The 288,358-nt window shown below is 40.7% G+C and overlaps 4 protein-coding genes across 9 annotated transcripts; 2 read left to right on the top strand and 2 right to left on the bottom strand.

Annotated features, from left to right (window-relative positions):
* Nucleotides 1-1,812: 1,812 nt before the first annotated feature.
* On the bottom strand, nt 1,813-71,746 carry LOC134349319 (tetraspanin-17). Of its 3 annotated transcripts, XR_010018645.1 has the most exons (11): nt 71,552-71,746; nt 63,742-63,792; nt 60,417-60,563; nt 56,029-56,199; nt 52,849-52,974; nt 45,634-45,681; nt 43,353-43,469; nt 43,033-43,094; nt 16,240-16,298; nt 13,058-13,123; nt 1,813-2,259 (listed from the first exon to the last, which is right to left on the bottom strand). XR_010018645.1 is itself a non-coding variant. In XM_063053440.1 (9 exons), exons 1-9 carry the CDS (start codon nt 71,630-71,632, stop codon nt 24,725-24,727), a joined length of 828 nt encoding a protein of 275 aa, XP_062909510.1. In that variant the 5' UTR covers nt 71,633-71,746; the 3' UTR covers nt 24,625-24,724. The 3 variants fall into 3 exon arrangements, 2 of the variants coding, with proteins under 2 accessions (XP_062909510.1, XP_062909511.1); XM_063053440.1 differs by lacking the exons at nt 1,813-2,259; nt 13,058-13,123; nt 16,240-16,298 and adding an exon at nt 24,625-24,749; XM_063053441.1 differs by lacking the exons at nt 1,813-2,259; nt 13,058-13,123; nt 16,240-16,298 and adding an exon at nt 40,386-42,494.
* A 7,979-nt stretch (nt 71,747-79,725) lies between these two features.
* LOC134348916 (eukaryotic translation initiation factor 4E-1A-like) lies at nt 79,726-107,972 on the bottom strand. 3 transcript variants are annotated; one of them, XM_063052716.1, is made up of 7 exons: nt 107,935-107,972; nt 94,381-94,475; nt 91,395-91,490; nt 90,041-90,104; nt 83,649-83,762; nt 82,725-82,864; nt 79,726-80,405 (listed from the first exon to the last, which is right to left on the bottom strand). In XM_063052716.1, exons 1-7 carry the CDS (start codon nt 107,950-107,952, stop codon nt 80,291-80,293), a joined length of 642 nt encoding a protein of 213 aa, XP_062908786.1. In that variant the 5' UTR covers nt 107,953-107,972; the 3' UTR covers nt 79,726-80,290. The 3 variants fall into 3 exon arrangements, with proteins under 3 accessions (XP_062908786.1, XP_062908787.1, XP_062908788.1); XM_063052717.1 differs by lacking the exon at nt 107,935-107,972 and adding an exon at nt 107,731-107,905; XM_063052718.1 differs by lacking the exon at nt 107,935-107,972 and adding an exon at nt 107,470-107,491.
* A 14,143-nt stretch (nt 107,973-122,115) lies between these two features.
* Nucleotides 122,116-226,526, top strand: sncb (synuclein, beta). Of its 2 annotated transcripts, none has more exons than XM_063052719.1 (6): nt 122,116-122,474; nt 122,698-122,841; nt 123,398-123,436; nt 129,913-130,064; nt 168,739-168,840; nt 225,988-226,526. In XM_063052719.1, exons 2-6 carry the CDS (start codon nt 122,721-122,723, stop codon nt 226,018-226,020), a joined length of 447 nt encoding a protein of 148 aa, XP_062908789.1. In that variant the 5' UTR covers nt 122,116-122,474; nt 122,698-122,720; the 3' UTR covers nt 226,021-226,526. The 2 variants fall into 2 exon arrangements, with proteins under 2 accessions (XP_062908789.1, XP_062908790.1); XM_063052720.1 differs by having other exon boundaries at nt 122,466-122,604.
* Nucleotides 226,527-237,512: 10,986 nt separating this feature from the next.
* On the top strand, nt 237,513-242,478 carry LOC134348918 (uncharacterized). Its single transcript, XM_063052721.1, has 3 exons — nt 237,513-237,882; nt 237,987-238,049; nt 240,700-242,478. The coding sequence occupies exons 1-3, from the start codon at nt 237,804-237,806 to the stop codon at nt 240,801-240,803; spliced, it is 246 nt and encodes an 81-aa protein (XP_062908791.1). The 5' UTR covers nt 237,513-237,803; the 3' UTR covers nt 240,804-242,478.
* The last annotated feature ends 45,880 nt before the right edge of the window (nt 242,479-288,358 follow it).

A 288,358-nucleotide genomic window follows, 5' to 3' on the forward strand; every position in this document is an offset into this window, starting at 1 on the left:
CGCTGCCATCAGAAAGAATGTACAGAAGCCTCAGGACCCACATCACCAGGTTCAGGAACAATTATTACTCTCAGTCATCAGGGTCTTGAAACTTCATTCACCTCATCACTGAATTCATCCCACAACCTATGGACTTACTTTCAAGGATTCTTCATCTCGTTCTCGATATTTATTGCTTATTAATTTATATTATTATCTTGTTTTCTCTTAGCACAGTTTGTTGCCTTTTGCACATTGTTTTTTTCTTCCATCCTGTTGGGTGCGGTCTTTCATTGATTCTATTGTGTTTCTTGGATTTACTACATATGCCCACAAGAAAATGAATCTCATGGTTGTATATAGTGACATATGTACTTCAATAATAAATTTACTTTAAACTTTGAACTTAAAGGCAATTTTTATGTTTTAGAGTGAATGTAAAAGTTTTGCAATTCTCTGAGTTAATTGGCCTCACAAAGGCAACCTTAACTTATCAAAAGCTTTTATTTGGGAGATGCTCCACCTATAAAACTACAGTTCTCCCTCCCAGCATTTATCCATGCAAGTGGCCAAAGTACTACACCGGCCCGATCATCTCATGCCTCACCTCCATTCCGTGCTCCAAACAGTCCTTCCAGGTGAGGCAACGTATCACCTGCAAATCTGCTGGGGTTGTCTATTGTGACCTTTGCTCCCGACGTGGCCCCCTCTACATTGGTGAGACCCGTTGTAAATTGGGGGAATGCTTCATCGAACTCCTCCGCTCCAGCCACCAAAAGCAAAGCTTCCCGGTGGCCAAACATTTTAATTCTGATTCCCAATCCCATTCCAACATGCCGATGTGTCAGTCAATGGCCTTGTCTTGTGCCACGATGAGGTCACTCTCAGGGTGGAGGAATAACGCCTTATATTATGTCTGGGTAGTCCCTGACCTGATGGCATATCGAGTTCTCCTTCCAGTTAAAAAAAAAATTCCCTCCCACTCTCTTCTTCTCTATTTCCCACTCTAGCCTATCACCTCCCTCCAGGTCCCTTCCTCCTTCCCTTTCTCTGATCAGATTCCTTCCTGCTAGCACTTCACTTTTCCTACCCACTTGGCTTCACCTATCACCTCTTATCTATCCCCTATCCCCTGCCCCATCTTTTTATCCTGGCATCTTCCCCCTCCCTTTCCATTCCAGAAGCTGAGTCTCAGCTCGAAATGGTGATTGGTTGCTTCCATGGATAGTTCCTGACTCGCTGAGTTCCTCCAGTGATTTGTATGTGTTGCTTTGGATTTCCAGCATCTGCAGAATTTCTTGTGTTTATAATCAATTTTCTTTATATCTTATCGTTGTTTCACTTTCAAGAGCAGGGGCATCAGTTTTTGGTCAAGATGCTGCTTACTCCAAGCGGAGATTGTAATTTAAAGTAAATGTAAAGAATAGATCTACTGCAAGCAGTTTGCAGAGCATCGACACACTCGAGCAACATTCTGGAAGACAAACCATCATCATCATGCTCCTAAAAGTCAAAAATTTCATTCCGTGGCACAAACAATACATGTGAAATAAACAACTTGTCCTTTTCCAAACAGTATTGTCTAGAAAGATACTACAATTCTTTCAGCTAATCTCAGTCCAATATACAGAGCACAATTAAATGCTTGGAATTTTCTCACCTCCATTTGAGATCTGAGCTGGTGCTTTTCAACAGCATTGTTTAGCAAGCATTTGTTTAATACATGGTATGTGAGTATCTCGTCTTGGTTTAATAAAACTTGCCCAGAACTATTCAGTTCTGACTGATGCTATTAAAAATGTAACACAAACCATTATTCAGATTTGTAGACTTTTTATATTTTATTTAAGCTCAAGAGCACATCACATGAACATTTTTGAGGCACTTTAACTGAGTCAATCAAATTTTTGCATTAGAGGATTTTTTGAAATGGCATCCCCATTCCTTACTCCTATTGTCAGCGACAGGAATTTCAAGATGACTATTTGTTATCCCAAAATCAGAATCAGGTTTAATATTATCAGCATATGTTGTGAAATTTGTTAACGTTGCAGCAGCACTACAATGCAATACATGATAAATATTGGAGTATAAGAATTACAGCAAGATATATGTATATTAAATAGTTAAATTAAGATAAGTGGTGCAAAAGCAGAAATTTAAAAGAAGTAGTGAGCTGGTGTTCATAGGTTCAATGTCCATTTAGAAATTCGATGGCAGAGGGGAAGAAGCAGTTCCTGAATCGCTGAGTGCATGCCTTCAGGCTTCTGTACCTCCTACCTGATGGTAACAATGAGAAGAGGACATGTATGAATATAATCATTTCAAATGCTTTTGACTTTCATACAATAAAACAATTTCAAGTGTTCAGGCAGGTCCATTTAATGTGGAAGACAAACTGAAAAGAAAGAGAGAATGGAAGATTTACAACTTGAACAATGCAGTGTAATTCCATAGCATGCATTCGTAGAAGTGGAATAAAGCTACTGCTAATTTATCATTTTATTGGTCTCTCTGAAACAAAGGATTTGTCTGTCCTGGTCTATTTTTCTAAAAATACATGATAGATGATATAACATAAATTCTTGATAGGTTATCCATAAAATATTCCTGTGTTCCTTTTTACCACATGATCACTGAAGATTTAAAACACTATTCTCAAATGTTGAACTGAGAGTTCTGACTAATCCTATGGATCTTGAAATTCACTTTTGGAGTAATGCATTCCATTGCCTTTGTCAAATATATTACCTTTTGTTCATTGGACTAATACCACTGCTAATACCACTGGAGTTCATTTAACCTAAATTACTTCACAGAGGAACTTGACCTAATTTCTCAAACCAAAACCCTGCCACTGCATGAAACCTGAAAAGATATACACTCAGTGCTGGGAAAATTGAGCGGGTTAGGAAGCAGCTGCGGAGAGAGAAATAGTGTCAATGTTTCAGATCAGTGAATTTATGACAGTGCCCGAAAGGGGTTCTTTTGCATTTTTAATGCAATTTCCCATCACTGTTACTAAAGTGAATTCCAGTTTTATAAGAAGTAACTTGAAAACCAAATTTAAAGGTCAAATTTGACTCTTTGCTTATGCACTTTAGCTACCACCAATTAAAAAACATGCAAATCCATCCTGCTGATGGATGGGTGGATCTGAAAAGCCTCAGTCTAACTAATTTATTAAATAAAACTTTGGAACATTTTTAAACAGTAAGGTTCAGTGTGAAAGGTTCCACAGAGCATACTTGGATTCAAGCACTGTGAAAATCAGTTAAATGAAACCAAAAGAAATAGAAGCAAGAGCAGGCCTCCTGGGCAGTCAAGCCTTCTCCACAATGCAATACGGTTATGGCTGATCTGATTTAAGTATCAGCTCCACTTTTCTGCATGTCCCCCATAACCTCTCAGTTCCTTATACAACAAAGACTTGTCTGTGTCAATCTTGAATGTTGAACCAATCTCAAAAGCTCTCTCAGCTTTCCAAAGTTTCATAACCCAACAAGAGAAAATATATTGTATTTTCATAAGGGAGAATGAGGCAGTCACAGATGAGAGCTACAGGGAGGTAGTCACACCTAGACTGCTGGAAGCAGGTCGTTGGGTGACAGTCAGAGGGGGGAAAGCAAAGGTGAGCAGACATGTAGTGCAGAGCACCCTTGTAGCCATTCCCCTGAATAATAAGTTTACCATCCTGGATATGTTGGAGGGGACGACCGACCAGGTGTGAGTCACGGTGGCAGAGCCTCTGGCACTGACTCTGACCCTGTGGTGCAGAAGGGTGGGAAGGAGAAGAGGAGAGCTGTTGTCATTGGAGACTCTATAGTCAGGGGAGCAGACAGGAGATTTTGTGGATGTGAGAAGGACACCTGCATGGTTTGCTGTTTCCCGGGTGCCAGGGTCCAGGATGTCTCTGACCGGGTGCACGACATCCTGGTACAAGAGGGAAAGCAGCCAGAAGTCGTGATACATGTTGGTAGCAACGATATAGGCAGGAAGAGTGATGAGGTCCTGAAGTGTGTTTCGGGACCTAGGCAGAAGGCTGAAGAACAGGACATCAAGGATGGCGTTCTCAGGATTGCTGCCAGGGCTACGTGACAGAGATGGTAAGAATTGGAGGAGATGGCAGTTGAACGCGTGGCTGAGGAGTTGGTGCAGGGAGCAGGGTTTTAGATTTTTGGATCATTGGGATCTCTTCTGGGGAAGGTGGGACCTGTACAGATTGGATGGGTTGCACCTGAACTCGAGGGGGAGCAATATCCTTGCAGGTAGGTTTGCTAGCATGGTTCAGGAGGGTTTAAACTAATTTGCAAGGGGGATGGGACCCAGAACGATAGAGCAGTGAAAGAAGTGCATGGAGTAAAGCCAGATCTCACATATAGAGAGGCTTTGAGGAAAGAGAAGCAGAATAAACGGTGTAAAGACAGTAAGGTAGAAGGGCTGAAATGTGTGTACCTCAATGCAAGAAGCATCAGGAACAAAGGTGATGAACTGAGAGCTTGGATACATACATGGAATTATGATGTAGTGGCCATTACAGAGACTTGACTGGCACCAGGGCAGGAATGGATTCTCAATATTCCCGTATTTCAGTGCTTTAAAAGGGATAGAGGCGGGGGGAGGGGAGGAGGGGTGGCATTACTGGTCAGGAATACTATTACAGCTACAGAAAGGGTGAGTAATGTAGCAGGATCCTCTTTTGAGTCAGTATGGGTGGAAGTCAGAAACAGGAAGGGAGCAGTTTGTTAAGTGTGTCCAGGACGGATTCCTGTCACAGTATGCAGACAGGCCGACTAGTGGGAATGCCATACAATTAAGTTGGTCAGTAAAACTATTGAAAATCTTTTCTTTGTACTTTTGTCAGTTAAATAAAGGTTCACGTGAATTAACATATCACAGATTTTTGTTCTTATTGCATTTTGGAAAATATCCCAACTTTTCTGGAAATGAGGTTTATACCTGCCTTCTTGCCATATCCTTTCATGCCCTGGCCGATCAGGGAACGATCAACTTCCACCTTAAATATATGCACAGACTTGCCCTCCACAGCAGTCTGTGGCAGAGCATTTCATGGATTTACTACTCTCTGGTTAAAAAAATTCCTCCTTACCTCTGTTCTAAAGGGTTGCCCCTCAATTTTTGAGGCTGTGCCTTCTAGTTCTGGAAACCCCTACCATAGGTAACATCGTTTCCACGTCCACCCTATCTAGTCCCATCAACATTCGGTAGGTTTCAATGAGATTCCCCCATATTCTTCTAAATTGCAGTGAGTACAGGCCCAAAACTGCCAAACACTCCTCATATGTTAACCCTTTCATTGCTGGAATCATCCTCGTGAACCTCCCTGGACTCTCTCCAATGAGAACACATCCTTTCTGAGATATGGGGCCCAAAATTGTTGACAATACTCCTGACTAGTGTCTTAAAAAGGGTCAGCATTATCTCCTTGTTCGTCTCATGTTCTCTTGGAAAAGGACTACGTATTATCTAAATGATGAGAAAATCCAAACATCAGAGGGGCAGAGTCCTCATGCAAGGCTCCCAGAAGATTAATTCACAGGTTGAGTCTGGGGTATAGGCGGCAAATGCAATGTTGGCATTTATTTCAAGGGGAATGGAATATAAAAACAAGAAAAGAGTAAGGCTTTATAAGACACTAGTCACTAGTTTGGTGAGCTGTAATCCAGTAACTCCTGAAAATTCAGTAAAAGTGAGCTACAAAGATGAATGAATGACAATCAGAATTGCATATGCTGAAAATCTGTAATAGCAGAAAATGCTGGAAAGACTCAGATGAGGCCACATCTGTAGAGAAACAGCAAGTCCAAGGATTCTTTGTTAGAATTGGAAACAAAGAATACAAATCCATCAGTAAGGAGGTAGCAGCAGGGCAGGTAGAATATAGAGACAGCTCAAACCATGAAACTAAATGAGTTAGCGTAGCAGTTAGATTCACATTATGCTTCTGATGAATGAGTGCGACTCCTGACTGATTCTAAGAAACCTGTTATATAATTAAAAAATGAAAAAAAAAGAAGTAAAGGAGCATGAAAGGATCAATTATCCCTTAGAGCCTGCTCCCATTCAGTACCATTATGGATGATCCCATGACCCAATACCATATTGCTGCTCTCTCCCTATTTCTATTGAAGTCAAAGTCTAGTTTATTACTATATACACAAGCACATGTATACACAGATGAAATTAAAAACTTACTTGCAGCAGCATAACTGGCATATGGCATCATAGGAGTAGCATTAAAAAAAAGCATACAGAAAATTCGAGACCACAATTAGGGCACAAGTCCATTTAGTGCAAAGTGATCAAAGTAGTCATGTTGCCAAACTGCAGTGGGTAGGGTTGTGCCATTTGGTTCAAGAACTAAATGGCTGGAAGGAAGTAGCTGTTCTTAAATCAGATGGTATGGGTTTCATACTTCTGTACCTCCTGCCTGATGGTAGCTACTAGAAAATGTGGGGATCTTTGATGAAGGATAAACAAACTCAGTAACCTGCCTTCTACAGTCTTCTGTGGTACAGAATTCCACCAGATCACTATTCTCTAAGCAAAGAAATTTCTTATCCCAGACCTAACTTCTTTACTTTTTATCCTGGAGTATTGCTATGATTTCTGGCTTGAAAAACTCCTAACCCTTCTGCTAGGGTCAAGCATTCATCCTATATCCAGCCTGACAAGCCCTGAAAGAATTCTGTGCATTTCAATGATATCACTTGTTCTTAACTCTAGTGAATGCAAACTTCATCAACCCAAAGTCACCTCATCTGAAAGTCCTGCATTCCCAGGCATCAGTGTGATAAACCTTTCTTCCACATCCTCCATGGAAAGGATAGGCTTTCTCCAGGCAAGACGACCAAAATAACACACAATACTCCAGAGGTGGTCTCACCAAGACTATTCACAATTCCAGCAAGTCATCTTTCCTCCTGCTTTTAAAACCTCCTACAGTAAAGTCCAGCATCAATTTGTCTGATTCATGATATTTTCAATTTGCATGCTTGCTTTCAGTGAGTAATGTGCAAGAAAACCCAATCACTTTGCACATCGGTATTTCCCAATCTAATACTATTTAAATGACAATACACATTTCTTTTATTCCTCTATCAAAGTAACTTCACATTGAATGGCATAAAAACGTGTATCCAATTTTTTAGAAACTCAATGAACTTAACTAAATCTTGAATCCTTTTGCACCTTCCTCATAGCTCAAAAATCCAATCAGTTCCACGTCATCTGTAAACATAGAGCTATTTTATCACCATAAAATTTAAGAGCAGAATAAGGCCATTTGGTCCATTGAGTCTGCTCTGGCATTTCATCATGGCTGATCCAATTTGCCTCTCAGTCCCAATTTTATGCCTTCTCTCTGTATCCCTTCATGCCCTGACTAATCAAGAAGCTAACAACTTCTGTCTTACATACACCCAATGACTTTGCCCCCACAGCCACCTGTGGCAACAAATTCCACATATTCACCACTCTATTGGCAAAAGAAATTATTCCTCATCTCTGTTCTAAAAGCACATCCCTCTACTCTGAGGTTCTGTCCTCTGGTCTTAGACTCTTCCACCATAGGAAACATCCAGTCTATTGAGATCTTTCAACATTTGATAAGTTTCCACGCCTCATTCCTCTGAATTCCAATGAGTAGAGGTGCAGAGCAATCAAAAGCTCCTCATATGATAAGCCTTTCAATCTTGGATCATTTTCTTGAACCTCCTTTGAACCCTCTCCAATATCAGCACATTGTTTCTCAGATAAAGTCCAAAACTGCTCAATACTCAGCAGCGTTTTAAGATCTCAACATTACAGCCTTGCTTTTATTTCTAGTTCTCTAGAAATGAATACCAACATCGCATTTGCCTTCCTCACCACTTACTCAACCCATACCTTAACCCTTAGGGAATCCTGCATGAGGACTCGCAAGTCCTGTTGCACATCAGGTTTTTTTTTATTTTCTCTCTATTTAAAAAAAAGTTTTCCAATCAGTTTTGGCCAGCTCCTCTTTCATGCCTCTGTAACTCACTTTGCTCCACTGCAATATTGATACATCTGACTTTAGCTTCTCCTTCCCAAACTGTAGGGTGAATTCTGTCATATTATGATCATGGGTTCCTTTACTTCAAGCTCTCTAATCAATTCCTGTTCATTGCACAACACCCAATCCAGAATAACTGATCCTCTACTGAGCTCAACCATGAGCTGCTCTAAGAAACCATCTCATAAGCATTCTAGAAAATCCCCCTCTTGAGATCCCAATCTACTTGCATATTGAAGTCCCCCATGACTATTGGTAACATTGCCCTTTTGCATTTTCTATCTCCCGTTGTAATTTGTATACCACATCTTTACGACTGTTTGGAGTTCTATATACAACTCCCATCAGGGTCTTTTCACCTTTACAGTTTCTTAGCTTTATCCACAACAACTCTACACCTTCCAATCCTGTGTCATCTCTTTCCAATGATTTAATTTCACTTTAGCAACAGAGCCACCCACCTCCTGCCTATCCTTTCAATACAATGTGTATCCTTGGACGCTAAGCTCCCAGCTACAATCTTCTTTCAGCCATGATTCAGTGATGCCCACAACGTCATGTACGCCAATCTGTAACTGTGCTACAAGTTCATTTACCTTATTCCATATACTGTGTGCATTCAAATGTAACACCTTCAATTCTACATTCACCATTTTGGATTTTATCTGCCTTTTACATTGCAACTCATCCTGCTGACCACAATTTTGCCCTATCAACAGCCTCTCCTTGCTAGCAGTCTCTCTACACACTGCCTCAACTACCCCATCCTGAGCACATTCACTCCGGTTCCCATCCCTTTGCCATATTAGTTTAAATCCTCCTGAACAGCTCTAGCAAGCCTGCCCACAAGGATATTGGTGCCTCTTGAGTTCAGGTGCAACCCATCCCTTTTGTACAGGTCACACCTTCCCCAGAAGGTCCATAAATAGGTCCATTTCACAACGGTCCATAAATCTGACACTCTGCCCCCGTATCAGTTCCTCAACCACACATTCATTTGTCAAATCATCCTATTCTTGCCCTCACTAGCACGTGACATGGACAGCAAGCCAAAGATTATGGCCTTGGAAGTCCTGTTTTTCAGCTTTTACCCAACTCCCTGTTAACTGAGTCACTGATATTCTTCCACTGGCAGTAGTGCAATGATTTTCTGATTTTCCAAAAAGAAAAAGTAAATAATCTTACTGAAAGGTATTTTGATTCTGATGGACATTGACAGGATAGGTGTTGAAAAGATATCTTAACTTAGTGTGGGTACCTAGAACCAGGGGTCATAATTCTAGAATTAAGGATTACCAATTTAAGATAGAAATGCGAAAGATTATTTTCCTCTCTGGAGCACGTAATGTTCTGCAAGTCCCTCTCCCAGATCTGTAGTGCTGGAGTTGTTGACCATATTCAAAGTGGAAGATAGATTTGAGCTGCAGGACAATCAAGATCATATGAAGAAAAGAGCTGCAAAGTGGAGCTGAGCTCAAAATTGGATCAACCATGATCCTGACGATGGATGAGGCAGGCTTGAAGGGCCTATTGGCTCCACTACTGCTTCTTATGTTCATTCAAACTGACTTGATTCCACATATATGAATACTTGAATGTCCTTCGTATAGGAGATTCACACCCTCTAATTAATGTGCTTTTAAAACTAAATAATTTGCACCGTTTACAGTAATAGAATTTCTAGTGATTAACAAACATGGACAATATTTACTCTAGGTGGCTCTTACTTGTTGCTGTGAAGGGGGAAAAGCTCAATTTCTACCAGAAATTCTCATTAAAATTCTATTCAGTGACAAGATTCTGATGCTGAGAAGTGTTACCATCTGTCATGCTGCTAAACTATGTCTTCAGTAAAGTGTTTTTGTCATTTTTGACTGAGCTTGACATCATTTTCATGCCAACATTTTGATCTTGCATAAGGAACATCAGGATTCTAAATTTAGTATTTCAACAGACAAATAATAAATCACAGAACTAAAAGCATAGTTATCATACACAATAAGAATTATGCATCACGGTAATAAATTGTGCTTTCTTCAGACAGATCTTTCTAAATGTTGTGCTCAGTGAAATACAGGATAACAGCATTATACATTGAAAGGTTTTCCCACTAACCATTGATTAACAGCATCAGGCACTTTTGGATCACGAATAACTCAGCTCAATTGCAATCTAGAACTCACTCTTGTAATGTGCTTGCACAACCTCAACAGCAGGTCCATTTGCAGGAAATGTACAAGTGTATAATGCAAATCAAGTACATGATGGAGGTGATATTCATGGGATACTCAAAACTTTCTAGATCTGCAAATGTTACTTAGTTTAATATAAATTATATTTGAATTATAGTACAAAATGTCACATTTTGATTAGCAAGAATGTTTGATGGTTAAGTGTCAAGATAGTTTCAGATTCATCTGAATCCAAATCAGATATGGTATCACATGAAATTTCTTGTTCTGCAGTTGCTGTACAGTGTAAAGACAAAAATCTGTAAATTACAAAAAGAACATTGTGTAAAAGTGAAAGTAATAACAAGGTAACGTTCATGGGCCATTCAGGAATCTGATGGCAAAATGGAAGAAGCTGTTCCGAAATTACTGAGTATGGATCCTGAGGCTCATGCACCTCCTCCCTGATGGTAGCAACAAGTAAAGAGCATGTGAGTCTGCAAGTCTGTTGGGGGTCATCTGCTGTATCTGATGTGTCCTCCTTTACATCGGTGAGATCTGACATGGATTGGGGGACTGCTTCATTGGAAACCTCCACTCCATCTGCCACAAATTGTGGGATTTTCCCTAGTGGCCACCCATATTAATTCTACTTCCCAATTCCATTCTGTCATGTCAGTGTACGGCCTCCTCTACTGCCATGATGAGGTCACTCTCAGGTTGGAGGAGCAACATTTCATACTCCATCTGAGTAGCCTCCAACCTGATGGCATAAACAAAAATTTCACCCCCCTCTCCCCATCTGGCTCTCCCCTTACCCCTTCTCTTCTCCTTACCTGTCCATCACTTGCCTCTGGTGCCTCTCCTCTGTTCCCTTTCTCCCACAGTCCACCTCCCTCTCTTATTAGATTCCTTCTTCTTCAGCCATTTACCTTTTGCATCTATCCCAGCTTCTCACGTCATTCCCTCTCCCTCACCAATATACCTTCCCTCCCAGCTGGCTTCATCTATCACATGCCATCTTGTACTCCTTCCACACCTCCCATATTCCTATTCTGGCTCCTTCCAACTTCCTTTCTTATCCTGATGAAGGGGTTGGCCCAAAACATCAACTGTTTATTCCTCTCTATAGATACTTCCTGGCCTGCTGTGCTTCCCCGGCATTTTGTTATTTATTGTGCTGCATTTCCAGCATCTGCAGAATTGCTTCTCTTTAAGAAAAGGACATCTCCCAATGATGAGCATCCTTAATAATGGATGCCACCTTCTTGAGGCATTAGCACTTGACGGTGGGGAGGTTTGTTTGTGATGGAACTGGCTAAGTCTATAACCCCTACAGCTTCTTGCAATCCTACATGGAGACTCCACGCCAGGCTGTGATGTAGCCATAATATTCTCCAAGTGCACATCTATAAAAATTTGTAAGAGGTTTTGGTGGCATACAAGGTCTCCTGAAATTCCTGTGCAGTGTTGGAATCACCTCACTGCATTTCATTTACTTGTAAGTTAAATTCCCACAAGTTTAAATATATTGTTAATTACTTCTATGTTGAGGATGAAATCATTTCGTTTCCTGCAAAATAAATTTATTTCCATGAACGCAGAATTAAATTAATCACGTTTGTATTTGTTAACACAAAAAGGAAATGGTTTGACTATTCCAACACACTCTGGGACGATCTTCAAGCTTCTGCACTTCATAAATTTAACCTTTGCCACCAAATTCCCATTCACCTGTGCTCACTGATCTATATTAGTTTGACTTAAGAACTCAAAATTTTGTTTTCACGTTCCTCTAAAACTTGGTCCTTTCTGATCTCTTTAAGCTATTAAAGCTGCACATTTGCAACATTTTCCTAAGATTGCCTTTTTATATATCCCCAATTGTAACTATTCTATCACTTGTTGCTTTCAGCTATCAACGTCCTAGGCTTTCCAAGTGTCATCACCTTTCGACACTTTCCTCCAAAAGGATGCTCCTTACAACATACTTTAATCTCCCTTTATGAAATAATATCAAATTTAACTTGATAATACTTTCATGAAATGTCCTGAGATGTTCTACTACATTAAAGAGCTGCATATATGTAAAATAATTGCATTATATCTAATTGAAAAATGCAGTTCAGTATGTATCAACAAAATATTAAATCTCAGACAATAAAAACAAAAGAACAGAGGTTAGTGTGGTGTCTTCTAAAAATGCTGTTGCTTCATAAAAATATCAACTGCTTGTATAATAGGCATCCTGTGCTTATTAAACTGGAAGATGCATGTTTATTGTAATTTTATGAAAATCCATGTGCAATGTCCTTCAGAATTTATAGGAATTTCCTGTTGATTTCTACCATCTTACTATCTTACAAGGTGCCACATTAATTCAAATTAATAGATGGAAGTTTTTTTTTCCCCTGAATTTCTTGCTGCTCTTTTGTACTTTGCCTACCTGACAAATATTCATGTTTACAAGCAGGCTGTAAAAGGACTATCAAGCCATTCTATTGCCCAAATGTACACTTCTAAAGGCTGCCTGATAACAATTGAAAACAGAAACCTTGATAGATTTTCCTTCCCCATACTGAAAGCTAGAATCATCATACATCTCCTCCCGTATTTCATTACAAGACCGGAATGATAATTATTTCACTCCTGGTGCAGACTTAATTCCACAGATTTATTTGCATGCAGGTTTTGCTTCATACAGTGAAATGATGATCCCTAAGCTTAGGGATACATTGGTTTTTACCTGACATGGCAGATCTTATTTTAAAGGAATGCTATTTTCAGTGAATCAAATGCACAGCTGACAGGACATGTTCTAAAAAGCAATATTGGAGAGGGAGAAGCCTACCTTCAAACTCTTTCAATTGCTGTTTCCATGGCACCTCAAGACAATTCTAAAGATTCAGCAAGCAATCTATAAAATAAAACATGGTAACAGATTCATGCAGCACGCAATTAGACTCTGTCAGTTTTTGAGGAAGTAAAGGAATACTTGCAGTCAAATGCTAAGAATATAAAAGTTGGGCAACTAGCTCACTCCAGAGATTCAATAATTGTAATTTTTCTTATTTTAAGAAAGGGTGTGAGAGGTTATCAGCAGCAGTTGACATTTTTTTTTCTGGTGCAGCTAAGCAAGGTACTTTTCATACCTTTTCTCTTGCCTGCCCTAGTAATGGCACAAACGTTTTTGCAGGAAAGAGCTGCAATATGCCATACTGGTTTCACCAGCAGACAACTTATTAGCCCAAAACATGATTTAGCAAAAATAACTGGAAATGGCTCTTCAAATGTAAATCAGATCAATGGGAGGGATTCAGTGATGAGTAAACATTCAAATAAAATATGTATTAAACAAATACAGAGAGAGAATTCTCAAATCCAGACTCTCTGGAAATTTGATTATACAAAATAAGTTAAGCAAAAAGAATTGAGAGCTCAACACTACAGGATGCTGAGAGATGAAAATACAAAGAAAATTCAGAAGGAAAAGAATATAACAAATATAACAAATATTGGTAGGTTGATGGAAATTCTTAATGTGCTTTACAGACACAAAAGAAAATAGAATAACAAAGGAAATAATAGAGCCAATTAAAGACCAATACAGAATCTTGATAGTGGAGGTTGAAGACATGTGTTTAGTTCTAAATGAATACTAGCATTTGCCTTCGCAGAACAGGGAGATAACACTGTCATCGATTTAAGGAAGAACAAAAGTGAACATCATTAATTTAGTACTGGGGAGGAGGTTATTGTAATAGAGGGAATATGATATAGCCTAACACCTTTAAAAGCGAGTACATTAACTAGCTCAGATAAAATGTATCCCAGGCTCTTTAGAGAAGCAAGGAAGAAAACAGTGGTGACTCTAATCCATTTTGGCTGTAGTCTAAAGTTGTATAGAAGTAAGAAAGGATGACTAATTACAAGCCAGTCACCCTAGTTAGGCAAAATATTCATCAAGGTCTGGATGAATCAACATGAAGAGAGACAGTTTAATCAAGGTCAGTATGGATCTATTGAAGAAAATTTGCTTCCTTTTAACTTGAGCAACATACACAAAGGGCTGGAGGAACTCAGCAGACTCGGCAGCATACAATATATGGAGGAAAATGAACAGTTGGCAGTTCATTTTCTGTGTGTTGCTCAAGATTTTCAGCATTTACAGAATCTCTTGTGTCTCCTTCCAAATTGTTTCAATATTTTGAGGAAGTAACAAAGAATTGATGAGTGTTGAGCATTTGATATAATTCATATGTATTGACAACAATGTAGCCCCGCAGGATTCAGAATTAGCTCATTGTAAAAAAGCAAAGGGCTATGCTTACCAGGAGTTTAGTTTCTGGAATGCCTATTCCAGAACCCTAGATTCTCATCATCAACTTCAACAAGTAGAGGGCTGATAACAAATTTTGCAGATAATACCAAAATTGACAAAGCAATTGATAAAAATAGAGAATGCTGTAGGCTGCTAGAAGAAATTAATAAACTGAATAGGTTGACTTTTTTTTTAAGAATTAGGAAAAACTTCTTCACACAGAGAGTGGTGAATATGTGGAATTCTCTGCCACAGGAAACAGTTGAGGCCAGTTCATTGGCTATATTTAAGAGGGAGTTAGATATTGCCCTTGTGGCTAAAGGGATCGGGGGTATGGAGGGAAGGCTGGTATAGGGTTCTGAGTTGGATGATCAGCCATGATCATACTGAATGGTGGTGCAGGCTCGAAGGGCCAAATGGCCCACTCCTGCACCTATTTTCTATGTTCTATGTTCTAAGTATCAAATTAAATTTCATTCAGAAGCATCTTGTAATATACAGACGTTTTTACGGGAAGGACAAACAAGACAAAGAAATATTAAATGAATAGTAGAATACTACACTATGCTATGTGTGGAAAAACAAAGATATGTTGGAACACATATAGACAAATCTCTGTATATAGCAGAACAAGTAGGTGATTTCATTAAGGTGCAGGGAGATCATTGTAGAACTCTATAAATGACTAGTTATATAGCTTACATCAGAGTACTGTGTCAATCTGCAGTCACACTACTGTACGTGGGTATGATAGGGTGGAAGAAATCCAAGATGATTGATAAAGATATTGTCAGAGTGTAGATTTATGGTTATTAGGAGAGAATGGTTGTTTTCTTTGGAACAAGAGACAGGAAATTTGATTGATGTGTACAGCACTGTGAGAGGCACTTTAAACATTAATGAAAAAGGCACATTTCCCTTAACAGAGTGCTCATTGACCAGAAGACTTAAATATGTTAAACTTTGTAAGAATTAAAGTAAAAGAAATTCACCCAAGGATTACAAGGAGCATGTGGGTGTTGGGTGAATGGGTTGGGGGTAGCAACTGGTAACCATGAGGTTGGACTCACTCTCTGAAAGGGTACTAGAGACAGAAAAGCTAAACTAACTAGACAATGAGAATACACAAGACTATGGACTGAGAGCTAAAATAGGGTCTTACATAAATAGCTACTTTGTGGACTGGCTGAAGGTTTTCTTTCCTTTGCTGTAGTTTTCTATGATTTGCAGTATATCCTTCACTCCCCTATTGATTTATTATTTATAAATTACAAATTTCATGCCATAGTTTCCTCAGAACTCCCCTGCAATAGAAGGTCAAAAATAGCCACCAACAAACATTAATGAAACTTCCACATTTGCCCATTTCCCAATGGACATTTGCAGCAATATGGAGGAGCACTGTGGTAAACTTCAAAAAATGTTATTCTGCCTTTGGATTCAACTATTAATGCAAGCAAAGTTGACAGGTTGCAAGTATTTTAATTAAGACTGGTATTAATTCTCCTTCTTTAAGAAGCAAGTCTGCTGCAAAAACAAAATGCTCCAATCTTATGAATTTCAGTCATTCAGGAAGCTGGTTTAGACAAGGCAAGGTATATCACAGTACTTTATTGGGAGTCAAAATATACATCTGTATCAGCTCTTATTGAAATTGGGCATTGCAATGCTTACAATCTGTCCAATCCCTTCTCCAATAAATATTCTCATACCTTGATTAAATAACTTTGTGTTTTGGCACGTAATCACCAAAGGAACCAGTTATTGCTTTCTGTAAAATAGATAGATGCTTTATTGTTCAACTGATCCAGCCTACTTAGAATACTAGTAGATTGGTTAAAATAAAGCAGAAAATGAAAATGTCACAATAACCTAGCTCTGATTTTCCCAAAAAGAAATTATTGCAAATAAATAAATAAATAAATAAATGTTAAAATCAATGCAGTTAGTTTACAAGAACTCCTTTTGACAATGAAGCATAGAAGGATTTTATATTCTTCAACAGAAGAATTAACAAATAAAATATGACAATATTTTAAGGTAGACAAGCAAAACACAAAGAAAGTGGTGCAGCGTTCAGAAAAGGATTAAGTAGGGAAATTATTCGACGAAGGTATGACTGTCAGTATTGGAGAGATTAAAAATGGAAAATACCTTTAGAAATTTTAAAACAAGAATGAGTACTTTAAAATTGAGTTCATACTTAACATGGAGTAAAGTTAGGACAGTGAGTACAAGGTTGGTAGCTGAATAGAATTTGGTGCAATTTAAATCGAAGATGAAAAACAGCAACTTCTATTAATGTCACACAATTCATGTGACACAAACAACTCAAGATGCACAATTTTAAAAAATGAATTTGAGCTCTATTAGAAAAGACAGCAGATTCCAGTTAATTGTTCCATCAGTTAATGAAGGAAAACAAATCAAGTAAATTGCTGGGATTCCCTTCATTTATTTGGAATATTATGCTGCTTAATTGATACAGGAGATTATTACTGAACAATTTCTAAGTGTTGGTGGTGTGAACTTATGTGGCTGTTAGAAACTACACCATACTTACAGCCTAGAATTTTTAAATAGCATTAGTTGCATGTGTTTGTGTTCAAAAAGCAGTGACTTGTGTCACTGGCAGTTGCTGAAAGATAAGCATAAAGAAAACTTAGAATTGTTTTGCTCATTGCGGTTTCAAGCATTCAGGTTTGGATGTGCAAGAAAGAGCTGGGAGCGAAAATGAAATGATTTCACTACTCCAACAAGTTATGAACTATGAAGAATTTGAAGACATCGACAATTGGCTTGAATGTTACAATGAAAATATAGATTTGGAGTTTGCAATCTTCAAAAGCATTGCATGAAGGCAGCCCATTATGTGCACTAGGAGTCTACACTAATTTGCTCATTTAGTCAATCAAAAGAACATGGCAACATGTTGGTTGTCTGACAAATCCAGTGGTGACAGAGAAACCTGTGTGGAAGGATTGTTACGTGGGCAAGCCATTGTACTGGGACAGTTCCACTATCACAACCTTCGAATCCCAGCCTGGTGTTACGAGCATTCATCGTAAACGAGGGTCTTCCCTGGATGCAGTGGATAACCACAACTACTTCTGGGCCTTACTATGCCCTTCACTCTCCATGAGGCATTGCAGAACCACACTTTTGGCCATTGGATCTTACAGTTGATCTCATCCACCCAGTCCGACGGTTACCCTTACGTGGTTTAGCCCACTCGTTGAAGTGGTGTATCGGGTTGTGGCCGCTGTCGCACGCAAACAGCTGCTTGGAACCACAGGTGAGAGTTGAGTGTCCGGTGGGGACCAAAGGTGAGTGAGCTGCCTTAATTCTTAATGGACATGACACCAGAAGTGCACCCCTCCCTGGACACCCCGAACACAGCAATGTATACTGGATGAATTTTTCTGTTGATAACTATTAGGAAGTAATACTCTTTTATAGTACTGTAGTAGGAGTGATAGTGTTCTAATTTGTTCGGCATTTCATTTCAGTACATCATTCAAGATTCAAAGATTTAAGATTCATTTATTATCAAAGATTACATAAATTATACAACCTTGAGATTTGCTTGCTCACAAGTAGCCACAAAGCAAGTAACCTGAAAGGACCCAATTAAAGAAACACTTAATGAAAATAAAAATAAAAGACCAACACTTGATGTGCAAGAGAAAAAAAAAAGCCTTGCAAATAATTCAAGCGAACAGCAGCATTCTGAACCAAAATTGAGTCCTCAGATCCGAACCCTGGAGCAGGCCTAAAGTTTTGCTCATCAGTACATCATATTAGCAGGCACAGAGCACAGCACCCAGCACAGTCTTCATAGCCTCAGCACCATGGAGATTTGTTACTCAGTTAAACTGTAGTATGCCTTTTTTAAAAAATATATACCCCCTTAACTATTGCCATGAAATTTCAGCTATTTGGGGCAGCTGCTTAAATAAGCCAAAATGTACTGGGCCTGATGTATCCCAATTAAGCAGAATCCACTGTATTAGGAAATGGCTAAAAACTTGGTTACAGAGATCAGTTTAAAACAAAAAAGGCTTGGGGGATCAGATAGGTTTAGGGAGTGAATTCCAGAGCTTAAGTCAGGTGGCTGAAGGACCTTCCAGTAACGTTGAGCAGTTCTGCCTTCTCAACATTCAGTTAAATTTACCTAACATTAGGTGAAGGTCATTTCTTTTTTTTTTTAAGATTATGAGGACACACAGTCCTCTTTTATTGTCATTTAGTAATGCATGCATTAAAAAATGATACAACGTCCTCCAGTGTGATATCACAGAAACACAGGACAGACCAAGACTGAAAAACTGTCAAACCATATAATTATAATATAGTTACAACAGTGCAAACAATACCATAACTTGATAGAAGAACAGACCATGGGCACGGTTAAAAAAAATGTATGTCAATCATAAGGTCTTATGGTAAGCAGAGTTATTGATTACATTAGCAAGTACATCAATACAATTAACCATCATAACTAGCAATACCATCCTTCAGCTTTTGATGCAGTGTTCCCTTAAAAACAATGTTTTAAAAAGTAAATTACTGTATAAGGTAGTCACAATAGAAGGTATAATTTGCATACAATTGAAGATCAAAAAATAATAAAACTATGGAACCAAGAAAACTGATGGATATTGCTGAAATCCAATGAAACTCTTACAATGAATGAAAAATAGACAACATTCAATGTAAAAAATTAGGTGTAGTAATTCAATAATTTGGTTGAGTGGTGCAACATTGATATATAGTATATTTTCAATGTTAAGATATAGTAGTTGTAAGTAGACACTACCATTTAACCAATAAAACAAAAAGCCCTTAAAAAGCATGAAGACATCCGAAATCAACAAGAGACAAGTTCGTTTAATTCTGTTGGGTGTAGCAGAGGGATCAGGTTCAGTGATGAACAAATCTCAGATTCTAATACTTTGGTTTTACCCTCCCAACCACTGAAGACATCTTCAAAAGGCAGTGCCTCAAGAAGGCAACATTAATCATTAAGGACCTTCACCATTCGGGACACACCCTCTTCTTATTACTTCCATTGGGAAGGAAGTACAGGAGCCTGAAGACTCACATTCAACGTTTTAGGAACGGTTTCTGTGTGGTACAGAAACTGCAAGGCATCGGACAACAAGATGCTATAGAGGACAGTAAAATCCACCAAGAGGATCATCAGGGTCTCCATCCCACCCCCTCCCCCCCATATTTGTGTCATTTATCAGAGTGCTGCAGACAAAGGGCCCAAAGGATTGTTGACGAACTATACCACCCATCCCACAATCTTTCTGAGTACTCGTATCTTTCAGTATCATAATCATCAGGAAGGAGGTAGAGAAGAATCAGGACTAGAACTATCAGACAATGTAAGGACTTCTTCCCTCAGGCTATGAGGCTACTGAGTACCCTGCCACCACCAACATCTCATCACCAGGACAGCGAGCTGTTAATTGTACTATTTACCTGTGCTGCGCTTTACGACATGCATTTTGAAATATATTTTATTAACTTATAGCATAATATTGTGTTTTATGTGCAGTGTGTGATACATGTTGTGTGGGTGTACTGTGATCCAGAGGGACATTATTTTGTTTAGTTATATATATATATATATATATATATATATATATGTAGAGTTAGATTACAAACGTGAATATCTTCACCTCTGCAATCAGATTTCCTCTTTTGAACCATTTCTTTTTGGGTAACGTAATAGTAATTTTAACCTTTGCAATGAACTGCTGGCACAAATTAAATTTTATAACATATGTCAGGGATAAAATAAATCTGAATCTCATTCTGAAATCATTGTAAATTTGATTGAATATTTGTATGTAATGAACTAAGGAGTCACTGGCCTGTACAAAATATTCTTTTAAAAAACACATTTGAAAACCTGTCACACCTTCATGATGAATCTAGATTACATTCAATTTGGATAGTGAGAATAAAATCCTCCATTATGCCTCTTTGAAAAAGTTCTTAGGTTTCATTGAAGAAATGACTTCTGTCAGTATTAATTCTGTCTTCAGTGGATGTCATTTTACAGTGGAAACTCTCCCATATTTACAATTAACTTAGCACACAAATACCAAGAAACTAAACAGATACACCAGTTCAAATAAAAGGAAACACAAATTCTTTATCTGAAAGTCCAGTATTCAGATAGCTGTAATATATGCACGTGTTGGCGCGTGGCCAAGTGGTTAAGGCGTTGGTCTAGTGTTCTGAAGGTCGTTAGTTTGAGCCTCAGCTGAGGCAGCATGTTGTGTCCTTGAGCAAGGCACTTAACCACACATTGCTCTGCAGCGACACCGGTGCCAAGCTGTATGGGTCCTAGTGCCCTTCCCTTGGACAACATCAGTGGCGTGGAGAGGGGAGACTTGCAGCATGGGCAACTGCTGGTCTTCCATACGACCTTGCCCAGGAAACCTTCCAAGGTGCAAATCCATGGTCTCACGAGACTAACGGATGCCTATTTATTATTAATATATGCAAACAATAACAGGTGGGTGAGTCAGTTTTGAAAGACAAAAACACTTCATACAATAATAGCAGCTGGCAAAGTATGGTAGTGGTGTTATATTTTACCTTGATGAATGCCAAGAAATTTATAATGTTTGTCTCAGCCTCAGATTTTTACCTAATAAAGCACAGTCCAAAATACTTCCAAAATGGTTCAAAGATCCTACAGCACAATATGAACTTGTATTATAAAATTTCACCATTTTAATAGAAGGATTAAGTGCCAACATGGTAAAGGAAATTACAACTAGAAGACAGATATAGAATAACGTCAATGAATCCTTCACGTAGTAAGACAAATTAAACCTGCAACATTAGTAAAGATCCATTTTGATGGCAACAAATGTGAATAAAACATCACTAACAAATACACAAATAACTTTCTAACTTTAATATAACAAGACTGCCCTATGAGATTGCTGTTTGATTGAAACGAAAACCTAATTTAGAATGATAATTTGGTTGTCTCCAAATGAAACTCAAATATATTTAATTAACCTCCTTAATGTAATTTAGGACTTAAAATCACTTAGACATGTTTGTTAATCTAAAACCTTAAAAACGTTGTGCAATACAGTTAATTCGATTAGTTTCAGACCTTTCACAAGGATTAAAAAAATAAAAAGAAATAAACTCTTAGTTCAATCTGTTCTTTCTTGACACTACAAGATGCAAATTTTGAAATAACTTGGGTTCTGGGGCCATCTGTTGGACATGGCAGAGAGTACACAAGCTTTCTCATGAAACATAACATTAACGAGAAGGATTTTTGAGACATGGGTAAGTGGTTTTTTTCCCCCCATAAAGTAGTCACTAAGAAATTTACCCCAAGAGATGACTGGGTCAGCTGAACTTGTGTTAGCTTTTTGCCAGAACAATCTATTGAGACCCTTGAATTTCCTGTAGCTCAGCATATACTGATTTCAAATTTTATCCTTGAGCTGCAATTATCCTAACCATACATTATAAGTTTCCAAAAATATAATCATTTTATAAACCATTGCCACTCCCTTTTGAAAAATGATCTCAGAAGATGACTACCATCTCAAAGAATAAAATTATTTCTTATTCATAATTATTGCAATAAAGGATGGTACAGAAATTTCCTAACTTGTATGCTGCAATGACAGCAATCATAGCATCTCGCTGCTTGTCCTAATCATGATTTCTTATCTCTAGTTCTAATTTTCTCTGGGAATACATTTTTAAAAACACATTCAAAAATCCTTTCTATTTAAGGCATTTAATAAACATTATGCTCATTTAAGATCATTTGATTTCTACTGGTGAAATTACAGTCGCTGTCTGTGATATTCCTGCTGGTAGGCATAAAAGATTCAACTGCTCTCATCTTCATCTAATACACAAGATTCATCCTGCCCTTGTGCATTAAATTAACTGTGATAGCTCATAGGAAAGAGCTTGTACTGTATTATTTCCACCAAATGAAATTGCATGACAAAAGATGATAATTATTCATTGTTTAAAACACAGAAAGTGATAGCACAGATTTCACCAGCTCCACAGGCTCCACTCCTCCTATTATTACTTTTTCTTTGCTATTTCTTCACTTATAGGATAAAGGAAATAGCAAGAGCCGCTTCAATAATCACTAAGTAGATTAAGAACACATGCACATATTCATATTGTGCTTATCAATGCAGCCCTCCAGAAATGGTGAACTTCAAATTCTGACCTTACATTTTTTAAACATACATTATTTTCCACTATTTTAGGATTTTTCTCAGATGTAACATTCACGTTCCCCCATTTCTTGTGCATTCAAATGTATTCACAATCATAACTGCATCATTCCACTCCCAGAAAAATGTCTTTACTTCCCTGAAGGTCCACATTTAGCAACAAACATCCAATATCTCTATTATTAATGGAGTTCAGTTTTACCCTTTTTAAAAATCAGATACTCTATTCAATGAAATCGGTACAGTAGGCAATGGAAAGAATAATAAGATTATATAATATCTGTATCAGTATTCTTTTAAACATTGTTGATTAAGAAAATATCCAATTGAAAATCTCCAATGAGGTCCAGCCATGGATCAGCAAACTTTGCAGGTACTTGCATCCAATGTATAGTTTCAATTCTTCAGCTGTTTTTTAATAGACCAGTATTTATTTTGATCGCATCTTAATGACAGTATCACTATACAACACTGTGGTTTTAAGCTAGGGCCTTTTATACCCAAGAACAACTATCATGACACTTGAGGTATCCAAAGTCTACACATGGAATCAGCACATACAGGTATTTCTATCTGGTTTCAGCTGTTGAACACATGGCTTAGCTCATATCTTACAATGATGCATTGCACCTCAAGTACAAGAGAGTTACTGGTGGAGGTTACACCTCCACAAAGTGTTAATTGCAAATAAAACTTCTTCCATCTGTTCAATTTTAAATAATGTTCTAGCATTTAATTAATTTGCATCAACTGGAATTGGAATTGTTTATTTCTCCTTTTTAATGCTTAGATCATTCATGCACAATTCTTTTCAGTGGGTTAAGAAAATCTATAGTGGACCAATCACTGGTTCCGATTCACTGTTCAGGCTTTCTGCCTCTAGTCCTTACTCATTCAGACTCAGCTTTTACAAATGAAGAGGGCTAAATAAGGCAGGGCAGGCTCGATACAATCAGCAGAGAAGCAGTGAATAATTGAGACTCCACCAAATAATGTCTTGCCACCTTTGTCAGTTTGCTATATCACAAGCTTCTGTACTGTTTTAAATACCTGATTCTCGGAGACAATTAAAGACTATTTAAATCAGTTAATATATTTTTAGAAAAAGACGAACAATTGTAAAATAAATTTAATTATAAACATTCTATGAAACAAAAATAAAGTGCAATTTAAAGTAATTTAAACACTCTGCCATGAATTCATTGCGCTTAAGTCAGTCAACCCTGGGGTAAAAGCGAGACATCAGATTATCAATGGTCTGACTGAATAGCAGGTCCAGGTGCATTAACCTACAAACCACCAGCTGCCAGTCAGTTCAATTCAGCCCAGTACTCTGTGAAATAATCATGGAATAAAACCGAGTAGTGCAAAATGAGCACCAATGAGAATGCCAGTGATACAAAATTTACAGGATCTGCCATCCAGTTCATGCTTACCTAGAAAAGAGTGCACATGAATGGACCTTAACCCCATCAAATGGCTTAAATTATTTTCAAGTTTTTTTATACGAAATATTGGATTGGATGAAGGGGGAAAGAGAATGATAGGCAAAAAAAAAAGATAAAGCTGTTTTCAATTTGTCATAACAGAATCTGGCAAAGCTCCACTCCCATTATGAGAGGTTTAAATGGAAATAATACAGTAGAAGTGAAAACAAACCCTTTCTTTCCCTTCCAAAACTCTTTAGACATGTAATATTTGTGAATTACAGTGTAGTGGAGGATGGTAGCATTATTCAGATTGTAACAGAGGCCAATGCTACATGCACAGTATGCTCTTACAAGGCACCTTAGGAATTCAAATTCTAGCATTATACACTATAAATTACCTGATAGAAGTGCAACTTTGATGCTTCCTGTGATGAAGTGACTCATTTGGCTATGTTTGTAACAGTGCAAGCAGTATACATCACTCCTCAAAAACTGTGGAATCCAACACAATTTCAAGATTCATTCTCACAATACTTCCTGTGTGGAATAATTAATAGGCCTGAATTAAATCCAACATTTAACTTTACCTTAATAACAGATTATTTCTTTGATACCCAACTACCATAAAAACTTTAAAAACTACCATAACACTTTATCAGAAAAATATTGCAAGACACTTTAGGATAGGTCCCATTATAGCAATATTTCAGAATCTTACACAAAATACATATATTCACCTAAGTGACAATAAACCAATTAAAGTGCATAATCACATAATTACTATTTTGAACCAAGACAAATCTGAATACAAATGATACAAGCAAACTTTACCATAAATATTTAATTGCATTAAACATAAATAGTTAAAATCAGCTTCAACATTGACTAAACCTGACAGTGAATAGCCTTCTTTACCCAATCACTCAAAATTCACAGCATTAAATATCACTTCAAGTTATATACCCAGTACTTCATCAGCATTTTCAAAATAAGAGACAGCCTTCTCAAAAGAAAAAAATACAAAAAGAGCCGGGTTTGTCAAAAGCCTTTGCTTCTCACTGAAATAAGTAATCCTTCAGAAGCTCAGGCTTGAAATACTACAGAGTTTACTTGAAAAGTAATGCACTAACTGACGAATTTCTCATCAGCCAACCATAATATTCTTGCGTTTCTCCTGCTGAATAAATTCAGAAACACTGAAAGGTAGAAGAAAACCATTAAACAAAACACGATCCACAAATTAATCATCAACCTCCTAGAGCACAAACCTTAACTGCAAGAGTTACAGAAAACCCACAAAATACTTTAAATAACTTCAGTTATAATTCACCTATCTTCTATAATTTGAGACAACCCCTGTCTCAAACTCATCCAGCTACCTGCTTTTCTTAAAAATAAAAGGATTTTGCCATTGGAATTAAAAGATGATGGAAAATATCTACATGTCTATTAAGATTCTTTCAATGGTTCAAGCTGACAGGAAGTCAATAGTAACTCTAAATATGCATTACAACAGTGGCGTGCAGAAGAACATCTCCAAATGCACAAAATATTGAACCTTGAAGTGGATGGAGTACAGCAGCAGAAGACAATAAACATACTCTCAGCCGTCACTTTATTAAGTACCTCCTGTGCTTTAACAGTTGGAAAGCAGCCATTGCACTGTGGAGTCAAAAAGATAACAAACTAGCTCACTTCTGACAACGTTTCATAGATATCATTTGTTCATTTCCCTCAATATGTGTTGCCTGACCTGCTGACTTCCAGCACTTTGTATGTTACTTTAAATTTCTAGACCTGCAGTTTCTCATGTCCCCTACTGGACAGACTGGGAAATGAATACCGCCTACAAGGGGACATGAGAAACTGCCGGTCTAGAAATTTAAAGTAACATCCCCTCGTAGGTAGTCTTTGACCACATCGTGACAGGTCTTTCAATTGAAGCTACAAGCATTCTTCAAATCCTTCCCCATCTTTCATGCTTCAGTCCTGACGAAGGGTTCCGGCCCAAAACATCAACTCATCATTTCTAACTGATGCTGCCCAACCTGCTGAGTTCATCCAGCGTACTGGAAGTGTTGCTTTGATCACAGCATCTGCAGATTATTTTGTGTTTACGGTTCGTTACTCTGCTGCGAAGTCTCTTCGAGGTATGCCTACCCTGAAGAAGTTTAAATCCTCTCTTCAACGGGAGATCAGTGAGACCCTCTCTCACTGCTCCCCCTCTGTGATCTCTGCCTCTCTCCGACTCTTCGACCACATCCTGACTGGTCTTTCAACTGAAGCTACAAGCACTCTTCAAATCCTTACTCATCTTTCATTCTTCAGTCCTGATGAAGGGTTCCGGCCCAAAACGTTGACTCATCGTTTCTAACTGATGCTGCCCGACCTGCTGAGTTCATCCAGCGTACTGAAAGTGTTACTTTGATCACAGCATCTGCAGATTATTTTGTGTTTACGATTCATTTCCCAGTCTGTCCAATAGGTGGCGCAACCTCAACCACATACTTGCAATTACCCTTTGTTCACTATTTTCAATGTCAAAGTGTTTGCTTAATCAGGTATATTAACACTACAGCTCTCAAGGATGTCCACAAGGGTTCAAACCATCCTGTCCTGAACTTCTCATTGAGGAATGGAAATTGCTGTACACGATTACTTTTATTGTAGGGTTGCCATTGAAGTTATGCCTGGTGGCAGATTGGAGACCAGGTTCTACTGTCTGAATGTTGACAAACACACATTCACCCTCAAACACTTGCTTCCTCAGATTTCTTCCTTCCAATCATTAAATTACCTCCCTTGCATTTTCACCTGCTATTTGTACTCCTCCTTCTATCCCTGATCAGAGCACTCCTATTGCAAACTTGGTAATTAGCATATTCAACTAGATTAAATTCACCCACATCAATTACAGACTGCATAAAGGCATACACCCATAAAAGATTTCAACCAGCTTTGTTGTAGAACTCGAGCCATAAACGGAGATGCTTTACCTTCAATCACTTGTATTGAAGTAAATTTTTTCTGTGATCATCTTCCATGGTCCTGAAGTTTCTTCCGTTAAAAGGTTTGTATTATTCCCTTTATAGCAGGAGTTCCCAAACTGGGATTCACAGACCCCTCAGTTAATGGCGGGGGTCCATGTCGTTATAAAAAGGTTGGGAACCCCTGCTTTATAGGGTGAATGTCCCAGACTGGGAGGTAGACAAACCATCGAAGTGCAGCAGAAATCAAATGATTTATTGAAGGCTCTGCTTGTGGGAAATTTAATGGCACCCATGGCCCAAGCTATTAAGCACTAATGAGCAAGCCTTACTTACAGAAAGGTCATTCCTTAAAGTGTATTGACACTGGAGAGCTCGCAAAGGAATCTGTTAAGTTGCTGGAGATGGCAGGTTACAAACCATGGGGAAAGTGGAGCACGGGAGTTAGCAAACAGAGAGTGGTGGGAGAGGGCTGATATTCAAAAGGTCATTGAGCTGAACCAAAGGTGAATGGGACATTAAGTTGGCCAAGTGGTCAGAGCAAGGGTAGTTTGATTGGAGTAAGGAGAGTGGCAGTCATTTCTGCGAGACTGTATCAAGTCACCAGATGAGTGCTGGGGGTTGGGGGGGAAGGTGTGGAATTCCAAGTGTTCTGGGAATATACTTACCTATTTCTCCCTGGGACCTTAACATGTTCAATATATTCCTCAAGGAGACATATACACCCTATCCTCATTATATGCGTCTTCAGACAATGCAGATTCACAGTCATGCGAGGAACCTATTTCTAGCAACTTCTCGTTATACGCGTCCAAAACTCACAGTTATGCGAGGAGCACTGCTTTCCCGCCAATACAAGTCACGTGTGCGTGCCTCACAGTCTCACTCCCGCCAGTCTCGCATTGGTTTTGGCAACGTGTGGATGTGTGATCTTGCGCTCTTAAACTTTTGTTGTTTTTACCTACGGAGCAGTGATTTTGTGCTTGAAATATTTAACTATGCCTCCTAAGCGTCCAATGTCAAGTCCTGGACCACCAGCCAAGCAGCAGAGAACCACTTTAACACTTGAAAAAAAGTTGGAAATTATAAACAGGGCAGCGTCAGGTGAAGGTAACACAGCTCTGGGACGCTACCCTGTGCAGTTGCGGGCTATGATAGCTGAGTTAGGCATCACACCAAAGCAGGTGTTTAATGCAGATGAGACTGGGCTTTTCTGGAAGCATATGCAGAAACGCACTTACATAAGTAAGGATGAAAAAAATGCGTCAGGTTTCAAGGCAGCAAAGGATAGATTGACTTTGCTTATGTGTTCCAATGCCGAAGGAGACTTTAAGATGAAGCCTCTCTTAGTTTACCATTCACTAAACCCCCGTGCTCTTAAGGGTTTGAGTAAGAATATGCTTCCTGTCCACTAGGCAGCTAACAAGAAAGCATGGGTCACTGGTCAAATATTTGAAGATTGGTTTGCTAATCATTTTGCCACTCAGGTTGAACACTACTGCCAGGAACAGAATCTTTCCTTTAAAGTTCTTTTGTTGCTTGACAACACGCCAGCTCATTCTAAACATTTGGACAGCATTCATCCTAACATAAGTATTTCCTGCCGCCTAATAGAATATCACTGTTTCCACCACTCGACCAAGGTGTGATATCCACATTCAAGGCATTTTTTTTTACGGCGAACTCTCTCTCAGATGCTGCAAGCAACAGACAACTTTGAAAATCCCGGGAGTTTACCAATGGTGAGGGAATGGCGGCCGGAAGAGGAAATGCCGTCACCGGAACATCAACAACATTGATGAATCATGGAAAGAGTTCATGTCTTCCATTCTGAAGCAACTGGCAGAATTTTTTAAGGCTGCGGAACACTTGGCACAAATGGCGATGGACATGGACTCAAGTTTAGAGCGGAGTCAGCATTTCAGTCGTTCCCTGCAGTCAAGCCTTCTTCCCTACAAGCAAATTTATGCTGAAGAACAAAATGCTGCCAAGCAAACAATCCTCACCACTTTCTTCAAACCGGTGTCATCTCCTGCTGTCGGCAGTACTGAGAGTTCTGTGAGTCTTCCTTCACCCCTTGCTGTCCTTGATGATCCTGACGACACACAACCATCCACCTCATCCATGTAAAGCTGCCCGACATCATTACAACCACTCATCTCCTGGAGCCAACGCACCTGCCACTGTTGGTGAGTACTGTACACCCTAGTATGTTAACTTTCTATGACTTATTATCTTGAATATTACCTTAAATTGATGAAATATAATACAAATGTTGCCTTGTGGTACCGCTTTTGTGTCATATTGGTGTGAAAATATGAATAAATTACAGATAAAACATATTTAGGAAGCCCTCCAGAACGCATCCCTATTTTCTCCATTTAAATAATTATTCAACATTATGCATCGACTTCGAGGAACGTATCCCCCACATATAACGAGGACAGTGTGTACAAGGGAGGTTTATAGCAAGAAATTCCACTGACTGGTTCATACCTACACGGGTGTCCTTTGAGTAATACCAAAGAAAGACTTCACAAGCAGCATCATTTCTTACTTTCACTAATGACAGCACAGACCACCTATGGACATAGAACCTAGATATAGCATCCAGGTGACGGCTACATGACAATGAGTGGCACTCCACATCTAGATGCCTGCACCATATGTACAGAAGCTAAAAGGAAATTTTATGAGCCACACAGCACAGTTAAGCCTTGATTTTCCTCTTGCCTTTTATTGTCACTCTCTCAAGACAACGAAGTTTCATGAAGGAAACTTCAAGTAGTTTTCGGTATTGAATATGATAGCAGTGAGATCATTTCCATGATTTTCTCATATTCAATTAACTAATCTGCCTCTTGCAGAAATCTAGAACTTCTATTGTTTAGCCAGACTAAAGCCTTTGTTTTGTTGCATAGAAGATGCACTTGCACAGCTTGTTTTCTGGCAAAGGTATACCTGGTAAGTGGGAGGCCTTCAAAACTGAAATTTTGAGAGTACTGGATTTGTAAATTCCTGTCAGAATAAAAGGTAAGGCTTGGTTCTTGAGAGATATTGAAGGCCTGGTTAAGAAGGAGGGGGCACATAGCAGGTATGGACAGCAAGGAACAAATGAGGTACAAGAAGTGCAAAAAAAAAGCACAAGGGAAATCAGGAGGGCTAGAAGAAATGAGGTTGCATTGACAAAGTGAAGGAAGATCGCAAGAACTTTTACAGATATATTAAGAGCAAAAGAATAGCAAAGGACAAAATTGGTCCTTTTAAAGATCAGCGTGGCCATTGATGCATACAGCTAAAAGAGATCAGGGAGATCTTAAATGGATTCTTCGTATTTACTTGGAACTGGACACAAAGTCTATAGAACTGAGGCAATATAGCAGTGAGGTCATAGACTGCATATGAACTACAGAGGAGGAGGTGCTTGCTGTCTTGAGGCAATTTAGAGTGGACAAATCTCCAGGGCCTGACAAGGTGTTCCCTCAGATCTTGCCGGAGGCTAGTCCAGAAATTCCAGGAGCCCTAGCAGAGGTATTTAAAATATCCTTAGCAACAGACAAAATGCCAAAGGATAGCTAATGTTGCTCTGTTGTTCAAGAAAGATTCTAAATACAATGGGAAATTATAGGCCAGTGAGCCTGACATCAGTAGTGGATAAGATATTGGAAGGTAGTCTAAGAGACCAGATATACAATTATTTGGATAGACAGGGACTGATTAGGGATAGTCTATTTGGCTTTATGTGTGGAGGGTGATGTCTAACCAGTCTTATAGAGGTTACCAGGAAAGAAAGTGTATGTTGTCTACATGGATTTTAGCAAGGCCTTTGACAAGGTCTCGCATGGGAGTTTTGTCAAGAAATTTCAGTCGCTTGGCATTTAGAATGAGATAGCAAATTAGATCTGATATAGGTTTCGCAGGAGAAGCCAGAGAGTGCTAGTAGATGATTGACTGTCTGACTGTGACTCGTGGTGTGCCGCAGGGATTGGAGCTCAGTCTGTTGTTGTTTATCAACTACAGTAACACCTGGATGATAGTGTGGTAAATTGGATCAGCAAATTTGTAGGTGGCAGCAAGACTGGGGCTATAGTGGACAGTAAGGAATGCTGGAGACTGGATCTGGACCAGCTGGAAAAATGAGTTGAAACATGGTAGATGAAATTTAATACAAATAGGCATGAGTTGTTGCAATTTGGGAGAACAACCAGGGTAGTGATTACAGAGAACGGTGGGACACTGATAAGTGTGGTACACCAGAGGGACCTGGAAATACAGATCCATAATTCCCTGAAAGTGGTGCCACAGGTAGATAGAGTCATAAAGAGAGCTCTTGGCACACTGGCCTTCATTAATCAAATTATTAAGTAGAGAAGTTAGGATGTTATGTTGAAGTTGAATAAGAAATTAGTGAGGCCTAATTTGGAGTATTGCGTGCAGTTCTGGTCACCTACCTAAAGGAAATATGTCAATAAGTTTGAAAGAGTACAGAGAAAATTTATAAGGATGTTGCCAGGAATTGAGGACCTAAGTTATAGGGAAAGGTTGAATTGGTTAGGACTTTATTTCCTTGAGTGGAGGAGAATGAGGTGAAATTTGATAGAATGATAAATTATTAGGGCATGATTATCACAATAACCTGACTTAATTACATCTCTTGGTTTTGCTTTGAAATTTTTGGATTTTAGTAAATAATTTGTCCAAAATAACAGCTATTGAGAAGGTATTCAATATTCATTTTCTGTGTGTCGGTTATTTACAGAACATCTATCAACTTGCCAGGCATTATGGAATACCCACTGCTTAAAACTGGACGTAATATGTCTCCCTCTTCAGGCAAGCATTGGCAAGGGTTTATAAAACATTGTTTGTTAGGTCTGTTCATTTTATACATTGAATAAAGGCATACAAATGATATTCTGTATTTTTTCCCCTCAGATCTATAAAAAAAACACTCGTGATGCCAGTAGAGCCACAGCCCGAAGCGGCAGAGACCCAGGTTCAATCCTGGCCTGGCGTGGTGCCTGCACCTTGAGACCACATTGGATTTCTCCAACATCCCAAAAGTTGTGTGGGTTGCTAGGCTGTTTATAATTCCTCTAGTGTTAGATGACTGGTAAAATCTGCGGGGAGATTAAAAATGGGATCAGTTAAGTATTAGTGAAAGTAGGTGGTTAATGTTCAGCTTGACTTTGGTAGGTAGAAAGCCCTGTTTCCACACTATAACCTCTCGATGGTTAACTTACAGTTTTAGTACGTTGGCCTACACTTGTCCAAAAATAAAAGTAAATGCAGACTTCACGGCTGGAGAAACATAAATAAATGTGCTCCTCAGCATCCTGCAACTTTTAAAAATAGCACAAAAGTAACAATCATAAGCAATGTAGATGGAAGCCTGAATAGATGTTAATTTGGCACAGAGTAAGGTAACAGCTGTGTTGGGAGCAAGCCTGGGTTGAGAAGAGGTTTCATCTGGCAGATGTTGGAGGACAGGCACTGCTAATTTACTTGACTGTTTGGTAGGCCTGGTCAAACCATTGATGTGTCAGTTTTGTTTGAAAACAGTACTGTAAAATCACTTGAATTAAAGATTCAATCCTCAATCCTTATCTGCCAGATTTCCTGAGTGCATATAATCCTAATTAAATTTATCCACCACAGAAAATTTCCAGGGCAGGAAGATACCTTAGACACAAATTACTTATCCGTCCAGCTGTTCTAGCACACGTAAAAACACGATAAACTTCCCTCAGAGGTCACCTCAACAATACAAATGCCTGTCAGGATGTAGTTTATTGACTGCAGCTCAGTGTTTAAAACCACCATTCCTACAACTCTGATCAAAAAAAACTCCAGAACCTGGGTCTCTGTACCCCCCTCTGCAACTGGATCCTCGACTTCCTAACCAGAAGACCACAATCTGTGCAGATTGGAAGTAACATCTCCACCTTGCTGGCAATCAACACTGGGGTACCTCAGGGATGTGTGCTGAGCTGACTGCTCTACTCTCTCTATGCCCATGACTATGTGGCTAGGCACAGCTCAAACAGCATCTATAAATTTTCTGATAATACAACTATTGTTGGCAGAATCTCAGATGGTGATGAGAGGGCATACAGGAGTGGCACATACCAGCTAGTTGAGTGGTGTCGCAGCAATAACCTTGCAATCAAATTTTGTAAGATCAAAGAACTGATTGTGGACTTCAGACGGGGTAAGGCAAGGGAACCAGTCCTCATAGAAGGATCAGGTGGAAAGAGTGAGCAATATCTCTAAGGATCTAACCTGGACTCAACATATTGATGCAGCCAGAAAGAAGGCATGTTTCATTAGGAGTTTGTGGAGATTTGGCATGTCACCTACAACACTTGCAACAGATGAACCGTGAAGAGCATTCTAACTGTTTGCATCGCCGTCTGGTATGGGGGAGGGGGGCACTACTGTACAGGGTCAAAGTAAGCTGCAGAGAGTTGTAAACTTAAGTAGCCAAATCACAGAACACTACAGCTCAGAAATAGGCCCTTCGGTCCTCTTCTTTTTAAAATGACACTATCTACCTCTGACACCACTTTCAAGGAATTATGGATCTGTATTCCCATATCCCTCTGTTTTACCACACTCCTCAGTGCCCTACTGTTCATGATACAATTCTACACTGGTTGGTCCTCCCAAAGTGCAAAATCTCAGATTTATCTGGATTAAACTCCATTTGCTATTTTTCAGCCTATTTTTCCAGCTTGTCCAGATCCCTCTGCAAGCTTTGATATTCTCCCTTCTTCACCGAAGCCAATGTCTAATCCAATTTACCACCTCTGAATACCAAGCAACTGAACCTTCTTGACCAACCTCACAAGCAGAACCTTGTCAAAGGCTTTGCTGAAGTCCATGTAGACAACTTCCACTGTCTTGCCTTCATCACCTTTCCTGTTAACTTCTTTGAAATACACTATAAGATTAGTTAGATACAATTTACCACTCATAAAGCCATAATGAATAATCCTAATCATTCCCTGTCTATCCAAATACTTATATATCCCAGTCCCTTAGAATTCTTCCAAAAACTTTCCCACTTCTAATGTCAGGCTCGCCGGCCTATAATTTCCTGGCTTATTCTTAAAGCCTTTCTAAGTAACAGAACAATATTTGCTATCCTCCAATTGTCTGGCACCTCACCGTGGCTAAAGAAGATTTAAATATCTCTGCAAGAGCCCCTGCCATTTGTGCATCTGCCTCACACAAGGTCCAAGGGAACATCTTGTCAGGCCTTGGGGATTTCTCCTCCCTAACTTGCCTCAGGACAGCAAACACCACTTCCTCCAATTTGTATGGGATTCATGACATTGCTACTGCATTTCCTCACATTTGTGGATTGTGTCTGTCACCCGGGTAAATACAGATGCAAAAACAAAAAAAAGTTAAGTTCTCCCCCATTGTTTTCAGCTCCACGCATAGATTACCATTCTGATATTCCAGAGGACTAATTTTGTCTCTTGCTTTCCTTTTGCTCTTAATATATCTGTAGAAGCCCTTAAGATTCTCATTCTCTTTGTCCACCAGAGCAACCCCATGTCTTTAGTCCTCCTGATTTCCTTCTTGGGTGCTCTCTTGCTTTTCTTATACTCAAGAACCTCATTTGTTCCTGCTTGCCTATACCTCTTACGTACCTCCTCCTTTTTCTTAATCAAGACCTCAATCTCTCTCAAAAGCCAGTGTTTCCTAAACCTGTTATCTTTGTCTTTTATTCTGACAGGAACATACAAACATTACTGTCAAAATTTCACTTTTGAAGGCCTCCCATTTACTAAATATACCTTTGCTAGAAAACAGCGCATCCCAATCCACCCTTGCTAGATACTTTCTGATACCATCAAAGTTGGCTTATCTCCTATTTAGAATCCTAAACCAAGCTCCAACCCTATCCTTTTCCATGATTACATTTAAACTAATGTTTACTAATTTTAAATGCTTAATGTAATCATGATCACTAGATGCGAAGTGTGACTCTACACAAACTTCTGCAACCTGCCCTGTCTCATTCACTAATAGGAGATCTAGTTGTTCTTTTCTCTCTCTCTGTTGGGACTTCTATGTACTGATTAAGAAAGCTTTCGTGATCATACTTGACAAATTCTTTCCCATCCAGTCCTTTTACAGTATGGGAGACCCAGTCTGTAAGTGGAAAGATAAAAGCACCGACTATAACAATCTTGTTTCTTGTTGCAATCTCTCTACACCCCACGGACTGCTGGGTGATCTATAACCTCATTAAAGTGATCATACCTTTCTTATTCCTCAATTCTACCCATAAAGCCTTACTATATGAGCTTTCCAGCCCGACTTGACTGAGCACTGCCATGACATTTTCCCCAACTAGAAATGCCACACTTCCCACTCTATCATGTCTAAAGCAACAGAACTCTGAAGCACTGAGCTGACAGCCCTGCCCCTCCTACAAACAATTCTCACTAATGGCTATAATAGCATAATTCCACATGCTGATCCTTGACCCAAGCTCATCCGCCTTTTCTACAATACCCCTTGCATTGAAATATACGCAGGTCAGAACATTAATCCCACCATGCTCAATCTTTCGATTCCTGACCTGTAAGTTTAACATCATCTTTCTCCACAACTTCTCCACTATATGATCTGGCATTCAGGTCCCCATACCCCTGCAACTCTAGTTTAACCCCCTCCCTGTCCCCCATTTGCAGCACGAGCAAAGCTTCCCACTGGAATATCATTCGTCCTCCAGCTTGGTGCAAGCCATCCCTTCAACACAGGTCCTACCATCACTGGAAGAGAGCACAATAATCCAAAAATCTGAATCCCTCCCTCCTGCACCAAAACTTAGCCTGTATGATCTTCCAATTTCTGGCCTCACTAGCAGAGGGCACAGGTAATCAAGACTGAGATCACAACCCCGGACACCCTGCCTAATAAACTCGTAACTAGCCTTCACCCAATTAAATACTTTATCTTCTCCTATCCTCATCCATGGCTAAAAGTAAAGAATGTGTGGTCACTATCTCCACAATGCTTGTCCACTGAAAGGTCTGTCATCTGACCTAGTACCACATCCAGTATGGCCTCTCCTCTAGTTAGCCTATCCACATAATGTATCAGGGTCCTTTCTTGAACATACTTAACAAATTCTGCCCCATCTAAACTCTAGCACTAATGAGGTGCTAATCAATATTAAAAAAGTTGAAGTCACCCATGACAACAACCTTATTATTTTTGCACCTTGCCAGAATCTGCCTGCTTACTTGCTCCTCAGTGACTCGGTAGATATTGGGTGTGGGAGAGCTACAGAATATTCCCAATAGAGTGATTGCTCCTTTCCTGTTTGACTTCCACGCACACTGACTCAGTCGACAATCCCTCCACAATGTCATCCTTTTCTGCAGCTGTGATTCTGCCTCTGATTAGCAAAGACACTCCCTCCACCGTCCCTATATATTCTTGAAATTCTAAACCCTGGAACAAGCAATCAATCCTATCCCTAGTTACATCTGAGTCTGTGTAATGGCCACAACATCATAATTCTACGTATTGATTCATGCTCTAAGCTCATCGCCCTTATTCTCAATTCTTCTTACATTAAACACATTTCTACCCATCCAGCTGACTCCATTTATACCCTATCCACTGCCCATCCTTCCTCATTCTTTTTGCCCATCCTACCTTCCTGCTAACCTAGTTTAAGTCCACCCTAACATCATAAAGAAACCTTTCGCACAGACATTGGTGTCTTTCGCGTTCATGTATAACCTGCCCCTTTATACAGATTATACCTTCCCTAGAAGAGATCCCAATGATCCACAGATCTGAAACTATGCAACCCCCCTCCCACTAACTCTTCAGCCAGTCATTCATCTGTCATATTCTTTTCCTCACTGGCAGTTCTACAGGCAGCAATCCATAGATTATTGCCCCTCAGGTCATGCTGCTTAGCTCCCTTCCCAACTCCCTATATTGCTTCTTCAGGACCTCATTCCTTCCTTATCCTTTCTCGGTCAGTGAAAGCAATGTGTACCACAACTTCAGCTGCTCACACTCCCCTTAAGAATGCTGTAGACTCAGACATCTCCGTCACTGGCATCTGGGAATTGTGTTCATATTCACAGAATCTCATCAAATCCCCTTTAAATAAATCTGTATCATTACCACTCTCCTCTGTTTTTTCCTTCTGAGCTACAGAGCCTGACTCAGTGTTAGAGACTTAACTGCTGTAGCTTTCCTCTCCTAGGCTGTTTACTCCACCCTCCTCCCCCCACCCCCCACTATCCAAAATTATACACTCGTTATTGAGGGGAATGTGGAAAGGCCACAGAGATAATCTACACTGATGGTCTATTTCCCCTTCCTCTCCTGACACAGTCATCAGTGTCCTGCAACTTAGGATCCTAGTTTATCCAGCTCCAACATGGTCTGTAGGCAACTGCAGCCACAGGTGTAGTCATCAGGGACACCAGAGTTCTCCCCGAATTCCCATATCCTACCAGAGGACCATACTACTGCCCTGACTGCCATTTCACAGCTCTAACTTCGAAATAAGCAAAAAACAAAAAGGCCTTACCTTGGCTTCTGCTCACTGAAACCTTTTGAACTAAAGCCAAAGGCAACAGAAAATAAAGCCCTCCCTCTGCCTTCTCTCTGAAGCCCCCCACCCCCCCCAAAGAGCTGCTCTCAGGCCACTTACTCCACCTCCTCACATGGAAGCCTCATGAGCCAAAGGCTCAGCTCTCCACTCTAGTTACTGGTCCATTGTGGGAACAGCCAATTCATTTGACCCTATCTTTTTACAGGTTGCTGTCAAATAGGTAATTAACCAATCAATTATCATTTAATAATTTACAAAGGTGCCTCCTTTAGTATCCTGCTTAACAGAGATATAATAAATTGATGAAAGTTTTGGTTTCACAAAACCGAAACTTTCACTTTGCCTAATCACCTTGAATGTTTTTAGTGCCCTACTTTAACATCTTTAATTATACTTCCAACATCTCCTATGTTATTAATGTTACGCAAATTGGCTTGTAGTTACCCACTTTGTCTCCCTTTTGACTAGGAGTTTTATTATGGAGTTGATTTCTTTTTTAATTCAACTGAACTTTTCCATTAATCTGTGGAATCTGGAAAATTAAAACAAATGCAATTATTCTGCTAATCACTTTTAAGATCCTAGGATGAAGTTCATCAGATTTGCCTTCCCAAATCTCACTCATAAAGGTTACAATTCATCTGTATAATTTGAAGCTTCAGCTTCAATGGAAAATGTCAACACTGGGTGTTCCTTAATGAAATACCTCATCCAATCATCCTGTTTTGCATCTTTTATATGTTAACACACTGGAAGGCTAATTCTCAAACAAAAATATCCAATTAGGTTTTGACTTCCACCAATATTAGCACAATCAATATTTCACAAATGCCAGACTTCATACCTGTAACCTTTGTTATTTTCATTCATATGTGATTCACTGTTCAGTGTCTGTGACTGGATTTTTAAACAAAATATTAATTCAAATCAGTGTATTTTTTTTTAGTCCATACAAAGGACAGATTTCCCAGTTATTACTCTGGAACCAATTATCAGAAGCAAACTTGAAGTATATTCCCACTACAGAAGAAACAGAAGCATGAGATCTAAATGGGAAGTTATAACAATTTTTCTTAAGGTATACTCTTGGCAAGTTGTAAAGCTTCCAATCCAATATGCCAAAGCTGCCAAAAATAAAATCTGTTAAATACTGTTATCAAAGAATTTTTCCAATATGGACACATACTGTGGGTCTGGAGCTAAAAATGGCACCAGAGGGCAACTTCTCCCAGCTCATCAGCAAAATAGTTAAATTCTTCCTATTCTAATACCTCTATTTTACTTTTCAGGGTGGCTGGGATCCTTTAAGTGTCTTTGATCTACAGCGGCACTCAAACTGCAGTTCTGCACTACGGCATGTTCCTATTATTGGAGCTCGCCTATTGGCCACGTTTCCGTGTGTCCAGGTCTGGCTTGAAGTCAGGCAATTGTGAGGCCTTGCCAGTCCCCGTGGATTCAGCTTCTCACTGGTGTCGCAAACTGAAGCGTAGCAGGAGCTGGAACATCGTAAACAGTGAGAGTAGCTGTTGGAGAGCTCTGCACTCAGTAATAGATCTTTCTCTCAATGGTGAGGGAGAGTTTGCAGCTGATACTCGAGTTAGGGAACTTAAAATAAAAAGCAACATTACAGACTGTCTGTAACATCAAAATAGCAACCATCAAAAGATGTCCAAAATGTTGGAGTGAAGAGTTAGTTTTTGATGTATTGTAGATCATGGTCTCTCTTTGGGAGCTCTGCTGTTGCTTGCACTGTGGGTGGTGGTAATACTGATGCTTTACACTAGAATAAGTGGGTAAGTGGGAGGCTTTGATGCTACTTGTGCATGGGAGGGGGGTAGGGGGCTTTGGGGTTCTTTAAGTCTTTTTTCTGTCATTCATTCTTTGGAGCTTTTCTTCTGTTTCGAGGATGTCTGCAGAGAGTGAGAATTTCAGGTTTTATATGGTATACATTCTCTGATATTACATGGAACTATTTAACTATAATGGTTTAAAAGACTCTAGTATTAAACACCAAGTATAAATTAAAGAAGCCATGTCATAGCAGAGAAAAGATTCAGGAACAGCTTCTTCCCACCTGCCAAACAGTTTTTGAATGGGCATTGAACCCATGAACCCTACCTCACTACTTTTTATAAAATTTCTATTTTGCATTACTTATTTAACTATTACATATATATTTACTGTAAGTCAGCCTTTTCTCTATTATGGATTGCATTGTACTGCCACCGCAAAGTCAACAAATTTCATGACATAAGCCAGTGATATTAAACCTCATTCTGATTGGAGTACCAAAGGTAAAAGCCTGGGACTTTAGTGGTTAGAGTGACAAAGTCAAATCAATATTAAAAATCAAACTTGAATGGTATTCTAAATAGGGAAGGCTAATTACAGTACTGCAGAATCATTAGAGATTGCTAGAGAAGTACTTATTACTTTCTAATACGAAATTACAGAAGGAAATCAACATTAAACTGAAAGTACTTTAATTTATCTTCTCAATACCCATATTTTAAGTTTAACCAAATACCAAGAAAAGACACAAAGATGGTTACCAATAACACAAAGTAAATAACAGAACTTTATTGTAATCTTGATACCTCAATGATCACAAACAATGTGCAATGCATGTTAACAACTCTGATTTTCATAAAGTTTAATACTGTGCAAAAACAATGTAACACAGCTATTTGCAAATCACACATTGGGATCCACTCAAATCTGACAACCTTTGAAATAATTTATCCGGATACTCTACACAAAATAAGAATGGACAACATAAACACTGCTTATAGAATTAATTTTTGTGAGACAAAAAAGCCAAAATCTTGCAATTACTAGAAGTTTTCTGAAAGCCTCAAAAATCGAGACATCACTTTGAGCAAAATGTTTAACTATTGTACATCACATGGAAATACCTAAAGTAACCAGCAATAAAAGAGAACAACTGCATTGGATTCTGTTTACTGACTACACCATTTTAACTCAATTCGACTTAAGTACCAATTAGAATGTAAAATGAAAACAGTTGCAGAAAAGAAATTACACTCCATAAATTTGCCACTTAGAAATCCAGCTATACAATATTCCAAAGGGACTCTGAGGCAGCTCTATCAAACTGCATTAACACCATCAACATTGAGTCAGATTACATTCTACAATGATTGTGAAAAGTGCAAGTATAAAGACTAATCTTGCAAAAGAGTAATAGTAAGGTTTTGCCACAGAAGAGCAAACAGCATGTTTTGGTCTGATTGACTTATAATATTGCTGTGATGCATATAAAACTAAAAATTTTACCATCATAAAAAGCTTTTTAAAACAGTAGTTGTAAAGTAGAAAGAGCTTAAAAGTTACAACTCGGTCCAAAAACTTAAATGAATTGGCACAAGTTATTTCCACTTATGATCCTTAACATTATTGTTCATGAAAAACATCAATTTACACCAATTTTAGAAGATAGCCGTAATAACCTTAAACAAATCTTGGATAACAGGAAACGTATGGTGGAACAGTGCATGTTATTTTACTTCATGTCAGAATAATGATAGCTTATAACAATGTAAAATTATGTATTTACCAGTGTATTTAAAATAATCTATTTACATTTAGACTAAATCAATTAAGTTTAATCTCAACTGGACTGCATGGCAATGAACCAAAAGTACCGGTGCAGAAATTTTCCTTAAATATTTGATGCAATGGGACTGACCATGTGAAAGCAAAACATATGATATACAAATATGATGAGCTGAAGTCCTTATAATTATGCTGAAATAACAGTATTGTCATAGCATTAGTTTAAACTTCCAGCACATAAGACTGAGGAAATTCATACAGAAATGAATATACAAAAAGGTATGCTCAAATTAAACAATTACTTTTGTCAAAAAAAAATCCCAGACTGAGAAAATTTCCTATATTAATATCTAATCTGGTTTGGTTTTAAACATATACCCAAAGGGTAAAGTACATGGAACCAGTTATCTTAAACACTTTGTGACTAATGTGCATGAATTATGGTTTGATGGATAAGACATCTGCTTTCATGCCTAAAGTAATTAACTAATAACAAATTAGTCAATGACATGTGCCCCATTAATACCTCATCAATATTTGCCCACATCACAACCACACCCCCAAGATTTTAACAGATTTTACTTTCCAGCATTTACTCAGGAGAAGTTTAGGAATAGTCATAGCCTAATCAAATTTTGCGTCTACCTACCAAAACTGAAAGCTTGTAGTGGCAGCAACAAGAAATGTTTTTGCAAGTTAAAGGCCAGTTGTTAAAAGTAGCAGCAGACCAGTGTTTGCATATTCACCCCTTTGCAGTCTTGTGAAACTAAATACAACCATGCAGCATTTAATAACGTACTAAATAAAACAGTAAATTTCCTGAGTTTACCAGTTTGCACCACCAATTTAAATGACATTTTAGTGCAATAAATGTGTTAATGTTATTTAAAGAAACAAAGTAACACTTACATATTTACCACCTATAAATTTATTTTACAAGCACTTGACACTGTTGACTTTCTCAATCTTTCTTCAAAATAAGCAAGTTATGTCAGAACTTGAGGAAATTAAAAAAATCTGTAATAATCCACGTTGGAGCACTGCCATGATAAACGACTCATTTTTTTTCTCTATCAAAGAGGCATCATTAAAAGTGTTGCCATTTATGTTCACTGTCTGAAATACATATAAACATGTCAATCTGTATTCATTAATCTAATCCTTTAGATCTGCATATACTAATTACTATCTTTTTAATACTAATATCACAAAGATTCCAAATTTTCTGCAAAGTAGTCAGGGCTAGACTACTTTATAGCCCAAAAATTATTTAGTTATTTTCAAGTGGATCAGCAGTTGTAGTAAATCATTTTTCCTCCCCTTAAAAGACATCTCAGTCACACTATCTTTAACAGTAAGAAACTTTACATTCATGGTACTTTACATCAAAGACATGCAACTTTTCAGAGTAACCATTAACTAAAAATTGTTCAAGTTCCCTTTAAAATCGTGGAGCTTCAAATTTTGTTTACTTACTATCATTGTAAAAAAAATTCAACTGCTTAATCGCAGCCACATAGTTAATATCCACAGGTCTTGGAGCATTAAGAGATTAACAAATACTCTACAGGTGACATTCATCCAATGTGCTTTTTACAAATGTGCTTTCAACAGCTCTATCAATCAAACATAATTAACTTCAGTGAAATTTTACCAATTGGCTTTGACAGCTTTAATGTCAGTGACCAGATTCTGTGCCAGGCAAATTCCAAATATCTGCAAAAGGGAAATAAATTTGTGAACTTTAAACACATTTGTATTACTATTAAAACAGATTTGACCAACATACTATGATACTTTAAAGACATTTGTACACCAAGATAAAAAAAATAAACTTGAAAACATTCACTCTGTTAAAACTATAAGCTGATCCTTTCTTGTAATGCTGGATAACCAGTTATATTCTCTTTTGTGTCCTTCATTTTTCCATACTGATTTTGTTTGGATTTGGTATTCTCTACATAAATTGCTTACCTGCAGTAAAGCAATAGCAATGAAAATTCCAGCAACCACAATCAAATTTTCCTGCAGCCACTTCTCAAACTGGCCAACGCATCCTTTGGTATAAATATAATCTTGTTGATCTATTTCCTAAAACAATCAGGAATTTTATTTAGTGATGTTTATAAAACACACCAAGCTTCATTGCCATTTCAAGACAGTCCACTTCGCAAGTAATCAGAATAGGATTGAAGAGAATTAATGGATACATTTTGCTCAATTTCTAATAGTCAGAAATGGCACTATTTTATATAATTAACATTTAGCTAGATGGCATAGATTAGAATCCATTGTAAGTATCGCATTATATATCAATAAAATCCACCACCACACACAAACATTAACTACTGGCCATAATTTATAATTCGTACCACTGCAACTTCAAGTCTGTGATATTGTGAACAGAAACACGAAAATCTGAACATATTTTGCAATCAAAAGATGTTCATTACAAACTTCACATTTTAGTTTTACATATTCCACAGTTGTTGTAAATGAGTCATTTCAAGTTCATTCTTGAATTCTTCCCAGCGAACTCACACCAGTCTTCTTGCATTAGTCATCAGAGAGAGGCACCAGAGGCACTCCAGAAATTTCAGCATGTCGGGGCAGAAGTGTGTGCAATCATTATTACTAAGGAGGTGTTTGGGAAGCTGACAGGTCTGAAGGTAGATAAATCATCCGGACCAGATGGGCTCCTCCCTAGGGTTCCAAAAGAGGTAGCTGAAGAGATTCTGGAGGTATTAGTAATGATCTTCCAAGAATCACTAGCTTCTGAAATAGTTCCAGAGGACTGGAAAATTACAATTGTCACTCCAAGAAGGGAGGGAAGTGAATTTAACAGGAAATAGGCTAGTTCGGTTGAATTCACTGGTTGGCTAGATGTACATTATTAGAGATAAGGTTTTGGGGTACTTGGAGGCACATGATAAAATAGACCAAAGTCAGTATGGTTTCCTTAAGGGGAAATCTTGCCTGACATATCTGTTAGCATTCTCTGAGGAAGTAACAGGCAGGATAGACAAAGAAGAGTCAGTGGATGCTGTTTACTTGCATTTTCAGAAGGTCTTTGACAAGATAGTGCACATTAGGCTGCTAAACAACGCAAGAGCCCATGGTACAACAGGAAAGAAACTAGCATAGACAGAAGATTGGCTATCTGTCAGGAAGCAAAGAGTGGAAATACAGGGGGCCTTTGCTCATTGGCTGCTGGTGATTCGTGGTATTCCACAGGGGTCAGTGTGACAATGCTTGTCTTCATATTATATGTCAATGATCTGGAAGATGGAATTGATGGCTTTGTGGCTAAGTTTGTGGACGATATGAAGATAGGCGGAGAGGCAAGTAGTATTGAGAAAGCAGGGAGTCTGCAGAAGGACTTGGACAGATTAGGAGAATGAGTAAAGGAATGTCAGATGGAATACAGTGCAGGTAAGTGTATGGTCATGCAGCTTGGTAGAAGAAAAAAAGGCAAACTATTTTCTAAATGGGGAATATATTCAGAAATTAGAGGTACAAAAGGAACTTAGTAGTCCTAATGCAGGATTCCCTAAAGGTTAACTTGATAGTTAAGTCAGCAGTAAGGAAGATAGATACATACAATGTTAATATTCATTTTGAGGGGACTAGAATATAAAGGCTGAGGCTTGAGAGATATTCAGACCACATTTTTGGGCCCCTTATCTAAGAAAGGGTGTGCTGGCATTGGAGAGCATCCAGAGGTAGTTTACGAGAATCATCCTGGAAATGAAAGGGTTAATGTATTAGGAGAATTTAATAGCTCTGGGTCTGTACTCACTGGGGTTCAGAAGTATGAAGGGCGAATCTCTTCAAAACCTATCAAATATTGAAAGGTCTAGATAAGAGTGGACATGGAGAAGATGTTTCCTATAGCGGGGGAATCTAGGACCAGAGGATGCATCCTCAGAATACAAGGACGTTCCTTGAGAACAGAGTTGAAGAGAAATTTCTTTAGCCAGATGGCAACGAACTTGTGGAACATTCCCACAAATGAATGTGAAGGACAAGTCAATGGTCTAAAAACTTACAAATAGAATAAAACCTGAATCTGCTTAGAAGAATAAGTAATTTATATACAATGAGCCAAGACCAAAAATTCTTCCTGTAAAGCTAAAACAATGTAGGCATCAGGTTCTTCAAATATCAAGAAATACTGTTTATTCAACTGCAATAACAGCAACAGCAAATTACACCCTCTCTTCCTTCAACAAGGAAATGAATTATTAACACTTACCATTTTCGACCTTACATCATATCCACACTGTGTGTTAATGACATCCTCCTGCAAAAAAAGGTTACATATCAAAGTAAAACATTCAGCCAGGGTATTCCTAAAGTGACAAGTTTCATACATTCATTCTAAAACTTAGTGATAAATTTACAATGGCAACAAACTTCACCCGTTAGGTGCTGAATGTAGGTTGCCCAATAAAAGAAGGCGTTAATCTCAAATATTTGAAGCAGGAATTGCCTGCAATGGTACATTTCACTTCAGAATTTACTGCAACCAGTTTGACAGATTTGCCAGAATTCCCTGACAATCTTATTTACATTTGATATTTTTAAAAAAGGCACAAGGCAAATGCAATGTTAAGCAATCAGAGCTCTAACAAAAGTATTGACAGACCGATTGCTTTGAACCTGAACTGTTTGAAGTTTGATGGACAGGTGATACCCCAGCAGGGGGATAAAAAGAGCAGGTTCGCTAAGGCACGGGACACCAGGAGATAACGACACCCTGGAAAGAGCGGTGTGCCCCCACAAGTTGGCATGAGTTTGGCGGTCCGGTTCGCGGGAACCGACCATAGGCTCACAGGGTGTAAAGGTACGATCGGTGGGAACCTAGTGTGTGTGTCCGCCCTTGCCTGGGTGCCGGGTTCGCCACGGAAGAACGATCGTATCCGGAACGGAGGGGTCACAGTTGGTGACCACAGCGGAATAGAAGACATCAAAAGGGGTCTGCCCGAAACCAACTGCGAAGACATCAAAGGTCTGACTGAACCAAATTGCATCCCCCCACTCCTCCAACGGCACAACTGCAATTACTGCAAACTGTACTAAGCTGAACTGAACTCTGCGTCACTTGAGACTGATCATTTTACCCCTAGATACTGCAATACAGCTTGGTTGATCACTATTACCCTAGTTCTGTGTACATGTGTGTATTATCATTGCTAACCTGTTGCATTTATATCCTTACGATTAGAGCACTATTATTTGTTTCTTTAATAAAACTTTATTAGTTCCTAGTAATCCAGACTCCAACGAGTGTTCCATTTCTGCAGGTTTGGCAACCCAGTTACAGGGTACTTAACAGTGCATAAAAGGCATTGAGCTCATCTGGGAGTGAAGCACCACAGCCATTTATGATGTTAGTTTTAGCTTTGTAGGATATAATGACCTGCAAACTCTGCCAGAGATGACATGCATCCGATTCCATCTCTAACTTCAATCACAGTTATTTTTCGCTCTTAAAATAGCCTTCCACAGGTCATACCTGGGCTTCTAGCATAGCTCTAGATCACAGGTCTTGAATGCTAAAGACCTAGCCCCCAGCCGACTATAAAACTCCTGGTTCATCCAAGACTTTAGGTTTGTGTATGTCCTGTATGTTCTCACAGGAACACACTCATCCACACAGGTCTTGATGAAGTCAGTAACAACCTGGCATATTCATTCAGATTTGAAGATGAATCCTGGAATTGTCCAGTCCACTGGCTCAAAGCAGTCCTGTAAGTGGTCCTCTGCCTCTTTTGACCATACTTTCTTGGTCCTCAGCACTGGTGCTGCGCTCTTTAGTCTCCGCCTCTATGCTAGGAGTAGAGGTATAGCTAGGTGATTGGATTAAGTGTGGGTATGGGATGTTTGATGGTGGTATAACAGTGGTCAAGTGTGTTGGCTCCTCTGGTTCCACAAGTGATATGTTGGTGGTTAATGTTGAAATACTTCTGCAAGCTGGCCTGATTGAAATCCCCCGCAATGATAGGGAAGGCAGCAGGGAACACTGTTTCGTGATTGCTGATCACGGTGCTCAGTTCCTCCAGTGCCTGTCTGACATTGGCCTGAGGTGGAATGTACACCACTACCAAGATGATGGAGGAAAATCCCCCCGGCAGATAAAATGGATGACCTTTGGCTGCTAGATGTTTCAAGTCAGGCAAGCTGGATTGAGACAACTGCCACATCTGTAAATGCCTCATCGCCAGACCTCACCAACAGGCACCAGGACCTCGCCTCCTGTACGCCCAGAACGTGATCTCCATACCTCACTGCCCACGGGAGGACTGCAGTGAGGAGCAGTCAGTGACCCACCTCTTTTGCACACTGTCAGTTCACAAAGAGGGTGTGGAGGAGGATGGACGGGCTAGCGTCACGTTTCATCCCCAGCAGCTTCGTAACAGAGGACTCTCTGATCAACGGGATGTCCCCGGGGACGCACACGGAGACCAACATCCAGTGCTGCTGGCAGATCATCAACTCGGTGAAAGGGGCTCTTTGGTCGGCCCGAAACTTGATGATCTTCCAGCACATGGAGATGTCCGTGGCAAAATGCTGCCGACTGGCACATTCTCGGCTGCAGGTATACATGCTGAGGGACATGTTGAAATTTGGTGCAGCCACCGCAAGGGCCCGGTGGGGAAGGACCACAGTTTAGGGAACTCATCCCACGGGAGTGGGAGGGGTCGAGTGGTGGGGAGTATGCCCCTCAACAATGGTGTGGTAAGGTGAACCAATGGAGTGCCACGTGGGTGACCAGAAGTAAGGATATCTAGAGACCATTAGGGAAATGTACGTAAAGGATTGAGAGTCATTGAATAGTTTATTGTAAATAATTTTATTTTTGAATAAAGTATATTTTGAAATAAAAAAACTGCCACATCTGTGCACAAAGATGAGTTAATCATAAAGAATACTCCACCTCATCTAGCTTTAAAAGACTGAGCTGTCCTGTCCTTGCACTGAAGTCATCAGACTGCTGTGCTGCATCCAGTACGGGGGTCCCTGACAACCCTGTTGTACTGCAATCTCGCTCTGAGGTCTTCAACTTTATTTTCCAGACTCTGTATATTTGCCAGCAGGATAGTCAGGAGTGGGAGTCTAAGTCCTCTGTGTTTCCATTGTACCTGTGGATCTGCACATCTTCCTGCATTCATTTTCTTAAAGTGGAACGGCAGTCGTGACTCGAGTCTCTCATCTGGAATCTGATGATTTTGAGTATCGATAGAGTTTTTTAAAAAAGTCTTAAACTGATATTGCTTACTGAAATACCCATGGCTGTGACTATAAATTTCAGCTTTGAGTAGTTCTGAACAGGAACAATTGATGATTTCCATCTGACCTGCTCGCAAAGCATTGCCACTATCGCTGCCAACTAACACCAGCTTTGCAAAATATTCTATTTGCTGATTAGCCATACACACTTCACAATGCTATTCCTTTACATGAATAATTTTGTCTAACATGAAACCTTGCTAAGAGCTAAGCAGATTATATTAAATATATTAAAAATTTGCACTACTACCCTAACAAAATACATCACACATCAGCATGAAGAGACTGAAGAAAAATTAAATTTTATCAAACAGAGCACTTCTACCTAAATATTTGACAGTGACCATTTCAGCAAAGTTTCACCAATTTATATTTTATTCCTGACTGGAGCTATTCAAATTGAATCCTTAAAAACACCAAAACAAAATTGGTAGCCTTCTTTCCAGCACTTAAGCTTCACAAAATATTCAAAATTGGCATCAAGAAAGAATGGAGTTACAGAATGCATTGAATCGTTACCACCTCCACATCAAAGCTACGTCAATTATTTCAGGTTTTAGTCCAATAAAACAAAACTGGGAGGCCAAAAAAATTAAAATGGTTAGAGAATATAAAATACGCGAATACAGAATCTTGTCAGCACCAAAACATTTCAGAAAATTACCAAATGTATGCATGTAGGAAGAGAAAATAGAGGGTAACAACATCAAGAGGTGAAATAAGTACGTTAGTCAGAAACATTCTTGTCGCATAAGATGTTAAGTCCACCTTGGATAAAAGTTTAAAAGTAATCAAAGAAAACATTAGTCAAAGCAATGTCTAGCTCCCAAACAATAACCGTCCTGCACGAAAAAGTAAAATTCAACAAACAAAGGCACGTAAAAAGTGTAATGCATTAATAAATTGAGATATTGATCCAATCTGCATGAAGATTAATCAAGCTGGAAAGTTAGATCCATGAGCAAATGCACAGAATGCATTCAGGGTAGATGTCTTTAGCACTACATTATGAAGTCAATGAACAGGTGCCCTTGGTGAAAGGTTTAACAAATGACCTCAATAAATTAGGAAAATTACTGCAGAAAAAGTAACAGAGAAAAATAAAAACTGACAATAAGAATTTCTTATAAGTAACTAGAGAGAGGTCCAAGTGAACATTGGCTTGCTAGAGAATGGAGAAGGGAATGGTAATGGGAACAAAGAAATAACTACACCCTATCCTTATTATATGTGTCGTCAGACTATGCAGATTCACAGTTATGCAAGGAACCTATTTCTACCAACGTCTCGTTGTATGCATCCAAAATTCACAGTTACGCGAGGAGCTCTGCCTTCCTGCCAATACAAGTCACGTGTGCACGCTTCACAGTCTCACTGTTGGGATGAGAAGCACCGCTTTCTCGCCGGTGCACGCGCCTCACAATCTCTCTCCCACCACCCTCGTATTGGTTTTGGCAAGGTGTGGATGCACGATCTTAAACTTTAGTTGGTTTTACCTACGGTGCAATGAGTTTGTACTTGAAATATTTAACTATGCCTCCTAAGCGTCCGATGTCATGTCTTGGGCCGTCAGCCGAGCGGCAGAGAACTGCTCTAACACTTGGGAAAAAAAAGTTGGAAGTTATAAACAGTGCAGCATCAGCTGAAGGTAACACAGCTCTGAGACACTACTGCCGGGAACAGAATCTTGCCTTTAAAGTCCTTTTGTTGCTTGACAATGCGCCAGCCCATCCTTAACATTTGGGCAGCATTTATCCTAACATAACGGTGCATTTCCTGCCACCTAACAAAACATCGCTGATTCAACCACTCGACCAAGGTGTGATCCACATTCAAGGCGTACGTATTTTTTTTTACGGCGAACTATCTCTCAGATGCTGCAAGCAACAGACGATCTTGAAAATCCTGGGAGTTTACCAACGGTGAGGGAATGGTGGAAGTAGGAACACTTGGCACAAATGGCGATGGATGTGGACTCAAGTTTAGAATGGAGTCAGCATTTCAGTTGTTCCTTCCCTGCCGTCAACCTTTCTTCCCTACAAGCAGATTTATGCTGAAAAACAAAATGCTGCCAAGCAAACAACCCTCACCATGTTATGCAAATCGCTGTAATCTTCTGCTGCCGGCAGTTCTAAGAGTTCTGTGAGTCTTCCTTCACCCCTTGTTGTGCTTGATATGATCCTGACGACCACAACCATCCACCTTATCCGTGTAAAGCTGCCACAATAACCACTCATCTCCTGATGCCAACACACCTGCTGCTGTTGGTGAGTACTGTACACCAGAGGATGTTAACTTTCTATGATTTATTACATCAAATATTACCTTAAATTGATTAAATATAATACAAATGTTGTCTTGTAGTACTGCTTTTGTGTCATATTGGTATAAAAATGTGAATAAATTACAGATAAAACATACTTAGGAAGCCCTCTGGAATGCATCCTTATTTGCTCCATTTAAATAATTATTCACATTATGCAATTTCACATTATGCGTCAACTTCGAGGAACGTATCCCTCACATATAACGAGGACAGGATGTAAAGAGTTGAACACACATTTCATTATCAGTCTTTATGACAATAAGTACTTTGAATATCACATTGATAATAAGTAACGCTGGAGAGAAATACAGCATTACCACTACAGAGAACTAATACTAGTATACAAATGGGGTAAAATCCCTGGCCTGGAAAGCTTCCATCCTGGAATCCTAAAAGTTGTTACTAAGGTTTGCCATAATCTTCCAAGAATGTTTTAGTTATGGACAAATGCCAGCCCAATGGAAAACAAACAATGTGACAATTCTGGTTTTTAAAAAAAAAAACATCTTTCAGCTTAGCATCTCCTACTGGAATGATGTCTTAGAATCAATTATTAAATAATAGCCCATATGGAATATTGTAATTAAATCAAGCAGAGTCAATATGCCATTATGATGGGAAAATAGTGTCTGATTGATATTTCTTAGGAAAGTCTTGACCAAAGCCTTAGGTTTATTATTTTTTTGATTTGACAATACCATTCAAGTTGCTTCGCATTGGGTAAAGTCACAAGAAAAAGCGCCATAGTGTTGGAGATAGCATTGTGGCTTACATATACCCAACAGACTGAAAGCAGCAAATAGGAATAAGAGGTGAGAATTTCAAAGTGACAATCTTTGACCAATAGTAAGCTACCAAAACATGGGCTGGGACCATGACTCTTTATAGTACTGATAACTTGAAGGAAGAGAATACATTGTAGTTACATTTACAGAAAACAAAAGTGGATGGAATGTAAAGTTGTGAGAATACAACTTGCTTTAAAGTTTAAGAAAGCAGTAATAAATTGTTAAATAGGGCATATTGTGAGAAAATATAAAGTGGTTCACTTTGGACAGAACAAAAAAAAACTGAAAAGTTGCACACAAAAGGTTTCGGGCATCCTTGAGCTTGAACAACAGAATGCACATGTGTAGTAGGTTCTAGGAAAGACTAATGGAATATTGGCCTTTATTTCAAGAGACTGAAGCATAAAGATAGTGAAGTTTTATTGCAGTTGTATTAATCAATAATGTAACTAGTACTGTGAGCAATTCTGGCACCTGTTTAAGGAAAAAATATTTAATTCAAAGCAGTTTGGAGAATGATTCAGAGCACGACGGGGTTGCCCTATGAGGAAAAGTTAAACAGACTGGGATGTCACTCACTGGATTTAAGAAAGAGACACTCTTATTGAAACACAAGATTATTAGGGGGTGAATAAAATAAATGTTATTAAAGTACTTCTTCAGAAGACAATCTTAGCAAAAAAGAGATAAACATAGAAGGAAGAACTTCTCAGAGGATTTACATTCTTTGGAATTCCTTGACAGAGCTGAAGGAAATTTTGGGTATATTTCAGAGTGGTTTCTAATCAGCAAGGGATCTATTATTGGGAGAAGTTAGGAAAGAACTGAGAACTGTCAGATCAGCCATAACCACAAACGTGGGGAAAGCAGACTCAAGAATAGGCTACTTTTATTCCTACTTCATATGGCCATAATCAACTTTCAAAGTCAGTGTTCTCAAGCTTACATCAAGTAAAAATATTTTGTTTCTAGTTGTGTTCCAATTCAAGGAAGCAAAGTCTACTGAATTAAAGTAAGTTATAATGTACATATAAAACATTTAATTTATAAAGTATATTCATACCGCAGGGTCTTTTATACAGCAAGAAAATGGAACACCACATCGCTCTCGGCTTGGGTTAAAATCTGTACAGTTGAAGTAAATATTTAGGTCCCAGTCGATGGGCCCTCGAGCACCACAGCACAACCACTGTTATAACAAAGAACAACAAAAATATTAGAGCTATGCAAACAACAGACTATAACACCATCACATTTCATTTAATACTAAAATGCAGATGCGAGATAAATAAACCTTCATTAACTTTAACAAACACAACAGCTGACTCAGACAGAAGATATTTTTCTTCATAAAAAGTTGTTCCAAAATACTTAATGCTCCTCACCCTATGGTTAAAGAGAATTGCTTCAAGATGTTTCACATTCTTCTAATAAGAAAGTCAACTAAAATCCAATTATGTTACATCATCATTATACAAAAGGATAATACCACATGCAAGGTATGGACATAAAAGATATTTCAATTAAAGGAAATATTAACAAAGGTAGCCAGCACTCAAACTCAACATACATAAAGGATACATCTCATTTAAAATCCAATGTAGTGCAGGCAGCACTCTTTGAGAAATCTTACTCTTCACTTGCATAATAGCTAACTTATAAAGGACAAGGGATCCAACTTCCACCTCTCTATAATAACGTCACTTGAAGTACAGATAGTTGAATATGGAGCAGGTTGATTGTTGCTGCAAGGTCCCAACTCTATTCACCAACTTTTACCGTAGTTAATGCTGTAATTAATGTAGAAATTCATGATGCAGAATATTGCTTTCAGAGTGCTGATACCAACATGTTCCAGCAGCCCTTTACCAGAGTGCTTTTGTTTACTAAACAAGTAAAAGAATCTGAATTAATAAGTTACACACCACAGATGCTCAAAATACTTCATATTCAGTGTAGTAAATTATACATACAAGCATCTTCAACTCCAAAAAAAAACTCCATCAAGACTTTTTGTCAGGTAATAATGTCAAATCCAGGAACAGATCACATCAGTGAATGTGAAAGCATGACTATCAAAGGGAAAAACTAATTCTACATTCTCTTTCACCACTAAGAACCATCTTGAAGAAATATGAAATACATTCTGCTCTAAATACCATGCTCCTGAACCCAAGTCTGACTGAATACCTAACCCAGATTCCGAATGTTACAGAATAGTTAATATGTGGATCTGCAGATACAGATAAACAAGAACTTTGTGGACTAACGAGTGAACTAGATAACAATCCGTAAGGATTTTCAAACAATCAGAAACCAGATTCGGAGCTTTACTTTTATTTAAAGTTGATTGCCCAATTATATCTAGAATTGTAAGGAAATATTATGTACCAAAGCTCAGCACATCCTTTCACCTTCTTGCAAGCTACTGCACTGCATTGATATTTATAGGAGATATCTAAACATTGCTTGTAAAATAACATTCTTGCCCTTGTAATGCAAATGCTTCTGACACTCCCCAACTTGCTCCTTGTTAAATACATAGAGCTCCATCACATCTATACTGTGATCTGCAGAACCAAATCAATTTCAATTCTACAACAAACGGTTATTTAAAAAAAGGAGTTATTAGATGTTTAACAGAAAAGCATTTTATGAGATTTATCCTAGGATGCAATGAAAGATATGGGAGGAAAATACTGGTGTTCTGACAGATATTTTCAAGTATACAGTGGCCACAGAAGAGGCGCCACTTGACGAGAGGACAAAAAATATGGTACCTTTACTTCAGGGCATTATGCAACTATGAGCTGGTAAGTCTAATAGGCTAATAAGTTTGACAGTCAAGATTAAGTAATTATGGAAAAATATTGAGGGAACGGATCAATCTGCACTGACCGGGCACTTACCATTCTCTGTGCAAGAAAATTTGCCTCTTTTAACTACTTTAAACCTTTCATCTCATCCTAAAGCTATAATATTTCAATACTTCCACCCAAGGAAACAGATTAGATAGGTTAGTCAATCTTCTCAGGACCTTATAAACTTCTATCAGATCCCTCCCCAGCATCTGACAGCACTAAGAAAAAAAAATCCAATTTACTCAACCACTCCATATAGCTATTACTGTGAACTCCTTCCATACCCTCTCCAAAGCTCCACTTCCTTTCTGTAATGGAGCGATCAGAACTGCACAAGAAACTGCAGATGTGCCCTAGTCAACTTTTTTTTAATATAACGTTGCAACGTAACTTCTTGACTTTTATACTCAATTACTTGATCGATGAAGGAAAGCATAGTGTATGCCATTTTTACTACCCACGTTACACTTATTTCATATTTCACTATACTCTGTAATGAAAAATTCCTAAAAGATCCTGTAAAACAAATTAAAATTAAAATAGAAAAATAAAAAGTATTATTTGAGAAGTATAGACTGCCATCTGGCAGAATAAGGATGTAAAATGGTAACTCCACTTAATATTACTGAATTATTTTATTCCATCAAAACATACATTTCGCTATCATTAGCCGTGGAAATGCATCTGGGATCACCCAGTTTTGATAGATTAAAAGTGGACTAATAATTTACTCAAGGAAATAAGAAAAACTTCTTGCTTTTAAAACAGCTGATGTACACAAGTATACATTTTCAGTCACTTTCTTTAAGATTTTTGTGTTAGATAGTCCCTGAATTGTCAAGGATACACTTCCAGATCAGGACTGTGTGGATTAAAGGCAAATTAAAGCTTCTTCTACAATATCCAAGGCACGTTAAGCCAATTCCAATAGAGCACCAGTATCGTTCTTTTGCCAACTTCCACACAATTCACTCAGGCCTCTTACAGTGGTAATGCATATTCACAACTGAATAGCCTTCAAGTGCCTAAGTGAATAGAAATAAATCAACTCTGAACTCATACTACCCATTGTTATGCATGGATAAAGTGATTGGCTGGTTGTCTAAAACACACCTATTTCATCCAAAATTAAAGACTATACACATTACTATGAAATGGGAAAAATTGCAATAGTACAGTACAATCAGTTCCAATAATTACTTTTGAACTGTATTTATTATTCGGGTTTGCAGATGGAATGAGCAATCAAAGCACTTTCAGGATAATGGTTCTTGAATAATCACATTACTGCATTATACTGGAATAAATACCTACTCCATACATTATGTTAGATACAACTTCCAAGGTTTGGTTGAATTTAAGTAGTACATCTTGTTACTTACATATTCTTGTGCAAAATCAATAAGGTTTTGAAGATCTATGTCATCCCTATAAGCTTGAACATTTTTGTTGATAAATAAGTTGAGTTGATCCTTGATCCAGTCCTTGAAGACAAATGCTAGAATCCCAGTTGTCAACTCCATGAAGAAAATTAGACCCAGAAATACTGAAAACTGAAAAATAAAACTCATTACAGATGTAACTTGCACCAAAATATAATAATAGCTCATGCGTGGGATGTTTTCTCAGTTGACGGATTTTCACCATAGAATGTTCAAAATATCAGAACATCTGGATTCAATTTTCCAAATAATTTATTTTTAAGTATTTGATATACTACTCAAATGTAAAAAAAAATAGCATGTCGTAATTACCCCAGACTTCGCACGCTATGCAAAGCAGATGATCTTGAAATAGTATCCCCCAAAGAAGAGACCTTCAAAATCCCACGGAAATTTTAAATCTCAATTATAAATATCATTTTAATAATAGTTTTATGTACAGCAACAGACACAAAATGCTGGAGAAAATCAGATCAGGAAGCATCTATAGAAATGAATAACAGTCGACGTTTCAGGATGAGACCCTTCTTCATGACTGGAAAGGAAGGGGGAAGATGCCAGATTAAGGTGGGGAAGAGAAAGGATTACAAACTGGAAGGTGATAGGAGATGACAGGTGGGTGGGGGAGGGGATGAAGTAGGAAGCTGGGAGATGATAGGTAGAAATGGTAAAGAACTGAAGGAGGTATGTGATAGGACAGGAGAGTCAACCTTTCACCTTCCAGCTTCTGTTTCCATTTCAGATGGCAGGTCTCAGTCCGAAATGTTGACTGTTTATTTGATAATTTCCGTGGACAGTGCCTGACCTGCTGAATTTCTCCAGTATTTTTTGTGTTCCTTTGACATGCAGCATCCATAAAATGTCATGTTTATAGTTCTAGGTATGGCACTTCACAGTAATAATATGCCGTATCATTCCATATTACAATGATATGGCCCTGGATAACCTTTATCAAAAAACAAAGCCATTGCTTCTCGTTATAATCAGCACATATGTAATAATCTTCTGTGTTTTAAAACAAAACTTTCAAAATGGACCATTGGTTCAAGGCCATGGTGAAAACTATAAAATGCATTAGTGCATCCACGTACCATTAGGATGTCTGAAAAAATAAATCACTTTCTTAATTTAAACTATATTTCTACAACTTTTGAAATTTTGCATCTCTTCTAATTCAATTCAGTCCACCTTTGTATTTTGATTCTAACTGGTATGTCTGAGCAATTAGGAAGCAAATTAACTTTAATGCAAAAAATTGAAGATCAACTTTGATATATATGGAACTTATATACATCATAGAAAATATATTAAATGTTATACATGAGTAAAGGCGTAGGAATACATTAAATTTTTTTAAAAATCAGCTTTGCAGAACAATGTTTACAAAATAGTGGGAATTCTTTCAGGTAGTAAGGTATCAAGAAAATCCAAAATTAAGTCAAGTCTAAAAGGGGACATGTCCAAGCCACAGACAGCTGTGTAACTGTTCTAGTTTTCTTATGAAGACCATGGAGGTGAGAGACAGGAGATATCAAATCAGACTCCAGTAAGGATAAAACCAGAGATTACAGCTATCAGGAAAAACTGAACTAGCTGAAGCATTCATAGTCATAGTCAAACTTTATTGATCCCGGGGGAAATTGGTTTTCGTTACAGTTGCACCATAAATAATAAATAGTAATAGAAACATAATAGTTAAATAGTAATATGTAAATTATACCAGTAAATTATGAAATAAGTCCAGGACCAGCCTATTGGCTCAGGGGGTCTGACCCTCCAAGGGAGGAGTTGTAAAGTTTGATGGCCACAGGCAGAAATGACTTCCTATAACGCTCTGTGCTGCATCTCAGTGGAATGAGTCTCTGGCTGAATATACTCCTGTGCCCACCCAGTACATTATGTAGTGGATGGGAAACATTGACCAAGATGGCATGCAACTTAGACAGCATCCTCTTTTCAGACACCACCATGAGAGAGTCCAGTTCCATCCCCACAACATCACTGGCCTTCCCTCTTGAGGAAACAGAAATTATTAAAGTTCTTTAACATTATGAATGAATTGGAGAGTGAAGATGTTGAAAGATCATTTCCAATCACTGGAATACCCAACACCACTGGTATAAATACAGGAGACGCCATTCAAATCCAAATTGTAAGAAATAAACACCTGAATTCAAAGTAGTTAGAATGCAAAATACTTAACTGCAGAAAATAAAAAAAGAGATGATTCAGAAGAAAACTAGAAGAGTGCATGAAAGAAAAAAGAAAAAAAAGACGTGGAGGAAGAATGACAGAAAAGTGCAGATAATTTAAGATTATTTTAGAAGACCTAAAACTACCACATAACAAGTTATTAAATAAAATTAGAGCACCTTAGCTTAAGGCTAATATACTGGCTTAAGGATTGGTTAACAAATGACAAACAGCTGGAATAAATAGGACATTTTCATTTGGAAGATCGTAGATAGCGGGGTTCCAGAGGAACCAGTGTCAATGCTTAAGATGCTCACAATCTAAAGTGATGATTTGATGAAGGGAACTAAGTGCAGTATGTCCAAGATTTCTGATTCCCAAAGTTGTATCTCAATGGGAATTATGAGCAAGTCACAGAGGATCAGGAGAATATAAAGTACTGTGTAAAATTCTTAGGCACTCTAGATTTATTTATTTATTTATTTATTTTTAAATGTAAGGTTACAGATGGTATGGCCTCCACAGAGCCCTGATCTCAACATTATTGAACTGTCTGGGATTCCCTGGAGCGACAGAAACAAGTGAGACAGCCAAAGTCTGCAGAAGAACCATGGCAAGTTCTCCGAGACGCCTGAAACAACCTACCAGCCAATTCTTATATAACTGCATGACAGTGTAGCTAAGATAATGGATGCAGTTTTAAAAGCAAAGGGTGGTCACACCAAATATTGATTTGAGTTAGTTTTTACTGTTTACTGTTCTTCAGAGTAAATTTTTTGATATTTAGAAACTTTTCGTTGTATTATTTTTGAAAGCGTCTTCGCTTTACAGATTTTTTTTTAAACACGTGCCTAAGACTTCCGCACAGTACTGCAGACAACATCAAAAATTCTGAGACCATCCACATGGTAGATATAATAGAAAAGCAGACCATTTTCTAAATGGCAAAACTTGGAAAGATAATGATGCTCTGTAGGATCTCGGTGTTCCCATGAATGAACCACTAAGAAATAATATGTAGGTTCAACAGCAATTAGGAAGACAGACTGCACATTAGTTACTTTGGAAAAGAATTTGAATATGAGTGTAAAGTGTCTTACTTCAATTACATTAGGACCAAAGGATAGAAATAGTTATGATAGATGCAGTGCAAAGCAACATCTCTAGATTTTGGAAGAACGAGAGGCTATCACACAAACAGCATGACATTCTTTCAGAGCTTAAAAACACTGATGCAGGGAAAATGCTTTCCCCTTGATGGGGGATTTAGAACCAAGAGTTGCTTAAAAATAAGGTGTGAAAAGAACTTCTTCAATATGAGGGCACTGAACCTTTGAAATTTCCTATCCAAACTTTCTTTAGCAACATGGCAACTGCTGGGACGGAAGGTGATCATGTCTTTATGACACTACCAGGGTAGTTGAAGAGCTAACTCACCAAAAAAAAAATCAGTGCAGACCTTCTAAACTTCCCAATGTTAGATTTTGATTTCACATTTAAAAAAGGAACATCATATACACAAGGAACCAACAGTCTACAGGAAGTTTGGATTATATACCACTAAGCTTGCCACACTGCTGAGGTAAGTTCAGTAAGGGAATTTGAGCTGCAGTTGGTTATCATTTGTAAAATGTTTTAAACAGCAATTAAAAGTGCATCAGTGACATTTTGTTTGGCAAAATCATTTCCCCTGAAACTAATTAACATTGTTATTTCCTCACAGAGAAAACCAAACATAGTTGTGTTAACAATCCATTGACACATCAGAGTTTAATATTCACAACTATAATGGCCAATTCACATCAATTCATACTTGTCATCAAAACAATTTTGATCCTAATCTGTTTCTTAAAAGTTTTTTCTTTTCACAAATTTTCTATTTTTATCATCAGCTATTCCAAACTATTTATAAATGATGGTCAAATATGGATAAGTGGAAGTTTGAAGTAGCTTAATAAATATTTGGAATTTTTTAAAAATCTGAGTATGTTTATCAACTTAAATTTAAAGAAAAAACATTTTTTAAAAGTTGAAAAGCAATTTAAGCAGTTATTTCAAAAACACTTAATTCTAAAACTTTATAACATGTATAAGTACACCAATCATTCCATAGATGAGTGACAATGTGAACTTACAAATTTCAATAGGAAAGTATTCTCACGCAGTGCACCAATACAACCAGCAAATCCAAGCATGAACATGACTCCACCAACAACAATGAACAACCACACTGGGTCAAATCCTCCCAGGTCTGTGATAGAAGAGATGTTAGAAAGCACACCCTGAAAAAGAGTATTGCATGTGATTATCATTCAAAAGGCGCAGTAAACATCCTAATGTCGCTACTTCCCATGAATTTCAAATTCAACGTGAAAAATAGACTAATTTTCCCAAACACTGAAAAGACCTAACATTAATAATCAATTCTGTCATATAACAGAAAGTAGTCAATGCGTAAAAGATAACAATTGGTGTCACAAAGGCGGCATTTTCTATTGTAAAAATCTTTTACAGACAGATTAGAGAATCAAGGAACAGTCAAGGGGCTTCAGATTTGTTTTTCAATGCAAATCTAAGTGAATACTCATATCTTAGTTAAGGTTTTAAATGGCTTATCAGTCTTCACACTTCTGAACATAGATTAGTTACTAACAGAGAAATGTGTAGATGACATGAGGATAGTAAGGGACAAAATGCATGACAATGTTCTAGCAAGTGATTTTCCTCAGGCCTGGAATGGCTAGCAAGAGACGACACAGTTTTAAGGTGCTTGGAAGTAGGTACAGAGGAGATATCAAGGGCAAGATGTGTTTTTTTTAAAAAAAAACGCAGAGTAGCAAGTGCGTGGAATGGGCTGCCGGCGACGGTGGTGAAGGCGGATACAATAGGGTCTTTTAAGAGACTCCTAGACATGTACATGGAGCTCAGAAAAATAGAGGACTATGGGTGACCCTAGATAATTTCTAAGGTAAGAACATGTTCAGCACTGCTTTGTGGGCCGAAGGGCATGTATCGTGCTGTAGGTTTTCTATGTTTCTAATTTAATTCGATAAGCAGAAAGATGCATCCAGAGTAGGTGGCTGATTCTGACAGAATTCTCACAGGAATGCATAAAGAAATGGAATCCTTGCTCGTGTACCTGATCATTTGCTAAATCAGAGCTGGTTAGACTAAGATTAATGCTTTGAGATCATCTTGTTAGCATGACTTCAATTACAGAAATTGATAACAAGTCTCTAAATCACCCTCCTTTCAGAGCAATGTGGTTAGAATATTAGAACTTAATGTAACTATTACTCCAAAGAGTTAAAGATGAAGCTGTGTGGCAGTACGCAAGTTATAAGGTAGGATGGGTGAAGCTGCCAGTGTAGAAACTATACTGGTACCAAATGAGAATGAAAACTTTCTGAAGCTGAATTACAGATTAAAAATACACCATATAAATGTTACTTAGCTAAAACAAAATCTTATTTCAGTAGATAATTACAACATTTTATTAATAAATGGTGTAATTATGTGCTGAAATAAGATTGAGTTCATAGCAGAAGTTAGTTTGGGTATGTATACAGTGGCACGATAAAGTTTGTGAACCCTTTAGAGTTTTCTCTATTTCTGCATAAATATGACTTAAAATATGATCTTCATGCAAGTCCTAAAACTAAATAAAGAGAACCCAATTAAAGAAATAACACAAAAAAAACATTATACTTGTTCATTTATTTATTGAGAAAATTACATGTATTTGTTGGAAAAGTACGTGAACCTTTGCTTTCAGTAGTTGGTGTGACCCCTTGTACAGCAATAACTTCAACCAAACATTTCCAGTAACTGTTGATTAGTCCTGCACGTCAGCTTGGAGGAATTTTAGACCATTCCTCCATACTAAACTTTCAGTTCATCAATGCTTCTGGGATACTTTCCATGAACAGCTCTCTTCGGGTTATGCCATAGAATCTCAATTGGGTTAAGATCTGAACTCTGATTTGGCCATTCCAAAACACGAATTCTCTTCTTTTTAAACCATTCTATTGTTGATATACGCTTGCTGCATTATCCAACTTCTATCAAGCTTCAGGTGACAGACCACTACCCTGACATTCTCCTGTAAAATGTCTTGATACAAATTTCAATTCATTGTTCTCTCAACAAGTTGCAAGCTGTCCAGGCCCTGAGGCAGCAAAGCAGCCCCAAGCCATGATGATCCTTCCACCATGTTTCACAGCTGTTATGACATCTTGGTTTTGGTGCCCTTTTTCCTCCAAACATAGCAGTATGCATTTCTGCCAAAATGTTCAACTTTTGCCTCCTCTATCCACAGAATATTGTCCCAGAACCACTGTGGAACATCCAGATGGTCTTTGCAAACTTGAGACATATAGCATTTTTGGGGGGGAGAGCAGTGGCTTCCTCCATGGTGTGCTTCTAGTGATTTCTTCAGGTCTTTTGCTGTTACCCTTGGATTCTTTTTCACCTCCTTCAGCATTGCACATTGTGCTCTTGGTGTGATCTTTGCAGGACACCCATTTCTAGGGAGAGTAGCAACAGTACTGAATTTTCTCCTGTCAGGTCTTTAGAAATGCTTTTGTAGCCTTTTCCAGCTTCATGCATCTCTACAATTCTTCTTCCAAGGTCCTCTGAAGGTAGTTTTGATCGAGGCATGGTGCATATAAAGAGATCTTTATTGAGAAGTGCAGGCTCTGTCAGTAACCTAACCTTGTGTGGCTTTTATAAAGGGCAGGGTACCTCTACAACCCACACCTCCAATCTCATCTCATTGATTGGAACAGTTGACTCCAAATAGTTTTTGTAGAATGCATTACCCCAGAGGTTTACATACTTTTTTGAACCTAGGCTGTGATTGTTTAAATGGTGTACTCAGTAATGACAAGTAGTAGTACAATTGTTTGTGTGTTACTAGTTCAGGCAGATTATGCTTGTCTATTATTATGACTTAGATGAAGATATGACCACATTTTTATAAGTAATTAATGCAGAAAACTGGTTAATTGCAAAGGGTTCACAAACTTTCTCTTGCAACTGTAAATATATGGAAATCAAATGTACATTTTTTTGGAAGTATAAATTCCAAAGCAGTTTTGAAAAATAAAAAATTACTATATTCTGAATCAGAAAGAAAATAGAAATCTTCATCAGGTAAGTTGACATCTATAGGTCGAAAAACAGATTAATAAATTTTCAAAGGATCTTACAAAATGAAACATTCGAAAGACAGAAACCAGCAGGTGCTCCAAGGACATTTAATGTGTTACATAAATTCACTACCTTGTTTCTTCTTAAAATATTTAAGTGAACATATTTATTTAATATGAACCAAATTTAAATTGAGTGATTAAATTCTTAAAAACATTCAAACATTCCGTACTATACTACCACTTCCCAAGAATAGATTATGATAAAAATTAAGTTAAACAGCTTCAAACGTATGCATATACAGAATACCTTCTCAGCCCAAGCCCAGAGGCCTATTCCCAGAAATGCAGCTCCCAGCAACTGCAAAAGAAAACAGAATACAATGAAACATTAGGTATGCATATGCAGCTACCATACATCAGACAATCTAAAACTCACCATTCTGTAACATACCTGTAACAATCTCCCACCATTTGAAATAACAGTCTACATACGTTGTAGCAAAATATGTTGCATTTTTAAAAACAGTACTTCTGTTGAGTTTTCAGAATCCACTGAAAATCAGTGCAATGAACAGCTGATTGTGAAGGATTCTAAGACATCATGAAGATCCAATGGGAATGTGCAAATGCAGTTGTTTTCTTTCTGTTCCTAAACATGAACTATTGTTTTATTCTTCCTTGTAATCTACACTTCAAAAAAAATTGATCATCCCAATCATCCTGGACAGTGCATTTTGATCCCAATCACTTGCTCGAACAAAAAAGATTTTCTTCATGGTAATTTTGGTTCTTTTGCTAATCTTCATTCTACATTTTCCACACATTGAAGGATCAACCAAAAGGTAACTGAATGTTAGATCCTTTTCCACACCCCTTGTTCACTCTTACCGACCTAGACCCTTCAATGTGCAGCACTCTGTTTATTAAAGGCCAGCTCCAACACTGGCATCAAAACTGCTGAAAAGCAGTACTTGAGAGCTGCTTATCTTGGAGAAGCAGAAGGACAGTTCTCAGACACTTCCTCTTACCTCCCTGTCCCACTACTGCATATTGATCCCACTCTACAAATGACAGAACTCTCTTTCAACTCCATTCATTTACATAAATATATGGCTATGGTAGCTCTTGTGGAGCTAGCCTAAACCCATTTCTTTGGGAGAGACATACACAAGCCCGAGCCTCAGTCCTATACAGGACACTTTCCTCAATTACTTCTCCCCAATACATTGATGACTGTATTGATGCTACATCCTGCACGTTTGATACACAAAACTTCCATTACACATGCTACCAAGTTCCATCCAGCATCTACATTTGCGTAGTTGATGGAGTCAGATTTACACAGCACAGAAGGCGGCCCTTCAGCCAACATATCTATGCTGGCTAAAGACACCAAAAGCTTTCTTAATGTCACCACTTTCCGTCATGTATCCTGTGAAGATTTAATTCCATTCTCCCAGTTTCTTTGCCTCCAGTATAGCTGCTTTCTTGACATTCGATACCAATGCCTTGGAGATGTCTTCCTTTCTCCATAACCTTGTTTACTCCTCCACATAACCAATATGGTTTTCAACTGTATCCTTATAATTTCCATTCTTCCCCTTTCAACTGCTCTCGCCCCAGCTGGACCAAGGAGAGGGTTCCCCTCATCCTCGCATTCCATGCCCAGAACATTCATATAAGCATTGTCATAATATTTTATCCCTATTACTTAGCAGCACATTATCAATTGTCATTCATTTACAACCTTAAATAGTCCATGGAGTTTTAATGCAAATCTAAAGACTTGTGTGCAATGACAGGAGGATCCCAAACTGAGGTAAAAAAATGGGTATGGAGATTTTGCCTCAGAAAGTTAATTTTAGTTGGATTATTTAAAGCCACTTGTCCTTGCAGAACACCTGTGATCACAAATCAGTTAGTAATCTGCACCAAGCATCATCATAGACTTGCAAGAAAATACAGTGGATCCATTGGGGAAGCTTCATGAGCAAAGCGATTGAACAGAATGCCTCAGAACCAACATTTTCAAAGCACCAAGGCTTTGGCTGTCAGTGAGAAAGGCTTTCCAATTCAACCTTTCCTCCAAGGTTGACGTATTGGCCACACATCTCTCTGCACCTGTAACGGCTGCACTGGAAATAGATCACTGCCAATCTCCTTAGAGAACACATCTTTGCCAGGAAAGTCTGGGAAGAAACACAATAGGTATTTATAAGGAATTATCGTGAAAAGCTGCACGACACAGGACACTTTTGTGCAGAGACAAGGGAATACAAATGCTGGAATCTAGAGCAAATAAAATAAAATTGCTGGAGTAACTCGGCAGTACAGGAACAGGGATTGTCAATGTATCAGACCCGGACCCCACATAAGAAATTTGCTGAATGGGCTGCTTCCAGGAGCATATACTGAAACAAGTGTCAACTATTTTTGGGAAACAATAAAACAATGAAAGGCATCCACTGTATGCCCAAATTTTGCTGATATTCCAGAAAAGGGTATTCTCTATGACCAAGTAGTGCAAATTTTCATGTTCAAAGGTCCAAAATGATGTGGTACTGGGAACGTTCAGGTGGCTGCTCCCATTGCAAAGGCTCTAAATGGAAGGGCCATAGTTTTTGTGTATTTCCTGTAATTTGTGTGTAATCCTGTAATTACACACAAATTAGTTGAAATCTGTGTCACAAAACTCATGAACTATTTGCTTTAGGACTGTTAACGATAACTAATTACATGATCACTAATAATACATTAAAGTATTGAAATAAGATATTATGAACATGTTGAACTGATCACTGTTGGATACATTTGAATTTTTGTCAAATAAAGTATATTTTGAAATAAACGTTGCAACTTATCAGAGGAATATGGAAACCAAATAATACTACTGACACCCAAAGTTATTGTGAAGCCCAAGAGGGACCAGGTCAAAGAATCATGGAGCCCTTCGTTCTCCGAATGAGACAATGGAGATAAAACAAGATATTAATATCAACAGCAACAATCTGCTGGACAAACTCTGTGGATCAAGCAGCATCTGTGGGGGTGGTGGGGGAAGAGTGGAAAAAACTGTCAACATTTTAAGTTAAATCAGTACGGACCCCACCTAAACATTAACAGTTCCTTTACCACCACTGATGTTGTTCAATTCACTTGAGTTCCTTCAGCAGATGGTTTATTGGTCCAGATCCCAGCACTGACAGCATCTTGTGTCTCCATAAACATCAAGAGATTTTACATCCTCAAGGGTTCTTTAGAAAGCGAGAAAATTGGAAGGTGTTACTTTAACTCAATAAACTACATTCAGTTAAGGAAAAGATTTCAGAACAATCCAGATATACTTCTCAGAGACAGTTGAATTTATACTGTTAAAGCTTAAAATTGTGACCTTCACTGAAGCAGGATGCTCAATGTAAAGATAAACAATGTCCATTGTCTGTTTGCTCTTGTCCCAAGTAATTTTAGGGAAAAAACAACTGAAATAAATTTATCAAAATTATTCACCAAATAATTTTCCTCCAAAAAGTAAACAAAATGTTGGCAATTAATCTGCAAAGGACAAGTACCATTCCTGATGTTTCTTATTTCAATCACAAGCTGAGAGATCTATATGTGATACTCCTTTCTTATTATGAGCAGTATTAATCATCAGCACAAATACTAATGATCTAAGTGTGAAAAAAAAATGTTTTTCTGATGTGTTTGTAGTAATGTTTTTAAAGTTAGAAATACTTTTTTTGGAAAGCATTACATCTCCAAGAACTTAACTCTTTGTTATAGCAATTTAAGACGATAATTAAACTACATAAGTCAATAGTTTACATACACTTAGGTTGAAGTCATTAAAATTCATTGTTTAACCACTCCACAGATTTCATATTAGCAAACTATAGTATTAGCAAGACATTGAGGACATCTACTTTGTGCACGACACAAATAATTTTTCCAACAATTGTTTACAGACAGATTATTTCAATTTTAATTGACTATATCACGATTCCAGTGGGTCAGAAGTTTTCAAACAAAATTTAAAAAAATCAGCCAAGACCTCAGAAAAAAAAAATTGTGGACCTCCACAAGTCTGGTTCATCCTTGGGAGCAATTTCTAAACAACTGAAGGTATCACGTTCATCTGTACAAACAATAGTAGGCAAATATAAACACCATGGGACCACGCATCCGTCATACCGCTCAGGAAGGAGACGCATTCTGTCTCCTAGAGACGAACGTTCTTTGGTGCGAAAAGTGCAAATCAATCCCAGAACAACAGCAAAGGATCTTGTGAAGATGCTGAAGGAAACAGGTAGACAAGTAACTATATCCACAGTAAAACGAGTCCTACATCACATAACCTGAAAGGCTGCTCAGCAAGGAAGAAGCCACTGCTCCAAAACTGCCATAAAAAAGCCAGACTACAGTTTGCAAGTGCACATGGGGACATAGATCCTACTTTTTAGAGAAATGGTCTGATGAAACAAAAGTTGAACTGTTTGGCCATAATGACCATTGTTATGTTTGGAGGGAAAAGGGTGAGGCTTACAAGCCGAAAGAACACCATCCCAACCGTGAAGCGTAGGGGTGACAGCATCATGTTGTGGGGGTGCTTTGCTGCAGGAAGGACTGGTGTACTTCACAAAATAGATGGCATCATGAGGAAGGAAAATTATGTGGATATATTGAAGCAACATCTCAAGACATCAGCCAGGAAGTTAAAGCTCGGTCGTAAATGGGTCTTCCAAACATTGTGGCAAAATTGCTTAAGGACAACAAAGTCAAGGTATTGGAATGGCCATCACAAAGCCCTGACTTCAATCCGATAGAAAATTTGTGGGCAGAACTGAAAAAGCGTGTGCGAGCAAGGAGGCTTACAAACCTGACTCAGTTACACCAGTTCTGTCTGAAGGAATGAAACAAAAATCCAGCAACTTATTGTGAGAAGCTTGTGAAAGGCTACCCAAAATGGTTGACCCAAGTCAAACAATTTAAAGGCAATGCTACCAAATACTAACAAAGTATGTAAACTTCTAACCCATTGGGAATGTGAAGAAAGAAATAAAAGCTGAAATAAATTATTCTCTCTACTGTTATTCTGACATTTCACATTCTTAAAATAAAGTAGTGATCTTAACTGACCTAAGACAAGGAATGTTTTCTAGGATTAAATGTCAGGAATTGTGAAAAACTGAGTTTAAATATATTTGGCTAAGGTGTATGTAAACTTGACTTCAACTGTACAAGTTAAAAGTATCCTTATCTGGAATTCTTAAATTAATACATCTGAACAGATTACTCTTTACTACAAACAATATTTTTTTTGCCAAAAGTGGTCCACTTAATATGGTTAAATACATTAGGCCATTTATTAACAGACTACAGATGCAAACATAGGCAAGACAAAATACTGAATTTCTGGAACTAAAAATTTAGGCACCATCTATAGGGTCACATCCCAACCCAGATGGTGCTGGTCAAACCAGAAAGAATTTGAAAACACCAGGAATATGTTTCAGTCTGTACAGGTTGAATTTCCAATGAAAGTATACTCATGTCCCAATACATCAGAAAACAAGTAAAACAGGCTCTGAAATGACCCCGCCTCTAACCCACATGTATTATTTATTCCTGTAGACTTGATCGTGTTGAAAACTATCAAACTCAATCTACCATAACTCAAATCCATCAGTTCTACTATGACTAACCTAATTTGATACCCTTTGTTTCAATTTAAAAATATGTATTTTATATATAAATATTTATTTATACATAAAATTACTTGTGTCTGTAACTTCATCCTATTCTACAATCCACAAGCAGATATGCTCCTCCAGTTTGAAACATCACGAGCTTCGCCTTTACTGAGCATTTCTTGAGATGTTCTCATCTCAAACCCGAGTTGCCATGCTGATCTCATTTTCTTTCCTTCTTTAAAACCTTCCTATTTGACCAACATTCAAGCCATCCACTCCAACACACAATTACACAGCTGTATGTCACAGCACTGCTTTGACCTCTCTCATATTTTATAATGTTAAATATGAAATATTATTACAAGATATAGGAAAGAGAAACCTAAAGGTTGATCCACTCACCACATCACTTGATAGAATAGCCACTGTAATGTTAAAAAAATTAAAAACATCTGCAACAATGTAAATACATGAAACTAGCCTGTAAGATTACGGACATTTACAGACATTCATTTTAGCGCTTGATGCAGCTCTTAACCTGCCAAATGCTATTTTCCAGCTGTTTATTTTTTGGCTTCAAGTTTAAATCTACTTTAAATTTTAAATTTATTGAGCATTTCCATCTGTATTACTCAGCTACAGACACATGCATTCCGAATGGAAAACTCATTGTTAACATCTCCAAATGTGACCTCAGATTCTATAAGGGAAGAATGTGCATCATCCCAAAATAAGCCTGTGGTTTTATACAGTGACCCTTACCTTAGCCTCCTCTTTTCATTGGAATAAGCCTAGCCTATTCAATGTTTCCTTGGAGAAATAATTTCAGCAACATGCCTTGCCATATTCCATGGCAGTTCCCCTCAACCCAAAAAGTAGCTCAAAAAGATAAAGCACAAGACAGGGGCAGGACAGAGCAATGAAGATGAAGCATGGTAGGAGTGAGGAAAAATTGCCCCAGAGAAGCGGCTGCATGTGCCGAAGAAAAAAGTGCAGGGGTTGAAGCGATGTCTGTGCGGGTGCAGCATACAGGGGTGGGGAAGGGATTCAGCCATAGAGATCATGGGGGTGTGAAAGTTTAAGAAGTAGCATAAATAGTGTGTGAAGCCAGCTTGCATGGGGCAGTACAAGAGGTTAATGCAACACTATACGATGCCTGCTGCAAGATCAGTTAGATTCCTGCTGCCATCTGTAAGGAGTTTGTAGGTTCTCCCTGTAACCGCACAAGTTTCCTCTGGTGCTCCGCTTTCTTCCCACATTCCAAGGATTTATAGTTAGGGTCAGTGAGTTGTGGGCATGCGACGTTCGAGTTGGAAGCATAGAACACTTGTGGGGTGCCCAGCACAATACTGAATGATTTAATGCAAATAACACATTTCACTGTGTGCTTTGATGAACATATGACAAATAAGGCTAATCTTTAAACTTTTCATCTTTAATCTTGTGCACTAATTTCTTTGTATTCTGCCAATGTAGGTAAATAACCATACCTTTATATAGTAAGTGATTATATTCTCTAAAATTGTCCATTGGTGCCTTTTAAATCCCATATATGTAATTAACATCAATCATACAAGCAGACTTGGTATTAGTTAAAATTACATCATTACAGGGCAGTGAGCAATGTTCAGAAGTTAATATTGCCCTCTGAATATTTTTGTATAGTCACCCCTACTTGAAAAATAGTGATCATTACTCTAGATTAATTACTCCTTTTTCTATAATGTGCCCAGCACTGTACAGTACACCAGCTGTGGCCTATTATATTACACAATTCCAGCTTAACCCTGTATTTATTCAGCCAATAAAATACGCTGCATGCCTTCTCAACTACCTTTCACACTACCAACATAGTTTTACAAACCTTATTTAATATAAGGCAAGAAATTATGCAGCGTTGGTGCATCAAGAATTTTAATTAATAATTTAAAGGTTTTTAAAAATAAAAATGTTCTCTAATGATATGTGCACAAAGTTACAAAATTAACAATGACACCCTTTCCAACCACCTGCCTCTCCGTATTAAAATCAAACAAAAGCAGCAGCAGGCAGTTCCTGAATAACATACACAAAGGGGGAAACAGTAACTCAAAACTAAAATACAATTGCCATAATGTTGTTTCTTTCTCAATAACCCTGATCAGGTTCTTTTTCAGCTTTTGTTATGCTTCAGCAATGAAGCCAAAGGAGGGAGTTCCCTAGACGCCCACCACCTAACCTTACCCTCTTCCAATTATAAAATACTCCACATTGTTTCTCCGGCTACAAGGAGTTTTGTACAAACGTGTTGCAAGTACAGTGGCTTGTTGAAGAAGTTTTTTTTTGTTCTGGCCGCTGTTGTCAATACTGCGGATCAGCAGAGACTCCGAGAGCACGACTCGGACAAAAGACTTTGCATTAACACCCGACGCTAGCGTCCCCACTCACCCAGAACACGATGTTGAAGCCGAACAGCACATATTTGACGCAGCAACTAACTTCGGGTCCCTTGAAGTGTTTCCCGGACATGGTGAGCGGGAAGACGGGAGGCAGCGGACGGTGGAACAGGGAACGCCGGAGCCGACGGACGCCTTCATTCAGGATCAACACCCAACAAGAGAAGCCAGGCGCCAAGGCCCGCCCACCCACCTCATCAAGATACCGTATGATCAAACATCGGGCTGCGTGCACTCAACAGCCGGTCAACGGGACGAGTCTGACCCAGCTCACAGCTCCATCCCGCTAACGGCCGCCCGGCTATCCATCACCCCTTTCCGTGCACCTTAATCGACACTGCGCAAGCGTCCTTCGGACCCAGCGCATGCGAGTGGGATAAGTTTCTTGTTCCCAATGAACCAGTCCGAGGTCCGCCTGAAGATCACCGTGGCCAATGGTTTATTCCTTTCAGCTGCCACTCTTGTGACGCAAGACAACCCCAACAACCCCAATCGTCATCCCACAACATACAATGTACGAAGAACGCTTGGTTATTACCTCCCACTGAAGTTAAACAAGCTGATATGTAGTTATAAGGTGTTTTGGTATGGTTTACTTTTATGGAATAAGAGATAGCAATGTTTCAGTCAACAAGCACGATTTTCAAGTGTAAAAGAAAGCAGAAAAGGGGAAAAAGCATATCACTGCCATCAGGATGCTAACCCAAGAGTCAAGTTGATTACAGAAAGCTCAGCAAAGGGAGGAAATAGAAGGATACAGGAGAGGATGAGAAAAGATCAACAACAGACATCCCACCTCTCCTGGAAATTCCGAGAGTCAACCGCATATTCTTCTTCGGCAAACCAGGCTTAAGGTGCATTGCCGCCACCTGCTAGACTGAGTGTGGATCGTTGGATAAACAGGAGAAGGGAAAAGAATTGCATTCCTTATATTCTATATAATAAACCTGAGTCTTTTCAGATACTTCATGATACGGATCTGTAATTCTCTTGAATTCCCACTTAAAATGTCTTCTATACCCACATCAGTTTTTTTTTGTTTATCTTAAGCGCTCCTATCATCTTCACTCTTTCTTTTTGATACTGCTTACATTTTATCAACACATGTGCAACTGTTTCTGGTTGATTACAGTATTCACACAACCCAGTTGGATGTTTCTCTATTTTGTGTAATGTGTATTAAGATTAGTGTATCCAATTCTAAAACGACTGATGATCAGTTGTCTTTCTATATCCACTTGACAATCTTTTGTATCTGACTTGCCTCTGTATTTTGTACAGTTGTCTCCCTGTTTCACTCTCATCCCAATGTTTCTACCATGTCTCCTCAATACGTGTTTTAATAATGCTCTTGACTTCCGCTTTGCTATGAGGGATCTGGACGTCTATTACAGACGATTTGAGCGATTGTAATACTATCCACCTTTTCATTACCCTCCACAATGAGCAGGAACCCAAAGAAAGCTTACTTCTACCCCATTTTTGGTCAGTGTATACAACTTGCATAAAATCTCCAATAAAATATCCTGTCTACTTCCTGATTTTCTTGATTTGATCGAGGTTAATGCAGATAAACTGAACAGATTACAGCCTTTTTGATATTATTTTCTTCTATCCAAGATAATACACCCAATATTGCCATTAATTCTGTTGCATACACTAATAAATGGTTTGATATTCTTTTCCTGATACTAGTTTTGCACTGTGGAATGTAGACTGCAGTACCTGTGTGGCCAGATCTAGGGTCGTTTGACCCATTCGTAAATATTTCAAGTTCATTTCTAAAATGCGAGACTATATATTCTTGTATTATCTGTTTGATTCCATAGTTAGACTTCTTTTTTTAAAAGTTGTTGCAGGTTTTTATCTACTGTATGCATTGTAAAGAGCCATGGAGGAACATCAGATATTGGAACTGTATTATTCCTCCACCAATGGGAATAGTTTGCCTTATCTCTTCACTCACACCTCTTTCAGTTCCTCCAGGATCTTTCCTGTTCTTTTTTTTAAACTGCTACAGCTTTCAAGGACTCTTTGCAAGTCATGTTTTCAGTGTTTGTTCCTCTTTATGTATAGTTTGTAAATTTTAGTATACTTTTTCCTGTAAATACCTGGAAGGTGAATCTCATGTAGTATATGGTAATGTAGATACTTTGGTAATAAATTTACTTTGCAGATACACTAGTGAATTTGTGTCAAATTTAAGGAATACCAGGTATTGCTTTTTCAAATCTCTACTGCATCCCTTCCGATAACTTGACCTCTTTTCTAAAACGTGTTGCCCAGATTGAAAAAAAATATGCATCAACTTTGGATTCCTTGCAATGTGAACCACTTTTTATTACAACCTCTTTGCTCCTTGGCTGGATTTGGATTGACCAAGATCCTATATGTCTTTTCAAACTACTTTCTCAACTTGCCCTGATACTTTCAATGAAATTAAAATTCCATTTAAGTTCAAAGATCTCTTTTATAGTACCCTTTTCTGTTTCTTCCTACCTAAAGTAACACAATGTAATCCCCATTTTCGACGTGTCTGCTTGATTTATCAAACTTGGTGGAGGCGTCTGACGGCACTTGAAAAGTTCCATCAACGCTGTCTTCGAAACACCTTAAATATCAGCTGGGAAGATAGAAGAACCAGCGTCAGCGTGCTAAATGAAGCAAAAACAACAAGCATTGAAGTCTACATCATCAAGAACCAACTAAAATGGAGCGGTCATGTTGCTCAAATGAAAGACGAACGTCTGCCGAAACAAATCTTCTACTCCCAGCTTAAAGAAGGCAAACGTAAAAGAGGCAGACAACAGAAGAGATTCAAAGACATCTTAAAAGGCAAAATGAAGAAATGTAACATTGACATCAACAATTGGGAAACCAATGCCAAGGACAGGAAACTCTGGCAAGCCATCGTCCAAGAAGGAACAGCAACTTTCGAAGCCAACAGATGTGCAGAATTAGAAGAGAAGAAAATGGAAAGAGGCAGCAACAACCAAAGCCCTAGCTGCCATCTAGAACTACCTGTCCTGAATGTGGAGGAACTTTCAAAGCCAAGATTGGACTCATAAGCCACTTGAGAGCCCATAAGTAGATCAGCAGAATGAAGACCATCACCGTTGACCTCAAGGGATAGCCACGACAACCACAGGATCAAGAATAGAGGTAATTGGCAAAAGAAAAGAGCAGAAGGAAGAAAAACCTTTGAGTAGAGTGAACTGCATAAACAATTTTGTAAATACAAAGGCGGCAGATTCAATTATATTAAAAGAAAGCTAGATAAGCATTTGAAAAGAAATGAACTGCAAGACCATAGGGAAAGAGCAGAGAAGTAGGGTGAAGTTGCATATTATTACTTCGCTTAGAGAAGGCCCAATTCCCTAGACATGTACAAATAAAATTCTCCAGCTTCCAGCCAGCTACCAGTATTGATTTTAACTAATGTTTTGATCACAAACTCTGCCATCTTCTTCAGGGATTATGCCTGGGCATGTCTAGTCTGGTGGTATTTACACCCCCCCCCAATCAATCCCTCCTGATTGGATGAGGACTAACCAATCAGTTTTCCACTCTCCCACTTTGTTTACAACCAAATTCCATTCTCACTCAGAGCAAGACCTTTGTCTTTAAAATTCTTTTTCTCTATAGTTTTATTTCAATGGCTTTCTTCACCAGGCAGTCCCAAAAACCATTGACATAGCACAGTAGTTCTACCGTTAAAGTCAATCTTATATCCATTGCGAATGCAATGTTCTACTACCGCCAATTTCTCTGGGAAATCCAAACATATACACCTCCTGTGCTCCTTGATACAGGTTTCCTCTGTGCACCCTGTCAGGCCATTATATGCTGCTCTGCAGTCACAGGGAATCAAGTAAATGCCAGCCATCTTGAATCTGTCACTACTGCCCATCTTCCCTATGTTTCCATGGTTTCTAGAAGGATCACCAGAATCCTGAAGAAATATCAGATTAATACCATCAACAAACCATTAAAGAAGCTCAAATCACAGCTCAAGCAGGTCAAAGGTGACTTGGGACTCAGGACAGTGAAGACTGATGCAAATACTTACTTGGTTCATTCTCATTTTCTTGTCTCCCATCACAACTCTATAACATCATTTTCCAGTGGCTCAATATCAATTCTTGAGGGGGATGAGGACCATCACTGGGTTCGGCAAACTAGCAACAGAGGAGCTAAAGGCAGTGTGGACAGGGCCAACGAATTTAACCTGTTCTTTAACAGATTTGACATTGTGACCCCTGCCCTTCCCCCACGAGCCATCTGTTGTCGGCCCCCAACCAACACATATTCACTTTCCCCTCCTACCCCTCCTCACAGTCCCCCACCCTGCTCTCATGACTATACCCCTCCCCCACATGAAACCACCACGGTGGGCTTCACGGTTGAACAGGTGAGAAGACAGCTGAAACGTCTCAACCCAAGCAAGGCTGCAGGACCGGATGGTGTCAGTACCAGGGTGCTCAAAGCCTGTGTCCCTCAGCTATGTGGAGTACTTCGCCATGTATTCAACCTGAGCCTGAGGCTCCGAAGGGTTCCTGTGCTGTAGAAGATGTCCTGCCTTGTCCCTGTGCCGAAGACACTGCACCCCAGCGGCCTCAATGACTACAGACCGGTGGCATTGACCTCCCACATCATGAAGCCCCTGGAGAGACTTGTACTGGAGCTGCTCCGGCCTATGGTCAGGCCACAGTTAGATCCCCTCCAGTTCGTCTACCAGCCCCGACTAGGAGTTGAGGATGCCATCGTCTACCTGCTGAAACGTGTCTACACCCACCTGGACAAGCCAGCGAGCACTGTGAAGGTCATGTTTTTTGACTTCTCCAGTGCGTTCAACACCATCCGCCCTGCTCTGCTGGGGGAGAAGCTGACAGCGATGCAGGTGGATGCTTCCCTGGTATCATGGATTCTTGATTACCTGACTGGCAGACCTCAGTACGTGTGCTTGCAACACCGTGTGGCCGACAGAGTGATCAGCAGCTTTGGGGCTCCACAGGGTACTATCTTGTCTCCCTTTCTCTTCACCATTTACACCTCGGACTTCAACTACTGCACAGAGTCTTGTCATCTTCAGAAGTTTTCGAATGACTCTGCCATAGTTGGATGCATCAGCAAGGGAGATGAGGCTCAGTACAGGGCTACGGTAGGAAATTTTGTCACATGGTGTGAGCAGAATTATCTGCAGCTTAATGTGAAAAATACTAAGGAGCTGGTGGTAGACCTGAGGAGAGCTAAGGTACCGGTGAACCCTTTTTCCAGCCGGGGGTCAGTGTGGACATGGTGGAGGATTACAAATACCTAGGGATACAAATTGACAATAAACTGGACTGGTCAAAGAACACTGAGGCTGTCTACAAGAAGGGTCAGATCCATCTCTATTCCTTGAGGAGACTGAGCTCCTTTAACATCTGCTGGACGATGCTGAGGATGTTCTACGAGTCTGTGGTGGCCAGTGCTATCATGTTTGCTGTTGTGTGCTGGGCAGCAGGCTGAGGGTAGCAGACACCAACAGAATCAACAAACTCATTCGTAAGGCCAGTGATGTTGTAGGGGTGGAACTGGACTCTCTCACAGTGGTGTCTGGAAAGAGGATGCTGTCCAAGTTGCATGCCATCTTGGACAAGGTCTCCCAACCACTACATAATGTACTGGTTGGGCACAGGAGTACATTCAGCCAGAGACTCATTATACCGAGATGCAACACAGAGCGTCATAGGAAGTCATTCCTGCCTGTGGCCATCAAACTTTACAACTCCTCCCTTGGAAGGATGATCGACTCCTTTGCTTCTCTCCACTTGAGATGAGCAAGGTTGAAGTTGACAAAGACAAGAGTGGAGGGCAGATAGAAGTTCAGCACCATCTGCCTGCATTTGTCTCCTCTTCCTCTCACTAGCTGCTGTAGGAGGAAAGTGCAGGAGTGTTGGGATCCACATTGCCAGGATTGAACAACGCTGCTCCCAGCTGTGGACTTGTTTTTGGGGACTTTGAAGTTCATATTCCATGTTTCTGGGTACTTTGTTTTTGAGTGGTTTGATCAATGTGGACTGGGGCATTTCAGTGAAGGCTGCAATCTGCAGGCTGCAGTTGGCTCTAAGAGCGGAGCTGAACTGAACTAGATTGAATGCTCCTGGACTCTTGGTTTGATGTTCATATTCTTTTTGTTGTTCACTCGCTTTCTGCCATTGTGTAGTTAGTTCTTTTCTGGGTGTTTGATGTTTTTCTTTGAACAGGTTCCATAGTGTTTGTTTTGTGACTGCCTGCAGGAGGACAAATCTCAGTTGTGTTCGACAAACATTTTGATAATAAGTGTACTCTGACATAAATCACCTGTATGTTCTCTGAGAAAAATTAACCGAATAAAGAAATACATTACTACATCAAAAATTAGAATTCTCATCAATAACACACTAACTACAGCTCCAAAATAAGGGCTTTAACAGCTCAGAGGCAGATTAAGGCTATTAAATGATTTTCATTAACCAAGCAACATCTGGTATGAAATGCCAGAGTACATAATATACTGGGTAAAAGGGTTGTTACTGGAAGAAGCAAAGAACAGAGATGTAGGCTGTTATAAGAAGATCAAGCTTGTTTAATAATTTTTTTAAAATTTAAGATAAGCAGGTGGAGGAAGTAATTGAAAGTAGGAGAGTTCAGGATTGAGAGCTAAAATTTTCAGTTTATCCTTTCAGGCAAGTGATTGTAATGTGGAATTTACCCACAATAAAGTAGTAATAGCACCTCAAAACCAAAAAAAAAAGCCAAAAAGATAAGCTAAGGCTGGTAAAAGTTAGTAGAGATATGGTGCAAGATCTTATTGGCTGAGACCATATATAGCTTAACTGATGGAATCCCAATTGCACTTTTCGAATCACTTTGGAGATCAGATCAAGGCTAGATATGATCAAATCTACACCAGTTTGTTTCCAGAATTCCAAAGAGATCATGCATCATTACTCTTAGCTTTCAGAGACTAGTCAAATGATATTATAAATTCAACTGCAATGGCACATGTTAATGTTAGAAATCTAGTGTCCACAACATGGTTTTGGTTTTAAGAAATATACAGATCATTTTGACATAGTTGCTTTGAACAAAACTTTAAATCCAATTACCTTTTATTTTCACATTAAAGCACAAAGCAACCCTCCAAACATTAGCAAAGCTTTTGGTTAAATCAAGAACAAGAAAAATACATATACAAAAAAATAATACATTGGAAGCACAGATTATACAGCATAGAAACAGACATGTACATGCCCGTCATCACATATCAATCTAGACTTATCCCACATCAGCAGTTGGTCCATAGTTTTCCATGCCTCAGTGACTCAAGTTCTTAAAATAGAGATAGTACCTGTCATCATCCACTTGGGCAGTGTATTCCAGATTCCAACTACAATCAGAGTGAAGGTTCTTCCTCACATTTCACACAAGCCTCAAGATTTTCTTCTTATATTCCACTTCCCCCAACTCAAAGGAAATCAAATCCAGCAATCTATGCAATTTCTCTTCATAGAAGATAGACTCCATACCATGTGGTTTATGGGTGAACACAAAATACTCTGCAGATGCTGGGGTCAAAGCAACACTCAACACACTGGAGGAACTCAGGTCGGGCAGCATCAGTGGAAATGATCAGTCAACGTTTCGGCCGGAACCCTTCATCAGGACTGAAGAGGGAAGGGGCAGAGACTCTATAAAGAAGGTGGGGGAGGGTGGACAGGAGAAGGCTAGAAGGTTCCAGGTATAAATCAAGTAAGGGGAAAGATAAAGAGTTGGGGAGGGGAGAGGCGAGGCTGGAAAGATGAAGGAAAAGGGGAAAGCACAACCCTCCCTATGGTTCCGCCTCCTTCTACTACCCATTGTGCTTTCCGCTTTTCCTTCTTCACCTTTCCTGCCTATCCCCTCTCTGCTTCCCCTCCCCCACCCCCACATCTTTCCCCTTACTGATTTTTCACCTGGAACCTTCCAGCCTTCTCCTTCCCACCCTCCCCAGACCTTCTTTAGAGGGCCTCTGCCCCTTCCCTCTACAGTCCTGACAAAGGGTTCCAGCCTGAAATGTTGACTGATCATTTCCACAGATGCTGTCTGACCTGCTGAGTTCCTCCAGTGTGTTGTGAGTGCGGCTTATGGGTGAATCTCCCCTGCACCCTCTCAAATGCATTCATATCCTTAAAGCTGGTTTAAAATTAACACAAGGAAGCAAAATCTGAAATAATGCTTTATTTCAAACAAGTTTACATCTTTGAACAGCATGCTAAATTTAGATACTATATTGAAAGTGATTCAAACTCTTATAATTATTCATTCTTAATTATAGCAAATGTACAAAAGTAATTGGCATACCTGTTATATTATAATGTAAAGGATCATTTTCCATTACCCTCAGTATTTGAGGAATAGTAGAAACTGCAAGTAAAATATAATTACACACCCAAGACTATTTGCAGACTTTGTTGCTTTAACATTAACTATATTTGAAAGAAAGAAAATTCAAAATCCCATAATTTAAACAAAAATAATTTGTAGCATTCATGTGTTGTCCAATGTGATAAGTAAAAGCCATACAGTTGAGTATAAACCAATTGCTTTGTCAAATCCAGACAGCAACAGCTATGGTTTTAATACTGTTTAATTTAGTCTATGTCTAAATACTGATTAAGTACTCCCAAAATTTATATGAAACTTTTAGTTTTACTATTAAAGATTTTCACACAATGAATTTGTTTTTAACTCCCACTCCACTCTTGGTAGCTGTATCTGCATGTGCTTGATATCCAATCACAACCTTAACAGGAAGGCCAAGTCTTTCCTTGTAGATTTTTCTGTACAAGAGAAAAAACAAATTTTTTTTAAACAAGTAAATTCTATTATATTATTTCAAACAAATGTAGTATCCCAGGGTTCTGTATTTTATATTCATGGTCCAATTAAAAATGCATCTAAATATTCAGCCAATTAAGTTACAAATTTTGAAAGATGTTGTTCTGCTATTGATAGCCATGCTTTCAACCACCTTGGCACCAAGGTACAGTATGGAATTTCACACCAAACTATTACCATCATATTTGGTCCATGATTTCAGTCCCTTAATTCACATTTCATGTGACCTGGAGTTAAAATTTCACTTCAATGCTCATGCAACATCTCGGGATGGATTGGCATACAAAAATGTTAACTTTTTTAAAATAAAGTGAAAATATTTTGCCTGAATTCCAAACAATTGTCTTTCCTGTATTGCTGTCAAGGCCGATTTTTTCTTTTTTTTTATTCTTATGCAGTAGTTTCAGGCTCTTCTGCATTTGATACATTAGTGCTAAAGTTTGCTTTTTACTGATATTTAAAATATTATATAGGTAATTGCAAAATTTAAATTGCTGATTCAGTATGTTTAATACTTATAACCATACAGCAAAATAGTATAAGTGAGGTAGCTCTGCATTGTTTGTGATACACACTATATTAAAAACATTGAGTTGTAGGAATACAAATTCAGCTCATGCAGGAAAATTAAAGTTACAAGCAAATTTATACTGTCCTAATTAGTGGAAATATTAAGCTTTGTCCTCAAGCTATTAAATTTTTCATGATTTGGAGTGCGAAAGAATCAGCTTTTGTTCACGTGAAGAAACATCTTGAGGAGCACTAATTTTTGTTTTCCTTAAGAAATATAGAATAATAAATCCTCCAAAAATCAAATGGAAGAACAAGGAAAACAAATTGATACGAATAGGGAATATGGCATCTGAAAAAGATGAAGAATCAAAGAAAAAGATGGCAAGAGACACCATACAATTCTGATTGACATGATATTGTATGCCAGTTGAATGAAAGGTTCAAAGCATATAATCAAAGTATGTGCTATATACTACCTTGATATTCATCTCTTAACAGGCAGCCACAAAACAAAGGAACCCAATAGAACTCATTTTAAAAAAGCAACCAAATACCCAATGTGCAGAAAAAAGTGTAAACAATAAAAGCAAACATTCAGAACCGAAGCTCATGAAAGTGAGTTCACAGCCACAAAGCCAGTTACAGCCATTCCAGACCATTAGTTGTAGGCCAAAGCCTTAGCTGAGCACAGAGATGAGTAAACCACACAAACAACAAGCTGAACATAAGCCCATCCCTCTTCTCTGGCCCCAACAACCTGGCTATTTCAATCTGGCATGATGCCAAATCGGTCAAACAGTGGGGCGCTCTTTGCTTTTGGACCTGGCTCTGCCACCTTGAATCACTTCCAAGTCTGCTACAGGAATGACCATGCATCGGCTCACTCCCTGCTCTCTGACCCCAGGCCCTGCCACCTCAATTCAGCAGGTACACGCCACAACCATCCTGCACCTTTGAAACTCAGTTCACACTGCAAAAGCGTAGGGTTGTATAGGCGGTTCAAAACATCAGCTCTGAAAAGGAAGTTACAGGCTATTGAATGCAGTGATAATTTTCAAGAAAGAAAAAAAGTGATTAATAAAGTAGTTTTGTTTGCTGCCAGCAAGTCGTCACTGTGCTTCACCTGCACCAACTTAAACTGGAAATACCTGGTTGAAATTTGTTTGAACAGATTGTTTGGGTCCTCTAAAGCTTCACAATTAAAAACACAGGAAATAGATTAAAAGGGGGCTTTGTAAATTTGGCAACCATTAAAATTATAACAAAATTAATTCCAAATTTAGTTCTCAAATTGGTTTGCACTAAAGTTCATTTAGTCCAATGATTGAAAATCAGAAGAGCTGAAGATGCTGGAAATAAATATGAAATGTGAAAAATCTCAACAGGTGAGGTAGCATCCAAGACCCTTCATCAGAACCTTTAACCCTTTATTTGTGCATCATGAAATACAATTTGACAGTGTTTTCCTAGCAAGAATCAAGATGAAGCTATCCAAAATAAAACCAATTCAAGTGTTTAAAATAGTTACACTACCTTATAGCAAGAGAGTGAAATAAAAGGGCTATTAACTGTATCTTCAAGCAAAACCCATTAATTGAAGAGGAGATAGCATATCAATTATAACATAACAGGGTAAAATTGACATGGAAAAAGAACTAAATAATTCAGATTTGAGCATTAATAAGGCAAAACAGCTGACAAACCTTCCATTGCTCAGGTTTTAAGTGAATAGCCAAACATCAACTTACCCTATATGCAAAACAGCTGCTTCATTTTCAGTGTCACAGGTCCAGATTGCTACTTTATCTCCTTTTGCTCGAACATTAATTACAGCACCACAAACATCGTTGCTATATTCATCAAAAGCTTCTCCAATAAGGCACAACAACTAGCAAAATATTAAATACAAAAGATTTATTGAATTTGTTTGTACTTTGAAAGGGTTGAGTGCATATCTCACTGAATAACAGCATCTCTTTAAAGATTGGAAGAAAATTTTAATTCAATCCAACAATTAAAATGTGAGTTTTTAAAAATCTAATTGGTCTTAGAATATCAAAGCACTTTACAATTAAGCAGACTAGTATGAAACAAGACAACTAATTTGTCCACAGCAATTTCCCAAAAAACAGACGACTATGATCAAATAACTATGATAGAGTAGACAGGCATCAGAAAAAAAAAAAGTGGCTAGGAATAACTTCCCTGCTTTTTGAAATGTTACAATGGATCTCATAGCCACTCAGGAAAGGAGCTACTTTGGTTGCTTTATGACTGTACTGGGAACAGTCCTGAACCTCTTCAATATGGTACTGTACAGGCCAAGGGTCAAGATTTTTTAGATCAAATCCTTGAAGCACAGCTTAAAACTACAACTTTGACTTGGGGACAGACAATTTCTAATAATGAAAGGGTCTTTACCGTCACAAGTGCACCAAGTTGTCATAAAAGTACCTCTACTTTGAGGAACTTTCCACAAATATTTCAAATTCAGATACATCAACTCATAGCACAATGCAAGAGGAAAATTAATAGAAGTTAAACAAGGGATGCTGTCATTTTTTCTTTTAATGAAATGATTATAGGAGATCCTAGACAAAAAAAGTAGTGTTTAAAGGGAAATAGATGTGCACTGCTCAAAAATAAATTAACAAGATACAGGTTTAACTCACTGTTTCAAGCCAGAATTGATCTAGTTCCAGCATCCTTTGCTGTTTTGACAGAGTAATTAACCACCTTCCACCACATTTGTTTTTGCTGTCCTCCCACATGGGTTCAATACCATCCTACAGGGTACAAAAATCAAAAAGTTAAAAAAAATCAGTAAGGTCAGTTCCAAGATTCAGATCTTAAATTCTCTGCAATTTGTAGATTTCCTCTTCTGAATGAAAATTAGGATGCTGATATTAAGCCAAAAATACATTTACCTACTTTCATAATCCTGACTGCACCAGTGGCCAACTATAATCATGCACTTGAAATATTGCATAATGCCGTCACCAAACAAGAAACAGCCCATCCCAATGCAGTTCAAATCGTAGTCAGGGACTTCAACTGGCCTGTTTGAAGAAAACCCTGCCCAATTACCATCAGCATATAACCTGTAGCACTAGAGGTCTCAAAACAGTACAGCACTGTTATATTAAGGTAAGGAATGCCTACCATATCATAACCAGACCACATTTCAGTATATCTGATCACTTGGCTGTCCTCCTCCTACCTGCATACAGGCACAGGAGAAAGAGCAAAGCTCCAGAGATTAGGACAACAAAGCAGTGGTCACGGGAGGCAGAGGAGCAGCTACGGGATTGCTTTGAGTCAGTGGACTGGGTCGTGCACAAGGACTCATCTGTGGATCTGAATGAGTACAGCATGGTTGTCACGGATTTTATGAACACAGTTGTATGCAGTTGTTTCCCCACAAAATCAGAGTCTTCTCTAATCAGAACTCCAGATGCACCATGAGATCCACAATCTGCTGAGGGCATTCAGAAGCATTCAAGTCTAGCAAGCAAGTTACAAGAGGTCCAGGTACAATCTCCAGAAAGTCACCTCACGGGCAAAATGGCAATTCCAGACTATACTTTAATCAACAAAGGATGCTTGACATTTGTGGCAGGGTTTGAATGTTCTCACTTCTTACAAGGTTTTAAAAAAAAAAGAAAAAAAATCAAGTAACATAGACGACAGGAGGGCTTTGCTTCCAAATGTGCTCAATGCCTTCTACACACACATTTTGACCACAAAAACATGGAGGAACCATCAGAAATTCCCAGAGCCCCTGATGATCCTGTGATTTCAGTCTCTGACACCAATGTGCAAGTCTTCAGTAGGATGAACCCATGAAAAGCATCCAACCCAGACGGAGGACCTGGCCAAGTACCAATTAACTGTGCTGATCAACTGGTTGCAGTGTTCACTGAGATCTTTAACCTCCTACTTCAGCAGTCTGAGGTACACACCTGCTTCAAGCAGGCTTCAAAGATACCGGTGCCTCAGAAGAAAGTCATGATCTGCTTCAATGACCATCATCCAGTAGCACTTACATCCACAATGATGAAGTGTTTTGTGAGGTAGGTGATGAAACACATTGACTACTGCCAGAGAAGCCATTTGGATCAGCTCCAATTTGCCTACCAGAGCAACAGGTCCACAGCAGATGCCATCCCATTGGCTCATCAGTCAACACAGAAGCACAGACTGTAAAGGTGCATAGATCAGGATGCTCCTTATCGACTGCAGCTCAGTAGTCAACAACATCATGCTCTCAAAACTAATAAGCTCCAAGACCTTAACCTCAATACCCCCTTGTTCAATTGAATTCTCAATTTCCTCATGGAACTGACTGGGCTCATATACAAGACCATAAAACAGCAGAAAAATGCCATTCAGTCAATCAAGTTTGCTCCCCCATTCCATCATGGCTGATCCAGGATCCCATTCAACCCCACACACCTGCCTGCTATATCTTTTGATGCCCAGACTGATTAGGAAATGACCAACTTCTGCCTTAAATACACACACCAACTTGAGCTCCACCATAGTCTGTGGCAGAGCATTCTACAGATTTACTATACGCTGATTTAAAAAAAAAATCCTCCTTAACTTTGTTCTAAAGGGCTGCCCCTCAATTTTGAGGTTGTGCCCTCTAGTTCTTGATACTCCCACCAGAGGAAACATCCTCTCCACATTGTATATCTAGCCCTTTCAAAATTTGGTAGGTATCAGTGAGATCCTTCCACATTCTTCTAAATTCTGCTGAATTTAGGCCCAACACTGCCAAATACTCATGTTAACCCCTTCATTTCCAGAATAATCCTCATGAACTTCCTCTGGACTCTCTTCAATGAGAACACATCCTTTGAGATATGGTGCTCAAAACAGTTGACAATATTCCAAGTGCAGCCAGGCTAGTGTCTTATGAAGACTCAGCATCATCTCCTTGCTTTGAAATTCTATTCCCCTTTAAATAAATGCTAACATTGCATTTTCCACACACACACAAACTCACAGACACACACCTTGTAAATTCATCTTCCGGGGGTCTTGCATGAAGATGCCCAAGTCCCTCTGCACCTCTGATATTTGAACCTTCTTCCCATTTAGATAACAGTCTGCACTATTGTTCCTTTTACCAAAATGCATCATTTATTTCCCAACACTGTATTCTATCTGCCACTTCTTTGCCCATTCCAATTTGTCCAAGTCCTACTGCAATTACATTGCTTCCTTATCACTACCTACCCCCTACTTATCTTCACATCATCTGCAAACTTTGCCACAAAACCATCAATTCCATTATCCATATCACTGACAATGTGAAAAGCAGCGATCCCAATAGTGACCCCTGAGGAACACCACTAGTTACTGGCAGCCAACCAGAAGAAGCCACTCGCTGCCTCCTGCCTGTCAGCCATTCTGCTATCCATGCCAGTATCTTTTCTGTAATGTCATAGGATTTTTATGTTGTTAAACAGTCTCATGTGTGGCACCTTATCAAACGCCTTCTGAAAATCCAAGTAAATGACATCGAATGCCTCTCCTTTGTCCACCCTGCTTGTTACTTCAAGGATCTCTAACAGATTTGACAGGCAAGATTTCCCTTTACAGACACCATGCTGACTTTGACTTATTTTATCATTAGTTTCCAAGTACCTTGAAACCTCATTTTAATAATAGACTCCAACACTTTCCCAACCTCTGAGGTTTGGCTAACTGGCCTATAATTTCCTTCCTTTTTGCCTTCCTCCCTTCTTAAAGAGTGGAGTGACATTTGCAATGTTCCAATCCTCTATGCTAGAATCAAGTGATTCTTGAAAGATCATGATCAATACATCTGTTATCTCTTCAGCAATATGTCTCAGGACTCTGCAGTGTAGTCCATCTGGCCCAGTTGACTTACCTGCCCTAAGACCTTTCAGCTTGCCTTGCATTTTTTTCCCTTTGTAATAGCAATGGCACTCACTCCTGCCCCTGACACCCACGAACCTCTGGCACACTGCTAGTGTATTCCACAATGAAGACCGATGCAAAGCACCCATTAAGGGTATCTGCCACTTCTTTATCCCCTATTACTACCCGACCAGAATCATTTTCCTGTGGTCCCACATCAACTCGAACCTCCCTTTTACTCTTTATATAGCTGAAAAAAAACTTCTGGTATCCTGCTTTAATGGCTAGACTGCCCTCATATTTCATCTCTTCCCTTCTTATAAGTTTCCTATTTGCCTTTTGTTGGAATTTAAATACTTCCCAGTCATCCAACTTCTCATTCACTTTTGCTACCTTACGTCCTTTCCTTTACTTTTATACAGTCCTTAACTTTGTCAGCCATGGTTGCCTACCCCTGCCATTTGAGAACTTCCTCTGTAGGACATACCTATTCTGCACATTGTGAATTTCAGCCATCTCTTCTGCCATCATCCCTGCCAGTACTCTCCTCCAATCCAGCTGGACAAGCTCCTCTCTCATGCCTCATTCCCTTCTGGGAGTCTTGCATGAAAAGGAATCAGAAGTGCAGAGATAGAGCAATTTCAAATTCCTGTGTGTTGAGATCTGAGGATCTAATCTGGTTCCAATATGTCAATGCAGCTATAGTGTCAAGACAGTGGCTACATCTCATTAGGAGTTTGAAGAGATTTGTTTGTCACCTAAAACACAAACTTCTACAGATGTGCCATGGAGAGCATTCTAACAGGCTACATCACCATCTGGTACGCAGGCGTGGCTACTACAAGCACCCAAAGAAGCTACAGGAATTTGTAAATTAGTCAGCTCCATCTTGGGTACTAGCATCCACAGTATCTGAGACATCTTCAAGGAGCAATGCCTAAGAAAGGAGACAGCCTTTATTAAGGACCCCCATCACCCAAGGCATGCTCTCTTCTCATTGCTACTGTCAAGGGGATACAGTAGCCTGACGGCGCACACTCAGCGATCCAGCAACAGCTTCTTCCCCTCTGCCATCCAATTCCTAAATGGACATTGAACCCATAAACACTCACTTTTTTTAATGTATTATTTCTGTTTTTGCACTATTTTTAAGCTATTTAATATACATACATACTTTCTGTAATTGATTTACTTTTTTTTCTTCCTGTATTATCAGGTATTGCATTGAATTGCTATTGCTAAGTTAACAAATTGCACAATGGATGCCAGTGATGATAAACCAGATTCTGAGTTCCATCAGTACAGGTGCACCACAAGGCCGTGTTGTTAGCTGCCTGCCTCACTTTACACTTATGACTGTGTGGCCAAGGACAAATACTCAAATTTGCTAATGACACCACTATGGTAGGCGTAATCAGAGGTGGTGATCAATCAGTATTTAGGAAGGAGATTGAAAAATCTGGCTGAGTAGTGCCATAACAATCTTTTACTCAATGTCAGCAAGACCAAGGAGCTAATTGACCTCAGGAGGAGAAAACCAGATGTCTGTGAGCCAGTCCTCATTGGAGGAGCAGAGGTGGAGAGGGTCAGCAACTTTAAATTTAAGTGTCCTGGGAACATTGCAAATGAAATTATGAAGAAAGCACAGCAGCACCTCCACTTCCCAAGGAGTTTGAACATAGAATAGTACAGCACAGTCCAGGCCCTTTGGCCCACAATGTTGTGCCGACCCGCAAACCCTGCATCCCATGTAACCCCCCACCTTAAATTCCTCCATATACCTGTCTAGTAGTCTCTTAAACTTCACTAGTGTATTTGCCTCCACCACTGACTCAGGCAGTGCATTCCATGCACCAACCACTGAGTAAAAAACCTTCCTCTAATATTCCCCTTGAACTTCCCACCCCTTACCTTAAAGCCATGTCCTCTTGTATTGAGTAGTGGTACCTTGGGGAAGAAGTGCTAGCTATCCACTACCTATTCCTCTTAATATCTTTTATACCTCTATCATGTCTCCTCTCATCCTCCCTCTCTCCAAAGAGTAAAGCCCTAACTCCCTTAATCTCTGATCATAATGCACTCTCTAAACCAGGCAGCATCCTGGTAAATCTCCTCTATACCCTTTTCAAGTTTGCAAAAATTCAGCATGACATCTAAAATGTTGATAAACTTCTATAAATATGTAGAGAATATTGACTGGCTGCATCACAGCCTGGTGTGGAAACACCAATGCCCTTGAATGGAAAATCCTACAAAAGTAGTGGATACAGCCAAGTCCATCACAAGCACAAGCCTCCCCAACATATTTACACAAAACCGTCACAGGAAAGCAGCATCCATCAGGAACGTCCATCAGCTGGGACAAGCCCTTCTCAATGCTGCCATCAGGAAGGTGCTACATGAACCTCAGAACACCACCAGGTTCAGGAACGGCTATTAGCTCTCAAGTTCCAAAACCAAATGGGGTAAACTTCACTTGCCCCATTACAGAAATGTTCCCACAACTTATTGACCCACTTTCAAGGACTCCTCATTAGAAGTTTGACATTATTGCTCATTATTATTTCTTTTTTGTACTTGCAGTTTGTCGTCTTTTGCACACTGGTTGAAAACACAATTGGTGTTGTCTTTCATTGATTCTATTATTGTTATTGGGTTTATTGAGTATGCCCACAAGAAAATGATTCTCAGGGTTGTATATGGTGACATATATACACACATAGATAACAAATTTACTTTGAACTTTTAATTTTATTTCTTACCCTTACAATGTGTGTACATTTCAAGTTTAATTCTCAGACTAACTAGCTTTTGCATAATAAAATCAAAAAGGTTTCTAATTTCAATAGCGAAATTGACTACTTTAGAGCAGGTATCATTTTGCAAGGGAGGAATAGCAAAAAATTAACTTTGTTCAAGCGAATTTTCAAACAAGCAGTCTTGATCTGTTTAGATCATAGAATATTGGTTGATAGTTATTTACATGTTCAGGCAGAACCCTACTTGACGAAAGCAATTCAAATTACTTTCCACTCACTTTTAGATTTCCCCCATGCTGCACTTTAAACTACATACTTCATGAATGTAACTAAGGTATCTAATAATATACAATTTACACAAGTCCATGTAGTTTCCTTTGGAACCAGGACTAAGGTTATCAACGTTTACAAACCTTAAAGAGTGAGTAGTCACAACCTGATGTCAGCCTACTGGCAACCTGAATATGATTGTATAATCTATTAAAACAGAAATAGAAGAAAAATTAAATTATAGAAAGAAAGGAATCAAATTCAAAACTGAAGCAAACCTTATTTGAACATTTAACTCAGAAGACTAATGCACTGCAAGTAAAAATAAATATAATCAAATGCCAATCAGGTAGAAAAGCACTGTTAGACACAATTTGTCCTTACCAAGTGCCTCAAGTAATCTGAGCGAAAGAAATACTGAGTGTGAAAAATATAATATGGAATGATGATAAAAACTATTTATGTGTCTTTAAAATACAAAGAGTAGAAAAATCATTGTTAAAATGCACTAAAGATCAACACAAGTTAGACAAACCAAAATTTGCTCACTGACTGGAATACTAAAATTTATAAACCACTATCAATATAGTTAGAAATAATCTGCATTGCCACAGATGTAGCAGGTTGGATAGGTCAGTTTAGCAATAAAGCACTACACTTGCATTGCAAAATACACATTATCTATGAAGATCTGATACCAGTTGTGAAAGAACATAACCAGTTCCTTTGTTCTACATATACAAGTCAACTTTCAGTAACTTCCCCCCCGCCCACCTGTATCTTACTGGAAAGGATTGCAAAGCATTTATAATAAAAATGAAGCACTCAAATTAATTAGTATTGTTTGAAACTACTAGCACCAAGCAGGAAAACAAATGGAATAATTTTGATTATGCTCCCAAAAGTATATCAGAACAAGTTATTAATTTCCACTAGTTATGTTCTCCTTGCACTTAAAGCTTAATGCTGCACTGGAAATGGAGCAAGAGATTTAAATGCCCAATCTGATATCCATTGTCAAATGTTATCAGAATTCAAATCAGAAATAACAAATAACTATTTCAAAATCAACCCAAAACATAATCCAACCTATTGTTATTCTTAACGTTCATTGTACATGCACTAATGAATTTTGCAAGCAGCACAAGTGATTGCCTGCAGGGCCACAAATGCAATTAAAGCAATCATGAGGTAAGTATCAACACATCTGTTTCTGTTTCTCTTAATACATTTCCTTCTATAGAATATACCCATCACTGCACCCTCCCAACCCTTTTAGACTACCAGGGAGAAAAGAATCCACTGTTTAGTCTCATTCTATCAAATTAGGTACTGTAATATTAGCCAACAAGATAAGCTGCTTTAATTAATTCAGCATCCAGATACGCTTCATCTCCGTAGCTGGCCTGAGTAGCAGCACAATATCAAAAGTTTAAAATTTTAATTAAACATTTTCCACTTTATAAATATTGTTCTATTTAAAATATTAATACATACGCCCAAAAATCCTCCACAGTGTCAAATTTAGTAACCAGACGAAGATTTGCCTGCCAGGGTTTGCTTTTATCATTTTTGAAAAACCAGAGTGTCCACCTGCATTTGGAATAAGAACACAAAATATGCAGAAAACTAATACAAATAAACCAGTTAATACTACTGAACTCATTTTGAAAAGCAAATTAATATGCAAATACAAGCAAAGTTTACTATGTTGCAACACCATAAAATACCATCTCCTTAAAATGGTGTACTGGTTTATTATTGTTAGATGTACTGAGGTACAATGGAAAAACCTGTCTTGCATACCATCCATACAGACCAATTCATTACAGTGCATTGAGGTCGTACAAGGGAAAACACTGCAGAGTAAAGGGTTACAGTACAGAGAAAGGGCTGCTCAGGTGGATAGCAAGGTGCAAAGTCACAATGAGGTAGATTTTGTGATAGAAACCTCATCTTATTGTTCTAGAGAAGTAGTCAATTGCCTTATAACTTAGTACAATAGCAGACCTTGAGCCTAGTGTTCATGCTTTCAAGGTTTTGTATCTTCTGCCCAAAGGGAGGGAGAGAAGGAAGTGTCCGGGGTGGGTGGGACCTTTGATTGTGCTAGCTGATGCATTCAAGCAGCAAGAAATGCAGGCAGAATCAATGGAGGAGAATATAGGGATATCAAATCCTGTGAACAAAAATGCTACAGTAAATGGACAAATATTGGTTTAATCATAAAATAAGCACAGTCAAGATTAAATAACTGAAAAACTCAATTAGCATATGAAAATTATTTTCTCCATGTAGAGAAAAACTATCCATTGAACCTGTCTAAGCCAATGAGGTGTTTTGTGGCAAAAACAAAAATCAGGATCATAAAAACTTTGTATCCAACAACATCAAACTTCAATGCATGCACTTCATCTGCCAACAGCCTAGAATGGTAAGTGATATTTCTCGGAAAGTTACTAGAGCAGCAAATTTTGTCTGTTGAAGTATGGCTACATCTAAAATATACTTCCAAATTTTGGACCTCCACCCCTTGTTAGCAGGGTAGAATGACCATGAAGACAGTCAAGAAGATATTCATTCAAATGAATTCATTTCTATGCACCAATTAACATGGCATTTGGCTTTCAAAGAAACAGTTATCAATATATTCAAAATAAACAAAAGTACATTTAAAAATACTGTTCTGATTAACATCAATAAAATACAAAAAAATCAAAGTGTACATGTGCTTGATTAAAAGGTGGAAAAACCTGTGTATCTGCCAAGGAGATATTTTATTCTGCAATCAAATGAATGATATTTTACTCAAGTTTATATTCAATCTTGCTTGCAGTTGTGCAACTATACTCAGCAATTGTCCATATTTTAAAGAGTGAAGCAAACAGTTGTAAAATATTATATATTTTTTTAAATAGGGGCAAATATCAAACTTTATTTTCTTCCAATATGTAAAAATAACAAATATCAAACCTCAATTTCTTCCAATATGTAAAAATAACAAATATCAAACCTTAATTTCTTCCAATATGTAAAATTAACAAAGGAACTGCTGTAGGAACTTAGTAAGTTGGACAGCATCTGTGATGGGAAATGGAAATTCAATGTTACAGGTCAAGACCCTTCACCTGGACTGGATTTACCATAACACGTAGGAGTAGAATTAGGCCATCTGGCCCATCGAGTCTGCTCCACCATTCAATCATGCATGATCCTTTTCTCCCTCCTCCTTAGCCCCACTCCCTGGCCTTCTCCCTGTAACCTTTAGAGTCGTGTCCAATCAAGAATCTATCAAGCTCTGCCTTAAATGTACCCAATGACCTAGCCTCCACAGCTATCTGTGGTAATAATTCCACAAATTCACCACTCCCTAGGTAAAGAAATTTCTCTGCATCCGTTTAAATGGGCATCCCTCATCCTTCTAAATTCCAGCAAGTACAAACCCAGAGCAATTAAATGTTCCTTTGATAACCCTTTCATTCTTAGAATCATCCTTTTGAACTTCCTCTAAACCCTCTCCAATGCCAGCACATCTTTTCTCAGATGAGGGGCCCAAAACTGTTCATAATACTCAAGGCGAGAGCTCACCAGTGCCTTATAAAGCCTCAGCATCACATTCTTGCTCTTGTATTCCAGACCTCTTGAAATGATTGCCAACATTGCATTTCTCTTCCTCACCACCGACTCAACCTGCAAGTTCACCTTTAGAGTGTTCTGCACAAGGATTCCCAAGTCTCTTTGCATTTCAGATATTTGGATTTTCTCCCCATTTAGAAAATAGTCTATACATTTCTTCTAACAAAGTGCATGACCATGCATTTTCCAACATTGTATTTGCCACTTTCTTGCCCATTCTCCTGTGTCCAAGTCCTCTGCAGCCTACCTGTTTCCTCAAATCTTCATATCATCTGCAAACTTGGCAACAAAGCCATCTATTCCATGATCTAAATCATTGACATAAAGCATTAAAAGCAGATCCAACACTAGTCACTGGCAGCCAACCAGAAAAGGATCCTTTTATTCCTACTTACTGCCACCTACCAATCAGCCAATGCTCTATCTATGCCAGTAACTATCCTGTAATACTACAGACTCTTAACTTGATAAGCAGGCTCTTGTGGCACCTTGTCAAAGATTTTCTGCAAGTCCAAATATACAAGATCCACTGCATCCCCTTTAACTTTCGAGCTTGTAATCTCCTCAAAGAATTCCAATGGGTTTGTCAGGCAAGATTTTCCCTTAAGAAAACTATGCTGCGTTTGACTCATCTTGTCCTGTGTCACCAAGGACGGTACTCCATAACCTCATCCCTAACAACTGACTCCAACATCTTCCAAACCACTGAGGCTAGGCTAACTGGTCTATAATTATTATTATTTTTTAAACACCAGATTTCAGTATCCATAGTCTATCATAGTCTGTACTTATTTTTCTTCAATTAACAAATTTTACAGCAAAAAAAAAATCACAGCTGTGAAGATAGTACCTGTTCTGTAAAGGATGTTTCGTACAAGGTTGAATAATCAGATTCTCTTTCCTGGGGGATTTTGTTTTCTCAGATTTTCGAACTGTCATGTGAACCTTTAGAGATCAATAATGGTACATTTGTAATACAAACTGCATACAAAAATTTCATAAATGCAAGATATTTTAGTAGAAAATTTGTATTAAAACAAAATGCTGCAATATCTTACTAAACAAGTTGGGAGAACAACTGCAAAGCAGGAATGGTTACCATTCAATCTTTTGGCCCAACATCATTGTAGCAGTTACTTGAAAAACAAATCAAAACCACTGAGACCGAGCAAGGGAATTAACTCTGACGCACTTCCAAATAACTGAATTCTAAGTCAAAAAGAGTACATTCAATCCTTTATTATAAAGCCAAGAAAGACAAATCAAAAGTAGCAATTAAAAGCTAGTGTAGCAATGATGGAATTAGCAATCAACAAAAATTACCCATTCCCTACTCCATCCAACCAATGGCACAAAGTAGTAATGACTACACTCATTACTTCTACCATGCCCAAACCCACAAGACAAGTTACCATAACAAATAAAAATACCCAAAACACAATAGACAGAAAATAGATATGTAGCTCCTACAATTATCTTTGGAAATTAAAAAAAAAATTCTCAACATCATCCTCCACAGAAAACAAAACAACCATTTTTAGAAATCAGTAGGCATGTGAGGGGTGGAGGAGAGAAGGCTCCACACAGGCAAAGGGAAGATACCCACTGCCCTTAAAAGTCTTACTTTTAGGGAGTTTGAAAGTAGAAGGCTAGAATGACAAACCAACCCCAAAAAGAGGGGACAAATTATTAAAAAGGGATCTACAATAAACCACCAAGTAGTTATTCTAGTAACATTATATAATATACAGAACAATTTTCAAAAATGTGATTACTTTTACTATGTATATAACCTAGTACATGATTCAACAAAGATAACAAGCAGGTACTAATGATCAATGATATAATGAGTAGAATGAACTAAACTGATCAACTTAACAGAAATGGGTGTAGAAGGAACAAAAATGAGTGAAGAACAACCAAATTAAAAGGTGAGGGTGTGGCAGATGTGACAGTTTAACTTTCAAACCCTCAATCCTTTCACAATGGCAAAAGTGAGCTTAACAACAAGACCCAATGTGGTCATCCTGCTTAGTAAGCAGAAATTTCATGGCAGACAGGAGTTTCAAGATATGCTGTCCAAACTCTGAAAAGGCACAAAGAAACAGGCAATGTTGTGGACTAGAAATGCTATAGCCAGCTACAGAAACTAAGTACAGCAAATGAGAGATATATATCAAACTGACATCCCTTCCAAATCGGAAGATGTCCGGCACTGCTCAGCAGCTCTAAACTCAGAAACCACTTGACCCCAAGAACACCCCCTGATAGTCTGAAGAAATCTTGTCAGAAGTGGTCTTCATGGAAGAGTTGCTGCCAAAAAGCCATTTTTCAGAAGTGGAAACAAAGTCAAGGGAGTCACCTACACACAAAAATACAAGGACTGGAGTGCTGATTAAACGCAGCAAGTGCACTGGACTGACAAGTCAAAATTTGAAAATGTTGGCTCAAACAGGGGGCAGTTTGTCTGTAGAAAACCTGTCCTGATGAAAGGTCTCGGCCCAAAACATGATTATTTCTTACATAAATGCTGCCTGACCTGCTGAGTTCTCCAGCATTGTGCATGTTGCGTTATCCATAGAAGAGAGGAGAGTGCTGCATGGATAAGTATCTGCAGCCAACTACGAAGCATGGAGGAGGTTCCCTGCAAGTTTAGATCTGCATTTTTGCAAATGCAGTTGATGACCTGGTCAGAATTAACAGAATCCTCAATGCTGAGAGGTACAAGCAGATTTTCATCCATCAGGTAATACCATCAGGGAGGCATCTGATCAGTCCCAACTTCATTCTGCAGCAGGACAGTGATCCCGAGCACATAGCCAAGCTTATAAAGTACCATCTTCAGTGAAAAGATCAAAGTTCTGCAACAGATGGTACAGCCTCCACAGAGCCCTGATCACAATGAGGCTGCCTGGGATTATCTGGAGAGACAGCCAAAGTCTGCAGAAAATCTCTGGCAAGGTCTCCAGGATGCTTGAAACAACCTACCAGTTGATTCTCTTACAAAACTGCACAACTATGCAGCTAAGAGAATTAGTACTGTTTTAAAAGGCAAAAGGTGGTCACACCAAATATTGATTTGATTTAGTTTTTTTAAACTTCACTGCCCTTTATAACATTTTTTGATATTCAGACACTTTTCATTATTATTTTTGAACACATCTTCACTTTACAGATTTTTTTTAAAAAAAAACACGTGCTGAGACATTTGGGAGCTGAACGTCCAAGGATACACGGTGTATCGGAAGGATAGGAAGGTAGGCAAAGGGGGAGGCGTGGCTTTTTTTTGTAAGAAATGATACTAAATCATTAGAAAGAGGTGATATAGGATCGGAAGGTGCAGAATCTTTATGGGTTGAGCTAAGAAATCGCAGGGGTAAAAGGACCCTGATGGCAGTTATTTATAGGCCTCCAAACAGCTGCAGTGATGTGACTACAAATTACAACAGGAAATTGAAAAGGCTTGTCAGAAGGGCAGTGTTATGATAATTGTGGGGGATTTTAACATGCGAGTGGATTGGGAAAATCAGGTCGGCACTGCATCTCAAGAGAGAGAATTTGTAGAATGTCTGCGAGATGGCTTTTTAGAACAGATTGTTGTTGAGCCCACTAGGGGATCGGCTGTACTGGTTTGGGTATTGTGTAATGAACCGGAGGTGATTAGAGAGACTGAGGTGAAGGAACCCTTAGGAGGCAGTGATCATAACATGATTGAGTTCACTGTGAAATTTGAAAAAGAGAAGCCGAAATCTGATGTGTTGGTATTTCAATGGAGTAAAGGAAATTACAGTGGCATGAGAGAGGAACTGGCCAAAGTGACTGGAAAGGGACACTGGCGGGAAAGACGGCAGAGCAGCAGTGGCTGGAGTTTATGCGAGAAGTGAGGAAGGTGCAAGACAGGTATATTCCAAAAAAGAAGAAATTTTCGAATGGAAAAAGAATGCAACCGTGGTTGACAAGTCAAAGCCAAAGTTAAAGCAAAGGAGAGGGCATATAAGTAAGCAAAAATTAGTGGGAAGACAGAGGATTGGGAAGTTTTTAAAAGCTTACAAAAGGAAACTAAGAAAGTCATTAACAGGGAAAAGATGAACTATGAAAGGAAGCTAGCAAATAATATCAGAGGATACTAAAAGCTTTTTCAAGTATATAAACAGTAAAAGACAGGTGAGAGTAGATATAGGACCAATAGAAAATGATGCTGGCGAAATTGTAATGGGAGACAAGGAGATGGCGGAGGAACTGAATGAGTATTTTGCATCAGTCTTCACTGAGGAAGACATCAGCAGTATACCAGACACTCAAGGGTGGCAGGGAAGAGAAGTGTGCGCAGTCACAATTATGACAGAGAAAGTACTCAGGAAGCTGAATAGTCTAAAGGTAGATAAATCTCCCAGACCAGATGGAATGCACCTTCGTGTTCTGAAGAAAGTAGCTGTAGAGATTGGGGAGGCATTAGCGATGATCTTTCAAAAGTCGATAGATTCTGGCATGGTTCCAGAGGACTGGAAGATTGCAAATGTCACTCTGCTATTAAAAAAGGGTGCAAGGAAGCAAAAAGGAAATTATAGACCTGTTAGCTTGACATCAATGGTTGGGAAGTTGTTGGAGTCGATTGTCAAGGATGAAGTTACAGAGTACCTGGAGGCATATGACAAGATAGGCAGAACTCAGTATGGATTCCTTAAAGGAAAATCCTGCCTGACAAACCTATTACAATTTTTTGAGGAAATTACCAGTAGGCTAGACAAGGGAGATGCAGTGGATGTTGTATATTTGGATTTTCAGAAGGCCTTTGACAAGGTGCCACACATGAGGCTACTTAACAAGATAAGAGCCCATGGAATTACGGGAAAGTTACATACGTGGATAGTGTGTTCGCTGATTGGCAGGAAACAGAGTGGGAATAAAGGGATCCTATTCTGGTTAGCTGCCAGTTACCAGTGGTGTTCCACAGGGGTCCGTGTTGGGGTCGCTTCTTTTTCCATTGTACATCAATGATCCGGATTATGGAATAGATAGCTTTGTGGCTAAGTTTGCTGACAATAGGTGGAGGGGCTGGTAGCGCTGAGGAAATGGAGAGCCTGCAGAGAGACTTGAATAGATGGGAAGAATGGGCAAAGAAGTGGCAAATGAAATACAAGGTTGGAAAGTGTATGGTTATGTACTTTGGCAGAAGAAATAAACTGGCAGACTATTATTTAAATGGGGAAAAAAAATTCAAAGTTCTGAGATGCAATGAGACTTGGGAGTCCTTGTGCAGGATACCCTTAAGGTTAACCTCCAGGTTGAGTTGGTGGTGAAGGCGGCAAATGCAATGTTGGCATTCATGTCTAGAGGAATAGAGTATAGGAGCAGGGATGTGATGTTGAGGCTCTGCAAGGTACTGGTGAGACCTCACTTGGAGTACTGTGGGCAGTTTTGGTCTCCTTATTTAAGAAAAGATGTGCTGACGTTGGAGAGGATACAGAGAAGATTCACTAGAATGATTCCGGGAATGAGAGGGTTAACATATGAGGAACGTTTGTCCGCTCTTGGACTGTATTCCTTGGAGTTTAGAAGAATGAGGGGAGACCTCAGAAACATTTCGAATGTTGAAAGGCACGGACAGAGTGAATGTGGCAAAGTTGTTTCCCATGATGGGGGAGTCTAGTACGAGAGGGCATGACTTAAGGATTGAAGGGCGCCCATTCAGAACAGAAATGCGAAGAAATGTTTTTAGTCAGAGGGTGGTGAATCTATGGAATTTGTTGCCACGGGCAGCAGTGGAGGTCAAGTCATTGGGTGTATTTAAGGCAGAGATTGATAGGTATCTGAGTAGCCAGGGCATCAAAGGTTATGGTGAAAAGGTGGGGGAGTGGGACTAAATGGGAGAATGGATCAGCTCATGATAAAATGGCGGAGCAGACTCGATGGGCCCAATGGCCAACTTCTGCTCCTTTGCCTTATGGTCTTATTTGCACAGTATATATCCAAGATCTAAGGAGAGTTGTTCCACACAGCATGCAATAGATCCAGGATAGGCTGATAAAATAACTTTTGAACCACACAATTCTATGACAAGGTGCAAGGCCTGGCCTTTTACTCTTGCCATTTAATGACATTAACATCAAAAAGTCCCTTCATCACCAGAATCCTTGAACAGGTTGGAAACTAGGCATCTCATGGCAAGTCACTCGCCACAACATCCCAACTGCTTCTACCATCCAAAAGTAAAGGACACAGGGTACTTTTTGAGACTAATGACAAAATAAGTCAAAGTCAGCATGGTTTCTGTGAAGGGAGATCTTGCCTGACAAACCTGTTAAGAGTTCATTGAGGAAGTAACAAGCAGGGTGGACAAAGAGGCAGTAGATATCATTTACTTGGATTTTCTGAAGGCATTTCATAAGGTGCCATGCATGAGGCTGCTTAACAAGATAAAATCCTGTGACATTAAAGGAAAGATACTGGTATGCATAGTGGAATGGCTCACAGGCAGGAGGAAGCGAGTGGGAATAAAAAGGGCCTTCTCTGGTTGGCTGGTGTTCCTCAGGGGTTAGTATTGGGACTGCTTCTTTTCACATTGTTTGTCAATGATTTGGATAACTGAATTAATGGCTTTGTGGCAAAGTTTGCGGATGATACGAAGATAAGTGGAAGGGTAGTCGTGCTGAGGAAGCAATGCAATTGCAGCAGGACCTGGACAAATGGGGGTGGGGGGGGTGGGCAAAAAGTGGCAGATGGAATAGTGTTGGGAAATGTATGATAATGTATTTTGGTAAAAGAAACAATAGGTCAGACTTAGCTAAACAGGGAGAAGGTTCAGACATCCGAGGTCTGGAGAGACTTAGGAGCCCTCATGCAAGACTCCCAGAAGGTGAATTTACAGGTTGAGCTTGTAGTAAAGGAGGCAAATGCAATGTTGGCATTTATTTCAAGGGTAATAGAATACAACAGCAAAGAAATAATGTGGAGCCTTTATAAGACTCTAGTCAGGCCACACCTGGAGTATCATCAACAGTTTGGGGCCCCATATATCAGAAAGGTTATGTTATCATTGGACAGTGTCCAGGAAGTTCACAAGAATGATTCCAGGAATGAAGGGGCTAACATATGAGGAGCATTTGGCAGTTTTGGGGCTGTACTCACTAGAATTTAAAAGAATGTGGAAGGATCTCATTGAAACCCACCAAATTTTGAAAGGACTAGATAGGCTGAATATGGAGAGGACTTTTCCTATGGTGGGGAATTGAGGGGCAACCCTTTAGAACAGAGGCAAGGAGGACTTTTTTTAAGCCAGAGTAGTAAATCTGTGGAATGCTCCACCACAGACTGCACTGGAGGCCAAGTCCGTGCATACATTTAAGGTAGAAGTTGATCATTTCCTGATCGGTCAGGACATCGAAGGATATGGTGAGAAGGCAGGAAATGGGGTTGAGTGGGATCCGGGATCAGCCATGATAGACTGGCAGAGCAGACTCGATGGGCTGACCTTGCTAACCCATTTCAACATATCTCACCTACAAAATACATGGTTATTTGTCAAACCTACTCCTGAAGGATTTTGTAAATAAAGTATGCGAGAATCATTGTGTTCAAATGCCACAACCCATTATTTACATTACCAACAAACCAATAGCAGTCACCTTACACTGACATCATTACATCAGACAGTCTCTTAAAGTTAACACAACTTAATGATGCTGTTTGCAAATTATGTAGAACAGTTTCTATTATCAGTAATATGTGTGCCTCTCCCGTTTCTTTCCCACCCAACCCCCAAGCTTGTGGAGGATGATGTAATAGAACATAGAAATCTACAGCACATTACAGGCCCTTCAGACCACAATGTTGTGCTAACCATGTAACCTACTCTAGAAACTGCCTAGAATTTCCCGACTGCATAGTCCTCTATTTTTCTAAGTTCCATGTACCTATCTAAGTCTCTTAAAAGACCCTATTGTATCCACCTCTACCACCACTCTGAAAAACTTGCCTCTGACATCCCCCTTGTATCTACCTCCAAGCACCTTAAAACTAGTGGGTCACATGACACATTGGTCATAATAGAAACTTCTACACAATTCACCTAAACAGGCATTGAGAATCTATCTGGAGCCCTCTACCTTCTAACAATGGGCAATGCTGGCAGCGCATTCACCTGTACGCCCGTGTCATCGCTTTTGATGGATGCCCATATGGACAACAGACGACCCTGACAACTGGAACCCAAAGTGTTCAGACCTCTGATGTCCCAATGCACTGGCACTGTCGAAGCCGCACGGTGGTCGGCACTTCTTGGCATTCGTGCTGAAGCAGGTGTAGTAGAAACATAAACCCGGTGTTCGATGGTTCGGAGCCATGGGTGTGAGTCCGCTGCAGGCTCTGTGGACAGGGCTTATTGAAACAGAAAGGAGGAAGGATGCACCTCTGCCTGGCTGACTGTAGACTATGGGCCATTTTAGCAAGCTCCCTATAGTCTTTTTCAGGGGTATTAGCAAGGATTCGTGAACTTCATCAGGTGTTGTTGCATAAAGACTTCTTGAAAGATAAAACAAGGATAGTTATTGCCCAGGAGAGATAGCATGTGGTCCATTAGTTCTGAAGTTCAAAGTTCAAAATAAATTGATTATCAGAGTACATACCTGTAACCACATACAACCCTGAAGTTACACAAATCAAAGTTGCTGGTGAACGCAGCAGAAGGGTCTCGGCCTGAAACTTCGACTGCACCTCTTCCTACAGATGCTGCCTGGCCTGCTGCGTTCACCAGCAACTTTGATGTGTGTTGGGTGAACGCAGCAGGCCAGGCAGCATCTCTAGGAAGAGGTACAGTCAACGTTTCAGGCCGAGACCCTTCGTCAGGACTAACTGAAGGAAGAGTGAGTAAGAGATTTGAAACTGGGAGGGGGAGGGGGAGGGGGAGATCCAAAATGATAGGAGAAGACAGGAGGGGGAAGGATGGAGCCAAGAGCTGGACAGGTGATTGGCAAAGTCTCCCCCATTTCACACACATCTGCTCTCACTCCATCCTCAGGGTCCAACATATTATTCTCAGTAACTTCCGCCACCTCCAACGGGATCCCACTACTAAGCACATCTTTCCCTCCCCCCGCCCCCACTTTCCACAGGGATCGCTCCCTATGTGACTCCCTTGTCCATTCGTCATCATCCCCATCCCTCCCCACTGATCTCCCTCCTGGCACTTATCCTTGTAAGCGGAACAAGTGCTACACATGCCCTTACACTTCCTCCCTTACCACCATTCAGGGCCCCAGACAGTCCTTCCAGGTGAGGCGACACTTCACCTGTGGGTCAGCTGGGGTGATATACTGCTTCCGGTCCTCCCAATGTGGCCTTCTATATATATTGGCAAGACCGTTTTGCTGAACACCTACGCTCTGTCTGCCAGAGAAAGCAGGATCTCCCAGTGGCCACACATTTTAATTCCACGTCCCATTCCCATTCTGATATATCTATCCACGGCCTCCTCTACTGTAAAGATGAAGGTACACTCAGGTTGGAGGAACACCTTATATTCTGTCTGGGTAGCCTCCAACTTGATGGCATGAACATTGACTTCTCTAACTTCCGCTAATGCCCCACCTTCCCCTTGTAGCCCATCCGTTACTTATCTTTCTCTCACTCTCCTTTTTCTCCCTCTGAATATACCCCTTGCCCATCCTCTGATTCTCTCCCCCCCCCTTTCCTTCTCCCTGGGCCTCCTGTCCCATGATCCTCTCATATCCCCTTTGCCAATCACCTGTCCAGCTCTTGGCTCCATCACTCCCCCTCCTGTCTTCTCCTATCATTTTGGATCTCCCCCTCCAACTTTCAAATCTCTTACTAACTCTTCCTTCAGTTAGTCCTGACGAAGGGTCTCGGCCCAAAACGTCGACTGCACCTCTTCCTAGAGATGCTGCCTGGCCTGCTGCGTTCACCAGCAACTTTGTGTGTTGCTTGAATTTCCAGCATCTGCAGAATTCCTCTTGTTTGCGTTTTTAAACAACTTTGAAGTTATTATTTGGTGGGCATACTTAGCAAATCTACAGAAGAGTAACTAAACATCAGGAACTGTGAACAAACTGCAAATGCAGATATAAATAAATAGCAATAAATAACAAGGATGAAATAACAGTGAGTAAGTGTAGTTATCCCCTTTTATTCAAGAGCCTGATGGTTCAGGGGTGGTAAATGTTCTTGAACCTGGTGGCGAGTCCTGAGGCTCTTGTACCTTCTGTCTGATGGCAGCAGCGAGAAGAGACTATGACCTGGGAGGTAAGGATTTAGATGATGGATGCTACTTTTCTATGGCAATGTTTCATGTAGACGTGCTCACTGGTTGGGAAGGCTTTACCTGTGATGTATTGGGCCAAATCCACTACCTTCTGTAGGATTTTCCACCAAAGGCAGCCAGTCAGCACACTTTCCACCACACATTGATAGAAACTTCCAAGATTTTTGAAGACATGACAAATCTCTGCAGTCCTGAGCAAATAAAGGCACTCTCATGCTTTCTTGGCAATAGTATTTATATGATGGGTCCAAGACAGTTCTCGCTGAAATAGTGACACCTAGGAATTTAAAGTTACTGACCCACTCCACCTCTGATGATTAATAGCTCATGGATTTCTAGTTTCCCTCCCCTGAAGTCTACAATCAGCTCCTTGGTCTGAGTGACAGATTGTTACTATTACACCACTCAGCCAGGTTTTCAGTCTCCCTCCTGTATGCTGATTCATCACCACCTTTGATACGGCCCACAACAGTGGTGTCAATAGCTAACTTGTATATGGTGCTGGAGCTGCACTTAGACACACAGTCAGAGGTGTAAAGCGAGTAGAGCAGGGGGCTGAGTACACATCCCTGGAGTACTCCTGTGCTGATGAGATTGTGGAATGTTTTTGCCAATCCAAACTGACCGAGGACAAGTGAGAAAATCCAAGATCCAATTGCACAACTAGGCATTGAGACCTAGGTCTTGGCATTTACCAATTAGTTGAGGGGATGATGGTGTTAAATGCTGAGCTATAATCATAAAGAGCATCGTGATGTATGCATCTTTGCTGACCATATATTCCAGGGCTGTGTGAAGAGCTAATAAGATAGTATCTCCTGTAGACCTGTTGCTTTGGTAGACAAATTGGGACAGATCCAAGTCGCCATTCAGACAAGCACTGATGTGCTTCAACACCAGCCTCTCAAAACACAACCACGGTGGATGCAAGGGTAACAGTCATTTCGAGAGGTTACCACACTCTGCTTGGGCACCAGCATGACTGAAGCAGTTGGGTACCACACACTGCTGGAGCAAGGAGGTTGAAGATATCTGAATACACCAGACAGTTGTCGGTACAGGACTCCAGCACTCGGCCTGGACCAGATGCTTTCCTTGGATTCACTCCTGAAGGCAGCCCGCATGCTGTCTTCAGACACGGAGACCAAATGATCACTGGAGGACATGGGGGTGTGCAATAGCTCCTCCCTGTTCTGCTGATCAAAGTGAGCATAGAAGGCATTGAGCTCATCTGGAAGCAAAGCTCTGCTGACCCCCTTGTCACAAGTTTTAACTTTAAGACGTTATAGCACTTAAACCCTGCCACAGCTGTTGAGCATCCCTCATTGTTTAGTCTGGAACCGCCACTTCACCTCAGAGATGGCCTTCCAAAGATCATATCTGCACCTCCTGTAGCATTCTTGATCTCCAGACTTAAAGTGCCTCCGATCTGGCTCTTAGCAGGTTCCAGATTTCATCCTTCATCCAGGACTCCTGATTGAGGAAAAGCCTAAATGATTTCATGGAGACTCACTCATTCACAGCTGTTTTTAATAAAGTCTGTAACTACACTGGTGCAGTCATTCAGATCCTCAGACGAGCTCGTGAACACGGCCCAGTCCACTGATTCAAGGCAATCTTGTAACCACTGCTCAGCATCCAGCAACTACCTCTTGGTTGTCTTCATTTCTGGAGCCTTGCTGTTGAAGCACTATGTGCAGGTCATGGAGTACCGCCAGAAGATCCGACTTGCCAAAACGTAGTCTCGTGGGCGAAGGGAATATGTATTCCTTATCATAATTTAGCAGTGATCTGGTGTGCTGGGACTTCTGGTGCAACAAGTTGCGTGTTGGTGATAATTGGGCAGAGTTCTCTTCAAACAGGCCCGGTTAAAGTCACCGACTATAATTTGAAATGCGCCAGGATAGGCCTTTTCTTGTTTACAGACAGCATCGAGCACTTCCAGGAGTGCTTGCTTATAATCAACTGTTGGTTGTATGTAAACTGCAGTCAGGATCTCGAATGCAAGTAGACTGCTCTACATTTAATCGTTAGCTGTTCTAAGTCAGGGGAGCAAGAAGTCAACATAACGCCAATGTCTGTGCACCAAAAAGCATACACCACCACTTCTTTCCCTTGCCAAAATTCAAGGATCGATACATTCTAAAAAATCGTAAACCCTTCTGGTCGGAGAGCTGTTAACAAAGTCTCAATGCAACAAACAATTGAGACCTGCCTCATCTGTCGCTGATAGAGCAGCCTTGCCCCAAGATTGTCAGTCTCATTTTTGAGTGACTGTACATTCCCTCAAAAAGATGGAAGGCAGAGGAGGCCTCATACCCGTGTGCTTCAGCCCAGTTCGAACTCTGTCTCTCCTACTGTGTTCTCGGCCTTGACCTAGGCATTGACTTTTAAAGGCTCTTTAAATGGGTCTTTAAAACCATTGAATACTCTGCATTTAACCGCGGAACGTGAGATCTAAAGATCAGTAATGTAATTTTGTAGTCCGGTGTTACAAGGAAATTTACATGAAGGACGAACGTCACCCAGGTCAGGAAATGAGAGCAGATGTTTGGCACGCTCAGACTCACAGTCCAAGGGTCTATAAAAGGTGAGTTTGCAGAGTCTTCAGGCAGGCATGTCTCCTAGTAGACTTACTACTCCGGCTACAGTGAAACTACTTAGTGATGCTACGACGCAATAAATTTCGGTATCATCCAGTAATTTCTTACAGTGCGAACTGGGCTTCCGCCCGTGTAAACCGCGTGGCAGCATATTGCTGCCAAACCTCCAGCAGTTGCAAAGCGACTTTTTGTCAGTCGACATGTCGTTGCGTAATTCTGAAACCATCCAAGAGCGTCGGGGTCACCAATATAGGATTTTGTGAATAAAACATGCAATAGTTGTTTCATGTGCTAAATAAAAGTCTTAGCCTTCTATTCCCATTTATCAACAAACCATTTTACATTAACTTCATTAAGTCCGCTACGGTCTCTTAAAGTGAACACAAACTCAATAACAATGTTTGTGAATTATGTAAACATTTTCTATCATGAACAATGTGTCACTGTCACCGGTTACTTTACCCAACACTCCATTTCCAAATAGTGAAGGAGTTGCATTCAGGAACACAATCGCCAATTTCCCCTTACAAGCCAAACACCATTCCAACTCGAACTATTAACTTTCCTTTACAAGCAAAAATGCCAATCTGCCATCACTATTGACATAGTTTCTCCAAAAGAAATCACATCACCTTTTCAAGCACAATGGGGGGGGGGGGGAAGAGAGAGAGAGGAGACACCTATTACCTTCAAACAAGAAAATTTAGAGTGAAACATAAGCTACAAAATATTTTTAGTGCAAGTGATAAAATATTCCTCAACTTAATCAAGCTAAATGCACTAAACAGAAACAAACAGCATAACACAATATGGTCATTATAATCTACATCATCCATATAAAGATCAAGTTGAATTAGTTTCACCTACCTAACTTCCCCAGTGTGATTATGTTTCCTATAAACATGCAAATTATTCAAATGCATGCTTCATTTTAAACACCTTTTCTTCAATTCAAGAATTCAAAGGTCGAATTCATAACATGATTTTAACATTAGCCTATTCAGAAGCTTCAAGAAAAATTTGATATTAAGAGTGTTAAATTTCTCTAATGGGCAGTTACCTTGCATATCCATACCTTCACTCCTTCTGCATTGTGATCATAATTAATTGGATTCGGATGATCTTACACCAAAATTAAATGTCTGAACTAGTTTACAACACTAAACATTGTGTAAAGAAGTCTACAGTAAGGAATAATATCACTTAAAGAGAATAAAAGGCAGCTTCTTCACCCTATTACACGTACTCCATGGGTGGGGGGGGGGAACTATTACTGTAATGAAAAAGGCAAAGAAATATAATGGAAAACTGTTGTAGTTACATTCACCGATCAAGAACCATTTATCCAATCGTTCCTTGCACTTATCCTTAGCTATCACATGAGATAGTCCAATAATTTGAGTGAAAGAAGCTATAGTGCCACTTTCTCGGACTGGTTTCCACGAGAAGTCGAAAGCTTATTTTCGGCCACCTCCTACCGACCAACAAACGCTCCCCCAAATGGAGAACACACAAACGCGTTTACCGGCTGTGCGACCGCCATACTGAATCGTGAAACCTCCAAGTTAGCTTATCAAATCCCTTTTAAGGAGTTAATTGATCACTTGTTGACCATTCTGCTCCAACCAGAATGCTTTTTGGGAAGGGCGACGCAAATCTCAAACTCCCCTGATGACGACAAGTCGTCAGAAGCTTTAATTCTTCTTTTTGTGTGTGTGATTTACTTGAAGGAAATCTCGGTCCAAAAGTAAAAAGTGTATCAGAAAATGAGATTGTAAACAGTTAGTTTGAGTATACGCCTAAAGGACTGCCTGTTTAAATCTGTTTTTAATATTATAGTTGCAATAACTTTCTCGATGATAATAAGTATTTTCAAAGTTTCTTTTAGTCATTTAAAATCATTTTTGTCAGATAAAGTCAAGACAAAATACTGGAGTATCAAGAGATTTTTTTTACACAAAGATTTTAAAAAGCCCGGGGCATCAATGCTATTTATGAATTGTTTGTTTTTAAATGCAAATTTTGGTTTAATCGCACCCCCGGATGCTAAGAACATTGATTTAACTTAAATGGTCTGATTAGTGTGTACATTCATGGTGGTGTTCATGCCGACCGCCAATAGGGATAGGAGTATTATTATGTTCCTGCCGATACCCGCGGCAAATAATGGAAAACCGCAGGATTTTTCTCCCTTACACAAGCAGCTGCAAGTGTATATCATTTCTACTAAATCATTCAGTTTATGTCTGGATATCTACAGCAGGTAAATTCCCTTCACCTCCCCCCGTTCGACCCAACCATTCGCAGGCGCGCACGCATGTATACGCTGTGAGTTAAAGGGGTTGTCAATCACTTGGAGGTGATTTAACTTTTACCGTTTGTACAAAACCAGAAATGCCGGAAGAACTCATCCAGTAAAGTATCATCTGTGAAAAGAAAAAAAAACAGTTGATGTTTAGGATCAGTGACTCTTCCTTAGAACTGAGAAATTCGTAATGTGAAATAATGAGGATTGCCAAGTCCCTGGATTTCTTCTACTTTATGTTAGCCTCGCCCTGGCGGTGGAGACCTTACCTGTAAAACTACTAAATGCTATAAATTTCTATAACTCTATCAAAGGCACATAACAGTAGTCCTCATATTGCTCAGAGATTAGATTTGAGGTTGAAACAGGTAGTACGGTACCTATAAAAAGTATTCACCCCCTTGGAAGTTTTCGTGTTTTATTGTTTTACAACATTGAATCACTGTGGATCTAATATGTTTTTTTTTGATACTGATCAACAGAAAAAGACTCTTTCGTGTCAAAGTGAACACCGAACTCTGCAAAGTGATCTATATTAATTACAAATATAAAACACAAGATAATTAATTGCATAAGTATTCACCCCCTTTAAGTCAGTACTTAGTAGATGCACTTTTGGCAGCAATTACAGCCTTCAGTCTGTGTGGATAGGTCTCTATCAGCTTTGCACATCTGCAATTTTTCCCCATTCTCCTTTATAAAACTGCTCAGCTCTGTCAGATTTCATGGGGATTGTGAGTGAACGACCCTTTTCAAGTTCAGCCAAAAATTCTCAGTTGTATTGAGGTCTGGACTGGAACGTGGCCACTTCAGGACATTAACTTTGTTGTTGTTAAGCCATTCCTGTGTAGATTTGGCTTTATGTTTGGGGTTATTGTCTTGCCAGAAAGCAAATCTTCTTTCAAGTTGCAGTTCTCTTGCAGACTGCATCAGGATTTCCTCCAGGATTTCTCTGAATTTTGCTGCATTCATTTTACCCTCTACCTTCACAAGACTTCCAGGGCCTGCTGCAATGAAGCTTCATGGTAGCGATGGTGTGTTTTTTGTTAATATTTAGTCAAAATCTCAATTTTGGTTTCGTTAGACCATAGAACCTTCTTCCAACTGACTTCAGAATCTGCCAGCAACACATACAAAATGCTGGAGGAACTCAGCAGTCCAAGCAGCATCTATGGAAAAAAGTACATTTGACAATTCGGGCCAAAACCCTTCGGCATGCTCAGATTTCCAGCATCTGCAGATTTTCTCTTCTTCAGTATCTTTCACATGCTTCTGGCAAACTCCAGCAGAGATTTCATGTGAGTTTTTTCAACAGTGGCTTTCTGTTTGCCGCTCTCCTATAAAGCTGTGACTGGTGAAGCACCCAAGCAACAGTTGTTGTATGTGCAGTCTCTCCCATCTCAGCCACTGAAGCTTGTAACTTCTCCAGAGTTGTCAAAGGTCCCTTGATCCCCTTCTTGCATGGTTACTCAGTTTTTGAGGATGGCTTGCTCTAAGCAGATATGCAGCTGTGGCATATACTTTCCATTTCTTGATGATTGACTTAATTTTACTCCAAGGGATATTAAGTGACGTGGAAGTTTTCTGGGATCCATCTGCTGACTTGTACTTTGCAGTAACTTTTTTGCGGAGTTGCTTGGAGTGCTCTTTTGTCTTCATGGTATATTTTTTTACCAGAATACTGACTCCTCAGCAGTTAGACCATCCAGATACAGGTGTATTTTTACTACAATCAATTGAAACATCTTAACTGCATGCAGGTCTTCAAAATCAGATCTCTATTTAAATAATTATGACTTCTAAAACCAGTTGGCTGCACCAGTGATGATTTGGTGTGTCATATTAAAGGGTGAATACTTATGCAATCAATTATTTTGTGTTTTATATTTGTGTTTTAAGTCCACTGTGATTAAATGTTGTAAAATAATAAAACATGAAAACTTTCAAGGGGGGTGAATACCTTTTATAGGCACTGTATCTTTCAATAAAAAGGTTCTATAAAAGCACAGAGGTTTCATATATCTGATATTTTGGTGGAAGAAAACTATGGCTAAATGTGTATTTCTGTTGGGATTCCTATGCCTCTTGTTTTTTTTGAACCAAGCAACTTGCTCTGTGTGCTGCCAGCTCATTCTCCTAGACATAGTATTCTGTAAGGAAAATGTTCCCATGTCTGCCAGCAATTGGTTTGTGCAAAAGCAATTCAAAGTACTCCAGCAGCTGCTGGATCATAGCTCATAGACTTTAGCAACTGCTAAGATCTGCAGAAAGTATTTATTAAATTGCATCAACAGTTAATGGAAAACAAATAGAATTGCAGATGGTGGAATCGGAAGCAAAAGCAGAGATGTTGAAAGAATTCACCCTGTCAAACAGCATCACTGGAGGAAGAAACCAGTTAACATTTCATAAACACAAAATACTCTGCAGATGCATTTCAGCTCTGAAACTTCCTCAGAACTGTGAGGGAAATGCAGGAGTTATGGTTTTCAAAGCAAAATTGGAGATCAAGTGAGGTGTAAAACAATAGCATAATTGGAGAGAGGTTAATGTGTATCCAGGGATAAACATGAATGCAGGCGTTTCAAAGAAACAGGGTGAGAAAGGGACAGAAGCACAACAAGGGGAAAGGAGAGCAGTTTACTGAAGTTGGAATATTTAAAGTTCATTTCAAAGGCCTGCAAAGTGCCTTGGGAGAAGATAATTTTATTTTGTTTTAGAGATACAGCACAGTAACAGGCTCTTCCAGCTCAGTGAGCTAGTGCTACACAGTTACATCCATGTGACCAATTAATCTACTAACCCGTGCATTTTTGGAATGTGGGCCGCACCGTGGCAGTGAAGATATCTTTAGACAGACAGGTCAGAATGGAAGTAGGATTCAGGTTTAAGATTGAATATTTATTACTTATTTATTATAATTATTTTTTTTTTTGCTTTTTTGTATTTAAACAATTTGTTGTCTTTTGCACATTGCTGTTTGTCCATTTTTATTTGTGTGCAGTTATTTATTGATTCTATTGCGATTCTTAGCATTTACTGTAAATGCCTGCAAGAAAATGGATCTCATAATAATATATAGTGACATAAGCTGTATGTACATTGATAATAAATTTGAACTTTGAGGGGTATTTCATTGGCTTTTCACTTAGCTCTGGAACAACTAGACAATGAAGATTCATACATCATGATGTTCCTCACTGACTACAGCTCAGGATTCAAAAGTATCATCCCCTCAAAACTCATCACTAAGTTCATAAGACAAGACAAAGGAGCAGAAGTAGGCCATTCGGCCCATCGAGTCTGCTCCGCAGCTCCCCCATGAGCTAAACTATTCACCCATCTAGTTCCAATTTCCGGCTTTTTCCCCATATCCCTTGATACCCTGACTAATTAGATACCTGTCAATCTCCTCCTTAAACACCCTCAATGATCAGGCCTCCACAGCTGTATGTGGCAACAAATTCCACAAATCCACGACCCTCTGGCTAAAAAAATTTCTCCTCATCTCTGTTTTAACTGGGTACCCTCTAATTCTAAGACTATGTCCTCTTGTCCTGGACTCACCCACCAAGGGAAACAACCTTTCCACATCTACTTTGTCCAACCCTTTCAACGTTCAAAATGTTTCTATGAGATCCCCTCTCATTCTTCTATACTCTAACGAATACAGTCCAAGAGCCGACAAACACTCCTCATATGTTAGCCCCTGCATTCCAGGAATCATCCTCGTAAATCTTCTCTGAACTCCCTCCAACATCAGTACATCCTATCTAAGATAGGGGGCCCAAAACTGCACACGGTATTCCAAATGAGGTCTCACTAATGCCCCATAGAGCCTTATCAACACCTCCTTACTCTTATATACTGTTCCTCTTGAAATGAATGCCAACATAACATTCGCTTTCCTTACCGCCAATCCAACTAGGTGGTTAATCTTTAGGGTATCCTGCACGAGGACCCCCAAGTCCCTTTGCACTTCCGATTTTTGAATTTTCTCCCCATCTAAATAATAATCTGCCTGATTATTTCTTCTTCCGAAATGTACAACCGTACATTTGTCAACATTGTATCTTATCTGCCATTTCTTTGCCCACTCTCCCAAACTGACTAAGTCTCTCTGCAACCTTTCCGTTTCTTCAACATTTCCTGCTCCTCCACCTATCTTGGTGTCATCCGCAAACTTAGCCACAATACCATTTAATCCATAATCCAAAGCATCGATATACATCGTAAAAAGAAGCGGCCCCAACACCGACACCTGCGGAACACCACTAGTAACCAGCAACCAATCAGAATAGGATCCCTTTATTCCCACCCTTTGCTTTCTGCCTATCAGCCAATGCGCCACCCATTTCAATATCTTTCCTATAATTCCATGGGCTCTCATCTTATTAAGCAGCCTCATATGCGGCACCTTATCGAAGGCCTTTTGAAAATCCAAATACACAACATCCACAGCCTCACCCTTGTCAATCTTATTGGAGATTACCTCAAAAAATTCCAATAGGTTGGTGAGGCAGGATCTTCCCTTCATGAAACCATGCTGTCTTCGGCCTATCTTGTCATGCACCTGGAGGTATTTCATAACCTCGTCCTTGAGGATTGACTTCAATATCTTTCCAACTACCGATATCAGATTAATAGGTCTGTAATTTTCTTTTTGCTGCCTCCTTCCTTTCTTAAATAGTGGAGTTCTGAGTTCCTGGGCCTCAGTACCTCCCTATGAAATTGGATCCTCAATTTCCTCACTGGTAGACTCCAGTTGGTACGGATTAGCAACAACACCTCCCGCACACTCACTCTCAAATCAGGTGCACCATAGGACTGGGTGCATTACTTTGATTGTCTTCTAAGTGCTCTGCCATAATGTCTTTGAGAATAGCTACAACTGTTTATCCCCAAGAAAGTTGTTAAGCTAACTGGCTTGTAGGTTCAAGATGTTGATATTTTTTGGATGAAGGGATTACTTGTGTTATTTTTCCATTTGATAGAATCCTCTACATCTCCCTAAATTCACTCCTCCTTCCCAATTTCAGATTATACAGCTGTTTTGGGATATCGCTTGTGTCCTCTATAGTGAAGGTTCTTGCTTTAATTCATCTGCCAATTCCTTGTTTTCCATTATTGATTCCCCAGTCTCGAAAACAGTGGAATAAATATACTCTAACTTTCACACACAATTTAATCTTTTGCCATCCTAGCTATCTACATAATTTTTTTTTACGAAAATTTCTTCTTTAAGTTTCATCTTTTTTAAGTACAGATGGTGGATTCCCTACTTTGAAGGGCTTATTCATGTTAGTGAGCTTTCTTGGCTGTGACATCTGCGTGATTGGACCAGGACAGAAGATTGATGATATTCGCTCCTGGGAACTTGAAGCTGTCAACCCTCTCAACCTCCATACAGCTGATGTAGACAGCAGCATGAACACCAACCTTCCTGAAGTCAATGAACAGTGGAGGGTGTCTGGAAGGCTGGAATTACTGCCATGATTAGCCTCTCATAGCTCTTCATGATGGTGGATACCACAGCCACTGGGTGATAGTCACTTAGGAGTATTATTTTGTTCTGTTCACCCTGTAATAGGAAAGATGTGGTTAAACTAAAAAGAGTACAGAAAGAGTTATGAGGATGTTGCCAGGGCTAGAGGACCTGAGTTATATGAAGAGATTGACCAGGCTGTATCTGTGTTCCTTGGAATATAGGGGAATGAAGGCAACCTCATAAAAATGTGTAAAATTATGAGAGGCATAGATAAGATGGATTGTAACAGTCTTTTCCCAGAGCAGGGGAGACCAAGAAAAGGATACCTAGATTGAGGATCAAATGGGACATAAGGGGCACCTTTTTCACACAGAAGGTGTAGAATATATGGAACAAACTACCAGATGAAGTGGCTAAAGCAGGTACAATAGTATAATTCAAGAAACACTTGGATGGGTACATGGAAGGATAGAGGGATATTAGGATGAATGCATGAAATTGGGACTAATTGGGTGGAACCATTGTTGTCATGGACTCACTGGGCTGACGGGCCTGTATCCATGTTGTATTGTGCTATGACTCTGTGTGGGTGAATAGTCTGCCAGGAAATAAGTGTGGCAATGGGACTAATGGAATTGCTTTGAGAAACAGCACAATTGCTTTGAGATACATTTCTGGTGGATTCTGTATGCCTGCAGCTCTCATCGTCCCAGGTTATTGATTTGAGAACCACTGTCAGAATTACCTCAATGAGAACTGTTGTATATTTTTCTGATGGCACACATTGTAGCCAGTGAAGGAAGAAATGAATGCTTAGTGTTGTCAGTCTAGTACAGGGGTCGGCAACCTTTTTGCCTCTGTAGGCTGGATTGCGTATTAATGAGTGGACGGTGGGCCAGAAAAATGGCATAAAAAACTTGAAATATGTGAGTTATCCACTTAAATACATTTAGTTATGTTTTGCCTCAAATTAATGAATAACGCATGCTAGAAAATCATTTGTGCTTAAGGTTGCCTGCCCCTGGTCTAGTACGTCACTTTGTCCCGGACAGTGATGAGCTTCTTGGGTGTTGTGGGAACTGCATCTGGGAAAGTGCCCTTTTGGAAAGGCTATAACATTTCTAGGGACTGCCAGGCACTGATTTGCCCTTGTAGCCACAATACTTGCGTGGCTTGTCTAGTTCAAGATGTTAATGCTGGGTCACTTGGGCAGTAGTAATCTATTGGATAGCATGGGTATGTTGTTAGACTTCCTCCTATTGGAAATTATCAATGCCTTGCATTCGTGTGATGGGAGTCAGCCCATGCATGGATGTTGTTTAGGTCTTTAGCAAGCTGGATCACTTTATTTTCGCGGAACTAGAATGCCTGGAGTTTTGCAGATTCTGCAATTAGAAAATTCAGGCCAAAGGTGTCTACGTGGAACTCATAGGCAGGCTGTCCGCAAGATGAACAGAACATTAAATTAGCCTCAGACGGCCAGATGTCCTTGAGGAGAAGGTTGGACATCAAGCCCATAGGGTGAGTGTACAATTGATGTTAAGTAGAAAACATCATATAAGTCATTTCTTTTGTAATGAAAGTGAACATAATTGCAAAAATTATTACCTGTTGTTGTACTTTTATGGTGTGGACTCAGAGAGGATACAACATGGAAGATGGGTTCTTCAGCCCAACTTATCCATGCCAACCAAGTTGCCTAACTGAACTACTCCCATTTGTTTGCATTTGGCCTCAGTCCCTCCAAATCTTTCACATTGATACTCCCGTCCAAATGTATTGTTTTAAATATGATAATTGTACCACTCTTCACCAGGTGCTCAGAAACTCACTCCATATACATAACATCTTCTCCATTAAAGTCCCTTTTAAATCTTCTCATCTCACCTTAAACCTATACCCTCTAATTTTGGTCTCCCCTTTCCTGGGGGGAAGACTATCAGTATTCGCCTTATCTATACCTCTCATGATTTTATAAACTTCTATAAGGTCATCCTTCATTTTCCAATACTCCAGGATGAAAAGTCCTAGCTTATCCAGCCACTTTTTGTAACTTAATCCCTCCAGTCCCGGTAACATTGTTGTAATTTTTTTTGTACTTTTCCAGTTCAATAATGTCCTTTCAATAAACAGACTTAACAGAACAATATACGGTACTTCAAATTAGCCTTACCAATGTTTTGTACAGCTGTGACATGGTGTTCCAACTCCTGTACTCAGTATCCTGACCAGTGAAGGCAAGCAGACAAATGCCGCCTTCTCCACCCTGTCTACCTCTGTCTGCACTTTTGAGAAACTATGTGTCTGTACGCATGGGTCTCTCTGTTCCACAACACTCCCCAAGGCCTTATAGTTTAGAGTGTAAGTCCTAACTTAGTGTGCATTGTCACAATGCAAGCAACATCTCATGCTTATCTGAATTAAATGCCTACTAACATTGCTTGGCCTACTTGCCCAGTTGATCATAATCTTATTGTAATCTTGGATAACTTTATTCACTGTCTATTATATAACCAACTGATTGGAGTTCATGACCAGCACATTCCTGTGAGAACAAAAGATACGTCTCTTGACATTCAGTGGCATCACCATCACTGAATCCCCCTACTATCAACATCCTGAGGGTTATTATTGACAGGAAACTGAACTGGTTTAGCCATATAAACATCGTGGCTACCAGAGCAGGTCAAAGGCTAGGAATCCTGCTGCATGTAACTCACCTCCTGGCTCCCCAAAGCCCGTCCACCATCCACAAGGCTCAGGTCAGGAGTGTAATGGACTACTCGCCACTCCATCAACACTCGAGAAGCTTGACACCATCCAGTACAAGCCAGCCCATTTGATTGGTACCTTTTTCACAAGCTCCAATCCCTCCACCATCGACAAACATTTGCAACAGTGTGTACTATCTACAAGATGCACTGTAACAACACACCAAAGTTCCTAAGGTAGCACCTTCCAAACCCATAATCACTACCATCAAGAAGGACAAGAACATCAGATACTTGGGAACACTGCTACTTGGAAATCCCCTTCCAAGTCACTAACTATCCTAATTGGAAACATATCACCATTCTTTCATTGTCACTGGGTCAAAATCATGGAATTCCCTCCCTAATGGCACTGTCGGTGTACCTACACCTCCTGGCCTGCAGCAGTTCAAGAAGGTAGCTCATCACCACCTTCTGAAGGGCAACTAGTGATGATCAGTAAATGCTGGCTTAGCTGGCGACACTCACATCCCGTAAGTGAGTAAATAAAAATAAGGATAGCAAGGTTTGTGTACCTCGATGACAATATATATTTGTAAGTTTAGTCAAAACGACAAAGAATGCATATGAAATTTTTAGGAAGCTGAATTCATACAAGGTCCTTGGGAAAAAAAAAGAAGCAGAAAAGAACTTAAGCCAAAAATTAGGAGGGCTAAAAGGGGTAACAGCAAGTAGGATTAAGCAGAATCCCAAGGCATTGTATATCTGTATTAAGAGTAAAAGGGTATCTAAGGAAAGGGTATGTAAAGCCAAGGACAAGGAAGGAAATTTACAGTATATGTGAAGCTAGAGGGAGTGCATGGAATCTTTAATGAGTATTTCAAATTAGTATTTGCGCAGGAGAAGGACATGGTGAAATGAGGAAGGGGGTATGTTCATACGGTAGAGTATTTTGCAGATCTTCAGTGCTTTAAAAAAAAGCATTAAGCTGGATAATTCTGTAGGGCTTAATAGAATCTATTCCAAAATACTGTGGGAAGCAAAGGAAAGGATTGCTGGAGCCTTGACAAAGATCTTTTTATCCTCTTTAGCCACAGGGGAAGTGCCAGAAGACTGGCAAATAGCCAGTGGTGTCATTTTGTTTTAAAAGAGCAACAGAGACAAACCAGGTAATTTTAGGCCTATCAGCTTTACATTGGTAGTAGGGAAATGATTGTGGCAGGTTCTTAAGGACAGGAAAATAATGAACTTATTAGGGATGGTCAGTTTTGCTTGTGTGGGATGTGTCCTGCCTCACAAATTTGTTTGATTTTTTGAGGAAGTCACGAAAAGGAGGGTAAGGCAGTGGGTGTTCTTTTCAGGGAATTTAGTAAACATTTGACAAGGGTCCCTCATGGTATGTCGATCCAGATGATAAAGTCACATGGGATCCACTGTGAGTTGTAAACTGGATCCAGATTTGGCTTGGTCAAAGAAGGAAGAGGGGTGTTTTCTGACTGGAGGTTTAAGACCATTGGTGTTCAATGAGAATCAGTGCTAGGACCTCTGTTATTTGGAACATACAGCATATTCACAGCTTAGATGAAAACAAAGGTGACTTGATTATTAAAATTGTTGGAGTTGTGGATGGCAAAGAAGGTTGTTAAAGAATGCAGCAGAACATAGGTCAGTTGGAAATTTGGACAGAGAAATGGTAAATGAATTTTAAGGACCATCATTAAGGACTCTCACCATCTGGGATATACCCTCTTCTCATGACTATCTTCAGGGAGGAGGTACATGAGCCTGAAGACTCACACTGAATGTTTTAGAAACAGCTTCTTTCCCTCTGCCATCAGATTTCTGAATGGTCCATGAACACGCGATCACTATTCGTCTTCTGCGCTATCTATTTAATTATTATTGTCATTTAAACTCAGTGGCCACCTTATTAGGTACCTCGTATAATTTGTGTCCTTCTGCTGCTGTGGCCTATCCATTTTAAGGTTTGATGTGTTGTATTATCAGAAATGCTCTTCTCTGCACACCCTGTTGTAACATGTGGTTATTTGAGTTACTGTCACCTTCCCATCAGCTTAAACGTTCTAGCCATGCTCCTTTGACCTCTTGAAGCACCTTCAATACTCCAAAAGACTGAAGTTGGGTAAAATACTGAAAGGCTTTTATTCGCTGTACAACACGACCTCCATGGTGAGTGTCTGCCCCCGGACTAAGGGGGAGGGGCAAGGCGGAATCACCTTTATTCAGGAATCTGGGAGGAGCCACAGGGGCAGTCAGCAGAGGGGCGTGTCCAGACAGTTAACCCAGTTACAGCATATATATGGTTTACCACACCTCTCTCAGTAACAAGGTATTTTTGCCCACAAATCTGTCACTTACTGGATTTTGTTTTGTTTCTTGCACCATTCTTTGTTAACTCTTAAAGACTGTTGCATGTGAAAATCCCAGAAGATCAATTGTTTCTGATATACCCAAACCACCTCATCTGGCACCCAAAATCATTCCACAGTCGAAGTTACTTAGATCACAATTCTTCCCCATTCTAATGTTTGATCTAAACAACAACTGAACCTTTTGACTGTGTCTACATGCCTTCATGCATTGAGGTGTTGCCGCATGATTGGCTGACTAGATTGTGTTCGTCCATCGTCAACGTCAATGAGGACCTCGACACCATTATGATGGTGTCGAGACTAGCGCATGATTTGGATGTAAGTGAGGGAGAGTTGTGCAGCGTCAGCCTCACTCTCTCTTCCCAATTCCCATCTGGATCCAGTGGCAAGACAGAGTTGAGGCGACTGGAGATGGGACTGGGCGCAGTGGATGACCAGGACGTCTTCTGTGTCTTGTCCTACTCTACACATTCCACGACGCTTGCAGAGACCGCCTTCTTGATCGTTGGACCTTCCATTGGTCTCGTCCGCTCAATTTGCCGAAGTCTGTCTTCACATGCAGGGATAGACAACTCCCTATCTCACTGAGGGTTTGAGACCCATCGGCTACCCTCACCTGGTTTAGCCGGCTTGTCGAAGCCGTTGCCCGGGGTGTGGCTGCTGTCACATGCAAACAGCTACAGGGAGCCACAGGTGAGAGCTGAGTGCCAGGTGGGGACCAAAGGTGGACTAACCGCCTTGAAAAGGATGCAACATGTTCCCCGACCAGAGTGCTACCCTTTCCTGACACCCCATACACCCGCTGACTAGATATTTGCACTAATAAGCAGGTGTACAGGTGTACCTAACAAAGTAGCCACTGAACGTATAGTAATTTGTTATACCTGTGTGGTGCTGCTGCAACTAAACAACAAATTTCACAACTGGTATCAGTGACAATAAACTCGATGCTGTTTCTGATTCTGATTTAGACAACGGTGATGTGATGCATTTCAGGAGATCAAATGCAAGAGGAAAAGATACTGTATTTGGCAAGAATCTCAGAAGCTTTGATGTGCAGAGGGAAATTGAAATGCGAGTCCATAGTTCCCTGAAAGTGGCAACACAGGTAGATCGTCATAATCACTATGTGCTGTGTTGTATGACATGGACGATCATGGTCTTCTATCTGCTGATCATGATTTTTCTTGGCAAATGTTTCTACAGAGGTAGTTTGCCGTTGCCTTCTTCTGGGCAGTGTCTTTACGAGATGGGTGACCCCAGCTATTACCAATACTCTTCAGAGATTGTCTACCTGGCATCAGTTGTCACATAATCAGAAACTGTGAGATGCACCAGCTGCTCATATGACCATCCTCCACTTGCTCCCATGGCTTCGCATGACCTTGATCGAGAGGCCAAGCAGGTGCAACACTTTGGCCAAGGGTGACCTGCAGGCTAGTGGAGGTAAGGAGCATCTTACATCTCCTTTGGTTGACCCCACCACCCTACATGTAGTCGATGATGATGGCTCATTCTTCATTTGCAATGATCAGGAGGGAATATGTCTATCGCTGTAGGACTTTTCTTCCCACCAGGTTTAAGGTGAGGATCGGTGCACATGGACCGATTCCACTCTTTAGGCCGGGTTGTTCCACGTGGTACAGTGAGCTGCAATGACTATGGTGACCACAAGGCTGTAGGTTGAGTATCGGCGTTTTTCCTCTCCTAGACAGGCTGCCTAGCTAGGCTAACAAGTTCTATCTATCTGGGTTTGGAATCAGAGCTGTCCTTTTCAGAGGCTGACTGCCAACCAAGGCTGATAAGCCCAGCCTGCCTGCCCAGTTGTACCACTGGACACTCGGTTGTGCCATGACATAGCAAACTCAGTAAGATCAGGAACTCCAAGTGAAGGCATTGCTATGGACACAGTAGTTTAGGAGACGCCATATGTGAGTGATCTCTTGCAGGGCAAACCGAACAGTGGTCCTGTGGCGATCACTACACCTGTAAAGGAGAGGCCATGGAAAACATTGCACCTTTCTTAAGTGAGCAGGGTGTCCAGCTCAAGACTTGAGGCCTAGATAGGGTGGTAAAAAGGACATGCCTTTATAGGTGGGAACTTTGAGTATGAAAGTTGGGAAGTCATATTGCAGCTGTACAAGACCTTCCTTAAGCCACATTGGGAGTATTGTATGCAGTTCTCTAGAATGTTGGGGGCTGAGGGGTGAGATGCTAAAAATATATAAACTTACAAGAAACATGGATAAGGTAGATTGCCGGATTCTTTTTCCCAGGGTGCAAATGTCATGTATAGGAGTACATAATTTTAAGGTGAGAGGAGGGAAGTTTAAAGGAAATTTGCCAGGCAGATTTTACCCCTCAGAGTGGTAGGTGCTAGGGAAGGTGAGAGAAGTTCATGTGATAGCAGGGATTAAGGGGCATTTAGGCAGCTAGGCAAGGAAAAGAAGCATGTTGATAACGTGCAGGCAGAAGGGATCAATTTAGATTGGCATCATGGCGGGTCAAAATGCCTGTTCCTGCGCTGTGGTGATTTTCATAAACTATGTAATTTACCAATAAGTTGCAAGCATTTGTTCGGAAAATAAATAAGGCATTAAAGTTCCCTAATCTCCATAGGTCCAATGTAGAGTCTTTCTCCACAAATGCTGCCGGACCTGCTGATTATTTTCTGCATGTTATCTTCTTACTTTCCACGGGCGTTTAATCTTAAAGTATGAGCGTGTTCTTTATGTCACCCAAGCATTGTTGTCATAATGCTTTCTAGAACTAGCTCCGTTAACCAATCGATGTTTCGCAGAATCCTTTACTTGTGTGCGAAATGTCGTTGTCGGGGTGGAGAGAGGAACGTTTTCAAATATGTTTTAAAACAGAAAACTGATGTTTGCTCGGCTTCACCGTTACACCGCAATCCCGTTCGACACCTTGGGAAAAAATTTGAATTCGTGGTAACGGCAAAGACGCGAGATCTTCGGTAAAAATTATGTATCCCCTCTTAGGGGAATTACATTCCTCGAAAGGGGAGGATGTGTGAGTGAGTGTCCGTATGTGGTTACACGGCACTTAGATGAAATCACAGGCGCTTTCCGAAGAGCGATAGATACGGAGAGGACGGGAGCTTTGAGGGAGCAGTCTTCAGACAGCACCACAGGAGCAGTAGGCTGACAGGTCAGTTTATCGGTGGCATCATCGCGGCGGAGCAGGATGATCTCTCTCCTCGTTTAATCTGAAAGCACCCCCCTCTTCATGGTGTTTTGATAAAATCTGTCCCAATCCATTATTATCCAGTTTGACAAAGGTCAGTATGTTTGTAAAAATGTGATTGTCGATGCTTATTACCTTCTACGTTTAGGGGTGATTAACTCAGATTTAGTTGATGTTTATTCTGCAGTGCTCCACTGATCGAGGACCAAAATGGATGTTTTTATGAAAGGATTGTCCAAAGCGAAGGAAGGAGTGGCCGCTGCGGCTGAAAAAACCAAGCAGGGAGTAGCAGAGGCAGCAGAGAAAACTAAAGAGGGGGTTCTTTACGTCGGTATGTACAGACTGGGCACTGTCAATTTTAAACCAGCCCCTGAGTTTAGTAAGGCAATATCTTCACAATGAAACCTTCCTTTCGACAGTACTGTAACTGATAAGTGACATCTATAGTTGGGACATGTATGATATACTAAAGCGTGTTTAATGAATACTCCAAATTCAAATTAATAGGAGCAGTTGCAAAAAAAAACAAAAACGTTTATATTTATTCTCGAGAGAATATTGTATTCTTCCAAAGCTGCTCTCGTTATTTGCTGCAGTCTGATTCAGTCTCAAAGGTCTTATTTATGCTGAGCAGATGGACCAGCCATATGGCACTCTCTATAACCCTGCAAAATATATCCTTTTTCCAAGGATATATTCTGTGTACATCCATGTATATATTTCTATGTATACATCCAACACATTCATTTCAGTGTCACTGCCTATAAAGCTAACAATATCACAGAGGCATGTAGCAATAAATATTAATGAATAAAATAATCTGAGAAAACTGATGATTTCACAAAAACTCATAAAAGTAATGATATTTATATTCAATCTTTTCTCAGGGTCTAAAACCAAAGAAGGTGTTTCAAGTGTCGTTTCAGGTAAATTCAGCAAAATTTTGATGAATTTTATCAATTTTCATAGAAGAGTTAAAATGTATAGTAATCCAGAAGATAAATTTTTGAATCAGCATCGAAAGCATAATGCTTCCTATCCTCTACATCAAGGATTGCAGATTAGCTTTAGTTCTACCTTAGGAAGGTTGTTAATGTCGATAATGTGATTAATCCATCAATGTGACGTGGAGTAATGCCAATAGTTTTTATAGTTCAACAGAGCGTGTGTGAAAATAATCTCTTGCCAGCAGCATGGCTTATTTACAATGTACCTGTAGCTGAATAACTTGTTCTCCTGTACATTGTTAACAATGATTATTGTGTTGCAAACAGTGAAGTTAAATGCATGACTGAATTTCATTGCAATCAGGCAAAGCATTCCACTAAAAGATTGTCTTCCAGATAAATGTGCTGGTGATTTAGTTTTTGCAAAAAAATGAAATTAGTAACAAGTCGAAGCATGATACACTCACGTGTGATTTTTAACATATGATATCTTAATATATTCGTGAAGTATTATCCACTACCTTTTAAAATATGTTAAAGTCTTGACTTTATAAAGTATATGAAGTAATATAGCTAGTTTCAATTGACTTTTGTTGAAATAACACAGCAGTTTATAGACTCATTTGAATTTGACTAATACCAGACTGATGAAAAATCAATTAATAAGTTTAGATTGCATTTACATTGTACATACCATTCTGTGTTCATATTATTGTAGAAATAAGAGATATGAACAATATATTCTCAGTGATTGCTCCACCAGATCAGGATGCATAGGTCAAATTACATGTATAATTATGTGGAAGAGGGAATAGATACATTTGTTGAACACATGCTGAATCAAGGATAAAATTAAAGATACCAGTACAAGATTTGGAATGTTTCCAGTACATTTCATTGTTAATTTATGATTTTGAGATGCCTACACAATGTCTGGAGACCATAGTTAAAAACATCTTTCATATTCACAAGTATCGAGCCCTTTACCTGCCCAGGTTTTTGTTTCTACCACTTTAATGCAGTACTAGATTAGATTAGACTCTGCAACTTTGCTTTTCCAAAGTGCTTAACATAAAGGTATAGCTGCAAACTAAAATGACTATACAAGTTAACAGCATGCTTTTAATGAGGGAAAAGATTCCAAATTGCTAATTTCTTTACTTTATTTCTCAGCTGAACATTTTGAATGGTGCATAAATCTTTGGGAGTTAAATTGGTTGGGACTGGAAAATGAGACCTAGGGTCCAAATAGAATTTTTACTGCCTGCTCATTATTATAGTTTCTGCTATAGTACACAAAGCTAATTACATTTTTGAATGACTTTGTAGTTCATCATGTGTCTTAGTGCTGCGTTTGAAATGCACAAAACAGAGTTGATATAAGCCTGATTTGTACTTTTTAAAGACAAAATAAATTATGGTTGGTATTATTGGTGTTAGTCATTCCAGAGATCTTCACAGTGTATACCAGAATGTGTGTAGCTAGAATGAGCACTCACATTTTCAGATGTAGTAACAAGTTTTTGGTAGGTGAGGAAGAAATGGCGACTGATCCTCTAACCATAGTGGACCTATATTCCTTCAAGGCAGATAGAGCAGCAGTGGTAAAGTTGTAGTATTGGGGTCATGTGGGTAGAGCACATGAACGTGGTGAGACAAAATATGCAACGATCACCCAAGCATGGTCAAGATCATTGAACAAATCTTCAAATGCCATATCTCCCCAAAGGAACCACTAGCCTTGCTCAATGCACATGGCCTTATCATTCACTACCAATAATCTCTATCATCGAGGGGCCTAAATTTCATTTAGTACATTATTTCCTCATGTGCTGCACCACTATTCCAGCATTATTTGCAAATCTCACACCTTCTTAAGGCTGATTTATACTTCTGCGTCAAATCGATGCCGTAGGTACGGCGTAGCCACGAACCCTACACAGAGCCTACGCGGATCCCTACGCCGTAGCCTGACACACACCTCTCCCAAAATGTAACTATGCGTCGTGGCAACGCAGACCACAACAACTGTGATTGGTCCGCCTGCTAGCATTGCATTTCCTCCTATGCTGCAATAGCTTCCCATTGGGCAACCGAAGGGCAGGGAAGGAACTCTGGCTGCAATGCTTTCCATAAAGCTTTACAGATTTCTGAAATTATGGACCCATTTCGCTTTTGCGAAAAAGACGCTTGCTTTAAACTTGTTTACCCTGAGAAAGACTACCATGACCATGAAGCCTTGCATGGGCAGGTGTGTGCGCATGCGCAATGTGCCTGAATTGCAGAGCGACGCAGACACACCAACGCACAAGTATATGTGTTCACAATGCACGTTCACAGGCAATTTTTGTGTGTTGCTTGAAATTCCAGCATGTGCAGATTTCCTCGTGTTTGCATTTTTATATTAACACATTTCCCTCTTTTATTTAAGGGAAGGCACCTTTCAATGAGCAGAATCAAAAATAGACAGAACCTGCTACTTTGATCTACCTGAAGGAGAGAATCCAGATCATAATTAGAGCTGTCAATAAAATGTCCATAGCTAAAACTGACACTGACACATTATACCTAATCTTTCCCGCTGTTCACTTCTTGATGATCTCAAACTCTCCAATGATTAACAAGTGGTGCACCCAGCAACTTCATCTCAGTACTACCCGTTCAGTTAACCAAGAAGTCAAACCAGGGCAATCATTGACTTATACCAAGACAGGAAAATGAGTGCACTCCAACACGAGATCTAAAACTTGTCAGTAGTTCAGATACAAACTCTTCATAGAATTACCATAGAGATTAGCTTAGGAGTAGACAACATCATATAGTGAGTCACTGTACACAAATAGCCTACAGATAGTGTATTTTGTACAATAATAAAGGCTTCAATTCTTCATTAGGCATGGCCATACACAGGTAAAAACAGTGGGCAAACAATCTTCTGAAGCAAGCTAATGAGTTTCCATAATGAAATGCTTGATGCATTGGTAAGCTTGGTCAAAAGTATGTTTGACAAACTTGTAAAGGGCTTTGTATTAAGATTGGAGCCCTTCTTTCTTCTTGTGAAAGTGACAGAAACTCCATTTCAAAGCCAGCACACCCAGTCACTATGTATGGCTGGATGACTGGTATTTCAGCTTCCCAATAAACAGAAGCAGAAGTCATCCATTACAAGACCCCAAGACATAGGAGCAGAATTGGGCCTTTCAGTTCATTGAGTCTGCTCTGCCATTCCATCATGGCAGAGTTATTATCCCTCTCAACCCCACTCTCCTGCCTTTTCTCCATAACCCTTGACACCTGGACTAATCAAGAACCTATCAATGGTCGTTTTAAATATAGTCGATGATTTAGCCTCTACAGCCATCTGCAGCAATGAATTCCATAGACTCACTACCCTCTAGGTAATGAAGTTCCTCCTCATCTCTCTTATAAATGGATATCCCTCTATTCTGAGGCTTGCCCTCTAGTCTTGGACTTCCCCACTATAGGAAACAACATTTCTGGATCCATTCTATTTTGGAATATTTGATATGTTTCAATGAGATTCCCCCCCTCATTCTTCTAAACTCCATCAAATGCTCTTCATAGGTTAACCCTTTCTTTCCTGGAATCATTCTCATGAACCTCTCTGGACCCTCTCCAATGCAAGCACATAAACTGCTCACAGTACTCCAGGTATGGTCTGACTAATGCTTTATAAAACATTACACCTTTGCTCTTATATTCTAAGTCCTCTCCAAATGAATGCTAACATTGCATTTGCCTTCCTTACTGTCAACTCAACCTGCAAGTTATCCTTTAGAGAATCCTGCACAAGAATTCTCAAGTCCCTTTGCATCTGTTATTTTTTTAGTTTTTTCCCCATTTAGAAAATAGTCCATGCCTTTATTCCTTCTACTAAAGTGCATTACCATACACTTTCATATGCTATATTCCATCTACCACTTCTTTGTCCATTCCCCAATTCTGTCTAAGTCCTTCTGCAGACTCCGATTCCTCAACACAACCTGCCCCTCCACCTATCTTCATATTGTCCGCAAACTTGACTACAAAGATACCAATTCCAAAATCCAAATCATTAACATATTATCAGAATTTTGTAGTAGAAACTCAGATATTAACCATGCAAGCTCAGACTGCTCTCATGTCAGGTTTTCTTGAAACCATGCAAGCTCAAACTGGTACTGTCATGGCCCTAGATGCAAGTGTTTAAAAGATTTTGCAGAATTCACAGCTCTTCTGCTGTCTGTTCTTGAGAATTGCTGAGATTTTCCTTGGGAAATTGACAGTGAGTCTGTGGAGCATGAATCTGTTGGTCCCTGCAGGACAGCAGTATTCATGATTTCACTACTGTCTCTCTAATGACTGCTGTTTCTCATCGACCAGCCAGTTTGGATATCACTGTTTGTGATGAGAGGTGCAATATCTCACTGAGCCTACTGGATATTCTCTGTACTGAAAGTCCGCAGTCTTCCCAGCTGCAGTCTGCAGACATGCCGTAGCCATTGGTAGAACACAAGGTCAAGGGAAGATGCACGAGGCACAAACCCGGACAAAGTACACAGTGATTAATTAAAGTTTCTATACAGTAGATTTGTTTCTGGATGGATGTCTAAATATAGTTTGAAAAGTTGACAGCATTAGCTTTTATTCTGTCAGTGTTCTCAAGCAAACACTGCTGTTCAGCAACAAAGAACACAAGATGAAAACTGAATGCATGGTATAATCAGTTGTTCTCTGATTGCTCAGCCAGAATGAACTCCTATATGTTGCCTCTTTTTTTTTCTTCCCGTGTCTTTTTCTTCTCTTCCCATTTTACTTGTAAACCTGTGATTGTCAGGAAAAGTTGAGCTTATTTGATTGCCCAGTATTGTGCAAACTGATTAGGAGACCTACGAAATGCAGATAATGGATGACTCCTGCTCTGTTTTAAGGGAGGCTGAAATATTGTCATCCAACCATGTATTGTTTTTGGGTGTACTAGCTACTCTGTGTATCACAAGGCTTCTTCATGATGGTTCAATGAGCACTAGCATCATCTGAGGATGCCAGCAGTCTGTTTGATTAGGTTGCAGCTGGTTGGTTCTTGTGAAGGCACTTTGTGCTCTTATGCTTTGATTTCAGTCTGGACAGTGAAAGGATATCCATTGTTGTGACTGGCATAGTGACTGAAAGACAAAGGTGCAACAGTAAAATCAATGTAAAATCTGGCAATTGTGATGTTATATTTTTTATTTAGAGATACGGTACAGAACAGGTGCTTCTGGCCCACCAAGCCACACTACCCAGCAACCCTTTGACTTAGCTTAGCCTAACCACTGGACAATTTACAATGACTAATTAACCTACTAACTGGCATGTCTTTGGACTGTGGGAGGAAACCCGAGCTCCTTGAGGAAACCCATGGTCAGAGGATGCCATAATTGAACTTTGAACTCCAATGCTTCAAACTGTAATAGCATCATGCTAACCGTTATTCTACCATGGCTATGTGTTGTATATAGTCACGGATGAGTTGCACTCTCCAGGAGTTGAAGCTTTTATGGTTAAGGATTATATCTGAATCTCTGACTTGGCTCCTACAGGAAGTTCATGGTCTTAGGGAAGTTCATGCTGTGCATTGCTTTTTGACAAAAGAAGAAGTCAATTGTTATGCAGCCCAAGCTAACTGTGACCCCCATGATACTGCAGTGTTTATCAAACAGTGAAATATAGCTGATGTTTCTTGTTCCAGCTTGGAAGCAGCCTCAGAGATTAAAAAAAAGTGATGGTCATTAAGACCTTAACAGCTTCTTCAACACTGCCTGACCCTAAATGTTCCTGTTCTCAAACCACAGCAGAATCATGAGGCTGATGACTATCTTGTTGGAATAACCTTACCGACTCATAATGCTTTTGGAAATGTTGAAGGATGCAACCTGATCAGTTTCAACTGTTAATGATATTGAATTGCTCATGATACTCTTTTGTTAAAATTCTCCAAATAAGAACTTTATTCTAGAATTGTTTCAAACACAAAAATCATTAAGAGGTATGAGGGATATTGGGAAAGTAGTTTCAACCATGATCATTTTGAGTGGTGTAGTGGTGAATGGCCTTTTCTGCTCCTATTTTCTATGTATCTATGTTTTGTTACCCTTTCTTACAGGCTATCACATTAGTTGGGCTTTAGTTCTTTCTGCTTTCTCAAACAAAATCAATATTGCATAACCAGCTAAGGGCAGGCAGTCCATTTAAAAATTCCCAGCATTTATAAATAAAAATTACATTTCTATTCCAAAATGATTTTTTCTTGAAATAAATCATCGAGTAAATGGACATAAACATTTAAAAGATCCTAAAAAGATAAACAGTTTAAGCAGTTCATTTCAAATTGATTAAAACAGTGTCATTTAGGAAATGAAATAAGATATGTTTTTTTAAAAATATGTATTAAAGCAATCTTACTTGCTTTATAGTGGCTGAGAAGACAAAGGAGCAGGCCTCTTTGGTGGGTGGTGCAGTTATCACAGGAGTCTCAGCTGTGGCTCAGAAGACAGTGGATGGAGCTGGAAACATTGCAGCAGCCACAGGTCTAGTGAAAAGGGATGATTTCCCATCGGAAATAAAGGTCAGCCTTCATCAAGCATGTACACCCAACCCTCTGCAGCTGCAATTATACATCAAAACCATTCATTACAGCTTTACATATGCTAAAAATAATAAACACCCAGCTTCGAAAGATTACACTACATATAAAACTGAAAATATGGTATTTGGATGACAATAATATCCATAAGCAGTTTTTAAACATTTTGGAGTTTGAAATAAATTCTTGCCAATGATTTCCATATAATAGAGGTTAACATAAAAATTATTGGGGGTTGAATATATAGCATGCATTTTTAAGCCACTGTACAACCATCTAATGCTCAAAAATGTACTGATGTGTTCACATAGTTGGTCAGCCACTTCGTGTATGCACAGCTAACCATTTGTAGTGGAACACAGAACAGAAAGATCATGACTTTAACAGTCTGCATTAATGATTTGACATTAATCATGCCGTCTTTGAGCTATATGCTCCATCCTATCAACTTCCTTAATCTATTTATAATGCTTTCCCATTCTTCTTTTAAGTATCAGAGTTGCCAATATACCCTTTAGTCTGTATTTACTAACTGCTGCAGCTTAGAAGCCAGTGAAATAGTTGTATCTAATCACAATAAGGGCAAGTTGAGCTCATATGGCTGCAGCCCCATGCTTCCAAAGCACAACTTAAATCTGTTATCTTTACCATCTGTGCTTTGAGCAGAACTAATCATGGCCTAACCTTCAGCAGATTAAAACACTTCCCAGTCGTGCCTCTGCCCTAAATGTTATGGACCTGAGGTCTCATCACATTCAGACCCACCTTTATCTTTGTTTTGAAGTATATCATGTCTCTGACCAGTATCACTTTATCCTCACTGGTTTCTTCCTCCCTGTTATAATTGGGGAAGTTCAGTACTTGAGCCTCTGAAATGCAAAATGGAGAAGAGGTATTTGCTATTTAAGGTAAGTAAGATGTACAAATGTACCTACATCAACTTCAACTATGTGAATCAGGAGAAGTTGTGAGAATAAGGAGAGGTAAGGCAAGGAGAATTGGGTCTGTTGATATCCCATGCAATATCATGTACTATCCTTGTGAATAGCTGCTAATGTCTGCAGGTTATGAATAACAATTTGCTGAATCTGTGGAATTCTCTGCCACAGGAAACAGTTGAGGTCAGTTCATTGGCTATATTTAAGAGGGAGTTAGATATGGCCCTTGTGGCTAAAGGGAGCAGGGGGTATGGAGGGAAGGCTGGGGCGGGGTTCGGAGTTGGATGATCAGCCATGATCATACTGAATGGCGGTGCAGGCTCGAAGGGCCAAATGGCCTACTCCTGCATCTATTTTCTATGTTTCTGAGTATGTGAGGTGAGCTGTAGGATGTGAAATGAAGGATGGTGCTGATGGATACAGACGATTAGCACATCGGTGATGAATGGCACACAGTGTAGCAGTCCATGCTGCTGCCTCTGCCTCACTGCTCCAGTGACCTATCCACTGCTGCTGTCTTGTGTGGAGATCGTACATTCTTCTTTGCACATTCTTGCTGTGACAGCATGGAATTCCTTGGATGTCCTGGTTTCTTTCCATATCCTCTGCTACATGGTTGCTGTAAAATATCTTTAGAAGGCATGATTGTATGTCTGTGCATGCATTGTGTGTGTGTGTGTGTGTGTGTGTGTGTGTGTGTGTGTGTGTGTGTGTGTGATTGGTCATGTGACAGAAAAGGTTGCCGGGAAATAAATGGAGGGAATGGGACCTGATTGCTTTCCTCTGTGCAGTAAGAAAATATGAGAAATATAAAAATGTCAGAGTTTAGAGATTAGAACAGTGGATGAGGTGAGAATAGTGAGGTGTACTAGTGGAAGATGGACTTGCTTCAGATCACTAAATATTTTCTTGAAGCAATTTTCTGAGCAATGAAGATCTCCATTCCTCTTTTGCTTGGTTTTCTGCACATATTCTTGACAGTTCTCTCTTCCCACCGTGGATTCTCTGTGATTCTTTTCCATAATATGCACTGACAGTAAACTTCAGTATCACTTCTGGATCATGTTTAATCATTCCTCAAAATAGCATAGCCATGATTCACCTTGCACCATCTTTTGTAGCTACAATGATCCCCTGTTTGAAGAAAGGAAAGATGCTTTTAAGTGGTTCCTGACCATTAAGATATTGGGCCCTACCGATAATTTATTCAATGTAAACAGTACTGGCTGAAGGCAGGCTATAATAATGTAACATGCTTACTATAAAACAATGAATGGGCATGAATTAATCACATACTATTATCAACTTACTTATTTTAAGGTTGGTCAATTTAGATCCAATTGTCTATTTCTTGCTGAAAACAATATCCAAAAAATAAAAATACCAGCTATATCGTGTATAGATGGCTTTCATTACAAAATATATTTCTCCTCCCTTAAAATAGCATTCATTACAACAATAATTATTTATTAATTACAATAATATTGTTATCTATCAGAATTCAGGACCATAAATTATCAGGGAAAATGTATACTTTATACATGAACAAAATATTCCAATTGCTCAGCTCTGCACTTTGTGTGATATCTGATAAATCTGCCACTTTATTAGTCACCTCCTGTAATAAAGTAGCAAGTGAGTCTATGTTTGTGGTCTTCTGCTGCTGCCCTAGTCCAACCACTTCAAGATTCCATGTGTTGTATGTTCAGAGATGCTCTTCTGCACACCACTGATGTAATACGTGGTTATTTGAGTTACTGTCACCTTCCTGTCAGCTTGAACCAATTTGGCCATTCTCCTCTCACCTCTCTCATTAACAAGGCGATTTCACCCACAGAATTGCTACTCATTGGATTTTTTTTTGTTTGTTTTTTGCACCACTCATAAGCTCTAGACACTATTGCATGTAAAAAATCCAGGAGAATAGCAGTTTCTGAGATACTTAAACAACCTCGTCTGGCATCAGCAATCAATCCATGGTCAAAATCACTTAGATCACATTTCTTTCCCATTCTGACGTTTGGTCTGAACAACAATTGAACTTCCTGACCATGTCTGCATGCTTTTATGCATTGAATTGCTGCCACATGATTGGCTGATCAGATATTTGTATTAACAAGCAGGTGCACAAGTGTACCTAATAAAGTGTATAATAAATGATCAGTGAGAGCACCTGAAACCATACTGGATTAGGCATGGGAAATGCACTTACTTTCACATTCTATCTAATGATGAAATAGAGTATAATTCTCTTTTGCAGTTATAGAATTTGTCATATATCCTGAATAAATAAATAAATATACTGTATAAACCTACTTTTAAAACAGAAAAGGCAGATCCAATGACGTTAACAATAATTCTGACAGAAAAATAACTAAATAAAAAAAACTTTAAAATAGGATTCAGATTTTAATGAAAATGCTGAATCAGGTTATTACATTTTCAGCACTATCCTATGACCACCCTTATCTGAACACTAAATGAAAGTTAAGTAACTAACAACTCTGCTCTTTAAAAATATATATAGTTATTTGTCTACGTGTACATGTAAAAGTACGCTACATTTTCTATATACTATACAACAGTTGGTATCAAAAGTGGACCTTTGTTGTTTACAAGTAGAATAGTGCTTCTAATTATCCTGTTTCTTTGAACTGAAGTCTTGATTTCTTCAATCTGGTCTGGATTCCAGACCAAAATAATCCTTACATGTTGGGTTAGATTCAGACCTGCACATGAAGGAAAGTTGAGGCGGAACAAACGATTCTTGACAGCAGTCAAAATGTGTCTGTGTTAGATGACAATATTATTTTCACAATCTTATGTATGGAGGCCCTTAAAAATTCTTGAATATTGTAAAATGAAATCATGAAGTTGCTTTCTTTGCTTACAGTTCTTAAAACATACATGTATATAAAAAATAACATGTAAATTGAACTGTATCATGATTGTCATACCTTTGAGATCCTGGCCAAAAATATGCTTGGAAATTCAATATCCCTGCCTCAGGAAAGGAGGACTAGACAGAGAATTACATTTGCAAAAATGCGCAGCTCCTGTTTGTTGTCACCAAAGCCTTGGCTGGAGTATGATGCAGTGGGATGATAACCAAACTGTGAGTGCCATTTTAACGAGTGCAGAAGATTATCTAGGCATTAATAGTTGAGAAAATAGCTGCATATTGTAACTTCACTACTAAGATAGCTGCTCTGAACAATTCTAAGTAATAGAAGTTATATATGGCAACCTTTGATGCTCTTAAGTTGAAATTTGAATTAGAATTGGTTTATTAACATCACATGGACCAAGATAAATGCTGTTCACACGGATCAGATCATTACAGAGTTCATGATTTGAGGTAGAACAAGGTAAAATAATAACTTTGTAGAATAAGGTGTAGCAGCATCAGAGAAAGTGCAGTGCAGGTAAACAAAAAGGGGCAAGATCACAACAAGGTAGACTGTGAGATCAAGAATTCAACTTATTGTGTTAGAGAACTGTTTCATAGTATTATAACAGTGGGATAGAAGCTACTTTTGAGCTTGGTGTATGTGGTTTTAGGCTTTTATATCTTCTGCCCAGTGGCAGAAAGGAGAAGAGGGAATGTCCTGGGTGGGTGAGGTCTTTGATTATGTTGGCTACTTCACTGAGACAGTGGGAAGCATAGGCAGAATGCAGGGGAGTCATGGAGGCTGGTTTCTGCGATGTGCTGAGCTGTGTCCACAACTTTTTGTAATTTCTTGCAGTCATGTGCAGAGTAATTGCCATACCAAGCCATTATGCATTCAGATAGGATGCTGTCTATGGTGTATTGATAAAAAATGCAAAGATCACTGGGGAAATGGATACCCACATTTCTTTAGTCTCCTGAGGAAGCAAAGGCATTGGTGATTTTTCTGGCCTTGACATCTATGTGATTGGACTAGGATAGGATATTGGTGATGTTCACTTGTAGCAGTTTAAAGCTCTCAACTCTCTCAACCCACTCAATCTCAACACCATTGATGTAGACAAAAGTATGTGTACCATTCCCATTCCTGAAATCAGTGACAGACTTTTTTGTTTTGCTGACATTGAGGGAAAGGTTGCTTATCATGACTCCATATTACTAAATTTTCTAATGCCGTTCCTTCCTTTGACTCATCATTATTTCAGATACAGCCCAATATAGCAGTAGATGGAGTTAGAGCTGAAACTGGCCATGTGGTAAGGAGGGGCAGGTAGTAGATCAGGGAACTGAGGATGCAACCTTGTAGTCATCACTGTTTATACTATTTGTGCTGGAGGTGTTGTTGCCTAACCTTACAGATTGTGATCTGTTGGTCAGGAAGACAATGATCCAGCTGCAGAGGAAGGCATTGACTCCCAGGGTTTGGAGTTTAGTGTTGAGTTTGTATGGAATTGTAGTATTGAATGCTGAGGTCTGACTTCAGTGTCTTTATTGTTCAGATGCTCCAGAGACTGGTGTAGAGCCAGGGAGATGGCATTTGCCATAGACCTGTTTTGGGGGTTTGTGAAATTGCAGTGCGTGGAAGTTATCCGGAAAGCTGAAGTTAATACATGCCATGTCCAGCAGGAGCATCCTCTTGAAGTACTGCATAAAGGCACTTGCCAGAGACACTGGGCTGCGTTTGTTTAGACATGCTTTCTTGTTTTGGTCACCCTGTTATAGGAAAGATGTGGTTAAACTAGAAAGAGTTATCTTGTTTAGGTTAGGTACCAGGATGATAGTGGCCTTCTTAAAACAGGTGGGAACCAAAGAATGAAACAAAGAGAGTTAAAATATGTCTGCAACCACTCCCACTGGCCGATCTGCACAACATCTAAGACATGGCCAGGCTCACAATCTCCAATGGCTTCTGTTCAAACAAAAGGTATATAGAATGTATTTTGTTTTTGGTTTTATTTGCAAGAATGATTTTATTTACAAGAATGTCAGGAAGTATTCTACAACATTATGAGTCAAGAAACAATATATAAACAGTCATTTACAAATTGTAATTACTATTACTCTCCTCAGTGGCTGGAGCAATAAGAACAACACCACAGTTTTCAGAATGGTTGAGGATAACTGTGACCCCAACATTTGTATAACATCATAGCAGTGCAATACAAATAGTGGCATGATGATAGGTACGATCATTTGATATTTGCTTTCAATTTCACAGTCTCATGCAAAATCTTGTTTGAATCTGAAAAGAAAATCTGACGCAAATACAAGACAGTAAAAAAAAACTAAGGAGATCAAGGGGAGAATTTCCAAAAGAACATCATGCAAAGTATATCAAATCTAACAGCAAACTTTAACATGAATTAAAGAGAAATCCTATAATATCCAACAGCTAAGACTTGCAAAATTTCTGTCAACAGCTATTAAAAATAGCCATATATTAATATTGATCAGTTCAACGTGCACCAGTAATGTTTATTACTGTGTTTTATAAATAGCCAATCATTATGTAGGTGACTCTCATAAAAGCTCTACATGAGATTATGGTCTTCCAGCTTCCAAATAGTGAGTGACACACACAGAAAGCTGGAGGAACTCAGCAAGTCAGGCAAGTATGGAGCAGACTAAACAGACCATATTTCAGGCTGAGACCCTTCAACAGGAGTGAAAAGGAAGCAGGTAGAAGTCAGAATAAGAACATGGGGGAAGCGGAAGGAGTAAAAATTGATAAATGATAATACTTTCAGATACTACTACTTTTTTTGGTTTAGAAAGGGTCCAATTTACATGTCAAAAGGTTATTTGGGTATTATAAATAGGTTGGATATTTAATATAATATGGTAGCCATATAAGAGTCACCTGCTGTATGTAATGAGTTTGAGTACAGAGAGGAAATTAAGAACCTGGTGGCATGGTGCAAAGACAATAACCTATCCCTAAACATCAGCAAGATGAAGGAATTGGTTGTTGACTTCAGAAGGAGTAGCAGACCGCATGACCCAATTTACATTGGTGGTGCGCAAGTGGAACAGGTCAAAAGCTTTAAGTTCCTCGGGGTCAATATCACAAATAACTTGACTTGGTCCAACCAAGCAGAGTTCACTGCCAAGAAGGCCCACCAGCGCCTTTACTTTCTGAGCAAACTAAAGAAATTTGGCCTGTCCCCTAAAACCCTCACTAATTTTTATAGATGCACCGTAGAAAGCATTCTTCTCGGGTGCATCACAACCTGGTATGGAAGTTGTCCTGTCCAAGACTGGAAGAAGCTGCAGAAGATCGTGAGCATGGCGCAGCACATCACACAAACCAATCTTCCTTCCGTGGGCTCACTTTATACCGCACGCTGTCGGAGCAGTACTGCCAGGATAATCAAGGACACGACCCACCCAGCTAGCACACTTTTCATCCCTCTTCCCTCCGGGAGAAGGCTCAGGAGCTTGAAGATTCGTATGGCCAGATTTGGGAACAGCTTCTTTCCAACTGCGATAAGGCTGCTGAACGGATCTTGACCCGGATCTGGGCTGTACCCTCCAAATATCCGGACCTGCCTCTCAGTTTTTTTGCACTACCTTACTTTCCATTTTTCTATTTTCTATTTATGATATATAATTTAAAATTTTAATATTTACTGATTTTTACTATTTTTAATATTTAATATTTGTAATCCAGGGAGTGGGAAGTGCAGAATCAAATATCGCTGTGATGATTGTACGTTCTGGTACCAATTATTTGGCGACAATAAAGTATAAAGTATATAATGTAAAATAGTGCTCAAAATAGCCATGGTGTTGAAAGGTATACAGAACAAAACTCAATTAACCAAGTATAATGCTGACTTCCAAATCATCAGGAAATATATACTCGTCTGAATAACCGGCTTACAAACTCTTATGCTTAATTCCTGAATAATGAAGTACCTAACTTGAATACAAATAGTATTTGCATCGCTTTCAAACTCTTTTTAGCCTTCCAAAACCAACAAGACCTTATTTACGAAATATTTGCTATAGTTGGCAACCATGTGCTTCAAAGTATACCAAAAATAACAATCAGCAGCACACGCAACAGGTAGCAAATTAGACTGCTAGATTTGATTCCAGACAATGTGACAAATAATTTTGGGATGATAATATTCTGTGAATTAACAGAGGCCAACTATAAAGAGGGATACATCTATTCATGTTTCTTGCACCTTAGAAATACGTTAATACCAGAAATGACAACTGGATTGTCACTGATAATAGCAGCACTTAAGTGACTGTCTGTGACTAATTCAAGAAAAAAGCATGTTCCAGTATTTATAACTTCTGACCATAATCTTAATAGATTTTTTTTCCATAAATAACTGATATGTTATGGAGTCATCAAATCGTACAGCATGGAAACAAATCAATCAGGCCAAGTTGTTCACTCCAATAGTAATCACGTCTCCCAGCACTTTCTCCACAGTCTTCATTGCCCAAGCAGTCCAACTGCTCATCTAGACTTTTTTAAAATGCTGTCAGTAGCCCTGCTTCAACTACTCTCCTAGACAGTGCATTCCAAGTACTTAGCACTCCCAAATCCTTTCCTGTTTGCTGCTAATCTTATCTTCCCATGCTGAGTGTACTCAATCTATGCTCCTCATAATTTTATAAACCTCTCTTAACCTCCTCTGCTCCTTGGGGAACTGATCTAGCTTCTGATATAAAATCACTTGAAATATGATGAAAACATTGATCCATTTAAGGATAAAATATCCTGTCTAAAATACGTTTATAGTAAGCCCTGGCAATTAAAACAGTATGCATTATCAGGTGAGTAATTTCAATTCAGATGTTTTATTTAAAATATGCTTAATTAGCATAATGCAGAACAAAATTAATACTCAGGAAGAAAAGTAGCTCTCCAAAGGAACACTGAGAAATTGAAACGTTGCTCTGAAATCTAGGAAGAAACACCTTTGCAGCAAAAGTTCTTAAGATAGTTGAAGTGGGAACTCAAAATTTGCATACAAATTAAAAGAAAATATCTTGAAGCAAACAAGAAACAATCAGCAGATGCATCTTCTCTCAGGTTGAGGCTTTAATTCCAGAACAAAGGAGATGTCGTCCTTATTCAAATAAAGGGGCTTTCCTTCCTCCACCATCAACACTGCCCTCAACTGCATCTATGCATCACACATGTATGCTCTCACCCCATCCTCCAGCCACCCTACCAGGGATAGGATTCCTCTCATCCTCATCTCTCACCTCACCAGCCTCTGCATCCTGCACATAGTTCTCTGCAACTTCCGCCATCTCCAACAGGATCCCACCACCGAGCAATCATTCCCTCCACCATCCCCCCCAACTTCCTGCGTTCCGCAAGGCTCGCTCCCAATGTGACTCCCTTGTCCATTCGTCCCTCCTGGCACTTATCCTACACCTGGCCCTACACCACCTCCCTCACTACCATTCAGGGCCCCAAACAGTCCTTCCAGGTAAGGCGACACTTCACGTGTGAGGCTATTGGGATCATAGACTGTGTCCAGTGCTCCTGTTGTAGTCATCAGTGAGACCCAACATAGATTGGGAGACTGCTTCACTGAGCACCTACACTCTATCTGCCAGTAAAATCAGGATCTCCCAGTGGCCACCCATTTTATTTCCATTTCCCATCCCCATTCCGATATGTCTATCCATGGCCTCCTCTGCAGTCACGATGAGGCCACACTCAGGTTGGAGGAACAACACTTTATAATCTGTCTGGGTAGCCTCCAACCTGATGGCATGAACATCAATTTCTCGAACTTCTGTAATGTCCCCCCCTCACCAACTCCTTCACCAATCCCCATCCCCTTTTCCCCCTCTCACATAATCTCCTTACCTGCCCATGGCCTCCCTCTGGTGCTTCTCTTTCCCTTTCCTTTCTTCCATAGACTTCTGTTCTCTCCTATCGGACTCCCCCTTCTCTAGCCCTGTATCTCTTTCACCAATCAACTTCCCAGTTCTTTGCTTCACCTCTCCCCCTCCCAGTTTCAACTATCACCTTGTGTTTCTCCCTCCCTTCCCCTGCTTTTAGCTGTACTCCTCATCTTTTTTCTCCAGTGCTGATGAAGGGTCTCAGCCCAAAACGTCGACTGTACTCTTCCATAGATGCTGCCTTGGCCTGTTGAGTTCCTCCAGCATTTTGTGCATCTTAAAACATAATATGTTTTGTTGGAACTTGTTCGAGTTTAATTATCATATATGAATACTCATGAATACAGCCAAACAAAACAGCATTCGTCTGGGGCCAAGGTGCAAAACCTAGTACCAACACCACGAGGCACATGTAGCACATAAAGATGGCAGTGAACATACAGTCACAAGATCAAGCACACAGCAGTCTGCAGACAAACACAATCCAGCTTGTCTACCACCAAGCGAACACTGGAGAGCAGCACGGACAGGAGGGGCTGTCCCCCCAGTCCGGTGTCACCTCACCTTGAGCAGCTGCAACAGGCAACAGCGTGGCATGAGGCCTAGTCCCCACTACAACAGTGTGGCATGAGGCCTAGTTTCCACTACAACAGCGTGGCATGAGGCCTAGTCCCCACTACAACAGCGTGGCATGAGGCCTAGTCCCCACTACAACAGTGTGGCATGAGGCCTAGTCCCCACTACAACAGTGTGGCATGAGGCCTAGTCCCCACTACAACAGCGTGGCATGAGGCCTAGTCCCCACTACAACCAGACATCCCACCTCTCCCAGAACTTCCGGGAGTCTTGCGCATATTAATAGTGGCTCCTTGATGCCCGCAAATTATATACAATATCACAGAAATCAATTTTTTGAGAGCGAGCGAGAGAAAAGCAAGAGAGAGTGCGAGAGCGACCACAAGAGAGAGCGCGCGAGAGAGAGTGAAGGCAAGCGAGTGCGCGAGCGAGAAAGCAAGCGAGAGTGCTTGAGAGCACAAGAGCGACCACAAGAGAGAGAGAGAGCGCGAGAGCGCGCCTTGGCAGAGTGTTCAAAAAAAAAATATAAAACGTACGTCACCCCAGACTACACTAAAGTGTACCCCTGCCTAATAGGGGTCAAAATACTGACAGTGTTGCTCGCTGCACTGTTTGCAACAGTGACTTTTCTATTGCCCATGGTGGGTTAAGACTGTAAAAGACATGTTGAGGTGAGTTTAACAGATGTCATTCGTTCATTAGCATAGCTAACGTTATTTAAACTAGCTAGGGCCAGCTGCTAAGGAACTACTCTATTGTAGACATCCCACGTCTCCCAGAAGTCTCCCGCAAATTGATGGTGCTACCTCCCTGAAATGAGTTCTTGCAGGGTGGGATGTCTGCTACAACAGTGTGGCATGAGTCCCCACTACAACTGAGGCCACACAGCCCTCCTGCCATCAGATCTCACCAATAAACCAGTGAACTGGACTTGCAGTATTCTACATTATCTATGGCCAACGGGATCTTATGATTACAAGAAAAATGTCCAAGACAATCACTCACTGTTGGAATGCACAACACCTTCACACACTGAATCCAATGCCTTTCTATAGCAGGCAACAATGTGGTCCACAACAGGTCCAGCTCCTCCAACTCCTCCGCTATCCATAATACCATAAGACAAAGGAGCACAAGTAGGCCATTCAGACATCCCACCCGGCAAAAATTCATTTCAGGGAGGTAGCACCCCCGCCCCCTGCAACCCCATATCTCCCCGCCGATCGACCTCCAAAGGTGTATGTAATACTTTGTTTAGTGATTTTTTTCTAATCTGTAAACCAAGTTGGGTATATGCAGCAAATGTGACATTAAAATATGTACTTATATTATGTCATGTTTATTCTATTACAACTTTAAGCAAGTCTACAGGGAGTTTGGCCTCATCACATAGGACATCAATAGCATAGCTCCTTGGCAGCTAGCCAGCTAGTTTAAATCAGGAGTCCCCAACCTTTTTTGCACCGCGGACCGGTTTAATATGGACAATATTCTTGCAGACCGGCAGGGCGGGGGGGGGGGGTGCGCCGGTGTTAAACGTGACCGGAATACAGGTGATAAGTTAACTATAAGTGACTTGTAAATGGCTAATGCACTCAATTTCGTTTCTAAAGGGGTTTATCTATCAAATTTAATATTAAACACACAGCGCATATTTTCCTCGCACAAATGTAGTGATAAGTCAATTACTGTATAACAGTGGTCCCAAACCTCCTGGCCACGAAGAACGCAGCGGTACAGTGGTAGCCAGAACACACCCAGCACATCTTTAAGAAAAAAGCCAAAATAAACAAGCTAATTAATTAGGTGCCACCTGGCACGTAAATGTTGGCCCAGATCAGAGATGATGCAGTGGGCAATCGCCTCTGATCTGGGCCAACATTTACGTGCCGGGTGGCACCTAATCAATTAGCTTGTTTATTTTGGCTTTTTTCTTAAAGATGTGCTGGGTGCATTCCGGCCACCACTGTGTTGTTCACGGCCCGGAGTTTGGGGACCACTGAATTATAAGTCACTTATAAGTCAATAGCATCATAACATTTTAAGTAATATTTGGATATTAGACACACAGCACATACTTTCCTCATATGAACATATAAAATCATTGCAACACACAAATATCACTGAATCAGTGGGAGCCCCGGGCTTGTTTTCCTGCAACAAGACGGTCCTATCAAGGGGTGATGGGAGACAGCGATACTTGAAGGGGGTTCCTTATGTCCAGTCTATTCCGCAATTTAGTTTTCATTGCATTCCTTGCAGAAAACTCCGCTTCGCAGCAATATGATGTTGGAAATGGAAGCAACGTTTTCAGTGCTTTCGTGGCCATCTCAGGATATTCAGCCTTGACTTTGATCCAGAATGCCGGCAGAGATGTTACGTCAAACCTACTTTTCAGCCCACCGTCATTTGCAAGCTTGAGGAGTTGATCTTTTTCCCGCACTGACTTGGATGATTCACCGGGGACATTTACAAATGGGTCACGGACCCATTCCTTTGCACATCTTGGGTCACTGATGACCTCGCGTGCGTTAAAATTCAACAGTGCGTGACAGGGAATGAGGAAAGGTGCAGCTGACTCATATCGTTTCATATCGCCAAATCATATTGTTTCCTCGCGGCCCAGTTGTTGGGGACCACGCTTAGCACGAAGAGAGACCAATCAGGACGCTCGCTCTCCCTCTCAAAAAAATCTATTTCCGGGATATTGTATATAATTTCCGGGTGTCAGGGAGCCACTATCAATATGCGGGAGACTCCTGGAACTTCTGGGAGAGGTGGGATGTCTGGCCATTCTTCTTGTTGAATCTGCTCCACTTTTCCATCATGGCTGATTTATTGTCCCTTTAAACCCCATTCTCCTGCCTTCTCCCCATAACTTTTGACACCCTTACCTTTGTTTTAAATATAACCAATGACTTGACCTCCACAGCCATCTGTGGCAATGAATTCCACAGATGCACCACCCTCTGGCAAAAGAAATTCCTCCTCATCTCTGTTCTAAATGGACATCCTTCTATATCAGAGGCTGTGATCTCTGGTTGTAGACTCTCCCACAAATGGGAACATTCTCTCCACATCCATTCTGTCGAGGCCTTTCAATATTCAGTAGTTTTCAGTGAGATCCCCCCCCCAATTCTCCTAAACATCCAGTGATTACCCGCCCAGAGCCATGAAACACTCCTCATGTGTTAACCCTTTCATTCTGAGGATTATTCTTTTAAACCTCCTCTGTATCCTCTCCAATGCCAGCACATCTTTTCTTATATAGGGAGCCCAAACTGCTCACAATACTCCAAATGTAGTCTGACCAATACCTTATAAAGCCTCAGCATTACATCCTTGCTTTTATATTCTAGTCCTCTTGAAATGAGTGATAAGCTGTGTACATATATCTATTGATGCTTCTGGACACATCTTCAGTGATGTTCCTGGAATCATTGGGTGTTTCGGGACTTTCAACATCATACACCCTCCTCCAGGTGACCCAGCCGGGGCTGATCAGACCCCAGCTTGTGTCCAGATGGCTAGCTACTTATGACTCCATGGCTCCCCTCTTTTGAGCCACAGCCATCTTGAGGCCCTCTCTGCTGCATTGGTGGTACTGCGGATGGCTCTCCCCTTCCTTTCTCCCTCGACGTCCAAAATGCTGAAGGCTCTAACTAAGGAACGGGCTGCGAATCCCCTACAACCAACCTTCACTGGGAGACACCTCGCTCTCCATCCAGCCTGCTGACAGTTGCTGACCAGTCCTGCGTACTTGGAGAGCTTCCTTTCAAAGACCTCTTCCAAGCTATCTTCCCATGGGACTGTCAGCTCTAGCAGTACCACTTGCTTAGTAGACTCAGACACAAGGACAATGTCTGGTCGCAGGGTGGTGGCTGCGATATGGTTGGGGAACTTCAGCTGCCCTTCGAGGTCCACCAACAGCTGCCAGTCCCTTGCAGAGGTCAGAATGCCTGCAGATGTTCTTTTGGCAGGTATTGGCTGCTCCCCAGCTCTGACAAAGGCAATGGTCTGCTTGGAGGGTCGAGACCGCTTTGCCCACTCAACTCCTGCGCTGACGGCTTCAGCGGTGGTCTTCAGGACATGATCATGCCTCCAACTGTACCGTCCCTCACCAAGTGCCCTTAAGCAGCCACTGAGGATGTGCTCTAGGGCTCCTCGCTTGGAGCACAGTGGGCACGCAGATGACTCTGCCTTGCCCCATGTGTGCAGGTTTGATGGGCTTGGAAGCACATCATACACTGCTTGGATGAGAAATTGGATGCGGTGTGGTTCGGCTTTCCAAGGATCAGCCCAGGTCACTTTCCTCTCAACCGCATTCTCCTATCTTGTCCAAGCTCCCTATTGCTTCATTCCCACTGCCTTGCAGGCTCTTGTCTCCTCCACTACTGCTCTCACCTCCTCCTGAGCTAGACGACGCCTTTCCTTCCCTCTGGTGTCCATTTGGGGAGTTGGAAAGGATCCTAGCCCAGCTCGGCCTCATGTGACCACTCCCACCAGCCTCCTGTGACGCAGCCTCGCCTCTGCTTCCTGAACAGCTTCCTCTGCCCTCCACTTCCTGGCAGTCCTCACTTGGATCCCTGCTCTAACCACCTTGCATCCGGGCCCACTCCACCAGCTTTTTGAGCCCCTGCAGAATCTGATTCTGTGGTGACTGCGAGGTCATCCATGAATACCCTGATAGGTGGTTGCCGTTGAGCGGAATTCATTCTGGGCCCTCTGCACTCTGGTTCAGCAGACTTAGTGAGCATGTTCATGGCTAGGGAGAACAGTGTCACTGAGATAGTGCACCCTGTGATGATGCCGATCTCCACCTTGTGCCAGGTTGATGTAATTGCTCCTGAAGAGACCCTCATCCTGAAGTTGCTGTAATAATCAGCGATAAAGTCTCTGATTCTGCTGGGGACGTGATGTTTGGTCAGTGTGAGCTGCACCAGCTTGTGCGGAATGGAGCCATATGCATTTGCCAGGTCGAGCCACAACACTGACAGGTTGCCCTTGTTCTCTCTGGCCTCCCTGGTGAGCTGTGTCACCACATCGATGTGCTCCAGACAGCCCGGCATCCCTGAAATGCCACCCTTCTGGACTGATGTATCAATATAGGTGTTCTTTACTAGGTAGGAGCATAGCTGGTTAGAAACGGCACTGAAGAAGATCTTCGCCTCGACACACAACAGGGAGATGATGCGGAACTGGTCTATCTGGGTGGCATTTTCCTCCTTCAGGATCCACACCCCTTCAACCACTCTCTACTGTTCTGGGATCTTCCCCCTTCTCCAGAAGATTCTCAGGATCTTCCACAGACGCAGCAGGAGTTTGGGGCAGTTCTTGTACACTTTGTACGAGGTGTTGCTTGGTCCTGGAGCCGAGCTTGCCCTTGCTTTGCGGACGACCTCTCTGACTTCCTTTAGTTGCAGCTCTGACATGTCGAACTGCACATCCAGTTCAGGTGGGTCTATTAGGATGTTGCACTCTCCCAACTCCTGTACTCTTTCAGGATCATTGTATATCCTCTTCAGATGTTGGTCTACGTCTTCCTGCGAACAGGGCAGTTTCCCACTGCGCTTCTCCCTCAGCAACTCCTTGGTGAACTTGAAGGGGTTGGCGATAAAGGCAACACGTTTTCAGGCCCTTTCACAACGTCGCCTCCGATGCCACTCTGCCCGGCGGAGGACCCTGATCTTCTTTTGTAGTATGCACATCAGCTGGGCCAAGCCAATGCGCTCCTCTTCTCCTGCCTCCTTGTATTGGGACTTCAGCGCTTTCATCTCCTGCCTGATGTTATGGATCCTCAATGCTCTTTGGTTCTTCGAGTAAGATGTTTTGGAGCCTTCCTTCTCCTCTTCTCCGAACCATTCAGCTGCGATACTGACAATGATTGTTGTCATGGCTTGTAGCTCCCTATCGACCTTTCCCTTCGCTGTTGCCTCCAGGATTTGGTTGACATCATCAAATTGCTTCCACAGTGAAGTCATGTTAGCTGTAGGCCATTTGATCTGCCTTGTGTTAGTCTTGATATTAGAGGGATTAGTTTGCAACACTTGGAGGTTCCGGGCACTATGGGGTGACTCTGGGCCCAGCCCCTCCTTTGTCTCACCAGGTTGGACACCTGCGCCTTGTGCTGCTCCTGCTCCCGCCAGACACTTCATCCTCGCTTGGTGGATCTCCAAGCCGCGATCATTCTTGCAAATTTTGCCACGAGCATGCTGCTTCCTCATAGTCGTTTGTTCATTGCCTGGGTCTGATGCCGTTGTGTCTGTCCGACTGGGGTGCTCATCCTCCCCCCCCACCCCCTCTCGGGCACCCCTGGGGGTATCATTACATTTGACTTCCTTACTATCAACTCAACTGGCAAGTTAACCTTTCAAACAACTCACTCACTGATAGGGCAGACTTGCAGTATTTGAAGTTTTTAATGTCCGGCAGTGATGTTTAAAAAAGACAATAACATCTTTGGTTTGTGCCATAGTCTGTCTTTTTAGGTAATACGAGTAGATTTCCAGAATGGAGTCTGCAATAGAGGCATTTATTTGTGATCCCAGTTGGACCAGTGTCATATTGATGAGAAAGATAATATCCCTCTAGTCATTGCCTTCCACAACTACAGAGAGCACCGATATGATATTGTTTTGGCCATTTTGGAGCTGAACAGACACAAAGGAGACACTGCAGATGCTGGAAATCTTGATCAACATACACAGAAAATCCTGAAAGAACCCACCACGTCAGGCAGCAGCAATGGAAGGAAATGAACAATCGATGTTTGAGGACTTGATGAAGTGTCTTGGTCCATTATGTCAACTGTTCATTTCCCTCCATGGATACTGCCTGACCTATTGAGTGCCTCCAGGATTTAATGTGTACTGTTTGGAGTTCAACACTCCAACTAACCTCCTCACAAAACTGACATTTCAACAATCAATAGCTGATTTCATGTACTTGTATGTTAGTTGCAGGTTAATTCCTTCTAGTTATTTCAGGGACTGGAATGCTTTACTGAAGGCCACTTAGCCAACATCAAATAGTTTTCACATTCTGAATATTATTATTCATGGCAAATTTGTAAAACAATCAAGCCCCAGTTCATATGTGACATACAGTACTATTGCTTTTGGCGCTGTCATAAATAATGTGTACCGAGCGGAAGCAGAGTGTTCAGAAGTCTCACAGCCCGGGGAAGCAGCTGTTAACAATTCCTTCTCTTATACTGTGGTACCTTTTGCCAGATGGTGGGAGGTCAAGCAGATTGTGAGATGGACGTGAGGGGTGCTGGCCAATGCTGAGGGCTCTGCAAACACAGCCCTTCTACTGTGAGTCCTATATGGGGGGGGGGCGGGGGGTTTGGGAGGAGAGACCCTAATGATTCTCTCAACAGTCCTCACAGTCCGCTGCATGATCTTGCGGTCAGATGCCTTGCATTTTCCATGTCAGGCAGTGATACAGCTGGTCAGCGCACTTTGGATAGTGCTCTGGTAGATTGTGGTTAGAATTGGGACAGGAAGTGTCACTTGCCTCAAACTCATCATGGAAGTGGAAGCTCTGCTGTGCTTTCTTGACTAAAGAGGTGGTGTTGAAGGACCAGCTGAGATCCATGATGTGCACTCCAAGAAACTTGGTACTCCTGACTCTTTCCTCAGAGACATTGAAATGCAGTAGGGAGTAGTCAACCTCCACCTTTCTGAAGTCCAAAATCATCTCTTCAATCTTCACATTGAGACTCAAGTTTTTGTGCTCACACCAGTCCACAAGCCGTACTGTCTCCTCTCTGTATGCTGACTCATCATTGATGCCGATGAGGCCAACTACTGTGAACTTAATGATGTAGTTAGAGCTGGGTCTAGTAACATAATAATACTTGTATTAAAAACAGAAAATGTTGAAAACACTCAGCAGATCAGGCAGCATCTTTTCCAAATACCTTTGCATTCCTAAGTTGTGATGTGTAAATGGTGAATGGTTTTTTTTGGGAAGTTGAGAGGCAAGTCATTATCCCAGCTTCTGATGAGGTCTTGTATTCCAGAGCCTGGACTCATTATATTTCTGTTTAATCCCATTCTGGATATCCAGCACTGGTGAATGCTGGAATGTCAAGGAGAAGTGTTCAGCCGCTGTTGATTGATTGCCTGGTACTTGTGGGCAATATCACTTGCCGTTCATCAGTTATTGCCTGGATATTGTCCAGCTCTTGTTATTTGCAAAATATGGTCTATTTCATCATCTGAAGAGTTGTGACTGAAACTGAACACTGTGCACTCATTGGTGAGTATTCCCACTAACGACAAAATAAAAGATCAGGAGCACCTTGCCCACCATATTGCAAATTTACTTCTGTCCCCAACCAATGCAATCACCTAATAACATCTGTACCATTTCAATTACAGCCATAATTAGTTTTTTTTAATTAAGTGCAATCGTGAACAACAGCCAGATCAGAAATGCTGATCAAGTCAACTAGTTCCCAAAGAGAAGTCTGATAGGCCAATCAGATGGTTCACTGCCGCTCAGCGATAGAACACAAAACAGGTGCAAGGGTCGCTAGCCCCTGTACCCCAGAAACATGTCTGAGCGGTGCGGCGGAGGTATGTGCTATGCATGACCTGATATGAAAGCATCATGTTAACTCATAACAGATCGTGTTCACAGTGGAACAGCTCAGTCAAGGATGGGGTGATCAGCATAGATGGACAAATTATACCTGCACTACCCCATTGAAGTTACTTGACAATAGGTTTGCATATCTCATTAATCACACTACTGATCACGTGCATGTTGATGTAGAAAGCAGATGTATTATGATAACCATCTTCCTCCACAAAATCTGATGGAGTACAGCATTAGAATGTTGAAACAGTGTTTCTGCTGTCTTGAGTTTACCAAAGGGGCACTACTTACCAGAGCCAAAGTTAACATTCCTGGTGCCTGCTGCATTCTGCCCAAAACTTTGTTCATTTATTCCCCTCCATGGATGCTGCCTGACCTGCTGAGTTCCTCCAGCATTTTGGGTCGCCAAGGATGAGTGGTATCAGCTCATGGATTTAGGCTCGGCAGGGTAGTAGATAAGGATCTCAGGAGGTCTGGAGATTCTTGGATCCATTCAACAGGGGTCAAGGATCAGAATTTGTCAGTCCCTCAAAATTGGTTAAAGTTAAGCTGATGAAAAGAGCAGTGGATGGAGAGGTGGATGGTACAGATTAACCTATGCTCAGGATCTGTGTGATCTGGAAGCCTAAATGTGCAGGTAAGTATCTCATCAAAAGGAAACGGGCCAGTCTCGGTTTTCTGGAGCTGCACTGCGACCTATTGAAAATCACTTTGCTTTAGTTTATATACACCTTGTTGTTCTAATGTCCTCAAGACAGACTCACCTCAGAACAGTGTGATCTAATTTCCATGGCAATACCTCATAGGAGAACTTTGCCATCACGTGCTGTTATGATGTGGAAAACATGGTGACAACACAAGTACAATTGCCATTGGAGTTGAATTTGCAGACTGGCATAACCAAACTGAAAATCATTCTAATCACATCGCACTCCAGGAAGAAAAATGATTTTTACATGCATAGTGTTAAAAAATGTGCTATGTATTCCTATTTCTTGGCAATAATTTCTAGTTGCACTGCTGCATTGTGAGGCAAGATATGATTCCTTTGATAAGTAACTGTAAAGAAAACAGATTTGCATTTAATATTTTAAATGCAATTACTCTGGCCTTGGTGCTTTTAGTGCCCAAGAGAATAATTTCCTGAAGTTCGTAGAGAAGGTGCCTCAGAGAATATCTCCACTAAGCACTCAAGCAGCTCAATTAAATAGACTTCATGCTGGAGATCAGTTCTTGTTTTTAAATAGATAAGGACTGCTAAAGGATTTTCCTTTACATACTTAAATACTGTTCTCATAGTGTGGTTAGGCTTCTAGGACTGGATTGAAATCCACCATTCCAAAGAAAACAAGAATGACTTAAACGTGATACAAATGATTAGCACCATCTGCTCCTGCTAATCACTTCAAATTGTTTCTCTTGCACATCAACCTCAGTTCCACAGGAACAAACCTGCACTGACCCTTTGAGTATTGAGATTCCTTTTAAATTTTCCAACACAAGCTTTTTTTTTCCAGTCAGGTAGTTACAATCTTAAGAAACTGAAATAAGAATAATGCAAGGTTTATAAAATATGTTGAATTTTTATGAATATTTATTAATGTGCAGAATGTATCAGAATCTTCAATGTAATTCTTAAACACTTATGTCAGACAGCATCTCTGGTAAAGAAATAAAGTAATGCAAAGACATCTTGAATGAAGGGTCTTTGATCTGAAACAATAATTCAGTTATTTTTCCACAGATCCTTCCTAACGTGATGACTTTTTCTAGCATTTTCATTTCTTTTTGATTTCAGTATAATTGTTAAGGCTTTATAACATAGAACATAGAAAAGTACAGCACAGTACAGGCCCTTCGGCCCACAATGTTGTGCCGACCCTTAAACCCTGCCTCCCATATAACCCCCCACCTTAAATTCCTCCATATACCTGTCTAGTAGTCTTGTAAATTTCACTAGTGTATCTGCCTCCACCACTGACTCAGGCAGTGCATTCCTCGCACCAAACACTCTCTGATAAAAAACCTTCCTCTAATATCCCCCTTGAACTTCCCACCCCTTACCTTAAAGCCATGTCCTCTTGTATTGAGCAGTGGTGCCCTGGGGAAGAGGCGCTGGCTGTCCACTCTATCAATTCCTCTTAATATTTTGTATACCTCTATCATGTCTCCTTTCATCCTCCTTCTCTCCAAAGAGTAAAACCCTGGCTCCCTTTATCACTGATCATAATGCATACTCTAAACCAGGCAGCATCCTGGTAAATCTCCTCTGTACCCTTTCCAATGCTTCCACATCCTTCCTATAGTGAAGTGACCAGAACTGGACACAGTACTCCAAGTGTGGCCTAACCAGAGTTTTATAGAGCTGCATCATTGCCTCATGACTCCTAAACTCTTTCCCTCGACTTATGAAAGCTAACACCCCATAACCTTTCTTAACTACCCTATCTACCTGTGAGTTAACGTTCAGGGATCTGTGGACATGTACCCCGAGATCCTTCTGCTCCTCCACACTACCAAGTATCCTGCCATTTACTTTGTACTCTTCCTTGGAGTTTGTCCTTCCAAAGTGTACCACCTCACACTTCTCTGGGTTGAACTCCATCTGCTACTTCTCAGCCCACTTCTGCATCCTATCAATGCCTCTCTGCAATCTTCGACAATCCTCTAAACTATCCACAACACCACCAACCTTTGTATCATCTGCAAACTTGCCGACCCACCCTTCTACCCCCACATCCAGGTCGTTAATAAAAATCACAGAAAGTAGAGGTCCCAGAACCGATCTTTGTGGGACACCACTAGTCACAACCCTCCAATCCGAATGAATTCTTGCCACCATGACCCTCTGCTTTCTGCAGGCAAGCCAATTCTGAATCCACCTGGCCACACTTCCCTGGATCCCATACCTTCTGACTTTCTGAATAAGCTTACTGTGTGGAACCTTGTCAAATGCCTTACTAAAATCCATGCAGAAAACATCCACTGCACTACCCTCATCTATATGCCTGGTCACCTCCTCAAAGAACACTATCAGGCTTGTTAGACATGATCTGCCCTTCACAAAGCCATGCTGACTGTCCCTGATCAGACCATGATTTTCCAAATGCCCATAGATCCTATCTCTAAGAATCTTTTCCAACAGCTTTCTCACCTCAGACGTAAGGCTCACTGGTCTATAATTACCCGGACTATCCCTACTACCCTTTTTGAACAAGGAGACAACATTTGCCTCCCTCCAATCCTCCGGTATCATTCCCGTGGACAACGAGGACATAAAGATCTTAGCCAGAGGCTCAGCAATCTCTTCCCTTGCCTCCTGGAGCAGCCTGGGGAATATTCTGTCAGGGCCCGGGGACTTATCCGTCCTAATATATTTTAACAACTCCAACACCTCCTCTCCCTTAATATCAACATGCTCCAGAACATCAACCTCACTCATATTGTCCTCACCTTCATCAAGTTCCCTCTCATTGGTGAATACCGAAGAGAAGTATTCACTGAGGTCCTTGCTCACTTCCACAGCCTCCAGGCACATCTTCCCGCCTTTATCTCTAATCGGTCCTACCTTCACTCCTGTCATCCTTTTGTTCTTCACATAATTGAAGAATGTCTTCGGGTTTTCCTTTACCCTACTCGCCAACGCCTTCTCATGCCCCCTTCTTGCTCTCCTCAGCCCCCTCTTAAGCTCCTTTCTTGCTTCCCTATATTCCTCAATAGATCCATCTGATCTTTGCTTCCTAAACCTCATGAATGCTGCCTTCTTCCACCTGACTAGATTTTCCACCTCACTTTCCACCCATGGTTCCTTCACCTTACTATTCTTTATCTTCCTCACCGGGACAAATTTATCCCTAACATCCTGCAAGGGATCCCTAAACATCAACCACATGTCCATAGTACATTTCCTTGCAAAAACATCATCCCAATTTACATCCGCAAGTTCTAGCCTTATAGCCTCATAATTTGCCCTCCCCCAATTAAAAATTTTCCTGTTCTCTCTGATTTTATCCTTTTCCATGATAATGCCAAAGGCCAGGGAGTGGTGGTCACTGTCCCCCAGATGCTCACCCACTGAGAGATCTGTGACCTGATCCGGTTCGTTACCTAATACTAGATCTAGTATGGCATTCCTCCTAGTCAGCCTGTCAACATACTGTGACAGGAATCCACCCTGGCCACACTTAACAAACTCTGCCCCATCTAAACCATCGGAACTAATCAGGTGCCAATCAATATTAGGGAAATTAAAGTCACCCATGATAACAACCCTGCTATTTTTGCACCTTTCCAAAATCTGCCTCCCAATCTGCTCCCGGTATCTCTGCTGCTACTGGGGGCCTATAGAATTCTCCCAATAGAGTAACTGCTCCCTTCCTGTTCCTGACTTCTACCCATACTGACTCAAAAGAGGATCCTGCTACATTACGCACCCTTTCTGTAGCTAATAGTATCGCTGACCAGTAATGCCACCCCTCCTCCACTTTCCCCCCCTCTCTATCCCTTTTAAAGCACTGAAATCCGGGAATACTGAGAATCCATTCCTGCCCGGGTGCCAGCCAAGTCTCTGTAATGGCCACTACATCATAATTCCATATATGTATCCAAGCTCTGAGTTCATCACCTTTGTTCCTGATGCTTCTTGCATTGAGGTACACGCACTGAGCCGATACCTTACTACCTTTACACCCTTTATTCTACTTCTCTTTCCTCAAAGCCTCCTTATATGTTAGATCTGGTTTTACTCCATGCACTTCTTCCACTGCTCTATCGCTCCGGGTCCCAGCCCCCTTGCAAATTAGTTTAAACTCTCCCAAACCATGCTCGCAAACCCACCTGCAAGGATATTGCTCCCCCTCGAGTTCAGGTGCAACATTACATTATAGAAATAGTTCATATCAAATGTAAGCATATTATTGCATACTGGGGTTTTAGTTTAGAGATATCATAAAGCTCTATAACATCTAATCAATGCACCACCTTATAATGCACCAGTGGAACATTACCTGGGATTGAAGTAGCAGCTCCAATGGACAACTTTGAATGTACACAGAATGCATCAGATCTTCAGTTTATATAGTCATAGTCATAGTCATAGTCATACTTTATTGATCCCGGGGGAAAATGGTTTTCGTTACAGTTGCACCATAAATAATAAATAGTAATAGAAATAGTAATAGTAATACTACTATTAGTAAATAGTAAATAGTAATAGTCATGGAAATAATAACTAGTAATAGAATAGTAATAGAAAAATAGTAATAAATAGTTAAATAGTAATATGTAAATTATGCCAGTAAATTATGAAATAAGTCCAGGACCAGCCTATCGGCTCAGGGTGTCTGACCCTCCAAGGGAGGAGTTCTAAAGTTTGATGGCCACAGGCAGGAATGACTTCCTATGACGCTCTGTGCTGCATCTCGGAGGAATGAGTCTCCAGCTGAATGTACTCCTGTGCCCACCCAGTACATTATGTAGTGGATGGGAGACATTGACCAAGATGGCATGCAACTTGGACAGCATCCTCTTTTCAGACACCACCGTGAGAGAGTCCAGTTCCATCCCCACAACATCACTGGCCTTATGAATGAGTTTGTTGATTCTGTTAGTGTCTGCTACCCTCAGCCTGCTGCCCCAGCACACAACAGCAAACATGATAGCACTGGCCACCACAGGCTCGTAGAACATCCTCAGCATTGTCTGGCAGATGTTAAAGGACCTCAGTCTCCTCAGGAAATAGAGACGGCTCTGACCCTTCTTGTAGACAGCCTCAGTGTTCTTTGACCAGTCCAGTTTATTGTCAATTTGTATCCCCAGGTATTTGTAATCCTCCACCATGTCCACACTGGCTGGCTGGAAACAGGGTTCACCGGTACCTTAGCTCTCCTCAGGTCTACCACCAGCTCCTTAGTCTTTTTCAAATTAAGCTGCAGATAATTCTGCTCACACCATGTGACAAAGTTTCCTACCGTAGCCCTGTACTGACCTCATCTCCCTTGCTGATGCATCCAACTATGGCAGAGTCATCTGAAAACTTCTGAAGATGACAAGACTCTGTGCAGTAGTTGAAGTCCGAGGTGTAAATGGTGAAGAGAAAGGGAGACAAGACAGTCCCCTGTGGTGCCCCAGTGCTGCTGATCACTCTGTCGGACACACAGTGTTGCAAGCACACGTACTGTGGTCTGCCAGTCAGGTAATCAAGAATCCATGATACCAGGGAAGCATCCACCTGCATCGCTGTCAGCTTCTCCCCCAGCAGAGCAGGGCGGATGGTGTTGAACGCACTGGAGAAGTCAAAAAACATGACCCTAACAGTGCTCGCTGGCTTGTCCAGGTGGGCGTAGATACGGTTCAGTAGGTAGACGATGGCATCCTCAACTCCTTGTCGAGGCTGGTAGGCAAACTGGAGGGGATCTAAGTGTGGCCTGAGTCTAGGCCGGAGCAGCTCCAGAACAAGTATCCCCAGGGTAACCCTTTATATTGGAAAAGGTCTGATATTTCTGGTAGTGGAAAACCAGAGTGAGTTTTACTGATAAGCTGTATATGAGTGAATGGGGACACTAATTAATAAGAACATAGGTATCAGAACTTTAATTGTTTAATTTAAAGTTTCTGCTTTTATTTTAACAGTATCTGCATTTTTTATTTTTCTAGTTTTGTTTGCTTTTATTCTTTTATTCCTTTTCAATTGCATTGAATATTTTAAACTGATTACATATATTTGAGATTTTAAATATTTTTCATTTATTTAATTATTTTTTTCTTTTTTAAAAAAATTATTTAATTTCTCCTGAATATCAAGAACATTTTTGACAAGTTTTATAGATAGCAAAGCTGGAAGCAGAGGTTTAACATAGTAAAACCCACCCAAGAGACAGAGAAAGGTCAGACAATACCGTGAAAGTGATCAGGTCAAGGTTCCTCTCAGTCAATGTGAGTTCTTCACGAAGTCAGAATCAGAATCAAGTTTATTATCACTAGCATGTGACGTGAAATTTGTTATCTTAGTAGCAGCAGTACAAGACAATACATAATATAGAAAAAAAACAAAGTATTATAATAATAATAAATAACTAAATCAATAATGTATACGTATATTGAATAGATTGAAATTGTAAAAAAACAGAAATACTATATATTAAAAATGTGATGTAGTAGCCACAGGTTCAATATTCAGTTACAATAGGAAGGCAGAGGGGAAGATGCTGTTCCTGAATCACTGAGTGTGTGCCTTCAGGCTTCTGTACCTCCTATCCAATGGCAACAGCGAGAAAAGGGTATGCTCTGGGTGCTGGATGTCCTAGATAATGGACGCTGCCTTTCTGAGACACTGCCCCTTGAAGATATGCTGGGTACTTTGTAGGCTAGTACCCATGATGGAGCTGACTAGATTTACAACCTTCTGCAGTTTTTTTCGGTCCTGTGCAGTAGCCCCCCCCCTCCCCCCATATCAGACAGTGATGCTGCCTGTCAGAATGCTCTCCATGGTACATCTATAGAAGTTTTTGAATTTATTTGTCGACATACCAAACCTCTCCAAACTCCTAATGAAGTATAGCCGCTGTCTTGCCTTCTTTATAACTGCATCGATACGTTGAGACCATGTTAGATCCTCGGAGATCTTGAAACCCAGGAACCTGAAATTGCTCACCCTCTCTACTTCTGATCCCTCTATGAGGATTGGTACGTGTTCCTTCATCTTACCCTTCCGGAAGTCCACGATCAGCTCTTTTGTCTTACTGACGTTGAGTGCCTGTTTGTTGAAGTGACACCACTCCACTAGTTGGTCTATCTCACTCCTGTGCATCCTCACGTCACCACCTGAGATTCTACCAACAGTGGTTGTATTGTCAGCAAAATTGTAGATGGTATTTGAGCTATGCCTAGCCACATAGTCATGTGTATACAGAGAGTAGAGCAGTGGGCTAAGCACAAACTCCTGAGGTGCACCAGTGTTGATCGTCAGCGAGGAGGAGATGTTATCACCAATCCGCACGGATTGTGGTCTTCCAGTTAGGAAGTCGAGGATCCAATTGCAGAGGGAGGTACAGAGGCCCAGGTTCTGCAACTTCTCAATCAGGATTGTGGATATGATGGTATTAAATGCTGAGCATCCTGACAGCATTGATGAACAGCATCCTGACATAGGTGTTTGTGTTGTCCAGGTGGTCTAAAGCCGCGTGAAGAGCCATTGAGATTGCATCTGCTGTTGACCTATTGTGGCGATATCAAATTGCAATGGGTCCACTCCTTGCTGAGGCAGGAGTTCAGTCTAGTCATGACCAACATCTCAAAGCGTTTCATCACTGTAGATTTGAGTGTTACCAGGCGATAGTCATTAAGGCAGCTCACATTATTCTTCTTAGTTACTGGTATAATTGTTGCCTTTTTGAAGCAAGTGGGAACTTCCGCCCATAGCAGTGAGAGGTTGAAAAAGTCCTTGAATACTCCCACCAGATGGTTGGCACAGGCTTTCAAAGCTTTACCAGGTACTCCATCTGGACCTTCCACCTTGCGAGGGTTCACTCTCTTTAAAGACAGTCTAACATTGGCCTCTGAGACAGAGATCACAGGGTCATCAGGTGCAGCAGGGATCTTCACAGCTGTAGTTGTGTTCTCCCTTTCAAAGCAGGCAGAGAAGGTGTTGAGTTCATCAGGTAGTGAAGTATTGCTGCTATTCATGCTATTGGGTTTCGCTTTGTAGGAAATAATGTCTTGCAAACCTTGCCAGGGTTGTCGTGCATCTGATGTCGCCTCCAACTTTGTTCGAAATTATCTCTTCTCCCTTGAAATAGCCCTCCGCAAATCATACCAGAATTTCCTGTACAGGCCTGGGTTGCCAGACCTGAATGCCACAGATCTATCCATCAGCAGATGATGTACCTCCTGGTTCATCCACAGCTTTTGGTTTGGGAATGTACAGTAAGTCTTTGTAGGCACACACTCATCCACACAGGTTTTAGTGAAGTCAGTAACAACTGCAGCATACTCATCCAGGTTCAAAGATGAATCCCTAAATACAGTCCAGTCCACCGAAAGGTACAGCAGAAATTTACAATGATATTTTCAGGTCTGAAGGACCTGAGTTATAAGGGAAGATTGAATAAGTTAGGACTTTACTCCTTGGAACATAAAAGATTGAAAGATTTGATAGAAGTATACAAAATCATGAGGGATATAGATAAGGTAAATGCATGCCAACTTTTTCCACTGAGGTTGGGTAGGACTACAACTAGAGGTCATGGGTTAAGGGTGAAAGGTGAAAAGTTTAAAGGGAACATTAGGCGAAACTTCTTCAATCAGATGGTCATGAGAGTGTGGAACGAGCTGCCAGTGAAGTGGTGCATCCGAGCTCGATTTCAACTTTTAAGTGAAGTTGGGGTAGGTACATGGATGGTAGGGGTAGGGAAGGCTGTGGTCCGGGTACAGATCAATGGGAGTGGGCAGTTTAAATGGTTTAGCATGTACTAGAGAGGCCATAGGGCCTGTTTCTGTGCTGAACTTTTCTACGGTTCCATAATTCTAAATTGGATGCTTTGTTTCCGACATCACAACTGTTGTGTATGTGGCCGGTTTACACAACAATATCATTAATAAAAACGCTGGACACGGGAGCTAAATCAATAGGATTCCTTACTAACTAAAGCCGAACTGAACACACATATATACAGATCCATACGCGCCTAATAGTGCATGCTCAATACGATGTATTAATACAACATAAAATAGTCCTATATTATACAGTAGGTTATATGGTACACTACTCCCCTTTTAATAGTGTATCAGCTGTTTTTTTTTACTGCAGGCACTATGCTAAACAAATATGTGTACCCTTAACAAACAACGCTTACCAATTGTTTACTTAGTAACTTACTAATATCAAATTATAATAAAGTAATGTAATAATAATAATTATAGTAATTATAACTCGTCTCTTGGGGGGTCTTCTCTACCTCTCTGGGTAACGTCTGCCCTGAAACATTTGCTTTGGGGAATTAGTCTCCACAGGTACAAATGGGTCCTCAGCACTGATGACAGACTGATCTGCGGATGAGGCTGATGTGGTCACATCAGGAGTGTTTGTTTTTATGTCCAGGGAGTCAGGGCAAGGTGTTGTGATTTTCACCTGAACATCCAGGATTTGGTCCACATGATGTCTCCATATATTCTCTCCCACTTGTACTCTATACATCAGTGGTCCGTCTATGGCAGAAATTATACCCGGCTGCCACTTTTCAGTCCGGTAATCACGTGCAAGAACTGACTGTCTCACATTGAAGCTCCGTGTTGACTTAGCATTCAAGTGTTTGAACTCTCTGTTCTCCACATCATGCCGTACATCTGGTTTGAGAAGATCCATGCAGGACCTCAGGTTCCTGTTTAAAAACATCATCACTGGAGTCTGATTAGTGGTTGCATGTACTGCATTACGATAGGCAAGGAGGAAGTTGTCTATTTTGTGTTGCAGTGGTCGATTTTTGCTGTCCATTGCCTTGATAGTTTTCTTGAATGTCTGTACAAATCTTTCTGCCAAGCCATTTGTGGATAGATGATAAGGGGCAGATGTAAAGTGCCTGATTCCATTGTTCTTCATAAAATTTTGGAATTCTTCAGAGACAAATTGTCATCCATTGTCTGTGCAGATTGGTCCTCAGAACTGTAATGGTCTTTTTTGATGTGGCTGATTTCATTTTGATGACCTCTGGCCATTTGGAATATGCATCGACAGCAATTTAAAAAGATAGAGTCCATGAATGGTCCAGCAAAGTCAATGTGCTCTTGTTGCTATGGTGATGAGGGCCACTCCCATGGATGGAGAGGGGCTTGTGGTGATGTGTTCTGGTTCTTTTGACATCCAGAGCAGTTCTTGGTCAAGTCCTCAATCTGTTTATCGATTCCTGGCCACCACAAAGAGGCACGGGCAAGACTATTCATCTTACTTGTACCCAGGTTCCCCTCATGCAGTTCCTCCAGCACTCTGGTACGTAGCTTGGGAGGAATCACAACTCGTGAGCCACACATTAGTGTTCCCTGACACACTGACAACTGCTCCTTCCTCGCTGAGAAGGCTGGAAACAGTGTGTTACCACCCGCTGGCCATCCCTTTACTGTGATGTTATACACTTTTGACAACATAGGGTCATTATGTGTTTCTCTTTCAATAAGGCTGTTTGTTACTGGTTTAGCCCCCCTGGCCAGCCTCAGGGTCGCTCGGCTCACTGTCGTCTAGGGAAACAGCCCTCAGCCCCATCAAACTGGGTATTTAGTTTGTGTGCTTGCTTTGTGATGTACCCCATCCCGCCCAAATAACAAACAATACACTACACCAGATACGATTAAATGATTTACAGTTTATAGATATTACTGGAACTATATAATTAATAGTGAATAAAATATAAAAGGAAAATCAAAGGCACCACACTTATCAAAGTTCAATCTCTTCGTGCACAAACAGTTGGAGCTCAGGACCCACCTTCTTCACCCTGCGACCCCTCGGACCACCTCGACCAGCCACCTGGGACCAACAACGGTGGTCGACCAGATGCTCTAAACGAGTCCGTCTCCGTCTCCTCTCCTCGCCGAACGCCCCGCTCAGGGTCCGACCCCGTTAGCGGATTCACAGCACCTGGTCTATCCTCTGTCTCTCTCTCCCACCTTCTCCCCAAAACCCCGCGCATACAATATCTTACAGATACACCAAAAACGTAACAACTATCGCAATTGGTTCATAACATCTTCTTATCAGTAACGTGATTCAAACAAACTGCTAGCAGGAAGGACTTTCTCAGCAGTTAACATAACAAAGAAGCCCTTTCAATTATAACATAACAAAGAAGCCATTTTAATTAGACTACGCAGTGACATAAAAAAAAAGAAACCCCTTACACTCTCCCCCCACCAAATAAAGTCATGTCCTCATGACTTCTAAATAACTCGCCAACCAGTCCTACAGACACAGAAACCCATCCAGATACACACAGTGATATTGCTCCCCAAACAGTGGACCTTCCACCCGTCCACGGGCACTACATAGCCCAACCTATCTGAGAGCTTCCTAATCCTCCGAGACCTCCTTACCCCCTCACCTAAACCCTAAAGGCTCAGACACTACTAAGGATACCTCGGGCTTGCTTGCCGACTCCTCTCTCACTCAGGCCACCATTACAACTCGGAGCCCCCTGTCCTGTGTCCGGGGCCCCGCTTCTTTTCCTTCCTGGTCCTGCCGTAACTCAACCTGCCCACAGCTAGCCCTCCCCACTACACCTGACTCAATAGGAGAAGGGCTAAAGGTCTCTTCCTCAAACACGGGGAAGTTAGCGAAAGGCAGCATGTACCACATGTACAGCACATCATCCTTCGAATCCGTATTCTTCCTCATTCCCTCGATCGGTAGCTGCTGTTTGAGTTTCTCCACACTGAAACATTTAGCCGGGGCTACCCCTTCAGCCTCCTGCAGTCGAGGCGTCAGCTTCTTCGGGGACTCCTTCAACTCTCGCCACAGCCTTAGTAGTTCTGACTCACGGTTCTTGGCCATCTCAATCTGGGTCGCAGTTACCCCACCAGTTTCTTCCAGGTCAGCTTTCAGTTTTTCCACTTCATTTAAACTGTCAATAGTCATCTTCAGGTTCCTCTCAAGCATCCGCCTCCTTTTTCTGAGATCTGTCCTCCATTTCTTCACCTCCTCGGGAGTGTAGTCAAACTCCCCTCCCTGGGCTCTCAGTTTTCTGTTGGCCTTAGTCAGAACACTTTCTTAATCTTCCCCAACTTCTAAGTCTTCCAATCTTTTCTGAATCAACCTCTTGAGTTTCTGCTGATCCCTTCGAAGGTGGGTCATTGTTTCTTCTTGCTGGATTAATTCATCAGCACATGACTGTAGTGTCGACTCGGAATTCCGTTGCTCCTTCTCCACGTTGACGAGCATGAAATCCAAGTCTGCAATGGTCGTCCCATAAGTGCGGCACTCAATCTCCGGCCGGCATTTCTGAGCACTCAGTTCAGCGGTGCAAATCCCCTCTCTCCCCTGTGTCTCATTCAGATTGACGACCTGGGTTTCCATCCCCAGGTCCACCACCATCTGTTCCAACACCAGGAAGTTCAACTGGTATGTCGGGTCATTTTTGTCACATCGCACCAAACTCCTCCGGCGAAAAACTCTTCCACATTTGACACTTCGCTTCTGTCACCCGGGCTCAGCCATTCGCCTCGCCTCATAGTCCCTCCAGGCGAATCCAAGCTCTAGGCGGTCATCCACATATGCCAAAACTCCACACACCTTCACTTCCCCCGTGGTCTTCCTCATGTCCCGCGGGAAGGATGCAGGGGCTCCGGATATGCCCTTGGGCATCTTTTCGGATCGGAATAATCCTAGGGAACTAATAACGGCTATCTTCGGCTCAACAGCCGCACTCCTCAGGATCTGGCGACATCCACTCCTCAGATCCAGCACATTGAACCGTGTCGCATAATCCACACACATGCTGCCTACATCTTCCACAACACCAGGGTCCAGTTGCCGCGACCTCTCTCTCACTGAGGTGTCTTCAGCCGTCAACTCCCCTCCCTCGTGGTAGTTCGGAGCGTCTACTAAGAGGGTCTCACCTTTGGCTACTTTCCTCAGGCCGTACCACCGCTGGGTCTCGTTTAAATTCAGTACCGGCTCAAGGCTGCTACACATGTCCTGAGAAGCAACTCGACATGCTGGTTGCCCAGACAATGCCCCCATGAACTCTAGCGTCATTAACCATTAACCAATCATCGTCTTCTGGATAACTACTGCCACTAGTACCCAAAGTCTCCGGTGCCCTTGCGGTTGTCAAGGGTAAATGTTTCAGACACCGGTTGTAAAACAAACTGTACAACAACTTGACCTGCGCCCCAGGGTTGAGGATGACTTTAGCATCGCTTCCCTCTATCTGTAACGACACCCTGGTGTGTGCTCCCTCTAAGCCTTCAGGAATAGAGTCTTTTCCATTCAGAAGTTCATTGGTACATTGCTGGGAATGTGCTTCCCCAGAGACCTCAAGCCGTTCCCCCACTGGGCCTCCACTAAGTTTCCTGACACCTCTCCGATCAGCTGAACAACTGAAGGAGGAGCTGATCCCCTGAAATGATCTCCCTGGCACTGCAAGCAATTTAGCTGCCCTCCTAGCCAGAGAAGACACACTGAAAACTTTCCCCCCTCTTTCAAATAACTGACAGCTGTCACTATGGTGTATGTGAACCTGACAGCTCTAACACTGTCACCAGCCCGCCTACTCAAACTTTCAACCAATTCCTGTCGCTCTCCCTCAACCGAGCACTGCCACTCATCTAACAATTGAGAGATCCGCTCCACCCACGTCTCACACGCCTCCGCCCTTCTTGGGGTGGACACTATCCCAAACGCCAGGCGGAGCCTGCCAGAGCTAGAACATTTATTCACAGACACTACCTCCAAATCAGACCACTCTTTCTTCTCTCTCCCAACAGCATGGACAGCCCCGAGTTCCACCTCCAACTCGTTAATGCCAGCCCAAACTCGAACAAAGACCTCACCTGCCATGCATGCAGCAATAACCAGCAAATAACCCAAAGAGACACACATTACTGATTTAAACAACCACACAGCATACCAGCAGATCCAATCCCGGACGAGCCCCCAAAATGTAGCCCCCCTGGCCAGCCTTAGGGTCGCTCGGCTCACTGTCATCTAGGGAAACAGCCCTTGACCCCGCCAAATTGGGTAATTAGTTTGTGTGGATGCTGTGTGCTGTTCCCTATCCCGCCCAAATAACAGACAATACACCAGATACAATTAAATGATTTACAGTTTATAGATATTACTGGAATTATATAATTAATAGTGAATAAAATATAAAAGGAAAATCAAAGGCACCACACTTATCAAAGTTCAATCTCTTCGTGCACAAACAGTTGGAGCTCAGGACCCGTCTTCTTCACCCTGCGACCCCTCAGACTACCTTGACTGGCCGCCTGGCACCAACAACGGTGGTCGACCAGACGCTCCACACGAGTCCGTCTCCGTCTCCTCTCCTCGCCGAACGCCCCACTCGGGGTCCGACCCCATTAGTGGATTCACAGCACCTGGTCCATCCTCTGTCTCTCCCTCCCGCCTTCTCCCCAAAACCCCACGCATACAATATCTTACAGATACACCAAAAACATAACAACTATCGCAATTGGTTCATAACATCTTCTTATCAGTAATGTGATTCAAACAAACTGCTAGCAGGAAGAAAGAGGTACAGTCGACGTTTCAGGCCGAGACCCTTCGTCAGGACGAAGGGTCTCGGCCTGAAACGTCGACTGTACCTCTTCCTAGAGATGCTGCCTGGCCTGCTGCGTTCACCAGCAACTTTGATGTTGCTTGAATTTACTGCATCTGCAGAATTCCTGTTGTTTGCTAGCAGGAAGGACTTTCTCAGCAGTTAACATAACAAAGAAGCCCTTTCAATTATAACATAACAAAGAAGCCATTTTAATTAGACTACGCAGTGACGTTAAAAAAAAAGAAACCCCTTACACTGGTAATTGATCAACTATTATTGTGTGAAAGATCTCTGCTGAATCGATTTGCGTAGTTACCTCGGAAGTGGGCAGTGGTAAATGTGACAAACCATCTGCGTTGCTGTGTTGCTTGGTCCTCCCTGTGTTCAATGTCATACCTGTGGCCTCCTAAGAAAATGGACCATCGCTGTAGACTTTGTGCTGTCATCACTGGAACACCTTTTCTTGGATTGAAGATTGACACAAGAGGCTGATGGTCAGTCAACAGAGTAAACTTTTGGCCATACAGGTAGTGACTGAATTTCTTAACTCCCCACACGAGGCTTAGGGCCTCTCTGTCAATCTGTGCGTAGTTGGGTTCAGTTGAAGTTAACGTTCTTGAGGCAAAGGCTATTGGTCTTTTGGAGCCATCTGGAAACTTGTGGATAACACAGCTCCTATCCCATGGGCGAGGCATCTCAAGCTAGTCAGATAGGTAAGGAGGGGCCAAAGTGCGCAAGCACCCCTTCTGAAGTTATGAGTCTTTTAGTTTCTTAAAACGCTTTCTCACAGCTCTCAGTCCACTTCTATTGTGTCCCTGTCTGTAATAATGCATTTAGTGGGTGTAGTACTGTGGTTGGGTTAGGCAAGAACTTGTGGTAGTAGTTCACTAGACCAAGATATGCTCTTAGCTGAGACACATTTTCAGGTGGTGGTGCCTTAAGCACTGCTTCTATCTTGTCTGGAGACGTGTAAGCCATCCTTGTTGATCACATGCCCACAGTGTGAAATTTCCTTTTTGAAAAACTCACATTTCTGTCGATTAGCTCTGAGCCCATATTCTTGTAACCTGGTGAGTATTTGTTTTAGGTTAGAAAGATGTTCGTCGTCATCGTTGCCAGTGACAATGATGTCATCCAGGTTACACTGAGTCCCTGCAGAACCTGGTCCATTGCCCTTTGCCCAATTGCAGGCGCTGATGCTATCCCAAACACCAACCTGTTGTACTGGTAAAGTCCTTTGTGTGCATCTATTGTCAGGTATTTCTTGGATGCTTCCTCGATTTCCATTTGAAAGTAAGCCTGGGTCAAATCAATTTTTGTGAAATGTTCCCCTCCTGACAGGGAAGCAAAGATGTCCTCAAAACGGGGTAGGGGATACTGTACTGTGCGGAGAACTACATTGACAATCTCTTTAAAGTCGCCACATTTGCGCACCTTGCTTAGTTTTCCTGGTTTTGTGCTGGAGGTTTTCTTCATCACTGGAACAATAGGCGTGGCCCATTCACTCCAATCCACCTTTGACAGGACCCCAGTCTGCTCCAGATTTTTCAGCTCAGCCTCTACTGTAGGACGGATTGCATATGGCACTGGCCTGGCTTTGTGAAATTTTGGACGTGCATTTCCTCTATTTCAGTCTTTGCCTTCATGCCCTGAAGTTTTCCTATTCCTTTTGTGAACTCTTCTTCAGAGTCAGCAAGTATTTGTGACAGTCTCTCAGATGTAGCCTTGCTGCCCACCTTTGCTGACACATCAAGTGTCTTGATGGTGTGCCAATCCAACTGGATTTTCCTGAGCCATTCACATCCCAGCAATGGTGGTCCTCCATTTTTCAGTACATAGAGGTTCAGCTGCTGTTTTTTTTTCTCTATAGGTCTCTGCCACATTAATTTTACCTTTGGGACACACTTTATGTCCTGTGTAAGTCTTCAGCAGTAGTTTAGTTCGTTTCAGAGGTATGTGAGAAAACAGTTGATTGTAGTCGTGTACAGAGATCACTGTTAAAGCTGAGCCTGTGTTAACTCCATTTTCAGTCTCACGCCTGCCATTTGTGGATTGATCCAAATTACTCTTCGATCACCTGTGTCTTTCACACTGTGAAGTTGCAGACAAGACAATTCACTTTGTCTGAGTCATTTTCAACAGTATTGTTTTCTTTCACTTTGTGCATATTGTTGTATTTTCTTTTCTGGGGTTTCTTGTTTCTCTGTAATTTGTCCTTTTTCTACTGTTTACTAGCTTTGCATACTCTGCCAATGTGGCCCTGTTTGCCACAGTTTCTGCATTCTTTATCTTTCAACCAATAATCATCAGGGTCACGTGACCTGTTCCCACAATGGTAACATTTCTTTCCTTCATTTCTGTGCAGTGAAATTTTATTTGTGGCATATTCCATAGATTTTTGTTGAATCTCAGAAGCACCTTGTGCAGCTGTTTCTAGTGAGATGTTTAGCAGTTTCTCAAATGTAGGTCTTTTTCATACAGGAGCTTCTTTTGTGTGGTTTCACAGTGCATGCCACACACTAACCTGTCCCTCAATGCGTCTGATAGACCAGCTCCAAATTGACAATGTTCTGATAATCTGTGCAAATCAACACAATATTCAGAAATGCTTTCATTTTTGCTCTGATTTCATTTATGGAATTAAAATCTTTCAGCAGTGACCAGTGGTTTGGGGTTTAAATGCTGTTGGAGAGTGTCTACTATTTGTTTGAACGTTTTGTCAGCTGGTTTTTCAGGAGCTAAAAAGCTCCATAGCAGGCCGTACGTTTTTGCACCCATTACACTAAGTAAGCCGCTGGCTTTCTCTTCTTCATTAGCATTGTTAGCATCACAATATAACACTCTTCTTTCAATATAATTTGCCCAGTCTTCAATGCCACTATCAAATGCTGTAATGGTTCCAATTAACGCCATCCTTGATATGTTAATTTAGCTTCAGTCCCTTGTGAATTTAACCCCCGTCACTTGTCTTCTTTTTGACTCGTGTGACCTTTTTTTTGCTAGAGTCGCAAGCGTACTCTGGCTAGATGCGTGTGTCGCTCCTTTTTTTAAATCTCCCTTCTGGGGCAGACAGCCCATCAGCCCCTGAGGTCAGCGCCGGCTGTGGTCTTGTCTGGCCGTGTTGCAGCTCCGACTGTGTCTCCCACTTCCTTTTAGACTTGCGGCCTCCTTCTCCCGCTCCTTGGCTCATACCTTGCTCTCTTCTTCCAAGTGTCGTTATCACTCATAACGCTGCGTTCTGATACGATGTAGGTTCATTAACCTCGTCGCCAATTTGTTGTGTATGTGGCCGGTTTACACAACAATATCATTACTAAAAACACTGGAGACGGGAGCTAAATCAACAGGGTTCTTTACTAACTAAAACTGAACTGAATACACATATATAGAGATCCATACGCACCTAATAGCGTGTGCTCAATACGATGTATTAGTACAACATAAAGTAGTCCTATATTATACAGTAGGTTATATGGTACAACAACAGTGTCTTTTTTATTAGCTTAGATTTGAAAGTGAGCCATTACAGGCTGTTACAGTTTATAGATAAGAAAGTGGCTGACACAATCAGAACAAATGGATTAAATTAACAATGTTAGTTATATGACTGTACAGTTACATTAAATCCTGCTTTAACTGTAAAATAATTCAAGACACCTTGTGATGATATGCTAAATATGTCTCTTATCTTCCAATCTGCCAAAGAGTCACAGATTTAAGGTGTGGTAAACTAAAGTAAAGGGAACCAAACATTAAAGTCTCTTTTGCTCCAAAATATCTCAGATACTACTCCATGCCACCAATCACTGATATGTTGTAGTCTTAAATCTAATTTCCTATTTGAAAATTACCCTATTTATACTAAAATGAATCAATAGCATATGTTCTAATTGTCTCTCTAGATTGTCACCTTATATATTTCATAAATCACTAAATCTTTTGTGTCTAACACTATCGCATATGCACATGTAAAGACGATTTGGTTTTAGAATTAAACTGGTAATGCAGTCATTTTATTGCACCAGAAGATAAAAGGGCCAACATTACAAAATCAATATAAAGATATTACAAGTCCAAAACTAATAATATTGAAATATTTGACAGCAAATGTGTAATCCATTTGTTATTTTAAAAAGGAATCATAATAGAATCAAATCAATTCATGCAGAAATTCATTTGTTCAAGGTTCATTGGTCGAGATTTTAAACAGCTTTTTAAACACCTCTTGCTTTAAATTGTTAAACCAATTCTTAATTTTATTTTCACTACAATGACTCCCATCAATACTTCTATGTGATTTTTTATATCTGCTTTCTAAAAATACAAGTAGATGGCATACACCTTGTGTGTTGAGTTAAAATGATAGTTTTAATTGTATCATCGTACTAATTTATAAACTCGTGAATTAATATTTACTTTTTCTCTTACAACAGCCTGAAGAGTTCGGGCAAGAAGCTGTTGAAGAAACCGTAGGGGAAAGTGCAATGGAATCAGAAGGTGGAATTGAAGCTGAAGCATATGAAGAGGCTCCACAGGTAAAATAATTGCATATTTAGCTACAGTACACATATGTGAACATGCTGGTGAAATTACTGTATTGGGAGAACCAGGAATGAAGTCTTTGGATAGTTTTTCACTATTTGTAGTTAATTAAACAGGGTAGAAATTGAACTGAATACATTAGACAATGGTGTTTTAATGAATAATTTTAGCTAACAGTTCAATGAAAGTGATAGAAGACGTAATCAAATAGAACGACTTGCAAAAAGATTTATCAAATCTGCATCATGAGGTAAATGATGGAAAACTCCTTATGAAGTAATTTTATGCTCAACAAAAATATCTTGAATCTGAGTATTAAATCCATTGAAAAAAAGCTTGTTCAAATACTATAGATTTATGATTATTTAATTATACATGCATAAACCAGTTATGTTATTCTAAAGCAAAAGGAACTTCATGAACAGTGTATCCCATTGATAATCAGTGTTAGAATTCTGTTAATACTGAAAACAGTGCATTCAATTTATCAGTGCAGTGCACATGCATTCTGAGGCTGTCTGCAATGCTGGCCCTAATTCATTTGCCAGTCAAAGCAACTGAGGGCACAGAGGCAAAAGCTATCCTCTCCTGCCTTGCCTCTTCACTGCAGAGTATTTTACTTGACATTCTGAAAAGGGCAATTGTGGTCACAGCCAGGTGCCACCAGCACCTCAGTGGGAAATAAAGTCAAGTTGTTCATGTAGCATTTCTTCTGCCTGTACTGCTTAAGAGGCACCATATGCAAGCAGGCCTATGATGGGATCTTGTGCTTTGTCATCTATCCTTTGGAAATTCATCACCGTAACCTGTCAGTCATAAATTTTCATATTGCATTGCACCAGAGATTAAATACTTCGGAATTAATTGCGTATTCTCACACAATATGCAAGACTTTGTGGCTAAGCTCAGATCCAATGCCATCCTCAAATTCGCCGCTAACAGTACCGTTGTTGCATGAAACACAGAAGGCAAGGTAAGTCACCTGGTTGAGTGGTGCCACAAAATCCCTTGCTTAACATCAACAAAGCTGAAGAGCTGGTTGCTTACTTCAAGGGGACAGGGGGTGAACCTACACCAGTCTGCATTGGGGATTCAATGGTGGAGTGAGTTGGTTGCTTTAAATTCCTGCATATTAATGTATTTGATGATGTGTCCTGGACCCAGTGCACAGATGCAATCATAAGGAAGGCATACCCAGGACTTCATTTTCTTCGGAGGTTAAGGAGTTTCGGCTTATCATAGAACACTAGCAAACTTTTATAGATGTATCGTGACTGGTTGTGTCACGGTCTGGTACAGCGAGTTGAATGCACAGGGATGTAAAAAGCTGCGGAGAGAAATAGGCTCTGCCCCATATATCAGGGGCACAGCCCTCCCCACTGCTGATCATATCTATAGAAGATTCTGCTTCTTCAAGAAGGCAACACCTATCATCAAAGAGCCCCATACTATCTTTTCGTAGCTACAGGAGGTACAGAGGCCCACAGTTACCACCAGGTTCAAGAGCATTTATTTCCCTTCAAAAATTCAGTTCTTGAACTAACCAGCAAAACCCTAATCACTTAATCACAACAGTTTAGCTACAGTATAATCAATTAAACAACTCTGCATTAAAATTGACTTTTTTTTGTTTAGTTCTAATTATGTTTTCTTGAAACTGATGTGTGTAGAAACGGCTTTTTGCAGAGGTGGTGAATCTCTGAAATCATTAAAGGTGGAGGCTTGATTATTGGGGGTACTTAAAGAAGAAAAAGATAGATTTCTGGAAGATCAGGAAACCAAGGGTTTTGGGGAAGTGGCACTAAAGAGGCACTGAGGCTTTGGGCGGATCATGCTCATTCTGAGTGCCTTACTCCTGCTCCCATTTACTTATTGTTGTGGTTTGCAACTTCAAAACGTTAAACTTATCCAAATGAAAACAAGAGAGCTGAGAGATGCAAGTCTCAGTTTCTCCTTTATGTGAGGTGCACACATATTAGGTGGTAATATTATGACATAAGCAATTCATGTAATTTTATATATAACCCATGGTGAATTATTTAAATGTACAAGAATGCATAAGCAAACAGTATATTTACAATAATACTCAAATATCAAAAAAATGAAGACCATATTAACAGACAGAAAGATGAGCACATACACTAAAAATAGAATACTGCAGTGCTACATTTATTCTATCCTGACTTATGGAAGTGAATGCTGGACCCCAGCAATGGAAAAGAGACTAGAAGCAGCTGAGTTATGGTTCTACGGGAGAATGTTAAAAATATCATGGACCACACACACATCAAATGAAGAAGTTCTCAGAAGAGCCCAAGCAGTTTGATCACTCATACCAACAATAAGAGAAAGACAACTCAGTTTCCTAGGACACATCATGCGGAAAGATGAACTAGAAAAACTCATGCTCTCTGGAAAGATTGAGAGGAGTAAACCTAGAGGAAGACCTGGGCTTATGTACATCAAAAGCCTAGCCAGGTGGCTACACGTCGAGGAAATGGAAGTCATCCAAAAAACGAAGGATAGATCTATATGGAAAACCATGGTCACCAAAGTTCGCATCGGATATGGTACCTAGACAGACTCAAGTATTACCAAAATATTAAATACATAGTACTCCTCTCTGCTTAGCTATAAACTCCAACTCAGTGTAGAATGCATCTCAGCTATATACACAATATACTATACAGGTGGCCCCTGTTTTCCGAATGTTCGCTTTAAGATACCTCACTGTTACGAAAGTCCTACATTAGTTACCTGTTTTCGCTAACAGAAGGTGTTTTTACTGTTATGAAAAAAGGCAGCGTGTGCCCCGAGCAGCCAAGCTCCTCCCCCGGAACAGAATACTAGCCGGCATTGCTTAAACACATGCTTTATCTCGATTTATTTTGTGCATCCGTTAGCAAGATGAGTTCTAAGGTATCGGAAAAGCCTAAAAGAGCTCGTAAGGGTGTTACACTTAGCATAAAACTAGACATAATTAAGCGTTTCAATCGTGGTGAACCAAGTAAGGACATTGTCTGCACGTTGAACTTGCCTGCGTCCACCATTCGCATTATTTATACGCAGAGAGAAAGAATTTTGAAAGCTGCCGATGTTACTGTTGGTTCTGCTCGTAGCAAAGTGGTCTCTCTTAGTCAGCATCCAATAATGGATAAAATGGAAAGTCTATTGCTTGAGTGGATTGATAAGTGTACAAAGCATGGTGTTCCATTAAGTTTCCTTATACTTAAGGAGAAATCAGTCAGTCTTTTTAATAAGCTGAAACAAAGTACTGGATGATGGTGATGAAAGTGTTGCAAAAGTGGAATTTAAAGGTAGTCATAGGTGGTTTGATCAGTTTATGAGGCAAGGACAGCTTCATAGTTTAAGCAATGGTCCCCAACCTCTGGGCCGCGGACCGATACATTGCCGTGAAGAATGCAGTAGTACAGCGGTAGTCGGAACGCACCCAGCACATCTTTAAGAAAAAAGCCGAAAGTAACAAGCTAATTAATTAGGTGCCACTCAGCACGTAAATGTCAGCCCAGATCAGAGGCGATTGCTGATTGCGTCAGGTGGTGATTCGTATAAGCAAGTGTTTAACTGTGACGAAACTGCAATTTATTGGAGTCTTCCTGAATCCAGTAAGTGAAACTACACTTAACATACATTATTTCTATTTGATATAGGCTGTGTATTTTTATGTGGTATTTGGTATGATTTGGCAGCTTCATAGCTTAAACGTTACTGGAGAGAGTGTTTCTGCCGAGAGCACTTCCGCGAGATTTTCGCTGTGCTAGACAACGCTGCAGGAAAGTATTTCTACTTTATATAGGCTGTGTATTTATCATATCATTTCTCCTTTTACTGTATGTTCTGTTATTTTAGGTTTTATGTGTTATTTGGCATGATTTTGTAGGTTATTTTTTGGGTCTGGGAACACTCAAAAATTATTCCCATATTAAAAAATGGTAATTGCTTATTCACTTTACGACATTCCGGCTTACGAATCGTTTCATAGGAATGCTCTACCTTCGGATAGCAGGGGAAACCTAAATAATACAACTACTATACAGACATCCACAGCATAGTAAATTATAAATTGTCCCATTCAAGCCTAAAGATTTAATCACTGTGAAGGATTTCTTGCTCTTAAGGGATAATATCTTTCCTGACAAGGGAAGTCATTCAACTTGGCAGGTGAGACTTGTGGCTGTGAAAATAATCTCAGGTTCTTGGGCCTCCTCCATGCTGTTTGTAGAAGTTGACTCTGAGACTGAAGAAAGTGGTTCTCTAAACTGTAGACACCTTTCATTTCTTTTCTTCTTTCTAGGATGCGCATCTTGATCTTGGGAATGTGCATTTACTTCACTACAGTGCACTCTTTTTAATCCTCCTATTGATCCCTTTCCGATCTGATCTTTCCTCTTAGTTTCCTCATCCACAACATTATCTGATGAATCCTTTGTTTTCTGTATCTTCACTGACTTTTTTTTTAACCTTACCTTCATCCAGCTGAGCTTTGGTCTTTGCATTTATTGTTACAAATAGCTTTTTGTCCCCTCTTGAAGTTCATGCAATAAACTTAATGCATGCAAAGCAGATTCTGGTTCTTTATACTCACTTTATACTTAATGCTTGCAACTTTCTTGAAGTTCCTTGAACTCTCTTCCAGTTGAAAGCCAAGCCACATCTCATAAGTAACTGCCTGATTAACATATCAGAAACTTGCTCAGATATGTTACCTACAAAGACTGTTGTAATCAGACTAGTGCTGTCATTACTTTCATGCTCCTACTGAGCAGCATGGTCCTTCCTTGGTCCAGTATGCTTTACAATCAGAGGCACAGAGGTTGGCACTAACAACTGTTTGTCCTCTTATGAGCAACAGTTGTGGCATCATCCATGATCTTTATTAATATTTGCTTTCAGATGGCTTTATTATAGGGAATGTAGGGGTGGATGGATCACCAGTCAAGTTCTAGTTATCTCAGCCACTCACATCCCCACAATGCTGGTTTCCTGTTTTACCACATACAAGCCCAGGCTTGTTGCTTGTTGTATTTCACTGTCATAATTGTCATTCCCACAAGCATTATCTTTTCTCCAGTATAAGTTCACCATTGGATATCTACAAGCTTCAGTTTAGTATCTTTGAAATGCCAATCAAACTCATTTTGTGGAATGACTGAAACAGCTGAGCCCCAGTGAGTCTGCTCCACCATTTCATCATGGCTGATCCCTGATCCCATTAAACCCTGTACACCTGCCCTCTCACCATATCCCTTGATGCTCCGACCAGTCAGGAATCTATCAACTTCCACTTTGAATATACCCATGGACTTGGCCTCCACCACAGTCTGTGGCAGAGCATTCCACAGATTCACCACTCTTCGGATAAAAAATTCCTCCTTACTTCTGTTCTAACAGGTCACCCCTCAGTTTTGAGGCTGTGCCTTCTAATTCTCGATTAACCTCAACCAGAGGAAACACCCTCTTCACATCCACCTTTATCTAGTCCTTTCAACGTTTGGTAAGTTTCAATGAGATCCCCAAACATTCTTCTAAATTTCAGTGAGTACAGGCCCAAAGCTACCAAATGCAACTCATATGTTAACCCCTTCATTCCCAGAGTCACTCTTGTGAACATCCTCTGGACTCTCTCCAATGACAACACATCCTTTCTAAAATAAGGGGCCAAAAACTGTTGACAATACTCCAAGTGCAGCCTAACTAATGTCTTATAAAGCTCCAGCATTATCTCCTTGTTTTTATATTCTATTCCCCTTAAAATATAAGTCAATATTGCATTTGTTTTCTTTACCACATTTGGAGTTTTGCATGAGGACTTCTAAGCTTCTCTGCACCTGAAATGTTTGAACTTTCTCCCCATTTAGATAATAGTTTGCATTATTGTTCCTTTTACCAAAATGCATTATTGTACATTTCCCAACACTGTATTCCATCTGCCACTTTTTTTGCCTATTCTTCCAATTTGTCTGCTGCAACTGCATTGCTTCCTCAGCACTACCTACCCCTACATCTATCTTCATATCGTCCGCAAACTTTGCCACAAAGTCATCAATTTCTCTATCTAAATCATTGACAAACAGTGCGAAAAGTATCGGTCCCAATACTGACCCCTGAGGAACACCACTAGTAACTGGTAACCAACCAGCAAATGCCTCCTTTATTCCCATTCGCTGCCTTCTGCCTATCAGCCATTCCTCTATCCATGCCATTATCTTTCCTCTAAAGCCTTAGGATTTTATCTTGTTAAGCAGCCTTACGTGTGGCACCTTCTCAAAAGCCTTCTGAAGATCCAAGTAAATTACATCTACTGCCTCTCCTTTGTCCAACCTGCTCGTTAATTCCTTGAAGAATTCTAACATTTTGTCAGGCAAGATTTTGGCTTACAGAAACCATGCTGACTTTGACTTTTTTTGTCATTAGTCTCCAAGTACCCTGAAACCTCGTTCTTAATAATAGACTCCAACATTTTTCCAACCACTGAGGTTAGGCTAACTGGCCTGTAATTTCCTCTCTTTTGTATTCCTCCCTTCTTAAAGAGTGGAGTGACATTTGCAATTTTCCAGTCCTCCGGGACCATGCTAGAATCAAGTGATTCTTGAAAGATCATGACCAATGTATCTGTTATCTCTTCAACAACCTCTTTCAGGACTCTGGGTTGTAGTCCAAGTGGTCCAGATGGCTTATTCACCTAAAGACCTTTGAGTTTGCCTAGCACTTTTCCCTTTGTAATAGCAATGAAACTCACTCTTGCTCCCTGACACTCATGGACATCTGGCATATAGTTGCTGTTTTCCACAGTAAAGACTACAGCAAAGTAGTTATTAAGTTCATCTGCCATTTCTTTATCCCCTATTACTACCTCACCAGCATTGTTTTCCAGTGGTCCAATATCAACTCTCACCACCCTTTTATTTTAATTAATTTTCCATTCACTTCTGGTGTAAGCCATATTGCTTGCCTTTTGTTAGTTTCCACATAGTAGGTCTCAAGCTACACAGTTCTGTGGCACTCTCATCATTATCAGATTTTTCATTAACAACATGCAATTAGTGCTGTTTTTGAAACTGCAACTCGACTTTTTATCTTTTTCTCTTCTCTGTGCAATCTATTTTTGTCTGCCCAACATACTCTTTGTATGTGTCCTACTTTGTTGCATTTTCAACAAGTTTCACCTTTAAATCTGCATTGGTGTGTGTGAGCCCATGCCACAATGTAACACAATTTATTCTGCCTGGTTGGCCTCCATCTAAATGCTGCAATTTCGTTCATGATCCCTTTCATTCCTAACTGCAACTCAGTTTTATCTGTCTGCTGTTTCCATTGATACAGATATTTCAATTGCTCTTTTAAATGTTGAGAATCATTTTTGAATGCTTTCTTATAAAATACCACAAATTAAACAATCACTCAGTGCATCATTAAGCCCATCATTGAACTGACAATGCTCAGACAATCTCTTTAATTTAGCCATATGCACTGAAATGTACTCCCTTACTTTTGATTCCACTTATGAAACCTAAAACAGTCTGCATTCAACAATCGGTTTGGTTCTAAATGTTCCTGCACTATTTCAACAATATCAGTAAAGCTCATTTCTGCTGGTTTGCTTGCAACAGTAAAACTTCGAAGCAAACTGAATAATTTTAAATGCAATGCACTGAGCAAAATTGATACTCGTTTCTCATTGATTATTCCATTTGCTTCAAAATACTGTTCAATTATCTCAGTATACATGAGTCAGTCACATGTGGAGCAATCGAGCATGTCTATCTTTCCAATGTAGCCAGCTATTTCTGATTTCTTTTTTAGGACCATATCACGCAGTACTCATTATTTATGAACCATGAACTTCTCCATTTTCTGCCTCTTTCTAACTCGATTGTGTCTTCCCTTCCAAAGAATGTGTGCTGCGCTGCTTTAAAAAAAAACTTGCACCTCTCACTGCGCTCCAACAACTCAGTAGCTATCTTGGGTTCATTGTAAAAATACTTTGTCACTACTGTTACGTTTTGTAACTTCAAAAGATTAAAATATTTCAAAGGAAAACAAGAGAGCCGAGAAATGCAAGTCTTAGTTTGTATTTTACTTTAAGCAAGGTGCGCACATATCTCATGGTAACGTCATGATGCATGCAATTCACACATCCCTGATGCCTTTCGCCATCATCTGGGGGGATTTTAAGCAGGCCAGCTTGATAAAGCCACTAAATAATTATTATCAACAAGCAACTTATAGTACCAGATGAAACAATACATTGGACCACGTTTACACTCAGGTCAAGAGTGCCTGCTGTGCTATCCCGTGGCCACACAGGAAGGTCTGACCACCTGGCTGTATTTCTATTCCCTGAGTATAGGCAGAAACTGAAGACTACAACACCAGTAGTGAGGAAGGTATAGACAAGGGAGGCACAGGAGAGCTTACAGGACTGCTTCGAATTGGTGGATTGAACTCTATTCAGGATTCATCTTTGAGTCTGATTGAGTATGCAGCAGTTGTCACCAACTTCATTAGAAGTTGTGTGGATGAGTGTGCCTACAAAATCTTGCTGTACGTTCTCAAACCAAAGGCATGGATGAACCAGGAGGTTTGTAGTCCGCTGAGGGCTCTGTGGCATTAAGTCGGGTGGCCCAGGTCAGTACAAACAGACCAGGTATGACCTGCAAAGGGCTATTTCAAAAGCTAAGAAACAGAGAGATGTTAGATACGATGTCAGATGCACTTCAACTCTGGCAAGGTTTGTAGCCCACTACTTGCTACAAAGCAAAACCCAGCATCATGAATGGCAGTGATGTTTCACTCCCAGACAAGCTGAACATCCTTTATGCTCACTTTGAAAGGGAGAGTAAAACTAAAGCCATGAGGATCCCTGCAGCATTCGATGACACTGTGATCTCTCTCTCAGATGCCAACATTGGGTTGTCTTTCAGGAGGGTGAACCCTCGCAAGGCAGCAGACCCCGATGGAGTATCCAGTGACGCTTGAAAACTTGTGCCAACCAACTTGCAATGATACTCAAAGACATTTCCAATCTCTCATTGCTATGGTCAGAAGTTCCCACCTGCTTCAAAAGGGCAACAATTATACCAGTGCCCAAGCAGAGCAGGATGAGCTGCCTTTACAGCTATTGTCCAGTAGCACCCACATCTACAGTGATGAAATGCTTTGAGAGGTTGGTCATGGCTAGAATTATCTCCTGTCTCAGTAAGGACCAGGACCCTCTGCAGTTTGCCTATCGCCACAATAAGTCTATAGCAGATGCGATCTCAATGGCTCTACATGTGGCCTCGGATCACCTGGACAATGCAAGTGCCTATGTCAAGATGCTGTTTATTGACTATAGCTCAGCATTTAACACTGTCATTCCTACAGTCCTGATTGAAAGGGAACAGAATCTGGTCCTCTGTACCCGGATCTTCCACCTCACTGTCAATCAACACTGGCACACAACAGGGATGTATGCTTAGCCCACCGCTCTACTCTCTCTACACCCGTGACAGTGTGGCTAGGCACAGCTCAAATGCCATCTATAAATTTACTGATGTTGGTTGAATCTCAGATGGTAATGAGAGGGCATATAGGAGCAAGATATATAGCTCATTGAGTGGTGTCATAGCAACAACCTTGCACTCAGTGTTCCTTTTCAATCTTTTTATTCATTTCAAAATATAGAAACAAAACATAGCAATAATACAAATAGTAGGAGATATATTGTTGCACTTAAGAAAAGTAATTGTAAAATCAAGTAGTGTAAATTAACAAAGCTCCCAATCATGTAGAACTAACAACGGATAATACAAAGCAAAAAAAAATGGGAAAAAAATCATGAAAAAGAAAAAAAACAAAACAAGAAAAACAAACCCCATCCCCAAAGAAAAACAGAATTAATCAACTAAACTAAAAGACTTGGGCAAAACTAACAACTTAAAAATGGAAAAGAAGAAAACCTTAGTGTCGACGACTCCATTCCCCTCCAACAACAGTACAGAGAGATAAAACAGGTTTGGAAATGATCAAATTACATCAAATGAAAATGCTGAATGAATGGCCTCCAAGTTTTTTCAAACTTAATGGAAGGGTCATAAACTGCACTTCTAATTTTCTCCAAATTCAAACACACCATAGTTTGTGAAAACCAGTGAGATACATTAGGAGGGTTAATCTCTTTCCAATTCAACAAAATGGACCTTCTAGCCATTAAAGTAAGAAATGCAATCATCCTTCGTGACGAAGAGGTTAAATTATTTAAGTCTATCCTTGCACTCAGTGTTAGTAAGACCAAAGAGCTGATTGTGGGACTTCGGAAAGCCTAGAATAACGGAACACAAACCACTCCTCATAGAGGGATCTGAAGTGGAAAAAGTGAGCAGTTTCAAGTTCCTGGGTGTCAATACCTCTGAGGATCTAACCTGGTTGTAACATATTGATACAGCTATAAAGAAGGCAAGGTGGTGGCTATATATCATTTGGAGTTTGAAGAGATTTGTTTTGTCTACTAAAACACTCAAAAATTTCTACAGATGAACCATAGAGAGAATTCAGACTAGCTGCATCATTGTCTGGGTGGAGGTGGGGGCGCATGCTACTGCACAAGATTGAAGTAAGTTGCAGAAAGTTGTAAAACTAGTCAGCTCCATCATGGGTACTAGCCTCCGATGCACACAAGACATCTTCGAGGAGCAGTGTCTCAGGAAGACTACATTCATTATTAAGGACCCCCACCACCCAGGACTTGCCCTCTTCTTATGGCTACCATCAGGGAGGAGGTACAGAAGCCTGATGGCACACACTCAAAGATTTGAGAACAGCTTCTTCCACTCTGGCATCCAATTTCTAAATGGACAATAAACCCATGAACACCATCTCGCTACTTTTTAAATTTATTTCTGTTTTTGCATTACTTATTTTAACTTAACTATTAAATATACATATATATACTTACTTTAATTCAGTTTTTTTCCCATATTTTTCATGTATTGTATAGTACTATGTCCCAAAGTTAACAAATTTCATGAAATATGCCTGATTCTGATTTTTACATTTCACCTATTGTGAATTATTTAAATGACCAAGAATGCTTAATCGAACAATATATTTACAATATTACTCAAATGCTACAGAAATATTAAAATACACAACATGTGTATGTTCTGATGTCCCAGTGAGATACTATAAAAATGTACTAATGACCAGGGACAACATTAACTCATTAAATGCTGCTTGTAGTTGTCGCACAAGAATCAATTCATATATACATGTTTGGTCTGGATATTGAAAAATAATCATCTGGGAATTGACTGGTTAAATTTCTTGAATGATGTGAAGTAATGTGAAAATGTGTATTAGTGAAGTAAGCAGCTCTGCCAGATTGAACTCCTTGTCTGTAATTCCCTAGAAGATCATGTATAGATATAAAAATCTATACAACTGAGAAAGCATTCTGGTTTTTAGAAATGGGTCTGATAGTACATTAACAATGTGGTAACATTCTGGTACTTATTGACTTCAAACTGGCCCAAACTCACTGCAATGTTATGTATTTGGCCTACAGGTAGATTGTTCATATCACTGAGGATGAAATTGCTGGCATATTGTGTCTAGAAACATAGAAACATAGAAACATAGAAAATAGGTGCAGGAGTAGGCCATTCGGCCCTTCGAGCCTGCACCGCCATTTATTATGATCATGGCTGATCATCCAACTCAGAACCCAGCCTTCCCTCCATACCCCCTGACCCCTGTAGCCACAAGGGCCATATCTAACTTCCTTTTAAACATAGCTAATGAACTGGCCTCAACAGTTTGCTGTGGCAGAGAATTCCACAGATTCACCACTCTCTGTGTGAAGAAGTTTTTCCTAATCTCGGTCCTAAAAGGCTTCCCCTCTATCCTCAAACTGTGACCCCTCGTTCTGGACCTCCCCAACATCGGGAACAATCTTCCCGCATCTAGCCTGTCCAATCCCTTTAGGATCTTATACGTTTCAATCAGATCCCCCCTCAATCTTCTAAATTCCAACGAGTACAAGCCCAGTTCATCCAGTCTTTCTTCATATGAAAGACCTGCCATCCCAGGAATCAATCTGGTGAACCTTCTTTGTACTCCCTCTATGGCAAAGATGTCTTTCCTCAGATTAGGGGACCAAAACTGCACACAATACTCCAGGTGTGGTCACACCAAGGCCTTGTACAACTGCAGTAGTACCTCCCTGCTCCTGTACTCGAATCCTCTCGCTATAAATGCCAGCATACCGTTCGCCTTTTTCACCGCCTGCTGTACCTGCATGCCCACTTTCAATGACTGGTGTATAATGACACCCAGATCTCGTTGCACCTCCCCTTTTCCTAATCGGCCACCATTCAGATAATAATCTGTTTTCCTATTTTTGCCACCAAAGTGGATAACTTCACATTTATCCACATTAAATTGCATCTGCCATGAGTTTGCCCACTCACCCAACCTATCCAAGTCACCCTGCATCCTCTTAGCATCCTCCTCACTGCTAACACTGCCACCCAGCTTCGTGTCATCCGCAAACTTGGAGATGCTGCATTTAATTCCCTCATCCAAGTCATTAATATATATTGTAAACAACTGGGGTCCCAGCACTGAGCCTTGCGGTACCCCACTAGTCACCGCCTGCCATTCTGAAAAGGTCCCGTTTATTCCCACTCTTTGCTTCCTGTCTGCTAACCAATTCTCCACCCACACCAATACCTTACCCCCAATACCGTGCGCTTTAAGTTTGCACACTAATCTCCTGTGTGCGACCTTGTCAAAAGCCTTTTGAAAATCCAAATATACCACATCCACTTGTTCTCCCCTATCCACTCTACTAGTTACATCCTCAAAAAATTCTATGAGATTCGTCAGACATGATTTTCCTTTCACAAATCCATGCTGACTTTGTCCGATCATTTCACCGCTTTCCAAATGTGCTGTTATCACATTCTACTGCATCAAAGAAGGCCTCAGAGCTTAGAACAGATGAGAAAAATATCTCACAAACTGCAAACTATTGCCCACAGCTATCACATCACTATACTTATAAAACGATATATTTGAATCACCAAAGGGTATTCAAAACTAAGAACAAAGAGTGATTAAAAATATGCTACTTTCCTTCCTTGCATCTGTAAAATCTCCATAAAAATGAATGGGTTTGTGGATTCCATACCAATCTAACCTTGCATAGGAGTTACAATCAGACTCCTCAAATGCACATACAGGTGTCCCCTGCTTTTCGAACGTTCGCTTTAGGAAACCTCACTGTTATGAAAGACCTACATTAGTAACCTGTTTTCGCTTTTAGAAGGTGCTTTTACTGTTACGAAAAAAATTCAGCGCGCGATAAAAAGCAGCATCCACCCCGAGCAGCCGCTCTCCCCCGGATTCGGAACGGCATTCTCGCCAACATTGCTTTAACATGAGCCTGTGAGCAGTCGTTTGCAAGACTTATTAGAGTTCTATGGTGTCGGAAAAGCTTGAAAAAGCTTGTAAGGGTGTTACACTTAGCGTAAAACTAGACATAATTAAGCGTTTCGATCGTGGTGAACGAACCAAGGACAAAGTGAGTTTGGCTTGTGGAAGCTGACGAAAATGATGTTGAAGAGGTTTTGGCATCCCATGACCAAGAACTGACAGATGAAGAGCTGATGAAATTGGAGGAGGAAAGGATAACAATCGAAACCGAATGAGTAATGATAAAGTATGACTTTAATTTTGAAAGGGTACGTAGGTTTAGGGGATATTTGCAAGATTCTTTGAGTCCTTACAAAGAACTGTATGATAGAAAAATGCGCGAGGCTCAGCAGTCAAGCAATCCTTCCACATCAGCCACAGCAGATGCCGAACATCGACCTTCGACATTGAGGCGGGCAGTCATAGGAGAAGATGAGCTGCCTGCTCTAATGGAAACAGACGACGAGATGACACCCCAGTGTCCCACCACCCCAACACCCAGGCCGTGGACAGATACTGTACTGATGCGCGGAGAATGCAGCAGTAGCCAGGAGGCACACAGCACATCTTTAAGAAAAAAGCCAAAATAAACATGCTAATTAATTAGTTGCTGCCCTACACATAATTGTCGGCCCAGATCAGAGGCGATGCAATCGGCAATCGGCACTAATCTAGGCTGACAATTACGTGTCGGGCAGCACGTAATTAATTAGCATGTTTATTTCGGCTTTTTTCTTAAAGATGTGCTGTGTGCCTCCCGGCTACCACTGCACCCCTGCGTGTTTCGCGGCAATGTATCAGTTGGTGGCCTGGAGGGTGGGGGCCACTGCACCATCCAACCTGCAACGACTCAGCCTAACATACCATAATCAGTGTGCTCTGCGCTGTCCCAATTCCAGTAAGTGATACTACACTGTACATACATTATTTCTACTTTATATCGGCTGTGTATTTTTATGTGTTATTGGTATGATTTGGCAGCTTCATAGCTTAAAGGTTACTGGAGAGCGCTTGCGCCGTGTTTTTGCCAACAGCGCTTGCGTGAGATTTTCTGCCAACGGAGCTTGCGTGAGACTTTCGCTGCGGAGAACAGTTCAGCAATGATTGTGGAAAAGTATCTCTACTTTATATAGGCTGTGTATTTATCATATCATTCCTGCTTTTACTATATGTTAACAACAGGAATTCTGCAGATGCTGGAAATTCAAGCAACACACATCAAAGTTGCTGGTGAATGCAGCAGGCCAGGCAGCACCTCTTCCTAGAGATGCTGCCTGGCCTGCTGCGTTCACCAGCAACTTTGATGTGTGTTGCTTTACTATATGTTACTGTTATTTTAGGTTTTATGTGTTATTTGGCATGATTTGGTAGGTTATTTTTGGGTCTGCGAACGCTCACAAAATTTTCCCATGTAAATAAACGGTAATTACTTCTTCGCTTTACGACATTTCAGCTTACGAACCGTTTCATAGGAACACTCTACCTTCGGATGGCGGGGGAAACCTGTAATGGAGAATTCCTGAAAGGCTGGACTCCATCGCTGAAGACTCTGTATAGTTGTCCTAGTTTAAGCCATGAGAAATTTAAAAAGGGAGCAAAAAAAAAGACACGCTGTAGAGAAACATAAACAAAATAGGAAGTACTTCTTGCACAAATTAGCTACAGCAGTTGATTTCCCCAAGGGCATTTTATTATGCTGTTCGAATAGATCAATATTACAAACTGGTGAGCACTGAAGCCAACAATACTCAGATTATTGGCAGTAATATCACCTATTTTAACTGTTACCATACTTGCAAACAGTAAAGTGAAAATGGCTAATAGGGCTTTAAACTTAATATTATGGCAAAATTCATTCATAAACTTGGCGCGATATTTTGTTGTTCTAAATGCCATTTCTTTTCCATTGCCAGATTGGAAGTAAATTAATTTCTTCAATTAAGTCTTCCAAGTTGTATCAGATAAGTGACCCTGCATAGTGAGAAAATAAATTGCTGATACTGATCCAGGAGGGAAATGGAAAAAAAAATACATGTTAGAAAAGGATAGGATAAATTCCTTCTAAATTATTAAGAAAATCGAGTAAATATATTTTTATTAGCTGAATTAAACACCATAAACACATTTGAGGAGGATATTGTAGTAATGACCATAATGCTGCAAACTTTTACCCAAAATAAAAGACAAATTTTTCACCGTTCAGGGAAGACAAGCATTTGTCAGGGGAGGATGACTTCAATATTTTAGATGGTTAATAATCAGGCTCTAAAGATTGTACGTTGAATAAATGAAAGGAAGTCTTTATCCATAAATGAAAAGAAATCATTTCTTCCCAATGAAGAGGCAATTTTTTCAATTATGAAGTTCCTGCTCCATAATTAGAACATCCATACATTTAAAAGATACCACAAAATATGAAAGATGCAGATATTATCCTATGTTAATGTTCCGTAGTGAATTCAGTTAGAACATAGAACAGTACAGCACATGTATAGAACTTCTAGCCCACAGTGTTGTGCTGGAGTATTAAACTAATGTTAACTAATTAAACTAATCCCTTTAACAAGCATATCCACATCTCTCTATCCTCTGCATAGTCACATACCAAAGCCACACGCATCTCCTTTGATCCTAGCCCCCCACACTACTCCATCTTAAATGCATGCCCTCTAGTATTAGGCATTTTGATCCTGGGAAAATGATACTGGCTGTATATTGGCCTCTCATAATTTTATAAACCTCTATCAGGTCTCCCTTCAACCTCCACCACTCCAGAGAAAACAACCCTTGTTTCTCCAAATTCTCTTTATAGAACATGCCCTCTAATCCAGGCAATATCCTCTCAGAATCTTCAGAATCCTCTCCATAATTTCCACATCCTTCCGACAATGGGTGTTCAGAATCAAATGCAATACCCTAAATGCAGCCTAACCAGAGTTTTATAAAGCCACAATACCCATTTACGTAATTCCCATTTTATTCTCTCTACATTCCCATTAAATCTCTTAGAGCTGATAATTACCCACACACCAGGAACAATTTATAATGGCCAGGTAAGTCATCAACCTGCCTCCCTTTAGATGTGGAAGAAACTGGATCATCCACACAATCACAAAGAGAATGTACAGACTCTGCTCAGACATCACCAGAGGTTAGGACTGGAATTGGGTTGCTCAAACTGTGAAGCAACAGCCCTACTAGCAGTGCCACTTTGCCACCTAAGTACAACAGCAGGGCAATCAAAAACATTAAAAAACATTCACCCCTATGGAATCACTTATATGACAAAGCAGCATTGCAGTAGTTAGCCCAGTCCTTGTCATTAACATCTGAGTACAACACAACTCTCTGTCATTGGAGTGACAGTCTAGATTTGTATCAAAACATCTGGAAAGGTATTTGAACTCATTACCTTCTGACTGAGAGGTGAAAATGGTGCCTATGGTTAACACAGGTCTGGAAAGAACCAGACAGAGAAAAGAATCTGCTTCACTTCATGACAGATATTGCTATAAGATTTGCCCAGAGCAGTTTACAAGGGCTAATGATTTTTAATTACTCCATTGGTGGCATTCATTCCATCATTCCATCAGAAATGAGAGGTACTTTGATAACATATTGTTCAGTTCTGTTTCCAGCTTCTCGCCAAATTAAAAAGTTTATACTTGCGTAAAATACAACCTGGATAACAGTTAGAGTAGGTCCAATAAATGGCAATGTAATATTTGTGCCACGCAAGTGTTAGGTAATAATCATTTTTAACAAGGGGGACTGTAATGACTTCCTCTTGACATTCAATTGCATTGTATCTCTCACAACCAGCATTCTAAGGACCAACCTTAAGCAGAAGCTAAACTAGTCAGGTCTGGAACCGGATATTATTTATCAAGTAACTCATCTCCTGACCTTCCAGAGCTTTTCAAAGCTCAAAGTAAATTTATTATCAAAGAAAATATCTGTCACCGTATACAACCCTCAGATTTGTTGTCTTCCGGGCATGCTCAGTAAATTTCAAAAACCACAATAGAATCAAAGAAAGACCGCATCAACAGGGCAGACAAACGAGCAATGTGTAAAAGATAACAAACTTGGCAAATACAAAAGAGAAAACAATAATAAATAAATATGCAATGAATATCAAGAACATGAGATGAAGAGTCCTTGAAAGTGAGTCCATAGGTTGTGGGAGCCATTCAGTTATAGGGCAAGTGAAGGTGAATGAAGTTATCCCCACTGGTTAAGAACCTGATGGTTGAAGGGTAATAACTGTTCCTGAACTTGGTAGTGTGAGTCCTGTTGCTCCTGTATCTTCTTCCTGATGGCAGCGGGAAGAAGAGCACATGTCCTGGTTGGTAGGGGTCCCTGATGATGGATCCTGCTTTCTCGCAACAGAGCTCCCTGTAGATATGCTCAACAGAAGAGAGGGCTTTATCCATGTTGGACTGGGTCAAATCCACTACTGTTTGTCAGATTTTCTGTTCAAGGGCTTTGGTGTTTCCATACCAGGCTGTGATGCAACCAGTAAATCTACTGTCCACTGCACATTTATAGAAGTTGGCCAATGTATTAGATGTCATGCTGAATCTTTGCAAACTTCTAAGGAAGTAGAGGTGCTGTTGAGCTTTCATCATAATTGCAGTTACGTGCAGTGCCCAGGACAGATCCTCTGAACACTGAGGAATTCCACCATTAACGGCTTATATGCCTGGTTAGAAATGAATTAATCTGCACTTGACTGAATGTGTCATATCACGAGCACAAAAGAAGTTTGACTTCAACTAGCATAAAGTAACCCCGATTTCTTGTCTCCCCATTCACCAACTTACAAAAAAAACTTTCTTCTTGTACCTGTGCACTGTGGCTGCTGCATTTACTATTGACAAAAGACAATGCAGGTAAACACCGACATATCTTGACAGCATCACTGAAGCCATGGTCTAGGGCATATTGGAACACACAATTGGCAAGGGCTCCTCCAAATCAAATGGTCAACAATGCTGCATCAGAACCTGCAAACCTTACATAATACTGTTATGGAAGTGTCTTCAGCAAAATCAACACTGGCATACCTCAAGGATGTACTGTTCTACCTTCTCTATGCACATGACAGTGTGGCTAAGCATAGCTCAAACACCATCTATAAATTTGCCGATGGCACTGCTGTTGTTGGCAGAGTCTCAGATAGCGATGAGGAAGCATACAGGTGTGAAATAGATCAGCTGGTTGGGTGGTGTCAACACAAGGACTTTGCATTCACCGTTAGCAAGACAAGGAACTGATTGAGGACCTCAAGAAAGGGAAGTCAGGAGAACATACACTAATCCTTCACAGTTAGCGGTGGAAAAGATGAATGGTTTCAAGTTCCTGGGCACCAACATCTCGGTGGATCTATCCTGGTCCCACCATATTGATGCAAACATGATGAAGGTATACCAGCAACTACACTTTATTATGAGTTTGAGAGATTAGGTATTTCATGAAAGCCTCTAGCAAATTTCCAGAATACAGTATGTACCATCTAGAGCATTCTAACTAGTTGCATCACTGTCTTGGATATGGGCACCAATGCACAGGATTGTAAGAGGATTCCAAGTATTGTAGACTCAACCAGCTCCATCATGGGCATAGGCCTTTTCACCACTGAGGACACCTTCAAAAGACAATGCTTTGAGATTTTGGTATACATCATTAAGGACGCTCATCATCCGTGAATTGTCTAGTTCTCATTACTACCCTCATGAAAGATGTCCAGGAACTTGAAGACACAAATTCAATGTTTTAGGAATAGGTTCTTCCCCTCTGCTATCAGATTTTTAAATGGCCCATGAATCCACGAACACTACCTTGCCATTTCTTTTGTTTTGCACTATGTATTGTAACTTATAGTAATTTATTATGCTTGCACTGTACTGCTTCCACAAAACAACAAATATCGCATCTAATGTCAGTTACAATAATCTTGGTTCTGATTCAACAAAGATACTGCAGTGGCTCAGCACCAGTTCAATGGCAGTTTGAAAAAGCAATAAATGATTACCATGCCAGCATGATCTGCATCTCATGAATGAATATATTAGGAGAAACATCCCTTCTCATATGAATGAAACTCTGTAACAGCTGTAAAATGTAGCAAATTTACAAATTCAAATCTGCAATTCAGAAGATAGAAATGCAAAACTGTAGAACAATAAAATCTTTTTCCGTCTGCTCAATACAATATAGCATTAATTAAAACAGCTTGAGTAGTAAGATTTGTGAATGCAAAAGGTTATGGAGCTCACTGGCTATTTATAAAAGGATGTCATTATTTGAATCAGCAGGGGCGGGGACAAGTTGGCTATGGTCATGAGTTCTAGCAGGAAATAAGTTCTGGACCCAGAGTTTGTTTGGGACTCATTGAATTGCAACAGCCACCCTATGTGTCACAGTGCTTCAAGCTTGCATTCTATGTAGGTTCATTACACTCAGAACAGGTCAGAAGAGGTCTTGCATAAAAATCTGAGAACGATGCATTTCCATGGGATTTCTTAGACCACAGAATGGAGAAGACAAGCATCGTAAAGTTGTGTAAAGTAAAAAACAAATATCCGGATAGATGCAGGATATTTGATATGAAACATAAATGCTGTAAGTACTCACCTGGAGAGGTAACGTGTGTGGAGGGAGAAACAGAGCTATGCCCTCAGGTCAGTGACATGTTAAGTGAATTAGGAAAAATTAAAAACAAAACATGTTTTGAGTTGCAAGGAAGGGCAAGGGGTGGAGAGAAGAAAGGGTATATTTGTGATAGAGTGGAGGCCAAGTGAATCTGAATCTGAGTAGGGTCAATAACTCGACTGGGTGGTTTTTGTAGACCACCCAATAGTAACAGGGACATCGAGGATCAGATAGGGAGATAGATTCTGCAAAGGTGTAATAATAACAGGGTTGTTGTGGTGGGAGATTTTAATTTCCCAAATATTGATTGGCATCTTCTTAGAGCGCGGGGTTTAGATGGGGTGGAGTTTGTTAGGTGTGTTCCGGAAGGTTTCCTGACACAATATGTAGATAAGCCGACAAGAGGAGAGGCTGTACTTGATCTGGTATTGGGAAATGAACCTGGTCAGATGTCAGATCTCTCAGTGGGAGAGCATTTTGGAGATAGTGATCACAATTCTATCTCCTTTACCATAACATTGGAGAGGGATAGGAACAGACAAGTTAGGAAAGCGTTTAATTGGAATAAGGTGAAATATGAGGCTATCAGGCAGAAACTTGGAAGCATAAATTGGAAACAGATGTTCTCAGGGAAATGTATGGAAGAAATGTGGCAAATGTTCAGGGGATATTTGTGTGGGGTTCTGCACAGGTATGTTCCAATGAGACAGGGAAAGGATGATAGGGTACAGGAACCATGGTGTACAAAGGCTGTTGCAAATCTAGTCAAGAAGAAAAGAAGAGCTTACGAAAGGTTCAAAAAACTAGGTAATGATAGAGATCTAGAAGATTATAAGGCTAGCAGGAAGGAGCTTAAGAATGAAATTAGGAGAGCCAGAAGGGGCCATGAGAAGGCCTTGGTGAGCAGGATTAAGGAAAGCCCCTAGGCATTCTATAAGTATGTGAAGAGCAAGAGGATAAGACATTAGAGAATAGGATGAATCAAGTGTGGCAGTGGAGAAGCGTGTATGGAACCGGAGAAGATAGCAGAGGTACCTAATGAATACTTTGCTTCAGTATTCACTACAGAAAAGGATCTTGGTGATTGTAGGGATGACTTACAATGGATTGAAAAACTTGAGCATGTAGATATTAAGGAAGAGGATGTGCTGGAGCTTCTGGAAAGCATCAAGTTGGATAAGTCACCGGGACCGGACGAAATGTACTGCAGGCTACCGTGGGAGGCGAGGGAGGAGATTGCTGAGCCTCTGGCGATGATCTTTGCATCATCAATGGGGACGGGAGAGGTTCCAGAGGATTGGTGGATTGCAGGTGTTGTTGCCTTATTCAAGAAAGGGAGTAGAGATAGCCCAGGAAATTACAGACCCATGAGGGTTACTTTAGTAGTTGGTTAGTTGATGGAGCAGATCCTGAGAGGCAGGATTTATGAACATTTGGAGAGGCATAATATCATTAGGAACAGTCAGCATGGTATTGTCAACGGCAGGTCGTGCCTTATGAGCCTGATTGAATTTTTTGAGGATGTGACTGAACACATTCATGAAGATAGAGCAGTAGATGTAGCGTATATGGATTTCAGCAAGGCATTTGATAAGGTACCCCATGCAAGGCTTATTGAGAAAGTAAGGAGGCATGGGATCTAAGGGGACATTGCTTTGTGGATCCGGAACCGGCTTGTCCGCAGAAGGCAAAGAGTGGTTGTAGACGGGTTGTATTCTGCTTGGAGGTCAGTGACCAGTGGTGTGCCTTAGGGATCTGTTCTTGGACCCCTACTCTTCATGATTTTTATAAATGACCTAGATGAGGAAGTGGAGGGATGGGTTAGTAAATTTGCTGATGACACAAAGGTTGGGGGTGTTGTGGATAGTATGGAGGTTACAGCAGGACATTGATAGGATGCAAAACTGGGCTGAGAAGTGGCAGATGGAGTTCAACCCAGGTAAGTGTGAGGTGGTTAATATTGGTAAGTCATATATGATGGCAGAATATAGTATTAATGGTAAGACTCTTGGCAGTGAGGAGGATCAGAAGGATCTTGGGGTCCGAGTCCATAGGACACTCAAAGCTGCTACGCAGGTTGACTCTGTGGTTAAGAAGGCATACGGTGCATTGTCCTTCATCAATCGTGGGATTGAGTTTAAGAGCCGAGAGGTAATGTTGCAGCTATATAAGACCCTGGTCAGACCGCACTTAGAGTACTGTGCTCAATTCTGGTCGCCTCACTACAGGAAGGATGTGGAAACCATAGAAAGGGTGCAGAGGAGATTTACAAGGATGTTGCTGGGTTTGGGGAGCATGCCTTATGAGAATAGGTTGAGTGAACTCTGCCTTTCCTCCTTGGAGTGACGGAGGATGAGAGGTGACCTGATATATGTGTACAAGATGATGAAAGGCATTGATTGTGTGGATAGTCAGAGGCTTTTTCCCAGGGCTGAAATGGCTAGCGTGAGAGGATACAGTTTTAAGGTGCTTGGAAGTAGGTACAGAGGAGATACCAGGGGTAAGTTTTTTACGCAGAGAGTGGTGAGAGCGTGGAATGTGCTGCCGGTGACAGTGGTGGAAGCAGATATGATAGGGTCTTTTAAGAGACTCGTAGATAGGTACATAGAGCTTAGAAAATAGAGGGCTACGGATAAACCTAGGTAATTTCTAAGGTAAGGACATGTTCAGCAAAGCTTTGTGGGCCGAAGGGCCTGTATTGTGCTGTGGGTTTTCTATGTTTTCTGTGTTTCTATGACACAGTGGCTGGTGGTTCTGGCTGAGAGACAATACTGAAAGCTTGTTAATAGCAGTTAATAGATTACTTTTACTTTACTTTATTGTCGCCAAATAATTGATACTAGAGCGTACAATCATCACAGCGATATTTGATTCTGTGCTTCGCCCTCCCTGGAGTACGAATCGATAGTAAATAGTAAAACTTTAAATTATAAATCATAAATAGAAAATAGAAAAGGGAAAGTAAGGTAGTGAAAAAAAACCAAGAGGCAGGTCTGGATATTTAGAGGGTACGGCCCAGATCCGGGTCAGGATCTGTTCAGCAGTCTTATCACATTTGGAAAGAAGCTGTTCCCAAATCTGGCCATACAAGTCTTCAAGCTCCTGAGCCTTCTCCCGGAGGGAAGAGGGACGAAAAGTGTGTTGGCTAGGTGGGTCGTGTCCTTGATAATCCTGGCTGCACTGCTCCGACAGCGTGCGGTGTAAAATGAGTCCACGGATGGAAGATTGGTTTGTGTGACGTGCTGGGCTGTATTCACGATCTTCTGCAGCTTCTTCCGGTTTTGGATAGAACTTCCATACCAGGTTGTGATGCACCCTAGAAGAATGCTTTCTACAGTGCACTTATAAAAATTAGTGAGGGTTTTAGGGGACAGGACAAATTTCTTTAGCTTTGTCAGGAAGGAAGGGGGCTGGTGGGCCTTCTTGGCAGTGGACTCTGCTTGGTTGGACCAAGTCAGGTCATTTATGATAGTGACCCCAAGGAACTTAAAGCTTTTGACCTGTTCCAGTTGCGCATCACCGATGTAAATGGGGTCGTGCGGTCCGCTACTCCTTCTGAAGTCAACAACCAATTCCTTCGTCTTGCTGACGTTGAGGGATAAGTTATTGTCTTCGCACCATGCCACCAGGTTCTTAATTTCCTCTCTGTACTCAAACTCATCATTACCCGAGATACAGCCTACAATTGTGGTGTCATCAGCAAACTTATATATTGAGTTCGATGGAAACTTGGCTACACAATCATGGGTGTACAGTGAGTACAGCAGGGGGCTGAGTACACAGCCTTGTGGGGCACTGGTGCTCGGAGTGATTGTAGAGGAGAGCTCGTCCCCTATTTTTACAAGGAAGTTTTAGGAGCCATGTATTTTTTCTACCTACATTTTATTCTGTTTTATTTACATATTGCCCATTACGCTGTTGGCATTCAGGGCAGCAATGAAGGTCCTTCATCTCTGCTGGTGTTCAGGACTTCCTTCATCAAATCAGTATGTTTCTCTTGGTTTTCACTAATGTTAGTAATGCAAGTCCAGGTGGACACTTGGGAATACCATCACACTCAGATGTAGAAGGAATCTTCAATGCTGTTTCCATAAAAATTTTGTCTTACCAGTCAGGGTTGTTAGCCCTGAGCTTAATCCCCAAACCTGGAGGATCAGTAGACCACTAATAGTCTGGCCTCCACCCTTTGACCTGTTGGGCAAGGGTGACCCTATCAAGAGCTAAAGCATAAAGCCCTGCCACAGCCAACATAGCTGTCCAGGTCGTTCAGGCCTGCAAGCCTCCAAACCCTACAACAAGGTTGTGGATCTCTTGGAGGATTGTATTCTTTGTAGTGTGTCTATTACGTTAATTATGGTAATTATTCACGTGGTTGAGGGCATGGTAAAAGCAAAAGGTTTAGTTATGTATTTGTGCTTTGTTCTGGGCAGTTTAGAGCTGGAGACCCATCAGATGCTATATCTTCTGTTGACCTTTTCCAGCCCGCTTGCTTCACTTATCATCTTGTGTTTCTCCCCCCAGCACCCCCCCACACCTTTTAACTCTACTCCTCCTCTTTCTTTCTCCAGTCCTGATGAAGGGTCTCAGCCCGAAACGTCAACAGTATTCTTTTCCATAAATGGCACCTGGTCTGCTGAGTTCCTCTAGCATTTTGTGTGTGCTGCTTGGATTTCCAGCATCTGCAGATTCTCTCTTGTCCATAACTCCATGGTAATTAAAGAATCAAGCCAGATTAAAGCTTTGAGGACCAGAAGTGGTAAAACGAACTGGTGGGAGGCACAGAAGTCTTGGGTCCGGTGGCACCGTGTTCAGGAGTAGTTGTTGCTCTGCAGCCAATGGCCCACCTCAGTGCTGAAATGACACTGCAGTTCATCTTCTATGTATTATTTAGTTACTTTTGTTTACTATTTGCACATTTTGTCCTCTTTTGCACATTGGACATTTTTCGGTCTTTGTTGTATGTGATTTTTCATGGATTCTATTGTGTTTCTTTGTTTTGCCTGCAAGAAGATGAAACTGAAGCTGTATATGGTATACATACTTTGATAATAAATTTGAACTTTGGACTTCGAACTTTAAAGAGTGTAATAGCAAGTGTCTAGGAGCAGTATTTTCCTGTTAGAGTGAAGGGTAAGCAAGGCAAGATTAAGGAACCTTGGCTGATGGGAAATTTTGAGGCATACATTGAGCTTTAGAGGTCAGGATTGAGTAAATCCATTGATGATTATAAGAAGATTAAGAATGCCTCTCAGAGGGAAATCAAAAGGACAACGTGAGTATCTGAGATGAATCTGGCAGGTAAGGTTAAGGGAAATCCCAAGAGGTTCTATAGTTATATTAAGATTAAAAGGGAGACCAGAGGGAGAGTACAGAATATCCCCTGATAGAACATATATTGAAATGCTGGATATAGGTGAAATTTTTAATTAATATTTTTCTTCTGTGTTTAGTAAGGAGAAATTTGTGGTTGCTTAAGAGAAAAGAGAAACAAGTGCAGATGTTTTGGAGGACATCCATACTACAGGGAGGAAGTATTTGCAGCCTTACAGTGCATTAAGGTGGATAAATCCACAGACCTGATCAATTGCATCCTTCAACCTTGTGGGAGATTAGAGGGGAAATTGTGGAGGCCCTTGCAGGAATATTTACTTTATCATTAGCCATTGAAGTTCCCGAAGACTGGAAGATGGCCAAAGTTGCTCTGCAGTTTTAACAGCCAGGGGAACCACAGGGAAAGTTATTGGAGAGAGTTCCGAGAGACAGCATCAACCAAAATTTGGATAGTCCAAGACAGGAGGGGCTCAGCATGGCTTTTTGTGTGGGATTTAGGAGTACAAGTCCATAGTCTGTTGAAAGCAAACTCACAGGTAGACAGACTAGTTGAAAATTGTTTAGCACATTACTTTCATCAGTCAGGACTCTGAGCATAGGAGTGGAGATAATATGTTGCAGTTATTTATGTTATCTCGAGATACAGCGCTGAACAGGCCTTTCCAACCCAATGAGCTGCACTGCCCACAAGCCACCTATCTGATCCTAGCCTAATCACAGGACAATCTACAATGACCACTTAATCTACTGACCGGCATGTCTTTGGAATGTGGGAGGAAACCGGAGCACCCAGAGGAAACCCACACGTTCCCGGGGAGGAACATACAAACTCCTTAGAGCGGGTGCCAGAATTGAACTCCGGGCTCCAACACCCCAAGCTGCAATACCGTCGAACTAACTGCTACACCACCGTACTGCCTCTTTTAAGTCTGTAAGTCATTGGTGAGGTTCGACTTGGAGTACGGTGTACAGTTTTGGACACACTGTTGTAGGAAATTGCAATTAAACTAGAAAAAGTGCAGAAAAGATTTATAAGGATGTTGCTAGGATGAGAGTTATAGGGAGAGGTTGGTCATCCTAGGTCTTTATACCCTGGAATGTAGGAGAATGAGGGGTGACCATATAAAAATATTTAAAATTAGGGGAAACATAGATAAGATAGACAGGTAGTAATAATCTTTCTTCCAGTGTAGGGGAATCCAAAAGTAGGGAGGCATAGATTTAGGGTGAGAGAGGAAAGATATAAAAGCGACCTGAGGGGTAAATTTTTTTTCATGCAGCGGGTGGTGACTATGTGGAGTGGGCTGTCAGAAGAAACGGTTGAGTTACTGTTGGTACAATGATATCACATAAGAAGCCTGTGGATAGGTTCATGGAGGGGCAGGGCTTGGAGTGATATGGGCTGAATGCAGGAAATTGGGATTAGCTGGGTAGGCACTGTGGTTGGCCTGGAACTGTTGGGCTGAGGGGCCTGTAACCATGCTGTATGATTCAGTATGACTCAAAGAAAAGACAATTGTGAATGACAGACATCTCAAAATAAAGAGGAGACAAAATACATTTTTTTGCAGGAAATCTGTCTACTTTCTGTTCTACTGTGCTGAAAGAATGTAATCCCAACAGGTGTTACTCCAAGCAACATGAAAGCATCACTAATTCAATGAGATACTAGACAAAAGGTAACATACTAGACAAAGGTCTTTTACCACTGTAAAATGAGTTTGGCAAATCCTGTCAATTATTAAGCTGTAGATTAAACATAATTAAATGTTTCACACTCCATCCACTAAAGCTGTTCCAGTTGTATTTACGGAGGATTCATAATTTCCATCATAATATGATTTAAGAATGATTCTGATGAATTATTCTACATCACTTCTGCAGTGATTATTGTAGTATCTTTATCTAGGATCTCTCTCAATCATTTCTGTGTAATCCAGCAGGATCAATGTGGATTTTTAATTGAAATAAGGTTTATAATCATCATTCATGTTAAAGAAGAGTAAATTTAAAGGCTCCTTCATACAATTTACAAGTAGAAAAAAGAGGCCATGAACTATATAAAAGAATAACAGTGGTGCAGGTAGCAGATCTGGTGCCTTACCTCCCAGTGACCAGGTTCAGTCCTGACCTCTGGTGCTGTCTGTGTGAATTTGCATATTCTTTCTGTGACCTCGAGGAATTCCTTTGGCTGTTTCAGTTCCCTCTGCATCCCAAACATGTATAGACTGCAAGATAAACTGTCCACTGTAAGTTGTCCCTGCTGTGTAGGCGACTGGTAGAATTTAGGGGATGTTACTGGAAATGTGGGGAGAATACATTGGGATTATTGTAGGATTTGAGTAACTGGGCTGGAAATTGAATCCATAGGCTAAAGGGCCTTTTCTAAACTGTGAGCAAGAAAATCTACAGAGTAACAGGAAAACAAACATTCAAAAAGTTGTGCAGGAAACAATAAAGAGCCACAAAGTAAAAGTAGCAAAATAGAGACACCACAGCTAAAGGATAGACTAAAGTCAGGATATTTTTACCATGATATTAAAAACAAGAAGGCATGGGTTTAAAGTGAGAGGGAGCAGTTTTAAAGGGGAGTTGAGGGAATTTTTTACACAGAGAGGGTTAATATCCATAACTCACTGCCAGAGGAACTTAAAGGGTCAAATACAATTAGTTATACTTGAGAGATATTTATATAGGCATTTAAATGAGCAAGGCATAAAATGATACAGATCTAATGTGAGTAAAGGATTGAAAGACACCAAGACAAGTGTAATACTTAACTGGAAATGCCTGGTTAAATTAACAGAGTGGCGTAGAAATGGTTGCTATCAAATATCATTTTGGAAATAATTGCTGTCCTTTTTACTCACATGATACTAAAAAATGGTGTCAAGTTCTGAACATCTGGAGAATATCCTCTGACATTGAAGAAGAAATGTATTTTATAAAACTGCCAAATTTTATGTATTGTGCTTCTAGTTTTCGACAAGGTTTTAACTGGTAAGGCAAGGAAGTCACCTGAAACGGCAGGTACTCATCCTGTGGAATAACCCAATTCTGCAATGTTTTCTTCAGGTTTTATGTATTTCCTTGTGCAATAGGAGGCCATAAGGCCATTAACTCTATACCATCTCTCGATAGCCACGACGACGACCATCTCTCAGAACAATCCCATCTGTCCGATTCCTCACATATTTCCATGTAATTCTCCTACCACCCACCCACATTTAGGGTAACTTACAAGTAGCCTAAATTTACAAGTTGGTCAACTGGTGGCGCAGTGACATCAGTGCCGGACTCCAGAACGGAGGCTCCTGGGTTCGAATCCAGTCAGGCCGCTCCTGAGTACGCTTTCCATCCGTGCCGGGTTGATTGTTGAGCTTGCAACTCGACCTTGTGAAATAAAGATAAATACTGCAAAATCTCTCTGCGAGGAGTGGCGCCCCACACAGCCTTCCAATCCGTGCCCTGTAAGGCATGAAAATGCCCAAGCAACACTCACAACACACTGGAGGAATTCAGCAGGTCGGGCAGCATCCGTGGTGTGGTAAACCATATATATGTTGTAACTGGGTTAACTGTTTGGACACGCCCCTCTGCTGACTGCCCCTGTGGCTCCTCCCACAGATTCCTGAATAAAGGTGATTCCGCCTTGCCCCTCCCCCTCAGTGCGGGGGCAGACACTCAGCATGGAGGTCGTATTGTACAGTGAATAAAAGCCTTTCAGTATTTTACCCAACTTCAGTCTTTTGGAGTTATTGAAGGTGCTTCAATTTTATTCACTGTAAATTTTAAAGCATGGAACAATCTCTGAGACCCGACAAGTTAGATCTCGATCCGCAAACGCCTGAAGCTGGAAATGCTTTCGAACTCTGGCTGGCCTGCTTCGAAGCGTACCTAGAGGAGATTAAAGCTACCGACCCCGTAGCGAAGCACAGAGTTCTACTCTCCAGGGTCAGTCCACGGGTCTATTTGCTGATCAGAGACCACCCGAGCTACGATGGCGCAATGAGCGCCCTCAAAGGACAATACTTGCGGCTGATAAACACCGTCTATGCTCGGCATCGCTTAGCGACATGGCAACAATGGCCCAGGGAATCAAGTGCTGAGTTCATCCAGGCCCTACTTGCGAGCCTGGAATCACCAGGAGCTGACAGCTGCGCAGCATGCGGAGCTCCTAGTGAGAGACGCCTTTGTCACGAGGACCAGGTCAGTGTACGTGCACCAGCGGCTGTTGGAAAAAGCCGATCTTACCTTAAGTTCGGCCATCGAGCTGGTCGACACGCTGGAGGCCGCTCTGCATAACTCTGAGGCTCTCCAGGCATGTGATTTCCTGACGGCCCACAGACCCTGCAACCCGCCGGCGAATCGACCTCGGCTGCCGCCAGTCAAGAGTCCGCAAAGTGCTACTTCTGCAGACTCGAGAAGCACCCCTGGAAACGCTGCCCAGCTCGATAAGCTACCTGCTCCAGCTGCGGAAAGAAGGGCCACTTCGCCAAGGTCTGTGAGTCCAAGTCACATGCAGGATCGAGCAGCGCCGCTTGTGAGACATGAGAGTCGCCATCTTCCCTGCACGCCGCCATCTTCCCTGCACGCCGCCACCACGTGCGAGACATGGGGCGGCCATCTTGGTCGGCGCCACCTCCCACTGCCTACGACCAATGGGTGCTCACGGGGCACCCCACCGCGCCGGACCAGGACAGCAACTCAACCCTGGCTTCCGTGACCCTTGACCAAAGCGCTTCCCACCAGCTCGCAAGGTCAATGATGGACATCCTGGTGGAGGGATGCAGGACAAGCTGCCTGTTTGACACAGGCAGCACGGAGAGTTTTATCCACCCGGACACGGTGCAGCATTGTGGACTCGTGATACAGCTGGTAAGTCAGAGGGTCACCATGGCCTCCGGGTCGCATACAACAGACATCCAGGGGGGTTGTGTAGCGACGCTAGTGGGGCAGGGCACAGAATATCGGGACTTTACGTTACTGGTTATGCCTCAACTGTGTGCCCCTGTGCAATTGGGGCTCGACTTCCAGAGCCACCTGAAAAGTGTGACAATGAAGTATGATGGGCCCCTCCCACCAATTACTGTCGTAAATCCCCTGTTTTGTAGAGATATGTCACGTACCCCGCTACTGACCACACACACACACCGACCCGCGCATCCCACCCAACATCATGCCAACTGCCACACTACTGACACCACTTGCGGCCTCTCCACCCTCAGGATCCCTCCCCCACCGCTGTTTGCCAACCTGACCCCCGACTGTAAACCTGTGGCAACAGCGCGGGGGACAGGAGCCTTCATTAAGTCGGAGGTGCAGCGGCTGCTCAGGGAGGGGGTCATTGAGGCATGCACAAGTTCTTGGAGGGCGCAGGTGGTTGTTGTTCGGAATGCGGAAAAGAATAGGATGGTCGTGGATTATAGCCAGACCATCAATAGGTTCACGCAGCTTAACGCGTACCCTCTACCCCGCATCGCCGATATGGTCAATCAGATAGCACAGTACAAGGTGTACTCGACCATAGACCTAAAATCCACTTACCATCAGCTCCCCATCCGCCGGGAGGACCACCCTTACACCGCCTCCGAGGCTGACGGCAGGCTTTATCACTTCCTGCGCGTCCCCTTCGGTGTCACGAATGGTGTGTCTGTCTTCCAGAGGCCAATGGACCGGATGGTGGACCAGTGCCAACTGAAGGCCACGTTCCCATATCTGGATAACAACACCATCTGCGGTCACGACCGGCAGGATCATGACAACAACCTCCAAAAATTTCTCCAAGCAGCCAAAGCTTTCAACCTCACCTATAACAAGGACAAGTGTGTATTCGGGACCACCCGACTTGCTATCCTTGGGTGTGTCATGGAGAACGGAGTCATTGGCCCTGACCCCGACCGTATGCGCCCCCTGTTGGAACTCCCTCTTCCCAATACCCTCAGAGCCCTCAAAAGGTGCCTGGGCTTCTTTTCATATTACGCCCACTGGGTCTCTAACTACGCAGACAAGGCCCACCCCCTGGTCAAGTCCACCACATTCCCCCTCTCAGTCGAGGCCCGCGCGGCCTTCAGTCGCATAAAAGGGGACATTGTCAAGGCAGCAATGCATATGGTGGATGAGTCCATTCCCTTCCAAGTAGAGAGTGACGCCTCCAACTTTGCACTGGCTGCTACCCTCAACCAGGCGGGAAGACCGGTGGCGTTCTTCTCCCGTACCCTTCAAGGCCCTGAACTTCGGCACTCCGCAGTGGAGAAAGAGGCGCAGGCCATAGTGGAAGCTATTAGGCACTGGAGGCACTGTCTCACCGGCAAAAGGTTAACCCTGCTAACTGACCAGCGCTCAGTCGCATTCATGTTTAATAACCAACAGCAGGGCAAAATCAAAAATGATAAAGTTCTGAGGTGGAGAATCGAACTCTCCACCTACAACTATGACATCATGTACAGGCCTGGGAAGCACAACGAGACCTCCGATGTCCTATCCCAGGGAACGTGCGCCAGCGCGCAGATCGACCGGCTATACACCCTATATGTAGATCTTTGCCACTCGGGGGTCACCCAGCTTTTCCACTTTGTGAAAGCCCGGAACCTGCCTTACTCCCTTGAGGAGATCAGGACGATGACCAGGGACTGCCAAGTCTGCGCAGAGTGCAAACTGCACTTCTACCGAACCGAAAAGGTACAACTCATCAAGGCCATCCACCCCTTTGAGCGACTGAGTGTTGACTTTAAGGGCCCCCTTCCCTCCACTGACTGCAATGTGTACTTTCTTATCGTTATCGACGAGTACTCGCGGTTCCCCTTCGCCATCCCCTGCCCCGACACCACTACCACGTCAGTTATAAAAGCCCTGCACAAGCTCTTCACTCTGTTCAGATACCCATGCTATATCCACAGTGACAGAGGGTCCTTGTTTATGACTGACGAGCTGCAATACCTGCTGGCTAGGGAAATTGCAACCAGTAGGACCAGGAGCTATAATCCCCGGGGGAATGGACAGGTGGAGAAGGAGAATGGCACAGTGTGGAAAGCCACACTCTTAGCCCTCAGGTCAAAGGGACTGCCGGTCTCCCGCTGGCAGGAGGTCCTTCCTGAGGCACTCCACTCCATCCGCTCCCTGTTATGCACAGCCACCAATGCCACCCCTCATGAGCGGCTCTTTTCTTTTCCCAGAAAGTCGACCACTGGGACCACCCTACCAACTTGGCTGATGTCCCCGGGGCCAGTGCTGCTCCGGAAACATGTGAGGAGCGATAAATACTCCCCGATGGTCGAGAGGATTCACTTACATCATGTGAACCCCAAGTATGCCTATGTGATTTTATCTGATGGGCGGGAGGACACGGTCACCATCCGCGACCTGGCGCCTGCAGGAGCACAAGGCTCCTACTCTGAACACTCCATGGTGACTATTAACCCCGTATCCACCGATATATGTACCCACGAGACACCGCACACTCCAAGCCCTACAGAGATACCACACGACACTCCCATACCGGGCACGACGCACAGGCATGAGGGATTACCAACGCCTAATGTGCTGGCACCTCAAGTCAGGCTGGAGCCAGCACAACCACCGTCGCCGATGTAATTACCGCCAGTGTACGTAGATCACAGCGACGGACTCGACCGCCTGATAGACTTGAGCTGCAAATATACTTGTTCTAAATATTTTGCATCTCCCCCTCCCCCTCCAACTTTCAAATCCCTTACTCACTCTTCCTTCAGTTAGTCCTGACGAAGGGTCTCGGCCTGAAACGTCGACTGCGCCTCTTCCTATAGATGCTGCTTGGCCTGCTGCGCTCACCAGCAACTTTGATGTGTGTTGCTTGAATTTCCAGCATCTGCAGAATTCCTGTTGTTTTTGTTTTAAATATTGTCAGTCACTTCACCCCGTGGGACTCTTTTAAAAAAAAGGAGGGGTGGCTGTGGTAAACCATATATATGTTGTAACTAGGTTAACTGTCTGGACACGCCCCTCTGCTGACTGCCCCCGTGGCTCCTCCCACAGTTTCTGAATAAAGGTGATTCCGCCTTGCCCCTCCCCCTCAGTCCGGGGCAGACACTCATCATGGAGGTCGTATTGTACACCGAATAAAAGCCTTTCAGTATTTTACCCAACTTCAGACTTTTGGAGTTATTGAAGGTGCTTCACGTGGAAATGATCCGTCAATGTTTGGGGCTGGAACCCCTCGTCAGGAAAATGCCCGACGCCATCATCATCATCATCATCAGACAAGTAGCAAATTAACCTATCAACTGGCATATCTTTGGGATTTGAGTATTTTAGTATATGAATTGTAAGAAAATTCAGCATATGATTCAGGAAGATAACAGCGTGTTATCTTTTATTGTGAGGGGTATTGTATGCAAAAGTGGGAAGGTTACATTTCAGCTCTCCAGAAGATTATTAAGACCACACCTGGAGTATTGTGTATAGTATTGGTCTCCTTATTTAAGGAAAGATATAAATTAGATAATATTAGATTAGATTCAACTTTATTGTCATTGTGCCGAGTACAGATACAAAGCCAATGAAATGCAGTTAACATCTGACCAGAAGTGCAAAAGAATAGTATTATTTACAAAATAACTGCAAATAAAAAGTAAGTGCTACAGCATACAAATATAAAAGTACTGAGACAGTACAATATGGGTGCAATACTGCTTAGCACTGTGACGTGAGGTTCAGCAGGGTCACAGGCTCAGGGAAGAAGCTCTTCCTGTGCCTGCTGGTGCGGGAGCGGAGGCTCCTGTAGTGCCTACTAGATGGGAGGAGAGTAAAAAGTCCATGGTTAGGTTGAGATGCATCCTTGATAATGCTTTTCGCCCTGCCCAGGCAGCGTTTATGGTAGATGTTCTCAGTGGTGGGCAATTGGGTGCCAATAATGCATTGATGCATTGGAGCAGCTCAGAAAGATTTACTGTATCTGCAAATGGCAGGATCTGTTATGAGGCAAGGATCAACAAGCCGGGCTTGTATTTTTTAGAGGTTGAAATAATAAGAGGAGGCTTCAGTGAGATAGCCTGTTGTGAGATTTGACCTCAGGTCTCTGGATTATGATCTTAGAAATTAGATTTAGATTTAGATTAGATTATGAGAACACTCAGTCCTCTTTTTATTGTCATTTAGAAATGCATACATGCATTAAGAAATGATACAATGTTTCTTCAAAGTGATATCACAGAAAACAGGATAAACCAAAGACTATCACTGACAGAACCACATAATTATAACATATAGTTACAGCAGTGCAAAGCAATACCATGGGCACGGTAAATAAAGACTCAAAAGTCCCCGAGTCCCCGATAGCAGGCGGCAAAAGGGAGAAACTCCCTGCCATAAACCTCTAGGCACCATCAACTTGCCGATGCCTTGGAAGCAGCCGACCACAGCCGACACTGAGTCCATCCGTCCGAAAACTTCGAGCTTCCGACCAGCATCTCCGATACAGCCTCCCGAGTTCCATCCTCTGCCAAGCACCTTCGACCTCGCCCCGGCCTCTGAAACACGCAAAGCCGAGAATTTCGGGGCCTTCTGCTCTGGAGATTCATTACCACACAGTAGCAGTGGCAGCGAAGCGGGCATTTCAGAAGTTTTCCAGATGTTCCTCCGTGCTCTCACGTCTGTCTCCATCAAATCAGAATTGTGCACGGTCCCCGACTTGACAGATAACAGACATCACCACCGAAGTGGCCATAACCTCATAAATCATAGGAGTAAAATTTAGGCCATTCAGATCATTGAGTATACTTTAAGGATTCAATCATATTCTCCTGCCTTCTCCCTGTAGCTGCTGTCAATATCCTCCTTGAGGAACAGTTTATCCTTGACTTCCAGTTTTTGCAATGAAACGTGTAAGACACTGGAGATCAGTTGCTGGTACACCTGACCTCCCACTATACAAACAGTTTGATTTTAAACATTTTAACGGAATTATAGAAAATCTAAGTGCTTTTAAGTGGTTTGTTCATTTTACATTATTTCTGTGGCTAGAATTGGTTACTAATTTAAAGCATTTTAGAAACTTATTTTCCAATTCTTTAATCGATTTGTTTGTTATTTAAATCTAGTTGATTAGTTGAGATGGTTAAAGCTAGTTAAAAAAGGCCTTTGACTACAGCAGTCCAGGAATTGCCAGCTGATCCAGAGGCCCCGAGGCCTAGCTAATGCTTATGGCTTGCTCTGCTTCACAGAACAGCCATGTCTTCTGGGTCCAGGAGTTAATTAGTCCCATAAAGCTTCAAAATGAGAGTTGCAGTCAGAAGAAGGGTGCAGGACCAAAAATACATGGCAACCCAAATCAATCATGATCAGGCCCAGTGACATCTATGTACTTGCACTGTGAAATTATGGAATGCTAATTGTAAGTCCAATATTTCACCTCCACCTCCCCCAGTGGTAGCATTTTCATTTCTGAGGTGAAAGGTCTGATTTTATAGCCTTTCTCTAGTGACAAAACACCTAATTTAAGCTAACACTTCTCTGCAGTACCGGGAAGAGCTACAATGTCTGGAATAAAGTGTTGCAGTATGTCTCAGATAGGCCTATGTTAGAAACATATTATATTAGAGTAGTATTTAAAGAAGACATTAAAGTCCTCCAGGTACCCTACCTTTAGTTTACTGTCCAACCTACAAAATAAAACAAAAACAGAAAATGTGGTCATTTATTTCACTGCTGTTTTCTGGAGCTCATTGCATACAAATTGGCTATGGTCTTTCCGACATTACATAGTGATATTTTATTGGCTGTGATATACTTTGGGAGCTCTGGATATTGTAAAGGATTTTATATAAAAACATGTCTTTCCTTTCTCATTTTAAAATAGTTTAAACCAATTTAAATAAGATTACGTTAAAGAGTTTGCTTTGCATTATCCCATCTGCTACTCCTTCGTCAAAAAGAGTGAACACAGAACTCCAGGGCAGATGATTGCTCTGCTGTGAAGCAAACTGCCACATTGGGTGTAATGCTGAGGCTTTATAAGGCATTGGTCAGACTGGGAGAATTGGAGCAGTTTTTGGCCCCTTATTTAAGAAAAAAATTATGCTGGCATTGGAGAGGGTGCAGAGGAGGTTTACAAGAGTGATACTAGGAATTGAAAAGTTAACATATGAAGAGCATTTGGTGGCTCTGGGCCCACACTTACTGTAGTTTTTAGAAGAATGACAGGTAATATCATTAAAAGCTATCGAATATTCAAGTTCTGGATAGAGTAGATGTGAGGAGGATGTTTTCTGTAGTGGGTGAGTCTAGATCCAGAGGGCACAGCCTCAGAATAGACAGACATTCATTTAGAACAGAGCTGAGCAGGAAATTTCTTTAGCCAGAAGATGGTGAATCTGTGGAATTCATGGTTCAATTGGCTGCAGAGGCCAAGTCATTGAATATATTTAAAGCCGAGGTTGATAGGTTTTTGATTAGTCAGGATGTCAAAAGTTGTGGGATTAAGAGGGATAATAAATCAGCCATGACGGAATAGAATTGGATTTTATGGGCCAACTGGCCTAATTCTGATCATATGTCTTATTTTTTCAACCTCTGTGGTGTTCATGGTGAGAAAGGCACTCCCAATCAGATGTATTAAATACAGTAGGAGCTTCAATGCTGCAACATATTGTCCTTATGGCAGATGTACTGAGATGAGATTATCATCCTTCTTAAATGTGTGTTAGCCAAGAAGTACTGGAAAGACATGTAGTAGTCTCTCTCAATATTCATGCTGAACAACTGCTTGATGCATAAACTCTGCTCCATGGTGATTCAGACAAGCATGACCTGTTGCTGGAAGATTAGTGAAAAATGATGTACGGTCTGCCTGAAGACTGCTGATCTTCCAGTACAATGACCGAATGTCGTGGATGGGCAGATTCCACAGCCCAGAATAACAAGATGAAGGATTGTGCTGAAGCATGGAGCAGCTGTCAAATGGTCTCTAAGCAGAACAGTCATAGTGTAAGGCTCTCCTGCCATTGCATATTGAGAGGCTGAAACCCATATTTAAAAAAACACCAAGACCTCCAGCTGCAGGAATTTATGTGAAACAAGCATGCAACTAGAAGTTGTAACTAGAGTAATGTGCCTTGAACTGAGAATATTGACACGTGATATAATTACAAATTGAATCAAGGAAGTAATATTTTTGAAATAATTGGAAAAATCATAGTACTTCTCAGCACATTTGAAAAACAAATAGGCAAGTTAAATGTAATATTAGGAAACTGTGATTATAGAAAGATATAAGATTTCTGCAACCATTCAAACTGTCTAGTGTTTTCTGTTGAACGAGTATAAAGTAAATAAACTTTATATTTATTGGATCAGATCTCAATATCTGCAGTCTGCTTGAAAAGCAATGCGTTGGGTTTAATTTAAAAAAAACAATATGTGAGAGAAATTCTATCATTGGTTTCAGCATATCAACATCAACAGTCCACAGAAAGGACTATTCAAGCCCAAGATCCTAGTATTTGCACGTCCGAGAAATATGATTGACCTGTTACATTAATTCTCCTGTCATGATGCAAATTTGTACACTGCGGTTAATATAATATCACATGGTCTTTCACAGAATCCCGATGAGCTTTGCTCCTGCATCCAGGAACAGAATATTAATTATTTGCAGTGGAAGTTTCTAGATTATTTTAATGCTGCAGTGACTTTCAACATTTTCGTTCATTGTTGATTGCATCCTCAATGAATAGATACTCTCTTATCTGAAACTCGCACGACTCAGAGGCCTAATTGTACAGTTCCAAAATTCACTGAAAATGTTAAGTTTTTAACAACTGACTTACATGTAGCCCCACTTGAATATCTCTGGGAAAATCAAATTGCTTTTTTTAAACCAAAGGAATGAAAGCAATCCTAAATAACAGATTGCAACATTCCCTTTGCTTATACTCTAATTAAAATTCTTTAAGTAAATTGAAGAGGAATGAATGAATCATTTCAACACTGTCTTGCCAGACATTTTTAAGAAAGACATTCAAGTATCCTAGAGGACCAAGATGAAATATTTGTGTGGCTAATGCATGACCCTACAGCGAGATCAATCACATAATGCCTTGACATTATTCTTCCTAGCATGAAATTCACCGTGCAACTCTCACAGTGAGCTTCAGGGGCTGCTTAGCCTATTTTTATTCATGTGATCTAGCATTCTAAATTTCTAATTTTTGTATTTAAAATGATCAGTCCTGGACCCAGTCTACCATTTGGAACTAACACCTATACTACCCATCTGGCCCCTACTCATTTACATTTCTCCCTACACTCATTCTATCTCTTTCTTTGTCTGCAGTCCACAGCTCAGTGTGATGAGGCTTCAGATGACTTAGTCCTAAGGCCCCATTCTGGAATGTTTGGCTTTTAACACTATTTAACTGACATACAGAAACATTTAAAAACTATTAAGATTCGGGGCTGAAATATGCCTGGTCAGAAGTAGTTCCTCCAACTTCAGTGAAATGGCCTAAGTGACCACAGATGGAGATCGGAGTGAGAGTGGGATAGAGAAATAAAACAGTGGGAAACACAGGGTTGACTGTGTGGATTGAAGGAAAGTGTTCTGCAAATCAGTCACCCTGTCTTTGTTTGGTTTATCCACCATGGATGAAACAATATCATGAGTTCCTACTGCAATACTGTAAAATGAAAGATTTGTGTACAAGTGAATTAGTGCCTCATCTGGAAGTACTTACAATGTTAAATCAGTCTTTTTTTCTTTCTGGCATTATTTGGTATTTCCAACAATTTTGCTTTTATTTCAAAGTTTCAGCAACTGCAGTGATCTTATTAACACACAGTTCCACCATTTTTATTCTCTTTCTGCTGTTCTCATTCATCTCCTTTTAGTTACACTTCTGTAGGGGCTATTCAAACAAACTAATGCTGCTGCAGATGACCGCATGGGTATTTATCATGTATGATGCACCTTCCAACCAATCCAATAATAATCTTTCAAAAAGTCAAGGAGATGTATTCGATCCTTTATTAGCAACTAGCAAAACATATAATCTTGAAGCGATTAAACTTATGAAACTAAAGCTAGCAATATTAGATGTACATAAGCAGACTTAAGCAAAGTTAAAGAGATATAAGGTTGGAGGGCTTTAACCTGATGGCATGAACATCGATTTCTCGAACTTCTGGTAATAGCACCCCCCCCCCCACCTTCACCATTCACCATCCCCTTTTCCCTCTCTCGCCCTATCTCCTTGCATGCCCATCTCTGGTGCTCCAGGGCCTGTGTCCTCTTCTATTAGATTCCCTTTCTCCAGCCCTGTATCTCTTTCACCAACCAAATTCCCAGCTCTTTACTTCACTCCTCCCCATCCCAGTTTCACCGATCACCTTGTGTTTCTCCATCCCCTCCCCCCAGCTTTTAACTCTACTCCTCATCTTTTCCATCTCCAGTCCTGCTGAAGGATCTTGGCCTGAAACATCGACTGTACTCTTTTCCATGGAATAATGGAGTTGAGCACAGGTTCATTTTCTGCTCTCGGGCCCTTGGGGCCCTGGTGATGGCTGCCCCTGCTGTATCTGCATTCTCACAGCTCAGTTCATTGAATTCTTTAGGATATCATACAGTCACTAATTCATTCAGAACAAGAAAATCCTCCTATTTGAAATCCTTTCCTTTAAAACAGACTCTTCCAATCAACTTCTGCTAAATGCTGGGTAATTATTCCAAAATGAACCCTGCTCTAGCTTCTGATCCTAACGTGGACCTCTTTTTTTTTATCCTTTTTCATCACTATCTTAAAATTTACAGAATTAAGGTCAGTAGAGCCAAAATGCTCCTTAGCTATTTGCTTTGACTCATTTCCTAAGATGAAGTCCAGTATTGCACTCTCCCAAGTAGGGCCCTTTACAAATTACCTCAGGAAACTTTCCTGGGCTCACTTCACCAATCTGCCTTATCCAGGCACTCAACACTCTTTGTGGCACAGTCAACATAGGAGAAATTAAAGTTTCCTACTAATATAATGCTCTTATTCTTACAACTGAGAGCAATTTCTTGACACACCTTCTCCTCAAGCTCCTTCTCTAATAGGGATGTATTAGAGGGGAAGGGTACCTTCCCCCACCCTCCCCTTCAAGTTTCCAAGTTCTCTCCACATGGACTCACCGGACAATGCCCAAAGAATGTCACCTAAGTAATACTGTTATGTCCTATTTATCAAACTGACCACAAACAAACCCTGCCCCCTTTGTTTACCTGTACCTCCGTCATGCCTGTATCATCTGTATCCTGGAGTACTGAGCTAGCAGTCCTGCCCTTCACTTAACCATGTTTCTGTTATGGCTGCAACATCTCAGAGCCAATCCACACTCTGAGTTAACCTTCCTTACCACTAAATCTTGACATTGAAATAAATGCAGTTTAACTGAGTATTCCTTGCCTTTACTGTGTCTCTGGCTATCCTGATTACTAAACTTGCTCTCTCTGGCTACTGCTTTAACCAAGGAATTTCTCTGAGTTCCTGGCTTCCCTTCTCCCCACCCACTGATCAGTTTAAACTCTCCCAAGTAGCACTAATAAACTCCCTGCAATGCTTTCGGTCCTTCCCTGGTTCAAGAGCAACCCGGACCTCTGGTACTGGTCACCTCTACCACAGGGGAGATCCCAAATTGTCCAGAAACCTGTATCGCTGCTCCCTCTACCAGCTCCTCAGCCACAATTCAGAATCAAAGAAAAGTACAGTACAAAAACAGGCCCTTTGGCCCATCTAATCCATGTCAAAATCTTTAAACTACCTACTCCATTAACCTGCACCGGGTGGATGGAGAGGTTCCATCCATATACCTATCCAAACTTTGCTTAAACGTTGAAGTCGAACTCAAAGGCATCATTTGTGCTGGCAGCTCTTTCTACGCTCTCATGACCCTCTGCATGAAGAAGTTTCCCCTTATGTTCCCTTAAACTTTTCATCTTTCACCCTTAACCCATAACCTCTTGTTGTAGTCCCAAACAACCTGACGAAGGGTCTCGGCCTGAAACGTCGACTGCGCCTCTTCCTATGGATGCTGCTTGGCCTGCTGCGTTCACCAGCAACTTTGATGTATGTTGCTCAGTGGAAAAGACCTGCTTGCATTTACCCTATCTATACCCCTCATAATTTTGTATACCACTATCATATCTCCTCTCAATCTTCTATATTCTAAGGAATAAAGTCCTAACCTATTCAACCATTCCTTATGCTGTCATCCTCCAGACCCAGCAACTTTCTTGTAAATTTTTCCTGTACTTTTTCAAACTTATTTACATCTTTCCAGTAGGTACATGACTAAAACTGGCCTCACCAACATCTTATACCACTTCAATCATGTCTCCTGTACTGAATAATTTGATTTACGAAGGCTATTGCACCTAAAGCTTTCTCTACAAACCTATCTACCTGTGACACCACTTTCATCAAATTATGGTCCTCTATTCCCAGATTCCTTTGTTCTACCACACTCTTCACTGCCCTACCGTTCACTGTGTAAGACGTATCCTGCTTGGTCCTACCAAAGTGCAACACATCGCACTTGCCTGCATTAAGTTCCATCTGCCATATTTTAGCCCATTTTTCCAGCTGATCCAGATCCCTCTGCAAGCCATGATAGCTTTCCTCATTGTCCACTACACCCTTAATCTTGGTGGCATCAGCAAATTTGCTGATCCATTTAACCCCATTATAATCCAGATCGCTGATATAGATGACGAACAACAACAGACCCAGCACCGATCCCTGTGACATTTCACTAGTCACAGGCCTCCCGTCAAAGAGGCAACTATCTACTACCACTCTCTGACTTCGTCCACAAAGCCAATGTTTAATCTAGTTTTCAACCTCGTTTTGAATGCCAAGCGATTGAACCTTCTTGACCAACCTCTCATGTGGGATCTTGTTAAATGCCTTGCTAAGATCCATGTAAACAACATCTGCTGCCTTGCCTTCATCCACTTTCCTGGTAACTTCCTCAAAAAACTCTGTAAGATTGGTTAGGCATTACCTACCATGTACAAAGTCATGTTGACTATCCTTAATCAGTCCATGTCTATCCAAATAATTATATATCCAGTCCCTTTAATACCTTCAAATAACTTTCCCACTACTGATGTCAGGCTCACCGGCCTATAATTTCCTGGTTTATTCTTAGAGCCTTTCTTAAACAGTGGAACAACCTTAGCTATCCTCCAATCCTCTGGTACCTCTTCTGTCACTAAGGATGAATTAAGGATCTCTGCTAGGGCCCCATGAATTTCTGCACTTGCCTTCTGTAGGGTCCGAGGGAACACCTTGTCAGACCCTGGGGATTTATCTACCCTGAGTTACCTCAGAACAGCAAACACCACCTCCTATGTAATCTGCATAGGGTCCATGAAGTCAATGCCACTTTGCCTCACTTATATAGACTCTGTGTCCGTCTCCTAAGTAAATACAGATGCAAAAAAGAAATTAAGATCTCCCCATCTCTTTTGGCTCCACACTTAGATTACCATTCTGATCTTCCAGAGGACCAATTTTGTCCCTTGCAATCCTTGTGCTCTTAACATATCTGTAGAATTCCTTAGGATTCTCCTTCACATTGTCCACTAAGGCAAAGTCATGCTTCCTTTAGCCCTCATGATTTCTTTCTTAAGTGTTCTCTTGCATTTCTTATACTCCATAAGCACCTCATTTGTTTCTACTTGCCTATACCTGCTATGCACCTCCTTTTTTCTCTCAACCAGGGCCTCCATATCTCTTGAAAACCAAGAGTCTCTACAATTGTTTTCTTTACCTTTTATTCTGACACGCACATAGAAGCTTTGTACTCTCAAAATTTCACTTTGAAGGCCTCCCACTTACCAAGTGCACCCTTGCCAGAAAACAATCTGTCCCAATCCACCCATGCCAGCTCAGTTCTGATATTATCAAGATTGGTCTTTGTCTGATTTAGAATCTCAGCCTGGGGACCAGACCAATGTTTTTGCGTATTTAATTTGAAACTAATTGCATTATGATCACTAGATGCACAGTGTTCCTACACAAACTACTGTCACTTCCCCTGTCTCATTCCCTAACAGCAGACTAAGTATCACACTCTCTCATTGAGACATCTACGAACTGATTAAGGAAGCTTTCCTGAACACATTTGACAAACTCTATCCCATCTAGTCCTTTTACAGAAAGGGAGTCGCAGTCAATATTTCAAAGTTAAAATCACCTATCTTGTGTTTTTTTCACCACTCTGCTGTGATCTCACTACAAAATTGTTCTTCTAATTGCCCAATCCAAAGGGTGGCGAATCTGTGGAATTTGTTGCCACGGGCGGCAGTGGAGGTCAAGTCATTGGGTGTATTTAAGGCAGAGATTGATAGGTATCTGAGTAGCCAGGGCGTCAAAGACTATGGTGAGAAGGCGGAGGAGTGGGACTAAATGGGAAAATGGATCAGCTCATGATAAAATGGCGGAGCAGACTGGATGGGCCGAATGGTCGACTTCTGCTCCTTTGTCTTATGGTCTTATGGTCTAACTGTTCAGTGGCCTGTAATATAGCTCCATTAACATGGTCATACCATTTTTATTTCTCAGTTCCACCCATAACTTCTCACTAGACAAGTTCTTCAGTCTGTACTGACTGAACATTGCCATGACATTTTCCCTGACTGGTAATTCCACCCCTCCTTCCCATTCTGTTGCATCTAAATCAATGGATCCCGGAATATTGAGCTGCCAGTCCTGCCCCTCCTGCAACCAAGTCTCACTAATGGCTACAATGTCATAATTCCATTTGTGGATTCATGCTCTGAGCTCATCAGCCTTTCCTACAATACTTCTTGCATTGAAATGTACACAGCTTAGTGCACTAGTCGCAACATGATTCCTGACTTTGTCTGAGGTCTTCCCATCAACTGTCGGCAGAACCATTCTGCTGACTGTTCTAGCACTCTGGTTCCCATCCCCCTGCAACTCTAGCTTAAACCCCACTATGCAGCACTAGCATACCTTCTCTCTAAGATGTTAGTCCCCTTCCAGTTCAGGTGCAAACCGTCTCTTCTGTACAGGTCTCACCTTCCCTGGAAGAGAGCCCAATGATCCAAAAACCTTATGCCCTCCCTTCCACACCAACTGTTGAGCCACATTTTAAACAGTATAATTTTCCTATTTCTGGCTGCACTAGCACATGTCATGGGTAGCAGTCCTAAGATCACAGCCCTGGAAGCCCTGCCCTTTTAGTACTTAACTCCTTAAACTCACTTTGCAGAACCCCATCACCCTTCCTACCTATGTCATTGGTACCTAAATGGACAATGACCTCTGGCTGTTTACCCTCCCACTTAAGAATGCTGAGGACGCAATCCGAGATCTTCTGGTCCCCGGCACTTGGGAGGCAATATACCATCCAGGAATCTCATTCTCAGCCACAGAACCTCCTTTCTGTATCCCTAACTGATGAATTCCCTATCACCACAGCTCGCCTCTTCTCTCCCTTTCTCTTCTGAATTACAGAGTCAGACAGTGTCAGAGACCCGACTGCTGTAACTTTCCTTTGCTAGGTCATCTCCCCCAAAGTGATATACCTGTGGTTGAGGGGATGGCCACAAGGGCACTCTGCAGTGGCTGTTTAACCCCTTTCCCCTTCCTCACTGTCACCAGTTTCCTTGGTCATGCATCGTGGGTGTAACTACCTCTCTGTATGCCCTGTCTATCACACCCTCAGCCTCCTGAATGATCCGGATTTCATCCAGTTCCAGCTCCAACTCTTTAACACGGAGTGTTAGAAGCTGCAGCTGGATGCACTTCTCACAGGTGTAGTTGCCAGAGACACTTGAGGTCTCTCAGCCTTCCCCCATACCGCGAGCAGCATTCCACTATCCCGCCTGGCATCTCTTCTGTTCTAACTGAGCAAATGTAATGAAGGGAGTCAAAGACTCTACCTACAGCCTTTTTTATAATCTTCTTTGTGACTGAAGCCTCTCTTCACTAAAGCCTCGAAGAGCTAAAGCCTCAAAATCTCCACTCTTAACTCTGTCCTCTCCAATGATGACCACTGCGATGATGACCACCCTGCCTGCCCCTGCCTTACTTTAATTTGTTCTTGTCAATCAATCCCGAACATTGATTGGCTGCTGCTCAAAGCTGTAGTCGGTGCCTTTTCTTTTCGATCAGCGAACCTTAGTGAAACTACATCTTCTCAGGCTTCCAGTCCCTCCAATTGGCCATTTCACAAAGCCAATCTGGTTTATCAATCTATTTCTGACGTCAGTAGCATGGGGCACCAGGAGTAATCTAGAGATCACTACCCTCGAAGGCCTTGTGTTTCTTAACTAGTTACCTAACTCCCTATAATCATGCTACAGGACATCATCCTTTGTTCTACCTAAGCCTTTTGTTTTAATGTGTACAGTGACCTCTGGCTGTTCAAACTCCCCTTGAGAAATTTCTGCAGCCACTCAGAAACAATCTCGACCCTGGCACCCAGAAGGCAACACACCATCCTGATGCCTCTTCTGTGATCACGGAATCTCCTGGCTGCCTTCCTCACTCCTAAGCCTGCTACCACTATTTCCCTGTCGGACCCCACCATCTCAGCCTCACAGCCAGTCATAGTGCTAGAGACCTGACTACTGCTGCTAGTCCCTGAAAGGACATCCCCCGCAGGAGTATCTGAATGGTGTACCTGTTAGTGAAGGTAATAGCCACACGGCAACTCTGCACTGACTACCTATTCCCCTTCCTTTTACTGGTGGTCACCCACCTATCTGAAACCCGTATCCTGAGTGTGGTCATTTCAGTAGAAGTCTCATTTATGAGGTCCTCGGCCTCCTAGGTGATCCTGAGTACATTCAACTCCAGCTCCAGTTCCTTCACCCGGTTTGGCAGGAGCTGCATTTGGGTGCACTTCCCACAGATATAGTGATCAGGGAAACCGTGAGGTTCCCCGACTCCCCCCCCCCCCCGCCCCACATCTTGCAGGAGGAGCATTCCACTGCCCTAACTTCTACTTCTAAATGGCACATTTAGCAAATACGTTTCAAGTTGTGACTGCCATTTGGTATTTTGTACTACCTCAGGCATCTTCCTCTGAGGATAATATACCACAGATTATTCAATGGAAGAACACACCAGGCCAGTGAAGTGAGACCAGTGATTTACTCAGTTGAACCTACATTTTTTTTGCATGTTCATGTGTTTCAAATTGTTGGAGAATTGATCTTTATACTAGGATTACCTTATGTGTCTGCAATTAATGTTATTTCTAAATTGAATTACAAATATGGTTTGAAACTCAGGAAAGTAAAGTTCAGGTATAAATTTTCCTAAAATAGGCATTGCCATTTTAAACAAGGGTAGAATACTGACATTAATAATATTATCAATCGGAACTGGATAAATGTGCCATGAAACAAACAACTGCATCAGTCACTTCTACTTTTCACAGCAGTGCAATTACAAATGCTAGCATAAAATATCATAGCTATTAAGCAAGTGCTGACAGCCAATAATCTTCTTTCTGGATTTCATCTCCTTTGTATTGCCAAACATATTTTCTGATATCAATAATTATGGTGTGCAAGGTTTTAAAATTACAGTGGTATACTCTGTGTTTTCCTGAAATATAGTGATTTGTTACATTTTGATGAATGGCACTGGCAAGTAACAAGCACTGTAAGAAGAGCAGCTTTCTTAGTTGCAACTGACATACAGTATTTTCAGGAAGAATCAAAATTGCGTTAATTGGACAAAAAAACAGAATGCTGAAAGAATTCAGCAGCTCAAGCAAATTCCATGCAGGCAAAAGGTATAAGTCAACATTTTGGATCAAGACCCTGCATTAGGACCTGTCATCAGACCTGATGTAGGATCTTTGTCCCAAATATTGGGTTACTCCTTTTGTTTCCACTGATGCTTGGCCCAGTGAATTCTTCCAAGTGTTCTTTTGTTTGTTCCAGATTCCAGCTTCTGCAGTATCTTTGTTCTTCAGATGATGGTTTATCATTAAATTGCTATTCGGCGTCAATTCTGAAGAAAATTGGAGATGAAGATCAAACTGCTGTTTTTGTTGTGTTATTTGCTTGCCACAGTATGATTATGTTATAGCAGAATTGAAAACTTTGAGGTGCAGCAACATATTCTTTCAGATTCAGATTTTGTTATCGCATGCACATACATCGAAACATTCAGTGAAATATGTTGGTTGCAATTACAACCAAGACGCTTAAGGATGTTCTGGGCACAGGCCGCAAATGTTGCTACACATCCCGGTGCCACTGTAGCATGCTCACAACGTTCAGCAGAAAAACACAAAACACTGTAAAAGAGAAGACAACAAGCAACAAAGCAACAACAGCAAAATAGGCCCCTTTCCTCTCTCCCAGCCAAAACATGGATGGTCCTCCAACTCCAGGATGGGCCTCTAGTCTCCAGTAACCAAACCTCGACTTCCGGATTTCCAGCTGTTTGGGTTTTGGTCTTTGGTATTGAACCCCGGAGTAGCCGATGATAAGACCCCTAACTCCAGGCCTCAGTGGCCCTCATGCCTCCCAGGACCCACCAGCCTAGGATAGGCCAACATGCACAGATGTCTGTTAAAATCAATGATGGGTAATAGAGGATAGAACTAAAAGTGGCTTTATCTCAATTTCAAGTGGACCAATATTACTTTGTTAATTAAAGATCTTCATTTATTATTCAAAGCAAGTTTAAAGAAGAATTCAAATATTATCCTCTCCTTTCTCCATGCACATGTACTTAATTCTATGGGGCCATATATCTGCTGTCTTGCTGCCGTCCTTTAAATCTCTGTGCCAAATACTGAAAACTTGACATACAAGGCCCATCAGTATTTTGTCCAACCCTAGCAGAGTAGTGAATGCAACAAATTGAAAAAGAAGCAAAAGAACAAAAGTCTCTATTCATACCACATAATAGCCAATGTATATCAAAACGTTGTAAGAAGAATATTTTAAAAAATCAAGATAATGAAAATGCATTCTTCCCAGTGAAGCTTTTATTCTCTGCTACAATGCCATTTGTATTCTGAAGCTCTGTAATACTCCTAGTTCCCTTTGGCACATTCTGAACATACTAGTCTTCTATTAAATACATTAATCAGAATCAGGGTCAGATTTATTATCATGACATATGCCATAAAATGTGTTGTTTTGTGGCAGCAGTACAGCGTAAAACATAAAAAACTATCACTTAGAATTAAAAAATAAATACTGTATACAAGGAATAGTGAGGTGTTGTTCATGGTTTGGTGAGAAATCTAATGGTAAAGAGGAAGAAATTGTTTCTTAAACATTAAGTGTGGGTCTTTAGACTTCAGGCTCATGAGTGGTATCACTAAAAAGCCTTGTACTCAATGTCACTGATACGAAGGAATTGATTGTGGATTTCAGAAGGGGAAGTTGGGAGATGCACATCAATCCTTATTGAGTACTCAGCAGTGAAAACGGTGAGCAGCTTCAAGTTCCCATGTGCCCACATCTCAGAGGGTCTATCCTGGGCCCAATGTATCGATGCAAACATGAAGAAAAGATGACAGCAGCGATACTTCATTCGAAGTTTGAGATTTGGTATGTCACCAAAGATTCTAGTAAATTTCTGCAAATGTACTGTAGCATGGAGAGCGTTCTGACTGCTTGTGCCACCACATGGAATGGAGGCTCCAATGCACTGTTGTAGACTCAGCCAGCTCCATCATTGGCATAAGCCTTCCACCGTCAAGGACACCTTCAAAAGGTGCTTTAAGAAGGCAGCATCCATCATTAAGGACCCTCCCATCTACTACATGTCTTCTTTTCATTACTGACATCTGGGAGCAGGTACAGGAGCCGGAAGACGCACACTCAATATTTTAGGAACAGTTTCTTCCCCTCTGCCATCAGTATTCTGAATGATCAATGAATCCATAATTACTACTTCACTATTGTCTTCTCCTATTTGCACTTTATTTATTTTTCATATACTTCTTATTGTAACATATTGATTTTATGCATTGCACTGTGCTGCTGCCACAAAGCAAGAATTTTCATGATATGTTCAGTGATAATAAACCTGATTCTGATTCTGTACCTTCTTCCTGGCATTAGTAATTATCTATTGTTCCTTTATCCGGAACTGCACCTGGGAGCAAAAATCCTGTGGTGAAAATCTGGATAAAGGAGTATGCTGGTGGACAGGCCTGGTTAGACTACATACACACATAGGTAACCCAGCAAAAGAATCCACCAAAATTTAAGCTTTTTGTTAAAGGTTTTCCTTATTTGCCCCATAAACATCAAAACATAATGTGAATTGTGTTGTTTGCATCAAATCAAATCAGTGAAGTTAGTTTTGGGTCTTTTTAAATTTTTTTTTTATTAAGTGCAATCGTGAACAATAGCCAGATCAGAAATGCTGATCGTCAGCTAGTTCCCAAAGAGAACTCTGATAGGCCAATCAGATGGTTCATTGCTGCTGGGCGATAGAACACAGATAAAATCATATGTACAATTAAGAAACATTAAGAACTGGTAGAAATACTGGAGTCATGATGATCATGATGAAGTCTGCTGGAGAGAGACATTCATACACATGCTGTCCTCCATAATTCAAAGAGATTGAAGGATAAGGTTGCAGAGTGACAAAACGTGGCAGGAGCAGTTGGAACTAAAAACTAATCCCCACTGGGAGAAAACAGCACCTGTTCTTTCCGCACTGTTCTCCAGCAGTTTAAGGACTAAGTCCAGCCGGAACATAACTCACAAGTGTTCTTGAAAGTCAGGTATTAACCCTACCTACCAACAACCAAGCATTGCCATCCTGGTCCCCTTCATGATAGCTTATGAAGAAGCATGTGACTTCCCTCCCAGAGATGATAGGTGTTTGTGCACTCGACTCTTGAAGGCTTGGACCCCATCGTCGCAGATGTTTCCAACCACAGCATCTGGAAGGCTGTTCCAAATTCTGATAGCACAGTGAAGGAAGCTTCTATCCTGTGTGTAGGTTCTCACATCAGGCACAGAAACAGCATAAGCAAGCACAGACAAGCTTGATCGTGTGGTGCACCGTCTCCCATAAGATGAAAGCAGCATGGCGCGAAGGTCTACCATCACTCCAGCAGAATATCCAATATTGCCTGGGGCTAAGGTTGCCAACAGTCCCATATTAACTAGGATGCCTCATATTTTTAAAGATAAATTGCTTGCCCTGTACAAAATCAGCTACTATCCTCCTTCCCATCTCCTCACCTTTTTTTATTCTGGCACCTTCTCCCTTCTTTTCCAACTTTGAAGGGTCTTGGCCCAAAATGTTGACTGGTTACTTATTTCCATAGATGCTGCCAGCATTTTATGTGAGCTACTTTACTGAGCTTGCTATCGATCAGAATATTTTCGCCTTGCTAATCCTGAAGGTATATGATAATTCCCTATGGGAAGATCATTGCAAGATTGGTTACTCTGTTCAGGTGAATCAATTTACTGTTGACAGCTAAGCACAGCAAGCTGCTGGTAGAATTGTATTTACATTAGTCTGGGGCAAGAGATCAGAATTTTTGCCTCATGCAGAAACCAGAAGAAAGTTTGTAATATTTTTAATAGTCCAAAATTCTTTCTCAGTTCCAGTAGTTTCTTTGATTCTCCACCATGATGAATTGGTGCAAGTGGATTACCTGTACCTCGTCATTTCTGAATCCCTTCCAGCCTTCTGTGCAGTTCTTTCTCAATGATCTTCTTAAAATCTATATGGATAATGTACACTGTATTCTTTTGATCATAAACAATCCAGTCAAACACAAAAGGCTTTTTACAAATTTGTACAGGCTTTCCTTAATTAACTCAAACCTTTCTAAATTTTTAACAATTTTTCTCTTGATTATTTTTCAAACTACCTGCTTTGTTGTAACTTTGAATACGCTCTTATCCTTTCATGGACAATTTTCATATTTGACACTTTATAATCCTGCTGTGGGTACAGCCACAAATTAGCAGAGGTTTGAGATCAGGGTTTTCCTTCTCCTAGATCAGCTGACTAGCCCCATCTGCCAAAAACGACTGGTGTTAAGGCATCAGTAACTCTTCTTTGATCCTTCTCCTGTCAGTAGAAACAGCTAAGCCACACATGGAGACCAAAAGCTGGACTTGGTTGTCAGAGGAGCTGCCTTGCAGCTATACCCATTCATAGACAAGGCTTCGGGAATAAACCCCAAGGAAAAATCCAGGGCTAGAGTCCCCAAAGCGGTCCTATGATAAACTCAACGCTGACTGGCAATGCTGCTGGTGCCAAACTGTATGGGCTTCTGATGTTCCTTTGGATTCATCAGCTGTGTGGCAATAGGGAGGCTGCTACGTAGTTTACTCTCCATATTGTACTGCCCTGGCTTGCACATCACATAGACAGCTGGGATACAATCCTGACCAATGGAGAGCCTCACAGTTTACTCTGCTTCACTTTGAGTTTTCCTGACAAAGAAAACAGTAGGTCAGAGTTTTGGCCAAGAATTGCAGCCAGGATTTTGCATTTAATGGTGAACAGCAACAGCAATCACTATTAGCAAAATTAAATGAGAATATACTTAAAAGCAAATAGTATTGTTCCAACAAGTACTTTCAGAATCTGTATGGAGGAATTTTCATAGTGAGGGCAACCAAGCCCAGCTAGAATTACTCAGACCACAGACTGTGCCATGTCCCACCAAGACAGCTTTCAAAGCCTCTCTACTGTGCAGCAGGATAGAGTAGGAAGAAAAAGGAGAGCAGACAAAGAATGTGAGTGAGATCAAGATGATACAGAAAGGTAAAGGAGGGAAGCCATGGAGAGAATAATGACGGAATTGTGGTGAGCAAGGTGGAAGTAGAGTCGGAGAGGGAGACAGAGAAGGGGAAACAAATGGAAGTAATATCTGTCATATATCCCTTATTGCACCGGATATGCCATGCACTTATAAAAAGCTGGCCATCCCATACAAACCATCTCTTAGTCACCTTGGTACCTGACCGCTACATCTTCATTCCTGGACCAAATAGCAATTGCCTTGGAGTCTCCTGATAGCATAACGGCAATGTTTTTGAAGTCAGAAACAAAGCAAATTGAAACACATTCTGCAGTGATATTCCCAGTGGGAATTTCCATTGTCTATCTCTACAATGCTTTTCAACAAAGTGAATAAGCCCCACTCACAATAAGCTCAGACTACACCAGTTCTTTATTAATGTAATTCTATAGTGACAGCTTAGTTCAGGTACCTTTCTTACCATCCCCTTCTACACCCCCCTGCCCGCACAGACACCCTGGACCCCACTATGCTCATTACCCACTGTACTTACCTTGTTGCGTGGCTTCTAGTCTGTGGAATAATATAAATGCCTGAAATCAAAAAGTAACTGGTGGCATTTTGATGAAGCCCAGACTTCATAATTACTCCAGCTTATTCTCGCTGGAATAGCGATCTGCCCAATGCATTACCCCAGTCAGTTACTCAAAGGTACAATTGCCTATTGAGAGCAAAAGTATAAAACATAGTGAAGACAGACTCCAGCGAATTGAGTAGACGAGACCAATGGAAGGTCCAACGGTCAAGAAGGCAGTCTCTGCAAGCGTCGTGGAACGTGTAGAGCAGGACAAGACACAGAAGTTGTCTTGGATATCCACTGCGCCTAGTCCTACCTCTAGCTGTCTCGACTCTTGTCTTGCCACTGGATCCAGATGGGAATTGGGAAGAGAGAATGAGACTGACGCTGCGCAACTCTCCCTCACTTAAATCCAAATCACGCGCTAGTCTTGGCACCATCATAGAGGCCAGCTGGTGGCGCAGTGACATCAGCGCTGGACTCCTGAACAAAGGTTCCTGAGTTCGAATCCAGTCGGGCCGCTCCCAGGCACGCTTTCCATCCGTGCCAGGTTGTGTCGAGCTAGCAACTCGAGCTCCTGAAAAGTACTAATGGTGTCGAGGTCTTCATCGATGACAATGGACGAACCTTATAAAGCATAGATAAAAATGAAACTGATGGACTGGGAAAAGCTAGTTGGTTAATCAAATCTCTCCCATAACATGATGGCTGGAACAGAACTTTTAAACATTTACTCTTGGCATACTATCCCCAAACAAAGAATTTGGAAGATGGCTGAAGAAAGCTTGCTTGCTTATTTACTGAGACAAAAAATGTTGCATGGACAGGCATTAAAATGAGGATAAAAGATAAAATTTGCAAAATAATAAATGAGCAAAGGAATTAAGATATCACCAGGAGAGTCATACTTCATGACAAATTGATGCATGTTGCAGACTTTGATATATTCTGTAACAGGATTAAAAATACCACTGACGCAACTGAAAGGTTGATTGATGCCTTTGAACAAAATGAAAAGGAAACAGAAGCAGAAAGAATTGAAAGGATTGTCTAAAAACAATAGGAGGATTGTTAATTGATCTGTAATGGAAGTAAAAATCCAGAATTTTACATTTGAAATTACTAATTATATTAGCTGATGAAATAAGATATTTTTATTTGGATTTTTGTACAGGATGAGCATTATTCCTTTTCACTTGTACTCTACCATTTAGCATTTACTAAATTCACTTTGATTTAGAATCTTTTGGCATTTAATAACACAGCAAATTACAGGATCAAACCATGGCAAAACTCCGATAATCCACTGACGATTCTAAAGTTCTGATGATTGAGGTTCAGATTTACATTTATTTATCACATGTACCTTGAAACCTACAGTCAAATGTACCATTGGTGTTAACAACCAACACAACCAAGAATGTGCTGGGGGCTGCCTGCAAGTGTCACCAGACATTTGGCTGTCAACATAGCATGCCCACCATGTTCAGCTGAACAAAAATGAATATAGAACATACCAGGTGACCAACTAACAACAGCAAAACAAGCCCCATTCCTCCCTCTCAACCACCCACCCATCCACGCACATCCACACTTCTCTAATCCCAGGAGAGGCTGCTTTCGGCCTCCAGCAGACTCATGGATTTGCAGCCATTGTGCTTTGATTTCCCCAGCAGACCTGCAAAGATTCACAGACTCGGGCCTCTGGCCATCGAGCTCAACTTCCAGACTCCCATTGGACCTTTGGGTTTCAATCTGGACTTCTGATGGACCTTCTGGCTTCAGTTTTCAGTATCAACCCAGGACTCGTGAATGGCCAATGAATGAGAACTCTGGATGAGGATCTGAATTCCAGGCCTTGAACTCTAGACCCACTGATGATGAGGCTCGAACCCCAGTTTTGATGATTCGTGTACCTAGGAAGTCACCATCACTCATAACTCCTACCCGTACGGAATTCTGATCCTAGAACCTGCTGATGGCTTCCCGTCTGCCAGCCCGACATTTGTCCACGTCCACTTTGCTGGCCTTCAAACACGGAGTGGAGGTTTAGACTCAGGCCTGTCCTCTAATTCCCCACATCCCTGTTCCTAACCCCTAAACCAATCCTAACTCTCCTCTCTGTCCCTGAGTCTATCCCTATGAACATCAAAAACCCTGAAGACCAACAAAGTCTGAGCCACAACTACATCACAGTAAAAAAAAAGTAATTTGTTTTTCTCTGAAGAGGGTATGCATTTTTCTGCATTTTATGGCACGAAGTAATTGGAATTACATACAACTCATCAGTCATGGTAAAATAAAGTCTTCTACAGCTTTGACTGTGGTGTAAGAAATTTAACCATGATTTCCAATTCTTCATTTAGTAAAGGAATGCCAAACATATATTCAAATTAACTCTGAGGTATTTATCAAGCTGAAAATATGCACTGTAATATATATAACAATGGGTAAATCAAAATGTCGAACCAAGATAGGGGAGGCTGCAATGAGAATTCTTAAAAAATTAAGCTGTGTTATTGTGATTACTCCATGTTGTCGAGCTTTGGGCTTCACATACTTTTTTGGTAAATAAATTATTTATTCTGCTATCTTCAAAGCCATCTCCTAAAATTAATATTTATTAGCTCTTGACTAATTTTATTCTGCAGGTAGAGGATTATTAATGTGAAGAATATATTTGGTTAAATGCCAACTAATTTTTGTACACCCTACTGTAAGTCACTGGCATTAATTTATTCACATAAGGATGATCCAAGAATTTCACTGTGTATTTTATATGTTCAGGTGTAGTTCATCCACTTCCAGGTTTGATGTACAGAAATTAATTGGCTTTTGAGTGTAAATAGGTGAATAGATAGATAGATATACTTTATTGATCCCGAGGGAAATTGGGTTTCGTTACAGCTGCACCAACCAAGAATAGAGCATAAATATAGCAATACAAAAACCGCAATCAAACAACAAAATGCAAGCTATGCCAGATGAAAATAAGTCCATGACCAGCCTATTGGCTCAGGGTGTCTGACCCTCCACGGAAGGAGCTGCAAAGTTCGATGGCCACAGGCAGGAACAACCTCCCGTGACGCCCAGTGTTGTATCTTGGTGGAATATGGCCGGGGTCCAACAGCAAAAAGTTCAAAAGTTCAGAAACAGCAAAAATATCAGATATTGTTTTTGATAATCATCTAATTGTGTAAAGGTTTATTTTTAATTTGCAAAATAAGCTAAAAGACCCTTTAAAAGTGCTGTCCTCTCTACTTGGGACCAAAATAATACAAAAGGTAATGAGCTATATTTTTTTCCCTGGAGAGGGTCCATTATGTACAGCCTTTTTTTCTCAGTGATGTACATCATCCTGTTCAGTCACATAGGACGTCAGAATACCTAATTCAATGTCACACATGAATGGCATCAGTTCTAAGTCAAGTTCAAGGAGTTTGAGTACACAAGCAACTTCAACTTTCTTTCATGTCACCCTTCCAATATTGCGGCATCTTCTTAAAGAGTTTGTTAGTAATTATGTTACCCAAGATAGAGTGATACGAGTTTGTCCCCAGTCATAAACCTTCCTGTCTCCATGTGTTTGGCACTTCTTTGGGCAGCCAGATTTCAAGGTGACCAGAAAGAAGCCCCTACAAAGGACTGTGAGAACAGCTGAGGGGATCATAGGGGTCTCCCTGCCATCCACTGGGGACATTTATCAGGAGCGCTGCATACACGGGGCCCTTAGTATTACCAAAGATCACACCATCTATCCAGCGTCTTCTTTGACTTTCTACCATCAGGCAGGAGACTATGATGCATAAAAACAAGAATGGTCAGGATGAGAAATGGTTTCTTCCCCCAGGCTTCTGAACACCCTGCCAGATTGTATTCAAAATGTTCTGTATCTTACAATATTTAATATTAGTGCACTTTAGTTTGTTATTATTGTGTGATTCTTCTGTAGATTTTATCCTTACCTTCTTCATAAGTTATCGTGTGTTGTGCTTAATGAGTACTACTGTCCCTTAGAGCCTGGTTCGGAGAAACATTCTCTCATTTCCATATACATTATATGGTTATATACATTATATACATAATGACTTGACTTGAGATGGTCCACAATGCCTGCCAAAGTGAAAAATTCTTGTGAGGGCAAAAAAAAGTCACATTTAGAGGCTAATGCTGTTCCCAGCATTTATGATGAGTGAATTCAAACTTAGTGATGAAAATATCAGCTGTGGATGAACTGTAGTTACTGCATATGATTACAAATGAGTAAAGATGAAATGTGATGACCTTCAGTATATTGTGGGAAACAAATTCTTATTGGGAAGGTAATGTATATCTACTTTTTTTTCCTTTTTAGGGGGAATATGAAGAATATGAAGCAGAGGCATGAGCAGGAATATAAAAAGAAAAATTGGTATAAAACAATTACTCTAATTGTCTTCTATTGATTCAATGATTCTTTAACTTTTTATTAATTTGTTATAAAGTGTAAAAGGATTCTTCGTTAGTCATAATGTTATAAGATTTTAACTGTCACGGTTTATTTATTGACTTCCTCCCACCAAAACGAGACCTCGACTTTGTAGAGATGACATTGTCTGTGAACTGTTTCAATATGATTTCATGTGTTTAAGGACAAATACTATTGCAAATGTCAAGTTTGAATTTCAGATTAAATAGCTATCTAGCTGTACATTGCTTGTTTGTGACTAAGTATTTCATACTAATTTTTATACATTGTTGTACTTGAATGTTTTACTGTAACAACCAAATAAGAACTAAGTAGAATCTTTATTATATTGAATTGTGGTGTAAACGTATCCAGCTGAGTCACAAATCAAACAAACAGAACAAGATATGTCTTCTTGCTGAAAAGAATGCCCACCTGTAAATAAAGCAATAAAATTACAATTTGTCTGTTTCTGTAATCTTTCTCTGGAAGAGAAAATTAACAAACAATTGTTTGCCAATCAATAACTGTAAGTGTATTGATTGACCTCTTAAATCAAACACTATTTTTATACTAATTCCATTCTTAAAGTCAGATAAGAACATAGAATATAGAACGTGGAACATAGCCCTTCTGCCATGATGTTATGCCAGCCTTTTGACCTACCCCATGATCGTAAAACATAGAACAGTACAGCACAGGAACAGGCCGTTTGGCCCACAATATTGTGCCGAACCAGCTAAAAGGCAAATCAAAAACACCCAAACGCTAATCCCTCCTATCTATACAACGTCCATATCCCTCCATCTTCCTTTCATCCATATGCCTATCGAAACATCTCTTAGAAGCCTCTAATGTATTTTCCTCTACCACCATACTAGGCAGCACATTCCAAGCATCCATGAATCTCTGAGTAAAAAACTTACCCCTCACCTTCAATGCATGCCCTCTGGTATTAGACATTTCAACCCTGAGAAACAAATACTCCCTGTCCACTCCATCTATGCCTCTCATAATCTTATAAACCTCTGACCGATCTTTCCTCAGCCTCTGGCACTCTAGAGGAAACAACCCAAATTTATCCAGCCTCTCATGATAACACATGCCCTCTAAACCAGGCAGCATCCTGGTAAACCTCTTCTGCACCCTCTCCAAAGCCTCACGATCTTTCTTGTAGTGGGGCTACCAGAATAGTATGAAATACTCCTGATGTGCCCTAACCAGAGCTTTATAAAGTTGCAACATAACCTCTTGACTTTTGAACTCAAAGCCTCGACTAATAAAAGCAAGCATTCCATAAGTTTCCCTAACCTCCTTATTGACCTGTGTATCCTCTTTCAAGGGAACATGAACTTGGATCTCGAGATCTGTCTGTTCAGCAACACTGTTAAGAATCTTGCCCTTAACAGTGTTCTGTCTCCTTGCATTTGCCCTACCAAGGAGCAATATCTCACATTTATCTGGGTTAAACTCCATCTGCCATTTCTCTGCCCATAGCTGCAAATGATCTATATCACATTGTATTCTTTGTCCGTCTTCCACGCTATCCACAGTCCCACCAATCTTGGTATCATCCACAAACATACTAACCTACCCATCTACATTTTCATCCAAATCATTTATATGCATCATGAACAGCAGAAGTCCCAGTATAGATCCCCGCGGAACACCACTAATTACAGACCTCCAGCTCAAATACGTGCCTCCAACCATTACCTTCCGCCTTCTATGTACAAGCCAGTTTTGAATCCAAACAGCCAATTCGCCACAGGCCCCATGCATATCAATCTTCTGGATTAGCTTCCCATCAGGAACTTTGTCAAACACCTTACTAAAATCCATGTAGACAACATTCACTGTCCCACCCTCATCAGTCTCTCTTGTCACCTTGTCAAGAAATTCAATCAAGTTGGTAAGACACGACCTGCCTCGCACAAAGCAATGCATGTGTGTTTGTGTTCATGTGTATGGCCATTTGAATAAATCCAGAAGATGGGACGATAGCAAATGAACAAAGGAACAACATTTGCCATCCTCCTATCTTCTGGTATTATTCATAGGGCCAGTGAAGATGCAAAGACCATCTCCAAAACAGCTGCAATCTCTTCCTCATTTCCCTCGGGTATATCCCGTGCAGCCCTGTAGACTTATTTGTTTCAAAAGTACAAGCACTACCTCTTTTTTCATATCAATATGCTCCAGTACATTAGTCTGCTCTATGCCTACCTGATATTCATCAAGATCCCTTTCACTACTGAACACCGAAGTAAAGTATTCATTAAGGACCTCTCTTATCTCCTCCAACTCCAGGCACATGTATACCCCTTTATCCCTGATCTGTCCTACCCTCACCCTAGTCATCCACATGTTCTTCAAGTGTTTGGGGTTTTCCATAATCCTGCTCACAAAGGCCTTCTCACATCCCCTTCTAGCTCTCCCAAGTCTCTTCTTTGTCTTATTTCTGGCTACCTTATAACTCTCAAGAGCCTTTGCTTGCTAAACAGTAAATATGCTTCCTTTTTCCTATTGATTAAAATTTCCACCTGTCTTATCAACCATGGTTCCTTCACTCTACTATACTTTCCCTGCCTCAGGGGGACAGATATATCCAGAACTTCATGCAAATGATTTCTAAACAACCTCCACATTTCCTCATTAGTGCATTTCCCTGAGAACATCTGTTTCCAATTTGCACTCACAAGTTCTTGCCCTCCACCAATTAAATATTTTCCCATGCCATTTGCTCCTATTCTTGCCCAAGTCTATGTTAAAATTTAGGGAGTTGTGGTTGTTGTCTCTGAAATGCTCACTCACTGAGAGATCTGACCAGGGGTGCGCAGTGCTAGCCGGAGCGCGTCTGGCACATCTTTAAGAAAAAAGCCGAAATAAACAAGCTAATTAATTAGGTGCCACCCAGGGTGATTTGGGTATCTCGGAAACTGCTGATCTCCTGGGATTTTTATGCACAACAAACTCTGGAGTTTACAAAGTATGGTGCCAAAAACAAAAAAAATCCAGAAGTGGCTGTTCTGTGAGCAAAAACATCTTGTTAAATTCATTGGCTGAATGTCTTTTTACTTTTGGCATTAGGCCACGAACTTATCAATCACCCCTGCTGTGGACCACTTCTACAAAGAAGGGATCCGTGTACTCCATGACCACTGGACTAAGTGTAAATGTAGGAGAGGACTATGTTGAAAAATAAATGTGCTAGGTTTTCTAAAATTGACTCCTTCTACCTTAGGCCGCAAACTTATCAATCACCCCTCGTATACTTGCGTATCTGCTCTTCAGTGTTGCTTTAGCTTTGGGGGGGGGTGTTTAAGGGGCTATAGAATATTCTCTTCCTGTTCCTGACTTCCACCCACACTGACTTACTCCACTCCACGACGTCCTCCATTTCTACAGCTGTGATATTATCTCTGAATAGCAGTACAACTTCCCCACCTTCTTTCCCTCTTTCCCTATCCTATTTTGAAACATATACCCCCAAAACATCAAGTAGCCAATACTGCCTTTGTGACAGCTAAGTCTCTGTAATGGCCACAACATTATAATTCCATGTACTGCTCCATGCTCTAAGTTCATCACCCTTGTTCTTAATACTTCTCACATTAAACACATTTCAATGCATCCAGCTGACTGTATTTATGTCCTATCCACTGTCTATCCTTTCTCAGCATCTCACCACAAAATGCTCCTATCTCTTCACCAAATGCCCCATCATCTGGCCTGTCACTTGGTTCCTATTCCCCTGTGAAGTTTATTTAAACCCTTCCCAACAGCTCTAGCAAACCTGCCCACAAGGGAATTGATCTCTCTCAAGTTCGGGTGTAGCACATCCCATTGGTACAGGTCACACCTTCCCCCAGAAAAGATCCCCATGAAACCCTTTCCCCTGCACCAACTCTTCATCCACACATTCATCTGTCCTATTTTTACCCTCATTGGCATGTGACGCAGGAGGCAAGCCAAAGATTATGACCTTTTTGGTTTCATTCCTAGCACTCTATATTCACTCTTCAGCCCTCTTCCCTTTCCCTGGCTCTGTCATTGGCACCAAAGTGTACCACTACTTTTGACTGCTCACCCTCTCCCTTTAAAACGTTGTGAATCCAATCCTTGACATCCCTACCCTGGTGCCTAGGAGGAAGCATACCATGTGAAAATCTTGTTCATGTCCTATCTGTTCCCCTAACTACTGCTAACTAATCCCCAATCACTACAGCTCTCCTCCTCCCCCTTCCCTTCTGAGCCTCAAATCCAGATTCAATCCCAGAGACATGGCCACTGCGACTTGCTGTAACTATTAGAGTCTTGGAGATGGTGAAACAGGTGTATTACTGCTGAGTCCTGAGCAGAGGCAGCTGGTGGTACCCAACACCCTCCAGGCAAATCCTATTGCATCTGGACTAAGCACGCACGTCCTCAGATTCCACCTCCTTTTCAATTTGCTTCACAGTTACAGATGGTGGAAACATCCCCAGTGACTTTCTCCTCCCCCCTCATGGCAGCTAAGCCCCCACGTTTCTCCCCTTTGAGATAGATACAGTCTGAGCAGCTGGCGAATGAGAGCATGGATGATGCAAATGACAAAATACAACCACCCGTTTTAACACTCCCACAACATGGAACTTTGCCAAAATTCGGAAGTTAGCTTAGAGATGGAATCCTGGTGTGGTGAGTCATTAAGAATGAATAACTGACAGCAAGAACAGGCGGGAAGGACCACACAGATCCTAATTCTCCAGGAAGCATCTTCTTATGCAATTTCACTGGAATGAGATCAGAAAGCATTTCAATAGGTCTGGCCACAGCAAATGAACATGCACAAAATAATGTTTAGGACTCAAGTTCACTTGCCTAAATGCATGCAGAGGGCACACATCAGGGACTTTGCATAGCACTGAGAGCAGAGCTTGGAGATTACCCTTTACAGGAGAGAAATGATTGCCAGCTTCAATTCAACACTTGGAGACCCAGCTTCTGATGATCAATGCTTCAGCTTCCTCTGCAGGAGAATCAGGAGCATCCTGGGGCCTAGGGATGGCAGAAAGAGAAGAGACTTAAAGATTTTTAAAGATTAGCTTTATTTGTCACATGTACATCAAAACATTGAAACTTATTGTGAAATGCATCCACAAACAAGCGAGCATCTGCAGATGCTGGAAATCCAAGCAACACCCACAAAATGCTAGAGGAACACAGCAGGCCAGGCAGCATCTATGGAAAAGACTACAGTCAACATTACGTGCAAGGGCCCTTTGGTAGGTCTGGAGAAAAAAAGATGAGTTTAAAGGTGGGGGGAGGGGCGGGAGAAACACAAGGTGATAGGTGAAACCAGAAGGGGGAGGGGTGAAGTGAAGAGTTGGGAAGTTGATTGGTGAAAGAGATACAGGGCTGGAGAAGAGGGAGTCTGATGCAAGAGCAGAGAAGGCCATGGAAAGAAAAGAAGTGGGGAGGAGCACCAGAGAGAGGCGAAGGGCAGACAAGGATATAAGGTGAAAGCGGGAAAAGGGGATGGGGAATGGTGAAGAGGGGAGGGGCATAACCAGAAGTTCGAGAATTCGATATTCATGCCATCAGATTGGAGGCTACACAGAAGGAATATAAAGTGCTGTCCCTCCAACCTGAGTGTGACCTCATCACAACAGTGGAGGAGGCCATAGGTAGACATATTGGAATGGGAAAGAGAAGTGGAATTAAAACGGGTGGCCACTGGGCATCGTTTGTGTCGAGGATGTGCTGGGGGCAGCCCACAAGTTTCGCCATGCTTCCAAGTTGTAACATGCCTACAACTTACAAAACCTAACTTGTAGATTGTTGGAATGTGGGAGGAAACCAGAGCATCCGGAGAAAACCTGTGCGGTCACATGGAGACAAATTCCTTTCAAACAACAGTGGGAATTGAACCCCAATTTTACTGCTGGTGCGGTAAAGTGTGAAACTAACCACTATGCTACTATGATGTCCATCTGTCATGCAACATCAGATTACTGCCAAACAAACTCAGAATGGGGTTGGGTTACTGCTATTCTAAAGAGCTTTGAAGGTGTCCCAGCAAATGAATGATATAATGAGTGGAGCACTGCCTCGAATAGCAAATCTGCAGAACTCCCCGCAGTGCCATCCCATCATTGTACCAGCATCTGCATGTCAAACAACCTGACCAGTGTTGATGTTCAGGATGAGAATGTAGCATCTAAAGCTGGACTTACTCGTCCTAAAGCTCGTCTGAGTCATTCTCTGGAGCTACCCAGTCTGTCTTCCACTGAAAGCCAGCAGTCATTCACCAGACACAAATGTGGGTACCATTAGACCAGTAAAAGACAAATGAAGGCAATCAATATTGTAATGTATGAGTGTGATCAGCTGTGGTTGCACTTAAATAATTACTTCAGGAGTACTGCATGTCTTCTCCAGGGCAGTCTAGGAATTAAGCTGTTGTCAGAGCATGGCTGCTCTATCACATTTAATTCAAGCAGAATGACACCTTACCCATGTGAAATGTTTCCTGCAATGGATTTAAGAGGCATGGCAGCTGTAAATAGCTGTTGTCACCCAATTTATTTATTGAGGAGAGTGCAGTGGGCTGTTGCAGGAAGGAGTTTTCACAACCGCTGTAGGCAGGATAATAACTATTGAATGGCAGGCTTGGTCGCACACAGGCTGGTTGCTGAAGAAGTGAAATTTGGTGTGGTGCATTTCGAAGTCAACATGTGTGCATTCAGGAGGGAGACCCTGCACCATGGGAATGCTGCAGTCTTATGCTGCTGCTTCCTGTTGAAAGAGAATAAAATGAGTTCAGGTCTGTTGTTTTAACAGAAAGTGTCAGTGATTTTCCTCATGGAACAGTGGAGAGCAAACATCAGATTTTTGCAAATCTATCCACCTCCAACATGGAAAGATTCCAGAGCAAACATTCATGGCTTCAATGACCTGGAAAGTCATTGGTAAAGTCCACCCTGTGGTTACAGTCATTATATGTGTTCTTCCAACTGCTGAAAACTTAGATGGAGTGTTGGTCAAATAATACACAAGACTCAAATCATGATTGTATACTGCCTTCATGAACTTCCTGCTTGACATAATTCCAGCAGACTTTAACTTCACACCACATGTCTGCCATTTCTAACAAGGCAATCATTGCAAATCATGGCATGAATGTACACACATCCATCTGTCACTGTGTTGGAACAATGACAGGACCCATGTTTACTACAGTTCCAATTCTTCAATTGAAAATTTCTTGTAAAATATAGGTATACTTAGAAATTCTTTAAAACAAATTTTAATTATTTATTGAAACAAATGGGGTCTATTGCAATATTCTGGGAAAAACCTATTAAATAGAGCCAAAATACTGAATACTGTAAATGAATCACAGATCAGAAACAGATCTATGAAGTATGTATAAAACATTTCTGTACCTGTCTTTTCACAAATGTCAGAGAAATATATAGCTATTATTGGGTTGTATAATTCCAATTTAGTAGCCACAAAATTGTTTAAAATGATGCATATGTGATCATGATGAGAAATAATTATATTTCAAAATGGCTCTACTGTTACAGTGCCAAAGTTACAGCAAAAATTTATGTCACTCACTCCAATGCAAATACAAGTTCTTTAATATTAAAATAAAATTGAATTGGAAAACACAAATCAGAAATTCATTACATAGTCCACAAAGCAACACATACAAAATGCTGGAGGAACTCAGCAGGTCAGGCAGCACCTGTGGAAATGAATAAACAGTTGATATTTTGGGCCAACACCCTTCTTCAGGACCGAAAAGAAAGGGGGAGGGTGACAGAATAAAAAGGGGAGGGGAGGGGAGGGGAAGGAGGTCAGCTGGAAGGTGATAGGTGAAGCCTGTTGGGTGGGAAATGTAAAGTGCTGAAGAAGAAGGAATCTGATAGGACAGGAGAGTGGACCATAGGAGAAAGGGAAGGAGGAGGGGACCCGGGGGAAGTGACAGGCAGATGAGAAGAGGTAAAAGGCTCGATCATTTCCACAACAGAATTAAAAAATGGACTTTTCTCAGTGTGGAGTACAACAGCCTCAATGTCTGGTGTCCATTTAATGCAATGTTCCTTTGGTAAGGTTTAATGGTTTTGCAGTCCTGTCCGCAACCTTGAAATACATAAGCCAGGGCCATGATCAGTATAGTTGCTACCACACCACACAATGATCAAATAATGCACTTCTATGTCGTACTCCAGTTGCTAGAAAACCTTTTCTGTCATTGGCAAATAAGATCGTAACTCAGTGCTAATGAAGAACATTTATATTTTTGTTGAATATTAGCTTCAATGCTTTCAGATGCATGACACAAACTATTTCCTTATTGAATCATTGTATTTGACTTCTGAAATGTACAGTTTTTAAAAAATTAGTTAACCAAGTAGTTAGATGATGTACGAGGGGTGATTGATAAGTTTGTGGCCTCAGGTAGAAGGAGTCAATTTTAGAAAACCTAGCACATTTATTTTTCAGCATCATCCCTTCCCACATTTACACACTTAGTCCAGCGGTCGAGGAGCATACGGATCTTGGACCTCCAGAAAGTGTCCACAGCAGGGGCGATTGATAAGATTGTGGCCTAAGGTAGAAGGAGATGAGTAATATGGCTCTCAGTACATGCACATACAGTTCAACTCTTTGAGTGATTGTGCAGAAAGTTTGAAGTTAATAACTCATCAGGGGTGATTGATAAGTTTGTGGCCTAAGGTAGAAGGACATTAACTTCAAATTTTCTCCAATGCTCCAGGACCGCTGGACAAAGTATGCAAATGTAGGAGGGGACTTTGTTGAAAATAAATGTGCTAGGTTTTCTAAAATTGACTCCTTCTACCTTAGGCCACGAACTTATCGATCACCTCTTGTATTACTCAAATTTTGTGATGTTTTTGCTTAAAATTGAGATTACTGACTGCTCATTCCATTCTGCTCCTCAAATTAGTTTTTTTTAGGTCAAAGGAAGTGAACTTTTTTAAGTATATAATATGTATCTGGTACAATATACTGTAATTAAAGATACTAACCAGAGCTGATCCTTTTCCTCCTTTATAACCACTGAAGTGCCTTCACATGGAAGATCCCATAAGGATATTTCCTTTGATGTAATAATCTAGAACTAGAGACCATGGTTAATGAAAAAGAAGTCAGCAGCACAAGGTTAAGATGAGAAAAACTTTATCAGAGTGTTATGCATCTTTGTACTCACAAGGTTTGCGAATGCTGATGTATTATGAATATTCAACACAAACTGAGATAGATACAAACTTGGACAATCAAGGGCAACAAAATGCCAGTGTCTTCATATTCTGGCTCAAGCTAAGGTAGCAGGTAAGTTCTCTATTATGTATTGGAAGAACAAGTTTGAAGAACAGTCAAAGGTGGAAAAACACACAAGATTTCACAACTCGGAAATTAGATTACCAACTGGTACTGAAATAAAACGCCTCAGTGGCTGTGTTACTTCCTGATTGCTCCAGAGACCTAGATCAATCCTGACATTGTGTGCTGTATGTGTGGAGTTTGCACGTTCTCCCTCTGACTTGGTGTCCTACTGGATGATTGGTTAATTGTCCACTATAAATTGTTCTTAGTGTTTTATGCAACACTGTGTATTGCTGGTCTGATCCTGTGTGCCTGGTTGCCGTACTCGTGAGAAAAACATAATTACTTAGTACTACACTAAGTGAACACGGCGCAGCACATCACACAAACCAATCTTCCGTCCTTGGACTCACTTTACACCGCATGCTGTCGGAGCAGTGCTGCCAGGATAATCAAGGACACGACCCACCCAACCAACACACTTTTCGTCCCTCTTCCCTCTGGGAGAAGGCTCAGGAGCTTGAAGACTCGTACGGCCAGATTTGGGAACAGCTTCTTTCCAACTGTGATAAGACTGCTGAACGGATCCTGACCCGGATCTGGGCCGTACCCTCCAAATATCCGGACCTGCCTCTCAGTTTTTTTGCATTACCATACTTTCCAATTTCTATTTTCTATTTATGATTTATAATTTAAATTTTTAATATTTACTATCTTTTTGTACTCCAGGGAGCGAGAAGCGCAGAATCAAATATCGCTGTGATGATTGTACATTCTATATCAATTGTTTGGCGACAATAAAGTATAAAGTGCTAGTGGGCCATCAGAAGTTCTAGGTATTGATAGGAGACAGTAACTGGAAAATGCACACTTCTGAAAGCAAGTTTTGATTATCGGGTGAGAAAGTGGAAATAGGAACAAAATATTCACATTAGGACATTTAAAAATTCAACACTGTATTGCGATTCTAAACCTCAGATATCAAAATCAGTGGGGTTTATTAGAATAACTTTTATTACTCTAATTTCTTTAACTTATTAGGTCTAGTTTTATTCAATATTTAAAGTTTTACAGTCTAACATTAGCTTTTTTATTTATCCCTATTTAGTTAGAAAGCTAATTGAATTCCTGTTTTTTAAGTAATAAGTCTAATTATGCTGATTAAATCCTATTTTTAAGTATTTTGGTTAACCTCAGTTTCAGTTTCAGGAGAGTAGGTTTACAAGTTCAAATTGAAACCCCCCCCCCCAAAAATGCAGCCTAACTCCTTTCACAACAATTTCTCCAACATCACAATTTTAAAACAATGAAAATCTCATGCAGTCACTTATCAGAGTCTTTGCTAAAATAATCAGCTCTTCCAGATAATCAAATTCAAATCCTTTGAATGATAAGTAAGACCACGTTAAGTCTTCCATGTTGTGAAACAGTCTGCTCCCACGTCATCTTGGGTGGCTCGCCATCTTGTTTCTTGGTTCGTTGGATGGAATGCTGGTCATCCCCATGACTGTATGTATGATTCAAACAATACATACACAAAAAAACTGACCAATTCCTTGGAATAATTAAACAGAACTTGGACTTCCATCTCTGCCAATATCGTTTCATTATAGCTGGTGCTAAATCCATAGCTTCAATAATAATTTTATCAAACTAGTTTCTCTTCTGGAGGTTTCACTTTGAGGATTTCCAGTAGCAATGGAAGGAGCTGATGAGAGTGAGATTGGTGTACATGTTTGCTGCATGGATGTGGGGGTTAGAGCCCTTTTCCATGCTGTAGGACTCCATAAAGGTAACTAATTTTCCAGTTATAATATCTAACTGTCCACTAGTACAAGTATTCAAGAAGAAGATTTTATATTAATATCAAGTTTACAATATTACACTAAATGCCAGCTGAGAAAATAAATATGCAAAACATTGCTATATAAGGATAACCATTAGCTTATCTTTTTGGTAAGCAGAATCACCAATTAATGCAGTTCACACCTAGTCTAACCCATATGGTATTCACTGTTATTGAATTAGAACTCCACGAGATCGAGCAGCTGTCCTTCTCAGACCAACCCACTGAAAATCAGATGATGCCACATTTTCTGGCACTGAGTTATATCACGAGCTGTTCATTATTCTAAAGTGCTAAATCTGCAATTCCATTTAAAACTGCATTCGTCTGCAAAGAAAGATCAAATGAAAATACATGGCTAAGCTGTCTTTGCTGAACACTCTACTAATCTCTTCTATTTCCAAAACATTCTGCTTCGTTAATCGTGGTTTGTCAAGCCTCTGCCTTAGGGCAAAGACAGCAAAACTATTAAACCCAATGTGAAGTTGCCGCTAGCTCACTCGCTGCATTGAGCAAGACAGAGCAGGATAACATGGCAGCAATAAAAACGTCGATTGAAGAGCTGAAGAGCAGAACACAAACGGCTGCAAAAGGAATGTCAGATACAGTAGGTTAGTAACTGGGCAAAGAAAACGAATGGGGGTGGATGCGGCACATCAGGAAAGTATAATAATGTTACTTTTTTTAATAGTTAAACTTCTTCCTCACCTTTTAGTGGAGGCAGCTCAAGAAGCAGTTCAACAGGTGGCTGAATCATCCAAGGACACCACAAAAGCAGGTGAATTGAGTTCTCCACTCCTTGACAATTAGCCTATCACAAACATTATACCGTATCATTTCTGCTCTGTAATGGGATACAAAATGAATAAAATTAATAAAAATACTTTAAAAATATATATTAATGCAATAAAATTATAAAGTGCTCAACATTTTCGTGAGGAAAGCTTTGTAGCATAAGATTCTGTGGTAATATACGGTATAGTCCACAAATATTTTAATGCATTCAAATATTATCAATTGAGATTTTCAAAACAATTCATTGTAGGATGTAAACAGAAAATGTTGGAAATACTCAGTAGATCAGGTCGCTGCTGAGAGGAAACAATAGGTTTAATGCTTGAGTCAGAGGCATTTCATATTTTTGAAGGCCATCCATCTAAAGCTAGCATTTGGCACTAGTAATGACTCACTGCTAAATTGAAAAGGAGTTTCCGACAGAGATGTCCTCCCCAAAAGCAACAGTTCTGCAGAGTATTTGGCATCCATCACTTGTGATGTCTACAATTTGGCTGAGTAGCTAGTTACATTAAAGAATTCTCTCAGTTCATTGAAAAAAAGGCAAAAGTGTATATTTTATAATTAACATCAAACGTTATAAAAGATGCCTCCATATAATTGCACAGGCACAGTACAGCATCAAAGTTCTTGAAGTAGGAGCTGAAATAATAACATTTAAATATTTTGAAATATTCAGATGAAGAAATTATAACATAAAGGTTTAGTGGTTGCCAAATTAACTAATTCTTAAGTCACAATGTTTAACATTTTCAGGATATTTTACAGAGGAACTAATGCACAAATGGGATAAAATTGAAGTCAGATCAAGTTTCAGGATCATAAGTACGAGAAAGTCTGTAGATGCTGAAAATCCAAAGCAACAGACACAAAATGATGGAGGAACTGAGCAGGTCAGGCAGCATCTGTGGAAATGTTTTGGATCAAGACCCTCTGACCTGCTGAGTTCCTCTAGCATTTTGAGTGTGTTGTTCTAAACTGCACTTGCGTGGAAATATGAAGCTCCACCAATTGCAAGAATGACAATAGATGTAATTTAACTGGAGAAGATTCACCAGGAATTTACCTGAGAAGAAGTGTTTCAGCTGTAAGAAGAGGCTAGTTGGGCTGTTATTTTTTCCTTGGAGAAGAAAAGGCTAAAGAGGGGAACAGGATAGATATACTGTATATTAAATTGAGGGGCATAACAAAGATATATGGCATTAAAATATTCTGCATGGCAAAAGTGTCAAAAAATAGTGGGGATATGTTTAGGGTAGGGGGTTGGAGGTTTAGGAGCAATTTGAGGAGGGTATTTTTAATTCAGAGGCATGGTTGGAATCTGGACTGCCCTCCTGGAAGCGGGTGTGGGTGATCAAGGCAGGTACCCTCAGAACATTTAAAAGGTATCCAGACAAACATTTGAAATGCAAGACATAGAAAACTAAGATCAAATTCTGACAAATGGGATTAGATTAGTTGACATGGGCCCGACATTTAAAGGTCTGTTTTGTGCCAAATGACACCTCGCTTCTAAAACACAAACAGGTTCATCATCATTCCTCTACAGAAATTAGTCCATTAATCCTGTTCTTCTCTCTCTAAAAATACCAGCTTATCAATCAAATATTTCTAGCACTTTGTGTTCTCATTTAAGAATTCCAATATCTGCATGATTATGAGTTTACATCATTGTAGAATTATTTAGTTTCATTGAATGGTTTAACTTAGTGATTAATTTTTTTTAAGCTTTTAATATTCCATCTGGTCTTAACTTAACACCATAACGTACAGAATAGTAATATTATTCTGACTGAAAACATGAAGATTAATCAATTATTATTTTAATAAGTATACATAAATAATGTTAAAGTTTTAATTGTGAGGGTGAAAGAATAGAAGTGCTTCTCCTCAAGTCAGCCCTAGCTACATCACTGAAATTGTAGAAACACTGATAACCTTGCCTATATTTCAAACCACTATGTACTTTTCTTAAAAGATCACGTTCTTTCAAATACAAAAAGAAAGAACTATAAAAACACAAAGGTTAAATAGTATCTGAAGAAATAAAGTCAAATTGATTGCAAACCTTGAATTATTATTATTATTTACATTCCTTTCTTGACCACCCTTTTTTGTGTGAGCTAGTTCCATAAATCTTCCAGTTCAAACATTTTATTTTTGTGAACCTGTTTTGATTCTAAGTGTGACTACCTTTTAGATTTTTGGCTTAATCTGACAAATACATTGTTATTGGAAGACAGAAATTATAATTAAAATTAACACTAGTTCTACTACAAATGATTTATTGATTGCTGAGCCTGCATTAAGTAATACAACAGATGGTTATCACAACCAGTGCACATTCAACATCATCTATCATTGGGCAATAACCCACAGTGGGACGCTTGTCAGTTTTTCCTTTGTAATCCAGGAGTCTCCAGGTTTTTACCACCTAGTTTCTGGCCAAATAATTATAACCAATCATGAATCCAAACTGACAACTCTGCTAGTCCTTTTTGGCTCGGATGGTCACCGGAAGAACTCATTGAAGTATTTCAAAAGTGTAAGCCAGTATAGGAGAGAATCTTAAAGTGACTATGTGGAAGTGCTGAATACTAATCACTCAAATTTGTTTTTATGTATGTCTATAGCCACTGAAGAAGCATCAAAGCAAACACAAACTGCTATCAACTCTGTTGCTTCCAAAGCACAGGACAGCATCAAAGTTCTTGGCCAGAGGCTTGTTCAGAAATAAACTTTTGGCTTTCTTTTTTGCAAAATTGAGAGGTTTCACATATATTACCATTCAATTCTGCATATTAGATATATTGCATTAGATATAATACTCAGAACTCTAAAACAAATCTATAGAATCCTTAATGGAGGAATCTTACTAAACACCCTTTGACAGTTAAAATGTGAAGATAGCTTGGCCTTCAGTTTATTTCAGTACCATTACATTGTAAAAGAGCAAAATAAAGATAGTATTTCACATAAAAACATAAGAGAAATCAAATCAAAGCCGAACATTTGTCAAAGGCAGGTAACGAATACATGATAAAACAACAATGTACCTTCACAAATTAGTAGTAAAATTTCTTAATTACGCAAAACCTTCCCTTGACCCAGCACACTAAACAAGGTTTTATGTACAGTTCGGTAATGTCAGAGGAAAAAGCCACAAAAGCATTTAAGTAAATGTTGAAAAGTCCTTCATGCTAAGCTATTGAAGGTCACAAGTGGTATTCAATTATGTTCAAATATACTGAAATAGAATATTTTAATACCTTCAGCCCTTATAGTGGAAGACTGAAATGTCATCATTTCAGTATGTGACACTTTTACTATGATGTGGCAAAATGCAATTTGGTAAGGAATATAAAGTGGAAGGTACTTCTTCCTCAGAGGTGAAAGAATATGCAAACTTAATGCCTTTCTACTCTTTCCACATTATTGAACAGTAGTATGAAATCTCATTTTGAATAATGTCGTCTGCTGATAAAACTAAGGGCTAAGTGTGCTAGAAAATGCAAGATTTCCAACAAAGCATTCACATGCAGTGATATCACCAGCAAGATATAGAACAGAGGAATAGGAAAAGCACATTAACAACTCACATCCTATTCATTAAAAAGACGTTTGCATATCCTTCATTTTCTATCTACTGTATCCTTGGATACCATAGTGAGCAGTTTCTTCCTTCTCAATAGTTATCAAAAGTGTTATGTTAAATATATCATAAATGATTCAAATTTTGTCTATTTCCTATAAAACAATTAGATATGGAGATTAAATAATATTTTTGAAAAATTTATCTAAATTTTAGTATTAGAGATTTTCAATTAAAAATTGTGTGTGGGTGTTCCTGAACAATATTTTCATTTTGAGAATCCTAATGAATGCCTGTTAGAAATATTATATACTTAACGCTGTACTTAAGATTACGCAAATAGATGTACAATTACAAGAACCTTTTTCTACATATTTTGTTAATAAATATTTATGAATAATATTGAGGGCCAAATATACTATTTGTCAAAATGATGAAGAGGGATGCAGGTCAAGAGGGCAGAGATGCTGAACATGGGGTTACTATTCAGGTTTCTATTTATAAGGTGCCAGAAATCAGTCTTCAAATCATTCTTTTCAGACCCATCCATCTGCTTTAAGTACTAAATAACAAAAGTAAGAAAAATAGGAAAAGCTGAACCAGAATGCACAGTTTATAAAAAATGCTATATTTAATAGTAATGATTTTGAGTACTGCGTAATACAGTTTAGATTTGGCATCAAAATCATTTGGCTTTTGTTTGTATTCTATGATTGAATTTTTATTAAAGGATGAATTTATTGTTAAGCTTTCTACTGAACCATGTATACTGTAAATCCTGAAGTTAAAACCTAACTAACTTTCCTGGATTTAAGGCTCATGTAAGACTATTAATTTAAAAAATCATATTATGTTCACTGTTGTACTGAATTGCAAATGAATATTCATTGTACATTTGAACTATGGTTTTGAAAATGTTATGTAAAATTTCAACAGATAAATTTCTTGTTATTTTGGTGATATTAGATACTTTGTTACTAATATTAAATTCTTTCACTAACAACAGTTAATTATGGCGAGGGCTACCAAAAATTATAAATATTAACAGTGGGAAGTAGTTTGTAGAAACACTGGAAATGCTGCAGTATGAATCGTGTGGCATTCTGCTTGGAAGAAGAACACCATCGTGAGATAATGAATTAAAATTCTCATTGGTAGCATTTAAAATAATGTAGGCAATAGCGCTGAGGCGATTTTTCATGCTGAACCTCTTGTAAGAAAATTAGTTTTTAATATTTTCATCTTTATCAACAGAAGGAAGAGACTTCTAGCTCTGCAGTACAGGTTAAAGTGCAATTTCTAGCCCATTGACCCACTGTAACTTCCTGCCTCTCCTCTGACCCATGATGGTATTGGTATAATTTCATAAATTATTGAATCTTGTACTCACATGTTCACTTTTATAATAAACAGTTTGCATATAGTGTAATACAGGCTGTGAAATGTACATGTCCTCCCTGACAATTAAAAAACACACCACACACACTTAATTCAGAATCAGGGTTGATATCACGGACATATTCGTGAAATATGCTGTTTTGAGCAGCAGTACATTGCAATACATAATAATGATAAAACATATCAATTACCATAAGAAACATCAGCTCCATATGTCTCGAGAGACGATGGTGTGACACTTTTTCTGATGGCTCTTGGTGTTGTAGACTTCGGGCTAGTTACACTTTGTAGAGTGGCTGTACAGCCCCACTCTAGAGTGACAAGTCTCTTTCACAGCAGCTGCAGGTGAAGGAGGAAGGTGCCCTGGGTGACGCAGCTCTGGATTTTCTTCTGGCTCTCTTGTTGATGATGGTGGTCCTTGCTACCTCAGCATATCGTACACCGATTTTGACTGCGGCCCTCCATGCTGTCCGGTCTTCAATTGTTCCCTCCCATGTGTTGAGGTCGATGCCTGCCAGCTTCGTGTCATGCTTGCAGACATCCCCCGTAGCGGAGGCATGGTCTTCCTCGTGGGTGGTGACCCTCACTCAGCTCGCAATGCAGCATGTCCTTGGGAATGTGTCCCTGGTCCATCCGTTTGATGAGGCCCGAGCTTCTCGGGCGTCTGTGGCTGAGTAGTGTGTGCATGCTGGAGTGTCAGGCTGCTGTAGAACTTCTGTGTTGATGATTCTGTCCTACCTGGAGGTGTGCAAGATGTGCCTCTTCTCTTGTCTGATCTATGGCATCCAAGCCTCACTGGCATAGAGGAGAGGGCTGAGCACACGTGCCTGGTACACACGCAGCTTGCTCTTCTTTGTCAGCTGGAGGTATATGTAAAAAATAATTAAGTAGTGCAAAAAGAGAGCAAGAAATATAAGGATAATAAGCTACCAAGTCCAGTTTCTTGTTCATTGTTTAAAAGAAATAAAATAACTGTCAAAATGAACTTTGATCTCCTCTGGGTTTGATCATTTTCACTCTTGTTCATCTGCACTCTCACAAAACACAACTCCACAAATATCATTCCACTTCTCCCCACTTGCAAATTCTCCAGCAACTTTTGCATTGTGACAATACACACAGATAACACCAGTTTCTGTATTGTACATAAAAATTTCTTGTAGCAGCACGTTCCTGACCTCATGAGCTTTTGATGTAGCAGTTTCTACTGTTTCATTAAGCCATTCCACTTTAAATGAACTAGCAGTTCTAATGCACTTCACTCCCTTTGCTTCTTTGGAATTCAACATAGTGAATCAATAACTTCTTCAATAAAAACTGTACCAAATAAGCCAGTTCTAAAATCTGCAGACAAATCATCGCAAACTCCATGTTGTCAACACTGTCTGCATCAGAAACCAGAAAAGGAAATGTGATTGTGTACAAACTTGAAATATACTTAACATGCTAATGAGGTAGAGGGTGACAACCTTTTGTGCATGGCTTAAATTCCTTTGTGCGTGCACACACCTTAGACAGAACAATGCTTATCATGTCGGATAACCTGCAGATCAACCATTTTCAAGTTATTTACGTAGTTCCAGTGCCCATTGTGAGTCCCTTTTGAGACTGCTATTACCCAGTCTCAGCCTGGTGCACCAATCCCAACCATACACTACGCAGTTAATCTCCACCCTAGACGATGACTACTCCACTCCCAACCTGACCTTCAATGTCCCAATTCCATCCTTCTTCCCAAAATGAGGTTCTGATGTTCCATTCTTTGACCTTTTAGGTCATTTTCCACCAAACATAGTCATTTTTCTTTGATTTCTGACTGGTGATTTACACCAGCCTGCGTTCTTTCACACCAACTTCACTAAAACACTGCAGTGATGGATAACATCTGTGTATCACATTATTATGCACTATAATCATCTAGAAACTGGTAACCTACCCTGCCTTGGTGTATTAGACACCAAAGGATCATGAGGATAGTGCAAATAAAGATTAGTAAATGAAAGCATTTATTCAGCAAAATATTGGACTTTACCCAAAATGTAGCTGAACTAATGGCGTAAACTGAAAGAGGGCATTCTCATGGAATTAATCATTAGAAACATTAACAATTCTATAATGCAAATTTATAACGATCATTTTTTCCAGTTTTCAAATGAATTACACTTAACAAACTTCATTTGTGTTCAAGGAGAAACAGAAATTTTGAGTACACAAGCTACTGGAACAAAGAGCGTAAACCACAACTGTCAGTTTATCAATTAGACCACGATGAATACTAAATATAGCACCAAAGTTTAAAGTATAACAGTCCTTTGCGTTTTCAAAATGCAGAATACAATTCTCCAGTTAATAATATCTCCTTTCTTATTTCACTTGACACTAAACTATTTTGAAAATTCAAAAGCCATTGAAACATTTTGGCACTTAGTTCTTTCAAAGTACTGCGATATCTATCAGAATACAATATAGGAAATGACAAAATATTGTTCTAGCTACAAGTTTATTCATTTTACTGGTGGGTATGTCCACCATAGAAAATTCGTTTTATGCAGGAAATAGTTTCTGAAGAAGTAACATATTGCAGAACGTGAAGTTGTTTGAGTAGTAAGTACACCAGAATTTGTACAAATCATTGTCATCTGTTGGAGCAAATATTCCAAGGGTTATCAATTTGCCTACTGAAAATTCTTTTCCAGGATTTTCCATGAACAAAAATAAAAAAACACCTGAGAAGATTATAGAAACAAAATATTTGCCTGATATAATTTTCGACAAATAGTTAAACTTACATTTTCTCTTAAAATTTTGCATTCTGTACACGAGTGACTTCAAAATAAAGTATCTCATTCTCTTACTAGTTCTAAGGATGTCAGTAAGTATTTTGTTACATATTTTGGTTTAGAGCTTCTAGTCACCAAGGTCATTTAAGATCAGAGATAATTATATCATCAGAGAGGTTTTATAAATGCATTGATCTTGGAACGTGAGCAGTACTAGAAAGCCAGTAGTCATGTATATTGTTACTTGCCCTCAGGCATTAAGAGTTAAACATGCAGAGGATTCAAGTTGCAGATGGGCTAAACCAGACCCTTTGGTTAATGGTGGGGGTCCATGGCATAGAAAAGGTTGGGAACCCCTGAGCTAAACAATGCCAGATTTCTTTCCTGAAGAATGCAGGCATACTAATTAGATTTTGAAGACAGTGTAATAACAGTCATTGTTTATTGAGATTAATCCACAAATTACTAGCTTTATTAAATTAAGCTTTTGATTACTTTTAAGGAATTTTTGAGCAATGAGCCCCAAGTAAATGTTCAAAATATTTAACTTTAAAATATTTAAATTTATTTCTCTTTTCACATTTTAGTGTAAACATTTGGAGTTCTGCACCCTGAATGGTTGTGAAGAAGGTCCAGTCTTTGAGTTCAGTCAAAACAAAGCCGGTAGATTTCTGTATAATCAGAGAATCAGGTGTTTGGATAGCGCAGAAAAATGAAATTGAGGTAGGAGATCATCTATAATGTTGATGAATGGCAATCAGGCTTAAAGAACCAAATGACCTATTCTTGCTTCAATTTTTTCTGTTATGTAACAACTTGCCTTACCATTCACCATTACCTCAAATACACCACGAAGTCTGTACCAGCCTTTTTTAGACAATCAAGTATAGTTCTGTATTACCAAATAACAGCATACATGGAGCTTTACTGCAAACTGAGAAGGAAATATGTTGAATTTAACTAGTTTTCACTAGATAGTTTAGAACCTAGTTCAAATTGTAAACAAAAAGCTGGAGGTGATGGAAATCTGGAATAAAATAGAAAAAGCATTGTCTTGTGATGTTATTTCTATTTTCACAGTCCACTGAAGCTTCCTGTTCTGTTGTGTATTTCCAATACTTTTCCCTTTTTCAGTTTATTATAAATTCCTTCCCTTATTATTGGTTAAAATTGAACTAATATAAAACACCACATGATTTTAATCTGAATATACTTTTTCGTATTATAACATGGTTCATTGAAGGAACTTAAATGCAGACATATTTGTTAAAGGAAGTAGAATTGCAAATTCATCCCTATTTGGTTGTCATACATATGTATTTTGACAGTGCATGCATGTTGTACTTAGCTTCCTAAAAATTGCTGCTTCAACATAAATGCAATGTAATTCTAGAAACAGAATACAATGGTGATACAGTGCAAAAACACATACTTAGTTCAGAACACTGAGGATACATTTTTAACTCAGCCTGAAGTCTATTGTCAATACATTTATTATGATAAACAAAAAGAAAACAAATTGAAAATGCTGGAAATCAAAGGGAAACAAGATGCTACACTCAGCAAATCAGAATGAATATGCCAGAAGAAGGGACAAATTTGCACTTCTGTTAATTATCTTTTGAGATTAAAATTTGACAGATTCTGCAATGTACAGGCAACTACTTTGTTAGATTATCATCCATGTGGTTAGGGTCAAATTATTTTTTTATTGAATTGCATATTGCATGCAATGCAATCATATTTTGAACAAAAACATTGAATTATGCCTCTCAAAAACGAGTGTATCCTACTGATACTGCTTCAGATAGAATGAATGTCTCCTTTGGAAAAGACTTTTTTTAAAAATCTCTCTTGCAGTTTACCATATGTTAACATAGACTGAGAGAGCCAGCAGAATCTCCAAACAGAAGGCTTGGGAGAGCAGGAGCCATATGCTGTAAATATACAGTCCTTTCCATCAACTCTATTATAAGTATACATCCAGGCAACATTTTAATTAATGTATTCATAAATGACATGCAGTACTAATCTATAGGCTGCAGAATGTGTGGATTTACTGTATAAGATTTAGGAACTCAGACTTCTATTAAAACACTAAAATGCTGCCATATGGTAAGCTGCTTTTTGGGTTTTTTTCACCAAGAAATGATTTTTATGTGTGCCCAGTGTGAGAAATCATGCACATTGTAATTTCTGTACTTGTCTTTTGCATGGTTGAATACATTAGCAAAGCAGAATTTCAGGAATCTGGTTTGAACCACAAAGCAATGTGCACTTTGTTCCATCATGACTGGAGCTTTTAAAGTGACTGCACCTCAGCTTAATACATTGGAAGTTGTGAGATGGCTTAAGGTGAATTTGAGGAGCAAAGGATACCACCACTTTACAGATGTTGTTTGGAATCAAGGCGAGGAGGATGATACATACAAGAAATTTGACTGTCTTTAGTCTCCCTCTCATCCTAATGTTTCAGAATGTCTCATCTAAATATGGATCAGCCCCGTGGGTCCATTCTTGCATCACAAATCCTTGCACTTATAACAAACCTCTGAACACAGAAACAGTTAAGGCTATACTTCAAGGTGACATGTAAGCAGATTCTTATTTACATACTTTTAACCTACATTATTCCTTTGCCAAGTATCTGTGGGTCAGTGCAGATTCAAGACAATTGATGTCACTACTATATACAACACAGGGACATGTAATGGGTACAGAAGCATGCAAACTCCTGTGTCACTATGATGATGTGTGCTAAAGGTTTTGAACATAAAGCAAATGATTTTATCATTATCATCTTTCATATTTTGAAATCTGAGGCAATAATGTTGCTTTCCTAAACCAAGGTGGAATATTGTTAAAAGCAATTTACTTTTGACAGCATTAATTCCTCAGCATCATAGCAGTTATTATTTAACTTTAAATCGCAGATTAAACAATTGTTTGAAACAATCCTTCAAATGTATTAACCTGTGGGCATACTGTTTTCAAAGTGCTTGCCTCCATATTTTAAGTTCAGATGGCATTTAGTAAATGTCATGATATTTACATTATGAACTGTTTTTAAAATATGACTGAATTACTGATATATTTACATTTATAATGAATAAAAAAGGCAGGCAGAGGAAAAGTGATATTTTGTAATTGAAGCTCAACCCTCTGGCGTACTAATTCACTTATTCAGCCATATACAAAATAACTATAAACACAAGAAATTCTCCAGAAGCTGGAAGTCCAAAGCAATGCACACAAAATGCTGGAGGAATTCAGCAGGTCAGGCAACATCTATGGAAATGAAAAAGCAGTCGATGTTTCAGACAAAGACCTTTCTTCAGGACTGGAAAGAAAGGAGGAAGATACCACAATAAAAAGCTGTGGGAGGGGAAGGCTATCTGGAAGGTGATAGGTGAAGCCAGGTGGGTAGGAAAGATAAGGAAGGTCTGGTGAGGAAGAAATGTGATAGGAGACGGGAGAGGAAGGAATGTGATGGGAGACGAGAGTGGCCTATAGGAGAAAGGGAAGGAAGAAGAGACAAAATAACTAATTGTTGTGTTCTCATAGAATTCTTGAAGAAATTGCCACTTTATCAATAATGAATTCAAATCTCCTTGTTTTCCTGCCAAGCATGCCTCCATGCTTTGACTAAATATTCCAGAACTTTGATACTTTCTTTAAATTATTCTGGCTGTCTGCTATGTCCGACGATGACAAGTAACCCGTGCGAGAGTTTTTTTTTAAATATATTTATTTTTATTGAAGGAATGACACAATACAGAATATATAATGGATTACATTTTCCTCCATTTTGCTTTAGTATCGTACCCCCAAAACAAACCTCCCCCCCCCCACCCACCCTCCCCGAACATATCATGGCAGCTAATATATCTACAACACAACAATTCACAAATACAAGTACGGACACTTCACAACCCTACCCCCACACTACTTCAATACGACAGCTCATACACATCTGCAACATGTCAGATGATCCAAAATACACTCATATTTACAATTCATCAACCACCCTGTGAGGTAAATTATAAGTGTGTTAAATGGGAGGCAACTTCCTAAGTACAATCAAATGCCCTCAACTAGTAGGTAATTCCTTAAGACTCCCAAAATATGATAAGAAAGGTCCCCATTTCGAATAGAACTTTTTCACAGACCCCCTCAAAGTGAATTTAATCTTTTCTAATTTCAGAAAAAAACATTACATCTTCTAACCAAGCAGCAGCAGTTGGGGGAGTGGCAGATTTCCAAACCAGCAAAATTCTCCTACGGGCCAATAGCGATGTAAATGCAATGATATCCGACTGGCTTGCATTTAAACCCAAATCATCATCTGCCACACCAAATACAGCTATAAGTGGGCAAGGTCTCAGTGTCACCCCCAAAACCTCACTGATAATTTTAAAAACCAGTGCCCAATAGTCATCAAGCCGAGGGCATGACCAAAATGCATGTATTAAACCAGCTGGAGAGAAGGAACACCTGTCACAGCCAGCGTCTGTCCCAGGGTATATGTCTGCCAGTCTGGCTTTACTTAAATGTACCCTGTGTAAAACTTTGAATTGTATGAGCCCCAGTCTAGCACATGATGATGAGAAATGAACCCTATTCAATACTTTTGCCCAATATTCTTCCGCAAGGTCCATACCGAGGTCGTCCTCCCACCTACTCTTAGTTTTGTTTAGATCTTGAACTCCCAAAGACATCAGCTGAGAGTATAGTTCAGAAATCAGCCCCTTATTGTTAAAGCTAAGAGTGAACTTTTCCCATAACATAGCAGGTGGTAGAACAGGAAAAGAGGGAAATTTTTCCTTGACAAAGTGGCGAATCTGCAGGTATTTAAAAAAATGATTATGCGGAAGGCCATACTTACCGCGCAGGTTATCAAAACTATCAAATATGTTATCAGTATACAAATCCTTAATGCGCATAAGACCGTTCAAACCCCATTGTCTAAAAGCTGAATCGAATGTGGAGGGAGGAAATAAATGGTTTTTATGAATGGGGCCCAAAACTGAAGCTGATATGAACTTATAGTGGCAGCGAGAGTTTTTAAAAGTGGAAAAGCCATTACACTGGGCCAGTTCCACTCTCTCAGCCTCAGAAGTCTGGGTCCAGTGGTACGACAAGCAACACAACTGGGGTCTTCTTTGGTTCCATGGCTTCTTTTGTGCCTCATCAAGCCCTTTGCTCGCCTAGGACTGGTGCAGAGCCACTCCTGGTCATTGGATTGCACTGTAGATCTCATCCGCCCAGTCCGCCAGAGCTGTCTTTGCATGCTAGCACAGGCATGTCCCTATCTCACCATCTATGAGGCTACCAGTTAATCTCACCTAGTTTACCCTGCCTATCAAAGCAGTGTACCGGGGTATGGCCGCTGTCACCTGCAAACAGCTACCTGGAGCTACAGGTGAGAGCTGTGTGTCCAGTGGAGTCCAAATGTGAGTGCATTGCCCAGTGTATGGGGTAGCCCATCTGGTGAAGGGGCTTGTCATGTCCTTTAAATTATATCTGTAAATTACCTGTCAAAAATGATCTATTTCCTTGGACCAAGCAGACAATACTTAGCCCCAACAGACAAAGAAGGCAGACATGAGATGATTTCAATATTTCTGATTTCTCTTAAAGGGCTGCTCATGGTGTGAGTGCATATACTGTATTTAGCAGTGTTGCTCTCTGTGTTAAGAAATTGAACACACACTACTCATCAGGAGCCAAGCACATAAAAAATAACCTCAAGCAAGAAGAGGATTTATGGTATCCGAGGAAATGTAGCTGAAAAAGTATCATTAAGAAAAACAGAGTGAAAGATAGCAAGAAAATATAAATAACCTCAAACCAATCAAGAAATTTTCTTTAAAAACACTCCCATTTTAAACGGGAATCTGATGAGCCTTAGTTAATTGAATCCCGATGGAAGGTCACAGCCAAAAACATCGACATTTGATTCCCCTTCATAGATGCCGTCTGAGCTGTTGTGTTCTTCCAGCACTTGTTGTGTTGCTCCCCCTCCTCATTTTATTTCTCACCAGATTTATTACGTATGGCTACAAGTCACTGAAGGATTTCCTTTCATTGCAATTTGGATGTGCATTAAAAGGCTCTATTTGTGACGCCAACAGAAAATCAAACAAGTATTGAAGTGATACATGTTTTTTTCATAATTTAAATACTATTTGTGATCATTTAAAACTAACTAATTGAAAGAAATCCACCTTTCACTTTTCACTTCCATGCCCCCTCTACAACCCAAAGCTTAACATTTCAGCTAATGTTCTTTCCTAAATTCAAACATTCAACAGCAGGCAGGAAAGTATTAGTGTGGTGTTGCTTGAAGGCATCTATTCAAACTCATGTACTCATAAATGTATGGATTACAAGGAGTTTTCCCATTTGGAGGACGTCCAGAAGGCATACAGAGCAAGTTAAGAACTGGAAGAAGAGGAAGAGGGAGAAGAGCAAGGCCATTCCTATCTAGAGCTTTCAGAGACCAATTATCCTACATAATACTCAGCAAAGAATGCTGTGCAAGTTGTCAGTTCTTCAGTAAAGATGTTCTCACTGAAATCAGCCACCTGCTGCAACCGTAATGCAAAGAGGTGGAGACCAAATATTAACTGCTGCAAGATGATAAACCATTGAAGAGTGAGGCAAGTGCTGACTGCACAAGGTAATTAATCATTAGCAAGCACAATTGAGAACAATGAGCTTGTTAACCCCAATCAAAATAGCCATGGTGAACTTTGGTACGAAACAACTTTGTTCCCATTGAATTGCTCGTGTTTTTAAAAGGAGGAAAAAAGACTTTGATGTGAATGGAAATTAAACAAAACAGAAAAATTCATGTTTTCTATTACCTTTAATAATAACACATATTCCCATGTGGAAATATACAAAGATTCAAAGTACATTTATTATCAAAGTATGTGTGCAGTGTACAACCCTGAAATTAGTCTTCCTCACAGCCAGCCACAAAACAAAGAACCACGGAATCTACCCATTCAAAGAAAAATATCAAACCAGCCATTCATAAAGTGGTCAAAGATACACTGCAAAATGTTTTGAAAATCTGAAAAAAATTATTCTGTGTTCGGTATATAACAAAATAACTATAATATTTTCTGGCTTTATTCAGACACGTCCCTGTGTTCATTCTAAATGTCCTCATCCTTCTGTTCTCAGAATCATAATCACTGACTGATATGACCTGAAACTTGTTGCTTTGTAACTGCAATACATTGCAAAGACATAAAATTACGATAAATTATGTAATAAATAAATAGTGCAAAAATAAGAATAAAATGGTAGGATCATGGGTTTATGGACTATTCAGAAACCTGATGACGGAAGGAAGAAGCTGTTTCCGATTCTTTGAGAGTGGGTCTCCAGGTTCCTTGACGGCAGTAACAAGAAGAGTGCTTGTCCTGGCTGATGATGGTCCTTTGTGACAAATACCACCTTCTTGAGGCACCTTTCCTGAAACTGTCCTCAGTGGTGGGGAGGATAGTGCCCACGATAGAGCCAGCTGAGTCGATACCCTCTGCTGCCTCTTGCAATCCTGTGCATTGGAACCTCCATACCAGGCTGTAATGCAACCAGTCAGAATGCTCTCCAGCATATAGCCATGGAAATTTGCATGTGTCTTTGGTTGGTAACATACGAAATCTTCTCAAGCTCCAAACAAAGTAGAACTGCTGGCATGCCTCCTTCATGATTACAAAAATGGTTGGAACCAGGGTAGCTCCTACAAAATGTTAACACCCAGGAACTTAAAGCTGTCCACCCTTTGTTCAGCTGTCTCCACATTGAGGACTTGATTTGTGTTCTCCCCACCCCTTCCTGAAGTCTACAATCAATTGCTTGGTCTTGCTAACATTGAGTGCAATGTTGTTGTGACACTGCTCAATTGACCAATATATCTCATTCCTCTACACCTTCTCATCATTATCTGATATTTTACTAGCACCAGTTTTCTTGTCTACAGGTTTATTGATGATGTTTGAGCTGTGTCTATCCAGCCAGTCATTGGTGTAGAGAGAGTAGAGGGCTAAGCACACATCCCTGCGGTGTGCCTGTGTTGATTGTCTGCGAGGAGAAGACGGTATTACTAATCTCCCAGTCAGGTTTGTCAAAGTGACTGTGGTCTCCTAGTGAGGAAGTGCAATACATAGGATATAGAACATAGAGGAACACAATGTTCTGCCAAACTAATTAAAATATTCAAATGCTCAAATCAACGGATCACAATGTGTACCTCCTTCCATTTCCTCCACATTCCTGTGGCTGTCTAAGAGCTCCTTGAACACCTCTGTTGCATTTGCCTTCATCACAAGCCCAGGCAGCACATTGCAGGCAACCACCACTCTGTGCTAAATGCTGCCCTGCACAACTCCTTTCAACTTACACTCTATCACTTTAAATACATGTCCCTTAGTGTTGGACATTTCAACCCTCAGAAAAAGGCACTGGCTATCTACTCCATCCATGCCTTTCAAAGTTCAAAATTAAAAGTAAATGTATTATCAAAGTATACATGCATGTTTCCATATACTACCCGAGATCAATTTTTTGTGTGTTCACGGTAAGTGCAAAGAAACATAACAGAATCAATGAAAAACCACACACAGAGATGGACAACTAACCAATGTGCAAAAGACAATAAGTTGTGCAAATATTAAAATTAAAAAAGAATGATCATGCTAGATTAATAAGTAATAAATGATTTTGAGAACAGGAGTTGTGGAATCCTTGAAAGTGAACCCACAGGTTGTGGAATCAGTTCAGTGCTGGGGTGAGTGAAGTTATCATCTCTGGTTCAGGGATAATAGAAGCTCCTGAACCTGGTGGTGTGGGACCAAAGGCTCCTGTACCTCCTTCCTGATGACAGGAGCGAGAAGAGCATGGTCCTTGATGATGGATGCTACATTCCTACAATAGTGCTTCCTGTAGATGTGCTCAAAGGTGGGGAGTGCTTTACCGGTGATAGACTGTGCTGTATCCACCACCTTTTGTCGGCCTTTACATTCAGGGACATTGGTGTTTCTATTCCAGGCCATGATGCAACTAGTCAGTATACTCTCCATCATGCATCGATAGAAGTTTGTCAAAGTTTTAGATGGCATGCCAAATCTTTGCAAACATTTAACTGCCGTGCATTTTTTGTGATGGCACTTACATGCTGGTCCCAGGCCAGAATCATAATGCCAAAGATTTAAAGTTACCGCTGAACCTCTAATGAGGATTGGCTCATGGACCTGCGGTTTCCTCTTCCTGTCGTCAACAATCAGCTCTTTGGATTTCCTGACATTGAGAGGAAGGTTGCTTTTGTTGTGGAGGCATTCAGCTAGATTTTCAATCACCATTCTTTATGCTGATTCATCACCAGCTTGATTTGGCCAACAACAGTGGTGTCATCAGCAAACTTAAATATATTATTGGAACTATACATAACCTCACAGTTCCAATATCATGTTTAAGCCTCTCATAACATTGTGAATCTCCATCAGATCTCCACACAGCCCCTATTGTTCCACAGTAAGCAACTCAAGCAGCATGTGCTTCTCATTGGACATGCCCTCTAATCCAGCAGCAGCAACCTGGTAAACTTCTTCTGCACCTTCTCCAAAGCCTCAACATACCCCAGTTGCATCCTAACTAGAGTTTTATAAAGCTGCAACATAACTTTCTGCCTCAACTAACATAGGCAAGCATGCTGCTGGCTTTCTTTACCACCCTATAAACCTGTGTAACTACATCCAGGGAGCTATGGAACCGGAACCCAAGGTCCGTCTGCACATCAACACTGTTAGGAGTCTTGCTCTTCACACGTTTCCTGTGTCGAGGATCCAGTTGCAGAGGGAAGCCCAGGTTTTGAAGCTTTGCAATTAATATTGAGGGGATATTGGTGTTGAATGCTATAATCAATAAACAACAACTTACATAAGGATTTATTTAGCAATGCAGCGTGTAGTAGGCCCTTCCAGCCCTTTGAGGCACACTAGCCCGGAACCCCGACTAAGCTGATTAACCATAACCTAATTATGGGACAACTTACAATGGCCAATTAACCTACCTGGTGTAGCTTTGGACTGTGAGAGGAAACCAGAACTCCTGGGGAAAACCCATGCATTCCATGGGGAGAACATAAAGATGGTGGCGGAAGTGAACTTTGAACTCCAGAATGCCCCGAGCTATAATAGCATTTCTCTAACCGCTCTGCTACCATGGTGTCCTACTGTTGTCTGACATCAGAATCTGAGATGTCAGAGAGACCCTGCAACAGAACAACATGAAAAAGTTGTTCCTGCCCTCCCACTGCACCTCCCACAAATGCTGCTCGAACCACTGATTTCCTGATGAAGGGTCTCGGCCCGAAACGTCGACTGTACCTCTTCCTATAGATGCTGCGTTCACCAGCAATTTTTATGTGTGTTGCTTGATTTCCTCCAACAGGTTTTCTTTGCATTTTCTTATGGTGTCCCATTGACTTCAGAATTGGATGGCATTTAGAACGTGTTTCTAGGTTTTTACATGAAGTTGATCCTCTTTGTCTAAAATTTCATTGAGGTAGTTCCATATGCTTGCGACTGCTTGTGAAAACAATTTAACTGTGGATGAGTCCGGCAAAGTCAAGTGTCATCCTTTGAGGGACCATCAAAGGAAGCTTTTCTATAAGTCCAAGCATCAAGGCGTGTTACGCAAAGGATTCAAGGAATGACTCAGTAAGGTAGAAAGACACAGACTCCAATTATCTTCTTAGAGCTATAAAACTTTCTTTCTTAGGAGTAAATAGCAAGCATTAAAATTCTTACCTAGATGTGTGCAGGGCCCTGCCACCACAGCACATCTTCCACTTGATCTGTGGCACCATTCGGCTTCCAGCCTACCAGTGAGGCTTTCAGTCCCCTACCACTCTACTTTCATTCTCACTCCATTGATATAAAATGCTGCAGTAAGTGGACTAATGCATTAGCACCAGGTCAAACCACTGAAACAATCACTCCTCGGTACCAAACTTCACGAGTCCCTGCCCTTGTGTTCAAGTGACTTCGTATTTTCACAGTTGGATTCTCACGTCGCAATCAAAATTTCTGTCGCTAGTAACGTACACCCAAGGCCACAGCAGTGAAGACATTCGACAAGCACAAACATTAACCTTTTGCAATACGTTCTACCCCTCAAAAATCAAAACCCCAACATTTTAATACAACCCTTGCAATCGCCCCACCGTATTACAAGCAAATCTTAAAACTACTGAGCATAAAAGCAAAATAGCTATAGTAACATCCCAATGCATCAACATCCTGGCACACCAAAGGGCCACCAACTCTGTTCCAGGGTATAATAGTTATATAACTGGTCTCCTACCTTATGTGTCTTATCTACTAACCGTTAGATATGGTCAGCCAAATCGGTTACATTTTCAGACTCATCAGGGATGGATGGACAACACTACTGACGTGTTATGTTGCAGGAACCGCCTTCCTTTGCCAGGATATAATCCAACGTCATTCTATTCTGTAGGGTCACTGACCTCAGGGCTACCAGTTTGGCCGAAAGCCACATCAGCAGCCGCTTTGATTGCTCCAAAGCCGGGACACAGTCTTGTTGGCTAATGCCTCCATGGCTAAAGCCATCAGGATGACTTCCCTTGATAACAGGGCAGTACTATGCAGAGGACAAGCTACCATCCGGAACTGATTGGCCTCTACGATACCCCTTTTCTGATCTTTCGACTTGTGGGTCAGGAGATCAATTTGATTCACATATGGCACAACACACCCCAGGTAGCAGCAGCCAGACCACCTCATGGGGAGCAAAGGGCCAGCTCAGAGCCACATACCCATGTTCAAGCCTGCCTCAAAATGGTATACTCCTGCACTGCTGTGTACCATTAAGTTGCATAGAGGTACATGAGCAATTCACCATTGGAACCTACTCATCACAACGGCAATGGCAATTATTCCTGGATGGTGGTATTACATTCAGCATTGGTACTTTGGTCTTATTCTGGTAATATGCCAGTACATAGCATCATTTAAACAGACCCCCTTTTACAGTCCCATCAACAGTCATAGCTGACAAGTTCATGGTAAATTCATTCCATGCCCAGTACTCGATGTCATTCAGAGAGACGTGGTTCAATGCTCCCATGCCCGAGTGCATTGAAATACAGGAGCACATCCAACACTTCCATGTGTTCAGACAATAAGTATATTCCTGGATAAAGGTATAGATTGATGATGTTGTGCAGATCACCGTTGCTGTTGTGGCGAGGAGCAGTAGCAATGCCAATGCCATTTCTGCTATGAAGGGAAGCCCACTTTTAGATAGAGGCTGCTGTTCAGACACAGCATTCCCCGGTCTTCCAGAAGCGGCATGCATCATGCATGCCTGGCCCTGTGCACCACAAACTCCCTCTCTCCGGCAGCTCAGTTGGTTGTTGTACCCACACCTTCCTGATTCCTCTTCCAATTCCACCTCCTCTACTTTTGGGAGAGGGAGGGTCAGACACAGCCGAATATCGGGACACTCCCTGACCTGCTGGTCTGGAGTCCAAGTTGTCCACTGCCTTTGTAGGACACCCATCTCTGCAGGGTACATTAACAATTTAATCTGCTGTTTCTGCAGCCCATTTATCTGCTTGATCAATCCTGCAGCGTGCAGGTAATAGGGAATGTGGAATACCCACAATATCTCAGACTCTGTGACCCATTCTTGGACTTCGGTTCCAACAAAAAGCGAGCTAATTGTCTGACTGTATTTCCTTGTGGGGGGGTTCTATACATGGAGAATAAGTGTTACAGACCCTTAATTGTAAGTTCCTGATCAGCATGGCTGCAGGGCACAGCTACCAGTACCCCAGAGGAAGGATCCTCCACAGTCAATAGATTTTGCTTTTTATTATGCATAGGTAATGCCCCATTGTAGTCCACTTGCCAAATCTGACCTGTCCCCATGTCTCTCCATATTTGTCCTCAGGGGTCCACCAGTCATCCTCTTGTCTTCATCTGCTGGCATGTTGGACAATTCGCTGCCACCTCACTCTTCTGAAATGCCCACACAGCCAAACAACCCTGATCTTCCTCCTCTGGGGCCACCGTGGCTGTCATTATCTGAGCTGCTCTGTCAACAGTAATGTTGTGTGCCATCTCCTCTCTGTCATGAGAAGTGTGGGCATCTAATCGGTAGACAATGATCTGCCACCGGTGGGCATCGTCCCATATGTTTTCAGTATAGGATCGCCTCCCAGTTCTGAGGCATCCATATGGCCGTGTACATTTGCCACGGAACCACGCATGCTGTTTCTCCTCCAGGGTTAGGTCATCAAACAGTCTGCCCCATTGTATAGGTTATGGGTCAAGGGTCACAACCTCATCAAAGGAGCAGGACAGGGCACAACCTGCTTGTGAAGGTGACTCACCACATCAGGGCTTGTCTCCATCCAATCTGCTGGGCACCATTTCCATTTGAATATACAAGTATACAGAATAAAGTAGATGACCTTCCAGCACAGATAGAGATCAGCAGGTATGAGGTTGTGGACATCACTGAGTTATAGCTGTTAGACGATCATAGTTGGGAGCTGGCCAGCCAAGGGTACACATGGTATTGAAAGGGCAGGCAGATAGGCAGAGGGGGTGGGGTGGCTCTGTTGGTAAAAAAAAAATTAAATCAAATCCTTAGAGGTGACATAGGATCGGAAGATGTAGAATCCTTTGGGTTGAGTTAAGAAATTGCAAGGGTTAAAAGACCTGATGGGAGTTAGCGTACAGGCCCCCAAAACAGTAGCCAGGGCGTGGGATATAAATTTCAGCAGTAAATAGAAAAGGCATTTATAATTATGGATAAATATAGAGTCAAGTAGCACAATGGTTGGAAAAGTCTGTGAGGGAGGATAATGAGGTGCACCATTCGGTTTCTTGGTGATAGAAGAAATCAGTCTTAAACCCTAAAAGCATCATAAATACAGTATATCCAGACAGGATAAAGAGCATTGCATCAGAAATCCAGTGTTCAGCAGGCAAGCAAGCTTCCTGCTGTTTTCTTACTGAATGGCAAAAGTTATGCTGCCTGGCCTGCTGAGTTCCTCCAGCAATTTGTGTGTGTTGTTTGGCAAAAGTTATTGCTGTACTCACTACTTTTGCCTTCCAAAGCAATTGCAAGTGTTATAACGAACACATTCAAATCTGTACTGCATATATACATCAACTGGGCAACCATTAACTGTACAATGTAAAGTTAAAGTCAATCTAACCCAAGCTGTGCACAGGGATTCAGAAAACTGTGCTGCTTGAATACTAATTCACAGTTTGGGTTAGAATTCATTCTTCAAAGTTCAAAGTAAAAAATTATTATCAGAGTACTTACATTTCACCACATACAATCCTGAGGTTCTTTTCCTGGGGGCATACTCAGCGAATCTATAGAACGGTAACTGTAAACAGGATCAATGAAAGTACAAGAGTATAGAAGAAACAAACTGTTGAAATGCAAATATAAATAAATAACAAAAGCATTAAAAAACAAGACAAAGAGTCCTGAAACTGAGATCATTTATTATGGGAACATCTCAATAGATCCAACAAAGAAAATGGAAGGAATTTCCATTCATTTATTAAAGAGGTCATGTTGGTAAAAGAAAACTTGCCTATAGTTCCTTCTGAACAGCTTACAATATGATATGAAATCAGATTGGATTTTTGCTGCATGTAATGTCAAATTGAAATGGGAGTTTGCATCATACACAGCATTATTATATCCCGATTCAAGATTGGAACAATAAAGAGAAAATGGATCCATAAGTACTATCTTTCAGGCGATCCTCATGCTCTGTGTCCTTCAAAGAATGCTGTCTCTGGCCAATTTAACACTTCAAACACACCATTGATGCAAAGTGGAAATCAGCAATTCATAGTGTTTGTAATAAAGTAACTAAGGGAAAAATAAGCAATAGATTGGGAAACTAGACCTTAAAAACTATCAAAAATATAGAGATGGAACAGTATACGGCCTTCAATGAGAGAACACATTTTTACTGACAGTAAATCTTTGAAATTCACAGGCTAAGTGTGAAGATAATGCAATCACATCTGGCAAGGTTGTGATCAAAACTGCAGGCAGGATAGTAGATAAAACTTACTGAAGAAAGAACAGTTAAAACTTCAAGAAAATACACAGGGAAGGGAAGACACACAATTTCCAAGTGAAAGAATTCTAGAGTAATAAAGTACAAGTTAGGGCCACAATATGGCCAGTTTTCTTTCAATACTGTCTGTGTCTTTATAAATCTACATTACCATCCATCCTCTCTATATGTTAATAAGCCAGATGTCCAACCAGAAGCGTTAATGTACTAGAATGTTCACTACAATTATGATACAAGAAGATGTAATTAGATTCAGATTCTCATTAGGGCTGTTCTTGCATTTACTTGACATTATTTGAACATCACCTCTGGGACAAGATCTTTCATTTCCACATACAGAAGCTAAACTGGATTATAATTGTTAGCAAAAAGATAGATTTTACATTAAATTTCTTTAGATTTGTGTCAAAACAGTCAAAACCAGCACAACTCCAGTCATTACAGTTTATCACTTTATGAGCTCTTCGATCATTTTGCAGTAAAATAGACTGTTTATTTTGTTCTAATTATGTTTTTGTAATTGCACTGTTTCTTATCAAAAGTATGCTTAAATTATGTTTAATTTATCTGTTTCTTGTGAATGCTGCTTAAACAATGGTATGTGCCTGTGATGCTGGTTCTAGTAAGATTTTCACTGCACCTGTATACCATATGCCTGAACTTATACCCATGCCAATACATTCAACATTGGGTTTGAAAAGCTCCCAAATGTTATGCTCAGCATCTGATGAAGCAACATACTTAAAATAAACTATTTTAATTTGTGACAGTGTAATAAGAAGCTTTTCATATTCATGACATTTATGCTTTAAAGTCTTGTAACTGTTCAAATGTCAGACTATGCACCAGTCCTCTGAAAGTCCTTTGGAAATATGGTGTCCTTCTCCTCTCCAGATCTTTAACCATTTATTCCAGTTTATTATTCCAATTGTGGTTTCCATTTTAAGATTTATTATACTATCATTCTATTCCAGTAGAGACAGAAAGGGCATGATCTTCATCATGCACCAATTCCAAGAGAAATCAAGACACATCAAAACTATTGCACGTGGCCCTTTTCTGACCTCACTAATAACTTTTACTTGGACATTCTTGAGGAACTCAAGCCTGATGACAGAACAGCTCTCAGAGCAGCCAGGAGAAAGTTCATCTTAGACATCAAGAGGACAAAGTCAAAAATTTCAGGCACATCTATCTACTTCCCCCTGGTGCATGTAGCTGGGCATTAATGGCATTACTGACTATGCAAGAGTAAACAGCATTGACTATCCCAGTGACACCTTCCCCCCTCAGAATCAGAATCAGGTTTATTATCACCGGCCTGGAACGTGAATTTTTTTTAATGTAGCAGCAGCAGTTCAATGCAATACATAATATCCAAGAGAAAAAAATAAATAAATATATTACAGTATACGTATATTGACTAGATTAAAAACATGCAAAAAACAGAAATACTGTGTATATAAAGAAAGTGAGGTAGTGTCCAAGGGTTCAATGTCTATTTAGGAATCGGAAGGCAGAGGGGAAGAAGCTGTTCCTGAATCACTGAGTGTGTGCCTTCAGGCTTCTGTACCTCCTACCTGATGGTAACAGTGAGAAAAGGGCATGTCCTGGGTGCTGGAAGTCCTGAATCATGGACGCTGCCTTTCTGAGACACCACTCCCTGAAGATGTCCTGGGTACTTTGTAGACTAGTACCCAAGATGGAGCTGACTAGATTTAACAATCCTCTGCAGCTTCTTTAGGCCCTGATGCAGTAGTTCCCCCCACCCCCCATACCAGATAATGATGCAGCCTGTCAGAATGCTCTCCACGGTACATCTGTAGAAGTCTTTGAGCATATTTATTGACATGCTAAATCTCTTCAAACTCCTGATGAAGTATAGGCACGTTCTTGCTTTCTTTATAACTACATCAATATGTTGGGATCAGATTAGATCCTCAGAGATCTTGATAGCTAGGAACTTGAAGCTGCTCACTCTGTCCACTTCTGACCCTTCTATGGGGATTGGCATGTACTTTTATGCACAATTCGAGGCATGCAACACAATGCCAGCATGAAAACTACCCCTCTCCCAGGTGAACAGACATGGTCTGTAACAGCCAATGGCTGGGCCAGTAAACATGGCAGGCTGAGTACTCAGGGAGTGTGCCCACCAGCTCACTGATGTCCACACAGGTATCTTCAACTCTCACTCATCCAGGCTGCTGTCCCCACATGCTTCAAATCAGCCACCATCATCCCTGTAACAAATAATTCTACACCTTCAGAACTAAATAACTACCACATCCAGTGGCACTGACACCAATGATCATGAAATGCTTTGAATAGGTGGTAATGACACATATGAAAAAAAAAATCCTGTCACAATGGTTATTCACCAATATGCTTACCGAGAGAACCTCCCAATGACAGATGCCATAGCACCTGGTCCTGACACATCAAGAAAACAAGAACATTCATGTCAGAATGCTGTTATGCAGAATGGACCAGTTCAGCATTCAACACTATTGTCCCATAGGCCTTGGCAAACAAAACTCCTACTCCTCAGTCTAAATACACCAGTCTGCAAAGGGGTGTTGGACTTGCTTATCCAACAAACCTCAGCTAATCAGAATGCACAACCACTCCTCCCTCTTCATCATCCCCAACATGGGCGCCTCCAGGGCTGTGCACTGAGCCCATTGTACACTCTGCTCACACATGACTGCAAGGCCAAACACCTGAGTAAACACGTTGTCAAGTTCACACATTGTCAAGTTCACTGTTGGCATGACAGTGGTGGGAGTTTATCACCAACAACAATAAGATGGCTTACAGAGAAGAGATGGAAGAGCTCAGGGCCTGATGCCAGGCAAATAACTTCTTCCTCAATGTCAGCAAGACAAAAGAAATGGTTATCAACTTCAGAAAATTCGCACAACTCACACCCTCTTTACATCAGTAGCACAGCAGTGGAAACTGCAAGTAGTTTCAAACTCCTGGGAGTGCACATCTCGTACAACCTCTCATGGTCCCAGAACACATCCTACACAGTCAGGAAAGCTCACCAACACCTCCAGTTTCTGAGGAGTTTGAAGAGAGCTGGACTATGCACATGTATACTCACGTCATTCTGCAGGTGTGCATTAGAGAGCATCCTGACAAGGTGTATCACTGCACTGGGGCGGAAAGGAAAGCTCTACAATGGGTAGTCAAAACTAACCACCGCATCATCGGCACCAGGCTACTCGCCATCAAGGACATAAATACAGGAAGGTGCCAGAAAAGGGCCAGTAACACCATGAAGGGTCCCATCCACCCTGCTCATGGCCTGTTTGTCTCACTGCCAACAGGGAGGGGGCTATGTAGGACCACCAGACTCGAAAATAGTTACTTTCCCTAAGCAATAAGACTCACCAATGACCCCACCCACTAACTCAGCCCTGAACACCCCCTCCCACCACTACTTCATCATTTCCTGTCAGTTACCTTATATATAGACACTTGTAGGCCTAGCATCACTTTATGAATGAACGAATGAATGAATTGACTTTATTACTTACATCCCTCATATACATGAGGAGTAAAAATCTTTATGTTATGTCTCCACCTAAATGTGCAATGTGCAATTTATAGTAATTTGTAATAAATAGTATGTACAACAGGGCAAACTATAAGATAGAAATACAATATAAAATTGAAATACAATATAAGATAGAAATACAATTGTATCACCCTGGTGGAAGAAGCAGTCCCGGAGCCTGTTGGTCCTGGATTTTATGCTGCGGTACCGTTTCCTGGATGGTAGCAGCTGGAATAGTTTGTGGTTGGGGTGACTCGGGTCCCCAATGATCCTTCAGACCCTGTTTACACACCTGTCTTTGTAAATGTCCTGAATATTTAGAAGTTCACATCTACAAATGCGTTAGGCCGCCTGCATCACTCTCTGCAAAGTCATGTGATTGAGGGAAGTACTGTTCCCATACCAGACAGTGATGCAGCCAGTCAGGATGCTCTCAATTGTGCCCCTGTAGAATGTTCTTAGGATTTGGGGGCCCATACCAAACTTCTTCAACCGTCTGATGTGAAAGAGGTGCTGTTGTGCCTTTTTCACCACGCAGTTAGTGTGTACAGACCACATGAGATCCACGTTGATGTGTATGCCGAGGAACTTAAATCTGTTTACCCTCTCAACCCCAAATCCATTGACATCAATAGGGGCTGGCCTGTCTCTATTCCTCCTGCAGTCCACAACCAGCTCTTTTGTTTTTGTGACATTGAAGGAGAGGTTGTTTTCTTGACACCACTGTGTCTGAGAGATGACTTCTTCTCTGTAGGTTGCCTCATTATTATTTGAGATTAGGCCAATCACTATAGTGTCATCAGCAAATTTAATCAGCAGATTGGAGCTGTGGGTGGCGACATAGTCATGGGCATACAGAGAGCAAAGGAGGGGGCATAGGAGGGGCACCTGTGTTGAGGATCAGAGGGGTGGAGGTGAGGGAGCCCACTCTTACCACCTGCAATCAATGTATATAAGCTACCTTGTGTATTTATATTTACTAAGGGTCTTGGCCCGAAATGTCGACTGTACCTCTTCCTAGAGATGCTGCCTGGCCTGCAACTTTCATGTGTGTTGCTTGTGTATTTATATTTTTTTTATTATTGTGTTCTTTATATTATTCTGTTTATTTTCTGTGCTGCATTAGAGCCAGAGTAACAATTATTTTGTTCTCCTTTTTGCTTGTTTACTGGAAATGACATTAACAATTTGGAATCTTGAATATCGTTCCCAAATCTGGTAGTGTAAGGAAACATGTCTCCTTCATATGTCTTCTACATGACAGCAATCTAAACTGTGACCTTACCTAATGAATTTACAACACTGTTCTTCTTACTTTTTAAAAAAAAAACACATAGAATAGTGGATGCCTGGATGCACTGCCGAGGGTGGTGGGGGGGAGGGGCATTTAAAAGGCTTTTAGGTAGGCACATGGATGTTATGGGCTGTGTAAGAGGGAAGATTTAGATTGATCATGGAGATGGTTTATATAGGTCGTGCAACATCATGGGCTGAAGGGTCTATGCCATGCTATACAGTTCTATGTTTCATGTTCAACAAACCTAATCTCAATGGAGACTGGTGTTGAGTAAGACTGCACCATTACCCCAACAACAGGAGGAGGAGGAGAAGATGGCGGCGCGACGCAGCACACAGCCACTCTGGAATGATATCTGTATTTGTTAAGTAGGGTACCGTGCACAATTCTGGTTTGATGGAGACAGACGTGAGAGCGCGGAGGAACATCTGCAGAAATTTCTGAAATGCCCGCTTCGCTGCCGCTGCTACTGTGTGGTCTGGAATCTCCGGAGGAGTAGGCCTCTGAGTCTTTGGCTTTGCCTGTTTTAGCGGCCAGGACAATGTCGAAGGTGCTCGGCAGAGGATGGCGCTCAGGAGGCTGTATCAGAGGGGCTGGTCGGAGGCTCAGTGTTTTCGGATGGACTCAGTCAGCTGTGGTTGGGTGCTTCCAATGCATCAGCGGTTGTCAGATGTCGGTGCCTGGAGGTTTATGGCAGGGGAGTTTCTCCCTTTTTGCCGGCTGCTATCGGGGACTATAGGAGTCGATCGGGACTTGAGACTTTTTTTTTAACCATGCCCATGGTCTGTTCTTTATCAAATTATGGTATTGTTTTGCACTGCTGTAACTATATGTTATAATTATGTGGTTTTGTCAGTGTTAGTCTTTGGTTTGTCCTGTTTTTGTGTGATATCACTCTGGAGGAACATTGTATCATTTCCTAATGCATGCATGCATTTCTAAATGACAATAAACGGGGACGGAGTGTCCTCATAATCTAAATCTAAACTTCTCAATGTTGTACCTTAATCAAGCAAGATCCCTGCTGTTGTGGAGCCAATGTAAAAGACAATGAGGAAATGTTACCACTCATATCTTCTCCACTTCACCCCAGCTTCAAACATCCTGCAGTAGTACATAATTTGTGCATAATCCAGAAAGTGAAAGAAAAGTGACTCCTCTCTTCAACCGTTGAAACTAAGTGGGTGAGAAAGCTGAGAGAACCAGGAAAGAGAGGGGGAGTCAAGTGCCTCACCTTTAGTGGCTCTGATTATCCACAAGCAAATGCTCACAATACTATCATTAAATAGAACTTCCTGTGCCTGAGATAGAAACATAGAAACATAGAAACATAGAAAATAGGTGCAGGAGTAGGCCATTCGGCCCTTCGAGCCTGCACCGCCATTCATTATGATCATGGCTGATCATCCAACTCAGAACCCTGCCCCAGCCTTCCCTCCATACCCCCTGACCCCCGTAGCCACAAGGGCCATATCTAACTCCCTCTTAAATATAGCCAATGAACTGGCCTCAACAGTTTCCTGTGGCAGAGAATTCCACAGATTCACCACTCTCTGTGTGAAGAAGTTTTTCCTAATCTCGGTCCTAAAAGGCTTCCCCTTTATCCTCAAACTGTGGCCCCTCGTTCTGGACTTCCCCAACATCGGGAACAATCTTCCTGCATCTAGCCTGTCCAATCCCTTTAGGATCTTATACATTTCAATCAGATCCCCCCTCAATCTTCTAACAGATAGTCCAGAGAAGCTGACATACTGTTATCATGACATGGATTTTCTTGGTTCAGTAGCACAAAGTAGGTGCCCAGAAGATTTTTAACTTTTTTAAAAATTTCCTGATCTAAAATGCACTCATCATAGTGATGATGGACATTCTATTATGTTTAATCATGTGGAAGATAATTGCGATATTGTTATGTTGTAAAGTAATAAGATTAGATCACAGGCCATTGGAATTTACAAGCTGTATAACATTCCATCGCATAGTCGGGTAGGGATATTCACTGATGGCCCTACAATGTTCTCTTTCACTCACAGCTGTTTAGTAATTGAAACAGTCAATGCGTGCATGCAGCAAGACCAAAGCAACATCCTAGCATAGGGTGATGAGAGGCAAGTATCACTCCACAAAGCTGCAGAGCAAGTTCGAAGTTCAAAGTAAATTAATTATTGAAGTATGTATATGTTACCAAATACTACTTCAAGATTTGTTTTGTTGCAGGTATATACAAGGAAAAATAGGGATACAATTGAATTGTGTGAAAAACTATAGGAGTCACTATTTTCATTGACAAAGAGTCAAACCATGTACACCTGATGTAGTGTGGTACTACCGCCATCGAGTCCCCAGTGATCAACATCCAGGATATTACCATTGATCAGAAACTCAATTGGACCAGCCACTTAAATATTACATTAATATCATAAGATCACAGGCTAAGTACCCCATTGTGAATGACACACTCCAGACACACCAAGGTTTTCCCACCATCAACATTGCACAATCTGGGGCCCTATGGAATACTCTTCACTTAATGAATGCAGCAATAACTCCCAAGGAGCTTAACTTTATACAAGATAAATCAACCTGCATCATTTTCACCCATTAACCATGCTATATTTAGTATATATACATGTTGTAGTATACCTGAGTTGACCTAGGTTGACCTGAGTAACATCATCCACTGCGACTAAACCAACAGGAAGGTATGATAACGTTCACCAGAACAACTGCCGCAAATCAAGAAGATATGGTTCATCATTTCTTCTCAATGAGATATTTAGGGATGGACAAAAAACACAGGCTTTACCACATCCTGAAAAATGAATTTAAAATATTAAATTTAAGTTTAAAATGAATAAATACTGATATATTTCTGAGAGTTTGAGAACCAAATTCGGACCACAAATACAATATTAAAATTTATTTTGTATTGGCCCAAAAGTCATGAACACGTGTTAAAAATATCCAAGTACCATGGGGTTATTTTCGATTGAATTTTTAATTCCAAGCCATAGTTGATCTTACTGCATATGGTTAGTACACTGAGGCATTTGATCCTTTGAAAATTTCCTGTGTTCCCACTTACACAGCAATGCATGGCAGAAAAACGTTTTACCTTGGCTTGGAATTGGCCTAGTGCTGTACTGTGATGTAGGTAAAATGTTGTATCATCTTGAATATCTTAGCCAAGCAACTGTTCTATGCATCGTTACGTGAGCAAGTCACTAGCTTTGTATATTTTTGTGTGAACTGCATTATTACTTCATTGAGAATAATGAGATTGAATGATTTTATACTTTCCTTTTCTGAAATAGCTCTTATTTTAGATTTTTGGTACAATTTTGACAAGACAACGGGAAAAATCCAGATCAATACTTAGCCAGTCTATAAATATGTTCTTACAATCTTTGTTTCCATGGAAGCAACACAAATCTGTCAGCAACTTGCACTAATTCACAATTCACAGGCTATCTTCTCCATACCCCATGCTGCTGAATGTTCTGTATGTAGGCAACACAAGCACTATTAAACTTGACAAAAACAAACTCTAGTCTAGTTTTTGTTCATTCTAATTTTCCACAATGTGGTATTCTTGTTGAGAATGATTGGTCCACTTTTGTATATTTTCTCAAAATAATAATATACGGTATGTGTACATAAATTCCTACAAAATATGTATCCTTCATTTAATACTTATCCTTAATACAGTCACTAACAAAGAACAAAGGACTACCTAATATGCCCACAAATGCAGTGAGCAAAATGAGATTTTATTGCTGTCAAAAATAAACCATGGTCTCACTATTTCATAGTGAACTGTTTGGAAAATATTCCCTTCAGCTGTGAAACACTGACCCCTGGTGGTAAATACATATTATTTCAGCATTTCATTTGCTCCTTTGGAGTCAGCACCGAAAGGACAATCCAAAATGAAGCTGCTCACTTGCGTTAATTGTCAATTAGGAACTCCTTCAAATCGACAGCTCTTAGAAAATATTAAACCTCCATCAAGAAGCAGTCAGAATGAATACATAAGCAGATGTATGAATTAGAATCAGGTTTAATATCACTGTCATATGTCATGAAATTTGTTGCTTTGCAGCAGCAGTGCATTGCAATGCACGATAAAAAATATAAATTATAATAATAAGTACATGTAAAAAAAATTAAATTAAATACATAGTGCAAAACAAGAGGAAAAAAGTACTGAGGAAGTGTTCATGGATTCATTGTCTATTCAGAAATCTCATGGCAGAAGGGAAGCTATTCCTGAAACATAGAGTGTATGCCTTCAGACCCTTGTACTTCTTCCTTGATGGTAGCTATGAGAAGAGGGCATGTTCTAAGTGATGGGGGTCCTTAATGATGGATGCCACCTTTTAGAAGCATCACCTTTTGAAAGTGTCATCAGTGCTGAGGAGACCAGACCCATGATGAAGCTGGCAGAGTTTACAACTTTCTGCAGCTTTTTACAACCCTGTGCAGTGACCCTCCGTACCAGACAGTGATGCAACCAGTTAGAATGCTTTCCATGGGACATCTGCAGAAATGTAACAATGCAGGTAGGTCTGAGCACAGTTGCAGACAGAGATAGCAAAAGCATTGGTCAAATGACTTTAAAATGTACTTCAACATTCAGAAGTGCTCAGGACAACTGTCTTGCCACATTCACTTGTTCAGATTCCAACTAAAATGAACAGCAACTTAAGAGCTCACAGAAAAGGCTTCAGATAAGCTGTCTCATAAAATACAAGGCTTCAGGTGAAAATCAGGCTGCCAGCCCACAAAACAAAGGGGGTGTTTCCACAGGCTAGATCCCAGGTAAGCCTTTTCTCAGTACTGACACGGGTAAGTAATTCCACAGAGAATGACTAACTCTAGCAGTTGATTCTAACAAGCAGAGCAAGTATCAAGACTGAGCAACTGGTAGACCCAGCCACCAGCCTTAAACACCTCTCAATCAATCTCAGGTGCGCCTCAAAATCCAGTTGAGATTCCTTCCAGTGATTAGGGTGAGGATCTCCACCCAGACAGGTGACATCATTGCTCTTGGAGGTTTGGAGGTGTCAGTGCTTCCTGCTGGGAGTTTCAAGTGTTACAGCAGAACCTGCCCCCCCCCCACACTCCAACAACTACCCCCACAGCCGAATCCAGGCAGCCCAGGGCAGTCTGGGTGATCACAATGGAAATCTCTAATGAGGGACGGGTCCTAGATGTGACGAGATAGGACCCAGGAGAGTTCCTCTGGACCGTAGCCTGCCCATTCCACAAGGTATTGGATCCCCTGGCCCACCCGGCACTAGTTAAGCAGCCTCCAAATGGTGTAGACTGGACCATCTACAACAAAAATTGGAGGATGGAGGCAGGGAAACAGGAGGAGACAGAAGACAGGTGAAAACTGGATTAAGTAGGAAGACATGAAAAACAGGGCTCACCCGGGGTATTCTTGGTAAGGTCAGCTGATAAGCCACTGGGTTAAACCTTCTCACTATCTTCAAAGGTCCAACGTAGCCGGACGAGAGCTTCTTGGACTCTGTGCAGAGGGGCAGATGCCATGTAGGCAACCACACCCACTAACCGGGTTGGAAGGAGGGAGTCAGTCTGCATCAATGGATGACCTGGTGTTGTTGGCACATTGAGGCACGACTGAGTGCTACATGGACTTTTTGCCAGGCCCTCCTGCACCTTGCCACTACAGCGAACTCTGGCTGCTGTCTCGATAAAAATGGAGGGACAAAGCCATACCGGGCTTCAAAGGCTGACGTACCCAGTGATGCATTAGCCAGTTGATTATGGGCCATTTCATAACAGCATTAAGCTCTAAGACCGTGGGTTGTCTGAGGCACAATAGCATAGGTACTTTTCCAGCTCCTGATTAATCCTCTCAGTTTGCCCTTTGGACCAAGGATAAAAACTTGAGGACAAACTCACAGTGAGCACAAGGCCTTCCAAAACCTGGAGACAAACTTTGGGCCCCGGTCTGACATGACACCCTCTGGAAATCCATGATGCTGCACCACCTGTCATCTCCAAGTCCACCAAGGCTGAGGGGAGCTTGGATAGCGGAACAAAATGCGCACCTTTGGAAAAACAGTCAACCACGGCTCAGGTGACTGTGTAACCTGATGAGGGGGAAGGCCGGTAATAAAATCCAAAGGCACATGGGTTTAAGGATGCTGGGAAGTGGTAAAGGATGCAGGAGGCCAGCTGGAGTTTGTGTGAGTGTCTTCTGGCCGGAGAAGGCCATGCAAGCCTGAATGTACCCAGATACATCCTCCCGCATCTAAGGCCAACAGAAATGATGTTCGATGAACTCAATCGTCCTCTGCGCTCCGAGGTGCCCCACCATAGGCGAGTCATGCACCCACTTCAGCACCTCAGGGCAAACAGTAGCTGAAACATAGAGGCACCCTGGCGGACCCCCACGTGGGTCAGGATCCGTCTGTTGGGCCCGCAGGATAGTCGTCCAAAGACGGCCGTCCAAATAAGAGAGATGATGTTCTCAGCCTTGGGCTACTTGGCAGATGAATCGGATTGGTGTGAGACCTCATTCACCTTCATATTCTTAGATGCTGGATGAAAGGTAAGGACATACTCAAATGTTTTTTAAAAAACAGAGCCCAACTAGCCTGATGTGAATTTAATTGCTTGGTCTCCCTCAGGTACTGTAGGACCTATCTCATTCCAATACGCCTCATCTTCATCTGAAATTCCGCCAACAATAGTTGTGTCATTGGCAAATTTATAGATGGCATTTGAGCTGTGCCGAGCCACACAATTGTAGGTATGGAGTCGATAGAGCAGTGGACTAAGCATGCATCCTTGATGTTTGTCAGTGTTGATCGTCAGCGAGGAGGAGGTATTATTTCCGATGTCCACAGATTATCGTCTCCCAATGAGGAAGTCAGGGATCCAATTGTAGAGAGAGATACAGAGCCCCAGGTTTTAGCGGTTGTTGATTAGAACTGAGGGTATGATTTTGTTGAATGCTGAGCCATAGTCAATAAACAGCAGCCTGCCTTGGATATAGTTGTTATCAGGTGATCCCTGGCTGAGTGATGATCCAGTGAGATTGCATCTGCTGTAGACCTATTGCGGTGATAGACAGATTTGAGTCGGTCCAGGTTCTTACTCAGGCAGGAGTTGATTCTCGCCATGAGAACCTCTCAAAGCACTTCATCACAGTAGATGTGAGTGCCGCTGGGTGATACAGGTCTTCAAAGCCCCACCAGGTACACTATCATGACCTGATGCCTTTCAAGGGTTCACCTTCTTGAAAGATGTTCTGACGTTGGCCTCCGAGACAGAGATCACAGGATAACCAGATGCTGCAGGGATTTGCACAGGTGTAATTTTATCCTCCCTTTCAAAGGGTGCTTAAAAGGTATTCAGTTCATCTGGGAGTGAAGCAGCATGGTCATTCATGATGTTAGATGTTGCTTTCTAGGAAGTATCAGCTTGCAAACTCTGCCAAAGCTGACATGCATCAAATTCTGTCTCTAACCTCAATCAGAATTGGGTTTCTTGCCCTTAAAATAGCCTTCTGTAGGTTGTATCTGAACCTCTAGTATATTTCTGGATCAATGATCTTGAATGCCACAGATCTGGCCCTCAAGTCTCCTGGTTCATCCACAGCTTTTGGTTTGGGTATGTCCAGTATGTTCTCATAGGTACATACTCATTCATATAGGTCTTGAGGACACCGGTGACAACTGTGACATATTCATTCAGATTCGAAAATGAGTCACTGACTTGTCCAGTCCACTGACTCAAATCAGTTCTGTAAGTGCTTCTCTGCCTTCTTTGACCATACCTTCTTGGTCAGCACCACTGGTGCTGTGGACTTTAGTCTCTACCTATATGCTGGGAGTAGAATTACAGCCAGATTATTGGACTTTCCAAAGTGTGGGCATGGGATAACATGATAAGCGTTCTTGATGGTGGTATAACAGTGGTCAAGTGTGTTGGCTTCTCTAGTTCCACAGGTGATAGGTTAATAGTAGTTGTACAGAGATTCCTTCAAGCTTGCCCAGCTGAAATCTCCCGTAATGATATAGAAGGCCATTTTCGGCCTGCTGATTACATTGCTCAAATTCCCTACTGCCTGCCGACGTTAGCTTGAGGTGGAATGTTCATCACCAGGATGCTGGCAGAAAACTCCCTCAGTAGATAAAATGGATGACATTTGACCACTGGAACTCTCACAACACGCTGGAGGAACTCAGCAGGTCGGGCAGCATCCGTGGAAAAGATCAGTAGACGTTTTGGGCTGGAACCCTTCATCAGGACTGTAGAGGGAAGGAGCAGAGGCCCTATAAAGAAGGTGGGGGGAGGTTGGGAAGGAGAAGGCTGGTAGGTTCCAGGTGAAAAACCAGTAAGGGGAAAGATAAAGGAGTGGGGGAGGGGAAGCCAGGAAGTGATAGGCAGGAAAGGTGAAGAAGGAAGAGTGAAATAGGGATGGGGAAGGGAGGGGGAGGGAATTAACGGAAGTTGGAGAATTCTATGTTCATACCACGGGGCTGGAGACTACCTAGATGGTATATGAGGTTTTGCTCCTCCAACCTGAGTTTAGCCTCATCATGGCAGTAGAGGAGGCCATGTATGAACATATCTGAATAGGAGTGGGAAGCAGAGTTGAAGTGGGTGGCTACTGGGAGATCCTGTCTGTTTTCCTTCCCCTATCCCTATGTCACTCTGCCCCCTCCCCCAGCTGCCTATCACCTCCCTCATGGTTCTGACTCCTTCTACTACCCATTGTGTTTTCCCCTATTCTTTCTTCACCTTTCCTGCCTATCACCTCCCTGTCTCCCCTCCCCCACCCCTTTATCTTTCCCCTTACAGGTTTTTCACCTGGAACCTACCAACCTTTTCCTTCCCACCCTCCCCACACCTTCTTTATAGGGCCTCTGCCCCTTTTCACTACAGTCCTGATGAAGGGTTCCAGCCTGAAACATCGACCGATCTTTTCCACGGATGCTGCCCGACTTGCTGAGTTCCTCCAGCGTGTTGTGAGTGTTGCTTTGACCCCAGCATCTGCAGATTATTTTTGATTTGACCGCTGGATGTTTCAGGACTGAGACAGAACCACTACATTGAATTATCCATTAAGCATATTTCATGTTCTCTGCCTTTAAAAGACTCAGCTATCCTGTCTTTTTGGAGAAATCATGAAGCCATCAAGCTGCAGTGTCACTTCTAAACTGGCAGATGATAGCCACGTTTCCATGAAGCAATATACACAGCAGTCCCTGATATCTCTCTGGTGCAGCAATCTTGGTCTGAAGTCTTCCATTTTATTTTCCAGAGACTGTATACTTTCCAACAGAATAGTCAGGAATGGGGGTCTATAACTTCTGTGTTTCAATTGTACGTGCAGACCAGCGCGCTGTCCCCCTTTCCATTTCCTTAAAGAGGAACTGCCCTTGCAACCTGAGTCTGCTGTCCGAAGTTCGCCAATTTTGAGTATCAATAGACTTTTTAAATGTCTTAAAATGGTGCTGCTTACTGAAGTATCCATGGCTGTGACTGCGGATTTCAGCTGTAGTAGTCCTAAATGGGAATATTTGATGATTCCCTTTGGAGCTCCATTCAAACAATCACCCCTCAATGGCACCATATTTGTAGCTGAGTATTTGTAGATCCATTATTCTAACAATTTATTCAGATTCCATAAAAATTTAGCTGTCGTTATTTGAAAATGTACTAGAAAGTTGTAAAGAACCATACAATTCCAGATTAATATTTCATTCATTGCCAATATTCCAAGACACTTCTCTTTACATACTATTAAACATATAACCATTTGCTAAGTCCACAAATCATATCTGGGCTATCAAATCGGGTGTGAATTGCAGTCTTGCTCCCCTTTTTTGTTGGATAAACTGCCCAGCCTTTCCTGCTGCAAGTGTGGCAACTCCTACATTCAAAACCTCTGTTACTGGCACTCTTTCACAGTAAAAGCTTTATAGAGGCCACTGTTGAATGCTACATTAGAAATAGGGGAAGTCGATAATTAATTTACAAAGATGACAACAGAAGAGACGCTCTCTTCAAACCACTCCACCTCATGCTTCATGCACAAGTAATCCTCCCAAGAAAATACGTACCACGGGTAAACTTTGGCTGATATAATTGATTGATTTGGATACTGTGACAACAGACCAAATTATCAGAAGATTGATGCTGATAAGAGGACAATGGGGGAGCATTCAAAATGCTAATAAGAGAGAGACGAGAGAGATTACCGAAAGGAGACACAGTTCTGAGTATTGTCAGAGACCGGTTGCTTTGAACCCGAACTGTTTGAAGTTTGATGGACAGGCGATACCCCAGCAGGGGGATAAAAGGAACAGGTTCGCTAAGGCAAGACACACACGACACCACGAGGTAACGAGACCCTGAAAGCAGTGTGCCCCTACAAGTTGGTGGGAGTTTTGGAGGGCTGGTAGCGGGACCAGCCAGAGTCGCACAGGGTGGAAAGATACGGTCGGGCGGGAACCCGGTGTGTGTGTCCGCCCTTGCCTGGGTGCCGGGTTCACCGCAGAAGGACAATCGTATCTGGAACAGAGGGGTCACAGTTGGTGACCTCAGAAGACATTACAAAGGGCTCGCCCGAAAGCTAACTGCGAGGAATATCAAAGGTCTGTTTGGAATCCGATTTGCATATTCATTCGCTCTCGCTCTCTCTCTCTCTCTCTCTCTCTCTCTCTCTCTCTCTCTCCCCCCCCCATGGCACAACGGCGATTACTGCGAACTGAACTAAATTGAACTGAACTCTGTATCACTTGATTCTGATCATTTTACCCCTAGACTGCGATAGAGCTTGATTGATCCTATTATCCTAGTTCTGTGTACGTGTGTTTATTCATTGCTAACCTGTTGCATTTATATCCTTACTATTAGAGTACTGTGTTGCTTATTTCTTTAATAAAACTTTCTTAGTTCCAGTAATCCAGACTCCAACTAAGTGGTCCATTTCTGCTGGTTTGGCAACCCAGTTACGGGGTACATAACAATACCAAGTCAAATTCTGAAAGAATAATTTTTATGAGGATTTTTAATCCATTTTGCTGTTCATTACCTGCTCACCACAAAGTGATAGGTTATGTACCATCCAGTGCCAGCATCAAATCCAAGAGTGAATCCAAAAATCTATAGATTACTGTGCAGATTAATAGATAAAGTGAGGATAGGAATCCTGAGTGATATTTCCCTTCACAATCTCAAACTTGCTGCAGCACTTTGGCTTCTGACTCGGGTAAGACTACATACCACTGCTCAGACCAGTGATAGAATATTGGTCTGGATGGCTCATAATCACGTCAGAGTATAGATCTGAATATTAAATGGAACAACTTAACCAGAAGATTGCCTGGCAAGAGATACATGGTTATAGGTCCTTGAATAACTTTGTGCCTGTGCTGAATAAGTGTATAGCTTTGTAAATCCAGTTAAATGTCTGTGAGCAGGCTATGAAGTAAAATTCTAAAAGGATTATATGGGGGTCATGGAGATTTTGTAAAACTTTACAGTTGTTAATGAAGTTATTTCTATACCCTCAGTTGATACTGAAGTGTTTATTGTATCTTTATCCAAGGCTTTTAACTGTGAATTTGGGAAATCCTTTAAAAGATACAAATTTCTTCTGTGGAATTCTAACTTTAACTAATTGAGTCTCTTGTTCCCAAGTCATAGGTTGGAGATACGAATAAATGTCAAGGCAATTCCATTGACACAGGGCTATTAAATTACTTTCATCTGAACTAGTTCACAGAGGAACAATGTCAATGAAAATATGTTAATCAATTATAAACTTGGAAAAGAGGCAATTGGTTGTCCTTTTTTGAATCCCACACTCATGCCATTACCTCTGGTGAATCTTAAGGATCTTTCCTTGCTGCTTCTTGGCTTCGCATTATGTACTGCTTCCCATTGGCACAAAATTTCATATGCACAGTCACACAACCCACTCTCCTTTAGCACCTTACCTGAGTTAGCTGATAAAGAGGAAGAATGCATGGATAGATCCTTATCTTCCAGTTTTTACAGGAGATAATTGTAGAAATTGGAAGATAAACCATTAAGGTAATTTTTGCCTATGACTAGATTGATAAGAATGCAACTACAGTACCATCCAATCAGATAACAATGGAGAGGAATAGTACATAACCATACTGAAGGTTGCAGACAGGTTGGAAAGGGTGAATGTAGATAATATTTGCCACAATCAAAAAGGATGTCATTAATAGCTTTGATATCTTTTACTAACTCATTGTAAGAGAACTGATTATATCAGTAAGTCCCCCACGATGAGACTACATGGACTTTAGTATAATTCTGTAGATGTAATGAAGAGTGTGGAGTTAATAGCAGGCATCTTGTAGTTCCACATTTAGACAATTAAGTACTTCAATGTATGTATCTCTATTATATAACCATGCCTATTGTATCTGTAATTTTCTTTATTACAATATATTTACATATTAATCTACAATCAGCTTAATTCAAATTAGATTCCATGATAAAAGACAATTTGATGTACAGTTAAAAATGATGCAACTTCCGTGACAGTTGAATCTCAGTCCTATCTTCATTTATTTTTGGACTGACACTTCCCAAGCCTTGAAATTGCAATCTCTCAAAAGGGTAACCGTGCAAGACCACCAGCAGAAGCATATTGAATAAACTTCTGATTAATATGTTGAAACATGGAAGAGAATACTTTAAATTCACTTTAAAATGACTTTTTTATTATTCAAGTTCAAATGCATTGTCCAAATGCAAGTTTATTAATCAGACATCATTGATTTATACCATGGAAGTACCAAAGCCCAGGAACAGAAAAGCCTACAGAAAAGTGGTGGATACAACTCAGTCCATCAGAGGCAAAGTCCTCCACTGAGCAAATCTACAAAGAGTGCTGTCACAAGAAAGCATGGGCAGGAGGTACAGGAGCCTTACGTCCTAACCACCAGTTCAGGAATAGTTATTACCCTTCAACCTGTAGTTTCAAGCATACCTACTTCTCTCTAACTATTCAGTTCATGAGCAATTAGCAAAACCCTTATAACTACAGTTTAGCCACACTATGACTATTGCACAAAAACAGACATTTTTTTGTTCTAATTTCTTGTAAAAACTGTACGTAATGTTAATATGTTTTCTTGTGAATGCTGCTTATATGATGTTATAAGCCTGTGAAGCTGCTACAGGTAACTTTTCCTTGCAACTCTGCATACGTGGACTTGTCCATAAAACAAGCTTGACTTTGACACATACTTTTGTGCATTTTGCTTTTCAGAAGCATTTCTCGACCAGAAATCTCTGCATCACCATGGGTAATACAGCAATGATTGCTGAACAGCAGTTCACTCACAGACTGAGCTGACCTACTTCAGCATTCATCGAGAGACTGGTTTGTAAGCCTTCAAAACTTTTGTTTAACAATGAAGGATCAGTTGAAAATAAGTTGCTCTGGGATTCCTAGTTTGGCAGTGAACACTAGCTCATTTCCCCGTGGCTTCCAATCACTCTGAGGAATAGGGAGCTTTGTCATCAATCAGCTCTCCCCTTCTCAATTACCAGGGCTTACCACATGGATTAGTTGTCATCTGTTGAAGAAGTGGAAAGGGATATAACAAAACAAGCCCTTCTAATCTTAGCACAATTTCAGTCACATGTTCTCGTTTCTATGTGATCACAACAATTCAGGCTTGTTTCACAAAAAACAGGCCCTTTAGCCCATCTAGTGCACATTGACTTGAGCTGCCTAGTTCCATCCATCTCCACCTAAACCATATCCCTCCAAACCCATGCAATCCATGTAGCTATCAAAACTTCTTTGAATTAAGCATTATTGTTTCATCCTTTCCCAAATTTTAAGTAACATTAAGACACTGATTTCTTCAGCTGTGTTGAAGTGATATCAGGAAGAGCATCTTCTATATTGTGCTCTGCGTCTGTGAGGGTTTCAAAATCCTACTGTGCCCATAACCAAGCAGCAACTGGCCAATCCTGGCATTGCAAGTGAAGAACAGCACACTGGTATTTCCTCAGTGAATCTCTTGTTTCTTCCAGGCTTTTGGCTGGGGAAGACTTGGAATGCTTTTGTGTGTACACACTTATCCACGCATGTCCTCATGAAGTCAGTGACAACTGTGGCATATTCACTTGGGTTTGCCGATGAGTCATTGAACAAGCTTCAGTTCACACTCTGAGGCAATCCTGAAAATGCTACTCCACCTCCATCATCCAGCACTTCTCAGTCCCATTCACCAGTGCCACACTCTTCAGTTTCAGTCTGTACACAGGCAGAAGAAACATAGCCAGGTGGTCTGATTTATGGAGTGCCTATGGGAAATATCAGAACAGACCAGAGAGTCATAAATGCACTGGACAGTTTATTGGGTGCCACACCAGTACACCTGCTCATTAATGCAAATATCTAATCAGCCAATCATGTGGCAGCAACTCAATGCATAAAAGCATGCAGACCTGGTTAAGAAGTTCACCTGTTGTTCAGTCCAAACATCAGAATGGGCAAGAAATGTAATCTAAGTGACTTGGCTGTGGAATGACTGAGGGTGCCAGACAGGGTAGTTTCAGTATCTCGGAAACTGCTGATTTCCTGAGATTTTCAAGCACAATAGTCTTTAGTGTTTAGAAAGAAAGGTGCAAACAGCAAAAAAATATCCAGTGTGTAGCAGGTTTGTGGGTGAAAATGCCTAGTTAATGAGGAGAATGGACAGACTGGTTTAAGCTGACAGAAAGGTGATAGTAAATCAAATAACCATGTTTTACAACAGTGATGTGCAGAAGAGCATCTCTGAATGCACAACACGTCAAACCTTTAAATGGATGGGCTACACCAGTGAAAGACCACTAACTTACACTCAGTGGCTAATTTATGAGGTACAGGACGTATCTAACTAAAGTGGCTACAGGGCGTATATGTTTGTGTACTGTTCATACCAAAACAAAATAATCAAAAGTATATTATCTGAACAAAAGACAACTTACATTGAAAATCTTGCAGCTTATCACATTTTAGTTGTGATTCAATGTATCAGAGCACAGTATACTGTAACTGTTAAATAGTAAATGAATGTACAAAGATGACTACTTGACCAGGGCAGAGCAACATGTTTTAGCACCTGGCAGGAACAGTGTTTGAGTCTGTTCAAAAGCATGACAATAAAGGGTCCTCTTGTAATGCCACCGGGTTTGCTGACTGTATCGTGTCTGTACAACTACATATCAATTAAATAAAGACATGAACGCTGGAGCTGAGCTTTAACTGATATATGAGTGTGTGTGTGTGAGAGAGAGAGAGAGAGAGAGAGAGAATCAATGCACATGCTTAGATAACAGATCAATGCACTAAGGGAAGTTAGCAATCTTCCGTCTTTGGACTTACTTTACACCGCACGCTGTCGGAGCAGTGCTGCCAGGATAATCAAGGACACGACCCACCCAACCAACACACTTTTTGTCCCTCTTCCCTCCGGGAGAAGGCTCAGGAGCTTGAAGAGTTATACGGCCAGATTTGGGAACAGTTTCTTTCCAACTGTGATAAGATGAACGGATCCTGACCTGGATCTGGGCCGTACCCTCCAAATATCTGGACCTGCCTCTCGGTTTTTTTGCACTACCTTACTTTCCATTTTCTATTTTCTATTTATGATTTATCATTTAAATGTTTAATATTTACTATCAAATTGTACTCTAGGGAGCAGGAAGCACAGAATCAAATATCACAGTGATGATTGTACGTTCTAGTGTCAATTGTTTGGCGGCAATAAAGTATAAAGTAAAAAGTTATCACTCCATAAGTAATGCTAAGGGGAGTCATTGCTCTAAAAGAAATAGATTCATACATTACACTTCCTCCCCCTTTAGATTAATGCACCATAAAACTGCATATCTAACAAAATATTCAGTTTTCCTTTAGCAAACCATATTCAAACAAATGTAGGTATTTCATTTTAGCAGTTCTGGAAGAGTAGTCTGTTCTTCTTTCAGCCTATTTGGGTTTGAGCTGAGATAAGGGACTTTGTTGTTCAACTTAGAAATGTAATGTCAGCCAATCAGGATGGTGGAAGGTTCTAGAGAATGCTGGGCAGAGAGGTTTTGTGAGGAACACTGATGTGGGTGGAGGTCTTTTTAGCAGGAGCTGGGAGAAGGCAGGATGGTAGATAGTTGAGGATGCCAACCCTGTTGCACAAGGTGCTTTGTGCAGATGAATGACTTCAAGGAGGAAGGACCAAAACTCCCATAGGACCATAAGACATAGGAACAGAATTAGACAATTCAGCCCATTGAGTCTGCTCCACCATTCCATCATGGGTGATCCTGGATCCCACTAAACCCCATACACCTGCCTTCTCACCATATCCTTTGATCCCCTGACTGATCAGGAAATGATCAACTTCGCCTTAAGTATACACACGGACTTAGCCTCCACCATAGTTTATGGCAGAGCATTCCACAGATTTACTACTCTCTAGCTAAAAAAAAAATTCCTGCTTAGCTCTGTTCTAAAGGGTCCTCCCTCTGGGACTCTCTTCTGGACTCTCTCCAATGACAACATATCCTTTCTGAGATATGGTGCCCAAAACTGTTGACAATACTCTAAGTACGGCCTGACTAGTGTCTTATAAAGCTCCAGCATTATCTCCTTGTTTTTTATATTCTAATCCCCTTGAAATAAATGCCAACATTGCATTTGCCATCTTTACCACAGACTCAACCTGTAAGTTAACCTCTGGGAGTCTTGCATGAGGATTCCTAAGATCCTCTACACCTCCGATGTTTGAACCTTCTACCCATTTAGACAAGTCTGACCTATTGTTCCTTTTACCAAAATGCATTATCATACATTTCTAAACACTGTATTCCATCTGTCACTTCTTTGCCTATTCTTCCAATTTGTCTAAGTCTTGCTGCAATCACATTGCTTCCTCAGCACTAACTACCCCTCCACTTATCTTCATATCATTTGCAAACTTTGCCACAAAGCCATCAATACTAATATCTAAATAACTGACAAACAATGTGAAAAGCAGCGGTCCCAATACTGACCCCTGGGGAACACCATTCGTCGCCAACAGCCAAACAGAAAAGGCCCCTTTTATTCCCATTCACCACCTCCTGCCAGTCAGCCATTCCACTATCCATACCTTTCTTTCCTTTCCCATGAGAGAGTCATTTGCTCAAGATGGATTTTGAGCTATGTTTGGAAAGTGGGGTGTGCTTTCACGCAGAACAGGGTTCCAGTGCGTGAGTTACAGACAAGTTCAAGAGGAGCTCCAACTTATGTGCACATTTGACTGTATTATTAGAATGGGCCCTTTTTGTTTTCTTCTTTATTTTCCTTAATAACTCTTTGGTTAAGTTAATGTTCATAAATATACTTTCTTTATAATTGTACGTAGTGTACAACCTGTTATTTATCAGCAATGGGCGATTGCAGGGGGCAGTAAATCACACATCATTCTCACAAACTGGGATAAACCTTTTAGCTAACCTATTCGTTGCTGGGTGGTGAAGAGATGACTTGATATGTTTAATGCCATTTTCCTTCATGAATAGTCTAAACTTTTCTGACAAATATTCTGGACCATTGTCACTCACAATTCATTTCTGTCAAAGATAGCCCTCAGGACAGAAACGTTCCTTTTTGAGGTGGTTGATTTCATTGGTATGGCCTCTGGCCGCTTCGAATGAGCATCCACAACAATCAGAAACATGGAGCTCATGAATGGCCCAGCGAAGCAAATATACACATTTTGCAATTGGACGTTCAGATCCATCTTTCATAGTGTGTGACAAATGGCTTCCATTCCATAAGGGGATTCATCACACACCAGTCAGATGGGCAGAGATAGGTCAGTAGTTCATCTTATGTTATTAGTCTCCTTGTTTCCTTGAATGCTCTTTCACATCTTTCTGACCAGTCCCACTTTGCTCCTGTCTGTAACAGTGCATTTAATGAGTGCAGCACTGTAGCAATCTTTGAGAGAAGCAGGTGGTAGTAGTTTACAAAGCCCAAGTATGACCTGAGTTGTGACACGTTTTCTGGTTTGGGTGCCTGTAGTACTGCTTCAATTTTCTCTTGTGACTGATGTAAGCCATGCTTACATCAATGACAGGCTCAAAATATGAGATTTTATTCTTGTAAAACTCACATTTCTTTCTCTTTGTGCACAGACCATACTCACTCAGCCTGGTAAGCACTTTACCAATGTTCTGGAGGTGCTCTTCATCATTCTTGCCAGTCACAATGATGTCATCAAAGTAACATTGTGTTCCTGGGATACCTTGGAGCTCCTGGTCCAAATTGCTCGAGCTAATGCGACACCAATGACAAGACAATTACATTGGAGCAGTACCTTGTGGTTGTTGATTGTGAGGGAGATCCTTCTGGACTCCTCAGTCTCCATTTCTAGGTAGGCTTGTGACAGGTCAATCTTTGAAAATCTCTCCTTGCCTGCTAAAGTTACAAATATGTCTTCTATTCATGGCAGGGGATATTATACACTACACAGGTTTGATGCTCACTTTGAAGTCCCAACATATGTGAACCTCTCCGGCCTTCCCTTTCTTGATCACCAGAACAATGGACATAGCCCAATTGCTCCACTCAACCTTGGAGAGAATGCCAGATGCCTCCAAGCTCTGCAGTTCAGCATCCACTTTAGGATATAGGGATATAGTGTGTAAGGAAATGGACATGCTTTATGCAGTCTTGGTGTTGCTGCTTCATCCAGGATTGTGCAGCATATTGTGTCCCTTGCCATGAATAGAAGACATATTTGCATCTTTAGCAAGCAAAGAGAGGTTTTCAAAGGCATAAAGGCCAACATTTACCAATCCACTTCTCATTAGCATTAAGCAGCTGTGAAAGTCTCTGGCTAGTGCTACCACTTGGGCTGCAGTTACCTATTGATGACACATTGAGAGTTTTACTTGTGTGCCAGTCTAGATGGATTTTTCTCAGCCATTCACATCCGAAAAGTGCTGGCCCTCCACTTTTCAACACATAAACCCCTGACTGCTGTGTTTGGCCTCCATACATCACATTCACTTTCAGTGTGTCTTTGAGAGACACTTTTTCACCTGTGTAGGTCTTTTGCATCATTGAGGTCTTTTCTAAAGATCTTAAAAAAACAGTCTATTGTAGTCAGCCTCTTAAATTATAGACAAAGCTGTCCCTGTATCCAGTTCCATTTTCAGTTTGAGACCAGACACATCTGTTGTGATCCTTATGATTTTGTGATCTGCTTCAGAAATACTATGCAGTTCTAGGCATAACAGTGTACCATTGTCAGACTCTGTGGTGTCTCACTCAGTTTCACATTCACTCACTTTGTGCATTTGTTTAGCTTTGTGTTGGAAACTTTTCACGCTGTGTGATTTTTCTCTTTGGTTGTGCTTTTTGTCTGACTTGCACACTCTATCTATTTGACCTTGTCCGTGACACTTCCCGTAAACTTTGTCTTTAAACCAACAGTCATTTACACCATGAGGATTTGCCACATCAATAATATCTTTGGCTTTTTGCACCATTCAGTGACATTTTGTGTGTTTCACATTCTATACTCTTTTTCTGTAGTTCTGCTGCTTCCTTTTCTGCAGTCTCTAACTATATTGCAATGGTCAATGCCCGTTCTAAGGTTAGGTCTCTTTTGAGTGCTTTGACTGTGCATGCTACATAGAAGCCTGTCTCTTAATGCATCAGAAAGTCCATCTCTAAAGCCACAGTCTTGGAAAAGTTTGCGCAGTTCTGCAATGTATTTAGATATTTCAGCTATTACCAATGGTTTAGGGCTCAAGGATTTTGTAAAATTGTTACAATTTTGTCGACTGTCTTGCTTGCTGGCTCATCAGGAGTTACTAAGTTGCATAAGAGCCTTTACATTTTAGCACCCATTTGGCTAAGAAGCCTGGATATTTTCTTTACCTCATCAATGTTGTTCGTGTTACAATACAGCTCAACCCTCTCGAAATAGATACTCCCAGTCCTCATTAGCTCTATCAAATTCATCAACTTTCCTGACTAAGGCCATCGTCATGTTATTCTTACTTTAACTTTGCTAGTTATGCATCTTTCACTGTGTGCTGTGCAGTTACTCACATGTCCCTTTATTTGCATCTGTAGCAGTCTTCTCCATATTGTTTAACTCTTTCCTCTTACTGTCTCTCTCCCTTCCAAAGTCTCTCATCCCATAACTTGTCAGTGCCATTGGTGATATCCACTGACATTCAAGTTCATACTCACCAACTTGTTGTGTCTATACAACTACAGATCAATTAAGTAAAGACGCGTATGCGGGAGGTGAGCTTTATCTGGTATATTCACATTGCAGCGAGAGAGGCAGACAATTAATGCACATGCATAGACAACAGAAGTAATGCTAAGGGAAGCCATTTCTCTAAAAGAAATAGATCCATACATTACAGACTGCAAAGTTCAAAACTCAAACAAAGACATTTAACCCTATTGAATATAAATAGCCACAAATACTCTCACTGAAGGGAGATTATACTGTAACTCCCCAATCTTCAAAAGCTAGTTCATTTTCTTGTTTATTCTCCAAGGTGAGTTTAGTTGCTAATATCCACTATTAGAATTGTGGGTCCCCTCTCCCTAGCAAGATGTTACTTCTTGTTTAAAAAAGAGGTTTAAAACACAGTTCATTTATTTTCAGTGATGCATGTTTAAATTCAACCAACATTATTAAAATAAATTTAAAACTCACAGAGGACTTCTATCTTAAACATTTCCAATTACAAATCATTTCTAAAACACGAAGGACTTCCAAAACACAGGTACAATTCATATAAACTAAGCTGTAGGAATGGATTCTAATTCACTCTCTGTTTCTTTCAAGTTTCTTAATGTTCCTTATCTCTACATTTCTACTCATTTTCTGCCACTTGGGTTACTTCATTTGTATATGATAGTTCCTCAGATACCTTTTTTTACACAAAAGGTCTAAAAAAGGTGAAATAGATCTCAGCTTTCCACCATCAATGTGCTGAAGCTAACTTCCTTGAGTACATAAAACCCCCAACTATAAACACATCAGTTATTGATATGTTAAATGAAATTATCCACCTGATTGGCAAGCTTCCTTGAATTAAACAACTGATCTGCTTGTCTGTTTGAAACAAGCCAAATTAGATAACCAATTGCCTTATTCTGCATCTCTTGAGCAGCAATGAACCAGGTGCAGTTGCTTCCTACAGAGTGTATCCTAGATACAGAACTTGATTGCAAAGCTGTTCTACAGAGAATACTTGGTTTTAACTTCAAACTGATTATTGCTTTCCATTTATATTTTAAGAACTAAGGACTGACTTCCATTTACAACCATAAGCTGAACAACTGTTAATTGAAAGTTTACTTCCAATTGTTTTTGATCTTACAGATGGCAGTTGCTGTGTTTAGAAAGTGAGCTTTGCAAAAATGCCCCCCCCCCCAGGCCAGGAAGCAAATAGACATCACACTCTATTATGGAATAAAACATCACAACTTTTGGTATGAAATGCACCTATATCTTTGTTCCTACCAGTTTTGGTATCTCCTTCTCCGGTCTCCATTATCAAATATTCCCACTATCATCTGAACAGAATGGCTTTCTTTTTGCAGATGCCATGGCATTCGTCTCTAATTCAGTTGCTGAACCACAGGCCAAGAAGAAACATTAATCAGTCCCTAGTAAACAGTGGGGAACCAATATCCTACCCAAAATACATGACAATAAAAGAACTCTGTACAATATGAATCACTTCTGCTGTTTAGCTCAAATCCTACCAGTACATTTAGCTTTAAATACTATTTTACATGAAAGTCAGGAAAGGCTCAGCTCCCTTTGTTAACCTTGTCTCATGCATATGGAATCATTAACAGAAAGGTTTCTATCTATTAGGCTTGTTTCCTCTGAGCTTTTCTTTATGGTTGTGAAAACTGGTTTGCATTTATTCCCCTCCATAGATGTTGCTTGAGTTCCTCCAGAAAACTCTGTGTGTGAACTAAACAGGAGGGCAGATTCAGCAGTTCCCACCTTTAGTGTCTCAAAGACCACCGCAGTCATTGTGGGTCAACAGGGCATCAACAACAATTCTATATTTAATATTTCAGTGATTTTTGAGTCATATTGTAAATATATTGTTTGATGAAGCTTTCTTTGTTGTTTACCTGATGCATTATGGATAATACATAGAAGTACATAAATGGCATAGGATTACGCCACCATGTCATATGTGTGACCTCACTTAAGGTAAAAATAAATTAGACTCACATTTGCAGCTCCCCTCTTCTTCTTTCAACTCATTTTTTATGTCTCGAAGTTACAAAAATTAACGGTGGTGATGAGTAAAGTTAAAATTAATCCAAAATGACTGCCTACTTGTTGAAGCACTGTGAGACATTTCAGTATATAAAAAAAACACATCACACTTTCTCCATAAAAGGAAAAAACGTTCGGGAGTTTTGAG

The sequence above is a fragment of the Mobula hypostoma genome, chromosome 7, assembly GCF_963921235.1.
Source record: "Mobula hypostoma chromosome 7, sMobHyp1.1, whole genome shotgun sequence".
NCBI lineage: Eukaryota > Metazoa > Chordata > Chondrichthyes > Myliobatiformes > Myliobatidae > Mobula > Mobula hypostoma.

Coding starts and splice junctions, on each gene's coding strand:
- LOC134349319 (XM_063053440.1), bottom strand. CDS start 71,632: ATGTCCGGGAAACACTTCAAGGGACCCGAAGTTAGTTGCTGCGTCAAA. Junction 63,793..71,551: donor GCTTCAACATCGTGTTCTGG/GTGAGTGGGGAC, acceptor TTTCTTTTGCAG/TTGCTGGGAGCTGCATTTCT. Junction 52,975..56,028: donor TTGATTTTGCACAAGAATAT/GTAAGTAACAAG, acceptor TTGTTATAACAG/TGGTTGTGCTGTGGTGCTCG.
- LOC134348916 (XM_063052716.1), bottom strand. Junction 83,763..90,040: donor GTGACTACTCACTCTTTAAG/GTTTGTAAACGT, acceptor TGTACCCTGTAG/GATGGTATTGAACCCATGTG. Junction 82,865..83,648: donor ATCAATTCTGGCTTGAAACA/GTGAGTTAAACC, acceptor ATATTTTGCTAG/TTGTTGTGCCTTATTGGAGA.
- sncb (XM_063052719.1), top strand. CDS start 122,721: ATGGATGTTTTTATGAAAGGATTGTCCAAAGCGAAGGAAGGAGTGGCC. Junction 130,065..168,738: donor ATTTCCCATCGGAAATAAAG/GTCAGCCTTCAT, acceptor CTCTTACAACAG/CCTGAAGAGTTCGGGCAAGA. Junction 168,841..225,987: donor CATATGAAGAGGCTCCACAG/GTAAAATAATTG, acceptor TTTCCTTTTTAG/GGGGAATATGAAGAATATGA.
- LOC134348918 (XM_063052721.1), top strand. CDS start 237,804: ATGGCAGCAATAAAAACGTCGATTGAAGAGCTGAAGAGCAGAACACAA. Junction 237,883..237,986: donor AGGAATGTCAGATACAGTAG/GTTAGTAACTGG, acceptor CTCACCTTTTAG/TGGAGGCAGCTCAAGAAGCA. Junction 238,050..240,699: donor CAAGGACACCACAAAAGCAG/GTGAATTGAGTT, acceptor GTATGTCTATAG/CCACTGAAGAAGCATCAAAG.